The sequence below is a fragment of the Nomascus leucogenys genome, chromosome 22a (genome assembly GCF_006542625.1).
Source record: "Nomascus leucogenys isolate Asia chromosome 22a, Asia_NLE_v1, whole genome shotgun sequence".
In the NCBI taxonomy this organism is placed as follows: Eukaryota; Metazoa; Chordata; class Mammalia; order Primates; family Hylobatidae; genus Nomascus; species Nomascus leucogenys.
In genome coordinates this window covers 28,073,728-28,322,719 of record NC_044402.1, presented here as the reverse complement: position 1 = coordinate 28,322,719, position 248,992 = coordinate 28,073,728, and the positions used below count along the sequence as shown (strand labels likewise).

The window sequence follows — 248,992 nt, the reverse complement described above, 5'->3', positions numbered from 1 at the left end:
TCTCGGTGCACTGCAACCTCCGCCTCCCAGGTTCAAGCAATTCTCCTTTTTCAGCCTCCCAAGTAGCTAGGATTACAGGCACATGCCACCATCATTTTTGTATTTTTTAGTAGAGACAGGGTTTCACCATATTGGCCAGGCTTGTCTCGAACTCCTGACCTCAAGCAATCCGCCCACCTCAGCCTCCCAAAGTGCTAGGATTACAGGCGTGAGCCACCGTGCCTGGCCACCATCTTAACCATTTGTAACTGTCCTGTTCAGTGGTATGAAATACATTCGTAATGTGCAACCATCACCACCAGCCATCCTCCACAACTCTTTGTCTTGAAAAACTGAGACTGTATACCCATAAACAATAATTCCTCATTCCCTCCTCCCCTTGTCCCCTGGCAACCACCCATGTAACCCTTATGTGCTGAAATGGTTACCATCACCAGGGTGGGACAAGTAGAAGCAGAAAGCCCGGGGGGTGGAGCCAAGATGGCCGAATAGGAACAGCTCCGGTCTCCAGCTCCCAGCCCGAGCGACACAGAACACTGGTGATTTCTGCATTTCTGCTTGAGGTACTGGTTTCATCTCACTAGGGAGTGCCAAACAGTGGGTGCAGGATAGTCGGTGAAGCGCACCCTGCGCGAGCCGAAGCAGGGCGAGGCACTGCCTCACTCGGGAAGCGCAAGGGGTCAGGGAGTTCCCTTTCCTAGTCAAAGAAAGGGGTAACAGACGGCACCTGGATAATCGGGTCAGTCCCACCCTCATACTGCGCTTTCCCAACGGGCCTGGAAAACGGCACACTAGGAGATTGTGTCCCGCGCCTGGCTCGGAGGGTCCTATGCCCACGGAGTCTCGCTGATTGCCAGCACAGCAGTCTGAGATCAAGCTGCAAGGCGGCAGCGAGGCTGGGGGAGGGGCGCCCGCCATTGCCCAGGCTTGCTTAGGTAAACAAAGCAGCCAGGAAGCTCGAACTGGGTGGAGCCCACCACAGCTCAAGGAGGCCTGTCTGCCTGTGTAGGCTCCACCTCTGGGGGCAGGGCACAGACAAACAAAAAGTCAGCAGGAAATTCCAGAGACTTAAATGTCCCTGTCGGACTGACAGCTTTGAAGAGAGTAGTGGTTCTCCCAGCACCCAGCTGGAGATCTGAGAACGGACAGACTGCCTCCTAAAGTGGGTCCCTCACCCCTGAGCAGCCTAACTGGGAGGCACCCCCCCAGTAGGGACAGACTGACACCTCACCTGTCCGGGTACTCCTCTGAGACAAAACTTCCAGAGGAACTATCAGACAGCTGAATTTGTGGTCTCACGAAAATCCGCTGTTCTGCAGCCACCGCTGCTGACACCCAGCCAAACAGGGTCTGGAGTGGACCTCTAGTAAACTCCAACAGACCTGCAGCTGAGGGTCCTGTCTGGTAGAAGGAAAACTAACAAACAGAAAGGACATCCACACCAAAAACCCATCTGTACATCACCATCATCAAAGACCAAAAGTAGATAAAACCACAAAGATGGGGAAAAAACAGAGCAGAAAAACTGGAAACTCTAAAAAGCAGAGCACCTCTCCTCCTCCAAAGGAACACAGTTCCTCACCAGCAATGGAACAAAGCTGGATGGAGGATGACTTTGACGAGTTGAGAGAAGAAGACGTCAGACGATCAAACTACTCTGAGCTACGGGAGGAAATTCAAAACAATAGCAAAGAAGTAAAAAACTTTGAAAAAAAATTAGAAGAATGGATAACTAGAATAACCAATGGAGAGAAGGGCTTAAAGGAGATGATGGAGCTGAAAGCCAAGTTTCGAGAACTACGTGAAGATTGCAGAAGCCTCAGTAGCAGATGTGATCAACTGGAAGAAAGGGTGTCGCTGATGGAAGATGAAATGAATGAAATGAAGAGAGAAGGGAAGTCTAGAGAAAAAAGAATAAAAAGAAATGAACAAAGCCTCCAAGAAATTTGGGACTATGTGAAAAGATCAAACCTACATCTGATTGGTGTACCTGAAAATGACGGGGAGAATAGAACCAAGTTGGAAAACACTCTGCAAGATATTATCCAGGAGAACTTCCCCAATCTAGCAAGGCAGACCAACATTCAGATTCAGGAAATACAGAGAACGCCACAAAGATACTCCTTGAGAAGAGCAACTCCAAGACACATAATTGTCAGATTCACCAAAGTTGAAATGAAGGAAAAAATGTTAAGGGCAGCCAGAGAGAAAGGTCGGGTTACCCACAAAGGGAAGCCCATCAGACTAACAGCTGATCTCTCAGCAGAAACTCTACAAGCCAGAAGAGAGTGGGGGCCGATATTCAACATTCTTAAAGAAAAGAATTTTCAACCCAGAATTTCCTATCCAGCCAAACTAAGCTTCATAAGTGAAGGAGAAATAAAATACTTTACAGGCAAGCAAACGCTGAGTGATTTTGTCACCACCAGGCCTGCCCTAAAAGAGCTCCTGAAGGAAGCCCTAAACATGGAAAGGAACAACCGGTACCAGCCACTGCAAAAACATGCCAAATTGTAAAGACCATCGAGGCTAGGAGGAAACTGCATCAACTAATGAGCAAAATAACCAACTAACATCATAATGACAGGATCAGATTCACACATAACAATATTAACGTTAAATGTAAATGGGCTAAATTCTCCAATTAAAAGACACAGACTGGCAAACTGGATAAGGAGTCAGGACCCATCAGTGTGCTGTATTCAGGAAACCCATCTCACCTGCAGAGACACACACAGACTCAAAATAAAGGGATGGAGGAAGATCTATCAAGCAACTGGAAAACAAAAAAAAGGCAGGGGTTGCAATCCTAGTCTCTGATAAAATAGACTTTAAACCAACAAAGATCAAAAGAGACAAAGAAGGCCATTACATAATGGTAAAGGATCAATTCAACAAGAAGAGCTAACTATCCTAAATATATATGCACCCAACACAGGAGCACCCAGATTCATAAAGCAAGTCCTGAGTGACCTACAAAGGGACTTAAACTCCCACACAATAATAATGGGAGATTTTAACACCCCACTGTCAACATTAGACAGATCATCGAGACAGAAAGTTAACAAGGATATCCAGGACTTGAACTCAGCTCTAAACAAAGTGGACCTAATAGACATCTACAGAACTCTCCACCCCAAATCAACAGAATATACATTTTTTTCAGCACCACACCACACCTATTCCAAAATTGACCACATAGTTGGAAGTAAAGCTCTCTTCAGCAAATGTAAAAGAACAGAAATTATAACAAACTGTCTCTCAGACCACAGTGCAATCAAACTAGAACTCAGGATTAAAAAACTCACTCAAAACCGCGCAACTACATGGAAACTGAACAACCTGCTCCTGAATGACTGTTGGGTACATAATGAAATGAAGGCAGAAATAAAGATGTTCTTTGAAACCAACGAGAACAAAGACACAACATACCAGAATCTCTGGGACACATTCAAAGCAGTGTGTAGAGGGAAATTTATAGCACTAAATGCCCACAAGAGAAAGCAGGAAAGATCCAAAATTGACACCCTAACATCACAATTAAAAGAACTAGAAAAGCAAGAGCAAACACATTCAAAAGCTAGCAGAAGGCTAGAAATAACTAAAATCAGAGCAGAACTGAAGGAAATAGAGACACAAAAAACCCTTCAAAAAATTAATGAATCCAGGAGCTGGTTTTTTGAGAAGATCAACAAAATTGATAGACCGCTAGCGAGACTAATAAAGAAGAAAAGAGAGAAGAATCAAATAGATGCAATAAAAAATGAAAAAGGGCACATCACCACCGATCCCACAGAAATACAATCTACCATCAGAGAATACTACAAACACCTCTATGCAAATAAACTAGAAAATCTAGAAGAGATGGATGAATTCCTCGACAAATACACCCTCCCAAGACTAAATCAGGAAGAAGTTGAATCTCTGAATAGACCAATAACAGGTTCTGAAATTGTGGCAATAATCAATAGCTTACCAACCCAAAAGAGTCCAGGACCTGATGGATTCACAGCTGAATTCTACCAGAGGTACAAGGAGGAACTGGTACCGTTCCTTCTGAAACTATTCCAATTGATAGAAAAAGAGGGAATCCTCCCTAACACATTTTATGAAGCCAGCATCGTCCTGATACCAAAGCCAGGCAGAGACACAACCAAAAAAGAGAATTTTAGACCAATATCCTTGATGAACATTGATGCAAAAATTCTCAATAAAATACTGGCAAACCGAATCCAGCAGCACATCAAAAAGCTTATACACCATGATCAAGTGGGCTTCATCCCTGGGATGCAAGGCTGGTTCAACATACGCAAATCAATAAATGTAATCCAGCATATAAACAGAACCAAAGACAAAAACCACATGATTATCTCAATAGATGCAGAAAAGGCCTTTGATAAAATTCAACAACCCTTCATGCTAAAAACTCTCAATAAGTTAGGTATTGATGGGACGTATCTCAAAATAATAAGAGCTATATACGACAAACCCACAGCCAATATCATAATGAATGGGCAAAAACTGGAAGCATTCCCTCTGAAAACTGGCACAAGACAGGGATGCCCTCTCTCACCACTCCTATTCAACATAGTGCTGGAAGTTCTGGCCAGGGCAATCAGTCAGGAGAAGGAAATAAAGGGTATTCAATTAGGAAAAGAGGAAGTCAAACTGTCCCTGTTTGCAGATAACATGATTGTATATCTAGAAAATCCCATTGTCTCAGCCCAAAATCTCCTTAAGCTGATTAGCAACTTCAGCAAAGTCTCAGGATACAAAATCAATGTACAAAAATCACAAGCATTCTTGTACACCAATCACAGACAAACAGAGAGCCAAATCATGAGTGAACTCCCATTCACAATTGCTTCAAAGAGAATAAAATACCTAGGAATCCAACTTACAAGGGATGTGAAGGACCTCTTCAAGGAGAACTACAAACCACTGCTCAATGAAATAAAAGAGGATACAAGCAAATGGAAGAACATTCCATGCTCATGGGTTGGAAGAATCAATATCGTGAAAACGGCCATACTGCCCAAAGTAATTTATAGATTCAATGCCATCCCCATCAAGCTACCAATGACTTTCTTCACAGAATTGGAAAAAACTACTTTAAAGTTCATATGGAACCAAAAAAGAGCCCGCATCGCCAAGTCAATCCTAAGCCAAAAGAACAAAGCTGGAGGCATCACACTACCTGACTTTAAACTATACTACAAGGCTACAGTAACCAAAACAGCATGGTACTGGTACCACAACAGAGACATAGATCAATGGAACAGAACAGAGCCCTCAGAAATGATGCCACATATCTACAACTATCTGATCTTTGACAAACCTGACAAAAACAAGAAATGGGGAAAGGATTCCCTATTTAATAAATGGTGTTGGGAAAACTGGCTAGCCATATGTAGAAAGCTGAAACTGGATCCCTTCCTTACACCTTATACAAAAATTAATTCAAGATGGATTGAAGACTTATATGTTAGACCTAAAACCATTAAAATCCTACAAGAAAACCTAGGCAATACCATTCAGGACATAGGCGTGGGCAAGGACTTCATGTCTAAAACACCAAAAGCAATGGCAACAAAAGGCAAAATTGACAAATGGGATCTCATTAAACTAAAGAGCTTCTGCACAGCAAAAGAAACTACCATCAGAGTGAACAGGCAACCTACAGAATGGGAGAAAATTTTTGCAACCTACTCATCTGACAAAGGGCTAATATCCAGAATCTACAATGAACTCAAACAAATTTACAAGAAAAAAACAAACAACCCCATCAAAAAGTGGGCGAAGGACATGAACAGACACTTCTCAAAAGAAGACATTTATGCAGCCAAAAAACACATGAAGAAATGCTCATCATCACTGGCCATCAGAGAAATGCAAATCAAAACCACGTGAGATACCATCTCACACCAGTTAGAATGGCCATCATTAAAAAATCAGGAAACAACAGGTGCTGGAGAGGATGTGGAGAAATAGGAACACTTTTACACTGTTGGTGGGACTATAAACTAGTTCAACCATTGTGGAAGTCAGTGTGGCGATTCCTCAGGGATCTAGAACTAGAAATACCATTTGACCCAGCCATCCCATTACTGGGTATATACCCAAAGGACTATAAATCATGCTGCTATAAAGACACATGCACACGTATGTTTATTGCGGCACTATTCACAATAGCAAAGAGTTGGAACCAACCCAAATGTCCAACAACGATAGACTGGATTAAGAAAATGTGGCACATATACACCATGGAATACTATGCAGCCATAAAAAATGATGAGTTCGTGTCCTTTGTAGGGACATGGATGAAACTGGAAAACATCATTCTCAGTAAACTATCACAAGGACAAAAAACCAAACACCGCATGTTCTCACTCATAGGTGGGAATTGAACAATGAGAACTCATGGACACAGGAAGGGGAACATCACATTCCAGGGACTGTTGTGGGGTGGGGGGAGGGGGGAGGGACAGCATTAGGAGATATACCTAATGCTAAATGACGAGTTAATGGGTGCAGAAAATCAACATGGCACATGGATACATATGTAACAAACCTGCACATTGTGCACATGTACCCTAAAACCTAGAGTATAATAAAAAAAAAAAAAAAAAAAAGAAGCAGAAAGCCCAGTTGGGGCCAGGTGTGGTGGTGCACACCTGTAATCCCGGCATTTTGGGAGGCTGAGGTGAGAGGATTACTTGGGGCCAGGAGCTTGAGACCAGCCTGGGCAACAAAGCAAGACCCTATCTCCACAAAAATTTTAGAATTAGCTGGACATGGGGGCATGCACCTGGAGTCCCAGCTACTCGGGAGACTGAGGCAGGAGGATTCCTTGAACCCAGGAGTTCAAGGCTGCAGTGAGCAATGATCACCACACTTCAGCCTGGGCAACAGAGTGAGATCCTGTCTCAAAAAAAAAAAAAAAAGCCCAGCTGGGACTGAGTCAGAGGCAATCAAGAGAGAGAATATGGTAGGTTGCACCAGGACAGGGAGTGAATAAAGAAGCAGTTAAATTTGGAACAGAGATTGAGGATTCAGGGATGATTAGATGTGGGGTCTGAGGGAAAGCAGGATGACTTCCAGTTCTTCAGCGTGAACAACTCAGCAAACTCTGGTTTAAGGTGGAGAAAGCTAGGAAGAAAAAGGCCAAGGGAAACTCCAAGAGTTCCATCTTGAGCATGTTCTGGTTGAGATGCCATGTGGGGATGTCGAGGAGGTGGGTGGATATAGGAGTCGGGCTGGAGATGTCATCAGCACCTGAGTGATTAAAGCATGGGACTGGCTGAGACTCTGATGGGAGCAGGTGCAGGTGAGGAGGTCTGAGGGCTGAGCCAGCACAAAGAGATGGGAGGAGAACCGGCAAGGAAAACCAGGAGGGACTCAAATAGGAAGGAGGGTGTCCCCAGCTCTAACCACGCTTGGCAGTAAATGCGGCGCATAGAGGAGTAAGTCAAAAGATGCCACGAAGCAGCTTCGGCCAAGTGGAGAATGCTGGACTGGCCATTAGACAAATGACCCACTTCTCCCACACAGCAATGGTGAGGGGAAATGGCAAGAGGGGCCAGGCCAAAGTGAAAGAGTGAAGAGACACAATCAAATGCAAAGTGTGCATCCTGAGTTGAACAAACCAACTGCAGAGAGACGTCTGGGAAATCTACATGTGGATGAATGTGGGCCATCAGGGAATTTGAATTAGGTGGTGATAAGGAGATACTGTTCATCTTATCAGATATATTGATGGCGTGGATTCATATGTGAAATAAGGTGCCAGCTAGAAATTCATATGGAAGAATTTACAGGTAAAAGAACATGAAGTCTTGGATTTGCTTGAAAACTCTCCAGCAAAAACAAAGAAACAAAAACAAAAACAAAAACAAAAATGGGGGGTGGGCGTGGTTGGGGGAAGAGGTGCATGGAGATTCCCTCATCTCTTGATTCTTGTGTATGTTAACATTTTTCCATAATAAAAAGTGTAAAAGGCACGACCAACTTTTTCAAGTGCTGCTGAGCAGGAGAGGAAGATAAGGACTAAGATGTGACCCTACATCTGCCAAGATGAGGGTGGTTGGTGACCTTGACTGTAGTATATTGGAAGTGGGGACAAAGCCTGGTTGAAGCAGGTTCCCATCCTCCCATAAGAAGTGAGGAGATGAAAACAGCAAGGAAAGACTACTCTTTAGAAGGGTTTTGCTATCAAAGGAAGAAAAGAACCAAAGGGGTAGCTGGAGAGCAAAGGAAGTGAGGGGCTGTTCTTTGTATAGGAGGGAGATGTGGGCTGATAGAGGAGGGATGCAGGAGAGAGAGAGGGCTGAGCCCTTGAGCAGAGGAGGAAGTAAGGGATACTCTCCCCTGATACAGACATGTGCGTGCATACACACACACGTGCACACACACGTACATACACACACGTGCACACACACGCGTGCACACACACCAGTGCATGCCCATGCACACATGCACTCACACCTCAGTAGAAGAGTGGCTTTCAAAAAAGGTGAAAGCAACCATACTTAGGATGACTCAGACACAGGTCAGAGGAGGACATTAGACCTTTCCAAAGCCAGGCCACCTAGAGAGCTGTGGGCCAGACATGGACACCCTGACCCATTAATAGGTCACGAAGCAGATGAGGCCCTCACTCACTGCAGCCTGTGGGGCTCCAGAAAATGCTTTGGGCACCACAGAGGGCAAGGCGTTCCTAACATGCTGCAGACCCACTGCCGGCAGTCACATAGCCTGGCAGGCCTGGCATCTGAGCTTAAAGAAAATGAGGCCCCATCTGGGAGCTGGCAAGGCCCCGTGGGCATCTGCTACATTCAGTCTCAGCTGAGAAATTGGAAGCCCAGGGCGAGGACAGCCAGCCCAGGCACAGGCCTTGCAGCCATGCGTGGGCTTTGGGCCCGCCGCTGAGGCTGGAACACGTGGAGGTAACCCCAAACCTGCCCCAATCATGCCCACTCAGTGCAGCTCCTCCTCCCCACGTCCCTGGCTGGCTTTCTAGGCCACAGCCTGTGGGGTCCCAAGCCCCCAACCAATGACCTGCTTCAGACCATGGATCAGTGTGGGTATGGGTTTAACCCCAAAATGTGTAATCGCATAAACACAAGAGAAGTTTGTCTCTTTCATATAAAATTCAAAATGGGTGATTCTGATTAATGGGCACCTTCCTCCAAGCAGCAATTCAGGGTCGGGACTCCTTTCACCTGTGGCTCTGCCATGTTCAACACGTGGCCCTCATGGTCTCTGTGAGGTCTGTATCACACCAGCAGAAGGGTGACAGAGCATGGAGGAGCACGCAGGAGTTTTGGGGAACCAGGCCTGGGAGTGGCACACACATCTGCACGGTCCAGCGGCCAGAGCCCAGTCACACGCCCCACCTAATTGCAAGGGTGGCTGCATGACATCCAGCTGTGTGCCCAGGAGGAAGAAGAGCTGGGTTTGTGGTCTGCCAGCCAGTTTGGGCCACAGACCCCACAGATGTCTGCCACTGGCTTCCCAGAGCTTCCTCCCAGGCCCCTCCCTCCTGTTCCACCCACTCCAGCCTTGGCCTCCCTGACTCCATCCTCCCATCCTGCCCTGAGATCCACTGCCCTGCAGCTTCATCTGGCACAGGCCAAGATCCAAGAAAAGATCAGGCCCGAGGGTCAGAGAGGCACACAGACCAGTTTATTTCTCATGAGTTTATAGGACCACAGACAGCACAGAGCAAACGGTAGAAGTGCAGATGGCTGGGGTGAGGGCGGGGGCCTCTGCGGCTGCCTTCTCTTCTCTCCAGCTGCCTGAGTACTGGCACACAGCGGGCAGTGAATCTGAGGAGCTGTGGCCTCATAGTCGCTGCAGGCTGAGCCAGAAAGGAGGGCCGGGGGAGGTAAGACTCACTCCTGCAGGAGCGGGTTGGCGATGAAGGGCTGGGGGAACTCAGGTCTCTCTGGGATTAAGTCACCCCTCCTTCCTGGCCAGTCCCCAGCCCCTCCCCACCTGGCCAGCTAGCTGGGTTCCCGCAGCAGCGGAATAGTCAGGGAGTTCCCAGCAGAAGTGCTGAAGGAGGGAAAGGGAATGCCGCCAAAGGAAACCGACTCTGTCAGGGCATCTGCACAGGCCGCGAGACTCAGGTGAGACCCATTGAGACCAGGTTCCCCCTTCCCTTCCCAGGCAGTTCTGATTCTGCTCCCACTGCCTGGGATTCCACCAAGAAGGCTAAAGCTGCTCTTTCTCTTTATTTGTGAAAAGCAAGCCATCTCCGGGCAGGAAAGCAGTAAAGGGACTGGGCAGGCAGGATAGAAGGCGCTGGAAGCTCAGCCATCTCACCCCCCCCTTGGCCTGCACTCACCTGAAGAAGCAGGACAGATAGAAGAGCCCCATCCCCTCCCACCTCCATACCTTTCCAGCTCATCCCACCTCTGCGACCAAAACACTCCTCACGGGGTCAGAGGGAGTGCCAAAAAGGTAAAAAGAAAGGCAAGAAAGAGGCTACTGGGGATGAGGGGACACCCAGAAGCCCCTTCCTGGAGGAAAAGCCACTCGTTCTGCAGTTGGACTCTAGGAGACTGAGACCCAGCCCTGCCCCATTACCTCTCCAGTGTGGCCAAGGGGACAAGGACCAAGATGTAGGGAAGCTTGAGGAGCCTGGGCTACAACAGATACAGGCCAACAGACAGACACAGATGGATGGGGGCTGCCGGGCAGGGTCGCCTCTTACTCGCCGTCCCAGCCTCGACTCATGGCCTGCACTACGGCCCCGTAGAGTTGGCTCCAGGCAGCCCGTGTGGCTGGTGTGAAGGCAGGGCCCAGACACTTCTCCAGCATGTAGAGCAGAGACTCACCCACTGTCTGCAGAGGCAAGCGGCACCTTGTCACTTCCAAAGGCAGGAAGGCACTGCTTCATTCCACAGGTGAGAAAACTGAGGCCTAGGGCTGATGAGGGCTCCTGGGCCTTTTTCCTCTACTGCATGGAGTCCATACTTCCTGAGCAGGGTCCTACCCAAATTTTCACCCCCGTCTTGGTCTTGCAACCACCCCGTGAGTGGGGCCAAGACATTGCCTGGGACCTCCCAGCTTAGACCAAACCAAGTCATTGCCCCCAGACTTGAGTTTTCTCATCCACAAGGCAGCAATGATGGGGTTTAGAGCCTGGGCTGTGGAGCCAGATAGACCTGAGTGCAGATTCTGACTCCACCCTTCATCAGCTGGGTGACCTTAAGTAAATTATGTAAACTCTCTGAGCCTCAGCTGCTTCATCAGTGATAAAAGGAAAGTAGAATCTCCAACTCCTGGGCCTGTTGGGATGATTAAATGGGATAATCCAGAAAAAGCTCTCAGCACAGCATCTATATACAGGAAGCCTACAACGGTAATAGGCCAGGTGCAGTGGCTCACGCCTATAATCCCAGCACTTTAGGAGGCCGAGGTGGGCAGACCACTTGAGCCCAGGGGTTTAAGACCAGCCTGGGAAACATGGCAAAACTCCATCTCTACCAAAAACACAAAAATTAGCTGGGCATGGTGGTGCATGCCTGTAGTCCCAGCTATGAGGGAGGCTGAGGTGGGAGGATCACTTGAGCCTGGGAGGTTGAGGCTGCAGTGAGCTGTGATCACATCACTGCACTCCAGCCTGGGCAACAGAGCAAGATTCTGTCCCCAAAATAAATAAGTAAGTAAATAAATAAATAAAGATAATGGCTCTCATTTGCCATTATTACCCACAATAAAATAAGGTTTATTTATCTTACAAATATTAACTGAATATCCACTGTAGCCCTGGTAGATCAGGCACTGTGCTGGTGCTGGGGATGGAGAGGAGGACAAGACCAACACAGCTCCTTCCTCAAGGTGCTCACCATCTGGCAAGGTGACTGGACTGTGTGGTGGACTGTCATATCAGTTGCCCTCAATGGGCTACACCCCAAGGATTCATGCCTTTGAGTAGGGTCCTCCCACATTGACACTGGGCTTATCCATGTGAGTGGCTTTGGCCAATGGGACATTAGCAAGAGTGATGCAAGCAGAGGCTTTAGAGGCACTTGCACAGTGGGGCTTGTCCTCTAAAAACTCCCCCTTGGAACTCAGCTGCTATTCTATAAAGAAGCTCAGCTAGACTAGTGAATGACAACAAATCACAGGGACAGAGCTCAAAGGCTGACAGGCCTTGGACATTCTAGCCTCATTTGAGCTCCCAGCTAAACACAACACACAAGTAACTCCAGCTACACCATGCAGAGCAGAAGAGCTGCCCAGCTGAGCCCAGCCATGAGAAATCGGAAAGCATTGTCATAGTTCTAGGGTTGTTTGATATATAGCAATAGAAAATTGAGCAGACCAGCTAATCCCAAAGGCTTCTTAATTTTTATGGTTTTAAAAGAAGCCATATCAGAAAAGAGAACTTGGAAGCTCAGAGAGGTCAAGCCCATGTCAGGGCCACACAGCAGGTAACAGATGCAGGCCCGCGGCCCTGGTTATCTAAGGATATGGGAATGGGAGAGAGAACAGGTGGCAAGGGGAGGTCTGGGAGAGAGAAGTGGCCCCAGGTCTGGAGCTCTGGAGAGAGTCAGAACTCCTTTACCCACCGAGAAGGAGCTGAGCTTCACACCCACTGCCCGGTGCTTCCTGCCCAGGCTGGCAAGGTACTCCTCCAGTGAGGACAGGTCTTCCACATTGGTCACTGCAGCATCAATCACGAGCATCACCTGCCAAGGCCAAGGCAGCAGTGAAACAAAGAGGCCAGAGCAGCCCCATCTGCTCACAATCACAGCCCAAGGCATGAGGGTCCCAAAGCAAGAGAGGCCAGTAGGACCCTCAGTTCTCCAAGATCGGGGGTCAAAGGCAGCCTGTGTCTACTACATATAGGGAGCACGTGATACGTGGTGGCCAAACTACTAATGTTATACCCATGAAGGAAGCCTCTCTCCTCTGAGGAATTCACATCTCTAAACACACCTACTGGAGAGTATTGTCTGCTGGGACAAGGAGAAACTGAGGCCCTTTGAGAATCATGAGATTCTAAGAAAATCTCAACCTGATTTTCATAGGCAGATGGTTCCCAATGACCAGGATCTGTGCTAACACAACCTATGGGTGCCAGAGGACAAAGGCAATGACAGAGGCTGGGACCAGCTCTCTGAACACATGGTAGGGGAAGAGGCTGATTCTGATGTCCCAGACCAATCCAGCCCAGAGGGAAAGGAGCTGTACCCTGCTTGGGGGAACTGGAGGGGAGTAAGCCTAGGCCTGGGGCAGAAAGTCATTTTCCCCATTCTCCACCAGGGAGGTGCTCTGCTGGATCCCAGAGGTCACAGCAGCTCTTCCTCCCTCTCACCTTCCTGATGTGGTCCAGGAACTCAGGCGAGGAGAGACAGTCCTCTGGGCTGGAGAACTGGCGGCAGTTGTACTGGAAGAGGGGCAGCAGGTCAGGCTCCAGGGCAAACAGCCTGTGGGGGTGAGGCCCTGGTGTTAGCCCTGGGGTGTGAGCCCCTGCAAGCCCCAGCAAGCCTGGCTGTCCTGCAGTCAGCGGGCAGGGGTGCCAAGCCAGGTCTCAGCTGCAAACCACAGCTGACTCTCCCACCTGGCACTGCTCCCCCGCCAGCTTCGGTAGTGCCCTCCTCCTCAAGCCTTCTACTGGCTCCGGGCAGCGTCCTAGAAAGGGCAAATGTGTCCCAGGGCCTCTGGTAAGCAGGGGTCCCTCGGTGAATAGCTGAGGGGTGTGATATGGGACAGGAAGAGGTCCCCAAACAGGAAACCTGGAGTTACATTGTGTGGAGAGGAAATCTCCTCCTCCGCCCACTCCTGCGCTGAGTACTTTCCGTGTGGTTAACTTTTAACTGTATTCCTCACCGTCCTAAGCAGTGGGTACAACTGTTATCCCAGTTTTATAGAGGAGAAAACAGAAGCCCGGGGAGGCTAGAACTCGCCTAAGGTCACACAGCTTGGATGTAGTGGAGCCACAGCGGGTGCCTGAGAAAAAAGTGAGCTGGGGGGAGTCCGGAGGCAGAAGCAGAGGCTCTCCTCGGCATTTGGGAGGTCTCACCGGGTAACCGAATGTTTTCGCCTTTTGTCTTGGGGGTGGTTTTGCGGAAGCCTGGGCAGAAGTTCTGGACTCTCCAAGGGTGCCAAGGATTGGGAACACCACGGCGAGGGAAGCAGTGCCCAGTTGGTGATGGCGGAGGGGTTACCGAGACTGCGAGCTGAGGTTGGAGACTGGCCTTCCCTTCCCCCGGGGCCTGCGCACCCCCCACCTCTGTCCTCTGCGGCGAGGCTCCCGCATCTGTCACCCCTTCCCTGGCTGCTCTCTGGCTCTTTCCTCGGAAAGGTTTGTCTTGTTGGTTGTCAGGAATCCACACACCTGGAGCCAGACCTCTCACACGCGGGCGCAGGAGCTCGCCCCGCACATCTCCCTTCCCCGGCACTCGGGGCACCCCAGTACCCTGATACCGGCAGCGGGGTACACCCCTGCAGTCGCTACCTAAGGAACACGCAGGAGGCACAAGACGAGGTGGAGGCGCCGCGCGGGGACGGAGGTCCACCCGCCCAGATGTGGGGAGATCCGCGGGAGGGGATCCTGCCCGGCCCGGTGAGCCCCGCTGGGAGTGGGGTGTGCGGCGCTGGTTGGCAACAGGCGCCCACGGTCGAGAGAGAGGCAGAGGGGCTGTGCCACCCGTCGCCGCGCCCCGCTCCTCTGGCGCACATCTGGCAGGCGCCCCAGCACCCCGGCAGCGGCCAGTTTTCCCTCCTTCGGGGCCAGTCCTGCCGCTTGACCCCTTTCCCGCCGAGGCAGCCTCCACCCGCACCCCCGAGCGCTCGGGCCGCCCTCACCTGGCGAACAGGACGGTGCCGTGTTCCAGCGGGCTGCGGCTCACTGCCCGCCAGCTCTGCCGGATCAGCTCGGGCTCCGGGCGCTCCATGCTGTCCCGGGGACGCAGAGCGCGGGGCTGGGACCCTCAGGGCTCGGGTGCCGTCACCGCACGTGCCGCGCCATCTCCTCCGCGACGCGGTCCCCTCCACCCCCCGTACGCCCCCCGGGCCTCCGCCCGGTGGGGGCCGCAGCCGCTCCTTCCCTGGCGCGGGAGAGAAAAGGCGTGCGGCCAGCCGTAGGTGGAGGCACCCCAGCTGTGCTTCCGGGGACCCCGCTCGGCCGCTGCGCCCTGCGCCCCGCAGCCGCGAGAGCCGCCCCACCCCGCGACGCCTGGGCTGGGCGCTTTAAAGCCGCCACGGCCCCCGCCCCCTCCAAGCCAGCAAGGCGCGCGCTCCCTTCGCCACCCGCTATGGCCAGCGACGACATGGTGGCCTGGGAAAGGCCCGGCCTGCAGAACCTAACAGACATCTCCGAGGCTTTCCGGGCCTCAGTTTCTCCTCCCGAGCCCCGAGGGCACTGTGTTGAATTTGGTCGCCTCGGGTAGGCGCTGCATGCGCCCCCTCTCCACAGGCCCCTCAACTCAAGTATTGCCAGAGGCATTTGAGTTTGCCACCCACCTGGCCTGCAGGTCAGGCCTGGGGAAGCGGCCTAGGGGCCTAGTTCTCGGTCTGACTAGGGCACCGGCACACGTTGGGGGCCACCAGGGCTTTCAGCCGTAGGGACAGGGCCAAGACCACAGCCATTCCCAGCCAGGCCTGGGTTTTTTTTGAGACTCCATCTTTAGAAAGCCATGAGATCCAGTTCTAATCCCAGCTCTGCTTGGCCGGGGTGGAATCTTGAGGGAGTTCAGCTCTAACATTCTACCATTCTATGATTTAATTTTAATTTTAATTTTTCACCTCTTCCCTCCCTGGGCCCTCCCCACTTCCATGATTTCTCATCTTTTTGTTTGTTTGTTTTTTGTTTGAGACAGAGTCTCGCTCTGTCGCCCAGGCTGGAGTGCAGTGGCGCGATCTCGGCTCACTGGAAGCTCCGCCTCCCGGGTTCACGCCATTCTCCTGCCTCAGCCTCCCGAGTAGCTGGGACTACAGGTGCCCGCCACCACGCCCGGCTAATTTTTTGTATTTTGAGTAGAGACGGGGTTTCACCGTGTTAGCCAGGATGGTCTTGATCTCCTGACCTCATGATCCGCTTGCCTCGGCCTCCCAAAGTGCTGGGGATTACAGGCATGAGCCACTGCGCCCGGCCTTTTTTTTTTTTTTTTAATGGAAGTACTGTTTAATTTTTTCAACAGAAGTTCAGATAATAGAGTCCATGCTCCCCACTCAGGGTGTGCAATTGGCCACCTGTCAATTAGAACTAAACTTTTCTCTTTCAAGCAGAAAGTTCCTCAAGCCCCAGTCCAGTGCTGGTGGCCCAGGTTTGGGAGAGCAAGCCCATTTTCACCTTCATTTCTCTCTCATTATTCCCTCAGGGGTCTCCGAGCCTATCTCCTCTGTCTGTCCACGCCTCTCTGGGCCTGTTTCCTCAGTTGTGCTGCAAAGGGGTTGGGTGGTGAGGTCTCTGGGGCCCTTTAGTCCACCGCCTTTGGTTCCATGGATAGAAGGTGGGTGTTCTTGAGCCCCTGGTTATGAACAGCTGGGGCTCCATGCCCAGCCCTGTGCTAGACATGGAGTGGTGAGTCCCGGTCTTTAAAATTTCTCCTTCTGGCCTTGAATCAGAACTGAGTGCCTCAGCAGAACTCTTCTTTCCTACTCCCAGCCATGCCCCAGGAAACCATCTAGCTGTTCTCCCTCTTCCAAGGACTCAGGAGTTTGTGGTAACCCCTATTCTATTTCCCATTTCCTCACAAATCTCTGGGCTGGAGCAGGAGAGCAAGGCTATAAGGCAGCCTGGAAAAGCTGGTGTCCTAGGGTCCAAGAGGTCTCCAGCAAGAACACAAAGGGATGGGGGCTGAAGGAACAAGAGGTGACTAAACTTCTAGCTTGGGGTCCCGTGGACCTGCAGCCAGGGGCAGCAGGTCACAGGGCAAGGCCACATGTCACTGGTGACTTTCACTCTTCAGTGCCCAGATGCTCAGTGCTCTGTGCAGGCCACCTGGCTGGTCTCAGGTACCCCACTCTACGCAGCTCACGCTTGTTGCCAGCAGTCTACACTTAGGACCCATCTTGCTTCCTCTCTCCTCTGGACAGGGTCTGGAGTCTGATGAGGTAGTGGGAGTTAATGGTCCTAGCTAGTAAGTGGAGTCAGCACTCAAACTATGGCTTCACTCTTTGTCTTCCTAGAGCCAGGAGATACGTGCTAAGATAAGCCAAGGTAAGTGCACTCTATCCCTGCTCCCTTCAAGAAAGGCCTGAGAATCTGGATGGGCCTAAGCGACGAGAGTGATGTGTTCCCACCAGTAGACCAAGGGTCCGAGCCCACATTTGAGGGGCTCAGTAAAAGTCACAGGAGTCTCCTCCCTGTGGGTCATCCGCCCAGGAGGTAAGAACCTAGAGGAGAATTCAAGTACTGTCCCAGAGCCAGTGCTGGTCATTGAGGTCCATGTATCATTAATAATAATACTAGCATTAATAATAGCATTAATAATAATAGCATTAATAATAATACAGAGCTAGCATTAATGTCTAGACACTGTTCCAGGCACCTTACTTCATTTCCTCTTTTCATCCTCACAATAACTCTACGAAGTAGGTGCTATTTATCATACCCTCGTTTTACAGCTGAGGAAATGGAGGCAAAGAGGTTAAGTAACAAGCCCAAGTCACATAGGTAATAAGTGGTGGGGCCAGGATTTGACCTCAGGTCTCTCTGGCCCATCCTGTAGGCCTCCATGCCTCCCTTGCTTTACGGGGCTGTGGCCAAGAGCCGCAGCCGTAATTCAGACCAAGCCATGGTCACTGGGTCTGGGTCAGTGGTGTGCTGGAGCTAGCTTTTATATGGCTTTCAAGAACCAACTGTACGCATCTCTTTCCAACTTCTCATTCAGTGACATCAAGTTGGTAGCTTAAAAAGGAACATGTTGGGAATATTTACACCATGGAAATTGGCAAATGCTATACACACCAGTTTTTCCTCCCAGAACACCTGTTGTTAAACATCTACCAGCACACACTGATCTGGGTGCACCTGGGAGAGCCTGGAAAACCTGGGCCCTAGAGCGGCTGCTGATGCATTAAGCAGAAGGCCCACGGGAAGGTGCTGCGTCAGGGACCTCGAGCTGAGTGCTCAGGCCTTCTCCCTAGGGTATCTAGGGCTGCCAGGCTGTTCTGGGAAGGTGCTTCTAGTCCCAGGCAAGACTAGAGAGGCAGAAAAACCCCAACTTGGCACTGAGTCCTGGCTCTACTATTTACTCATCGTGGGACCTTAAGGCAAGTCATTTAATCTCTCCTGGGTAGAATGGGAACAAAAACATCATTGACTTCACTGGGCCTTTATGAGGATTAAATGTCAGAGATGTGTTGAGACTTTGTACACTAAGCTGTGCCACTCAAGGCAGAGAGACTTGGCCCCTTCCTAAACTGCCTGTCATAGGCATGTTCCACCTCCTGAAGATGCACATGTCCCTCTCTCCCCACCAGCCCCCACCAGAGGGTGGCTAGGCAGCCCAGAAGCCCCCAGTTCCACAGCACAGTGCTACTCCCCTCCCCCACCCTCTATCCAACACTCAGGTCAGCTCCTGCTGCCTTCAGCCCCTTAGCATCACTCTTGATAACAGGAGACCCCTGTCAAGATGGGGGCCTCTGTTAGGCAGAATGGCAAGTTGCTACAGTGCTGGGATACTCGGCTGTCTGGGAAGGGGACAACTTCTTCTTGCACTCCTTTCTATGCCATGTGAACAGGTTAAAAGAGGACAAATCAGAGGTCCAGCTTCCTACTTATTTTGGAATCCGTTTAAATACCAAAATGATGACCAACATTACTCAAGTAACTGTATACATGGGGAGGTCCAAATGCCCCCTGGAGTAATCAGGCTCACCTGCCCAGCCCAGGTCCTCTGCTGGAATTAGATCAGCCTCAGACATGACACACGGGGTGGTTCCTGCACTCAAAACATTCTCCTCAGGGAGGCCTTTCTGGGAGCCAGAGGGCAAGTCAGATTCAATTAAGTACAAGGACAACAAGGCATTCAAAACAAGTGCTATTTATTATAAAATCAGTGGCTTCTGATTAGAAGACTTTTTTTTTTTTTTTAAACCAAATAGGCTCAAGAAGCTGGCTGGAGGTTGAACTGGCTGACGAACATCTTCTTCCTCCACCAGCAGTTTGTGGGATACATCACGTTTCTGCCAAGTGCTACGGCTGAAGCCCATATTCACAGAAGCACGCTGACAGCCTTTCTCCTGCATCTTCCAGAAAACAGAACCTGAGCACTCAAAGCCCATATTCAGAGAAGCACCCTGACAGCCTTTCTCCAGCAACTTCCAGAAAACAGAACCTGAGCACTCAAAGCTGCATCAGCCCATGTGGCTTGCCCCCAGAGAAACATCTGCCGGTTTGGGCATGGAGGAACAGAAAGTGGGCAGGGAATTCTCCTTGGCTCCTTAGAAGGCAGTGGGAGCCCAGGGAAGCGTTCGGCCCCAGTGCAGCCTAACTGGGAGGGAGGGATGGGTAGAGGCTGGCTGGGCTTCTCCTTCCTCACCCTCATGCAAGGTGGCTGCCCCTCTGGCTCCTTCAGATCTCCTCCCTTCCAAGTTCCTACCGAGAAATAAGAAGGCACAAAGGAAAATCAGCCACCTCCTGGAGGTCACTGTGGGCCGCCTGCTTTGCTAAGAGCCAAGCACAGACTCCTGCATTCTCCCTGCAGGAGAGCCCACCCGGCTCCGAAGAAAGCAGTTCTGCCTGTGGGGAGGAGAGGAAGGGAGGGGAGGGGAGGACACATGGTGAGGTGGAAGCAGGGAGCAGAGCTTCTCCATCCCTCCTCTCCTTCCCTGCCAGAAATGCAATTAAGCAAGCAGCCCAGACTCAGCCACAGACAGCGCTTCCTGCTGGGGGAAGTCGAAAGGGCTGTAGCCGTGGGAAAGGGAGGTCATCAGGCCCCAGATCTAATTAACCAACCTGCCTTGCTTTTGACGTTGCTGCATTTCCTCTATTAACATTAATGGTAGTTGGTCTGAATGTCCAAGCATGGCCAGAAGCTTCCCTCCCCACCACCCAGTAGGTAGCACAGTCTGTCCCTGGGACCAATATCCAGTCTCCGTGGCAACCGCCTCCCGAAGATGCTCTAAAGAGATCTGACCCTGTCAGAGTTGTTGGGAGCTACAGAGGAGGGAAAATGGAGTGTGGCAGATTCATCATTAAATCTTGAAGCATCAAAGTCCTCTGAGACAAAAGAAATCTTTTGTCATGCACCAGGAAGGCGGAGGCAGGCTGAAGGGCTGGCCTTGTGTGGTTTGGTTCTACCACAGGGTTTTCTTCATCCCTTTTGGGGAGGAAGTGGAAGGGGCAGCTCTGAGCTTCTTGTTCGAGCTGCAGAGTGGTAGACACAGGAAACTGGCATGTATTTCTAGGTGCCACGGGTCTTCACTGCTGAAGCAGTGACAGAGAGAAAGGGAATTGCCCACGGAGTGAGGGAGGGGTGAGCAGAGGAGGACTGCAGAAGTGACACTGGGAAAGCTCAGCAGGTGACAGGAACATTAGTCTAGAGAGGCCAGAGTCCCCACACCCCAGCACCAGCAGATTCCCTGCCCTGTCTCTCATCTACCTTGGGCACTAAACAAGGTTCCCACAGGCTCTCCCAGCAGCCAGGAGAATGCATCTGCCTTGCCCTCCAGGCCACGCCAGATGCACTTGGAAAGACTTGGCCTCTGGCACACGGGGCCTGGAAACACTGAGCAGCCCAGGATAGGACATCGTTCCTCCCGAGTCTCACAGTGTGACAATCCCAAAAAACGAGGAACCAAGGGCTAAGGTAGGCCGACGCTCCAGAGTCCGCTGCTCTCTGTGTGTCACAGGCAGGAAGTCCAGCTACCTGCAGCCACTGGAGTGCATGGTGGGAGCCAGGCCCTCCAGCTCGGGGCGGCGCGCCTTCCTCCACGCTGGATTCATTTGTTTGTGGAAGGGAGGGCAGCATAACTTTGACAGTCCCATCTGCTCTGCCTTTGGTGACATCCCAAGGTGAGGTCAGTATTCTCTGCCCTCAAGGCCCTCTTAGAGCTCTGAGAATTTTTGATGTATCTTACAAACCAAAACCAAAGAAATCCAACATGAAAAAAACCCAGAAAATATTACTATAGCCTGGACTATTTCAGAGTTTATGACACTCAGCTGTCCAGTTACACGGTCTGTATTCCACAGGGATATGGACAATGTGCCCTCACATACACACACGCGCACCCACTCCCACCCTCTGGCACCCATCCTCCCCTGTGCTGTGCACAAGGGAGCAGCCCAAGAGGCGCTGTCCTCTCTGTGGTGCTGTGGACAGAGCTGCGGCTCTCTCCCGGCTCTCTCCAGTGCTGGGTTCCATTCCAGCTGCACTCCCAGAGCTGGGTCCTGGTGGGCAGCAGAATTCTTGGGGCTCCTTAGGCAGCTTCCTCACAGCTGGAAGGGTCCAGTACTGCTCCCCAGCTGGCTCTCCTGGGAAGGTCTTGGATCCAGGCTGGAATCTTTGCAGTGGCCTCAAAAGTCCCATGAGTCCAGCCACCTTAGTCCTGCCATAGGACTTTGGGGGTCCTGGGCCAGGGGACCAACCATCCCGTAAGCCAGAGGGTGGAAGAGGTAGAAGCTGTGAGAGAGAACCAGCAGGAAGCAGTTGGCACCCCCAGTGCCTCGGCTGAGGGGCTTTGAATTCCACTCCTCCTGTTGGAGCTCCAGAGAAAGTCCCCAACACCAAGCCCGGTTCTCTTTCATGGCCTTGTCTGTCTGAGTCCCACTGGGGCACACTGTAGCCAGAGAGCTTAGTAGATGCTGACTCAATGACAATCGTGGAAAGGGCTCTTCCCAGGAGGCCCAAGAGGGCAACCCTTCTAGGGGTCTTGTCATGGGCTATTTGGCCCGGGGTGTTTGTCAACATGTGAATGTAACCCTCTTAGGCAGGCATGTGCTCACAGGCCACAGGCCTAGCACCAAGGCCAGGGAGTTGGGGAGGGGGGAGCCTTCCAAACAACTCTCCCTTCTAGCCACCCAGCCACACATTCCCCATTCCCACCCTTCCCACCTCCCTCACCCCGAGAGCTGTTCCGACAGAGGACCATGGGGACTAAAGAGGGGTGCCCTGTCCCCCATTCCCACCCTCCTACTCTGAAAGCTGTTCTGGCAGAGAGTCAATGTGACTAGAGGGGTACGCTTCCAGGTGTGCTAGGATGGCACAAAAGCTGAACCAACAGCAAAAGGGGAAAAGGCAGAGTTAACCCCTGCTTCTCCTACCTGGCTGCACATTCGGATCACCTGGGGGACTCTGGAAACCACGGCCCCACCTGGGCCCGGGTGAAGCAGAACCTCCGGGCATGGGCACTGGTGGTGTTAAAAGCACTACAGGGGATTCTTGAATGCATCAGGGCTGAGACACTGCTGAGCCCACACTGGGAGGGCATGTGAGGTGCAAGGATGCTCACCTGTAGGCGGTTCCCAGGAGCAGGCTCAGGATTCCTGCCATGTGTATGCCCCTGGCCAGGGGCCATGAGGCCAAGCTCCAGGCACAGAGCCGCAGGAGGGTGTCCCACAGAATGCCTAGAGGCGAGGAGAGAAACTTGGAGTCAGCCAGGCAGGGGGTGACTTCTGGGCTACAGAAGAAGGCGCCACTCCAAGTCAAGGAGCAGAGAGTCACTCCCAGCACTGTTGCCCCACAGTGGCCTCCCGTCAAGGAGCAGAGTCACTCCCAGCACTGCTGCCCAACAGTGGCCCGCCCTCCACCTGCTCTGTCTCCCAAGTTCAGGTGGGTGGCACTGACCTGTCAACATGCTTGAGAAGAGCATGGCTGGGAAGTAGTGGTGGAAGTAGAGGACCCGGCCCATCAGGAAAAACGGGAAGTAATGGAGTGTCCAGCCAAGCAGGACCTGGCCGCCTCCTCGCAGCAGGACCTGGGACAACCCTGGGCCCAAGCAGCACAGCCCAGTCAGAAGACAAGGAGTGGGCAGAGATTCCAGGCTCTGGTCCAGCTCTGCCCCTTCCTTGCTGTATGACCTTGAATATGTCATATCACCTCATTGGACCAACCCAAACCATGCTACAGAAACTGGAGAGGAACAGCTGGGGCTTCAGAGCTCTGGTCAGGGCCCAGCCTAGTGAGGCCTGGGCACCAACAGCAGGTGCACCAAGCACCAGCAGGAGGCAGTCCAGCCTCTAAAGAAACCCCTCTGCGCCTGCAAACAGCTTCACTCCCTACTTCCACCTCCCACATCTTTGCTGCCACACAGATCTTTGCAGCGGCAGACAGGCACTAAGGTGAGGTCACAGGTGAGGATGGAGTGAGGTGTCTGGGACTATGACTGTTCAGACAGAGAGCTGCCGAGGCAAAAGGGCCTGTGTGACTGTCTCAGGTGCTGTGGCCCATGGTCTGGCAGCCAAAGTTACCAAGAACAGCACTGGGATGGGAACCCAATAACCCTGGAGGCTCCTCTCTAGCCCACAAAAGGACAGGGCCATGGAACAAGGAGGTGACAGAAGAGAAAAGACGGGCAGCTCTGTACACAGCATGGGGCTAAAAGTGAGGGCTGTGAAGTCAGACTGCACGGGTTTGAGCCTCAGCTCTATCACTTACTAGCTGTATGTCCTGGGGCAAGTTTCTTAATCTCATGGTTCCTTGGTTTCCTAATCCATAAAATGGGGGTCATAATAGCCAGCACTCTAGTGTTATTGGGAGGAAGTAAAGTGTTTAACACAGCACTGGGTACTTGGGGGTTGTTGGCTTTCAAAAGTAAAGGATAAGGGAAGGTGTGGGGTGGTAAACGCAAAGGATGGCCCATCAGCAGGCAGCCGGCCCTGCCGCCGGCAGCCGGCCCTGCCGCCGCCAGGTCAGGGGAGGGAGAGCCCGGAGGACCTGACCTGCAACCACCGCTGGCAGCCGTGCCCCTCTCTGCATGGCTACAGCAATGATACTCCCTGAGAGGAGGTAGAGGGCGATGCTCAGCAGATTCAGCCACCAAACCACCTGTGCAGAAATGGGAATGGGCAGATGAGAACACAGCCGCTCTCCACAGGCAAGTGCTCCAGGGCCTGAGCCGGGAATGTTTAGGTACTCACCGGGTTGCCAAGCAGATAGACTCGGAAATCTGTGTCATTGACCCCTGAGAAGCGTAGGCCCTGTGGAATAGAGATCACCCTGCTGACCCGGGCCCAGCCCATCCTCGGCCACACCCATTAGGGGGAGGAAGATGGTCACCTTCCACAGACAGGGAGCCTGGACATGAAGCTCAGGCTGTGCAAATTCTACATGAGCTCTCTGGGAAGCAGGGTCAGAATTAGGGCAGAAAACAGAGCCCCGCCTCTGGCCAACCCATCCCAGGAAGCCCCTCGCCCTGCCGCCCTAGCACACCCACCGCCACCTCCACCAGTCTCCCTGGTCTCATTCTTGGCTCCGTTTCCTGGGAGGAGCCCCAGCCTCGGATCCTACCTGATAGTTGATAGGCCAGTGCCAGGGTTTGGACGTGAACTCATTGTCCTTGGGTTTGAGGCCACTGTTCCCCTGCATGAAGGTAGCAAAGAAAAGCTAGTCAAGACAGAGATCTAGAGGGCTGACAGAAATGTGAGGCCCAGGTTTTTCTGATACAGGGCCAAGCGCCGAGCAGAACCTTCTCTCCTTCCCTTCCCTTGCAGGGAAGAATCAGGCAGCCACTGTCTGCCTGCCTACAACAATTGCTTTACTTCTCCCAGACAAGCCTCCATTTCCCATAAAGGGTCCATTCCAACCTTCTACGCTAGGGAAAAAGAAGGGAAAGAGGAATGAGGAAATTGTTCCAAGGGGCACAAAATATATACCCATCTGCCAAGCCAAGGACAAGTGTGAAAACGGTGGGAGAGAGGGGATATAAAATGAGGCTTACGGCCGGGCACAGTGGCTCATGCCTGTAATCCCAGCACTTTGGGAGGCCAAGGCGGGTGGATCACCTGAGGTCAGGAGTTCAAGACCAGCCTGGCCAACATGGTAAAACCCTGTCTTTACTAAAAAATACAAAAAATTAGCTGAGCGTAGCGGTGGGTGCCTGTAATCCCAGCCACTCGGGAGGCTGAGGCAGGAGAATCACTTGAACCCGAGAGGCGGAGGTTGCAGTGAGCTGAGATCATGCCATTGCACTCCAACCTAGGCAAAAAGACCAAGACTCAGTCTCAAAATACATACATACATACATACATACATACATACATACATAAATAAATAAATAAATAAATAAAATAATAAGGCTTACTTATTTGTTCCCTTCAGGGGCCAATTTCAAACAGAAAAGTGGAAACTCTCATGCGTGCCTAGACTTGGAAAAGGTTACTTTAGCTTAGTGTTTCTCCACCTTTTTTTTCCACTACTGCCCCTCTACCAGGAACCTTTGTAGACAAGTTTCTCCCTAAACACCCTCCACGACATTTTAATACTTTATACTGTACATCTTACTTGTGCTTTATACATAAAAAATTAGGTATTTTGCCCTCCAAGAACATATTTCATCTATTGGGAGAGAAATCAACCCCAATGTATGCTTTGGTGTGAAGGACCCAGACTCAGCCTCCCTAATCCAGCAGCCAAGAACATCTGCTAACCTGTCTCTACAGGGCAAACCAGGTCTTTGCTAAAACAGGAAGGAGTAGGGTCAGGATCTAGGTTATTAACCACTAGGACTGGGGTCAGCCTTATCACTGGGACAGACTAAAAAGGCATTTCCCCAGAAGGAGAGTCAGCTGCCATGACGTAGGCTGTAGCTTCTCCACCTCAGCACTCCCGACATTTCAGGCTGGATGAGTCTTTGCTGTGAGGACTGTCCTGTGCATTGCAGGGTGTTTAGCATTCCTGGCCTCCACTCACTGAATGCCCGTAGCACTCCTACCCTCAAACCCCTCAGTTTCCCAGCCAAAAATTTCTCCAGACATGGCCAAAAGTCCCGAGAGGCAAAATTGCCCTCAACTAAGAACTGGTATAGCCTAAGAAAGATCCAGAAAGTTCAGTGGACTGCCACCCAGTGCCTTATGAATCCAGTTCATCAAGGGGTTGGGAATAGTTTACAGGCCTCTGCATGGTGGAGAGGTTGTGCCTCCAAGGTCAGCAGTGCATTCGGGGCATCAGACACAAAGGGGACAGCTGCACAGCCCCTGAGTCACTGTGGCCCTTTGAAGGACCTGGGAATGAGGAATGAATCATTCTGGACCCCTGGAGCAGTTGCTGAGGGAAACCAATTCCTTCAAATTGTACAGTTTGGTCCCAAACCCAAGGACTCCAGCCAGAACTGTACCAAGCCAAGGGAATCTTATTCACTACATTAAACTCTGAGAAATCCTGCTCTGTTGCTAAACTAAAAGAGGAAAGAAAAATCTGCAACCATCACAGGCGTATGTACTTGTAAGTTGTTTTCTATGGCTGAAATCTGGATGGGCTCATTCCTGTAACTGCACCAGGCAAGGCACCCTTCTCCTCCAGGTCCCCGGCCACTACTCAGCCAGCAGAAGAGCCCTGCCCCCGCAGTTTCTATAGTCTGGACTCAGTGTTTTCATCTCTCTCTCCTCCCTAACTCTTTGTTGGCTGAATAAGAAAGCTCTCATACTTCCCTTTTCTTCTCTGACTCTACTTCTTAGATAATGAAAGACAAAATGAAACTCTTAGATTTAGTCTTAAAATTTGACCCAGGCCCAGAATGATATTCTGACTGACAGGCACATGTTCAAAAGAGCTATGTCATCAGGCCACAGTGACAGCTACAAGCAGAGAGTCAGAGAGTCAGAGAGGAAGTGACCCAGAGATGCTTAATGTCAACTCATCACCTCCCAATGTGCAAAAATGACAATATTTGAATTTTTAAAATTTAATCTGGTGAAATAAGTCAACTATATTTACTGAGTACTGCTTACATAATCACTTCCAGGGAAGTCCACTTGACAATGGCTTACCAGGGGAAAAATAACAAGTGCTACACCTCCCTGCAATACTGTGGGTAGAGTGATAATCACATAGCTGGCTTGAGATAGTGATTCTTAAACATTATTCCTGCAGAACACAGGTTTTCCATAAGCCAGAATAAGGGGGTCTTCCACTAAACAGCAGGACTACAGCAGGGGAAAATTTAAGCTAGTGAGTAGAATTTCCTCAATTTAAAGATTTCTTCTCTGAATTTTTCTTAAACCTTTGATGCTACAACTGCTGTCAGCTACTAATGATAGACAGTGCAAACAATGTCTTAGAAAACCTTAAAAAAGAATCAACCATGCCCCGCCTAAGCAGTTTCTGTCCAGGAATATGAGTGGGCTCGTGGCTGGGATTTCATGCTGCATATAAACAACACACTCAAATTAGCTATCCATCCTAACTGATCCTGATTTCATATGATGGAATCAACTATCAGTATCTCATGATCTTCAACCAAGAGCACTATGATTTTCAGGGGCTCTGCCACTTGGGCAGATTTACAAATCACTTAGAGGTGAAGGAGTGTAGTAGTAACTAGCAGTAACTCTAAAAGCCTACCAGTCTGGCTCTGAGGGCTGGATCTACCTCTTACACTTAGCTATGTGACCCTGGGCAAGTTCCCTGACCTCTCTGTACCTCAGTTCCCTCTCCTGTAACTGGGAATGATGGCAATCTCCACATGATTGTAATAAGTATCAGATGAGTATAGTGCTTAGTGTAGTGCCTGGCACATGAGCTGTACAAGCATTCACTGGTATCACCATCGTCACCACCATCCTCATTCTGTGGTGAGGGAAATGCCTTTGAGGATCACGGAAAACCGTAGTAAAGACGCTTTCAAATTCCTCCACAAGGGGGAATGGATCTGTAGCATGGCATTGACTTGTGATCCAAATTCATGGCTGCCCAAAAGCTCTTAGAGACGCTATGAAATGAGAAGGGGACACATACCCGGATCATGACCATGTGGGATTCCAGCAAGATCTCAGGAAAACTGGGCTGCAGCACATCCAGGCTGATGTTTGGCACTAGGGGAAAAAAAGGCAGGAGAAAGCCTTTGTCATACATTCTTTCCTCAGTCTGTCCATGGTGTCCACATTCCCACCAGAATCCAAGTGCAGCCTTGCTGACAAGTTGACAACTGTTGAGGAGACAGAAGAAAGCTTGGCCCAATTCTTGATCATTTACTTAGCTGTATAAAGAACTCATCAGGCATTCTGAGAAATGCAAAGGAAACAGACAACGAGGTTTCACCTGCTTGGTGTTCCAACAGCTCCCAGCACCATTGCTTTTCACTGTGGTACTGGCTCAAATGCTGCTCTCCTATTAGGCATAAGGGACAGCTGCACAGCCCCCAAGTCACTGTGGCCCTTTGAAGGGCCTGGAAATGAGGAATGAATCATTCTGGACGCCTGGAGCAGCTGCTGTCGGGACGGGGACCAAGTCTGTCTCCTCACCAATATGCCCACAGGGCCCCACGTGGTTCCTGGCATACTTGATAAAGAGTTGCTGAATTAGTTGATTGGTGGGTTTGGCTAGATTAGGTGGGAAGAAGAACAAAATGAAGGCACATATAAGCTTGAGGTGGGTAATTCAGGAAAACAGATGATGAATCCAAATACTTATCGAGTTGAAGCTGACAATGCAGTGGAAATATCAAATTGGAGCTTGGGTGTAGAGATGTGGGGCACAGATCAGGGCTGTGGGAGTCACTTTCTATAAAAGCGTTGGCTGTATATGTGGGGGGGTGGGGGAGCGACTCTACACTGAGGCATAAAGGGAAAGTAGCAGCTTGCTCCAAGCCTGGAGGCTGGGGAGGTGCCCATGGTGCAGGGGAGAGAGGAGCCCAGAAGAAGACGAGACAGATGGATCTGCAGATGGCCACTGGCCACTTTAGGGAGAGGAGTTTACGGAGGGAGTGGATGAGAAGGAAAAGGAGTATGCTATGTAGGTACAGACAACTCATAGAAAGAGAGTGTTAACAAGGAACAAACAGCAACAAGTTGAAGGGATGGCAGAGTCTACAAACACTTTTCTAAGATAAGGGTTTCTTATAAATGTTTCCCTCCAGAGCCAGCCCAGAAAGTGACCTAACTCACACTTGGGATTGATATGGTCCTCCACATTCCAGATGGAGTTGAGGGTTTCTTTCAGGTATGGGGTGCAAGTAACTTCCAACTGCTCCCAGCCCCTGTGAAAAGCAGAAGTCGCAGATGTCTCTCAGAAGACCTGAAATCCACCAGAGAGTGAAACTGTCTTCTGCTCTTAAATCCACAGGCTCCTTCTCTTTTCCACCTGGTGGCCATTATTTCTTCATGTTCCGTGTTGAACAACTATCCTAGGACAGTCTAGCATACAGTATTCCCATTTTAGAAATAGACATAGACCCAGAGAGTTATTAGCACCAGCCAGATGTGAAAATGTTGAACTATCAGAACACATAAAACACCGAAGCTCCCCTGGAGTTCTGTGCTCCATAATACACCCGATGCCTACTCTCCCTCCATCTGCCACTAAGAACAAGCAGACAGGAGGCGAACACAGGAAAACGAAAGCTTCTGGCATACTCCTTGTAGAGTGAAAGGAAAATCAGGACCCTCGATTGGGACAGCAAAACCCTAGAGACTTACCACTTGGGCAGAACCTTTCCCGAGGAGCCCAGGACACAACCTGTGACCAAATGGATGAAGCGAATTCGACTTCTCAGCACTTTGATCCGGTTTCCAAATTTTCTGTTTACAACCTCAATCCGCCAGAAATCATTTGAGTCCCCTGTTCCATTCTGCCATAAAAGCGAAGAAAAAAATACAAAGAAAGTGAGGGGACTTTCGGGAAAACGTGTCAGAAAGGGAAATGGCCACCTTCAGATGCCACCATGTTATGAAGGTCAAAGACCAAATTGGGCTCAATGATAGAGATGGGCAAGGTTACAAGAAGGCCAAAGAAATACCCCAGGTGATTGGCATTGTCCCAAAACTCACTATTACAACCAAAAAACAGTAGTATGACTCCTGGAACCAGAAGTCCAACTCCTCACTTCATAGAACTAGAGTTCGGGTTCTAAATAGATGTCTTTGCCCTTCAACCAAACTCAAGACATCACTCTGAGCCAACAGAAACAGATCTGGGCCATTTGCATCCATTACCTTGGCCATCTAGGTATTCACTCATCTAAGCCAGAAAGGTCTGGCCTGGGTATTGCACTTTGTAAATTAAGACGTGTATGTCTAATTCTTCTCAGAAGATGCCCGCAAAGAAGATGAGAATGTTCACAGTCTTGACCTAGCACAATGTGGGATGAGCAAACAGAAAGAGGGCTGGGAAATCCACCTGAAGGCCAGAATCTGTATACAGTTTTCCATTAGTAGTTTTGGTCTTCAGTTACTCCCACAGCTATAAGTACTCATAGAGCTTTTGCTCTATTAGCTGCATCTCCTTGAGGTAGTAAAATACAAAAGCTATGGATAATATCCCTCTGCAGAACAGGGAAATGATACTTAAAAACAAAGCTAATGAGAATTTGGGATCTGGCAAAAGATAAACATACATGTTCGTCTGGGGCCATATTGTGAGTCCTTGGCTTCTATGTCCAATGTGATTTTAAAAGAGATCCAAATAGTATTCATATTTGACATTTATTAAGTATCAGAACATGTAAATGGCATGGTTATTATGTGAGGAGAGAGATGGAGACAAACAGACTTCATAGGCTGCTTTTCCCACAGCAGGCCTAGCCAAAAAGCGCCCAAATGTTAAGAGAGTCCCTGTGCAGCCTCTTATCCTCAGGAACATTCCAGAATTCTGGGGAAGAGATATCCCACCACACAGCCCTGGGCCAAGGCCCATAACTTTTTACATCCTGCTCACACCCCCGCTGCTTACTTACTATGCCATAGCCGGTGACCTGATAGTGCTTCCGGGTCAGCGGGGCCTCATGATAGTGACTGTGCAAGTTCCGAGAAGTTCTAGAAGTTAGAAAAGAGAAGTGTCATTATCCTATAGAAAGATGATGTGCAACATTTCTTATTTTACCAAGGATGTTTAGAGTCAACTGTCAGGATAAGAAAAATTAGAATCTGAACTATTAAATCCAACATATCAGGAACTTGTTTCGTATTTACTCAGAAGAAATATCCTGAGAACTGGAGAAAAGATGAGCCCAAACCAGGAGAGACAGATGGTAGGAGCACTGGACAGCATGCCAAGAAAGGGGCTAACTTTAGGTGCTGGCAGGGAGGTGGGGGGCGACTTTCACACATTTAGTAGCTTTGAAGCACTTAGCTTGCCTGACTTAGGAGGCAGGTTTGAGGAGAGGAAAAACTAAAACTTGTAATCTGCATGGCCTGAGCTAGATAACCTCCTCACTGCCACTTACTCTTTCTGCTCCCATCGCCAGATTTTTTAAGTGGACATCTGTGGAGGATGAGAGGGGTTTAATTTAGCTTTTATTTATTTAGTTTTATATAACAACTCTCCCTTTTATCTGGAATGAGTAATAAATGTTCATTATAAAATTTCTGAAAATTTGCAAAAGTAAAATTTAATTACAATAAATTTTTATTAATGACAAAATGAAATTTATTTAATAATAAAATAAAAATTTTAAGTATTCAAAATCCAGCTGACTCAAAAAAAAAAAACATGGCTGATTGCTTCTCTCTCTATGTGTGTGTGTGTTGTGTGTATATATATATATACACACAACACACACACACACACACGCACGCACGCACCCCCACACCCCTGATTTTTAAAAATTTGTATCCGATAATTCCAGTCTATGAAATGTTTACGGGGCTGCTCCTGCTGTCTGCCGTTTCAGCTTGTTCACGCACACAGTGCCCTATTTCCTTGTGTGCTTTGTTACTTTTGGGTGTGTACTATTGTCACTAAAAAACTATGGGAACGAATGACAACGTCTTTCCCCAAAGAGGGCTTACATTTGCTTTTAGCCATGCACCTAGGAGACATGACCGATCTAGGATCATGTTCATTTAAATTCATGGCTTGGAGATTCTGAGATCACCCAGGTGACATGAATTTGAGCTCCAAGTTTATGTGAGGATCAAATGGTAGTTCCAACTTCTCAGGAACTAAGGACAGTTCACCACCCAACCCCAACACTTAGCTGGGTCCTAAAGTAACTTTTCCTGGGCATAGGTGGATAAGGCAGATTTACCCTTACCCCAAGCCTTTGGGGGTTCCAAATATGGGGAAGGATAACTTAATAAATTTACCACTTTGGGTGAGCCTAGGTTTGACTTTAAAACCTCTTCTCTCAAGAGGCAGCCAAAAGTCAAGATTGTGGGATCAAAGCAAAAGTGGCTTCAGTGTCTCACTTATTTCTCTGGATTCCTCATTTCACTTAGGCTTTGGCCTGCTAACTCTTTAATATCTTGTCAGCCTTTTTACGCTCTTAATTATTCCAGCATTTTTAGTCATTTTCAGTGAGAACACTGGTTAAATAAGCTAGCTTGCCATATTCTCAGAAACAGACTCCTACATCTTTCTAAAGGCAGCCACTTAAGAAGAAGCTTTGGGAGCCGGGTGTGATGGCTCATGCCTGTAATAGCAACCATTTGGGAGGCTGAAGCGGGAGGATCGCTTGAGCCCAGGACTCTGAGGCCAGCCTGGGTAACATAGTGAGACTTTGTCTAAAAAAAAAGCAGCAGCAGCTTTGGGCAACTCAAATTTTCCTCTAGGAAATGGGAAACTGAAAGGTCCCAGGAAGGCAGGCAAACGCTGGCCTGCAATTTCATCACCTTCATAACATGCTTCTCCTATTCTCGCACTGCAGCCTTGCTCCATTGACCAGAGCCTCATCGAAATCTAACTTCTGTTTACTTCTTAAAATAACTCCCTCCCCTTGGTGCTCATACCATTTATTTATCCAAACTGCAAATTGACTTACTCTTTGTGTTCTAGTCGAATAATGTCTCCATGTCTTACAAACTCCACTGGGAAGGAAGGGTCTAGGGGATCTGCCAAAAAGAAACAAGCATTGATATCCAAAATCACTCACCAGGCTAGTATTAACCCAGGGCCTACTGGTAAATGGTTACAGTACCATGTGGTATCTGCTAGAGGTGCTAACCGGGTACTCTGAGACCAAAGAGGAAGGACCCCAGCCGGGTGCAGTGGCTCACGCCTGTAATCCCAGTACTTTGGGAGGCCGAGGCGGGCGGATCACGAGGTCAGGAGATTGCGACCATCCTGGCTAACACGGTGAAACCCCACCTCTACTAAAAATACAAAAAATTAGCCGGGCGTGGTGGCGGGTGCCTGTAGTCCCAACACTTGGGAGGCTGAGGCAGGAGAATGGCCTGAACCCGGGAGGCGGAGCTTGCAGTGAGCCGAGACTGCGCCACTGCACTCCAGCCTGGGCAACAGAGCAAGACTCCGTCTCAAAAAAAAAAAAAAAAAAAAAGAGGAAGGACCCCTAAATTGCCTCAGGGGATTAGAGAAGGGTGTCCCAGAGATAATGCTTGAAAAGACTCTTAAAGGAAAGGGAGAATTTTGTCAGGTGAACAAGCGAGGGAAAGGCACTAGAAGTGTGAAAGACGAAAATTTCTGGCCGCGCACAGTGGCTCATGCCTGTAATCCTAGCCCTTTGGGAGACCGAGGTGGGCAGAACACCTGAGGCCAGGAATTCGAGACAAGCCTGGCCAACATGGTGAAACCCCATCTCTTCTAAAAATACAAAAAACAGCTGGGCATGGTGGTGCACGCCTGTAGTCCCAGCTACTTGAGAGGCTAAGGCAGGAGAATCGCTTGAACCCAGGAGGCGGAGGTTGCAGTGAGCCGAGATTGCACCACTGCATTCCAGCCTGGGCGACAGAGCAAGACTCTGTCTTCAAAAAGAAGAAGAAGAAGAAGAAAAACTCCTTCAATGAATAGCAAATGGGTTTCATACTGTAAGGGTGGGTGGGGTGGGGGAGAGTGGGAACAGATGAGGCTATGAATGAGTGTGGCCAGACTGCATATTCCAGGCTGGAATGTGGCCTTTACCCAATAAGGCACTGAAGCCCCCACTGGAGCTTAAGCTGGGAAACTAAATAATGAGACTTTAGTAGTAATAATAGCCTTCTAAACAATAATTCCATACAAATGACCACTTGCCCAACTGTCGTCAAAATCAAATAAACCCTGACAATTTTGCCAGTGAGTATCTTGTCTGTGGCAATAAACTTGCTAAATGTAAGGTGAAGAGTGATGAAATGATTAAAGGACTACTTCTGTATCATCTTAAAGTCAAGACCAATCAGAATCTAGACAGGTGATGACATGGAAAAGGAGCTGGCAGTAATCATAGCAACACAGAATGGATCCTTGCAAATTTCTGTCCGAAACAGTGAGATACCAACACACTATAAATAGATCAAGGTCAGGAAAGATAAATTTGCCAGTGCAAATCACTGGCTCTCCAAAGAATCAGAGAACTCAACTGCAGAGATGCCCATTTCCATGCTGCCTGTTAGGGTCTCTTAAAAGCATTAATTAGCAAGATGACAAATCAAATAAGTCAATAGGGAGGGAGGTTTTATTTCATATGCATTTGGTGGGGAGGGGCATTTATAGCCTTCAAGAACAACAAAGACCCTAGTCTATAAAGCTCCCACAAAATCCTTAATCACTTCGATGAAATGCAACCATCTTAACTCGGAAGTCACAATGGAATAACAGACTAGGAATGTTCAAAGACTTGGTTCATGACCACGCGACGGAAGTAAAACTGGTCTTCCCTCGTAACTCCCCACTGTGATAGAACGCTCACGTTTGGCCTGCTGAATCAATCAATATCCATTATAAAGGTATAGAAACAGACTCTGCCCAGTGGTGTCATAATTTATCCTACTAAGGAGCAGAATGCAGAAAGCAGTTGTATACGCCACATTTCTAGCCTACACGGCAATAAGAGGAGGTGGATTTAGGTGAGCAGCTGCCCATTTCTCCACAAAGGCCCAGGAGCAGCTGAGCTAGAACAGGCTAAGCCAGGTGGGATTTGCTGAGGAGTCACAGAGATACCTGTGGCACAGGACCGTCAGCAGAGATGACAGGCTCGGAAGGTGAGTGGAAGATGCCCTCTGTTCTCTTAGGTGCAGCAGAGGCACAGCCTGCAGGTAGCTAGCTGTCTGACCAAAGAAAGGAAGATCTGGCTCTAGCTCTTGCTCTTGTCATAAAGCCCTGAGAGCCTGATAGGTGTGCTTCAGAGCGACTTCACCCAGGCCAGTTAGGAGCGGATCAGCAGGCATCGAGTCACATCTCAGGAATTAGCCTAGACAAATTCCAGTCACAGGACTAGTAGCCCCTCAGATCAACTGACTGACTCAGGCAGGGCTGAGCAGTGGGCGGGATTCTATCTTATCAAGACAACTTGAGCCGCACCACATGCTAGAGTGTGCAATGTTTGGTGTGCTCTGTGTCAGAAATAACAGCAGCAGCCAGGTGCCCTCAGCTGGGGCCACTCACCAGCCCCCAGTGGCATGCTCAAGTAACCTCTACTTGGATTAAATCTGGGCTCTGCTATCTGTCTTCAAAATGACAGCCCTAAGAGCAAGTTCTTACCTGTTTTGCTCAATGCTTATCCCCTATGCCAGCAACAGTGCTTGGAACACAGTAGATGCTTAATAAATAATAACTGAAAGGATATCTGAGATAAGTAAAGGTGTCAAAGATGCTTAGCAAAGCCCATCTCAGGATCATTCTTTTGCAGGCATGAGAAATCTTAAGGAGGACTCACAGGGAGTAATAGCACAAGAAGCATCAGTCTCTGACCACATTACCTGAGTTTGTGTTATGTTTCTTGATAATCCACAGGTTGTTGTAGTCCTTATGCAAATAGGTGGTGACCTGGGTTGGGGGTGGAGGTGGATAGAAGAGGAGGCAGGAGGGAGAATACCATCACTATCAGCACAGCTGGTCAACATCAAACCAACATCGCTTAAGACAATTTCAGAATCCCCAGCCACCAACCTGAGGGGCCATGTTTCCCAATGGGGCTCATATGTAGCACTGGTGAGTGAGATTCTCTCCTTCCTTCTGCATTTAGAGGCTTTGTCCCACAAAAGCCTTTTTGTCTCTTTGTATCTTTCTGCATCTTGTCCTAAAAGTTCTATCCAGCCTTCTAGAGGGAGGAACCATGAGGCCTTATATAACCGACTCCAGCACAAAAATATAATGAGGATTTAAGTGCATTTTCAAAGTAATTAAGGCCGGGCGTGGTGGCTCATGCCTGTAATCCCAGCACTTTGGGAAGCCAGGGTGGGCAGATCACCTGAGGTCAGCAGTTTGAGATCAGCCTGGCCAACATGGTGAAACCCCGTCTTTACTAAAAATAGAAAAATTAGCCAGGCATGGTACGTGCCTGTAATCCCAACTACCCAGGAGGCTAAGGCAGGAGAATCGCTTGAACCCAGGAGGCGGAGGTTGCAGTGAGCCGAGATCACGCCACTGCACTATACCTGGGCAACAGAGCAAGACTCCATCTTGGAAAAAAAAAAGTAATTAAGATCATGCCTCAAACTTTCTAAATGAAAAATTCATGCTATTATATTTTCTATAATGTGGCCAAATGAAACTAAAAAGCTCCATAGATATCCTGTCCTAGAATTTAACTCACATTTTGTACAAAAAATCTGGAAACAGTATGACTGTCTAGTAATAGAAAAATAGTTAACATGATAGTATGTCCTGGGATAGAATATTATACAGCCATAAAAAATGTTTCAGAGCATTTTTTTAGCAACATCGGAAAAGGCTCATGAAATGCTGATGCTGAAAATGGCTACCATTTATTACCAGGCACTGTTCTAAGCATTGGGCAAGTCTTATCTCATTTAACCATTATTACAGCTCTATGCCGTAGGTACTATGGTTATCCCCACATTACTTACAAGGAAATTGAAGTTAAGTAATTTGCTCAAAGTAACACAGCTTATGAGTTGGGGAGATGGAATTCAAACCAAGGCCGCTAAATAAATGCTCCCAGGGTAGAGACTATATAAATCCAATTATGCCAATTATGTAGACAAGTAGAGAACTCTTACAAATGAGTCTGTATAACCCCAATTGGATAAAATATGACCAATTTATAGTCATATGCCACATAAAGACATTTTGGTCAACAACAAACTGCATATATGATGGTTGTCCCATAAGATTATAATACCATATTTTTACTATACTATTCCCATGTTTAGATATGTTTAAGTTAATACAAATACTTACCATTGTGTTCCACTGTGTTCCAACTGCCTGCAGTGTTCAGTACAGTAACATGCTATACAGATTTGTAGTCTAGGAGCAATCAGCTATACCATGTAGCTTAGGTGTGTGGTAGGCTGGACCACCTAGGTTTGTGTAAGTACATACTTTGATGTTCACCCAACGATCAAATCACCTAATGACCAATTTCTCAGAAGGTATCCCCCTGATGCATCACTGTACTTACAAAGAGATTTAGAATTAGCATTTAGAGGAAAAATTATTTTGCTTGCATTATGGCTGCTTCTTTTGAGTGGTATTTGCTTTGTTCCTCAGAAAAAAAAAATTAGGGATAATGGTATTAAGAATATTCAAGAAGCTAAAAAGTTTTGGTGCTCATAAAGAAATTAAAATGAAGTCTACATTCCTGAGAAAAAGCTCGATATCGTCCATCCAGCCTGGATTTGCTCAAGGAAGTTAAGGTTCTATGATGCTCATGTGTGTACTCTGTGTAGATGTGTGGTAGGAGAGCGGTCTTTGTGTGTCTGTTTTACAAGAGCAATTATGATTAAAATTCCTACAAGAAAAATTATTTATTTATCATGAGTACAGTCCATGGCCCCTTTTCCCATTGAAATGTTTGTTTTGACAATGGAGATTTTTATACCATGAGATTTCCTAAGAACACAGGTATCCAATTATAGCAGAATGTTTTATGTTAAAACATTCAGATAAACACTTAATCTTCTGGGATTACATGTAGCTTTTGTTTTCTTTTTTATACTTTTCTATATTTTCCAATTTTATAAATGCTATGCTTTAAAAACATTCTAAAACAGAGACCTAGACATGTTAACAAGACATTAAACTGCACGGCAGGAAGGGCCACTGGAGATTATTTAGTCCAATCCCCTCAATTTACAGATGAGGAAACAAGATGAAAGGCTAAGTGATCTGGCCAATGACAAAGCCAGACACCTTCATCCCTTGGCCCAATGTACTTTCCCTATACCACCATCACGTTTCACACCTCCACACATGGGCTCTAAGTACATAATACTAGCTTAACAGAGGCTTTAAGAGATTGGCCCTTCTCTCCCTTTGCACAGTGTAGATGTTCTGGTCACCATGTCTGTAACTGTAGTGTCTTCTACATGACACCTGCAGCAATTTATCACCACATGAGAACAGAGAACAGCTAGTTGTCTCTGCCCTGGGTGTACATGACTTAGAATAATCTGGACAGCTTAAAACCAGACCAAAAATGCATAATGCATGGGCCTCATCCTACATCAATTAAATCATAATCTCTGCAGTGGAGTGCAGAATTTTTAAAAATCTCTCCGTTGATTCTAAGTGCAGCCAGGGCTGAAAACCACTGGGCCAGACATGAATGGAGAACTAAGGATAGGAAACTGACACTAAAATCCAATACCCTGTAATATGGTTTGGCTCTATGTCCCCACCCAATTCTCATCTTGTGGCCCCCTAATTCCCACGTGTTGTGGGAGGGACCCGGTGGGAGATGATTGAGTCACGAGGCGAGGTCTTTCCCATGCTGTTCTTGTGATAGTGAATGGTTCTCACAAGATCTGATGGGTTTTTTTTATTTCTTTTGAGATGGAGTCTCACTCTTTTGCCTGGGCTGGAGTGCAGTGGCGCAATCTCAGCTCACTGCAACCTCTGCCTCCCTGGTTCAAGTGATTCTCCTGCCTCAGTCTCCTGAGTAGCTGGGATTACTGGTGCGTGCCGTCAAGCCCGAGTAATTTTTTTGTATTTTTAGTAGAGATGGGGTTTCACCATGTTGGCCAGGCTGGTCTCAAACTCCTGACCTAAAGTGATCCGCCCACCTCAGCGTAAGCCACCGCACCTGGCCAGAGATCTGATGGTTTTTAAAATCGTTTTTAAAATGGGATTTTCTCTGCACAAGCTCTCTCTTTGCCTGCCGCCATCCACATAAGATGTGACTTGCTCCTCCTTGCCTTCCGCCAGGGTTGTGAGGCCTCCCCAGCCATGTGGAACTGTAAGTCCAATTAAACCTCTTTCTTTTGTAAATTGCCCAGTCTCGGGTATGTCTTTATCAGCAGCATGAAATTGCACTAATACACACTGAGTCACTTTCTAGCAACTAAAAGGGAAATAAAAATAAAGCATTTGGAGAGACACAACTTTTTGCAAAGAACAAATCTTTGCAAAGTAAAGATTCCATGCTTTTTGCCTCTGTTCACTGTCCTTGGTCATAATTATTGCCTCCAAACTGGTTCCTTGTGAGCTATCACATTTCCACTAAAGTTACCTTTCTAAACTAGAGATCTAGTCATAATCATAATAATTTTGATTGCCTCCCTAATGTCTGTGGAGCAAAGTCAAATCTACTATAACACAGGCCTCTCCCCAATATGGCCCCACCAACCTCTTCAGCAGCCTGCTTCTCCCTCTCAGGCACCATCCACTGCAGCCACACAAACACTCCTTAACATGGACACAGCATCATTCACTCATTCAGATGATACTCACATGGCTAATCTTTCATAAGCACTTCACATTGTTATCTCATTTAATCCTCACAACTGCCCTTTGATGGAGAGAGGTACTACTCATTTTCCCCAACTTAAAGAAGAGGATACAGGCTGGGCGCGGTGGCTCATGCCTGTAATCCCAGCACTTTGGGAGGCCGAGGCAGGTGGATCACGAGGTCAGAAGATCGAGACCATCCTGGCTAACAGGGTGAAACCCCATCTCTACTAAAAATACAAAAAATTAGCCGGGCATGGTGGCGGGTGCCTGTAGTCACAGCTACTCGGGAGGCTGAGGCAGGAGAATGGCATGAACCCAGGAGGTGGAGTTTGCAGTGAGCCGCGATCACGCCACTGCACTCCAGCCTGGGTGACAGAGTGAGACTCCATCTCAAAAAAAAAAAGAAGAAGAGAATACTGAAGCACAAGAAGATGAACTTGTCCAAAGTGACACTCTATATGAAAGCAGGCTTCACACCCAGATCATCTAGTCTGGTTCCCAGGTCTGTGTTCATAAATACCACACTTTACTCATCACCCATCCCATAGCAGGCACCATGCTAGGCAATTGAGCCTTCCAGGAGCTAGCAAGCAAGTACCAAAGAGATGGCAGGAAGTAAGCACACATAGTTCCATATGAGAAGGTTTACCACGTAGGCATGTGGAAGGTGCCACCAAGCCTCTCATCAGAGGGGCACCCCACCCAGTACCATGGAGAGATGGGACATGGTTGTCACTGAAGAACACCTATGCTGATGCCTAGAGAAGCTGGAGTTAGCCAGAGAAAAGAGAAGGGTGCAAGGCTAGGAAGAATGTTTCAAGCGGGGGGAACAGGATGAGCAAAGGACAGAAGGCAAGAGAGTGAACTGTCATGGCGAACAGCGTTGCTGCCGTACAAGTGCGGAAAAGGCTCACTGACCTGCTGCTGACGGGCACCAATGCCCTCGGGGTAGAGGTGCCTGTGGGAGTGCAGATAGCCGATGGCCATCCGGAGGTTCTTCACAGTGATCACAGAGCCGTAGGCCAGGTCTGGGAGGAAGGGAGACAGCAGAGGGGTGAGCTGGCACAGTGCTAGAGGCTGCCCCTGCCTAAGAGGAGCCTCGGAAGCCACAGGGCTCACTAACCCTCTGCGAGACTCCCCTGGGCCCCAGACTGAAGCCCAGCTGCCTTCTCACTCCCACGGAGCCGACTCAAGACAGAGTTCATCACAGGGCCCACTTACTCCCCTCCCTCCTGAGGGCTTCAGAAGAAGCTGGTGTTAACACTGTCATTATCAAAGCACTATGTGTAACAGCAAAAGATGAAAAACAACTTGTCCTTCTCAAGGTCTCCACATGGATTCAATGGAATAAAGAAGGAAGAAGCATTTTCTGTCTGCGCCTGGAATGTTCTCCAAGATACAGCATTTTGACAAACCGCTTTTTTCACTCTACATTCTTTCGTGCCTTTTGAATCTAGTACCATATGAAATAACTGTTCAATTGTGTTTTGTTTTACTCTGAATTAAAAAACAAAAACACAGAAAACCACTTCCCAAGAGCATCCCCTCCTCCTATAGCCCTGAGTTCTTGAGAAGCCTCTTTTCCTTAATACTGTCCCTCTTCCCTCTTCCAATCTGCTGGAATGACCTGCTTCTGTTTTTCCTTCTTCATTCAGTGGACCAGAAGAATTACACACTGTATCCAAAGGTGGAGGAGGCCTGCCTGTGGCCCAGGAAGAGCCCTGTCTACAAGGAAGATGGCTTCACACACTGACAAGTATAGGACAGTGGGCAAGTGCCCCACAAAGGCGTGACAATGTGTGACACAGTGGGAGTGGTGGGAACTCGGAACAGGACAAATTCTCTCCCAGGGAGTAAAGAGAGGACGACTTGATCAAAGAGATGACAGCTGAGCTAGGCCTTTAAATAATGAGCAGGAATTTGCTAAACTCCACAGCTGTGTTCTTCTGAGTTCTCAGGCAGGCCAACCTCGGCAGCCCTGCACATGGCTGACCACCTTTATTTCTTGAAATGCTCTCTGTTCCCGCTTCTCGACCGCACACTCTCTCAAGGGCTGCTCCTCCACAGTCTCCTCTCCTAATTCCTCCTCCTCTTTCATTCCCCAGTGATCTGACCTCAGCCCTATTCTTTTCCTCTTTCTACAGTTTCCTTACAAATCACAGCTACTGCCACAGCATCAATTACCATTTTACTTGTCTGATTCCTCCTTTGAAAGCATCAGCCCCAAATCCCACTGGCCCCATGGCAACAATTACCCCAAGCAGCTCACTATCAACCCCTCTACTGTGGACTTCAGTATCTGCCCTTCCAACCCAACTTCTTCTCCTGCTTCCCTATTTCTCATTCTTCCCAGTCTGGGAGAGTCCGCTGCATTTTAGGCACTGTGCAAAGTCCTGGAAAGACTAAAATGAGTAAGATGCAGTCTCCGCCTCCAGGAAGCAATCACCTGCACTCAAGTCCTTAGTGACATCTTTCTTCCTTTCTTGCTGTGTCCAGATCTCCCTTGTATATGCCCATCTGCCTTATCCTGTGGCTGCCCCACCATACCCAGCTCAGGTTCCTGCAATAGCTTCCCAGAGGGCTTCTCTTGCCTACAGTTCTGTCCCTTCCCCACTCAGCCTCGACTCTCCCACCCATGTCATCTCCCTACAGCACAGCCTTCCTGGCCTCCTGGCTGCTCAAAGAGCTCCACTAGGTCTGTTTGAGGAAGTCAAATACCTCATCCAGACACCTCAAACCCTCATAGTCTGGGCCCAGCCTAACTTGCACATTTATCTTCCAGTAGTCTTCTGCATATAACCTGTGCCTCGAGTTTTACTCTGTCCTCAGCTTTGATCATGTCATCCCTCCTGCCTGAGATGCCCTCTCCTCTATCTGTTGAAAGCCACACATCCTTCCAGGGCCTGACTCCAAGGCAACCCACATCACGTACCTCTGATGCCCTTAACCGCCCAGCAGCCATGCTCCTTCACGCCTGTCAATCCCCAGAGCTGTGCTCCCTCTTAATGTACTTAACGCCTCCGGCCACACCGTGTGGAGCTCCTCTACACCAGGCTGCCTCTCTGGAGGGTGAGCACGTGCTCCACTACCATCTGTCATAGATGAATGGATGCAACACTCAGAAAGTGGTGCGGGAAACTGACAACTGGCTCTGAAGGGCCTGGTGCTGTCACCATATTCTCTCTGAGTGACCTTCCCACAGAGCTGGCTTGGAGAGCCACCAAAGAGAAGTCATTCTTTAGGGTCAGAGAGCTTGCTGCTCAGGATGTCTTCCTCTTCTCTGTCCTGATTCACTCTCGAGTATTTTTACCAGATCTATCTGGGTCTTTCTCCCCCCATGCCATCACAGGCTAAAATAACACAAGCCATCATATTTGTCTTTTCCAGTTCGACTCCCAGGAAGCCCCTCTGCCTTCTACCTTTGTAAAGGCCCAGAGACACTCACGTTCAGGGATGGAAGCATTGTGCAGGTTGTTCCCTGAAAGCCGGGCCTGGAAGGCAGAACTGAAGAAACCGTCACCAGGGCCACTGTGGGGAGAGGAAGAGCAGAAGAGACCAAGTTAAAGGAGTGGAAATGTGATTTCCCAGGAGCGCTGGGAAGAGCTCTGCTCAGTTAGTTTAAGGGAAGTAGAATCAGATCATGGGACAGAGGTGGGTGACGGAGTTGGAGAAATTGGGGTCCAAATCCCAACTCAGCCACTTACTAGCTGTGTGACCTTGGGCAAGATAACCTTGTTTAGCCTTAGTTCCTCATTTATAAACTAGAGATTTAAAGAAACCAAGAGAAGTCGCAAGTGATTGTGATTAAATGAGATACTGTATACAAAATGCAGAACACAGTTCCTGATTCTCAGTAGCTACTCATTAAGTGGGAGCTGTTGCTGCCGGAGTTATTGTTATTGTTACCCTCACTCCTACTGCACATCTTACTGTGGCCTATCCCTGCTAAGTACAGGGGACTCTGTTTAGAGATAAGGGACAATTTGGCTATAAGGAAAATAGCTTCTTCCTTCAGGTTAGGGTGCTGGCCTTTCTGAGCCCTTAGCATATACCCAAAGGATAGAACATAGCGGGAAAGAAACAGGAAAAAGCCCCTGGGGTCCCTCTCCCATCATTTTAACCACAGACCCAGAAAATCACCCGGCCCCTCCACAGGCTTAGGAGCAAAAGGAAAACCAGACGCAAGATGCTGCAAAGGCTCTGTCCGTACCTTTTACTCAGCACCATGAAGTGAACAGCAAAGATGGCTGTGTAGAGAGCCAGGGGCAGCACTATGAGGCACAGGACACGAGCAGTCAGGTGTTTTCCCATAGTCACCTGCAAACAGAGGCCAGCGTGGGGTGCTAGGCATGTGAGACCTCTTTATTCCCTAGGCACTGTGCATGCATTATATATAGCTTCTAATATGTAGTCGTAACCATAAAAAATGGCCAAGAGGAGAGAAGAATATGTGGAAACCCTAAGCCTTTCTGTAACACCCACCACCCAAGCACTACACAAGATAAACATGGGCCAGCCCTCTGCTACCTCTCCAGGCTCTACACCCAAGACTCCAGGATGTCACTGTGCCAAGGACAAGGCACTGCCTGCATCTGCAACATAGATGCTCATCAGTCCCCTCCATGTTCCAGGGACACTAACTTTGAACTTTGAACTTTCCCAGTGCTTCCTCTACTGTCCCAGCCCAACCCATCACATGGCTAATGGTTCCTTATCTTAACTTCACGGCTTCCTCTCAGCGGCCTTCCTGGATTGCCTGGGACTGGCCGAGTGCCCTTTTCTGTGCTCTCCCGGCACTCCTGGCTGACTGTAACTGCCTGCTTCCTTATTTCTCTCTCTCCATTGACCACAGAGGGTGGGGACCATCTTGTATTCATCTGTATATTCCATCACCTCACACACAGTGGATGGTCTTTACATCTTTTCTGAATGAATGAATGAATGAATAAACTTGTTAGGAGCTGGTTCAGAGGTGATGGAGCAGCACCACAGCAGAGTGATGGCCTGGGGCCAACCGAACCCGGGCGTGACTCCTAGATACACCTCTCACTCCCTGATGGCTTGGGGAAGTCACTACCTCTGTAGGTTTTGATTTCCTCGTTTGAAAACCAGGGTAATAACTCCCCACCTCATAGGACTATTATGAGGGGTAAATGAGATAATGGAGGTAAAGCATTTTGCATAGTGCCTGGCACAGAATCAGCCCTTAATAAATAATAAACTGTAAAGGCCCTTACTGGCCTCCAAATATGGAGACTGTGGGCCAGGAAATGAAAATGGTGAGTTCAGGCCAGGCTCGGTGGCTCGTGCCTGTAATCCCCACACTTTGGGAGGCCAAGGTGGACGCATCACTTGAAGTCAGGAGTTTGAGAATAACCTGGCCAACAGGGTAGAACCCTATCTCTACTAAAACTACAAAAATTAGCTGGGCATGGTGGTATGTGCCTGTAATCCCAGCTACTTGGGAGGCTGAGACAAGAGAATTACTTGTACCCAGGAGGCGGAGGTTGCAGTGAGCCAAGATCGGCCCACTGCACTCCAGCCTGGGTAACAGCGAAACTCCATCTCAAAAAAAAAAAAAAAAAAAGGACAGACAGACATTATAAAACAAATGCAAAAAGACACTTCCAAGAATGTTAATCCATCCTCTCCCTTGAACCCTATCCAGTCCTCAGCCGGGCCCACTCCCTGATGTCCTGCTGTCTGCGGAGGGTGGGGGGGTCCAACCCACCTGGGACCCAGAACACAGCCACTCTGCCACCTGCAGCAGAGACAGAGAAGGCCACCGGCTCCTACTCAGCAACATCAGGGAGCAAAAACATTTCCACAGCAAATGCTTGGGTGCTCACCAATGAAAGACTGAGGTCTCCGAACAGGTACCAAAGGTCTGCAATGGTGTTCAGCCCCACTTGAAGGATGATAAAGAGGCCAACAAACTTGACCCCTAAAGCACCAGCAAGACTAACGCCAGTCAGGCTGAGCCAGAACCACCAGGGGGCAGAGAAGGGCCTGAAAATCAACAAGACGGAGTTCAATTTGGCAGCTGGAACCAAAGCCAAATGCAAGCGCAGCAGGGGACAGAGCAGTTCTCAGACTTGGAGTGGCTGTGCTGTGCCCTGTCTTGGGGGCTCTTAGCCTTCTTAGCCTCAAGGGACCATGGCGTGGCTCCATGGAGGAGGCGGCTATGAAACCCCTGGAACGGCAGGCAAAGCACAGTCTGAGTGCGCAGGGTATTTTTCTGGGGAGAGTGTCCTTAGTGCTCCTGGCTAAGCACAGGGCTCAGGGTAAGCGGGGGCTCCTTCTTCATGAATGACCAGTCAGGCAGGAGTTAAAGGAGAATCCTTAGGTGCCCCTGGACTCAGGCAGCCCTCTCCTTTGTGTCATCTCTGCCCCTGTCGAAGGCAGCATTTACCGAGTGCTTACTATGTATGTGTCAGGCACCATTCCAAGTACGATGCATATATTAACTCTTCTAGCCATCACTACAGCACACAGAGGATCCTGTCACTAGGTCCTCTTTTTGCACAGGAGGAAATCGAGATACAGAGAGGTGGAGTAATACAGCTAGCAGGCAGTGGGGCAGTTTTAACCCAGGCAATCGGGTCAAGGTTAGTGCTCTTAACCATTTTGCTATTCGTATAGCACCTAGTACTCTACACTGTGATTCTCTGGCTCTCTGGCTGCCTCCTCTGCCAGAGTGAATATTCCTTAACAGCCAAGCCCAACAGAGCTCAGTACCTCCAGCTACCAGCATAGTACCTGGTACACAGTATGTACTCAAGAAATGGTAGATGGAAGTGGATGTGGCATAAGTACAACAACCAAAGCCAGAGTGGGCTGAATCACAGATCAGGTTTGATTAGCACAATGGAGCTTAATGGGCCTGGCTATACAAAGTTAACTTCCAGAAGAGCCTACGAGGGCCAACTCTTCTGGTTTGAATAGAATGAATGACTTATTCTACTTTTTCAGAAGTAGAAGGATGATCTGGAAAAGACTATTCTGGAAGTAGACCGGACCCTCCAAGTCAGCTTTAGAACTGACCAGGACCTGGAAGGATCCTCTTGGCTGGTATGGGCCATTCAAGCCAAACTTTACATACGCTATTCCCATCATTAGGTCAGGACTGGATGCAACCACTGACGGCAGGGAGACAGTTTCCAGGCAGTGTCTACCCTGGTGCCCTCCCTTCTAGGACAGAGTATGTGAAGGACAGCCCTGTCCCGGGATTTCCTAACCAGCACTGGTTACAAGAGGTGGGTGGGGAAAGCATTAGGACCCCTCCAAGATATCCCAAAACTCCTACCCAATTATACTCCATTGTAAACATGATAATAATAATATGCTTGAAAAAGACAACTGATATTTTCTCAGTCTCGAATATGGCAAAAATAAAATCATCTGTAGAAAACTTTTTAAAATCTATTTTATGATCTAAAATGGACAATCTAAGTTAAAAAAACAAACAAACAAACAAAAAGTATGCTTGCCTTAAACTCAGCTTCAAGACAAGTCTCTGGGCACCCGCTCTGGCCCTGGCCATTACAGAAATTTTGGAGCTGCCACAGCTTCTGACCCTCCCTTCCCGGGGATAGAGTTTCTGACCTGTCAGCGCAGGAGTTGTACTTGACCATGCTCAGCATGGCAGCCATGATGAAGAACATCAGGATGGGGTCAAGGAGGATGTACTGGGACAGAGTGAGGCATCCCGTGTCTGAAAAACACGAGCTCACTGGTGAAAAGGCGAGGTAAGAGAAGGGCCCCCTGAAAAACAAACACCCCAGCAGTAGGAAACAGTTCCTCTTGCCACTTAATTGAGTGTAAGCACTTGTGCAGTCAGGACTAGAGTCAACACTGAGTCATCAGGGAGGTGGAAGGCCACAGCTCTGGGAGACATCAAAGCCCAATGACAAGAAGCAGTAACTCACACTGCCTCTAGGCCCTCAACCCAAGAGAGGATCATGTCATTCACTCCCTCAGACCATCCCTGAGATGAGGGGTCTTCCTCATTTCCACCATCAAAAAGGGAGTCCTGCCACTCTGCTCATGTAACCGCAAACTATCTACACCTATGATAGAATCTTATCATTTTACATGAAGTCTCTCTTGGGGGGTCGATTCTCCAGACAGATGGCAGAGTGATCTTCTTTTTTAACGTAAATCCTTAAATCTCATTATATCATGCCCCTGCTTAAACCCTCGAATGTCTTCCAACCTCACTCAAAGTAAAAAGTTCTCATGACAACTGCCAGAGTCTGTGCGGTCTCCCTACCCATCCAACCTCATCTCCCAACACCCTCTGCCTCACTCACTCTGCCCTCGCCATGCCAGCCTTTTTACTGGATTTGAACCCACAGAGCTCCACACCGGAACTACAGTATGTGCACCTCCCCCTGCCTGAATGCTCTTCCCTCAGATCTCTGCAGGGCCTGATCCTTTGTCTCACTCAGGTCTCCGCTCAAAGCTTCCCTCTCAGAAGTTCTTTCCTGACTACCCTGTCTAAAATAGTACTGATCTTCATTATTCCATCCCTTACCCTGCTTTATTTTCTACATTGCACTTGTGGCTTAGGCCATCACATGACAGACTTATTCATTTACTTGTTTATTTACTGTCTGCCCCACGATGGGGTAAGCTCAATGAGACCAGAGTGACTCATCAGTGTATCCTCTGAGACTAAGAAAAGTGGCCGGGAGCAGGGTGGGTGCTTGAGAAATAACTATTGAATGAAAAGTGCATAAATGACTAAATGAATGAATAACTGAAGATGGAAATTCAAGATACAAGGAAAAAGCCACCAGTCCTCTATAGGGAAAGCCAATAATCTTGCAATCTCTCTGTCAAAACAAAGCAACATATCTGTCAAACCCCTAAAGTACCCCATTTAAATTGGTCTAGACTTCTTTAAATGTTAAGCTCCACAAGGCCATGAATTCACTTTCATAGGAACAAAGCTAGCAACAGGATCAACTTCTACGATGAACTCTCATTTATCCATGTGAAGATTATTATCCAAGTTCCCATTTTGCTATCTCTTGCCACCCAGCTACTTCTGCATTTACCTTTATATTCAGTTGAAATTAGTTTAGGAATGCAAACTAATCTTAAGAGAAGCAAAATTAGAATTAGAAGCTTCCTTCAAAAACACACATACTCACATACAAATCTATCTTATTACCCATTCCAAACTCAACTGTGAATAACTTGGAGGTAAATCTATTCCTTGGAATTACTCACGCCGATTCTCCCCTCCAATAATATAAAGGCTTGTTATATATAACTATTGATATACATTAAGTATTACTAGTGAATGAGATTTATAGTACATTTTACCCAATCCTAAAATTAATTGAACTGGACCCACAGATAGGGCCCTTGAACATACTGATTTTCAGCTACATTCACAGGGTGGCCCCCCATTTCCCAAAAGCCATGGTATGGCTAAGACAACTTACCAAAGGTGAGGAGGGCAGCGGTGAGCAGTGCTGCCGAGAGGGACTTGGACAGATCCAGTACAGTGAGGTAGGCAAAGGGGACCAGCCAGGAGCCGAGAAATGCACAGAACTGTAGGAGGAATAGAGAAGCTGTCAAATAACAAGCTGAGCTGGGTCAGGGACCTACTGGACTCAGTACAACCTAACATTTAAGACAGGGGACCTGATGAAGGCATGACTTTGGTAACCTAAAGTCACCTAGGATATCTATAACTAAGAAAAGAGTATTGTAATAGTGAAGAGCCAAATCAAGCAATATACATGTTCCCATTGTGCACTGACATGAAATCAGCAAAGTTCAGCCAGGAAGGTGTGGGTAGGAGAGAGGGAGAAAAGCAACCAAGTAGCTACACACCAGGAAAAGAGAGAAGGGAAGAAAATGAGTGTTATTAACACACAGATAGTAATTGATAGCCATTAGCTTCTATTACACAACTGTAGGTACAAGTTGAGAAAGACCCCTCTGAAGGTATTTCAGAGAATTTTAAGGAACCCCTAGTTCTTTTCTTCATTTACACCAGAAACCAGTCTTTAATCTACACAATGTACATATTTTGATTTTGAGAACAGGGATTGCTTGATACTTCAGTACCTGGATGCCTGTTTTATTTTTTGTTTTTTTAAGCTGCCGACCCTCTTCCATCCCCTACCTGTCCATCAAAATAAACAGACAAGCCAGAAGAATGGGAAATTCTCACGTTTGGTTGTCACATCCAATTATGTATGGTATGTGGTGTTCAAAAGTTATTAGGAAGACACAGAATCACTTAAAAACATGAACTGGAGGGTAGGATATACTCCTTGTTTAATACACCATGATATGGCCATGCAAATCATCTAATGATGAGGCCAAATAAGCACACAGCCATTTATTTAAAATGCTGTGAAATCCTCAAGGAAAGGGGCTTGTAAATGCAAACTTGTCTGAGAGGTCCACACTGGAGGTCAGCTTCTGCTGGCTTCATTCAGCCACATGTTCGGGGTTCCCAAAGAGTTGGGTGTTAAGGCCCTGCCATGTTCCATCAAGGCTGGTGCTGTGAATCAGGACACAGAGGGACTGCAGCAGACATTCGGCCTCCCTTCAAATAAGGCTAGAAAACTCTTTCTGTGTGCCTGAAACCTTCATGGGGAAAGACACAGGAACATGGTGACAGGGTGTGGGGATGCCAAAATCTTCAGAAAAGGCTCTGAGATGTAGGCAACACTCCAGCAGCTGTGGCTGTGAGGGGAGGAGCAGGCAACGTGCCAGTGCCTGGAGGCACCGCTGGGGCTGCAGGAGACTCCTGACTGCCCGGGTTCCAGGCTGTTCTCCAACCTGAGGTCTGACAGTACACTGGGGCAGGGCAGCAGGTGACAGTGTGTGCTTGCTCCTATCTATGTCATCTCTGTATTATTTGCGGCCTCCTCTTCCCTTCTTCCTCACCTAAGTTCTGAGTATCTACACCACAGGGGAGGGTCTGATCATCCTCCCCTCTCCTCACCACCCAAAGTCCCTTTATTTACACCTGCCACCACGCCAGGGCTGCTAACTATAACATTTCTGATTTAGTGTGGCCCCAGGGTTCGGTAAGTCCATATCAAGTCAGGAAGCCTTACTCCTCTCATTCCCATGTAGCTGTGATGCTCATATTTATCCCCAGGCTTCTGGAACAAAAAGGTACCATCATATCCACTCAGGTAGCCAGCAAGACCTATCAGCATCTGAGGAGAGAAGAACAAACAAAAAGATGAAAAGCCTTTGGGAGAAGATTCCTCTGTCCTCTGAACTTCCCTCCAGCTGCACCCACAGACTTTGGGTTCCCTTGACAACTGTCCATAGAAAATGTTGCCAATGCGACATTTTCTCCTGCAGCTGCCACAGAGCAAAGAATCTTTTGTCTACAGAGCTCACTGCTTGAAACAAATCCTCTCTTGTATTATGGCCGAGGTCTGGGAACAGCACAACCTAAACACTTAGGAAGGAAAAAGAGCCCCACAATTTGAAGGGTAGAGTCAGTAAGGGGCTCTCTGATTCCGCTTTCCTTCAGATGGTATAAAATAAAACACGGCAGCTCTTGGGTCATGGGCAGAGGCTGATTCCTGGGGAATTGGCCTTTTGAAAGGAAAGTGAGATTCCAAGTCACAGTGAGAGAGAAAAGGGACTAAGGAGCTACATAGCAGGAATAGAGACAAGGGAAGAAAATCAGAAAGAGGAATGCAAAGACAGATGCTTTGCCCAGATGGGAAGAGAAAAACTGCCAAAGGCCAGAGGCTGGTTTCTCCCATTCCTAATATTCCAAAGGAGGGCAACCTTGGTACCTCCCAAGACAGAACAAATCAACTAGAAACTGAGACTGTGAGTCATGAATCCTTCAAAACCTTTGACAAGATCGGCCATGTCTTTTGTATATTTCCTTGGCCATCGACATTATAAAATTCTATTTTTCACACAAGCAATCAGAAGCAGCTGAAGTATAAAAATTGCTGGCAAATGCCAACCATCTGGGACAGCCCCAGGCTGCTCCAGCCTGACCCCCGGGCTCTGGCGGGCTGTGTTGGGGGAGGGAATACACTGGCTGTGTGGGGAAAGTCCCTCCTAGCCACACTTGTGGGACTTGGATTTAGACTACTAACCAACCCGCTTTTTTCTCTAACTAGTTCTAAACAGAGCCACTCTCTACAGCTCCAGGTCAAGGTATAGAAGCCAAAGTCTGGCAGTAAAAGGCAACAAAGACTTGTTTTTAAAAAGGAAGGCAGGGACCCCAGGGTCCAGACAGGGTCATCCAAATAGCTAGATGAACTAAAGTTGCCAAGTGGCAATCAAATGGATCCCTCTTCCCACCTGGGATCTCGCAGGACAAGCTCACCCGGTGCTGGTCATACATTTCCAGACTGCTTGGCTAGTCTGGAGCGAAGAAATGTACAGATGCTTTGGATCTCAGTGCCGTGTATTCTAGCTCTCAGATCACGGACAATATTTAATATCTCTGAGCTATAGGTAATAAAAACTTCCTCACAGGGGGCGTGAGGATTAGAGGTGCTATTAAGTAAACACCTAACACTATACCAAGCACTTAGCAGACACTCAAAATTCAGTTCTCTCTCAGTTCCCTTAAGGTTAAAAGTAGCCCCAAGTTAATTTCTTTTTCTATTTTTTATTTTTGAGATGGAGTCTCACTCTGTCACCCAGGCTGGAGTGCAGTGGCACAATCTCAGCACACTGCAACATCTGCCTCCCGGGTTCAAGCAATTCTCTTCCTTAGCCTCCCACATAGCTGGGATTACAAGCACCTGCCACCATGCCCGGCTAATTTTTGTATTTTTAGTAGAGGCGGGGGTTTCACCATCTTGGCCAGGCTGGTCTTGAACTCCTGACCTCATGATCCACCCACCTCGGCCTCCCAAAGTGCTGGGATTATAGGCATGAGCCACCACGCCTGGCCCCAAGTTAATTTCTTAACTAAACAACTCTTTCAAATCAATAGAAAAAAAATGAATTACTAGAAAAAAATGGCAAATTCATAGAAAACAAAATACAAATGCCTAACATATGAAAAAATGTTCAACCTAACTCATACAGTCATGCAAATGGAAACAGTGATATGTCATTTTTCACTCTCCAATTGATAAAGTTTTTTTTGTTTTGTTTTTTTTGTTTTTTTTTTTTTGAGACAAAGTCTCACTCGTCACCCAGGCTGGAGTGCAATGATGCGATCCCAGCTCACTGCAACCTCCGCCTCCCGAGTTCATGTGATTCTCCTGCCTCAGCCTCCCAAGTAGCTGGGATTACAGGCGCCTGCCACCACGCCCAGCTAATTTGTGTATTTTTAGTAGAGACAGGGTTTCACCATGTTGGCCAGGCTGGTCTCGAACTCCTGACCTCAGGTGATCCGCCCGCCTTGGCCTCCCAAAGTGCTGGGATTACAGGCGTAAGCCACTGCGCCCGGCCAACAAAGTTTTTAAAGTATGATCATGCCAGTGCTGGCAATGATGTGGGGAAGAAGGCACTGTCATATACTGTTGGTGGGAGTATATATGATTACAACATCTTTGCAGGAAAACTTAGCAATATCTAACTCAATTTTAAATGTGCATATTCTTCGATTTTTTAGCTTGGCTGTTAGGAATTTTTCATATATACCTGCACAACTATACAACGATATATGTACAAGGATGTTCACTGCAATACCTTTTGTAATGGCTAAAAACTGGAAATAACATACATGCCACCCACCAACTGAAGAGGGATAAATATTTACAGCACATCTACATAATAGAATGACACATGGCCATTAAACAGAACGAAGTGCATCTTCATGTGCTAACGTGGAAAGAAGATACATCATGTTTCAAACACAAGTTGCTGAACAACTGTAGTCTTATCCCGTTTGAGTTTTTAAAAAGAATTGTGTGTATATATAATGTGTTGTTCATATGTACATATATAAAAACATACACGCTTGTATTTGTATAAAAGAATTCCTAGAGGAATATAAGAAACTATTGACAAAGATGACCGTGGTTACCTCTGCGGACTAGAAATGTGGTGGATGAGGCTTCTGACCTTGTACTTCCTTCTGTGCTGACCGCATTTTCTACTATATGCAGGCTTTTTTATGTTTTAAGTTCCTGTTTGACTGGAGCTGCCAGGCAGGTCTCGGCCTCAGTAGCAAAGGAGAAAACTTCCTGCTTGCCACTTGGAGGGGTTTTGATTCCTTGACTGGCTTGGCCTCAGAACCTGCAGAAGCTACTGCGCCCTCTCACAGGGTTTCCAGTTTGCTCATCACTCTCTTTCAACCAGACAGAACACAGAACCATCAGGAGATAAATTAGGGGTGCAGATGGGCCACACTCCCTGAGGACAGCCTTAGAAGCCTCACACTTCTCCCTTCACACGGGCAACCAGATGTGAGGAAGGCAAGGCCTTGGTATATTATTATTTTATTTATTTATTTATTTATTTTTGAGATGGAGTCTTGCTCAGTCACCCAGGCTGGAGTGCAGCGGCACGATCTCAGCTCACTGCAACCTCCACCTCCCGGGTTCAAGCTATTCTCCTGCCTCAACCTCCCAAATAGCTGGGACTACAGATACGTGCCACCATGCCCAGCTAATTTTTGTATTTTTAGTAGAGATGGAGTTTCACCATGTTGGCCAGGCTGGTCTCGAACTCCTGACCTCAGGTGATTTGCCCACCTCAGCCTCCCAAAGTGCTGGGATTACAGGCATGAGCCACCGCGCCCGGCCTAAGGCTTAGGTAAATTAAACAAATCAGCCAGTCCTGTGCACATGTCCACAGTGCGCTGAGAACCAGGAAAACTCCAAAAAAGAATGGGCAGTCCCCACAGAAAGACTGGGCTGGGTTTCCTATGAAAAATGTTCACCAGAAATCTGGTTCCCAGGCAAGCTCCATGCAAATACTCAACATGTTCTGTTGTTTAATTCCATGGTAGTAACAGATGTAGTCTGAGGAGTGAGCCAAGGCAAGCTTGCAAGGCACTGTGGTGTCATGATTAAGAGAGCAGGCTCTACGCCAGCCTGAACCTTGATTCTGCCACTTACTAGCTTGGTTCCCTATGGCGAACTACTTGTCTTCCTTCAGTTCCCCATCTGTGTAATGGGGATGCAACAATACCTACTTTATAAGGTTGTTCTGAGGCTTACATGAGATAATGCCTCTAAGGTGACTAGAACAGAAGAAATGTTTTTAATTGTTCTTGTTATTGTTGTTATAGCATAAAAGAGATAGGAAGAGGCATAATACGTTCTACACTTTTCTTGGGCTCAGAGCCAATTTTGAAATAGGCTACCTGTTTTATCTCCCTCCCCATCCCTCCACGCTGTAGGGCCCCCTGCTTTCATGCTTCCTTAGGCCCAACCATAGGTGATCTTTGTGATCTTTGATAAAAGATTACACTCCCTGCCTCCTCCTGCCTTCCCTGCTCCCGCCTTTATCCCCCAAGTACTACATGCTCCAAGATCCCTCCCCACTTAATCACAGGAAAATTCCTGTCCCCTTGGTGCCCCAGATCTCAGTCTCCAGTTAGGAAGAAAGCCTTGAGTGAAATCCAGGGCTAATCCGAGAGTCTTCTCAGAGGTTTTTGTTTTTAAAAGACTAAAATGGGCCAGGTACAGTGGCTTGCCTGTAATCCCAACACTTTGGGAGGCCAAGGCGGGTGGACCACCTGAGGTTGGGAGTTCAAGACCAGCCTGGCCAACATGGTGAAACCCCATCTCTACTGAAAATACAAAAATTAGCTGGCGTGGTGGTGGGTGCCTGTAATCCCAGCTACTTGGGAGGCTGAAGCAAGAGAATCACTTAAACTTGGGAAGCAGAAGTTGCAGTGAGCCAAGATTGTGCCATTGCACTCCAGCCTGGGTAGCAAGAGTGAAACTCTGTCTCAAAAACAAACAAACAAAAAAAGAGTAAAGTGAATTCTAATTGGTGGAATTTCTAACGGTAAAACGTGAGAGAAACAGATCAAACCATGTGCATGCTGGGCATGGGAAGGGAGAAAGAAGTCAGCCCCATGTGAATATCAGCCTCGTAAGCTATTTCTGCTTCATGCAATGTATTCCTATTTCTTTTTTCTTTTTTAAAATTGAGACAAATTCACATAACATAACATCCACCATTTTAAAGTCTGCAATGGGTGGTTTTCAGTATATTCACAAGATTGTGCAATGATCACCACTACCTAATTCCATAACATGTCATCACGCCGTAAAGAATCCCCACACCCATTTGCAGTCACTGCCTAATCCTCCCTCCCCTGAGATCCTGGCAACCACTAATCTACTTTGTGTCTCTGCGGATTTGTCAGTTCTAGATATTTCATGTAAGTGGAATCACAGGGTATGTAACCTTTTGTGTCTGGCTTCTTCTATTTAGCATGTTTTCCAGGTTCATCCATGTTGTAGCATGTATCAGAATCTCATCCCTTTTTATGGCCAAATATTATTCCACCGTATGGCTGTGCCACACTTTGTTCATCCCTCCCTCAGCTGATGGGCCCTCTTTCCATTTCTGGGCCCAGAGGACCCTTAAAAAACACCAGAGATTTTCTATGAAAGTAGCTGGTCTGAAATGTCAGAAAATTCTTTCTACAAGTCCCAAATTCTTTCTACAAGCCCCAAATCCAAAATCAAGATGTGGCTCCAGCCCTTAGGAACAATCCTCCGGGACCAGAGAGCTGCTGTTCACCACACTGCTCACCTTTCCCAGGGGCGGGTGCACATCAAAGAAAAATGTACGGTTGATATAGTAACTTCCCATTTTTCCAAAGTGAGTCTCATCCCAACTAAAGGAAACACAGAAAGAGAAAGAAGAATTTTAAAATTATCATAAAATCCAAATGGCCTTCATAAAGCATGGTTAAAATTAAAGGCTATGCATTTCAAACAATTAATGCAAAAGTTTGGATTTAAAAAAAAAAATCTTTTGACACAAGTGATTTTAGGAAGAAAGACATCAAGCTGCCCACTGGTCTTCATTTAGATAGATGAGAAAGGCGAGCAAATATTCACCAGCCAGTTACCAATTGAGTTAAATATACATATACTTACTCTGTATCTTGAGTTTCTATTTATTTTAAAAGGACAAGATGTTTTCTCATAATATGGAAAGGTTTGTAGTAAGAGTTTTCTCCTGGCTGGGCGCAGTGGCTCACACCTCTAATCCCAGCACTTTGGGAGGCCGAGGCAGGCAGATCATAAGGTCAGGAGATGGAGACCATCCTGGCTAACACGGTGAAACCCTGTCTCTACTAAAAATACAAGAAATTAGCTGGGCGTGGTGGCAAGTGCCTGTAATTCCAGCTACTAGGGAGGCTGAGGCATGAACCCGGGAGGCAGAGCTTGCAGTGAGCAGAGATTGCGCCACTGCACTCCAGTCTAGGCGACAGAGCGAGACTCCATCTCAAAAAAAAAGAGTTTTCTTCTTATCTCCAAGTAGCTAGTGTAAACAAAAATTTAAATTAAAAAAAGGTTCTTCCAAGTCTGCTAACCTCTGAGACAACATTTGCTATTAGAAGGTCCGTTACGACATTGTTGGGCTGCTGGTCAGAGTTGAGATTATAAACCATGATTGTCACAGGAGTCTCATTTTGCTCAGTCACCCTGTGACAAGTAAGCTGCTAACTGTGATCTGGCTGATCTTATGCTAACTAGTATATAAAAGTTGAAGGTTTTCTTACTAAATTAAGACCACATCTAAAACCTATCCTCATTGCTTAAGTTATTTTGCAAGTAAATAAGCGATTTGAATAAACAGGCTTTCAAACACAATGCAAAGTCCTCTTTTATACAACCACATACACCTTTCTATACCATACATGAGGGCTTTGGGAAGGCAGCCAAGTCATCCAGCAGAGGCTGGCCTTTTCTATTTGTTATTTTCTCCCTGTAGCTCAAAAGAAGGGTTACTTTCTAGTAGTCATGAATCCCCAGGTCATGAGCAGTCATTATTGACCTACTACGTAAGGGGAAAACATGCTTTACCTAAGAATCTAGGGTTCTTTTTATATCTTACTCGGTGGGTCCAAGATAGGCAAAAGAATAGGTCTGTTTCATCATCTGCTAAACACCTTGCTTGACAGGCGGTGAGGACATTGGCATGATGAGGTTGAAGAAAGAAATAACTTCAAAGCAGGGTAACGAAATTGATTTGCAGAAAGAGAGATCCAGTCCCAGCTCCACCACTAATTAATGGCACAACCTGGCAAAATCACTTATTCTCTCTACTCCTCTTATCTCATCTACAAAATGAAGACAATATAATATTATCTGCCCTGCCCACCTCCCAGGGAGGCCGTAAGGCTCAACTCAGATTAACACATGTGAAACAATTCTGTAGGCTATAAAGTACCAGCCCTGCTGGGCCCTATTTAAACTGTCCTGACATTTGTGGTTAGTTTTTAAATCTGTTTGGGAACATACTAACAAAAGGATTCCAGTTTTGTTTTGTTTTGTTTTGTTTTGTTTTGTTTTGTTTTGTTTTGTGTTTGTTTTTTGAGACAGAGTTTCACTCTTGTTGCCCAAGATGGAGTACAGTGATGCAATCTTGGCTCACTGCACCTTTCACCTCCCGGGTTCAAGCGATTCTCCTGCCTCAGCCTTCCAAGTAGCTAGGACTACAGGCGGCCACCATCACGCCTGGCTAATTTTTGTATTTTTAGTAGAGATGGGGTTTCACCATGTTGGCCAGGCTGGTCTCGAACTCCAAACCTCAGGTGATCCACCTGCCTCAGCCCCCCAAAGTGCTGGGGTTACAGGTGTGAACCACCGCACCCAGCCTGGGCTCCAGATTTTTACTTCAAAAGTTTCCCAAGTAAAACCAGTTGTAACATTCATATTCCCTCCCGGCTTTTATTGCTTGTGTTAGGAGAGACAGTCCTCCGTGGCTCTCTTGTGCTCCTCCAGGCCTTGCAGGGTATGCCAAGAATGCTGTTTGCAGTAAACAACCTTGAGGGAAGAGTTAGTGTCTCACTCTGAGACAGAGGGCTGTCTTGTTTATTGCTTGCCATAAAACAGCAGATTCCCGCCGGGCGCGGTGGCTCACGCTTGTAATCCCAGCACTTTGGGAGGCCAAGGCGGGCGGATCACGAGGTCAGGAGATCGAGACCATCTTGGCTAACACGGTGAAACCCCGTCTCTACTAAAAATACAAAAAATTAGCCGGGCGTGGTGGCGGGCGCCTGTAGTCCCAGCTACTCGGAGAGGCTGAGGCAGGAGAATGGCGTGAACCCGGGAGGCGGAGCTTGCAGTGAGCTGAGATTGTGCCACTGCACTCCAGCCTGGGCGACAGAGCGAGACTCCGTCTCAAAAAAAAAAAAACAACCAGCAGATTCCCTAAGCTTAATATCACCTAGCTGTGATGCAACCTACTGCATGTGCAAGCATTCATCCAGTCCCTCAGCACCACGTGGGACTTAGGGGCAAAGGAAACTGATGCCAACATGCTGAAGCGCATCTCACTTGCTGTGCCATGAGAAATAAAGTCCTCTGTCTCTGACCCAAGACTTTGTCTTCTGTCAGCATGCAAAAAACAGTGACAGGCTAACTTATTAGCTTATAAGTAGGCTAAGATAAAATCCCAGCCCCTGACAGTATGGAGACAAGCATAGGATGAGGAGAGACATAGTCTTCGGTAAGAGAAAGAATGAGGGCCTCCATGGGCAGGCAACGGGGTAGTGAGAGTCCCCCACTGTCCCACTATTAGAGAGGCCGATGGAAAGAGGTAGGATTGAAACAAGCCATTGAATGTTACCCTGGTTACTGCCCTGTCCTCTGGGCAAAAGGAGGAAGAGGAGTGATCATGACAATAGCAGCGAGCCCAGCAGCCCCTGCCAAAAGGGAATACGGACGTGGCTGCTCAATCAACAAGTCTCCAACGCTTCAACAAATGGTGCGGCAATAGGACCCTGCTACATAAGACAGAACTTTGAGTAAAATGAAAACAGTGAAAGATCCTTGGGGGAGCTGTGTACTCAAGCCAAAAGTAAATATAAATATGCCTTGCTTTCTGGCTCAGAGCCACTCTCTCCCTTTATGTCCCATGATCCCTCCCACTCTACCACAACCTCAGCTGCTTTAAAGACTGAGATGATTAAACTGGTAACGTTTGAGCCACTCTCCCTTGTAGGGAAGGGAAGTTAAAGTGACATTCCAGGCAGAGCTCTTTGGGCCTCTTCAATGTACTATTCCTGTGGCTTCCAGTGCTGAATGTATAGCTGATACTGATCCCATAAGTGTCGAAGAGGATTATCCTGTGCAAGGGCTGCTGTGTGTAGACAGGTGATCCTGTCCTCTCCTGGTGGTCCAGAAGAAAAAAATCTACATCCCTGGAAGGGAAAGGAAATAAATCACAGGCTTAAAAACTTCATGGCGGCTGGGTGCCATGCCTGTAATCCCAACCCTTTGGGAGGCCGAGGCGGGTGGATCACCTGAGGTCAGGAGTTTGAGACCAGGCTGGCCAACATGGTGAAACCCTGTCTCTACTAAAAATACAAAAAGTTAGCCAGGCGTGACAGGGGCGCCTGTAATCCCAGCTACTCGGGAGGCTAAGGCAGAGAATTGCTTGAACCCAGGAGGCAGAGGTTGCAGTGAGCTGAAATCGCGCCACTGCACTCCAGTCTGGGCTACAGAGCGAGAGTCTCAAAAAAAAAAACAACTTTGTGGCTGCTAGAGTACTGACAGCCATGCACCAGAATCACAGTGCCACCTGCTGGACATAGGTACCAAGCACACCCTTTTTAAAAGGGCAGCTATTAACCTCTTACTTAACTACTCAACACTTTGAAATTGATTGCCAGACCCATAAAGGCCTCAGGACTCCCTGGCCTAGTATTCCCACTTTGGGGTGGGTCAGTGAGAATCTACTGATAACAAGGGAAGGGTTTAACAAGCCTCACTGATCTTATGGAAATAGTACATTCAAGAGTACAGATGGTAATCCCAGCTATTCAGGAGGCTGAGGCAGGAGGATGGCTTGAGGTCAGGAATTCAAGACCAGCCTTGGCAGCATAGTGAGAACTCATCTCTTTTAAATGATGAACTCATCTGTTTTAAATAGCTGGACGTGGTGGCACGTGCCTGTAGTGCCAGCTACTCAGGAGGCTGAGGCAGGAGGAGCCCAGGAGTTTGAGGCTGCAGTGAGGTATGATTGTCACTCCACTCTAGCCTGGGTGACAGAGTCAGACCTCATCTCTTAAAAAAAAAAAAATAGTATAGCCAGCCTGGCCCTAGAGGCATCTTGGTTTTACGTGAAGAAGTGGCAGTTCCCACTCTGGGAGAAACAACCTTCTTGGCTACCTGAAGCCGAGCTGCTGTTCAGTAGGGCCCTTGATTCACAGGGGTTCCTGTAAATGCTTAGGCCTGGCTCACCAATGATTAGGCTGAGTTAAAAGCTGATGTTGCCCACCAGGCAGCAGCAGGCACTTAGCCCCAGTGACAACTCTGGATGGCTGATGGCAGTAAGGATTGAAGCATTTGGTATACCACTTGGAAGACTAAATACTGAGAGATGAAAGCTGAGAAGTGTGGAAACACATCATGGCTGCCTGCCAATAGGACAGACTGGATCACTCACGTAGGTGCCCACACCAAGGGCAGGTACTCTCATAAGACTGACTGGAATCAAACTCCTGATCCAGCCTGCACCACCAAGACTGCTGTCATAGCCACCTGGATTCATGCAACAGGTGTGGAAACATCTACCATCGTGGACTAGGCACAATGTAAGGGACTACGTGTTTCTGAGGCAGAAGCCACCACTGCGTGCCAGACTTGTGACTCCCGCCAAAAGTTGGCCTGCTTGTCTTGCAGTAAAGGAAGCCACGTTGCAAGGGGCACTGACCCCACCTGCTCCTGGGAGATTGACATTAGGACTTTGTTCCCTTCTCCAGGCTCTCATCAGTACCTTGCTACTGCTGATACTTTTTCAGTTTACAGTGCTGATGTTGCTTTTCCAGTCCAATCATCTGACTCTGTGTATACCACTGTGGCCCTTGAAACTAAACTCTGCCAGGTTTTCTGCTTTCCAAACCATCTACAGTCTGACACTGGCATTTCTTTTTATCACAATGGCCACCCAACAGTGTCAACAGTCAATAGCCAAGGTATTCGATGGACCTCCCACACGCCCTACCATCCACAGGCATGATATTGTCAAGCACTGAACAGTTCCCTCAAAGATCAACTCAAAAAGACTTTTGATTCTATGTTTTTAACCTCCTCCTGGTCTGCAAACCTTACTGAAGCAGTTTGGTCACCTAAGGCAGCCATTCTCAGAAATGGGTCATCTCCTTTTGCCTACCAACTGGGTAATGATCAGGAAAAAGGGGTGGAGGGTTATATAAACCTATTTTGAAAATTTAAGATTCTCCCCTGACCATTTCTGGCCATGATTCATCTTTCTTTCCCCTTACAGAAAGCCCAGATCAGCTGGGAGGAGGAGGCTATCTATGTATTTCAGACTTAATTCTAGTTCAGTCACTAGATTGTCTTGTTGGAATGGCCTGGTGCCAGAACATAAAGTTAATGATCATTTGGTTGGGTATAGTGCTTTTAAAGTCCCCCTACAGTGGCCCACATGTGTCAAGGTAGAAGACATAATGGGCCTCTGTCAATTTTCTAACAATTGGATATTAAAAGGCCTGCGTATTGGTAGGGGATAAATGGAGAAAAGGTGAAGTTATAGGTACTAGGGTAGGACACACTCATTATGTAGCAATGGAAGGAAAGAAACAATCCTGGCACCTGGGGAGGGAACACCATAGGCCCCTGGAGATGTAAACAGAAGAGAAACAATGTTCTCTTTGTCCCCTATCCAGCACCAAAGACTGGCAAACATTCATATGGTCCACCTACGTCAAGTGGCAACTGTGGCTGGCAATCTGACCTGTGGCTGAGTTTGTCATCTCACTATGAAAACAGAAAAACTTTATCTAGTAGGTCAGTATAAAAAATAAAATAAAATAAAAACTCACATGGACATGGCTAGTCTTGAACTACTCCCTCATGCCTGATGACATCAACACCAACTCCCAAACACAGACCTCCCTCATAGGTGTGAAAACACACAGATCAGTACCACCTTCTATCAATGCGGCTGATACAAATCACATGCTTCTCCTGAGATCCTAGGGGCCTTACTTAGGTTATGCCTTGTCTAGTGATTGAGGCTGCAACTATTCAGTGACACTGCCCATGTGGTTTAAACCACTTTAATGGTAATCAAATTTGATGGTGATCCAAATAAAAATCTAACAAAAATCCTGGAGTGGCCTGCACTCCTCCAAGTAATGTTAGTGTAAGGAAGAATGGGTCACAAAAGATCTTTCCATTAATCATGGTTTTTACTTTTTTTTTTTTTGAGATGGAATCTCGCTTTGTCACCCAGGCTGGAATGCCATGGTGCGATCTTAGCTCACTGCAACCTCTGCCTCCCAGGTTCAAGTGATTCTCCCACCTCAGCCTCCCAAGTAGCTGGGATTACAGGCACCCACCATCATGCCCGGCTAAGTTTTGTATTGTCAGTTGAGACAGAGTTTCACCATGTTGGCCAGCTTGGTCTTGAACTCCTGACCTCAGGTGATCCGCCCGCCTCGGCCTCCCAAACTGCCGGGATTACAGGTGTGAGCCACTGCGCCCAGCGTGGTAGTTACTTTCTTAAAAATTTTTTTACAAGGGTAGTGGGCTATTGTAATTACTGGTAATGACACCAAAGATCAGAGATCAATCTGAACCCCTGTGCACAGGTCACAGTGGTTAATAGACTGGTCTTAGACTGCAGCACAGATGTCTGAAATAAGATTCCTCGGTGCCCCCAGGACTTATTCACAGGTGGCTGAATCCAGGACCCTGGAGGGCATGGTTGAGGTAAATACTGTAAGCTGGCCTTATTCTGCTGCTTAGAGTCCCATTGACAACGACCTTAATTAAATGCTGTAAGGGACAAACTGAAAAGATCTGAGTAGCCAGGGGAATTGCATATTCATGTGAAAATCTGCTAGAAGCCAAGACCATAGAATCGAGGAGTGAGAGAGGCTGTCAGATTGCTCGTGCCTCTACACATCATTCTGGGTATACCAAGAATGCAAGGCCCTGACTGCATCTCACCTGGGCCATTTCTCATGGTTGTGTTTGCAGCACGCAACCTTGAGAGAAGAGGCAGTGTCTCCCTCCAGGACAAAGAGGAGGTCTGCATACTGCCTTCTATAAAACAGCAGATTTTCCAAGCTTGTTGTTCCTTCACTTGGATGCAACCCACTGCCTGTGCAGTCATCCATTTAAACCCATAGCGTCATCCTGTGGGACTTGGATGGCAAGGGAAACTGCTTCCAACATGCATCCTATTTCCTGTAACAAAGTCCTTTGTCTCTAACCCAGGAGTCTCATCTTCTGCCAGCAGTCACGACACAATAACAAGCTAATTTATTAATTTCTAAATAAAGCAACCCTGACAGTCTGTTTTCTTGCCTGCTTTTTGCTTAAAGAATTCCATTTCAGACACCCAGTATCTGGATAGTACAAGCTAAAACATTTAAGAAAATAAATCTCTTCTCACAAGAAGAGTTCTGTCTCATAAAATCCTTTTGGCACCATACCTGAACACCCAAACTGTCCTTGCCCTATAGGATAAAGGTACACAGTTAGGTATTTTCCCCTCTGTTGATGCCTGAAAATCCTGCAGATACAGGAACTCAGGCCTTAGAAAATTCTGTACCCTAAGAATTTGCAATTCTCTTTGGAAAGTTGAAAGCACCTTTAAAAGCCACAATTTGCAAGCCAGGTGATGCACTGTAGCATAACCTGGAAGACATGAGGGCTGCTTCCTCAGATCCTAAGAATCCCATTGCCCCACCACCAGAGCAAAACGATCCCACTCCCAGAGAATGCACCTCGCCAGAGGCCAACCCACCCGATACCTCAAGTTCCCCTCCACCGCGGCCCCGCCCCTCCTTCTGTAGATCCCGCCCCCTCCGTACCCTCGGGCCAATCAGAGGGCGGCGTCCCCTCGCGGTTGCCATGGTGCCTGCCGAGTCCCTCCCATCCCTCACCAGATGTGCGGCGGCTCGTCCAGGCGGTGGAAGCGGGTGGCGAAGGACAGCAGCGTCACCAAGGCCAGCAGGGCCCACCGGCCGGCCGCCTCGAAGCGCCGCGAGCCCCGGGCAGGCCGTTTGGGGCTTCGCGCCACAGCCTCGGAGGCCACGTCCCGGCCTGCGGCCCTAGCAGCCTGGGGCCCACAGCGGCCCCTCCGGGGACGCAGCTCGGACTCTGCCAGGCCTCCGCCCGTGGCCGGCGGCATCTTCCCCCTCCTCCAGGTCGCCCTCCGGCCCGGAGGCACACTCTGTCTGACCAGCCGCCCCGCCAAGGAGTCACAGGAGGGCAGCTCGGGGTACCTCGGGAAATGCAACTCCCTCCACTGCAGCGGAGCGCGGAGCCCCGGGCTCGGGGCGGGGCGGGGCGGGCAGCGTGGTCGCGGCCCAGGCCACTAGGAGGCGGCAGGAGGCGCAGAGCATGTCGGGACTAGGAGGGCCGGCCGGCCCGGGGCGGGGGGTGGTCGGGCTCAGGGAACTGCAACTCCCAGCAGCCCCCAGGTACGGGGCGTGGCAGGAGAGCTGGGCGAGCCAAAGGCGACCGGAAGGATCATTCTAGTCCAGCCCTTCGCTTTGCCCGGAGGAAAGCCACGGGCCAATTTCGTCGAGTCTCACTGAGCCTTAATCGTCGGCGAGTCCTAGGCGCGAAGTTTCTCGGCCTGGAGGAGGGGGTCACGCGAAGTGCCAGATGCAGGCGGGGAAGGTCTGTGCCGCGCACCCGGGTGGAGGGAAGCTGGTTAGACACTTGAAGACCCTGGGGGGCGGGGTCAGAGGTGAGCTGCACCGCCCGCCCAGGCCGACAGCGACTCCCGGCGTGCAGTGCGTTGCGCCGGGCACGCTCTGCGCCTGCGTGCTGCGCTCTGCCCGCTGCCCGCTGGGGCTCGAAGTCCCGGGAGGGTTGGGCCAGAGGAGGCGGTCCTAGTGGGGAGTGCGTAGCTGGGTGGAGTCGCTGTCCGGTCGCCCTTCACTTCTGCCCCTCCCTCCCTGCTCCCCATTACAGACCCCTCCACTAGGGCTTCCAAACGTCGCCCCAAGCCTCCCAGCTTCTCGCAGCTCTTCATGCTCTTCTCTTGGCCCTAGCAGGAGATGACCTTCCAGTAATGTTTGTATTTTAAGAGTCCCCGGGCCGGGCGCGGTGGCTCACGCCTTTAATCCCAGCACTTTGAGAGGCCGAGACGGGCGGATCACAAGGTCAGGAGATAGAGACCATCCTGGCTAACACGGTGAAACCCCGTCTCTATTAAAATACAAAAAAATTAGCCGGGCGTGGTAGCGGGCGCCTGTAGTCCCAGCTACTCAGGAGGCTGAGGCCGGAGAATGGTGTGAACCCGGGAGGCAGAGCTTGCAGTGAGCCGAGATCGCGCCACTGCACTCCAGCCTGGGCGACACAGCGGGACAACGTCTCAAAAAAAAAAAAGTCCCCGAGCGAGGAGAGGCAGTCATGACAATCACCTGGGGAGCTTCACGGCTTTCACATGTTCTTCCCGGGGCCCGCTCCAGAGCCACTCTGTTCATCTCTGGTGGAACGGGCTCGAGAATCCGCATGTTTTTATAAGCGGTCCAGATGGGTCTTAACGCGCCGTGTAGTTTGAGAACCACTTTTGTGGCACTAAGGAAGGTGGCACGTTAGATGGGACTTTGCGTCACGTTAATAATGTATAGTCCTCCTTCTTCCAAATGGAATTTTAGGAGTCTTTTTCTCAAATCATGTGTAAGAAATGGTTTAAAAATAAAATCTGCTAAAGTAATCAGAATGCATATTTGAATTGGAAACAGAAGTCTTCTAGGAGTGCTGATGAGATGGATACTTGGGCTTAAAATTTACTTCTACAAGTGCAGAAAGGAAGGGGGCATGGTTTACATAGTTACCACTGGTAAGAGAAGTCAGAAATTGCCTGAGAGATTTCAGGTTTCCTGCTTGTGGGTCGTGATGGAGGGCAGCAGCATTTACCATGCTTCTGGTCCCTCATAGTACAGATCCAAAGGTGTAATCCAAAGGCATTTAGCCATTAGGTAAGGCATTTCTTCAGGGATTCTGAGCTAATTAATGTCTGCCAATCTCTAGTGGTCACCAGCAGTCCCTGTCCCTTGGCCCCAGGAGTCCCTGTAGCCTGGCTAGGTAAGGAAAGGGAGTTGCATCTCCAAATAAGAAAGATCCAGTTGGGGCCACCCAATTCCTCCTCTTTGAAAGACACTTTCTGCCCATCACCTGCTTTCTGTGCCAGGACCATCTTTACTTTCTCCACAAAGGTACCTTCAGGACAGGCTGGGACTGCTGGGCTTGGGAACCACCTTGGAAGGGCCTAGGTTCCCACTTATACCCTTGCCATCTAGCAGACTGAGTTGATAGTACAGTGATGGCAAAAGCAGGTTCAGAGAGCAGCTTAATATGCTAGGGGTGGCAGAGGGGAGAGGGAGCTTTGGTGAAATGTCTATAGTCAGAGGAGTGGTAAACAGGGTATCTGAGAAGTTCTTTCAAGTCCTCGCCCATCCATAGGGATACACATGTGTTGGTGGGAAGATTCATGAGTGCTAATCACTGGTGAGTCTTTCCTGGGTTCCACTTTGAAATGCTAGCTCCCCAAGAAGTACCAGAGAAATTAACTTTGAGCCCCTTAAACCTTGGAGTAGAGATCACACACCCAGCTGCCCCCAAGGGCCCAAAAGTAACAAAAGTGAGAAAAGTGGGCCAGATATGGGCCATGGCAGACCTGAGAGCGCATACTCTGGTTGATGGGGGCCATCAGCCTGTTCCCATCGATTGCTGCTATTTAGGAACCCAAATCTGTCTCCAGATTTTTTTAAAGAAGAAAACAAACAGGTGTTGTATGTAAAATGTCATGATTTTTATTTTTATTTTATTTATTTATTTATTTATTTTGAGATGGAGTCTTACTCTGTCCCCCAGGCTGGAGGGCAGTGGCACGATCTTAGCTCACTGTATCCTCTGCCTCCTGGGTTCAAGCAATTTTCATACCTCAGCCTCCCGAGTAGGTGTGATTACAGATGCACACCACCACACCTGGCTAATTTTTATTTAGCCATGTTGTTTCGCCAGGTTGGCCAGGCTGGTCTCGAACTCCTGACCTCAGGTGATCTGCTGGCCTCAGCCTCCCAAAGTGCTGGGATTACAGGCATGACCCACCATACTAGAATGAAATGTCCTGATTTTTAAACATTGGCAACTACTTGAAACATTTTAAACTACTGTGTTGAGCAAACAGAAATTCTGAGGGCCCGATAGAGCCCCAGTGGGCTGCCAGCTTTTGACCTCACCTTTGGGGTGAGTGAGCATATCTGCCAGCTGTTTTTATGGGGACAGCTGAAGCCTGGAGGACTGCTGGGAGGTGAGGTTGAAGGAGATAGGTACCAAAGCATCAAAAAATTAGAATTCCTCATCTTTCTGCATTGCTAGAAGGAATCCCTGCCATCATTTTAGGGCAACCCTTTGTTTTACAAATGAGGGAGCCGAAGATTTAAAAAGGCAGAGGTTTGTCCAAGGTCATGCAGAGCTGGTTCCTGCACCAGGTCCAGACTCCAGATGACAGCTTCCAGCCCGCTCCACCACTCAAAATACTGCATCAAAACCAGGCCACGCTCTGTGGGGGGGACACCAAACCTGGCCCCAGCAGGAGCGTAAGAAACTTCCTGCAAGTTGGAAAAAAATGCCTTTTTTTTTTTAAGACAGTCTTGCTCTGGAGTGCAGTGGTGCAATCTCGGCCCACTACGACCTCCACCTCCCAGGTTCAAACTATTCTCTTACCTCAACCTCCTGAGTAGCTGAGATTACAGGCGCCCACTACCACACCTGGCTGATTTTTTTTGTATTTTCAGTAGAAACAGGGTTTCACCATGTTTGCCAGGCTGGTCTCAAACTCCTAACCTCAAATGATCCACCCACCTTGGCTCCCAAAGTGCTAGAATTACAGGCATGAGCCACTGTGCCTGGCCAGAAATGCCCTTTCTGACCAGAGTCAAAGTTCCCCCAATGCCTGGGTAGCCCAGCTTCCCCATTGGCTCCTGAAATCCACCCCTTTAGGTTTCCTTTCCCTGCTCAGAAGCTGTGCCAGAGGGGACATTCCCTGGGAGGCTGAGGGTCACCACGATACCATGACAGAGTCTGGCAAGGTAAGGAAGGCACTCGCAGGCTAGCTGCCCCTTTGGGGGCCTCTTGGACCTCAGGAGCTCAAAACAGCACAATTTTGGAGCCAAGGGACCTCATGAGCCTCTCAGAGAGCTCAGAGTCTGGCCTGAGTTGCCCAGATGCAGGCCTGAGAGAGGAGGCCTGGGAGGATAGGAAGAAACGGTTGACTCGTCCTGAGCTGGAGCCCACCAGCGTGGGTTAACACGTGCCTTCGTCCTCTCTCTCCTCAGCCCATCCTCTATTCCTATTTCCGAAGCTCCTGCTCATGGAGAGTTCGAATTGGTAAGAGCTCTGCCTCCTCCAGGATGAGTGCTGGAGTAGGGTGGACTGGGGTGGAGAAGCTCAGGTGCAAAGCTGGCCTGGGATGGAAGGGGTGCTCTGTCAGAGAGGACCTCACCCCCAGCAGCCAGCAGCCCCCGGCTCCTAGAACCCCCATCCCTGCATGATGTCTCCACACCAGAAACACAGGGTGAGGGTGGGAGGAAGGGGGTTGTTTTTTCCTTGATACTGACACTTCTCCCGACACTGCTCCCCAAAGCCCCTTGGCAACCATGTTTAAAGCAGGGTCACAAAATCCACATGCCCCTGGTAACTGGCAGGGGAGCAGCTGGCCTCCCTCAGTTCTTATCTTATTTGAACTGGCAAAGCAAACAGAACGGGCCAGCATCAGCCTCAGAGGCTTCAGAAAAGCAGAAACATGGGCCCTGTGGCTAGTCCTTGTTTGACCCTTCCCTCCCTCAGCTTAACACAGCCTTTGGCAAAGGTCATAATCAAAGCAGCCTGTACTGAGGAAAAGCTCTGTGCTGAGTGCTTTTGTGTGCCTGATTCCATTTAAACCTCAACAACCCTAGGAGGGAGGTACTATTACTGTCCCCGTTGTATAGAGGAGGAAGCTGAGGCACAAAAACCTGAGGCAACATTAAGTAAGTTGCCCAAGATCTTTCAGCTACTAAGAGGCAGAACTGGAATTTGAACCAGACTGGCTCCAGAGGCCCATTAAGTTACTTGCCCAAGGCCACACAGTTAGCAAATGACTGTGATGAAATTTGAACCCAAGAAGCTCGCCTCCAGAGTGTGGAGGCAAAGCCATCCTCCTTGACCCCTCCTCCATCCTGCAGTCACTTGGTATTTGCTGGGATCAGTAAGCAAGAGCACTGGGTGCCAGGAGAAACTTTCCTCCAAGAATATGAACCCATCCCTGGGTGCCAGTGCCTCAGCCCTGGCTGAGCCAGAAGCCAGAGCAATATAGGTGCTGTCTGTAGGGCCTGTGTGCTTTGGCCTTCCCTCCTCCAGGTGTCTTCTCCAGCCCCAAACACTGTCACTCCCCAGACTGGAGCTGACCAGCACTAGGAGGAGCCTGGTATTGCCCAGGCTTTCTCTACACCATGACATGTCTGGTCCTCCTCCCCTCATTCCTTTGCCCTTCCCTGAGATTGGCCATCACCATACTTGAATGCCCAAGTGTGTATAATACACACACGCATGCACACGCATGCAGTCTTCTCCACTAGTGTTGACCCACCCAAGTTTTTTTACCCTCAGCTTGCCAGGGGAAATTATCGAAAGGGATGGAGAGGAAATCTGGTGACTGGAGTCATGGCAAATGCTCCGAGGCCACCAAAGAGCCTGATGCCTGTCTGGAGTCTCTAGTAAACAGCCCTGAGAACAGAGAGAATAGATTGGAAGAGATTCTTCTCCAGCAGAACAAGAGTGCCATCTGTCTGTGTGTGCTGTGTGTGGCCACCTGAGCTCCTTCCCTTGGCCCTTAGTTGCCTTCTCGAGGGAATAATTGCATGTCTTCAACCAAGACACTGGTCATCACTGTTTAAGGCCCTGGGGGGGCAGAGGTAAACACGACACACCCTTGCTGTCCTCCAGGAGCCCACAGAGTGGTGGGGCATACACCTTTATCACCACCCAGGGGGCATGAGGGCCCCACTGGGGGGTCCAGGTCGTGAGGTCTCTAAGAGTTCAGGGGTGAGTGAGGCAGAGCATCGTGCATCTGGGGTAGGGAGCAGGTGGTGACAAAGAAAGCTGAGAGAAGGGGATAGTGCCATGGTGAGCCTTGACCACCCAGAATTGTAGAGAAGCCTCCCCCTCTTTGGCCTTAATGTCACCCTAGAAGGGCTCTTTCCTTAAGATAATGGCGAGAGTCTGTTCTTTGACTGCTATCTGCGGTCTCTCCTAGCTCTGGCCTTGAAAGGCATTGACTACGAGACGGTGCCCATCAATCTCATAAAGGATGGGGGCCAACAGGTAAGAAGGCTGTGCCCAGACCATGATGTGGGAATTGGAGCCCTTGAACAGGCACCAGGCAGGGGAAGAAGGGGAGGCTCTGCCCCAGAGAAGTGAACCTGTGTCTTGTGGACTATCACTGCAGGAGGCTGCTGGCTCTCCCTTGTGGGACAAGGTGGCAAGCTGTGCAGTAGCAGGAAGCCTGGGAAGGGCCCAGGTCCAGGCTGTGTACCCCAGCCTGGGCTCTCTAGTGCCTGACCTTGGGAGGGTGGGTGGCGGGTGGGTCCCCACCCCATACTGGGCCCTCTGGATGACTGACTAGGGTAGGAGCCGCCTTGGTGGCCACGGTGTGAGATGCAGGGAAAAGCCCATAGCCAGGCTGTTAGGATGAAGCCTGTGGCTCAGCAGCTGCTGGGGTTTGGGAGACTGCATGGATCCTCCAGGGATTACCCTGGGCCTAGGATTTAGGGCCTTCCCAGGGAAGGGAGATGGGGGTGGGTGGCAAGCCTGGGGTTCTCCTGCTTGCCTGGTTCTCCTCTGGCCAACTCAGGCCAGGCCACCCAGCCCACCAGGGCCTTGTCTCCACAGTTCTCTAAGGACTTCCAGGCACTGAATCCCATGAAGCAGGTGCCAGCCTTGAAGATTGATGGAATCACCATTTACCAGTCAGTGAGTGCAGGGCCTGGGGGAGGGCCCTCGTGAGAGCAGTGCCCTGAATGAGAGCACCTGACATCTCTTTCTTGCCTGTGTACAGTCAAGGCGCCTAGCACATAGGAGAGACTCAGTACAAGACTTGTGGGGAGGGTGCGAGGTTATTTAGGAAAATAAGGGAAGATTCAAGCACATGGAGAACCAAGTTCTACAGGATAAGGTCCAAAAAGCCTTTATAGGGCTCGAGCTGAGGAGGAGCAGGGGGGAAGAGGTGTAGTGATGGTGCTGGAAGAGGAGGAGGAGGAGTTTGCTGGCCCCGTCCCCTCTGGTCTAGGGGTCCTGGGCCCTCTCCCTGCCTCACTGCTCCCCTCTGGACAGCTGGCCATCATTGAGTATCTTGAGGAGACGCGTCCCACTCCGCAACTTCTGCCTCAGGACCCAAAGAAGAGGGCCAGCGTGCGTATGATTTCTGACCTCATCGCTGGTGGCATCCAGCCCCTGCAGGTGTGGCACTTGTACACTTGCACCCTTGCACACCTGACACACTCTTATACTCACACATTGGCTGTGAGCTGCCCAGTGTGGGGATGGGGGTGTCAAGGGAGGGAGGGGGATTCTCAGGGGCTCTGACCTGGACCATGTGAAAGAAGGGGGCAAAGATCTCAATCTCAGAATTCAGCCACCCCAGCGGGTCCCCCGCTGCGTTCCGAGAAGCTCTAGTTTCCAAGGACGTATGTACAGGTGCTTGAGGTGGGGAAAGAGCCAGAATGGCAGGGGAGAGACTGAGCAGGCCCCAGTCCAGGCCTCCCGCCTTTAACCAGAGCAGCTTCCCTTTCATCTATGCTATCTCAGTCATACACTGGGATACTTGTAGGATTTTATTTTTTTAAGTGTCACCGTTAAAACAGACAACTAAGTATTAAAAACAGTTCATCTGTGCCAGCTTCTACTCTGAATGAGGAAATAGCCCCAGAAAGGTGGAGTGACTTTGCTGAGTCCCACAGGTAGGTCATAACAAAGTGGGGATTAAGTCAGAATCCCTGCATGCCTGTGCCCTCTACCCCCATGTCATTTTTTTTTTTTTTTGAGGCAGAGTCTCACTCTGTCGCCCAGGCTGGAGTGCAGTGGTGCGATCTAGGCTCACTGCAAGCTCCGCCTCCCAGATTCATGCCATTCTCCTGCCTCAGCTTCCTGAGTAGCTGGGACTATAGGCGCCCGCCACCACGCCCAGCTAATTTTTTGTTTTTTAGTGCAGACGGGGTTTCACAGTGTTAGCCAGGATGGTCTCGATCTCCTGACCTCATGATCCACCCACCTTGGCCTCCCAAAGTGCTGGGATTACAGGCGTGAGCCACCGCGCCCGGCACCCCTATGTCATTTTAACAAAGGATGTTGGAGCAGACAGACGTCTCCATTTTATAATGAGGAAACAGAGGCAAAATGGCTCCGGGGTGCCAAGATGGAGCCAGGCTGGAAATCTCTGAAAGCCAGTCCTGTGGACCTCCCTCATCCCAGTGCAACCCTCTTTCACACTCCCTCTCCTCACAAGGGACCATACAAGGGAGAAGTGAGGGAGACAGGCCTCGAGTTGTGGGCACACCTGTCACAGCCATAGCCACGTCCTGTGTCGCATGAATAGGGATTCTTGCACATCTCTGACGGAATCACATGGCTTTTTGAGGCCACTGGGGCAGCCTGCGAAGGTGGCTGCTGGGATGGCTACCTCCCTCCAACCTCAGAGCCCTGGTTGAAGGAAGGGGCTTCTGGAGCCTGGGGGAGAAGGGATAGACGTCCAGCCAGGGGCAGATGGGAAGTGAACTTTCCTGAGAGGGTTTGGCAAAGGGGCAGCCCCCATCCAGCTCTCAGAGCAATCACAGATTTTCTTTGGGCTGCACAGAACCTGTCTGTCCTGAAGCAAGTAGGAGAGGAGATCCAGCTGACCTGGGCCCAGAATGCCATCACTTCTGGCTTTAACGGTGAGTCCTCACCCCTGTGAGCTGCCTCGCAGTGGCCTCTGAGAGGTATGGCCCTTGCACACAGGGGCCTGGGTATCTGAACCAGCCTCCCAGGCTGCTTTGGGCCTGACAGTTGCATGGATGAGGGCAGGACTGGGGAGGCGAAGGGCTGGGTGGGCATCCAGACCTTAGCTCCAGTGCTTCTGGGAACCTTGGTCCCTGAGCCCACAGCCCACAGCCCGTCATAGCTGGATGGCCCAACTTCAGCTTCACTGCCTACTCCAGCTGGGAAACCAAGGCCAGAACAGTGCCAGCCATCAGAGTGAGAGCTGCCACCGTGGCCAGTGGCAGGTCTTGTCCACTCTAGTGGGGGAAATGGTGACTGTCTCTGTGGAGCCTCAGGAAACAGAAGCTCGTCCCTAGCAGCTCTCTCCAGACCTGGCTGCCACGTTCTCACCAGCAGCCATGCCCAGTCTGTCACTCAGTTGGGTGCCCATTTCATAACTATGGAGGCCAAGGCCCAGAAAGCTTTGTGTCCCTTCCCTGTGCCCAGAATAAGATGTTTACGTGGCCTCCCCACAGCCCTGGAGCAGATCCTACAGAGCACAGCAGGCATCTACTGTGTAGGAGATGAGGTAAGCTGTCCCCAGGCCTCCCCAGGTGCAGCCACAGCAGCTGCCTCCCTCATGCTGACCCCAGGCGATGACTCTCTTCCCCTTAGACTCAGCCATCTCCCACACCCTGAGGCAGGTGGGGCTCAGAGCTTCCTGAGGAGGCGTCTGCAGGGGGATCTCTGTACCGTGGGGCACTCCTCAGCTCACTCCCACTAAACCATCTCAAGAGGGAGTTACTCAGGGTAGAAGACTGGCTGTGAGAGGATGAGGCGGGCTAGGCATCAGTTGAGGGACTGTGCTAGATGATGTCTGTGCAGTCAAGGCAATCCATCTTCTCTGGCCTTCTCAACCCACAGAGTTGGTTGTCAGGGCAACTGGAGCATGGCTGGGAGAGCACTTCAGCTCTGGGGGACAGACTCATGCAGGCCTAGGGCAGATAAGAATTGGGGGTGGGATGGGTGAAAGAGCCGAAGCAGATTGTTGGTACCCCCAGTAGAGATGCAGTGGACACACCCAGTCCAGCTAGTGAGTCTGGGGTATGCACCCTGATGGGAACCCACCCGACCCTCTTTCAGGTGACCATGGCTGATCTGTGCTTGGTGCCTCAGGTGGCAAATGCTGAAAGGTAAGAGACAGCCCCATGACCCTCCCTTCTTCTGGCTCTGCCCACAGTCAGGCCCCACTCAGCTGGTGAGAGCATCTCATGCAGACTCTTCGCCAACCAGCCAAAGAGCCCACCATGCCAGGCCACACAGCCACTTCTGCCTGGAAGAGGGCAGAAGAAATTGGGGCAGTGCTCCTACCACGCCCACCACAGCCCAGATGATCCTGTAGATAGCCCGTGCTCCTAAGAGGAGGTGGCTCACCTGGTGGACCCCCAAGAGCACCTGCCTGATGTCCTCAAATGTGGTGTGTCTGTGCCCAGCAGTGAGCTCTGCCTCTGCATCCCTCCGTCAACCCTTCAATAGGGCACGAATGAGCACCTCTCTGGAAGGCATCATACTGGGCATTAGGGATATGGAAACGTATGGCACATTCCCTGCCCCCAAGAAGCTTACAACATGGGGGAAGAGAGTCTATATATATAAATGCCTAGCACTGGGCCTTACACATAGTAGGTTCTCAAAGAAATAGGAACAGTAGGTAACAGATGCCAAATGACACTGCACAAGACCTACCCATCCCCTATGAATAAGGGCTGCCCCATCGTCCTTCCCTGGACAGCTCCCTGGACCTCATCCAGCCCTGCCTCTCTGCTCCCCCTGCTGCATCAGGGCAGTCTCCCTGTGTCTCTGAAAACCTTGGCTTAGCAGGTGTTTCTCTACTACAGATTCAAGGTGGATCTCACCCCCTACCCTACCATCAGCTCCATCAACAAGAGGCTGCTGGTCTTGGAGGCCTTCCAGGTGTCTCACCCCTGCCGGCAGCCAGATACACCCACCGAGCTGAGGGCCTAGCTCCCAAATCCTGCCCCGTTGGCACAGGGCCATAGGAGCAGAAGCTGGGTGGGCTGAAGAGGCCTGGAAGCAAGTGAGTCTTAATTGAGGAGACGGGAGACTCGAACTCTAGCCCTGGATATGCCTTCCTGCTGAACCTTGTTTGACCTCAGTCCCCTCATGTGTCAAATGCATGTGGGGTGGAGTAGGGAGATGCTGGGAGCAGGGTGGGCAGGAATACTGTTATCTATGTGACGGGGCAGTCGTGAAGCTGAGATGAGAATGTGGATTAAAATGCCTGGCGTGCTCACCATAACACCACAGGGAAGCCTGTGTGCCTTTTCTCATCCGCTTTTGTTGTGTCTGACTCCAAAGAATGCCCGCGATGAAATTTGGCATGAATTAAACTGAAGCCCAGGCCTCTACCTTGTTTGTCTCAGACTGAGCTGGGTTCCAGAAGATGAACACTGTCCCTAGCTGGAATCCCCTGTGCCTGGACCAGTAGAGGAAGTCAGTCAGCCACTTGCCTACCCTGTGGCAGGCCTGGCCCATGGGACCTAAGGGCAATGAAGAGAAATATGCCCGAAAGCCTGCCTGAATCAGACAAGATCCAGGGAGATAACAGATAGAAGCAGGAAAGCATCTAGTGACCGGCTGAGTTCTCAGGGCTAGGAATGGTACCGTTGTTAAATGGTCCACTCCAGGCTGGCCGCAGTGGCTCATGCCTATAATCCCTGCACTTTGGGAGGCCGAGGCAGATGGATCACTTGAGGTCAGGAGTTCGAGACAGCCTGGCCAATATGGTGAAACCCCGACTCTACTAAAAATACAAAAATTAGCTGGGTGTGGTGTCAGGTGCCTGTAGCTACTCAAGAGGCTGAGGTGGGAGAATGGCTTGAACCTGGGAGGTGGAGGTTGCAGTGAGCCAAGATTGCACCAGTGCACTCCAGCTTGGGAGATAGAGCGAGTCTCCATCTAAAAAAAATTCCAATCCAGCACTGAGAGGCCATTTGGCCCTCTCAACCAGTCCCTCGTCTTCAGGGCCAGCATTCTGCAGACCAGTCCCAGGATTAGGCACTCAGGGTAAATCCAGTCACAAATGGTGCTGGGAATGGGAGGGAGGCTCCCCCATGGGCAGTGTGAGTGGCTACTGACCAAGCCAGCTTAGGAGACCAAGCAGGTAGCAGTGTACCACAGGCTGCCCTGGAGGGAGCAAGTTCCCATGCTTGGCAGTGTTCAGGCAGAACCAGGACTACCTCTGGGCAGAGACGCTGTAGGGAGATTGGGGTGGCTTCTGGGGATGAAATGAGATGACTTTTTAGGACCTTTACCTCCTGAAGGCCCCACCTCTGAATACTGTTGTATTGGAGATTAAGTTTCAACATGAATTTTGGAGGGGACATAAACATTTAAATCGTAGCAAAGACCATCACCTTTTTACAGGACATTTTCCAGTAGGGGCTTCTCTCAAACGGATGAGTGGTAAGTCAAGTCCTTCCTTTCCATATCACACCCAGCAGACGCCTGATCCTGATATGCTAGAGGCACAGGGAGACTAGATACGTGGTCTTCCCAGAGTGGGAGTGGCCACAGTGAAGGAAGAGCAATGATGGAGGGGCCTGATACTGGTAATTCCAACTCTGTGGAAGTAACAAGTCCCCAGAAATACTTCAGAAGGAAGAAAGCAGTAGGGAGGTGCTGTCAGGAAATACCTGAGAACAAAGCAAAAATTATAGGCTGTGTTCCTCAGAAATTTTACATATCCATTAAGGAAAATGGAAAACTTACTGGATAAACAGGTGATACACATATTCATACTTTTTTTTTTTTTTTTTTTTTTTTGTGATGCAGTCTTGCTCTGTCATGCCCAGCTGGAGTGCGGTGGTGAGAGCTCAGGTTCACTGCAACTTCTGCCTCCTGGGTTCAAGTGATTCTCCTGCCTCAGCCTCCCGAGTACTAGGATTACAAGCACGTTGGTTAAGCTGGTCTCGAACTCCTAACCTCAGGTGATCTGCCCACCTCGGCCTCCCAAAGTACTGGGATTACAGGCATGAGCCACCATGCCTGGCCAAGATACGGCTCCTCCTAACTTTTAGAGTTTTTTTTTTTTTTTTTTGGAGACACAGTCTCACTCTGTCACCAGGCTGGAACGCAGTGGAGCGATCTCGGTTCACTGCAACCTCCGCCTCCCAGGTTCAAGGGATTCTGCCTCAGCCTCCCAAGTAGCTGGGACTACAGGCCTGCGCCACCACACCCAGCTAAGTTTTGTATTTTTAGTAGAGACAGGGTTTCACCATGTTGGCCAGAATGGTCTTGATCTCTTGACCTTGTGATCCACCTGCCTCGGTCTCCCAAAGTGCTGGGATTACAGGTGTGAGCCACTACGCCTGGCCTAGATTTTTTATTTAAAAAAAATTTTTTTAGAGATGGAGTCTTACCATGTTGCCCAGGCTGATCTTGATCCTCCCACCTCAGCCTCCCAAGTAACTGGGCCGGCTCTTACTTCTAAACATAACTTATTTAGCTCTTGCTTCCAAGGTCACAGCAATTCTACTTTCAGAGAATACTTTGAACTAAGGATAGCTGCTGAGTTTAAGCCAGAACTGCACAGGTTAAAGAACATCAAGGCTGAATGTCAAGAGCTGTAATGTGTGAGCTGCCTTTTGTAATCCTTAGCTATGTCAAGGTCAATGATATGACACATATGAATGCTTTTAAAAGTTAAAAAATAATCTTAAGGCCAGGTACGGTGGCTCACACCTGTAATCCTAGCACTTTGGGAGGCTGAGGCGGGTGGATTGCCTGAGCTCAGGAGTTCAAGACCAGCCTGGGCAACACAGTGAAACCCTGTCTCTACTAAAATACAAAAAATTAGCTGGGCATGGTGGCATGTGCCTGTAATCCCAGCTACTCAGGAGGCTGAGACAGAATTGCTTGAACCTGGGAGGCAGAGGTTGCAGTAAGCCGAGATCGCGCCACTGCACTCCAGCCTGGCGACAGAGTGAGACTCCATCTCAAAAAATAATAATAATCTTAAGTATATTATGTGTTCACAGTGACATATTACATCCAGCATACCCAAACATGAATCATTAATGATCTCCAGCTACATGGAATCTGCCTGGGCTTTTTGTTAGTTGTAGGGGGTAGTTTGGTGATTACATTCATTTAACTCAATTGTTTCAGATCCCTTCCTCTTTTATGCTTCAACCTCTAAAATATGTTGCAACAGAAAGCAGAGAATGATCTAACAGGTGCATTTTAGCATCACAGATATCACTGAAGGAAATATTTAAATGCCACCCTTCCCTGCTCAGATGTGAGTCCTTATTCTGCAACAGACACTAGGGATGTGGAGAGGCAGTGTTTTAAAAAATAGCAAAGATATATTATGGTGTTACTTTTTGTAAATGAAAATAGACTGAATTCATATCACCCAGATTACGTTAATGATTGGCCTGGTATCCAAAGTCGAGGTTCCAAATTTGAACAGAATATGTTCATGAGGAAACGGGCCTCACTGGGACCAAATGCTGACATAAAACTCAGAACTTATTATCACTGTAAACCCAGTTTTTCCAATCCCAGTTCCCCGTTCATGATACTCTGCCATGAATTTAAATGCAGATGAAAGATCTATTATTAATCTTACTCTCAATTTTTTTTCTTTAGTTTTTCTTTTACAATCTTAATAGATTATGAAATAATTCATATGGGCTTATAGAATACCTTTCTTAAGGAAGATACATGAAAGACAAAGAATCTAAAATGTAAATCAGGTTCATGAAAATATAACTCAGATGTTACCAGGTGCATAGTGAAAAAGTTTATTTATGACAGATTTGAAAACTCGGAAGAGATGACAAAGAATGCACAAAAGCATCACGAAACTGTTACATAATATAAAACACAAGAACTGAGCTATTTAAAGAAGCACAGCTCAGAATCATCAGTGTAATCGCAGTAACACACCCAGTGCCACAGGGTGATAAAAATGATATTTTAAAAGAAAAACCACTCAGCAGGACACAAGAATTAAAGTAACAATTTGGTAAGAGCTCTTAGAAATCACAGATGTTGGTAGCATTTCTTATGATAGGGGACATGTAAAACAAGCTGACCATAATAAATGATTAGTTGGGATACTTTTGTATTTTAAAGAAAAAAGATAAAACAGTGACACGGTTTCCCTTCCAGACCCTTTTTGTAATGTCAGCAACAGTACATGACATAGAACAGTAAAGAAATAATGTCTTTGTGGTTGCCAATTGCTTAAATCTTTACGAAGAAAACATGATCATCTTTCAGTCAACTGACTGATCTGAGTACATGGCACCAAAGAAAGCCCTTCAGAAAATAGAAGCTAAATGGCATAAAGTAGTTTAGAAAATCTTCAAGCACCTCCCTTTATTCCAATTATCCTTTTCCAAAGTCTGGCTTTCTTATAATCCATCACTTTGATTACAAAACAGCTCTCTTCTGGGAATTTCAAAACACTTCCCGTTATGTTAAGGGAAAATGGGTACGCAAGAGTCATGGGTTACAGGATTGCTTTCTCCAGACTTGGCTTCTCTTTAACATGGCTAAATGGAAATAATTTAGCTTGGTTAAATGAAAGCTACTTCACTTACAGGATAATCTCAGGAGATATGAGTGGAGTTTTTCATATGGAATTTCTTAGTAAAATGTACTGTTTAGGATATGAGATAAGGAATTAAGATAATGTTTTCCAGATGATTCTTGGCCTGATCCTAAGAATCAACAGTAACAATCAATAGCAAGGAACATTACACATTCAACCCTGAGTGATGAAGAGAGTTCAGGAAGAGAGCCCCTTAAACTCTGAATTAAGGGCTCTTTGGTAATATCATATAGTATAATATTTCAAAGCAAAACTTCAGAATGGTTCATGATCCCATTTCAGAACTTTAGAAAATATACTTTGTCCTCTGGAAGTAATTTCACATATATTATTTTACCCACAGATAAGCCACAACTACCTGCTTCAAAATTTTTTTTAAACTATGGAATTAAATAAACATGCATCTCTAGATTTCTAGGGCAACTTTTCATCATATCTTAGAATGAAGAGTCATGACATTAACTCTGGTCCACATACCTGGGGCCTAAAAGAAATCAGGTACATATAATAGGAATCAGATCGTGAGCCTAATTTCAAAGCCATGTCTTGCCTTTGGACTCAGTGTGTGAGGCATGCCTATTTGTAAATGAGCTCCACTATCACTGGCTTTAGGCAATAGTGTATTCTTAGCTTAGAAATTTCTTACCTTAAGAATTCAAACAGGAGGGGCTTTGTTTGGCCTTCTTGGTTTAGGCAGGGACAATGCAACACTTGAGAGGGAGCAGTGATTTCTGAGCAAAATTCTAAGATATATTCAATAGCTTTGCTCTCCCCTCCCCCCATACTCCTACCCTTTGCCCCCTCATTTTATTTTGTTTTCCCTCCTTGTGATCAGTTTTAAAAGATAGTTCTCAAGCAGCACAAAACGGTGTAACTTATGCCCCTCCCTTATGCTCCACTAAAACAAGTCTCTTATGTAAATATTAGGGTCACTCAACTCCACACCTTAGAACCACTGAGGTTAAAAGGCAACCTTTTGCAGATAAGTGGTCTTAACAAACAAATGTAAAAGCAGACTTTAGAGTCTGGGTTTCAACTAATTCTCTCAAAGAGGGGCTGAGCAGGACTCATAAACTCATATTTCCTATTAAGACGCTTTATGATAATACCTAATCCCACTGCTTAATATAGGACAGCGTTCAGATTTCACTCTTCCGTATACATATTATAATGGGACAATATACACTTTAAGTTTTTTAACTTTTTTGAGTTTTTCTTTCCAAAAGAACAAAAATATTTTTTAAAGTGCATGTATCAATTCATTAAGAAAGAAATAACTAAGAATGGTCTAATTCCAAATTGCTACTACTTCCATGATAAAGCTGTTATCTGAGGATTGAGTTTTAATATCAGAGTCCTGAGGACATGTCATCAAGCAACAGAGGTTAGTATAAAGCCCTTCTGGAGCAGCTTCACAATCACTCTTGTACTGACATGCCAGTTAGTAAGGAAAACAGCAGAGATCATGGCCTGAGGGAAGGGAGAAATACAGCACAGGTTTTGAAAGATGGAGACCAAGAAACAATTTTTTTTTTTTTGAGACGGAGTCTTGCTCTGTTGCCCAGTCTGGAGTGCAGTGGCATGATCTCAGCTCACTGCAACCTCCACCTCCTGGACTCAAAAAATTCTCCCTGCCTCTGCCTCCAGAGTAGCTGGGATTACAGGTGCCCGCCGCCACACCCAGCTAATTTTTTGTATTTTTGGTAGAGACAGGGTTTCACTACGTTGGCCAGGCTGGCCTTGAACTCCTGGCCTCAGGTGATCTGCCCACCTTGGCCTCCCAAAGTGCTGGGATTACAGGCGTGGGCCACCGCACCTGGCCTCCAAGAAACATTTTTATGAAGACCACCTCCTGGGTAACCATGTTGAATGAAACAGGTCTGCTAAAAATCAGGGGCTCTCCAACAGAGCTGATGTTGTCTGTGCAGGGGACATTCTCAGCATTCTCTAATTGGACACTTGTCAAAAGGAACAGAATGTTAGAATCATCTTTGCCTAAGAATTGGTAGTTTAAAATTTTTACATTTATGTGGGGAGTGTGTGCATACATATATATATAGCAAACCAAAAATAAAATTCTAAGCCTCCCAGCCGGCTGAATGGACCCCCCTCTTGGCCCAGGGGATCTCAAAGGAACCTGAAAAACTAGTCCATGATGGGAAGACGGGTCAGACATGCCTCATATTACCCTCTTCCCTTTGGAATTTAAATACAACTGACCAGCATTAACATTGAGAGATCTTAAGACTAACCAAACAGACTCTTTGTGGCAATAAAATACCAAATCCCAACCTGACTGGTATAGCATCACATGACAGCAGGCCCCAAAGGAAATTTACCCCCCAATATATTTATTTGGCATATTTTGAAATGGCCCTACAAAGCTGTATCTTGTGGGGGAAATTGCATTCTGTAGAGAATCTCTTTCTCTTATTAGGTCTTTTCTGGAGAGTCTGACACCTTTTAAGGCCTAAAAAGAAATATTCATCATCTGTTCTCTCTGAAGCCTGCTACCTGGAGGCTTCATCTACATGGCTTAAGCCAAGCCCCCCTTACTTTAACTTAAGCTGACTTCATCTTTTCAGGTAGAGCTTAACTCTTTCAACCAATTGCCAGTCAGGAACTCTTTGATCTACCTCTGACCTGGAAACCCTCATCTTCAAGATGTCCTGCCTTTCCAGGCCAAACCAGTGTATACCTCATACGTATTGACTTATGGCTTTGCCTGGACCTTCTGTCTCCCTCAAATGTATAAAACTGTAACCCGACCACCTCGGGCACATGTTCTCAGAACCTCCTGAGGCCCCGTCATGGGCTCTGAACCTTGGCAAAATAAACCTCTAAATGTATTGAGACGTGTCTCAGATACTTTTTGGTTTACAATATATTTATATTTCTTTTAAGCTGTTTGCTGAAATTTTTTCACAATAAAACACTGGGGGAAAAAAGTCAATACTTTAAATATGTCTTCCTTTCTAAAAGCCCCATCTCTCAACAAAGTGGCAAAACTAAAACTAAAGAAATTTAAGAACTCAGTCACTCTCTATAGAGAATTCCAATCTCTCTCCTACTATGAAGCACTTTCTTTTAATTGTTTGTTAATATTTGTTTGTGCTCTAGAGAACAGGGTGAGGATCAAAGCCAACGGTTTTCATTTCATTGTTTGGATCTATAAATTTGGACTGGGAGGGGTTGAGGAAATGACTATCTCTTAGAATTTGCTGGGCTGTGGGTTCTCAGTAATTACCTGTGCTTCAGTAAATAATATCTTGCCCCTAAAGTTCAATTATTTCAGAAATGTAACATGAGAATAGTGAATTAGACAGTGAAAATATCTTCCTTTAGCTATTTTGTGCTAATGGAACACAGAAACCCTGACAGTTGGTGAAAAACCAGTATGAATGAAATGTAACCAGGCCCAGGACTTCAAAAGTGACCAGGCACACAGAGGTGAGGGGAACAAGTCCCTTAGGCTTCTCTGATGCAACAGAACTAGGATTCCAAAGAAAATAAGCAGAGAATCTCATGGTGGAAAATAAATAATAACAAGTGTTATCCTTGGGAGCTTGCTGTGTATGGCCTGACAGTTTCAATTTGAGAGAAAGACAGAAGTTAATAATAAACAGGAAAAATAAGCAAGGCTTTAGCTGACTAGAAAACAGCTCAGTAGAAAATTATTTTACAAAGATTATATTCAGTTAGCTAAGGCATGATTCAACTTCAATGATGCAAGAGCGGTCACTCAGCTATCCAATGGGATGACACACAGCAAATCTGCTCTTCACTGCCTCAACAGACAGTCACTAAAATAATTTCTTTAAAGGTATATAAATTTTGACCAGTGTAATCCTCTACAAAACACATTTGCAAATATAAAATAATGGAGGTATGATGCTGCTCAGAGAATGGGAATGCTCTGGCAGTCCCCAACATCCTATCCCGCTTGGGGCTTTGCTCCGAGGGGAAGAGCAGGTGCAGGATATATTGCCCTTTGATGTGATGTAGATGCTACTAGGGACCCACTGGGAAGAGTCCTGTTCCTTGAGTTATGCTACTGTAGGGATAGACCCTTGGTGTGAGGAATCCAACAATGAAGGAGTGAGTCAAAGGAAACATCACAAAGAAGGTGACTCCTCAGAGGAGACAAAGGACTCTGAAATCCTGGAATCACAGGATATCTCTGATTGGCTAGGCAATTCCTCTGCACTCAATCTCCAGCAAATGGGCAGATTCCCTCACAACTCAGAATTCTTCACGGGGAGTGCTGGACTGTACCCCAAACATGGAGTAAGGTGGCATCATCCATCTCTGAAGGGCCATACTCCTTGCAAAGCCATCACAGGACTGACCTACAGAAATAAAACATCATCGCTTCCCAAATTCTCCTAAAAATATCATCGTTAACTCCATGAAAGAGGGGGCTTCAGTGGCTCAGAACAGATGGGAAGCCTTCTGAGAAACAGATGGAAACTGTTTCAAAGGCAAAATGAAATGTGCTAAAAAAATAAATACAGTAATAAATAAATCTAATTATTCTTCAGAATTCGTAGGCAGTAACAGACATAACACGAGGAGTAAGAGACAGGGAGGTACAAACACAGAGACTGCTGAGGTCCCATCTCACCTCCGTTTCCTTCTCCACCTGGGGGCCTGGCAGCTGGTGCTCTGGTGACCACTGGCTGCAGCACCACCTGCACTCTGTGGCACTCCTGAGCCTCAAGGGTGACACAGTAGGAAATGCTGTCACCAGGGAAATGCAAGCTTTGGTCAGGTAAAGAACAAATACAATCAGCAGCAATAGTGAAGCTTCATTATCACCTAAACTAAAGGACTCTGAACACCAAAAGCTTTAAGCCCTCAATGCAAGAAACCTAAATACAGAAACTTTGGAAACCTGATTGGGTTTCACTGCATTTGATTCCGAAGCAACATTTCTAAATAGCACTCCTACTCTAAAGACAAAAAAAAGTGGTGGGGACTCTGGAGTGGTTTTTGTTTTTCATCTTCTCTGTCAGACGATACCATTCCTTCTTTGATTATACAAAAAAAAAAAAAAAATAGTAACACTTGACTTTCAAATATGTGGGTTCTGACATCAATTCAGTACCTAATTTCCACTCTCTCCACTTTGACTGCCAGTGCCCATAGTAAGGGAAACCAGCTCTTGGAACAGGAAATAATGGAGGCAGTTTTTCTTCCCACAAGATCTTAGGTTACATTGATCATCACTTGAGATTGCATGAAAGTTCTTGCTGTAATGGCAAAAACATAGACTTAGGAAAGAGAAAAGAGGAGGCGTCTACCATCAGAAATAGTAATAGCCCTCCAAAGGCAGTGTGGTCTCCCAGCTATGCAGAGACCAAGAATAACCAGCAGGCAGGAATATGGCAGTGGTGACAGGCTGGATAGAGCTTTCTCCAACCAAAAGATTGGGCTCCTTCATGGGCAATGTGCTTTTCCCTCTTCTGGCACCTCAACAACTAAAGAGAGTGGGTGCCACTAAATGCATTGGCAATAAGGGCTGTGGGAGAGAAGAGGGCAGCAATCTGAATGATAAACCTGTGCCAAGATGAATCTATTTTTAAAAAACAACGCTCTGCTTCCTTTTAGGCTTGTGCCTGATAGGTGCCTTCAAGAGGGAATTTGCCCGAGTCTGAAGCAAGAAGAGTATGAGTCAGGGACCATAGAACAGGGGCACTACACCACCACCTGCAGAAGCCAAGAAGGGGAAAAAGCTACATGGGCCAATAGTCAGGCACGCCAGACAGGGTGTGAGGCTCAGGAGCCCCACATGAACCGTTGGCTCTTGCCTATCCCAAACAAGAGGCACCAGCTGGCAGCCTGCTTCAGCCAGCAAATACAGCCTGCCCCCGTCCCAGCAGTCCTTCAGCTGGTATAGTAGATGTGGAAGTAGAGAGTCTTGTTGCGCAGCAGGGAGTAGGAGTTGTCGAACTTGAGCAGGTAGATGCCCTCACCAGGGTAGTCATGGCTGCCAGCCTGCACATCTCGGTGGCTGTCCCGCCGGTACACAGGCATGACCTCCCCATAGCGACCCCGCAAGGAGCTCCTGGAGCCTCTCTCCACATCTCCAGCTGGAACGGGTTCTGCATTAGCAAAATGGCAGAGTGTTTGGATATGCGTTCAGAGACTGCGTAAGTCCTGCCTGAAGGTGAGCGGAATGACCAGGTGACCCAGTGGCTTTCACAGAGTGGGGAGGTTACTGCCCTCCTACAGACATTTGGAAATGTCTGGTGATCTTTTGGTCATCACAGTGACTATTAGGTGATATCTGCATTTAGTACCCAAGGGTCCAGGAGTGCTAAAATCAGGATAGTACCTACACAACAAAGAAGTGTCCCATCCCAAATGCCAATAATGTCTCCACCGAGAAACAATGATTTAGCCTGAGAGGAGCCTTCCTAGCTTCAGAAGTGTCTGGACATTTCTGAGAGGGAGAAAGAGATATTTAGAAGGAAAGATCCCGACATTCTTTCATTTAATAGGTGAAAGGACTAGCTAATGGAGATAGGAATTGCAGATAAACATGCTATAAAGTGACCCTAGCACCTTTACCTGGCTTCCTGAAAAGCAGCAAATAAGATACAGGGTTCCCCACTTTCCCAAATACCTGTAGATTTCCCTGCGTGCTTTTCTATGAAGAAGCACGTTAAGGGATTGACTTTAAGATTATATAAGAAAATCAAGGAATAAGAGGAATAAGACTAATGCTTAGGATCTACTCTTACATTACCTGAAAAAATGCCTCTGGGCCATGCTTAGTAGACACTACAAATAACAACTGGAATGGAGCCCGGAGACCCTTTTAAAACTTCTCTAGGCATGAAGTAAAGAGGTAACCAATGGTTAGCCAGCTATGAGAGTCTGGGATAGGGAGAGAATGGGTACCTTTAGCAAACCGTAATCAATCACTTTGGTTCCAGGCCAAGAATAAATATCTCTAAACTAAGACAGAGATGTAAAATAATCTCTGGCTTACATGCGACCTGAAAGACTATCCCTCTAAACTGCTGCATGACTCACCCTCTCTCTGCTCCCGCCCCATCCCTGCCCTCAGGAAGGTGTTGGGAAAACAATGAGGTACTGATTAAAGGAAAAGAGGCTTTCTTTTTTTTTTTTTTTGAGACAGTCTCGCTTTGTCACCCAGGCCGGAGTGCAGTGGCGGGATCTCAGCTCACTGCAAGCTCCACCTCCCGGGTTCACGCCATTCTCCTGCCTCAGCCTCCCGAGTAGCTGGGACTACAGGCGCCCGCCACCATGCCCAGCTAAGTTTTTTGTATTTTTAGTAGAGATGGGGTTTTACCATGTTAGCCAGGATGGTCTCGATCTGCTGACCTTGTGATCCGCCCGCCGTGGCCTCCCAAAGTGCTGGGATTACAGGCGTGAGCGACCGTGCCCGGCCGCTTTCTTTCAACTAAGGCAGCAGTATCAACCCCACCAGAACGTTCTCTTTGGCCTGTACCACTCAGCTTAGCTTGTAATGCTGAGTTCCTCAACTGCATTCAAAGGAAGAGGAGGACTGGTACAACCCACGAAATAGTCACCAGAAATCAGGTTAAGCCAGAAAACTGTAAATTATGTTAAAATTAAATTTACCTTCAATCTCTTCCTCCTCTTCCTCTTCTTCATCCTCATCGTCACTGGAATCACTGACCTGCACAGTTATGTCAGTGCTGGTTACAGGGGTCCAGTCAAAATAAACTCCAAAGCCAATGTCATAGTCATCGGTCGCAAACTCCCAGCAGACACGCTTCCCCTCTGGATGAGTAGGTACCCGGATGGTCACCACCTCACCACGCTTCACCACCAGACGGCTGTTCTTCTCTTTGCCCAGCTTGCTTTTGAATTCCTTCACCTTGGCAAAGGTCCAGATGCATGGAGGAGCCATCAGAGGTGGGGAGACTGAAAGGACAGGCAGCTTAACACTGAGAAACCATGAGGAAACATGAGTACCCCAGGCATTTTGCTAAGAGAGGTTGGCACAGTCAGACATTCTTTCTACTGGCTTCTTTGACTTCCTTTCACATGTCATTTTCTTTCCTTCCATTTGTCTGTCTGCCTGCCTTTCTTTATCTACTGGAAACAAACCACCTCCTATACTCCCAAAGGTCTCACCTTTCCTGTGGTCCCCCAGAAGATCTGCAGATTCCAAATCAGCTGCAAGAATATCTATAGCTCCTGTGTGTTCAGATTGGATCATAACGATGTCCCCAGACCTCTGTGGAACTTGATACTTGGCCATCTGCACAACAGAACTCTGGTTAAAGGAGTATTAGAGTGGCAGATTCTAATTAATCTCTTTTTGCATGAAGGCTGCCCCACCCCTGCTCTATTATCTCCGCTATCCCCACTCAAAGCTTAATGTACTAGTCAATGTTCCCTTCTCTTTCTTCCAAATAGGAGTTGCTAATAAATTCTACTAATTTTTTAAAGCCATCAAAATATTCCATTGTTTAAAGACTGTTTCCTACCTTTTGCAACTTTCCTGCCCCAAACCCTTTATAAGGTCCTTGCCCGCCAACACCCTCGCAGGTTGTTGACAGCATTTGCATCAACTTGATTCTGGGCCATGCCTTGGTCTTACCTCACCTGCACAGTACCTCCCTGTGGCTCCTCTCATTAATAGCTCTTGCTCCTAGGGTTTAGTTTGACTCCCACTCTGCCACACATCCTCCCGCTACAATTCCCACTCAAGGGTTACTTCTACATTACTGTCAATCAGCTCTCCAAAGCACTGCAGAGACAGAATCTGGATTATAGTCTTTCTCTCTCATCCACAGCCCACCTCGGGCTACAGGTTGTCTCAGTCTTGAAGTCATTAACAGTGTTCTATCAATAGTTACAATTTCACCTTAGACCAGCCCCAGGACTTGCATTTAAACAGTACATTTGCTGCCAGACGTCTGACTTACATGGAAGAATGCAAATGGCATTTGATACTCAAAGCCCTCACTAACCCATGCAGGAGCTTACAGTGTCTCCCTGGTGAGTTTCCTTCAAATCACTCAGATTAGTGTTCCTGGTTTCATGCTATTATACCTTAATTTCCTGCCCCTTCTCCAAACAGTTGGCAGGCAACTCAACAAGAAATCTATACCTATTGCTCACAGGGGAGAGCACATCAGTGAGTCAGCAATCCAGTTAAGAGGCTGGAATTGTATTTGTGAGAAATAAATAAATCAAGTTTGTAATTCTCCCAGGCGGTATTCTCATAATATCTGTTTCTGGAGAATAAGCCCTCCAGTTCTCATCTCCTTTGCTAACTGAAGTGAATCAGACTTTGGCTAGTGTGCTTAAATAAATCCTTCCTTTTCTAAAATGCTAAATAAAGGATTAGGTTGCAACATATTAGCTACATAGCCTTAGTAAAGTCTCTAACAGCCCTCAGCCTCAGTTTCCTCATTTCTTTCTTTCTTTCTTTTTAAGACAGAGTTTTGGTCTTGTTGCCCAGGCTGGAGTGCAATGGCACGATCTCAGCTCACTGCAACTTCCGCCTCCTGGGTTCAAGTGATTCTCCCACCTCAGTCCCCCGAGTAGCTGGGATTACAGGCACACACCACCATGCCTGGCTAATTTTTGTATTTTTAGTAGAGGCGGGGCTTCACCATATTGGTCAGGCTAGTCTCGAACTCCTGACCTCAGGTGATCTACCAGCCTTGGCCTCCCAAAGTGCTGGGATTACAGGCGTGAGCCACCCACGCAGCCAGTTTCCTCATTTCTTAAATGGAGACACAATGGCACCTATCTCACAAGGTTGTTCTCAAGAGTAAATGAAGTGTTACAGATACAAATGCTTGTAAACTGTAAAGTATTATACAAATCTAATTATAATGCCTGGTGGTGTCTTCATTGACACTAATACCAACCATTATTCTAATACATATGCTAATAAATGATAGAAACAACCCCACCACCCCCCATCCCTCTATGGCAGGGGCACCACTACACTATCACTTCCATACAGCTACTTGGAAGGCTGAGGCAGGAGGATCACTTGAGCCCAGGAATTTGAGGCTGCAGTGAGCCATGACTGCACCACCGCACTGAAGCCAGGTGACAGAGTGAGACCTTTGTCTCAAAAAAAAAAAAAAAAAAAAAATCAAGGCCAGGCACAGTGGCTCACATCTGTAATCACAGCACTTTGGGAGGCCGAGGTGGGTGGATCACCTGAGGTCAGGAGTTCGAGACTAGCCTGACCAATATGGTGAAGCCTCGCCTCTACTAAAAATACAAAAATCAGCCGGGCATGGTGGCATACGCCTGTAATCCCAGCTACTCAGGAGGCTGAGGTGGGAGAATCACTTGAACCTAGGAGGCGGAGGTTGCAGTGAGCCGAGATCGTGCCACTGCACTCCAGCCTGGGCGACAAAGGGAGACCCTGTCTCAAAAAAAAAAAAAAAAAAGCTTCTGTGGAATCTTTATCATAAATACTAAATAGATCTACCACAAGAAAAGCAAGAGCAAAATAGTCCAATGACTTCAGGCTCCTCAACGAAGAGGATTTTAGAGAACACATGAACATTCATTCTAACACTTCATTTTCTGAATAGGTGCCTACTGGGTGCCAGTACAATGATGGGCCCTGTGGAAGATACAAATAATCATTCTCCAAATAATAATGAAGACCAAGATGCCCTAAATTAGAGGGCAAAGAGAATTCTGGGAGCCACCCTTGCAGTGCTTTCTAATTCCAACCCATCCACTATGTGTCCACATTCTGGTGCCTCCTTTCATAAGAAAGAGCCAGAATCTTCCCCCTACCTCATTGAGGACCTGGGCCTGGTCTGCAGGCATCAAATCCTGTTTCATCAAGGCCTGAGCCTCCAAGGGACCAGTTGCTTTCCGCAGATCTTCCGTGGCATCCTTACTCACTGGAGATACCATCTGTGGCCTCTCAGAGGAAGAGAGCATGTCAATTCAAGGACTCTTTGAAAGCACTCAATCATCCTGGAGAAACTTTGAAATAAAACATTCGAAACACCCCCAGCCCCACCTGCCCCTGGCATTTAGCTCTACTGTCACCTTAGCCGACCACTGCCCAAGGCTGAATTGGTCCACAGTAAAGTGTTGACAGTGTGAAAACAAAGACTAACAAGGCCAGGTCAAAGGCTAGGAGAACCATGGAAAACACACAGCTCCATCATCTGAGAGGGACTGCTGTTTGTTTTTTTTTTTTTTTTGGTCGTTGTTTATTTATTTATTTTAGTTGACAAAGTGTATTTATGGTGTACAATGTGTTGTTTTGATATATGTACACATTGTAAAATGATTAAATTGAGCTAATTAACATATCCATCCCCTCACATACTCCTTTTTGTGGTGAGAACATTTAAAATCTACTGTCTTAGCAATTTTCAAGTATACATTGTTGTTAACTATTGTCACCATGTTGTACAAAGATCTCCAGAACTTGTTCCTCCTTCTAACACCTTATACCACTTGACCAACATCTCCCCATCCCACCCCCTGGCCCCAACACCTATTAACCACCATTCTGCCCTCGGCTTCTAAGAGTTCCAATGTTTTTCCTCACTCTGCGGCCCACAGGATTTTAACCCAGGAATTGTTAGAATCTCAGTTCAGTTCTATACACAAAGCCACTGGCTAGAAGCAAAAGGAGGAGGCCTGCCTAAGGGAGATTGGGCACCAAAACAAAGTACAAAGTGATGATCAAGACAACTCTCTCTGCAGTTATCCCTGAGGCAGTCTTTCAGTAGATCCATTTCATACCCTGTCCCCGTTCAGTGCTAGGGGTCATCACTTTCTCTCCTTTTTAAAGCACATTAATCAACAATCCCAATGGCTTCAAACACAGCTGTTTGACAGAGTGGACCAGTGATGTGGCTCACCACAACCTCTGCCTCCCGGGTTCAAGCGATTCTCCTGCCTCAGCCTCCTGAGTAGCTGGGATTACAGGCATGGGCCACCACGCCCAGCTAATTTTGTATTTTTAGTAGAGACAGTGTTTCTCCATATTGTTGGTCAGGCTGGTCTTGAACTCCCGACCTCAGGTGATCCGCCTGCCTCGGCCTCCCAAAGTGCTGGGATTACAGGCATGAGCCACCGCGCTCGGCCATGAATAGTTGATTTTAAAGATGCAAGGGAATGATTTATGCTGTCTTCCATTTCCCCTGGCCTCACAAAAACCAGAAAATTAGTGCCAGGGCTACAGCAAAATAACCCAGGCCTTTTGGAAATCTGTTGTCGATAAAAGGTGACATGGGTTTTTTTGAATGGCAGTTATCCAAGTACGGTCTGGGGACCCTTCAGGGGAGTCTGTGAAGTTCAAACTGTTTCGTAATAACACTAAATTGTTATTTCCCTTTTTTCATTCTCATTTTCTCAAGAGCGTGCAGTGGAATTTTTCAGAGACTATATGACATGTGATATCGCAATGGAATGAACTCAGAAGCAGAGCTGAGAATCCAACTGCCTTTTATTAAGCCAAACATTAAAGAGATTTACAATGTCTCTATTTGTACTACATTCTTTGCTTTGAAAATTAGTTGTTTTTAAGTAAAAACATGTTTTATATATAGCATGTAATGCGTTCATTATTATTTTTCAATGAACAAATAACCATATTCTAATTTTTCAGTTTTAATTTCTTTTTTTTTTTTTTTTTTTTTTTGAGACGGTGTCTCGCTCTGTCACCCAGGCTGGAGTGCAGTAGTGCGATCTCAGCTCATTGCAAACTCCGCCTCCCAGGTTCACGCCATTCTCCTGCCTCAGCCTCCCGAGTAGCTGGGACTACAGGCGCCCGCCACCACGCCCGGCTAATTTTTTTGTATTTTTAGTAGAGATGGGGTTTTACCATGTTAGCCAGGATGGTCTCATCTCCCGACCTCAGGTGATCCGCCCGCCTCGGCCTCCCAAAGTGCTGGGATCACAGGCGTGAGCCACCGCGCCTGGCTGTTTTAATTTCTAATATAGTAAATATTGATAGATATAACCCACACAAACAAAAATTCTTTGGGTCCTCAATAATTTTTAAGAGTATAAAGGTCTGAGAATCCCTGCTTGAGGGCATCATTTCCTCAAAGAGGCTGAGTAAATGACTGGAAAATGGTAGTATACACCTCATGGGGGAAACAGAAGGAGGCTTCATTTTTGAGTTTATTAGTTTGTTTCTTTCCTTTTTTAACATAAACAAGAAAAATCACTCCTTCAGATAAAACAGAGCCATCTTTTGGAATATCAAAAATTACTCCGACCTACCTCAGGACAGACAAGAGGAGGTCACTCCAAGAATCAGAGCTGTGGGATTCTGTTGATCTTTATAGGTTCACTTGGGTAATTCAGTGTAAGCTGTAAACTGGCCTAGGCTGTGGGTCTATTTTAATGCTCTTCAACCCCGAAATTATAGTCCATTTCTGTTTCTTGACACTGTGTATCATCTGCCTCCTCTACTAGAAAGTAAGCTTGGTGGCAGGCACGGAGTCTCACTGCCTCTATAGGCACAGCATGGGGAACCAAGCCTGCCACCTGGAACTCTAAGGCCCTTTTTTTTTTTTTTTTTTTTTGAGACACAGTCTTGCTCTGTTGCCCAGGCTGGGGTGTAGTGGCATGATCTCGGATTGGCTCACTGCAACTCTGCCTCCCTGGTTCAAGCAATTCTCTTGCCTCTGCCTCCCTGGTTCAAGCAATTCTCTTGCCTCAGCCTCCCGAGTAGCTGGGACTACAGGTGTGCACCACCACGCCTGGCTAATTTTTTGTATTTTTAATAGAGACGGGGTTTCACCATGTTGGCCAGGCTGTTCTCAAACTTCTGACCTCAGTTGATCCACCTGCCTCGGCCTCCCAAAGTGCTGGGATTACAGGTATGAGCCACCTCGCCTGGCCCTAAGGCCCTTTGCGCTCTGACTTCACCTCTCAGAATCCTCACTCTGCCCTGGTCCCTCCAGCCACAACAGCCTCTTCAGTCCTTGATAGTCCTCAAACACCCCAAGTACTCTCCCACTTGAGAACTTTTGCATTTGCTGTAACCTCTGCCTAGAATACTCTTCTAGGACATTAACTCTTCTTTAGTTAACTGAAGACTTCCTTCCTGCAGGTTTTCTGCTGAGAGGTTTCTCAGAGGTCTGTATATAAAATGGCTACCCTTTCCTGGCCTTGTCACTGTTTCTGCCCTTACCCGGCTTCATTTTTCTTCACTGCACCTATTACTGCCTGACATGACATGGCGCATATTTTGTTGATTGCAAGATGCACACTGGCTTTTAGATTTTAACACAACTGAAAGGATGTCTTAAAAATTGATGATATCTTAAAAGTGCTGTGGGCCTGGAATGACATCAAGTCTTTCCACAAGAGATTTGCATTTGCTTCTGCCAGTTCTTAGGAATGCTACCAATCTGAGACTCCTTGAAATTAAGTTCTCTGTTTAGGGTTTTGTTTAGATCATCCTGGCAGAGTGAATTTAGACAAGACACTGGCTAATACCAACTGGTGGTTCCTATTCTCAGGGGAGATATTATTTTTCTCCTACGACACAGTGTCAAGTTTGAGACAATCAAGTTTCCTTGCTGTCCTTTTCTGTGTAGGGGATTTTTTTCTTTATATTTTCACTGAAGGTGCAGGCTTTTGGTATCCCAGCTGCATATGGGGGGTCTATTAGACGATCTACCTTAAGCATTTCTTCCTCTCTTGGTGGTACATGAAAGTACATCTTACAGTTGATGGCAACTTAAGAGTCTATGAAGTATGATGTGTAATTGTTTTCTGTCCACTTCCCCCACTAGAACGTAAGCTCCCTGAGAGCAGTGACGGACTATTTTGTTCATTTGTGGTCTCTTTAGTACCTAAATGGTAGGCTCCCAACAAACATCTGTTGAATAAATAAGTATTAGCCCCAAAATATTTGTTGAATAAAAAATGAATAAGTTAATTTTTGCTTGGGAATAAAAGAGAAATTCTGGATCAGACTATCACTTATAATATTGGAAAGGTGAGACTACAACAGGCTATCTGAATCATTAGCCTGACTTACTGTGTGTGACATCTAAAATTTAGTCTCTTTGTCTTTGTGCATACTACTGTGAAAAAACTTGGTTCTGCTTATTTCAAAAACATATTTTAAGACTCGGTGTGGTGGCTCATGCCTGTGGTCCTAACTACTCACAAGGCTGAGGTGGGAGGGTTGCATGGGTCTAGGAGCTTGAGGCTGCAGTGAGTTATGACTGCCTACTGCGCTCCAGCCTGGGCAACAAAGCAAGACTCTGTCTCAAGAAATAATTAAATAATAAAATTATGTTAAACAGGATATGTGCCACCCACATAAATTTAATATTCACATTAGCATTTTATGCTCTGGAGAATTAGAAAAGGGCATTTGGGGAAAGATTAATTTCAAATTACTTGATGCTGGTGATAAGCCATGTAAAGGAAAAGCCTCCGCTTTAAGCTTCTGGTTGTACTGACCTGGAGCAGGGAGGTCTCCTCAAAGGAAGGGGAGATCACCTCAAAGGAAGGGGAGAGCCTGGCCGGCCAGCCAGCCTCACTAGAAAAGATAGAAAGTTGTGCCGTTTCCATTTCCAATAGACACAGAAGCATAAGAAGTAAGCCTCAGGCATCACATTCACTGGATTTTTATCTTCGCTCAGCAAATGTTAGAAACAAAAGTTAAAAATTAAATCCCTGGCCTGGTGCGGTGGCTCACGCCTGTAATCCCAGCAGTTTGGGAGGCCGAGGCGGGCAGATCACAAGGTCAGGAGTTTGAGACCAGCCTGTCCAATATGATGAAACTCCGTCTCTACTAAAAAATACAAAAATTAGCCAGGCGTGGTGGCGTGCACCTGTAGTCCCAGCTACTCAGGAGGCTGAGGCGGGAGAATTGCTTGAACCCGGGAGGTGGAGGATGCAGTGAGCTGAGATTGCGTCACTGCACCCCAGCCTAAGCAACAGAGTGAGAATCCGTCTCAAAAAAAAATTAAATCCCTCTGTGCCCAAAGATGTTCTGTGTTTCTTATTTTAAAAAATGTATTGACCCTCCAAAGGACAAAACAGTTCTGTGTACTTTGGTGATGGACACCGTAAATACCCTGACTTGATCACTGTGCATTATATACACATAAAAAATGTATCATGGACCTCATAAATTTGCACAAATTAAAAAAAAAAAACACCTCTGTGCCAAACTCATTACCCAAAGATCCTTCAAATCAGCAGGTACAGAAAAGGGATGATGGCAAGAAGATGGAAAGGAGTTCTCCTCAGGAGATTTGATGAAAATGTGAATGGTCTCAAATAATCAAAGTCTTGAGGAGGCTATGTCTTCTACAGGATTATTAAGTATATTAACTGAGTAGGTTCAGGCATAGAACCTAAGACTCTCTGGCTGGTTATGAGAATAAGCTATAGAGCTGAACAAAACTAAAGCTATGTGAAGTTGGGCAAATTATTGAACTCACTGTTTCATTTGCTTCATCTTAAAAAAAAAGCAGGTATATTTATTTCATGAGTGCTGTTATGAAAATCAAATGAGATAATAAATACCCCTAGTATAGTATTTGGCAAATAGAAATGTCTAACAAAAGTAACTATTTCATTACCATTATTACAGAGGAACATTTAAAAAAAACCATGGCTATTATAACCAACTATATTATAATTATACTAATCATACAAATTATTTCACATGCAAAAGTAAGAGGAAATAACTTCTAAATGGAACTCATGAAATAACAGATTTTTGAAATACCTTGACATCTGCCACTACTCCCAGCCATTAGTTTTGTGTGGAGACCACAGTTTACTGGACAACACTGTCCCATGAACTGATCAGTTGGACTACAAAACTCACTAGCTCAGGGTTCTCCAATATACAGGTTTTCATTAGTTATTCTATTAGTGCTTCATGGTTTCTACTCTTTCCAGGGCTCAGTACACCTCTTCTCTTTCTGTTATACATTCTGATATCAGTGATGGTGGTTGGATGAGATGGGCAGAGAAGGAAATTAAGAAAGACAACTTAAAGGCCATCATAATGGTTTAATCTGAAAATTACAGAATAAAAAAATTCCAACTGTTTTTGTGAGGGCACATGTAGGTATGTGCATTTTACGGGTGAAAATCAAACATGCATTCTCTTGCAAGTCTACTTGGAATCTCCTTCAAATATTTTAACATTTGAACATGATCTTCAGGAGAAGATAAATGAGGACACTACACTAGACTATTTGTTATAGTTTTATTCTCTGAGAGTAAAGGAAAAATGTATAACCTGAAATAGACCTGACATTGCCCCTAAACACACTTGATGGTTGATTCATAACAAAACTACCCATATTTTTTTGGTTTTTTGTTTGTTTTTGAGACAGAGTCTCGCTCTGTCACCCAGGCTGGAGTGCAATGGCGTGATCTCAGCTCACCGCAACCTCTGCCTCCCGGGTTCAAGCGATTCCTCTCCCTCAGCCTTCCGAGCAGCTGGGATTACAGGCATTTGCCACCATGCCCGGCTAATTTTTATATTTTTAGTAGAGACGGGGTTTCACCATGTTGTCCAGCCTGGTCTCAAACTCCTGACCTTATGATCTGCCTGCCTTGGCCTCCCAAAGTACTGGAATTACAGGCGTGAGCCACGGCACCTGGCCAACTATCCAGCCTTTTTTTTTTTTTGAGACGAAGTCTTGCTCTGTCACCCAGGCTGGAGTGCAGTGGCGCGACTTCGGCTCACTGCGAACTCCGCCTCCCGGGTTCACATCATTCTCCTGCCTCAGTCTCCCAAGTAGCTGGGACTACAGGTGCCTGCCACCACGCCCGGCTAATTTTTTTTTTTTTTTTTTTTTTGTATTTTTAGTAGAGTCGCGGTTTCACTGTGTTAGCTGGGTTGGTCTCGATCTCCTGACCTCGTGATCCACCCGCCTCGGCCTCCCAAAGTGCTGGGATTACAAGCGTGAGCCACCGCGCCCAGCCCAAATTCTTTACTTTAACTTGCCTCTCCGCTTAAAGTCACTACCTATTTCTTTTACCAATTCCTCATCTCAGAAGATAAAACCTCTGAAAGCATTCTATCCAAAGTGGTTACCTGTGGGGTGAGGAACAGGGTTCTGGATCAGTGGCAGAAGCCAATAGAGAGGTATCCTTGTTGTTTTCTAGATCTTCATTCTCTAGAAAACCATAGAAAGAAAGAATTCAATATCTGAGAGGGAATACAATCATAATTATCTTGTATCTTTAAAAAAAAAACTAGCAATTTCAACCAAATTCTTCCCAAAAATATTCTGGTATGAACTTTATGCTCTCAGAGACCCAACACATCAATTATTCAAGTCATCACATCCAAGTATTCTCAGACAGTCATAACTCATTCATAAAAAAATAACTCATTTCTAAAACAAGTCTCCAAAAAGTTAATCCTAATTTAAGAATCATATTTCTGCCAGGTGAAGTGGCTCACACCTATAATCCCAACACTTTGGGAGGCCAAGGCAGGAGGATCGCTTGAGACTAGGAGTTCCAAAGCAGCCCGGGCAACAGAGCAAGACCCCGTCTCTAAAAAAAATTAAGGCCAGGTGCAGTGGCTCACGCCTGTAATCCCAGCACTTTGGGAGGCTGAGGTGAGTCAGGAGTTCAAGACCAGCCTGACCAACACAGTGAAACCCCATCTCTACTAAAAATGCAAAATTAGCCAGGCATGATGGTACACATGTGTAATCCCAGCTACTTGGTAAGCTGAGGCAGAAGAATCACTTGAACCTGGGAGGTGGAGGTTGCAGTGAGCTGAGATCACACCATTGCACTCTAGCCTGGGCAACAACAGTGAAACTCTGTCTCAAAAAAATAATAAATAATAATAAATTTTAAAAATTAAAAAAAAAATAGGGCCAGGCGTGGTGGCTCACACTTGTAATCCCAGCACTTTGGGAGGCTGAGGTGGGTGGATCACTTGAGGTCAGGAGTTCAAGACCAGCCTGGCCAACATGGTGAAACCATGTCTCTACTAAAAATACAAAAATTAGACAGGCATGGTGGCACACAGCTGTAGTCCCAGCTACTCAGGAGGCTGAGGCAGGAGAATCACTTGAACTCAGGAGGTGTAGGTTGCAATGAGCTGAGATCACGCCACTGCACTCCAGCCTGGGCGACAGAGCAAGACTCCATCTCAATTAAAAAAAATTAATAAAAAGAAAGAAAGAAATCATATTTCTCAGAAAGCAGATGGTTAAATTAAGCAGAACATACAGGGTAGAGTGGGATGTAAGATAAACTGAATTTAGAATCAAAGTATAAAGTGTCACTTCTACATTCAATAAGCTCAGATCAACGTACCCAAGGTCAGGTAAAGGACTTTTGTATTTTCATTTATTTATTCAATCACTCATTTACCAATGATTTATTGAATAACTAGGTGCCCTCAAGGAGTATATAGGTGAAATGCATAATGAAGGCCATGTTTTCAAGCTCAAAACAAGCCTATGTATGGCTGGTCTTATCACAGCCATTTTTGCAGTAAGGAACTTAAGGCATAGAGACAGGATTCAAACCCAGGCAGTTGTGCTCTTAACCATCAGATGCTACTTAGTTTTGTGGGTTATTCATTTAGCCTTTCCTTGAACACTCAGAGAGCGTATGGTTTAGTGCATTTAGACAGCCCCTCATTTAACTCCCTCTGTGTAAGACAACAAGACACTGAAGACTGAAGTTTACATCTCAATACAAAATGCAACTTAAGTAAACTTCAAACATTGAAAGTTTCAGAGTTTGGTAGCAAAGTCAAAGTGAAAATGACGGGCAAAATTTTTAATCCAAGCTTAATTTAGTCTCTTGTTTTATATGTGAACAAGATCTATTTTTCTTTTCTTTTTTTTTTTTTTTTTTTTTGGGACAGGGTCTCCCTCTATCACCCAGGCTGGAGTGTAGTGACACAATTATGACTCTCGGCCTCTCGGCAACCTCAACCTTCTGGGTTCAAGCGATCCTCTCACCTCAGCCTCCTGAGTAGCTGGGACCATAGGCACACCCCACCATGCCAGACTAATTTTTTTTTTTTTTTGTAGAGACGGGGGTCTCACTATGTTGCCCAGGCAGGCTTGTCTTGAATTCCTGGGCTCAAGTGATCCTCCCACCTCAGCCTCCCAAAGTGCTGAGATTACAGGTGTGAGCCACTGTGCCCATCCAAGATCTATTTTTCTTTGGGTCAATTCAGTCTCATAGGCAGAAAGACCTTAGAGCTCCTGCCATCCAATTTTTCTCCCAACAAAGAAACTAAGTCTAAGACACTGTTCCCCAGTCTCTGCCACTCTGTAAAGAGGCCCATTCACTGAGGGAAAATGCAAAGAGAAAGTTCTCCCATCTGTTGACCTAAGTGAAATGTGCTTTCTAATAAATTCTACTCTTTGACCACTACTCCCCACAATATCCTTTCCCATATTGACAGCTGGCTGTCACATTTCCAGAAGTTCCTTCACCTCAGGCTGGTCATCTTCACACCACACAGCCTGTGACCATGCTGGCCCCCTTTAGCTGCTCCACTTAGTTTGTTCCATTTAAACAAAGGAGCCAAAATGAACAACTTTTCCAGGTGTGTTCCAATCCGTGCAGACTATACTGACAATAACCTCTTAAAAAGGACACAATATTTCTTGACATAATATCCTAACCAGGCACTAGATTTCTTAACTGCAAACCTACTGTTGGCCTAAATAAGTCAATCGAGATCTCCAGGGCTTACAAAAATAAACTTTTTCCAAGCCCACTCTCTCCTATGCTCTATTTTTAAAATAGACTTTTGGAAAGTAATTGATTTTTTAACTTAAAATCAGGACTTTATATACCCTATTACGCATCTCAAATTAACTTTTTGAAATTATACTAATAATGCTTTGTTCATTGTAGAAAAAAGTAAGTACAGATAAGAAAACATTTTGCATCTACCCTTCCAGACTTTATTTCCTTTAAAATAATTTTTAATATACAGATAATCCATTGTTCACTGTAAAAAAAAAATCAGGAAATACAGATAAGCAAAACAACAACAAACTAACCATAACCCCACTAACCAAAGATTACCACTGTTAACTTTTTTTAAAAAAGACACAAGGTTGGCTGGGCGCAGTGGCTCATGCCTGTAATCCCAGCACTTTGGGAGGCTGAAGAGGGTGGATCACCTGAGGTCAGGAGTTCAAGACCAGCCTGGCCAACATGGCAAAACCCTGTCCTACTAGAAAATACCAAAATTAGGTGGGCGTGGTGGCGAGCACCTGCAATCCCAGCCACTCAGGAGGCTAAGGCAGGAGAATCGCTTGAACCCTGGAGGAAGAGGTTGCAGTGAGCCGAGATTGCTCCATTGCACTCCAGCCTGGGTGACAAAGGAAGACCCTGTCTCAAAAAAAAAAAAAAAAAAGAGGCCGGGCGCGGTGGCTCAAGCCTGTAATCCCAGCACTTTGGGAGGCCGAGGCGGGTGGATCACGAGGTCAGGAGATCGAGACCATCCTGGCTAACACGGTGAAACCCCGTCTCTACTAAAAAATACAAAAAAATTAGCCGGGCGTGTTGGTGGGCGCCTGTGGTCCCAGCTACTCGGGAGGCTGAGGCAGGAGAATGGCGTGAACCCAGGAGGTGGAGGTTGCGGTGAGCCGAGATCGCGCCACCGCACTCCAGCCTGGGGGACAGAGAAAGACTCCGTCTCAAAAAAAAAAAAAAAAAAAAAGAAAGAAAGAAAAAGACATGAGGTTTCTTTATGTTGCCCAAGCTAGTCTTGACGTCTTGGGCTCAAGCGGTCCTCCCACCTCCCCCTCCCAAAGTGCTGGGGTTACAGCATGGCACCTGGCCAACTGTTAACATTTTGATGTATATCCCTTGAGAAATACATATATACATACAAATACATATGTATATGTATTGTGTGTGTGTATGTGTGTTTCTGAAAGGACATGCACTAAACACTTTTTTTTTTTGAGACATAGTCTTGCTCTGTTGCCCAGGCTGGAGTGCAATGGCGTGATCTCGGCTCACTGCAACCTCTGCCTCCGTGTTCAAGTGATTCTCCTGCCTCAGCCTCCTGAGTAGCTGGAATTACAGGCACACGCCACTACACCTGGCTAATTTTTTGTATTTTTAGTAGAGATGGGTTTTCACCATGTTGGCCAGGCTGGTCTCAAACTCCTGACCTCAGGTGATCCACCCGCCTCAGCCTCCCAAAATGCTGGGATTACAGGCGTGACCCACCGCAGCCAATAGACACTTTTAATGAATATTTTTCAGAGTCAATAAAGGTAGGGCTATATCATAATTTTAAACGGCTACATATTATCCCATACATTGTCCCATTATTTCTTTAACCAATTCTTAATCTTCTACTGGTAGAGCTAGTGCTTATTCCAAATCTTTCATTGTTATACGCAATGATGTTGTCTATAACAATTAGAGATTGTCATAGACTGTTAGAGATAATGATGTTCTATTAGCAGTATCTACAACCCTTTCTTAAGAACCTCCCCCGTCAACAGCCTTGGAAGTGGCAGTTCCTATGATCAAGGTACATTATGTTGGCCATAGATAATTGGTTTCCGGTGAGCACCTGGCCAAAAGTCAGTCCGATTCTCTTCCATAAAATTTGGAGTTGGTATCCAAGACAGAAATAGACTGTGGAGAACTTTGTCAGTTTAGGAGCTGAGCCTGCCTTTTGGGAGAAGCCTTCACAGGCCAGGTAAAAGCAGATGACTAAGCAGAGGAGATAATTTTCAGAGAGTACAATGATGCATTCAAGTAAAGGGAAAGAAAAACAAGGGGACCTCTGGGTCTAGGAGAGAAACAGACCAGAGAGGCTACTTTGTAACCCCATAAGGTTCAAGTGTGCTCCTCCAATTGGAGTCCGTAAGAGGCCTTACATAGTAACAATGAGCTCTTTTCTTCTTTTTATTGTGAAATAAACCACACATATGAAAGACTGCATGAAAAGAAGATACAGAGCTAAAATATTAATAATACAAATACCTGCATACCTACTAACTAGGTGAATTATTAGTACTTTAGAATTCCCCTACCCAATGCCCTTTCCTATCCTATATTCCCTGTTCCAAATTCTGAGTAAATTATTCCTTGTTATTCTTCATATATTTTAATTAATTACTGCTGTTTAAAAACCTTTCTTGTAGAAAACGTTAAACATATACAAAAATCACAAAATTAGATCACAGTAGAATGAAGACTCATGCACCCTACCTATCTTCTCACCAAGATTTTACTTGGCCTGGTTTCCTCCATGCCCTACCTTCTTGCCCCACCCACCAACAGATTATTTCAAACAAAGCCCAGACATCATTGTATCTACCATTACAGTCATTTAGAACAAATCTCTAAAGAAAAAGACTTTCAACACAGGTACAACAACATTATCACTCCTACAAAATTGCCAGTTCTTTAATATCATCTCATACCCAGCCCATGCTCCAATTTCTCCAAGTTGTCTCCCAGAATTTCTTTTTAGGAGGTGGTTTGTTTGAATAAGAATCCAAATAAGATTCACACACTAAATTTACCTTATAAATCTCTTAATCTACAACAATCCTCACCACCATGGGTCTGTATACAATATATTTGTTGAAATTTTTAAAAACTGATCTGCAGACTTTTCAAACATTCTGAATTTGGCTGACTGCCTTTTCATGGTATCGCTTAACAGATTATTTTATGCACTATATTTCCTATAAACCGGTCATAGATGTAGAGCTTCACTGTCCAGTATAGTAATTACTAGTACACGTGGCTAAATGTAAATTTAAAAGAATTTAAAATTCGGTCCACCTATCTCAACTAGCCACATTTCAAGTACTCAATAGCCATGAGTTGCTAGTGGCTACTGTTGCCAGGGAGCACATTTTCACCGTCAAAGCAATTCTATTGGACTGTGTTGATCTAGAGGCTTGACTCAATTCAGGTTCAGTTTTGTTCTTGCAAGAATATTCCAGAAATAACATATGTAATTTCTATTGTATTACACTAAGAGGCACATAATCTATGGTTATCACAAGTTTAATGATACAAAGATTAGGTTCATATTTTCAGCCTAATCCACCATCAAGCTCCTCATTAACCCTGGAACTAGTGGCTTTAGCAGGCATTCACGATCATTGTCTAAAATAGATACAGGATTTCATTAAAAACTAGAAAATGACTTTTCCAATTCTAGCACTTTCTACAGTTGTTCTTAGTTGGAATTCTACTAAAAACAAAACAAAACAAAACTTCCCCTCATCAACTATTTGGCTACTCTGACACAGTCATAAGAGAAAAGCAGGATAAAGACTTGATCCTTCGCCAGCTGAGTTAGAATCGTAACCTCCAAAGATAACCAATGATTTGTTCTTTGAAGTATTGTTAGAAACACATGAATTTTAACATATTTTATGTGCTTCAAGTTTTCCTAATTTTGGCCTGTGGGAGCTCCTTAAAGTTGGCTCTTGTGTCCTTTTAAGATGACACCAGTGGTCTTGCTTATAGCATAAGTTCTGAGCTTTAAAATCTTATAAATGCCTGTCCCACACTTGGAATCAACTATTTCTCTAAGGAGTCCTGGTTCTTTTTCATTAGAAATTATATTTAAAGGCTGGGCACAATAGCTCACACCTGTAATCCCAGCACTTTGGGAGGCTGAGGCGGGTGGATCACCTGAGGTCAGGAGTTGGAGACCAGCCTGACCAACATGGTGAAACCCCATCTCTACTGAAAATACAAAAATTAGCTGGGCATGGTGGCACACGTCTGTAATCCTAGGTTCTTGGGAGGCTGAGGCACGAGAATTGCTGGAACCTAAGAAGCGGAAGTTGCAGTGAGCTGAGATTGTGCTAAGGCACTCCAGCCTGGGTGATGGAGTGAGACTCTGTCTCAAAAAAAAAAAAAAAAAAAAAAAAAAGAAATTGTATTTAAAGACCACAATCAACAATCAATGTAAAATATTACACATACATCACACACACACACACACATATATATATCCTAAATGTCATATATTAATATCACACATAAAAATATACATGTGAAATGAATTCATGCAAATACTTCTAATTCAGATTACAGGATTTTTCTTTTTTTTTTTTTGAGACGGAGTCTTGCTCTGTCGCTCAGGCTAGAGAGCAGTGGCGCAATCTCTGCTCACTGCAACCTCCGCCTCCCGGGTTCAAGTAATTCTGCCTCAGCCTCCTGAGTAGCTGGGATTACAGGCACATGCCACCACGCCCAGCTAATTTTTGTATTTTTAGTAGAGACAGGGTTTCACCATGTTGGTCAGGCTGGTCTCAAACTCCTGACCTCGTGATCTGCCCGCCTCAGCCTCCCAAAGTCCTGGGATTACAGGCGTGAGCCACCATGCCCGGCCCAGATTACAAGATTTTAATCTAACTTTAATTCTATATTTGTATTTTTCAGTCTTGTTGTGGAAAATCCTGGATCTTAATAATATTCACATATATACATATTTGCTTTATTCTACAATGTAAATATAATAGTTTTAAAAGAATAACAATATAACTAAGGATATGGATATTATAACACTCTTCTCCTTACCTTTAAACTTCCATTATTTGTTTTTGAAAACATAAATACATATACATATAGTTTTATGTTGCCCCCATCTTAGAAAAAAATACACATTCTTCTTCTGCAAATTTTTTTTTCTTTGAGACAGGGTCTTGCTGTGTCACCCAGGCTGGAGTAGAGTGGTGCGATCACAGCTCAATGCAGTCTCAACCTCCCTGGCTTAAGCGATTCTCCTACCTCAGCCTCCCGAGTAGCTGGAACCACAGTCCCATGCCACCACACCTGGCTAATTTTTTAAATTTTCTGTAGAGATGGGGTTTCGCCATGTAGCCCAGGGTGATCGCAAACTCCTGAGCTCAAGCAATATGCCCACCTCGGACTCCCAAAGCGCTAGGATTACAGGCATGTGCCACTGCGCCCAGCTACAACTTGTTTTTATCACTTAACAACACAGCCTAGAAGAGCTTTCAAGTTGGTGAATTTATCCACATTCAGTGGTGCAACCCAACTCCATGCAGACAGAAGCTCCTGCACTCAGGACCCTTCCAGGTCTCGCCCTATGTACCTCTTCATCTGGCTGTTTATCCTTTATAATAAACCAGTAAACACAGGCAGATATTCTCCAGATGTCTCCCGGTAATGTCCAAGTTTTTATCCCAGTGTCACAAAGAAATATCAATGATGAAACAACATGACTTACCCAGGACAACCTACAATGACCTGAAGACATTTACTGGGGAGCTGTGTTGTTTTCATAATATCTGCTATCAAGTAAAAGTGAAGAGTGGCTTTCTACTTGATCAAAAAACAGTTTAAAAAGAAATATTAATGAATATCAAAGGAGTAATGAAACCTGGCCTCAACTCCATTCTGGTACACACAGGTGGAGGCAAACCTTGGTTGTTAGATGTCTGAGCTGCAAAGAAAAGATCCACATGATTATCTGGAGATGTTTTGATAAATGGAGTACCTCAATCTGCCAATTTCAAATGTAATTCAGGTTCTGTGGTACAGGATGATATCATCATGGGCAATCTGACAGTGAGAAAAAATGTACAGTTCTCAGCAGCTCTTTGGCTTTCAACAACTATGACAAATAATAGAAAAAAAATGAATGAATTAACATGGTCATTCAAGAGTTAGGTCCAGAAAAAGTGGCATTCCAAGATTGGAACTCCATTCATGGTGTGTCTGGAAAAGATTACACAGATCTTCCTCATTACTTTAAATTTTTTAATTGTATATGTTTAAGGTGTACAACATAATGTTTTGATATACATATAGATGGTGAAATGGTTACCATATCAAGCAAATCAATAAATCCATCATCCCACAGCTATCCTCTCTTTTTGTGATGTTGAACATCTTTTTAAATACCTGTTGGCCATTGTGTGTGGCAAGAGCACCTAAAATTTACTTTTAGCAAAATTCCCAAGCACAATATTATTAACCATAGTTCTCATATTGTACATTAGATCCCTGGACTTGTTCATCCTATGTATCTCTACTTTGTATCTTTTGACCTACACCTCCCCCTTTCCTCTACCATCACCACCACCACCACCACCACCTCTAGTAACCACTATTTTATCCTGTTTCTGTGTACTTTTCTTTTTTTTTTTAGACTACATACATAAGAGAGATCGAGCAGTTTTTTTCTTTTTGTGTCTGGCTTATTTTACTTAATATAATGTCATCCAGGCTCATCCATGTGTGGCAAATGGCAAGATCTCTTTCTTTTATAAGGCTACATAATATTCCTCTGTGTGTATGTATGTACACCACAGCTTCTTTATTCATTTGTCTGTCAACGGACACATAGATTGTTTTCATATCTTGGCTACTGTGAATAATGCGACAATGAACAGATATCTGAGGCAGTGATTTCACTTCCTTTGGGTATATACTCAGAATAGGGGTTATTGGGTCATGTGGTAGTTCTACTTTTATTTAGGAATTTCCATACTATTTTTCACAATGGCTGCATCATCTACATTTGTACCAACAGTTGTTATCTCTTACCAAAGATAAGTCATCCTAACAGACATGAGGTGATATATCTCATTGTGGTTTTAATTTGCATTTCCCTTGTGACTACTGATGTTGAACATCTTTTCATGTACCTATTGGCCATTTTTATGTCTTCTTTGGAAAAACACCCATTCATATCCTTTGCCTTTTTTTTTTTTTTCAGACGGAGTCTCATTCTGTCGCCCAGGCTGGAGTGCAGTGACACAATCTCGGCTCACTGCAACAACCTCTGTCTCCCAGGTTCAAGTGATTCTCCTGCCTCAGGCTCTCAGGTAGCTGGGATTACAGGTGCATGCCACCATACCCAGCTAATTTTTTTGTATTTTCAGTAGAGACGGGGTTTCACAATGTTGACCAGGCTGGTCTCAAACTTCTGACTTCAAGTGATCTGCCCACCTGGGCCTCCCAAAGTGCTAGGATTACAGGCATGAGCCACCACGCCCGGCCCATTTCCATTCTTTCGCATGTGGAAATCCAGTTTTCCCCGAACCATTTATTGAAGAGACTATCTTTTCCCCACTGTGTCCTCTTAGTGCCTTTGTCAAAAATTAGTTGGTCATATATGCTTGGGTTTGTTTCTAGGCTCTCAATTCTGATCTGCTGTTTTTATACTAGCACCATACTGTTTTAATTACTATAGCTTGTAATAGAATTTGAAATCGGAAAGTGTGATGCCTCAATGTTTTCTTTCTTAGGATTGTCGTATATTCGGGGTATTTGTGGTTACATACAAATTTTAGAATTGTTTTTTCTATTTCTGTGAAGAATGTCATTAGAATTTGGATTGGGATTGTGTTAAATCTACATATTGCTTTGGGTAGTATGAACATTTGAACAATATTAATTTTTCCAAATCACGAACACAGGATGTCTTCCCATTCGTTTGTGTCTTCTTAATTTCTTTCATCAGTGTTTTATAGTCTTAAGTGTCCAGATCTTTCTGGTTAAGTTTATTTGTAAGTATTTTTTTTCTTGAGACAGGGTCTCCGTAACCCATGCTGGAGCGCAGTGGCACAATCACAGCTCACTGCAGCCTCGACCTCCAGGGCTCAAGCAATCCTCCCACCTCAGCCTCCCAAGTAGCTGGGACAACAGGCATGGGCTACCACGCTAGGCTAATTTATTAAGTATTTTTTATGCTACTGTAATTTGGGATTATTTTCTTGATTTTTTGGATAGGTTGTTACTGTGTACAGAAATGCAACTGACTTTTGTACACTGATTTTTTATCCTGCAACTTTATTGATGTCATGTATTAATTCTAAGGTTTTTTTTGTAGAGTTTTTGGGGTTATTTACATATAAGATCATGTCATCTGCAAATGGACATAACTTCTACCATTCAGCTAATTGTATGCCTTTTTTTTTCTTGTCTGCTTGCTCTTGCTAGCACTTCCATTACTATGTTGAATAGAAGTGGTGAGAGTGGTCATCTTTGCCTTGTGCCAGATCATAGAGAAAAAATTTTCATTTTTCCACATTGATTATGACACTGGCTTTGGGTTTTTCATAAGTAGTCTTTATTATGTTGAGTAAATTTCCTTCTACATCTAAAGTTGTTGCCAGTTTAAAATAAGCTATTCTAACTATAATTTATTCTATATAAGCCTCATGGTAACCACAAAGCAAAAAACCACCCCAGATAAACAAATAATAAAGAGAAAGGAATCAAAGCTCAGCATTATAGAAAATTACCAAATCACAAAGGAAAACAAGAGCAAGAAAGGAACAAGGGCTCTACAAAACAACCAGAAAACAATTAACAAAATAGAAGTAAATCCTTCCCTATCAATAATAAGCTTGAATGTAAATGGATTAAGTTCTCCAATTAGAAGACACCAAGTGGGTGAATGGATTAAAAAAAACTGAGACCCAACCTATATGCTGCCCACAAGAGACTCATTTTAGCTTTAAGAACACATACAGGCCGAAAGTGGAAGAATTGAAAAAGATATTCCATGTAAACAGTAACCAAGAAAGAGCAGAGGTGGCTGTACTTAGACAAAATAAAGTCTAAAATCTGTCACACGAAACAAAGAAGGCCATTATTTGATGATAAAGGGGTCAAGCCATCAAGAGGACATAACAATTATAAATACATATGCACTCAACATCAGAGCACCTAAAGGTATAAACCAAATTTTAATAGACATGAAGGGGGAAAATAGATAGCAATATAAGAATAGTAGGGGACCTCAATATCCCATTTTCAACAACGGATAGATCAACTAGACAGAAAAGTAATAAGGAAATACTAGACTTGAACTACACTTAGGACCAAATGGGCCCAACAGACATACACAGAACTTTCCATACAACAGTAGCAGAATACACATTCTTCTCCATTGCATATGTAACATTCTCCAGAATAGATTAGATGTTAGGCCACAAAACAAGTCTTAACAAATTTATAACTGAAATCATAACAAGTATTATTTCCAACCACAATGGTAAAAAACTAGAAATCAGTAACAGAGGGAATTCAGGGAAAAATCACAAAGATGTGGAAATTAAACAACCTGCTCCTGAACAACCAATAGATTAGAGAAGAAATCAAAAGAGAAAACGTATCTTGAGACAAAAGAGAATGGAAATGTAACATACTAAAACCTATGGGATGCAACGAAAGCAAAAGCAGTTCTAAGAAGAATGTTGATAGCAATAAATTCTTACATTAAAAAAGAAGAGGCCAGGCATGGTGGCTCAGGCCTGTAATCTCAGTACTTTGGGAAGCTGAGACAGGAGGATCACTTGAGTTCCAGGCTGCAGTGAGCCATAATCATGCCACTGCACTCCAGCCTGGGTGACAGAGTCAGACCCAGTCTCTAAAATAATAATCATAATAATAGTATCACAAATAAATAGCCTAACATTATTCCTCTTTTTTTTTGATGTTGCCTAGGCTGTACTCAAACTCTTGGGCTCAAGCATTCCTCCTGCCTCAGTCTCCTGAGTTGCTAGGATTCAGGTGCATGCCACCACAGCTGGCTCATTACTTTTTAAACTGGCATACTTGACTGTGTGGATGTACACCATACTCATGTACCTACTGATAGACATTAGGGTTATTTCCAGTCTATTAATATTACGAACTGTGCTAGAATGCCTTGTGAATATTTCATATTTTTGCTAGTGTATCTTTGGGATAGATTCCTGAGAGTGGAATTTCTGAACCAAATTCTCCGCAAGGATCATCTATTTTACATTCACTGCATCAATATATGAGTGCCCGTTTCCCCACACCTGGCACATCAGAGTATGTTGTCAAACTGTTGGAAAATTGGCAGAACTTGGTATGTGAAGAATGGTATATTAATTTTAATTTGCACTTCTCTTATCTTTTAATGCATTAGAGCACTTTCTTTTTTTTTTTCTTCTTTTTTTTGAGACAGGATCTTGCTCTATCACCCAGGCTGGAGTGTAGTGTTGTGATCACAGCTCACTGCAGCCTTGACCTCTAGGGCTCAAGTGTACTTTTGCGATCACAGCTCACTGCAGCCTTAACCTCTTGAGTAGCTCCTAGCTACTCAGGAGGCTGAGGCTAGGACCACAGGCATGCATCACCACATCTGGCTAATTTTTAAATTTTTCTGTAGAGACAGGGTTTCCCTGTGATGCCCAGGCTGGTTTCAAACTCCTAGGCTCAAGCAATCCTCCCACACGGGCCATCCATAGTGTTAGGGTTACAGGCATGAGCCATGATTTTTTCTTTAAGATGGGGTCTCACTGTGTTGCCCAGGCTGGAGTCTGGTGGCATAATCAGAGCTCACTGCAGCCTCAAACTCCTGGGCTCAGGTGATCCTCCTGCCTCAGCCTCCCAAGTAGCTGAGAATACAGGCACCCTCGCCACCCCCACCTTGCATTTTGTTATTTAAGCCTTATTTTACTTCATTTCTATAGGACAAGTCCCCAGAACTGAAAAACCGTGTCAAGGTCTACACATTAACACTTTTATACACATTGCCCAATTTCTCTCCAAAATTCACTTCTACTAGGAGTGGATATCCGAGTGTAACCATTTCCCCACATTTTCACTAACACTAGATATAATCATTCCTTATTAACTGCAGCCATTCTATAGATAGAACATGATGAAACACTACTGTTTTAATCTGTCATCCTTTAATAGCTCATATGGCTGAAACAAGCTCTTTTATGCATAAAAATCAGTTGCCTTTTTTGTTGTTTAATAAGTTAATTCTGACCACACATACTACTTAACCTACCTTTTCCACTCAACAATGATATTTATCCATTTAAAACAGCCCACTGAATCTCCTTCAGATATCACCCTGCCAAATATTTTGCCAAAATCAAAATATACTATATATACAGCAACCACATGAAAAAGGGAAATTTGAGTTAATGGCTTTGCCTAAATTCAACAGAACTTCACTGGGCCCCTGCTATATGTCAGGCAGTATATTCCATGTAGGGAATATACAGTTAAATTAGACATGATTTGTGCCCTCAAGGAACTCAACATAGTGAGGAAGATAAACTCATAAACAGACAGTTGTAATATAAGCGTGGTATCCTTTAGGATAGAATTATGCACTAGATGTCACAGATACACATATAGTTAACTAATTTAGGGAATAAAAGTGTCAAAGGAGGTTTCCTGAAAGAGATGACAATTGCACTGAATTCAAGAATGACCAGGACTTGGCCAAGTCAAGTGGAAAAGGGCACTACAGGCAAAGGAGGCTGAATGAACAAAACCAAGAACATAAAAAAACACCACCATGGCAGTTCAGTGTGGCTGGAGGCCACTGCACAAATGCAGAGAGATGAGCTGAGAGCCACAGGTCCCAGTGATTTAACTTGATACTTACCAAATTCCTAGTAAGTGCCTGGCCACATCCTAGGTACTGGAGAGAATATCCAAAGCAGACATAGTTCTGGCTCTCATGATGCTTTCAATCTAGCAGGAAAAAGTGTGTGAAGGTCCTTTATCCCAAAGGTGATGAATAATTTTAAGCTAGGAAATGACATAGTCAAATCTGTATTTTTTTGGTACAATTCTATCGCAGCCATAGGTAGGATGGATTTTACGAGATCAGATAGGAGGCCTCTGCAGAAGTCCATCAGAGAGAAAGGACCTAACTAGTAATGAAATACTAGAAAGTCTACAGTTAGAAAATAATTAGGTAGTCAAATGTGTTTTTAGTTCACCCATGCTGGCTCCTAGCAACACTTATTTTCTTTACATTCAAATAACATATTCTACTGAAAATCTAGATCAAGTTTAATGGTCTCCAGATTCTAGATTATACTCTTTCCCTTCAGGATAACTAGATATGTCCATTTCTAGTCCCCAACATCCCTCAAAGATGGTGCACAAGTATATTTGCAAGTTACTTCAGGACCCCAGACGTAGCAGTCATCTGTCAATCTTCTGGCTTTCAAAAATACTCAACCTTTTCCTCCTTGGGGAGAACTGTCACTGACAATAGCACTCAGTGGAAGTCAGAATGGAAGATCCTTCTCTTCGTAGTACCAGGAATTCAGGGAACAAGCACATAACCTAAAATATTCCCACCTGGAACAGGTGAAACAGGAGTGGGACAAACGAGAGAAAGAATTCATCTAGTGGCAGCCAAACGGCCGAGTTGTTCTTGCTGCTTAGGCTCTGGAGTCCTCCAGCCTTCTAACAATTTGGTGAGCCTCCTTTCTCCTTCTAATAAATCCTCTTTCTGCTTAAGACAGCCAGAATTAACTTATATGGCTTGTAAAAAGAACTCTGACCAAAATTCCTGGATAGAATTTCACTGGGTCCAGAAATCTGAACTTAAAGTACCTAGCTATTCTGTCTTTATTCTGATCATCTTTGTTATTATAACCAAGACTCAGTGGTCACTTATTATATGTCAATTATTTTCTAAGTTTTTTGTAGGCATCATCATATTGAATAGTCACTGAATTGCACTGAATTATAGAGCCACTGAAGTTGATACTATTATTACTCCCTTTCTATAGTTTAAGAAATTGAAGCTTGGAGAAATCAAGATGCCCAAGATGACCAGCAAATACAAATAGAAGTGATATGCACTCAGGCAATCCAAGACCAAAGTCAGCATTCTTACAAACTACATTATACAGCGACTCTTTTAAAAACCTTTTCTAGGCTGGGCGCAGTGGCTCACGCCTGTAACTCCAGCACTTTGGGAGCCCGAGGCAGGCAGATGGCTTGAGGTCAGGAGTTGCAGAGCAGCCTGGCCAACATGGTGAAACCCTGGCTCTACTAAAAATACAAAATTAGCCAGGCATGGTGGTGTATGTCTGTAATCCCAGCTACTTGGGGGGCTGGGGCAGGAGAATCACTTGAACCTGGGAGGCAGAGGTTGCAGTGAGCTGAGATCACACCACTGCACTCCAGCCTGGGTGACAGTGCAAGACTCTGTCTAAAAAACAAACAACAAAAAAATTTAAATCTTTTCTATTGTGAAATGTAACACAAATGTAGAAGAGTATACAAAAGTGTATACCTCAATAAATTATCACAAACACCACCCAGGCCAAGAAATAGAACATTTCTAATACTCCAGAAGCCCCACTCATGACCTTCCCAATCATTACCTGATCCTTTCCTCCTTAAGGTAAGAAAACCACTATCCCAACTATGGACATTATTTCCTTGCTTTCTTTATAGCTGGGCCACCTAAGTAAACATTCCTAAACAGTGTTGCTTCACTGGGCCTGTTTTCTGAATTCTATATAAAGGGAAATGAAAAAGAATGTTTTCTTTTGGGTCTTGCTTATTTCAATCATTATTTTGATGCAGCCACCAAAATATGCATCAAAAGATGCACCCATGTAATTGTAGGTAGGTTTGTTAACTTTCTTTTTTTTTTTTTTTTTTTTCTGAGACAGAATCTCACTCTTGTTCCCCAGGCTGGAGTGCAATGTTGCAATCTTGGCTCACTGCAACCTCGGCTCACTGCAACCTCCACCTCCTGGCTTCAAGCGATTCTCCTGCCTCAGCCTCCTGAGCAGCTGGGACTACAGGCGCCCACCACCACGCCCAGCTAATTTTGTATTTTTAGTAGAGATGGGGTTTCACCATGTTGGCCAGGTTGGTCTCAAACTCCTGACCTCATGTGATCTGCCCACTTCAGCCTCCCAAAGTACTGGGATTACAGGCATGAGCCACTGCACCCAGCCAGTTTGTTCACTTTCATTGCTGTACATTATTCCATGAATCCACCATGAGCTATCTATCTATTGTTGATGATACTTAGGTTAACTCCAGTTTGGGGCTATTATGAATAATGCTGCTATGAATATTCTTGTGTTTTGGCTACAGTGCATGCATTTATGTTGGATATAAATGTCATAATGGAAATGGTTAAGTCATAGAAATTTGAATGTTAAATTTCAGTAGATAATGCCAAACTATTTTCTGAAGGGGTTGTACCAAATATAATGCTACCGGCATTGTAGCACCATTTTCATTACTCTGGACCTTCTCTGACACTTGGTCATGTTAAAATTTTTTGGGGGGCCATTCTGGTAGATGTATGCTAATTTAGTTTGTATTTCACTGATGACTCTTATTTCTTGGCCATTTAAAAATCTTCTTTTGTGAAGTGCCTCTCCAAGTCTCTTGCCAATTTTATTACTGGATTGTCCTTTTTATTATTTATTTATTTATTTATTTATTTTTGAGGCGGAGTCTTGCTCTGTCACCCAAGTTGGAGTGCAGTGGCATGGTCTCGGCTCACTGTAACCTCCACCTCCTGGGTTCAAGAGATTCTTCAGCCTCCGCCTCCCTAGTAGCTGGGACTACAGGCATGTGCCACCACACTCGGCTAATTTTTGTATTTTAGTAGAGACTGGGTTTCACCATATTGGCCAGGCTGTTCTCAAACTCCTGACCTCGTGATCCGCCCACCTCGGCCTCTCAAAGTGCTGGGATTACAGGCATGAGCCACCATGCCCAGTCCTTTTATTATTTATAGGAGTTTTAGATACAAAACTTTGGTCAGGTATATGTATTATAATTAACCTGCTTCCACTCTGTGACATGATTTTTCCCATTTAATGGTGGCCTTTGATGAAACAAAGTACTTTTGTGTACTCAAAATTTATCAAATTTGCCTTCCTTAGTCTTTGTGTGTCCTGTCTAAGATGTCTTTCACTATATTGAGATCTGAAAATATTCTCCTGTATCCTATAGGTGCTCATGTACTACCTTTCACATACTGTTCTATAATCTACCGAGTTGATTTTTTGTGTATGATGTGTGAGGTAAAGATTAAGTTTCTTTACTTTCCTTTCTCTTAGAATATTCAATTGTCCCAGAAACATTTACCTTCCCTTACCCACTGCTCTATGTTAACAATCTTTGTTGCAAAGCAAGTGTCCATATAAACATGTTTCTAAGCTTTTGATTCTATTCCTAAAGCCTGACTACTCTTTAAAAACTTTAAAATAAGTCTTGATGTTGGATGGAACAAATCTTTCCCTGTTGTTGTTCTTATTCAAGAGTGTCTTTGCTATTTGTGGCCTTCTATATGTATTTTAGAACCAGCTTGTCAAAGCCACCCAAAAATCCCAATTCGTGAACTTAGCTGTTTCTGAAGCTGAGTTGCACTCCCTGCAACGACCTACTTTTAAGGCATGGCCTTTCATGGCCCTAACCCAAAGGAAATGGAGTTCACCAGGCTCCCGCTTACTTGATAGGTCCTGAACACTAATCCATTTCCTGTTACTTGAGTTCAAAGAGGCACTTTTCATGACCTTGTCACTCAGCTTCCCCACTCAGGAATCCAGCATGTACCCTCAGGGGACAAAAGAGCCCCAGAATAGACTCTTGTCCTTGGATCTCTATAGCTCTCGTATGGATCACAGCTAGGTAATTCTTCATAACTTTCTATCTCTCCAGTATCTTCCAGCAGATGTTTATATTTCACCCATATTTTCTAATTGTCCCCAATGAGACATAATTACCTAGTCTGCTATTGCTGAAAACAGAAATCCATACTGCCTATTTACCCTTATCAATCTGAATATACCTTAGTGAACAAAATAGAAACAAAAATAGTTCTGCCCTCTGCTGGGCACGGTGGCTCATGCCTGCCTGTAAGGGAGGCTGAGGCGGGAGGGCCGAGGCGGGCAGATCACAAGGTCAGGAAGTCGAGACCAACCTGGCCAGCATGGTGAAACCCCATCTCTACTAAAAATACAAAAATTAGCCGGGCATGGTGGCACATGCCTGTAATCCCAGCTACTCGGGAGGCTGAAGCAGGAGAATCGCTTGAACCCAGAAGGCGGAGGTTGCAGTGAGCCAAGATCACACCACTGCACTCCAGTCTAGGCGACAGAGCGAGACTCCGTCTCAAAAAAAAAAAAATTCTGCCCTCTCTCTGTCATTAATAATATCAGTTTATCTACTATGTCTATCCCCCTTTGGCTTATCCTGTCCTTTGGATCGTAATGAAGACTTCAAAAAGGTTAAATTTTTAGACAGAAATGAAACTAGCACAAAAATAATGAAAGACACTAGTGGATTTAAAGAATAACACAAAATTAATCTCTAAGGAGACTTATAACCTTCATTTTATAAAAAATTCACTGAGAGAAAAAGGTCTAGAAAATGTCAGTTCCTGATGAGCAGAAACAGAATGCAGACCTATAGAAAGGCTCTTATTTAGGATATAAACATAGTGAAGTCTCATGCCAAGCTTGTGTGTGTGTGTATCTATGTATACATATATTTATATATTTTAAAGACTATTTTTATTAACTATTTCTGAATAATTTATCCACATTATTCAAAATTGAAAATGCATATAAGTATACAGTGAAAATTTCCTCCCATGTCAGTCCCTACCTCCAAGAGCAATCAATGTTATTTGGTTTTGTGTAGTCTTCCAAAGATGTTTTATGCATATAAAAAAAGTATGTGTGTCTGTGTGTGTGTGTACATATATACACTTTTTCACTGTTTTACACAAAAAATGGGCATGCTTGGGTGTGGTGGTACGTGCCTGTAACCCCAGCTACTTGGGAGGCTGACGCAGGAGAATTGCTTGAACCCGGGAGGCGGAGGTTGCAGTGAGCCAAGATCACGCCATTGCACTCCAGCCTGGGCAACAGAGTGAGACTCCGTCTCAAATAAAAAAAAAGGCGGGGGGGGCATGCTGGACATACTACTGTGTACTTTGTTCTTTCCACTTATATCTCGAAGACCTTTCCATAACTGCACATGAAAAGCTTCCTCATTCTTTTCTACAGCTGATTAATATTTCATTGGGTGAATATTCCATAATGTATTTACCCAGTTTCCTATTGATAGACATTCATGTTCTTTCTAATCTGTTACCATTACAAACAATGCCATAATAACCTTGTATCTATGTCATTAAACAGGAGAATAAATTAATCTATAGGATAAATTCCTGGAAAGAATGAGTCAAAGGGGCCTATACTGTAATTTTGATGGATATTGACAAGTTGCCCTCCATAGAATCTGTACCAATTTACAATCTTATCAGCAATGCATGAGTGTCTGCTTCTGCACACTGACCAACAAAGTGAGTTAGCAAACTACCAAGTGTAGTTAGGATTTCCAATTCCCTTATTGTGAGTTAGGTTGAGCATTTTTCACATGGTAAGCACCACTTCTCACAGCATTTTAACAACTTAATGTATACTGGGAAAAAAATATGCTTTTGATTTTTTTTTCTTTCCATCCCGTAAGGAGTTGAACTTTCGATTTTTAATTTTAAAGGAATGCCCTAAGTTATTTTTAATTTTAAAGAATGCCCTAAATTACATAAGAACTACTGGTAAAACAACTTATAATTGGATTCAGAGAGGCAGGAAGTAAGAAAAGGAGAAAGAAAAACATAACTTTATTTCTAGAAGTATAAAGTGTGGGAGATGCAGCCCTGTTTCAGTGAGAGAGAATTATGAGCACAGCCTTTTAGGTTTCCTGAAGTTATTCCGTGAAATTTAAGCCACTATGAAGAAGAAAAAGCCAATTTTCCTATAGTATAGCTTTTATTATATTAGCCAAATATACGCCAATTCCGAAAGTATTCCTAGAAGAGATCAGAGAAATCAGGCCAGACTTTGCAAATTTAGATGGTATGTGGGGAAATGTTTTTTATTTTTAAAAATATGTATTCTAGTAAATATTAAGAAAAATGGATACATCAAACTAGTAATATCATAGGTATTATTTAGAATGAAACTTTTAAGTGTCAATTAAATGTCAATGTCAAGAAAAAATAGTAAATAACTAATAGTGTAATGGTATTCTCTAGTGTGGCAAAGTCATTACCATGGTTCCTCAGTGGCCAAAATCTCAGAAACAATGAACGGAGGAGGAAAAATGGAAGCTTAACAATAACTTAATTGATCATTGATGGCCACTAAAGCAAAAGAGAGAGAAAAAAGGAACTCCTTAAAATACCTTATTTTATATTTGACAACTTTTTAAATGTGCATTTTCTTTCTACGTTACCAAAGGGTCTGGTTTCAGACATTCTGATCATCCTAGGGATTCAAACTTACTGTGTACTTCGTACTTTCCCTACAAGGAGAACCAAAAAGCAGGTTTTTTTTCAAAAGCATTTGAATATCAGGTCAGGGTTCTTTAGAACAGGCCTCAGAGGATTTCCCCCTCAGTAAACAGGCTGCAAAGAGATAATTAGCCTGTCATTTTAGATTCCAGTGCAGAGGAACTAAAAGCAGGCTATGTGGTTACAGACTCGAGAGGCTTAAACGAAAACAAATTAGGTGAGTTTATGTTCCAGCCAAATATAGTGACCATGTGATCCAATTTCTCTTCAGCCCTTGAGTGGGATGTGCTCCTGAGAGGTCACTCAGATTGTGCACCTTTGGTTATACTGTTTAGACTGAATCACGACATGAATAATCAACTATCTGACTAATCGACTATCTGGACACTAAAAACACAACCACTGTAAGAAAAAGAAAGCCACAGGCAGACAAAATGTTAACGTTTTGACATAAAACCACAATAGAAAACTAAAAAACATCAAGGCTGTTTGTCATAGACTCCCTATTATTCTTACCATTCAACATAGTAGCCACCAAATTTTGAATTTTAACTCATGTACATTGAAATAGCCACAGATATTTTATATATATATATATATATATTTTTTTTTTTTTTTTTTTTTTTTTTTTTTTTTTGAGACAGAGTCTCCCTCTGTCGCCCAGGCTGGAGTGCAGTGGTGCAATCTTGGCTCACTGCAACCTCTGCCACCCGGGTTCAAGCGATTCTCCTGCCTCAGCCTCCTGAGTAGCTGGGACAGATATGAAATATTTTCATCACTGCAAAAAGACTTATTGTAATATTCTAACACCTACCTTTGAACCATGAACAAGTTTACCTGACCTGTTTCTATCTTCAACATCTAAATGTATCGATAGCTCTGGGGGACATACACACCTAACTAAGTTCTACTGCTGTCTTCAGGATCACAATAGAGTTTTATTTTCCTTTAAATTTAAAAAAAACAAAAACAAAAAAAAAAACCTGCCTTTAAGTGATGAAACAAGTATGCCTCACAGAGTTTCATAATTAAAGAATGATTTAGCTCTCCTCTGGGGAACTGAAGAACCCAGGTGCCTCAAATAAAAGACTATTAAAAACAATTACAATGCATAAAACAGTAAGAACACCATGACCCTGGAGAGCTTAGTTCATAATAACATAAATCCTTTTCTTCCTTTTCACCAAAACCTCAGCTAACAAACATGAAGACACTCAATAGGTATTCTCTGCAGAGAACACTTTCAAAAAACAAGTTATGATTATTCTCTCTCTCTCTCCCTCCCTCCAACTCTCGCCATGTGACATACCTGCTCCCCCTTTCACCATGATTGTAAGCTTCTTCAGGCTCTGACCAGAAGCAGATACCAAGACCACACTTCCTGTACACCCTGCAATACCATGAGCCAATTAAAACTCTTTTCTTATAATTATTCGGTCTCAGGTATTCCAAATGGACTAACAGACACCTGAATATCCAATTCTATTTCTTACTGCTGTTTTCTCTCTGAAAAGGTGAGAGAAATCTCATTAAATTTCATTCTTTCTTAGAGCTCTATTGCTTACTCATTGTATCATTTTATAGACGAAGATGGCAGAAGGATCCAATCAAACAAATTCCAAGTTTAAAGCAGTTTTTTGGGGTTTACGCCCAAGCCTCTGGTCCAGGCCAAATATAATATTTCCACACTGCTTTGGAAGCCCAGCTTAACTCTAACACAGGGTTCCCAAAAGCAGCACCACTGACATCTGGAGCCAGATACCTCCTCGTTATGGGGATTGCCCTGTGCCTTGCAGGATGTTTGGCAAACATCCCTAGCCTATCCTCACTAGATGTCAGCAATAGCTGCCACCACCTGTGACGAGCAAAAATGTTTCCAAACATTACCATGCCCTGGGGATACAAAATCGTACCTGGTTGAGAACCATTGCTCTAACCCAAGGAACATTCTTGGTTATCTCAACCCTAATTCTTCACATTCATTAGATGCTCATCCAAATCTCTGCATTCAGACTTTCACCATCAAACTCAACAAATATTTGCGAAACCTCTAAAACACAACATCAAGGGCTCTAGATAAATAAGCAAGAGAGATTCCGTTCCTACCTTCAGGCAGGTTTCTTAGTAGATAAAGAATTGTAATAAAAGACGCCCAATTAGATAATGTTTTGAATTGTTAATTGTTTCTCTCTGAAATGGATCTCTCTTCTCATCAAACTGAAAACACCTTGAGGACAAAGACCATAAACTGTCTGCGAGTACCAATACTTGATTCATGGCCAATAAAAACAAATAATTATAGACTTCATCATAACAAGATGACAATTTCATACAGACAGTAAAAACTTGGCGCTAACTTGAACAGGTAAGTTAACCTTTCTCAGCTGTAGTTTGTTCCTATGTAAAATGGGAAGAAAATGATTGTTGACGTGACTGAATCAGAAAATATAAGCAAATTTTTTTCCACCTCTGGCACAGAATAAGCACTCAATACCTGTAGGTTATCATTACTATTATTTTATTAGCAACAAATCCTACCTTAAGAGGAAGAGCTTGCTCTGGGCTACTATAACAAACCCCTACATGACATTAAAAACAAACAAACAAAAAAAAAAAACTATCACCCTGCATTCTGAGGGTAAGAGGAAGGAAAGTAAGCATCTCTACCAATGTCCTGGGAGGAAATGAATGCAGGAATGAATTAGATGTCGGGGGAAAAAAAACACACTCATCTATCTAAAACGTGTGGGTATGTTTGCCATAAACACATGAGAACCTAAAGGGGAAGTAAAAACATGCTTAATTTGTAAATACTGGCGCATGCAAGGGACAAGTGTTATAAGACTTACCTTTCTGTGTTTACTTGCTTAGTCTTTTAGACATTACGCTTAGAATTTCTACTGCTATGTTAAATACATGCCAATGATTTTTAATTTAATACAAAGCAGAATTCGTAAGAAAAAAGGCAAAATTTGTTAGGTGTTTTAAAGTAAAAGAATATAAAGTCATGGGAAAGAGCTGCGTGAGTTGTGTGTGTGTTTGAGTAAGGCAGCATTATGAGAGGGAAGATACTTGGGATCGGAGTAGAAAGAAAAAGGCACCATATTGGAAGCCATACATCCAGGAACACCTCTCGCAGCACAGGAAGTTCAACTGAACAAAAAGAGACCTTACTGTCACAATGGATGAGACGAGTATAGTGTGTACCATGGGCTACACACCAAATGCCTTAGACAAAGCAGCTCAAGTAATCCTCACAATAATCCTATGAGGCAGATATTTTTAGTAATCACATTTTACAGATGAGGAAACTGAGGTTTCAGACTCCAATCCAGGCACCCTGGCTCCACAGTAGTGCCTCAACCATTATACTTTATGGTGTCTATTTTAATTTCAGACCTAGAAAATTAATTTATATTTGCTACTTAATAAGACCAGTTCTCTCCCCTCTACCCTTTCGTATTTCAAAAGAGCTTCCTTTCTGTTGCGTCGTGTGTGGTGTTCAGGAGGCTGAAAGAAGAAAGTGTGATGGATGGACTCTTTTATCTTTGGACACTGAAATAATACACACGGAGGAACTCGCGTTGGTAGAAATGGAGACGTCGTCCTGGACAAGAAGAGGATGAGGGTCTTGAGAATGAGGGAGGTCGCCCAAATTTTTAATTCCTGCTCTTGCTTTGGCTACTGTGTTCAAGTAAAAGACCCCAGAGACTACCTATTTCAATTCTGCTTTTCATTTTTCCCACTCTGAGCGATGGAGAGGATGGCAGCAAGGCCAGGGGGCCTATGTGCAGGGAGGCTAGGGCGAAGTGGGCTTCTGGCAGAGGAAGGCAAGGCTGCCAACCCGGATGGGGGCCGAGAGGCGCGTGGGAAGGCTGGGGCAGGGGACTGAGGTGGGGATAGGGTGGGGAGCCAGAAGCAGGGGGAGGCGAGGCCAGTAGGGTTCGGGTGGGCAGTCTAGATGTGACCAGCAGACGGAGGTGGGACCCGAACCTCGGCTGAAGCTGAAGCTGAAACTGAAGCTGAAGAGGCGCCAGGGGCAGAGCCACCTTGTCACTACCATTTGGGCAGATCTCAGAAAGGAAGCGGGGCAGGAATCAAGGCATTTCGAAACAGGGGTAGAAAATAACCTCGAGCCCAGGGCCCGGGTGGTGGCCGCGGAGGGGAAGGGGCCCCGCGCGCGAAGGAGCTGCCGAGGTGGGTCAGCTCCGCGGGGGAGCCCAGGACAGAGCGCGGCGGAGTCTCGCGCCGTGGTGCGGCGCCCTGAGGCCGGGCGGCACCCACCCGCCAGCGCCCCGGCCTTGCGTACCTGAGGCGGCCGCCTGGCTCCCCTCCACTCCCTGGCAGTCCCCGACGCCGCCAGCCGACCCTGGGCGGGCTGTGGGGCTCCAGGAGCCCGGCCCCTCAGCCGCCTGCAGGTCAGACATCTGCAGCCCGCGCACGGAGCTCTCCGCTGCCAACCGCCAGTGGCTCCGGAAACAGCCGAAGGCCGAGCGAGCGCCGAGCACAGCCGAGCGCAGCCCGCAGGCCGGAAGAAGCGGCGCGGCGGCCGCTTGAAAAGCTCTCCGACCCAGGGGCGGCCACAGGAGGCTGAGGCTGGCGATGCGGCCGCGGGGAGGGTTACTGCGTGCTTCTGACAGACGATTTTTAAAGTCAGGGCTTGAAAAAACAAACAAAACCTGGGGAAAAGTCAGGAAGACGCTGCCGGAAATCGTGGTATCCATAGAGACGTTATCGGAAGTTGGGGTTGCTAGGAAGCCACGGCGCGTCTGCTAAGCTGCAAATGGCTGAAGTCCCGGAGGATTATGATTCCGGCCCAGATGAAGATGGAGAGCCGGAGCCTGAGAGGCCTGAACTGCCTGGACTTCATAAATTGTATGAAAATGCCGAACCAGACACCATGGCAAAGGCAGACTCGAAGCTACCAGCAGAGATTTACCAAGAGCCACAGCCAGAGACCCAGGAAGAGGACTTCAAAGAGGGGGAGCCAGACATTGCTAAGAACGCGCAGCTGAAACCTGGCGGGACGTCCCAGGAAGGAATTGCCAAGGAGTCCAAGAGAGACGTACCAAGCGAAACTGAACCAGGGATACCCCAAGACATAAAGTCGGAAACATCCAGAGAGATGGGAGAGTTTTTCAAAGATTTGGAGGCCCCTATGGATGAAGTGCATGAAGAGTCAGACCTAGAGCCACCAGAGGAGGCTAAAGCAAATGTTACAGAGGATGTGTTCCTAGAGTCAGCTATGGAAACAGATCCAGGTCCAGTGCCACCAACGGAAACTATGTCTGAGGTTTCGGGGGCCACAGTCAGAGAGATAAATTTAGAATTAATAGAGGAGGAGACTGAACCGGGGGTTCCAGAGGGATCACTTAGAGTGCAACATGAAGAGACAGGTCTAGAGGCTCCAGAGCAGACCAAACCAGATTTTCCAAGTGAGAAACCAAGAGAATCACTTGAAGAGACAGATCTTCAGCCACCAAAGATGACCAAACCAGAGATTCCAGAGGAGACACAAAGAGAGTCAACTGAGAAGAAAAGGACAGAGCCACCCGAGCAGGCTAGACCGGAATTTCCAGAGAACGAACCAAGAAAGTCTAGTGAGGAGGCAGGTCTAGAGCCTCCAGAAGAGACTCAACCAGAGGTTCCAGAGGAGATGCAAAGAAAGGCAACTGAGGAGAAAGGGACAGAACTACCTGAGCGGACTAAACCAGACTTTCCACACCACAAGCCAAGAAAGTCTACTGATGAGAACATTCCTGAGCCACTAGAAGAGATCAAATTAGAGTTTCCTGAGGAAGAATCAAGAAAACCAAATGAGGAAACAATTCTAGAACAATCAGAAATGACAAAACCAGAAAGTCCAGAAGAGATAAGAAAGTCAAATGAGGAAAAAAACCCACAGCCACCAGAGGAGACTGGTTTAGTGCTACCACAGGAGATCAACCCACAAGCTGAAAAGAAAACACAAACAAAGCCAACTGAGGAGAAAATTCTAGAGTTACCAGATGAAACCAAACCAAGAGAGACACATGTAGAATTTTCCAAGGAAGACAGGCCAGAACCAATAAAGTCTAAGTATTCTGTAGGAAACGATGAGCTAGAGTACTGTGAGCCTAAAAGAGGAAAGTTGTCACTAAGTGACAAATTTAGAGAAGAATATTACGCATTAGGATCTATCAGAGAAAGTGAAGAATCAATTGGTACACATTATGAGTTTTTGCAACCACTCCAAAAATTGCTTAATGTCAGTGAAGAATGCTCATACTCAGATCCCTCAGAGTCTCAGACAGAATTAAGTGAGTTCATTCATGAAAAGGAAGTTGTAGATTTGTCCCAAGAGTTGAAGGAACTGGTCTCTGAAGATGACAAAACCCAGCCAGAAAAAGGGACTGAGTTACAATTTGAGCATCTGAATTGGGATCCAGAGGAAGTTGCAGAGTGGATTAGCCAGCTAGGCTTCCCTCAATACAAGGTATACAAAAATAAGATGTTTTGAAATCACATGCTGTCATCTGTCTACCTCTTATTCCTTCTAACCTGGCCTGAGCTTTTACCTCTTTACCGGAAGGAGTATCAAAAAGTCCTGGACTGTGGTAGAGGTAACTTGGATTTTAATTTTGGTCTTGCCACTGATGTATATTTGTATTTTGGGAGAGGGAGGGTCACATCGGTTTGTTTTTCCTCTTCCAGTGATTACACTTCTCTGCAATCCTTGAATAAAAGACCAAGAAGAGTATATAGACCTCCTTTCTTTTTTTTTTTTTTTTTTTTTTGAGACACAGTCTCACTCTTGCCAAGGTTGGAGTGCAGTGGCACGATCTCGGCTCACTGCAAGCTGCACCTTCCCCGGGTTCACACCGTTCTCCTGCCTCAACCTTCTGAGTAGCTGGGACTACAGGCGCCTGCCACCACGCCCGGCTAATTTTTTGTATTTTTAGTAGAGACGGGGTTTCACTGTGTTAGCCAGGATGGTCTCCATCTCCTGACCTCATGATCCGCCAGCCTCAGCCTCCCAAAGTGCTGGGATTACAGGCATGAGCCACTGTGCCCGGCCTTAGACCTTCTTCCATAGAAAACTGTATTTTTAAGTAGATTTTGTTCAAGGCAGGCTTTCTGGTATTTTGTCAAGTTATTTTATGGCAGCTCCCTTGCTTTGAACTTGTGCTATTACTCTTTAAAGTGTCTGCCCCAAATATGTCACATGTATCATGAGCACTTAAGTCTATTAATTCAAGTTAGCCAGTTAACCAAAAATAGTTTTAGTAAAAACACAGTGTAAACCTCTTATTTCACTGATGCCAACTAGGTTTAAGGCTACCACAAAACAATACAAGATCTGAAACCTTTTGTACCTACTACTATACTTACAAATGTAATTGAGACATGAAGAAGCACTGGTTGTACCATGCCAAAAAAAAAAAAAAAGAGCAGTGTAAAATTTAATAAAGAGCATACATGGAAAAATTGTGCCATTATTGGGATAGAAAATAAATTTAAGCTACTCAGGAGGCTGGGGTGGGAGGATTGCTTGAGCCCAGGAGTTTGAGGCTGCAGTGAGCTATGACTGCGGCACTGCACTCTAGCCTGGATGACAGAGCGAGACCCTGTATCTAAAAAAGAAAAAAAAAAAGAAAATAATATTTTTTTCTCAGTGTAGAACAAACATGATTTCTTCCCTTCCTCCCCCTTCCTTCCCTTTCTTCCTTCTATTTGCAGTACATTTTTAAAGTGATGTCCTTGTTGTATTGACAGGAGTGTTTTATCACAAACTTCATCAGTGGCCGAAAACTCATTCACGTCAACTGCTCAAACCTCCCTCAGATGGGGATAACAAACTTTGAGGACATGAAGGTGAGTTGTGTCCAAAGTTTCCCTACAGAGCACTGTTAACAGTGCCACCATGTGTCTCAAACCAACCTTTTTTTCCTCCAACCTGGCCTCCCACTTCTGTCAATGGTGTCATCATAATTCCAGTCCCTCAGGCTCACAGTGGTTGCCTCCTCTTTCTTCTTTGATCCCCATAAATATTCCAAGAACTGTCCATTGCTCCTGTGGCACTTACACCGTCTGGCTTTCTTCATTCCCACTTTTCAGACCTTATGGCCTCATGCCTAGAACACCACAGTGGCCTCCCGCTTTTATTTTTAGCCTCTCTCCGTGAACTCTTTGGATTCAAGGGCCCTGCTTTTATGCTCTCACTTTCCACCTACTTATGTACTATTCAGAAACCTTCTTTGGATCCCTTCTGCTTACCAAGATAGTCTCAGCTCCCTAGTTTAGAATTTAAGGCCCTCCACAAGTTCTCTCCCCTACCACTCCTCCACATGAATTTTGTGTTCCAGCCTACCACCAGGTCTAACTCACACCTTTGCAAACCTGCCTAGTGCATTCTTCTCTCTATGTCTTTGCTCAGTTCCCCCATCCTCTGTGTTACTAATATGAATCTTAATCATCCTTCAAGACCAGTTCCTCATTTGCATCTCCCCAAGAAGTCTTTTGTAACATTCCCAGCCCACAGTAGCCCCCATCCCAAGTTCTCATGACATTTTGTGTCTCTGACACCCATTTGGCACTTATATAACACCATATGTATTTTGCCTGTTTTGCTGCCTAACTTTGAAACAAGCTACATTAACCACTCTGAGCATCAATTTTCTAAAATCTCCAGCACCAACAGTTCATGATTATTCTCCTTTGCTTAACAGTACCCTCTATTTGTAGTGCTTTGCAATTTACAAAGCATCACAAACAATCTCACGTGTAACCTCTCCTTTAACACCCCACCCCAATAACCCTCCAAGAATGGACACTTCTTGGCATAACCATGGTTTTGCTCAGCACACCTATGCCCAGAAATGCGCCACCTCAATGGTTTCCAAACTTGGGTCGTCTTCAGAATCAAATGAGATTTTTTGAAAAAGATACATTCCTAGGCTTCATCCTCCAGAGATTTTGATTCATTAGGGCTGGGTAGGCCCTGGAATCTCTTCCCTAGATGACTCTTCAACAGGCCTTATAACCCTATAATTCCATAAGTCATATGGTTTAGAAATAAGAAAACTACACTTGTGAATACCTGAGTCCTTTTACTAGCAAAAAGATATAACAAAACTTTTTAAATTATTAAACATACAGTCCTAACTGAGCGTTTACTTTCTTGAATTCTGCTAATAGCTATGCTTTGCTGACAGCTTACTGTGTTTGGGGCCTCTTATATATATTATTTCACTAGTTCTCATTTTATAGAAGAGAAAACTGGGGCCCAGAAAGGTGAAACAACTTAACAAGCTATTCAGATAATACGTTTTTTCTGTTTTTTTGTCTTTGTTTTTGTTTTTTTTGAGACAGGGTCTCGCTCTGTCACCCAGGCTGGAGTGCAGTGGTGTAACCTTGGCTCACTTCAACCTCCATCTCCTGGGTTTAAGCGATTCTCCTGCCTCAGCCTCCCAAGTAGCTGGGACTACAGGTGTGCGCCACCATGCCCAGCTAATTTTTTCTTCTTGTTGTTTTTCTGGGGGTATTTTTTTGAGACAGAGTCTCACTCCGTTGCCCAGGCTGGTGTGCAGTGGCGCGATCTCAGCTCATTGCAACCTCCACCTCCCGGGTTCAAGCGATTTTCCTGCCTCAGCCTCCCGAGTAGCTGAGACTGTAGGTGCGTGCCACCATGCCCGGCTAATTTTTGTATTTTTAGTAGAGATGGGGGTTTCATGGTGTTAGCCAGGATGGTCTTGATCTCTTGACCTCGTGCTCTGCCTGCCTCAGCCTCTCAAAGTGCTGGGACTACAGGCGTGAGCCACCGCGCCTGGCCTAATTTTTGTATTTTTAATAGAGACAGGGTTTCATGATATTGGCCAGGCTGGTCTCAAACTCCTGACCTTAAGTGATCTGCCGGCCTTGGCCTCCCAGAAGTACTGGGATTACAGGCATGAGCCACCACGCCCAACTTATATTCAGATGACAAGTTTAAGAGCCAGGATTTAAGTCCATCTTGTGTGACTTCCCAATCCATGTTCTATTTAACTGTATTTCCTCTCTAAGTGAACATTTTTGTTACCATAAACTTCCATGTACTATAAATATTATGATGTGGAAATGATCATTTATTTAATTTATTTTTTTGAGACAGAGTCTTGCTCTGTCACCCAGGCTGGAGTGCAGTGGCTCTATTTCAGCTTACGGCAACCTCCGCCTCCCAGGTTCAAATAATCCTCCTGCCTCAGCCTCCCAAGTAGCTGGGATTATAGGCACGTGCCACCATGTCTGGCTAATTTTTGTATTTTTAGTGGAGGCGGGGTTTCACCATGTTGGCCATGCTGGTCTCGACCTCCTGACCTCAGGTGATCCACCCGCCTCAGCCTCCCAAAGTGCTGGGATTATAGGCATGAACCATGCCCGGCCTGGATCATTTATTATATACTTGTATTTCCAACTATGCCCTCACTTAACTACCAAGAACTGCCAGATAAATATCTTGTTCTTTTTATGTTCAAAGATGATACAGCTGTTTTTATGAACTCTAATTTCTACTTAACGTATAATGAACTTTCCAGATAAAAATAAGGAACAGGCTGCTCTGCCTATGGAGCAGCCATAGTCCTTGACTTTCTTAATAAACTTGCTTTTGCTTTAAAAAATAATAATAATAAGGAACAGAATTAGCAAAATAGTAACCTGTCAAATTCCTGGAACATTTAAGTACCAAGAATTTCAGCTTTTTATTATGAGAAGGCATTTTTAAGAGTCAGACAATTCATTCAGCTCCCTTGGCATTCTAATTCCAAAAGTACAATATCAACACGCAGTAATAAAAATTCTAATTATAGTTTTTCTTATCTTGCGAGACACAAGAGGTTTTAAAAATCTTCTGAAATCCTTAAGAGTAAATGACGAACCCAGTGGTCTGTCCTTTTATCTAAGAAATTTGAATAAGCAAACTTTGAGATACTCATTATCATAGTCACCTCAGACAAATGTGGCCTTCCCTTGAGGTCACTAGAGTAACATAAAGACCAAGACATTCAAAGGTATGTTAGATAAGCTTTGCTTGACACTTAGACCCACATGAAAAAGCTGATTATGGCCAGGCCTGGTGGCTCACGCCTGTAATCCCAGCACTTTAGGAGGCCAAGGCAGGTGGATCACCTGAGGTTGGGAGTTCGCCTGGCCAACATGGCGAAACTTCTTCTCTACTAAAAATACAAAATACAAAAATTAGCTAGGCATGTTGCATGCCTGTAGTCCTAGCTACTTGGGAGGCTGAAGCAGGCGAATAGCTTGAACCCGGGAGGTGGAGGTTATAGTGAGCCAAGATCGTGCTCTCCACGAACTGCACTCCAGCCTGGGTGACAGAGCAAGACTCAGTCTCAAAAAAAAAAAAAAAAAAAAAAAAACCTGATTATGCTCTAAGACACAGGGTAACTTCTAGGAGGTCATACATGCTGTAGCTGTCTTCCTTACTGATATACACAGCTTTTAAAATATCTCCATTGTACTTATAGCACCTAGTACACTCACAATTTATCCCATAACAACAGCTAAATAGCATAGCTATCTTTTTCATGCTGAGTCTCCCGTATCATCATTTATGGACTTTTGGGAGAACAGAAGGAAGGAAGAAAGAGCAGATTGCTTGAGAGTACGGAACTCTGGACATGCTGCTAAGAATCTGAACATTGCCCCTGTGCACCTCCTATACAAGCCTTGCAGTTAATTTATGGCCATTTTCTGTTATCTTCTCAGCCCTTCTATGTTTGTTTATTTATTTATTTCTTTATTTTTGAGACGGAGTCTTGCTCTGTCGCCCAGGCTGGAGTGCAGTGGCGCAATCTCGGCTCACTGCAAGCTCCGCCTCCCGGGTTCACGCCATTCTCCTGCCTCAGCCTCTCCGAGTAGCTGGGACTACAGGCGCCCGCCACCACGCCCGGCTAATTTTTTTGTATTTTTAGTAGAGACGGGGTTTCACCGTGGTCTTGATCTCCTGACCTCGTGATCCACCCACCTCGGCCTCCCAAAGTGCTGAGATTACAAGTGTGAGCCACCGCGCCCAGCCCCTTCTATGTTTAATTGGAACTCTTCTGTAAGGAATTCTTCTACATTTAATTGTCCCCTCTCTCCCATGTTTTAATCCATTCAGTCATTGATATTAGTATGGATTTATGGATATTTATTTTTGGGGTTATAACCCAGTACTATTGCTATTTATTTTGTTGCTCAAATTGTGCCATCTTTCACCATTGGGAGCTCTTTTAAATTGGCTTCTGTGGCCTTTTGACCTGTCCTCCCTTTTTTTAAAAGCATCTCCTTACCTTCTGGCAATATAAGTTGCTTCAGGCTCATCTTATATTTTTCCTGCTGCAGCCCCAGAATCAGCCATGTTTCTAAGGAGCCCTGGTTGATTTTATCAGAGGATGGTATTTAGAAACCAAGACGTGGACACTAGTTGTGCTTGTTGCTACTGAGTGTCACTGCTTCTATGCACTCTTAACAGAAAGATCTAGGAAATAAATGTATATATACTAACCCATGTGTACACAAATATCTATCTTATTTCTGTATCTATCTTTGTATATACATATGTATTAAAATAAGCATGGGGGCTGGGCGTGGTGGCTCATGCCTGTAACGCCAGCACTTTGGGAGGCTCAGGCGGGTGGATCACCTGAGGTCAGGAGTTCAAGACCAGCCTGGCCAACATGGTGAAACTCTGTCTCTACTAAAAATACAAAAACTTAGCCGGGCCTGGTTGTGCATACCTGTAATCCCAGCTACTAGGGAGGCTGAGGCAGGAGAATCACTTGAACCCGGAAGGCAGAGGTTGCAGTGAGCTGAGATCATACCACTGCACTCTAGCCTGAATGATGGAGTAAAACTCCATCTCAAAAAAAAAGATTGATCTCTCTGATATCTCTAGTCTAACATCACAGAGTTCATTCTAGCCTTCCTTCCCATCCTTCCTATCCCCAACCCCACTTGCCTTTTTTTTTCTTTTTTGAGATGGAGTCTCACTCTGTCACCCAGACTGGAGTGCAATGGCACGATCTCAGCTCATTGCAACCTCTGCCTCCCGGGTTCAAGCAATTCTTCTGCCTCAGCCTCCCGAGTAGCTGGGATTACAGGCACCCACCACCGCACCTGGCCAATTTTTTTGTATTTTTAGTAGAGATGGGGTTTCGCCATGTTGGCCAGGCTGGTTTCAAACTCCTGACCTCAGGTGATCCGCCCGCCTTGGCCTCCCAAAGTGCTGGGATTATACCCCCTTGCCTGTTTATAACTACTTTTTCTGACATTGAGAAACTTGGCTCTCCTTATATGTAAATATGTTTCCCTATGAAAAACAGATTTACCAAATAGAGTTCAGTGTTTGTGTACAGCTGTTTCTGTCTTTAGCCTTACACTATCTAGACAAACCACTGTTTTCTTGAAGTTACAGGTCAGCACCTTTCTTCCCCACGCCCTTCAGTGAGATTATGTCTTACTCTGTAATACAGTTAGATTCATTTGTCCACAGCCTTTATTCCATCCCGACATCCTGGATTTTTTTTTTTTTTTTTGAGGCAAGGTCTTGCTCTGTCACCCAGGATGGCATGCAGTGGTGCAGTCTCAGCTCAGTGCAACCTCCACCTCCCGGGCTCAAATAATCCTCCCACTTCAGCCTCCTAGGTAGCTGGGACTACAGCCACATGCCACCACACCCATCTAATTTTTTGTACTTTTTTGAGGGGGTAGAGATGGGGTTTCGCCATATTGCCCAGACTGGTCTTAAACTCCTGAGCTCACGCAATCCACCCGCCTTGGCCTCTCAAAGTGCTGGGATTACAGGCATGAACCACTGCGCCTGGCCTCTCTTCCGAGCTTTTTAAAAGTTTGCATGCAGCAAAACCATTCTTTGTTGTGTGTAGTTCTGTGGGTTTTGACAAACGCATGCTGTCATGTATCCACCACCAAAGAACCATACAGAACAATTCTGTCACTCTAGAATTTCCCTCTGCAGTCAGTCCATCCCTTTACCGTAATCCCTAATCTGTTTTTGATGTCACATAAGTGGAATCAAATAATGCACATTCTTTGGGTCCGGCTTCCTTTCCTTAGCAAAATGCATTTAAGATTAATCCATGTTGTTAGATGAATCAACAAGCAGATGTTAAGGAGACTATACATCTGCTTTAATAATGCTGGTATAGGCTGGCTGCAGTGGCTCGGACCTGTAATCTCAGCTACTCCAGTGGCTGAGGTGGGAGGAATGCCTGAGCCCAGGAGTTTGAGGCTGCAGTGAGCTATGCTCATGCCACTACACTCCAGCCTGGGCAGCAGAGGGAGACCTCCGTCTCCCAGGTTCAAGCGATTCTCCTGCCTCAGTCTCCTGGGTAGCTGGGATCACAGGCGCCTGCCACCACTCCTGGCAAATTTTTGTATTTTTAGTAGAGACAGGGTTTCACCATGTTGGCCAGGCTGGTCTCGAACTCCTGACTTCAGGTGATCCTCCCACCTCTGCCTCCCAAAGTGCTGGGATTATAGGCATGAGCCACCACACTCGGCCCTGAGTTATAATTTTTTTTCTTAGTTGCACATTAACTGAGCCTCTTATAGACAAGTTATTTAATAGCCTTCCCAGAGATAGTCATGGCTCCTAATCTGAACATATTATCTGCTCTTGTGCTTGGTCAGATTGCTCAGCAAAAACAAAGAAATGAACCCATCCATGGCCATCTGATGCAAGGGCCTAGAAATGTCTTAAATGGTACTTAGAAAAGGATAATAAATCATGACATTTAAGAAATTGGTTTTGGTAAGGTTAGGCTAGTAAGCCTGTGAATTTATTTCATTATTTTATTTCCCCATAGAAATAAGGAATTGGCAGGGCACGGTGGCTCATGCCTGTAATCCCAGCACTTTGGGAGGCCAAGGTGGGAGGATCACCTGAAGTCAAAAGTTCGAGACCAGCCTGGCCAACATGGTGAAACCCCATCTCTACTAAAAATACAAAAATTAGCCAGGCGTGGTAGTGCACACCTGTAATCCCAGCTACTCAGGAGGCTGAGGCAGGAGAATTGCTTGAATCCAGGAGGCAGAGGTTGCAGTGAGCCGAGATCACGCCACTGCACTCCAGCCTGGGCGACAGAGCGAGACTCTGTCTCAAAAAACAAAAAACAAAAGAAAGAAAGAAAAAAGAGAAAGAAATAAGGAGTTAACATTTAGTCTTAGAAAACTAAATAAACCTTCTTTGATCTGGTTGTGTTTTCAGGTTAGTCTAATTAAAAAATTATCCTTGCATTTCAGGCAATTTCTCGGCATACACGGGAGCTCCTGGAAATTGAAAAGCCATTATTCAAACGCTCCATCAGCCTTCCCTATAGGGATATTATCGGCTTGTATTTAGAGCAAAAAGGTCATACTGGGATAAAATCTGATTCCTTGACTTTATCTGAATTTGTCAAAGCAGCAGGATTACAGGATTATGCTCCAGAAATAACTGCCCCTGAAGAGAATGAGAAATTACCTTGCACTGAACCATAGGGGAAAGCCGCTTCACAGAGCTTGAAAGATCAAACTAAATTACTTGAGGGAAGAGGTATGGTCTTTTTTGGTTTTTTTTTTCTCTCTTTTTTTTTTTTTTTGGAGACAGAGTCTCGCTCTGTCGCCCAGGCTGGAGTGCAATGGTGCAGTCTCAGCTCACTGCAACCTCCGGGTTCAAGCAATTCTCCTGCCTCAGCCTCCCAAGTAGCTGGGATTACAGGCACCCGCCACCATGCCCAGCTAATTTTTGTATTTTTAGTAGAAATGATGTTTCACCATGTTGGCCAGGATGGTCTCAAACTCCTGACAGTTGATCTGCCCGCCGTGGCCTCCCAAAGTGCTGGGATTACAAGTGTGACCTACCGTACCTGGCCCTTTTTCTCCTTTTCATTAAGGATCAGAGTTAGAACTGCTGGCTTCATTCCTAGTTGTGTCTCTGACTTATGGTACCTTCCCTTTGTTTTTGCAATTTAACGCCTTGTTAAAACAAAGATAGTCATGCTTATCTTTCTGGGTAATTATAAGAATTCCTGAGCCAGGCAAGGTGGCTCATGCCTGTAATCCTAGCACTTTGGGTAGCTGAGGCGGGCAGATCACCTGAGGTCAGGAGTTCAAGACCAGCCTGGCCAACAAGGCAAAACCCCGTCTCTACTAAAAATACAAAAATTAGCTGGGCATGGTGGCACATGCCTGTAGTCCCAGCTACTCAGGAAGCTGAGGCAGGAGAATCATTTGAACCCAGGAAGCAGAGGTTGTAGTGAGCTGAGATCATGCCACTGCACTCCAGCCTGGGTGACAGAGCGAGACTCTGTCTAAAGCAAACAAACAAACAAAACAAAGCAAAACAAAATTCCTGAAAAATTCTAGTAATGCACCTTGTAGTAGGAACATGTTGGGGAAATATAATTAAAAATAAAATCTCCTGCCAACTCCGGAGAGATAATTCTCTCTACAAATGCAGAAGAGAAACATTTTTATTCTTGAATAAGCATTAAACTGTGATGCACATCACAGGCAAGCTGCTAAAGAGATTGCAAAGACAAATCTCACCCTTGTAGATGGCAGAGCAGATATAATACATCACATACATGTTAATTATCTGTGTCCAAAGGAAAAACAAAACTGCTATCTTGACAACAGACAGAAGTTACTACTTGGAGCCAGGTACCTAGGCTAAACTCCCACAGAGACAGGGAGACAAGGTACCAACCTCCTTAGTGCTCACATTTTAAAGAGATGTCTCCGCGGCCTCCAAAAGAGACTGTCCTGAGGTATAAAATGGCTAGAAACTTATTCAGCTTTTTAAAAGATTTACATACATCTCAAAGACATAGTAAAAGGATTTACAGTGACAAGTTCTTTAAAGGAAATGGTAGTTTTTTGTTTATTTGAGATGGAGTCTCACTCTGTTGCTCAGGCTGGAGTGCAATGGTGTGATCTCAGCTCACTGCAACCTCCACCTCCCGGGTTCGAGTGATTCTCCTGCCTCAGCCTCCTGAGTAGCTGGGATTACAGGCATGAGCCACCACGCCCAGCTAATTTTTTTGTATTTTTAGTAGAGATGGGATTTCACCATGTTGGCCAGGCTGGTCTCAAACGCCTGGCCTCAAGAGATCTGCCTGCCTTGGCCTCCCAAAGTGTGGAGATTATAGGCGTGAGCCACCGTGCCTGGCCTAAAGGAAATGTTTCACAAAAAAAAAAGTGGAGAAGTTCTCTCTTCCTTTTGGCATCAGGGAAAATTTAAAAGAAAAAAAATTTTTTTAGATATGTGTGTATCTAAATATGTAAATATCTAAACATGGCTTACCACTATGAAGTAAGTTCTGTGGTTTGCTTACAGGCTTTTTTAAGTGGTACTTTCCAGGTCTTTATAATACAAATATTTAGGTTAGAGTCTACCCATGACTGCACTTCTCAAAAGAAATTATAGGCCAGGTGCAGTGGATCACGCCTGTAATCCCAGCACTTTGGGAGGCCGAGGCAGGCGGATCACTTGAGGTCAGGAGTTTGAAACCAGCCTGGCCAATGTAGTGAAACTCCGTCTCTACTAAAAATAAAAAAATTAGCCAGGTGTGATGGTGTGCGCCTGTAATCTCAGCTATTCGGAAGGCTGAGGCAGGAGAATCACTTGAACCCGGGAGGTGGAGGTTGCAGCGAGCCAAGATTGCGCCATTGCACTCCAGCCTGGGCAACAGAGCGAGACTCCATCTCAAAATAAATAAATAAATAAAAATAAAAAAAGAAATTATAAAATATTTCTCGTTACCTGAATGGCTCTAGTTCCCCTCTAGTTTTACAGATTTAACTGCTCATTCTTTTCCTGAACTCACATTTTAATCCTGAAAACAACCATGGGCTAACACAGTCCTGAAGGACAGTGATGAACCTCCAGTTCCCTACACCTGAATGAATAGTAAAAGATAGGTTTTTCTGTTTTTCCACTGAGAGAAGCAAGAGTGCCTCAAATGAACATTCATGCCAAGTGTTAATATTTGATGATGAACCTAATATTTTCCCGAATTGGACTAACAAAATTTTATCAGAAACCATTCTAACACCATACCATTGCATTTGCCTGGCTCACGATTATGTAAAAAAACAAAATGTAAATGATTAACCTAAGACCATAGTGATTTACATATATAGTGAATGGTTTTGTTCAAAAGCCCTTTAGCATTTAGCAAACAGTGGTTATGTTCTATGACAGAGCATAGTGACATGCCTGTTGTTTTCAACTCTTATAATTGACAAAAAGTATTTGCAAAACATAAAGGAAATCAACAAATTTGCATGTAGATCTATATTTTGCAAAATTACTTTTAGCCATTAAATACCAGTTTTTTAAATGGTTTAAATGGGAACAGCTGTAAATAAGATAGTACCAGAACAGTCATATATAGTCAAAATAAGCATGATACAAGCCATAATTCAATTAAGATGGTTTACCATACCTTCACTTCTCTATCCAAAATTGTGAGAAAATCAAACTATCTTTTTCCAGCTACCTACTGCTGGCAAATGGATTGAAACTTGATTTATTGGAAAAGAAGCTGCAGTATGTAATTGTCTAAAACTTATAACATTATAACTTCTTGAATTTTAGAAGAGAAATAATTTGTATTAACAAGGCTTTTCTGTGGGAGCAGCTTACTTAAGTTAGGTTGTGTAGTTTCACTAGTTGCTTCTGAAAGCCAGATACATATTGATGGATAGGACCACTTGTTTTATTCTACATTTTAAAGAGTCATCATTACAGTTTTCTAATTCCTGATGTCTATCATGTGGTGAACACAATACAGTCACAAGACTCCCACAGTCAATTGTGATAATCAGGGCACAACTATTATAGGGAAAATCTGTGAGTGGGAAAAAATCCTGATTCCTGAGTTCTCTTATTGGGATGGAGAGCCTGTGGAAATGACTGGCTGTTCTTTGGTTAGGGAGATGCCAAATGAAGCACAGTATAGATGGGTAAGGTGGTCTTGGAGAACAGGACTGCTTGAGAGATGCTGGCTAAACGGAGTTTCCTTGAGTTGCACAGCAATCAGATCAAACCAGGGGAAAGGCCTGAGGTGAAAAAAATATTGTTACTTTTTTATGTCTGTTCAGTATATCTGATTTGGCTGTTAAACACATCTTTTAAAGAAAGTTTTCCTCATTACCTTTTCATAAACTAGAAATATTAATACCTTTTCATAAACTAGATGTAGATTTAAGTGTACTTAATGGTGATTTCTCACACTTATGTACATTTCTCTAAGTGCATTTGGAGAGGAATTCATTGTTAAAGAATTATTATAATATTGACATTGACACCCTTTGCAGAATATTTTTCTTTTTTTTTTTTTTTTTTTTTTTTTGAGACGGAGTCTTGCTCTGTCGCCCAGGCGGGAGTGCAGTGGCGCGATCTCGGCTCACTGCAAGCTCTACCTCCCAGGTTCACGCCATTCTCCTGCCTCAGCCTCCCGAGTAGCTGGGACTACAGGCACCCGCCACTAGGCCAGCGAATTTTTTTGTATTTTTGGTAGATACGGGGTTTCACCGTGTTAGCCAGGATGGTCTCGATCTCCTGACCTTGTGATCCGCCCGTCTCAGCCTCCCAAAGTGCTGGGATTACAGGCGTGAGCCACCGCGCCCGGCTGCAGAATATTTTTCTCGAATTTAGAAAGAACATACGTAAGATCGTGGACATTAAGCAAGGAAGAAGTCTAATTGCTTTTAAGATATCCTCTTTAGCTGTATAGATTAAAAAATAGGCTGGGCGCAGTGGCTCATGCCTGTAATCCTAGCACTTTGGGAGGCCAAGGCAGCAGGATCACTTGAAGTCAGGAGTTTGAGACCAGCCTGGACAACATAGTGAGACCCCATCTGTACAAATTAAAAAAAAAATTAGCTGGATGTGGAGGGACACACCTGTAGTCCCAGCTACTCAGGAGGCTGAGGTGGGAAATTCCTTGAGCCCTGCAGGTCAAGGCTGCAGTGAGCTATGATCACACCACTGCACTCTAGCCTGGGCTACAGAGTGAGACTCCCATCTCTAAAAAAACAGAGAGAGAGGAAAGTTAATATGCAAATGAATACCTAACGGGGCAACGTTAAGTATTAGTCTATAGTGTAATTCAAGTTAAAAAGCCTTAAGACATAGGGTTTCGATATTTTTCAAAAGATCAGGAGAGACAGGCATGATGGTGCACACCTGTAGTCCCAGCTACTCAGGAGGCTGAGAGAAGAGGAGTGCTTGAGCCCAGGAGTTCAAGGCCAGCCTGGGCAACATAGTGAGACCCTGTCTCTTAAAAAAAATCAAGAGTAAGGCTAAGGCAAAGATACCTGCTCTCACCAGTCTTATACAGAATAGTACTAGAATTTCTAGGCAATGCAATAAGGCAAGAAAAGGAAATTAGAAGGCATGGACATTGGAAAGGAAGAAATGAAACTGTCTGTATTTATACATGACATTATTATCTATGTAGAAAACTCCAAGGAATCTTTTTTTTTTTTTGAAATGGAGTTTTGCTCTTGTTGCCCAGGCTGCAGTGCAATGATGCGATCTCAGCTCACCGCAACCTCTGCCTCCTGGGTTCAAGTGATTCTCCTGCTTCAGCCTCCCAAGTAGCTGGGATTACAGGCATGCACCACCACACCTGGCTAATTTTGTATTTTTAATAGAGATGGGGTTTCTCCATGTTCGTCAGGCTAGTCTGGAACTCCCGACCTCAGGTGATCCACCTGCCTCGGCCTCCCAAAGTGCTGGGATTATAGGCGTGAGCCACCGCATCCAGCCCAAGGAATCTATTTTTAAAACCTCCTAGAACTAATGGATTCAGCAAGGTTGCAGGATACAAAATAAACATACAAATATCAATTGTATTTATATATAATAGTGATAAACATGTGGACACCAAAATTGAAAATGCTTTTTCATTTATTGTCACTCCAAAAAATGATATACTTAGATGTAAATCCAATAAAACATGTACAAGACTTGCATAATAAAAACTATAAAATGCTGATGAAAGCAAAGAATATCTAGAGAGACATACTATATTAATAAGTGAGAAAACTCAACAAAATTAAGATGTCAGTTTTCCAAAAATTGATCTATAGATGTAATCATAAAATAAAAATTATTGACAACACCAGTTGCTGGTGAGGATGCAGAGAAACTCGATTATACATTGCTAGTGATAATATAAACTGGTACTACTGTGAAAAACAATTTGGCAATGTCTTAAAAAAATATGCAACTACCAAATGACAATAATTAAACTCCTGGTCATTCATTCCAGGTAAGTGGACACTTATGTTCACACAAAAGCCTGTACATGAATGTTCATAACACCCTTATTCATAATAGCCAAAAACTGGAATCAACCCAGATGTCCTTCAACAGGTGAATGGGTAAACAAATTGTGATACAGCCATGCCATGGAATATTATTCAGCAATAAAAGCCAACTATTAATACATATAACAACTTGGATGAATCTCCAGAGACTTGCTGAATGAAAAAAGCCAGTTTCAAAAGGTGGCATACATATGATTCCATTTATATAACATTCTTGAAATGACAAAATTATAGGAATGAAGAACACATTAGTGGTTACCAAGTTTGCAGCTGTGAGGAGGCAATATGAAGAATTCGTTAGTGAAATGTTCTATATCTTAACTGTATCAATGTCAATATCCTGGCTGTGATACTGTGCTACAGTTTTGCAATATCTATTTCCATTGATGGAAAATGGGTAAATGGGTACATGGGATTTCACTATCATTTCTTAACAATTTCATGTGACTCAGTATTTATCTCAAAATAAAAAAAAAAATATCTTGGCTGGGTGCGGTGGCTCACACCTGTAATCCCAGCACTTTGGGAAGCCGAGGCAGGGGGATCATTTGAGGTCAGGAGTTCAAGACCAGCCTGGCCAACATGGTGAAACCCTGTCTCTACTAAAAATACAAAAAAATCAGCCAGGCTTACTGGCTGTAATCCCAGCTACTCAGAAGGCGGAGGCAGGAGAATTGTTTGAACCTGGGAAGCGGAGGTTGCAGTTAGCCGAGATTGCACCACTCACTCCAGCCTGGGTGACAGAGCTAAACTCCATCTCAAAAAAACAAACAAACAAACAAACAAAACTTGAATTCCAGTTTCTGGTCTGACATGTAAGAAGCTAGAAGTTGCCACTCTATCCTAACAATAATTAAAAAGCTGAACTAAAAAATCAATAACTCTTTTAGATGTGTAAGAGAGGTAAGGTCAAGGGCAAACTACTCTCCCTAAGACTGCAGGGACCAGAACGCAAATGCTCAGAAGTAGCTTGCTGGAGGAGAAACCCATGAGCTGAAACCTCTATGGGAACCCAGTGCCAAGATAGGGAACCCGGAACTGTAACTGAAAAATTGCTGGAGGTTCAGGGTGGACAAGTCGGAGAATAAAAATGTCAGGGGGACCCAATCACTGGGGACCCTCACACTTACGATTTTTACCTCTAGGAGCTCAACCAGGTTCTCAGTGATATCTGAGAAAAATCCCCTTGTGCTTCCATCAGAGGGAGAGGAAAAGGAACCATTTTGAAATATGCCAGAGCATTCTGTTCTTAGCAAGGTCTGCCCTTGGGAGAAACTACTTAACCAGAGCCAAACCTTCTGGGGTTTTATCTGAGTCTAACTGACCTGCGGGAAGAGAAATAGCCAGTTCCAGTCAGGTCTACCCTTCCACGTGGAAGGAGGAGTGGGCTCCTCAACTCCAGCCCACTTTAGCCATCCTGTTCCACTGAAGAAGGAAAAAAATCCTGAGAAACACTTGTGAAGTTCACAGTCCAGAGCACAGGCTCACTCAAAGACTGAGAGCTACTCATAGGACTATAGAACACTTCCCCTCCTCAACTGCTTACTACATTATTAAAGGCCTATTTACAGGCCGGATGCGATGGCTCATGCTTGTAATCCCAGCATTTTGAGAGGCCGAGGCGGGCAGATCATGGTGTCAGGAGTTCGAGGCCAGCCTGGCCAACATGGTGAAACCCCATCTCTACTAAAAATACAAAAATTAGCTGGGTGTGATGGCGGGCACCTGTAATCCCAGCTACTCAGGAGGCTGAGGCCGGAGAATCGTTTGAACTCAGGAGGCGGAGGTTGCAGTGAGCCGAGATTGCGCTACTGCACTCCAGCCTGGGCGACAGGGCAAGACTCTGTCTCAAAAGCAAATAAACAAAAGCCTATTTACAGCAGTTCTTTTTACCTGGTACATGATGTCTGACTATCCAGAAAAAGTTAACAGGCATACTAAAAGCCAAGAAACAAAAAACCACCAAAACCCATAATTTGAAAAGGTAGAACAAGCATCAGAACCACATATGAGAGGAATACTGGAATAATGAGACTGGGAATTTAAAATAACTATGACTGAGGCCAGGCGAGGTGACTCACTCCTGTAATCCCAGCAATCTGGGAGGCTGAGGTGGGAGGACTGCTTGAGCCCAGGAATTCAAGTTGGGCAACAAAGTGAGACCCCAGTCTCTACAAATAATAAAACTAGCCAGGCATGGTAGCATGTGCCTGTGGTCCAGCTACTTGGGAGAGGTGGGATGATCACTTGAGCTTGGGAGATTGTAGCTGCAGTGAGCAGTGATCATGCCACTGCATTCCGGCCTAGGTAACAGAGCAAGACCCTGTCTCAAAAAATAAAATAACTATGACTAATATGCTAAAGGATCTAATGGATAAAGTAGATGGCAAGAACAGCCAGACTATGGAAGCAGAAAGATGGAAGTTCCAGGAACCAAAAATAAATACTACTCATTAAAAACACTGTGACAGATATGAAGAATGTCTTTGAGGCCCCTATTAATAGACTGTACATGGCCGAGGAAATAATCTCTGAATCTGAGGATATCTCAACAGAAACCTCCAAAACTGAAAAGCAAAGAAAACAAAGACTGAAAAATACAGAACAAAATATCCAAGGACTGTGGGACAACTACAAAAGATGTAACATGCACATAATGAGACTAGAAGGAGGAGAGAAAGGAACACAAGTAATATTTGAAACAATAATGACTGGGAATTTCCCCCAAATTAATGTCAGACACCAAACCACAAATCTAGGAAGCTCAAGAAGACACCAAGCAGGATAAATAACAAAAACAAACAAAAAACTATACCTAAACATATCATTTTGAGACTATAGAAAAACAAAAATAAACCTTAAGACAAGCCAGAGGGAAAAAAACACTGTACCCATAGAAAAACAAAGATAAGAAAGCTGATTTTTAGAATCATGTAAGCAAGGAGAGAATGCAGTGAAATATTTAAAGTGCAGGAAGAAAAAAAATCACTAACCTAGAACTCTGTGCAAAGTTATCCTTCAAAAGCGAAGGAGAAATAAAGACTTTACTGAACAAAAATTGAGGGAATTTGTTGCAAGTAGACCTTTCTTGCAAGAAATGTTCAAAGAAGTTCCTTAGGAGGAAAATGATATAGGTCAGAAACACGGATCTACATAAAGAAAAGAAGAGCACTGAAGAAGGAACAAGTGAAGATAACTTTAGTTTTTCTTACTCCTAATTGATCTAACAGATAACACTGTAAACCAGAAAGTATCTGAGACAAGCATCAGTCAATTTAAAAAGTTTATTTTGCCGAGGTTGTGGCTACGTGCCCATGACACAGCCCCAGGAGGTTCTGATGACATGTGCCCAAGGTAGTTGTGGCACAGCATGGTTTTATACATTTTAGGAATACAGGAGACATCAGTCACTATATGTAAGATGTACATTGGTTTGGTCTGGAAAGGTGGGACAACTTCAAGTGGGGCGGGGATTTCCAGGTCATAGGTAGATAAGAGACAAACGGTTTTATTCTTTTGAGTTTTTGATGAGCCTTTCACTGAATACACAATTTACAGGAATAGTCTCTTATGACTTAGAATGGCTTGGTGAAGCAATAGGGCAAATGTTTAAATGTATGTTGCAAAGTTGTAGGATACAAGATTAATATGCAAAAGTCAGTCTCTTTTCTATATACCAGCAATGAACAAGTGGAATTTGAAATTAAAAACACATATCCAATTTATATTAGCACCCCCAAAATGAAATACTTAGTTATAAATCAAACAAAATATGTACAAGATCTATATAAGGAAAACTATGAAACTGATGAGAGAAGTCAAAAAACAACAAAATAAATATAGAGATTTCATGTTCATGGAGGAGAAGACTCAATACTATAAAGATGTCAGTTCTTCCCAACTGAACTACACATTCAACGCAATGGCAATCAAAATCCCAGGAAATTATTTTGTGGATATTGGAAAATTGACTCTATAGTTTAAATGAGGCCAGGTGCAGCAGCTCACGCCTGTAATCTCAGCACTTTGGGAGGCCGAGGTGGGTGGATCACGAGGTCAGGAGTTTGAGACCAGCCTGGCCAACATGGTGAAACCCCATCTCTACTAAAATACAAAAATTAGCTGGGCATGGTGGCGGATACCTGTAATCCCAGCTACTGGGGAAGCTGAGGCAGGAGAATTGCTTGACCCAGGAAGCAGAGGTTGCAGTGAGCCAACATGGTGCCACTGCACTCCAGCATGGGCAACAGAACAAGACTCTGTCTCAAAAAAAAAAGTTTAAATGGAAGAGCAAAAGACTCAGAACAGGCTGGGTGTGATGGCTCATGCCTGTAATTCCAGCACTTTGGGAGGCTGAGGCAGGAGGATCACTTGAGGCTGGGAGCTTGAGACCAGCCTGGGCAACATAGCAAGATCCCATCTCTACAAAAAAATATAAAAAATCAGCTGGGCATAATGGTGTGCACCTGTAGTTCTGTAGTTCTAGCTACTCAGGAAGCTGAAGTGGGAGGATTGCTTGAGCCCAGAAGGTTGAGGCTGCAGTGAGCCATGATCGTGCCACTGCACCCCAGCCTGGGCAACAGAGCAAGACCTTGTCTCAACAACAAAAAAGACTCAGAATAGCCAACTCAGTATTGAAATGGAAGAACAAAGTCAGAGGAGTAACACTACCCAACTTCGAGACATCCTTTCAAGCTACAATAATGAAGATAGTGTGGTATTGGTGAAAGACAAATAGAGTGGAATAGAATAGAAAGCCCAGAAATAGACCCACATAAATATAGTTAACTGCTCTTTGACAAAGGAGCAAAAGCACTATAATGGAGAAAAGACAATCTCTTCACAAATGGTACTGAAGCACTTGGACATCCAAATGCAAAAAAGAAAAAATGAATCTAGACACAAACCTTACACCCTTCACAGAAGTTAAGTCAAAATGTGTCACATGCAGAACTATAAAACTCCTGGAAGACAATATAGGAGAAAATCTAGATGATCTTGGGTTTGGCAGTGACTATATAGTTGTTAATACCAAAGGCATGATACATGAAAAAAACAATTGACAAGCTGGGCATAATTAAAGAATTTAAATTAAATAACTAAAACTAAAAGCCTCTAATTTGTGAAAGACACTGTCAAGAGAATGAAAACACAAGCCACAGACTAGAGAAAATATTTGCAGAAGACAGATAAAGGACTGTTTTCCAAAACATACAAAGAACTCTTAAAATTCAACAATGGGAGCCGGGAGCGGTGGCTCACGCCTGTAATCCCAGCACTTTGGGAGGCTGAGGTGGGCGGATCACCTGAGGTCGGGATTTCAAGACCAGCCTGACTAACATGGAGAAACCTCATCTCTACTAAAAAAAAAAAATACAAAAATTAGCCGGGCATGGTGGTGCATGCCTGTAATCCCAGCTACTTGGGGGGCTGAGGCAGGAGAATCGCTTGAACCAGGGAGGCAGAGGTTGCAGTGAGCGGAGATCGTGCCATTGCACTCCAGCCTGGGCAACAAGAGTGAAACTCTGTCTCAAAAAAAAAAAAATTCCACAATAGGAACACAACCCAATTTAAGAATGGGCCAGAGACCTTAACAGACATCTCACCAAAGACAATATACAAATGGTCAATAAGCATATGAAAAGATACTACACATCAAGCCAGGCATGGTGGCTCATGCCTGTAATCCCAGTATTTTGGGAGGCCAAGGCGGGCATCACCTGAGGTCAGGAGTTCGAGACCAGCCTGCTAACATGGCGAAACCCCATTTCTACTAAAAATACAAAAAATTAGCCGGGTGTGGTGGCACATGCCTGTAATCCCAGCTACTTGGGAGGCTGAGGCAGGAGAATCGCTTGAATCTGGGAGGCAGAGGTTGCAGTGAGCCGAGATCACACCATTGCACTCCAGCTTGGGCAACAAAAGTGAAACTCTGTCTCAAAAAAAAAAGAATACAAGGAAAATTTGACAGGAAAACTATATAGTTTACAACATTAATTAAATATTACAATCTTAGAGGAGAGGAGAAACAAAAATCTCATTAAATGCTTAAAAGGGAAACTGATAAAATTTGAAGTAGATTTTCTTAAAACTTGAGAAGAGTAAAATTAGGATGAGTAAATTAGGGTTGACAAACTACTAGAAGGAAACTTTTTGTTTTTAATTATGGAAATTTTAAAACAAAATAGAATGAAACATAGAATAGTATTAAGTAAAAAAGAATATAACAAAAAATAGTATAATGAAACTCCGTGTGCCTATCACTCAGATTTAACAATTGTCAGTTTATAGCCAATCTTTTCTCATCCAAAACCCCACCCCTACTCCTTTACCCCCATCTATTGGATTATTTTGAAGGCAATCCCAGACACTATATTGCTTGATAGACTTATCACTAAAAATACAAAAATTAGCCAGGCGTGGTGGTGTGTGCCTGTAGTCCCAGCTACTCGGGAGGCTGAGGTGGGAAGATCACATGAGCCCAGGAGGTGGAGGTTGCAGTGAGCCAACATTATACACCACTGCATTCCAGCCTGGGCAGCAGAGTAAGACCCTCTATCAAAAAAATTAAAATAAAAACAAAAAAGTTAATGGAAATAAAAGGCCCACCAAGTGCTCAACATTTAATTAAAATAGACCTACATCATGGCACATCATAAAATTTCAAGATACTGAGGTCAAAAGATCTCATAAGCTTCCAGAAAGGAAAGAAACAGGTTTAGACAAAAGATTAAGAATTAGAATGGCACTGTAACTCTCAGTAGCAACTCTAGAAGCTGAAAGACAATGAAGCAATGCCTCAAAATTCTCCCATCCAAGTACTAACCAGGCCCGACCCTGCTTAGCTTCCGAGATCAGATGATATCAGGCACGTTCAGGGTGGTATGGCTGTAGATGCAATGCCTCAAAATTCTAAGGGAGAATTATTTTCAACCTGCAATTCTATACCTGGTTATGTTCTCAATAAAATAGAAGGCTAGAACAAAAACCTCTCAAAGAGTCTCTGAAAATTATTTCAATGCACCCTTTCTCAGGAAGGTACTGCAGGACATGTTCCCCCCAAATTAAGAAGTAATTCATGAGAGAGAAACAAGAGATGCTTCCATGACAGGAAACAAGAGATCCAATACAACAGAAAAGTGAGGGGAATCCCTGGGATAATGAAGAAGAAAAATCTCCAAACCAAAAGTGAACCACGGGCATAGAGAATAAACTGTCCATTGATGATTGATTGGAATACAAAAGATAAGAGAGGAAGAAGAATCTAGGATTACTTCTAGGGTTCTGACTTGAACAACTTGGTGAAGCAGCATGTAATTAGGTAAGAAACATCAGAAGAGCAGGTATAAGAGCAGGTATGTTTTTGGACGTGGTGAGCCTGAGTGGAGATGGTGAATACACAGTTACCTAGGCACAGCATTGACATTTAGGCTACAGATACAGAGTTACATGCTGTCAGTGTAAAGATGGGAACCTAAGTCCCCAAAGTGGAAAAGATCACCAGGAACAAAGTATAGAATGAAAAGAAGTATAGCATGAAAAGAAAAGGGCCTAGGATAGAGCCCTGAAAACACCCAGATTTAAGGGTGAGGCAGAGGAGGAGCTAGCAAAGGAGGGGCCGGGGAGTCAGGAAGAAAATGAGGAGAACGGGAGGGATCATGACAGCCTAGAGAAGAGACTGCTTCAGAAGGATGGCATGTTCAATAATTAAGGAAGAAAAAGAGTTTAAAGCATCCAGTGGATCTAGTGACAGGGAAGTCACTAGTAATAAGAGCAATAATCTTTGCATATTAGATTATCAAAGATGAAAAATATTTATTTGATAGTTACCAGATATTAAAGAAGTGGCACCCTCATATGTTGTTGGTAGAAATGTAAACAAGTACCACATTTTTTATAAGCAATTTGGGAACACCTATCAAATATAAAATATGCATAAACTTTGACCCAGAGATTCTTTCACATATGCCACCGAAATACTGGTACAAGTGCGCAAAGTACAAGAATGTTCAAAGCAGGTCGGGTGCACTGGCTCACACCTGTAATCCCAGCACTTTGGTAGGCCAAGGCGGGTGGATCACTTGAGGTCAGGAGTTGGGAGACCAGCCTGGCCAACATGGCGAAACCGTGTATCTACTAAAAATACAAAAATTAGCCAGGCATGGTGGCACACGCCTGTAATCCCAGCTACTCGCGAGGCTGAGGCACTTGAATCACTTAAACCCGGGAGGCAGAGGTTGCAGTGAGCCGAGATCGTGCCACTGCACTCCAGCCTGGGTAACAGAGCAAGACTGTCTCAAAAAATAAAATTAAAAAAAAAAAAAGAATGTCAAAGCAGCCTGTAATGCAAAATTGGGGATGGGAGGAGGAACTACATCTCTATCAAGTGGAGACAGGGTGAATAAATTTAACGAAATAAATGTGTCTGGTGGACACCTAGGTAGCTGCTCATAAATGAAGTAGCTATGATTGTACTAACATAGAATGCTAGCTGTGATACAGTAAGTAAAAAAGCAGAATATATAGTTCCCATGTGTCCAACACTATATATAGGAATAGATATGCATATACATTATAACAATATAAATGTTTGTAAATGTATAGATAAAAATATAAAAACTGTTAGAGGTGAAATCTATGAAACGGGATTTGGAAGGCAAAGGATGGCATTTACTTTTCTACTAGTTGAAATTCTTTACAAAAAGGTATGATTTTTATCAATATTTAAAGAGAACATGAAAGGATAAAAGAAAAAAAGCATTAACTAAGAGAAGAGTCTGGGAGAAATGAGAATGGCCAGCTGTCCAATGCCCTTACCTTTCCCCACACAAGTTCTTGCCATAGGCTTTGCTGACAAAATCTGTTAATTGAAACTTTGGGCAAGATGCTGTGTCTTTCCCACAGTCTTCAAAGTGCACGGAGAGAAAGAGTTCACTCAGAAGCTGCAGCACTTGGGAGTGGGCCATGTTTCTTGCTGTGCATATGTTTAGGGCCGCATAGAACACTCCCTCCAACCACTTGATACTGAGGATTATTCCCCCTACACATCAATGAGAAGGTAAATACCAGTTAGCACCACCAAAAATGAGTTGCAGAGAACCTAGAATAAACCCCTGACAGTGAATAGCCACCTTTTTTCCAAGACAGATTGGTAATATGAACCACGAGATAAGCAAACATTCCTTCTTGAGCCACAAGCACTACTTGTGCCCTTTATAACACATCATGTGTTGACCATCCCAAAGGTGGACAGATACGACTAATGTGGACATTGCTAATGGCAAAAAGTGTCTCTGGAATATCGTTGCTAATATGGAGAAGGAACTGGGGAAAACTGCAAGATTAGAACAGGGAAAAGCCATTTTAGTCCAATATTACATCCTCCTATTGAAATAAGCTATCTCCTCTTTTGGTTTTAATTTGTCCTTAAGAAATCCAAATAATCAAGCTTCTTAGCTCTTCCTAAGTAGCTCTCCTGCAGTACCTTGTGCCTTACACACACACACACACACACAGATTGATTTAATAAGATAGCAATGGGCCAACAGGAAATTAATTTTCCAAAGAATGCCAGAAATATGTTGAGCCATGACCAGCAGGACTGTAGGGACAGGTAGCTTGAAGAATCGTAGGATCTTGGAGAGCAGCTACGACTTCCTTATTGGCCCCCCAGACGCTGACAGAATCTTCACCATACTGATACTGAGGCCGCAAGATATTGGTGTGGTTCAACAGTAGTTTCAGCCTGGAAGTAAAGCCAAGACAGGGAGTGCAATGCCAGGACTGGAATAAATGACCACATAACCCACTGTGTTTACATCCAACCCCATCAACAGACTCCCCCGCACAGCTCAGAGAAAAATTGCGGGTCTGGGTCTGTGCTGAGAGCACTAATTAACTGGACTGTTCATCCACCTAACAAATCCTTTTTTTTTTTTTTGAGACAGAGTCTCACTCTGTCGCCCAGGCTGGAGTGCAGTGGTGCAATCTCGGCTCACTGCGAGCTCCGCCTCCCGGGTTCACGCCATTCTCCTGCCTCAGCCTCTCCGAGTAGCTGGGACTACAGGCGCCCGCCACCACGCCCGGCTAATTTTTTTGTATTTTTAGTAGAGACGGGGTTTCACCGTGGTCTCGATCTCCTGACCTCGTGATCCGCTCGCCTCGGCCTCCCAAAGTGCTGGGATTACAAGCGTGAGCCACCGTGCCTGGCCTACAAATCCTTACTTATTGAATGTTATGTGCTAGGCACTGGGCTAGAAACTAAGTGTGCATAAGTAATATTTGTCACATACTTTCAGTAACTTCATGTTATTGACCGATGGTTTCTCTTCTCATTGATGCACAAGGAGAATACTTAAGTGTTCGAGTAATGGGAATAAATGTTCTATTGCAATTTTAAACCTTTGTACAGCAATAAAAATGGTTTGTGGGTACTATTTGTGGGTAAGTAGGGAAGTTACGAAAAAGATTGGCTAACTATGTTCTTCTACAGATAAAGCTGCTTCCTCCTTATTACTGGAAACGACCAACTCTAAGAGATAGGGGCTACAGTGGAGGTGGGAGGCAGAAGTCAGAGATAAGGAGACAGAGCAGTTGTGCCAGTTCCGTTCTCACCCTAACAAGATACCTGGGTAATGGGATGGCAGCTACAAAGCTGTACACAATGCTGGTCTTCTCAAGGCTGGTGTGAATTTCTACGCAGATATTAGGCAGCTGAGATGGCAAGCAGCAGAGGAATATCACGTCGGCCCAACTCACCAGATCAGCATTATGGTAAAAGCATTTGATTCCCAGCTTCTGGAGCTCACCTTGGAGGGATAAAGGAAGACAGGAAGGGCACAGTACTAAGGAGTTTGACCTGAACATCAACTATGGGGAGAGGGTGATCATTATTTTACCTCAGTAAATCAACCCATCTTATTGCTCCATAAATCAGAAGATATTCCTTCCTACAGACCTTCTAAAAGCCATGCAGCAATGCCCTAACTCTATTACTAAAGCAGCAGTAGTACTTGAAATTATAATTCATCTTTGTTTTTTTTTTTTTTTTTTTGAGACGGAGTCTCGCTGTGATGCCCAGGCTGCAGTACACTAGCATAATCTCAGCTCACTGCAACTTCCGCCTCCCGGGTTCAAGCAATTCTCCTGCCTCAGCCGCTCGAGTAGCTGAGATTACAGGCACGCGCCACACACCCAGTTAGTTTTTGTATTTTTAGTAGAAACGGGGTTTCACTATGTTGGCCAGGCTGGTCTCAAACTCCCAACCTCAGATGATCCACCCATCTCGTCCGCCCAAAGTGCTGGGATTACAGGCGTGAGCCACCACGCCTGGCCTATAATTCATCTTTATCTTACTTTTAGATCAAGTGCTAGAATTTTTCCGATTTTTTTTTTAAGACAGGGTCTTGCTCTGTCACCTGTGGCGTGATCACAGCTTACTATAGCCTCAACTTACTGAGCTCAAGGGATCCTCCCGCCTCAGCCTCCCAAGTAGCTGGGACCACTGGTGAGTGTGACCATGCCCAGCTAATTTTTTTATTTTGTGTAGAGACAAGGTCTTACTATGTTGCCTAGGCTGGCCTCAAACCCCAGGACTCAAGTGATCCTCTCACCTCCACCTCCCAAAGTCCTGGGATTACAGGCATGAGCCATTGTGTGCTGCCCAGACTTTCTTTTAGGAAGAAAAAAATCTCAGAGAAGCCTTTTACTCCAATGTACTGCAGGATAACCATGTGTCAGATAATGTACAAAGTACCTTACAGTTTCTAAGGTGTAACTCCCACAAGGACCTTATGAAGCAGAAACGAGTAGCAGTCCCATTTTACAGATGAGGAGACTGAGGATTCAAGAAGTTATATGACTTGTCCAAAGTTACAGAGCTGCTGGCTTGAGGTGGTGGAAAAGACTGGGAGAGTGGAAGGTATAAATCAGAGGCTGAGAGGAGTTTACAAAGATTTAACAGTTTCGGTAAAGTATATACAAATTGATTTTATTGGGATATTTATAAATGAGGAAAGACTGATAACTCATGTAGTTGCATAAAAACACTCACTGGTAGTTAATTTTTTTTTTTTTTTTTTTGGCTAGAGATGGGATCTCACTATGTTATCCAGGCTGGTTTCCAACTCCTGGCTTCAAGTGATCCTCCTGCCATAGCCTCCCAAAGTGCTGGGATTATGGGCATGAGGCAATATGGATTTTCAAAAGTATAAACCTAAAGTGTACACTCACATCTGGTGGTATGTCATAAATGTCATTGGAAAGCAGAATATAACAGACATTGGAGAGTGACTTCTTATGTTAACCACTGAGAGTACATGGCAAATGTAATGCTGAGGTTATCTAGATACTGATAAACCTGGAAGAAAGACAGATGATTTGGCTTGGCTCTGTGCCCCCACCCAAATCTCATCTCAAATTGTAATCCCCACGTGTCAAGGGAGGGACCTGGTGTGAGGTGATTGGATCATGGGGGCAGTTTCCCCCATGCTGTTCTCATGATAGTGAGGGAGTTCTCATGAGAGCTGATGGTTTAAACATGGCACTTTCCCCTGTGTGCTCTCTCCTCCCGCCTTGTGAAGAAGGTACTTGCTTCTCCTTCACCTTCCACCATGATTGTAAGTTTCCTGAGGCCTCCACAGCCATGCAGAACTGTTAGTCAATTAAAACTCTTTTGTTTATAAATTACCCAGTCTCAGACAGTATCTTTATAGCAGTTCTAATACAACAGGACAAAGCTTAGAAAACAGGCATATCTATCATTCTCTCTTGTGGTGTTCTCATTCTTTTCATGTGCATAGAAGCTGATGTTGAGCATTTTGAATTCTTGTTTCCTTACACAACACATAGTGATATTTTACAACTATAATTTTATTCTAATAAATATATTGCTTCGCAAAGAATATATGTACTTTGTTGAAATATCACATGTATTAGTCCTATTGATGGGATAAAGAAATATACTTTGAGTGGTAAGATTTTTTTTTTTTGTTTGAGACAGAGTCTTGCTCTGTCATCCAGGCTGGAGTGCGTGGTGCAATTTTGGCTCGCTGCAACTTCTGCCTCCTGGGTTCAAGCAATTCTCATTCCTCCCCTGTAGCTGGGATTCAAAGGTATGTACCTTAGCAGAGATGGGGTTTCGTCATGTTGGCCAGGCTGGTCTCAAACTCCTGGACTCAAGTGATCCACATGACTCAGCCTCTCAAAGTGCTGGGATTACCGGCATGAGCCACCACGCCCAGTTGGTAAGATTTTTTTTTAGTTTCCTCAGGAATATAGGAAAAAAGAAAATGGCCAGGTGTGGTGATTCACTCCTGTAATACCAGCACTTTCAGAAGGTGAGGTGGGAGGACTGGTTGAGCCTAGCAGTTTAAGACTAGCCTCGGCATTAGAGTGACACCGTCTCTATTTATAAACCAAAAAAAAAGAAAAAAATAAACCTGGGCACTGTGGCTCACACCTATATTCCAGCACTTTGGGAGGCTAAGGCAAGTGGATCACTTGAGGCTAGGAGTTCGAGACCAGCTTGGCCAACATGGCAAAACCCCGTCTCTACTAAAATATTATACAAAAATTAGTTGGGCATGGTGGTGTGTGCCTGTAATCCCAGGTATGTGAGGGGCTGAGGCATGAGAATCACTTGAGCTTGGGAGGCAGGGAGGTTGTAATGAGCCGAGATCATGCCACTACACTCCAGCCTGGGTGACAAAGTGAGACTCTGTCTCAAAATACATACATACATACATACATAAATACATAAATAAAGTAAGTAAGAAAAATACGGGCACTCCAACAGAAAAAATGGTCAGAAACACCTCAAAAAAATATGACACAGTAATAAACCTAAGAAAATAAAACTCTTCTAGTGATTAATGAAAGACATATTAATACAAGAAAATAATTTAAAGCATATTAAAATGGTGATGTTAAAAATGATCCCAGCACTGACCAGGATGTAGTGAAATGGGTGTTCTTATGCAGTGTTGGTAAAAAAAAGTATACCTGAAAGCCTTTTGGGAGGTCAATTTGAAAAAATACATTAGAAGTTTCTTTAAATATTAAAGATATACCTACCACATGACCTAGCCATTTCACTGCCAGGTATTTACCCAAGAAAAATGAAAGTAGTTGCCCACATGAACACTTATATACATGTATTCATGGCAGCTTTATTTGTAATAGCCAGAAACTGGAAACAGCCTAAGTCAAGCAAATACATAAACTGTGGAATAATCATGCAGGGAAATACTACTCAGAAATAAAAAAGGATATTGATACATTAAAAACTTGGATATATTTCAGCTGGGCATGGTGGCTCACGCCTGTAATCCCAGCACTTTGGGAGGCTGAGGTGGGAGGATCACTTGAGGTCAGGAGTTGGAGACCAGCCTGGCCAACATGATGAAACCCCATCTCTATTAAAAATACAAAAAATTAGCCAGGCATGGTGGTGAGCACATGTAATCCCAACTACTTGGGATGCTGGGGCAGGAGAATCGCTTGAACCCGGGAGACGGAGGTTGCAGTGAGCCGAGATCACACCACTGCACTCCAGCATGGGCAACAGAGTGAGACTCTGTTTCAAAAAAAAAAAAAAACAACTTGGATATATTTCAAACAAATTATGCAGTTCGAAAGAAGTTAGACTAAAAAAACACTACGAACTGTATGATTCCATTTATATAAAATTCTAGAAAATGCACACTAATCTTTGGTGACAGAAATCAGATTGTTGGTTTCATGGGTGGAGAGCTTCAGGGAAGTGGACAGAAAGGGATTACCAAAGACAAGTGGCAACTTTTGGGGGTGATGGGATACATTCATTACCTTGTGATGGTTTCACAGGTGTATACATGTCAAAACATCAAATTGTACTCTTTTAACTGTGTGCCATTTATTGTATAGAAATAATATTTTAGGGCCGGGCGCAGTGGCTCACGCCTGTAATCCCGGCACTTTGAGAGGCCAAGGCAGACAAATCACCTGAGGTCAGGAGTTCGAGACCAGCCTGGCTAACATGGTGAAACCCCATCTCTACTAAAAATACAAAAAAAATTAGCTGGTTGTGGTAGTGTATGCCTGTAATTCCAGCTACTCAGGAGGCTGAGGCGGGAGAATGGCTTGAACCCAGGAGGCAGAGGTTGCAGTGAGCTGAGATCATGCTCTCCACGATCTGCACTCCAGCCTAGGTGACAGAGCAAGACTCAGTCTAAAAAAAAAAAAAATTTTAATAAAGCTGTACCAATTCTTTGACCTAATAACTTTATTTGGAAAATTATGTACAAGGAAGTTCAACTAAATAAGGCATAGTTACATAAATTATAGTACATCCATACTTTGGGATACTATACAACCTTAAAATCTTTTTTTTTAACATTAATCTCTTACTAATATAATTAAAATTTTAAATCCTGAGATGAAAACAGAAAAGAAGAATGGCGTAGGGTGTCTAGTGGTCTTAGCCACTGCTGGGCACAACTACAAAGTCTGTGCATCCAAACACCAGGTACAGCAAGCATACCCTGCTAGGGAGATGCAAGGGAGTGTACTCAAAGCCTGCTGGGGTAACCTTCTACTGTGGGAAAGTGGAGGGGCTTAAAATCATTATTTCTTATTGATTGATTGATTGAGACAGAGTCTCACTCTGTTGCTGAGGCTGGAGTGCAATGATGCGATCTCACCTCACTGCAAGCTCCGCCTCCTGGGTTCAAGTGATTTGCCTGCCTCAGTCGCCTGAGTAGCTGGGACTACAGGCGCCCACCACTACACCTGGCTAATTTTTGTATTTTTAGTAGAGACTGGGTTTCACCATGTTGGCCAGGCTGGTCTCAAACTCCTGACCTCAGGTGATCTGCCCACCTCGGCCTCCCAAAGTGCTAGGATTACAGGTGTGGACAAATCATTATTTCAAAAAATGTTAAACGATATGAGAATATGCTCATGATAACATTATGTAAAAAAAAAACAGAATACAAACAACTATATACAGTGTCAATTACTGATATAATTAGAGAAAAAAAAACACGGGAAGGAAATGATAACCCGAGTAGATTATAGGCAGTTGTATCCTTCCTTATAGACAAATTTTCTACAATATGCATATTATTTTACATTTTTTATTATTGAAGTGTAATTTACATATAATGCAAAACACAGATATGAAGTGTACAGTTTGATCAGTTTTGACAAAAGCATACACCCATTTAACCCATACCTCTCTCAAGATATAGAACATTTTCATCTCCCCAGAAAAAGTTGCTTTGGGACTTTCTCAGTCTATCTCCCAGAAGAAATCATTGTTCTGATTTCTATCACCATAAATGGAATCATTACAAAACTTTTTTTTTTTTTTTGAGACAGAGTCTTATTCTGTTGCCAGGCTGGAGTGCAGTGGTGTGATCTCAGCTCACTGCAACCTCTGCCTCCTGGGTTCAAGCAATTCTCCTGCCTCAGCCTCCTGAGTAGCTGGGACTACAGGCACGCACCACCATGCCCAGCTAATTTTTGTATTTTTAGCAGAGACAGGGTTTCACTATGTTGGCCAGAATGGTCTCAATCTCTTGACCTCGTCATCTGCCCACCTTGGCGTCCCAAAGTGCTGGGATTACAGGTGTGAGCCACCGCGCCCGACCACAAAACATTTTTTTAAAGTCAGTAAATGTCATTTTTAAAAATATAAGGCCAACTGCAAATGCCTGGAACTGTGTAACACCCAACCAGACCCTAACTGATTCAGTTAGAAGATCTGAACTCTGTATGGAAAGCTTCCCTGTATCAAAGATCCGGAAAGATACTTCACCACCAAGGGCACAGGGAGGAGACACGGATATAAAAGATATACATGGAGAAAAAAGTTGCTTTAAAGAACAAGAGAGAAAGCCATGCTTCTAACCTTTCTTAGGGCCAGCAAGCTGAGAACTCCACACGCGGTATGCAAGGATTCCTCTTTGAAGGACCCTTTCAAAATGGCTTTGTTGACACCTACACAGCACAACCAAGCCCCCTTTCTACCACACACTGCTCCTCACCCAGAGTCTCTGGCCTCCGAGTGGAGATCCGCAGGCTTTCAGCAGGGATGGGGACAAGCTGCAGCAGTGTGCCAGCCAGCTGCTTCCCAAGGTGGCCACCTCCAATGATGCCCACCTTAAATTCTTCAGGAGTGGCTGAATTAAGGGAGCCAATTGAGAGATGTCTGGAACTTTGATTCTCATTTAATGATGCTCTGGAGAATGAACACACAGACACGTACATAAATACATGCACACACTGTAGTTCTTTTTTTTTTTTTTTGAGACAGAGTCTCACTTTGTCGCCCAGGTTAGAGTGCAATGGGGTGATCTTGGCTCACTGCAAGCTCCGCCTCCCAGGTTCACGCCATTCTCCTGCCTGTCTCCCAAGTAGCTGGGACTACAGTTGCCTGCCACCACTCCCAGCTAATTTTTTGTATTTTTAGTAGAAATGGGGTTTCACCGTATTAGCCAGGATGGTCTCCATCTCCTGACCTCGTGATCCACCCGTGTCGGCCTCCCAAAGTGCTGGGATTACAGGCGAGAGCCACCGCACCCGGCCTAGTTCTTCTTTTTTTTTTTTTTTTTTTTTTTTTTTTTTTTTTTTTTGAGACGGAGTCTCGCTCTGTTGTCCAGGCTGGAGTGCAGTGGCGCAATCTCGGCTCACTGCAAGCTCTGCCTCCCGGGTTCACGCCATTCTCCTGCCTCAGCCTCTCCGAGTAGCTGGGACTACAGGCGCCCGCCACCACGCCCAGCTAATTTTTTTTGTATTTTTAGTAGAGACGGGGTTTCACCGTGGTCTCGATCTCCTGACCTCGTGATCCGCCTGCCTCGGCCTCCCAAAGTGCTGGGATTACAAGCGTGAGCCACCGCGCCCGGCCAAGGGCCTAGTTCTTCTTAACTGTCAATCTCTGACGTTTTCTGCTTTGTCATTTAAGGTGCTTGGTGGCACCTTAAGTACTTCGGAGATAAGACATTTCAACTGTGTGTCATTTATCCAGCCTCACTAGGGAATGAAATGTTCCTCCTGAGTTAATTTTCCAGAAACAAAAGTATAACCCTTTTCAAGGGACCAAAATTTAAAATGTTTTAAATGAACATACTTTGTTACATGTATTATACTTGCCTGGTTAAACAGTCTGAATATTTAATCATTTCACTGGCTCAGGACACCATTGTGAACAGCCACTATTATACAGCATACTGTAATGTCTGTAACATTGTGGGCCAGTCCCCTCATGTTTTGTGCAGACAGCTTTCAATTTTTTTTTTTTAATCGTGGTTAAAAAACACGGGCTGGGTACGGTGGCTCACATCTGTAATCCCAGCACTTTGAGAGGCCAAGGCAGGCAGATCACTTGAGCTCAGGAGTTTGAGACCAGCCTGGGCAACATGTTAAGACCTCGTCTCTACAAAAAATACAAGAATTAGCCAGGTATGGTGGTGCACACCTGTAGTCCCAGCTACCCAGGAGGCTGAGGTGGGAGGATTGCTTGAGCCCAGGAGTTTGAGGCTGCAGTGAGCTGTGCTCGTGCCACTGTACTTCAGCCTGAGTGACAGAGCAAGACCCTGTCTCAGGAAAAACAGACACACACACACACACACACACACACACACAGCATGAACTTTACCATCATAACCATTTTTAAAGTGCACAGTACAGTTGTGTTAATTATATGCACATTGTGGCTACGCATGGTGGCTGATGCCTGTAATCCCAGCACTTTGGGAGGCCAAGGCGTGTGGATCACTTGAGGTCAGAAGTTTAAGACCAGCCTGGCCAACACGGTGAAACCCCGTCTCTATTAAAAATATAAAAATTAGCCCAGCGTGATGGTGTAAACCTGTAGTCTCAGCTACTCAGGAGGCTGAGGCAGGAGAATCTCTTGAACCCAGGAGGTGGAGGTTGTAGTGAGCCGAGATCCACTACTGCACTCCAGCCTGGGCAACAGAGCAAGACTCGATCTCAAAAAAAAAAAATACATATATATATAGGTATAGATATAGATATAGATAGATAGATACATATAGATATAGTTGTGCAACAGCTCTTTAGAACCTTTCCATCTTGCAAAACTGGAACTCTATATGCTTTTCTTTTTTTTTGAGACAGCCTCCCTCCACTGCCTGAGCTGGAGGGCAGCGGCACAATCTCAGCTCACTGCAACCTCCACCTCTCACGTTCAAGCAATTCTCTGCCTCAGCCTACTGACTAGCTGGGATCACAGGTGCGTGCCACCACACCCCACGCCCAGCTAATGTTTGTATTTTTAGTAGAGATGAGGTTCTCCATGTTGGCCAGGCTGGTCTCGAACTCCCCACCTCAAGTGATCCGCCCACCTCTGCCTCCCAAAGTGCTGGGATTATAGGCGTGAGCCACTGCACCCAACCTGAAACTCTATACAATTTTTCTCTCTCCCCAGCCGCTGGAAACTACCATTCTACTTTCTGTTCCACTACTTTAGATACCTCATGTAAGTAGAATTATGCAGTATTGTCTTTTTGTACGTGGCTAATTTCACTTAGCGTAATGTCCTCAAGCTTCATCCATATCAATTTTTGGATTTTTTTTCTATCTTCATGAAAAATGTCATTGGAATTTTGATAAGGATTGCCGTGCATCTGTAGACGGCTTCAGGTAGTATGGACATTTTAAAACGAAGTCTTCCAATCCATAAACATGGGATGTCTTTCCGTTTATTTGTGTCTTCCTTAATTTCTTTTAGCAATGTTTTGTAGTTTTCAGTGTAGAAATCTTTCATGCCCTTGTTAAGTTTATTACTAAGTATGTTATTGTACTGGAGGCTATTATAAATGTGATTTTCATAATTTCTTTTTCAGGTTGTTCATTAGTGTACAGAAATGCAACTAATTTTAGTATGTTGATTTTGTATCCTGCAACTTTGCTGAATTTGTTTACTATTTCTAACAGTTTTTTTCTTAATGGAATCTTAAGGGTTTTCTACACGTAAGATCATGTCAGCCTGGGCACAGTGGCTCATGCCTGCAATCCCAGCACTTTGGGAAGCCATAGTGGGAGGATTGCTTGAAGGCAGGAGTTTAAGATTAGTCTGGGCAACATAGCAGGACACTGTCTCTACAAAAAAATTAAAAGTTAGCTGGGTGTGGTGGTGTGCACCTGTAGTCCTCGCTATTCAGGAGGTTGAGGCAGGAGAGTCACTTGAGCCCAGGAGTTCAAGGTTATAGTGAGCTATGCTCATGCCATTGCACTCCAGCCTGGGTGACAGAGCAAGACTTTGTCTCAAAACAAACAAACAAACAAAACATGTCATCTGTGAACAGAGACCATTTCTTGCTTTCCAATTTTGATGTCTTTTGTTTTTCTTGCCTAATTGCTCTGACTAGGACTTCCAGTACTTAAATAGAAGTGGAAAGAGTAGGCATCTTTGCCTTGTTTCTGATCTTAGAGGAAAAGCTTTTAGTTTTTTTTGTTTGCTTTTTTTTTGAGATGGAGTCTCGCTTTGTCGCCCAGGCTGGAGTGCAGTGGTGTGATCTCGGCTCACTACAACCTCCGCCTCCCGGGTTCACACCATTCTCCTGCCTCAGCCTCCAGAGTAGCTGGGACTACAGGTGCCTGCCACCACACCCAGCTAACTTTTTATATTTTTAGTAGAGACGAGACCAGGATGGTCTTGATCTCCTGACCTCATGATCCACCTGCCTTGGCCTCCCAAAGTGCTGGGATTACAGGCATGAGCCACCACGCCCAGCAAGCTTTTAGTTTTGTACCATTGAATATGATGTTACCTGTGGGCCTTTCATATATAGCCTTTATTATATTGGGGTAATTTCCTTCTATTCCTAGTTTGCTGAGTGTTCTTATCATGAAAAGGTGTTGAATTTTGTCAAACACCTTTTCTGCATCAATTAAAATGATCATGTGATTTCTGTTCTTCATTTTGTTGATGTGATGTATTATGTTGATTGATTTTGCATGTTGAATCATTGTTGCATTCCAGAAATAAATCCCACTTGGTCATGGTGTATAATCCTTTCTCTTTTTTTCTGGGACAGAGTCTTGCTTGGTCACCCAGGCTGGAGTGTGGTGGCACAATCACAGCTCACTGCAGCCTTGACCTCCCAAGCTCAGGCAATCCACCCACCTCAACTTCCCAAGTAGCTGGGATTACAGGTGTACACTACCATGCCTAGCTAATGTTTACATTTTTTTGTAGAGACAAAATCTCACCATGTTGTTGCCCAGGCTGGTCTCAAACTCCTGGGCTCAAGTGATTCTCCCACCTCGCCCTCCCAAAGTGTTGGAATTCAATAGGCATGAACCATTGCACTTGCCATATAAATCTTTTAATAGGCTATCGGACTCAGTTTGGCAATATTTTATTGAGGAATTTTGCATCTGTATTCATCATGGGTATTGGTCTGTAGTTCTATTATTTTTGTCTGGTTTTGGTATCAGGGTAATGCTGGCCTCATAAAATGAGTTCAGAAGTGTTCCTTCATCTTCAATTTTTTTGGAAGAGTTTGAGAAGGATTAGTATTCATTCTTCTTTAAATGTTTGGTAAGGCCAGGTGTGGTGGCTCATGCCTATAATCCCAGCACTTTGGGAAGCCAAGGCAGGCGGATCATCTGAGGTCATGAGTTCAAAATCACCCTGGCCAATATGGTGAAACCTGGTCTCTATGAAAAATACAAAAATTAGCCAGGCATGGTGGCAGGCGCATGTAATCCCAGCTACTCAGGAGACCGAGGCAGGAGACGGTGGAGGCTGGAGTGAGCCGAGATCGCGCCACTGCACTCCAGCCTAGGTGAGAGAGTGAGACTCCATCTAAAAATACATAAAAAATAAAAATAAATGTTTGGTAGATTTTTCCAGTCAAGTCATCAGGCCTGGGGCTTTTCTTGGGAGTTTATTATTATTATTATTGAGTCAATCTTACTAGTTATAGTTCTGTTCAGATTTTTTAAATTTCTTCATGATTCAGTCTTTCTAGGTTGTATGTTTCTAGGAGTTTTTCTGTTTCTTTGAAGTTATCCAATTTGTTGGCATATAATTGTTCACAGTAGACTCTTACTCTTAAGATCCTTTTTACTTTGATGGCATCAGTTTGTTTGTTTTTGTAGAGACAAGGCATTGCTTTGTTTTCCAGGCTGGGATTACAGGCGTGAGCCACCACACCTGGCCTGTGGCATCAGTTTTAATGTTTCCTCTTTCATTTCTGATTTTGTTATTTGATTCTTCTTTCTTCTCTACCAGTTAGTTTAGGAAAGGGCTGTTAGCTCTTATTTTTGTTGACTTTTTTCCCCATTGTTTTTATAGTCTTATTTTGTTTATTTCTATTCTAATCTAATTATGTGCTTCCTTTTGCTTACTTTGGGTTTAGTTTGTTCTTTTTGTAGTTCTTTGAAGTATAAAAGGTTAGGTCGTTGATTTGAGATCTTTCTTATTTTTAATGTAGGCATTTACCCCTATAAAGTTTGCTCATAGTACTGCTTTTGTTGCAACCCGTAAGTTTTGGTATGTTGTTTTCATTTTCACTTATTTTCAAATTTTCCTTGTGATTTCCTGTTTGATCCATTGGTTGTTCAAGAGTTGTGTTGACTTCCACATATTTGTGAATTTTCTAGTTTTTCTTCTGCCATTTCTAGTATCATTCTATTATAGTCCAAAAAAAAAAAAGACGGTTGGTATGATTTGAATCTTCTTAAATTTGTTAGGACTTGTTTTGTGACCTAACGTGATCTATCCTGGAAAATGTTCCATGTGCACTTGAAAAGAACGTGTATTCTGCTGCTGAGTGCAGTGTTATGTACTTGTCTTTTAGGTTCTAATTGGTGTATCGTGTTGTTCAAGTCTTCTGTTTCCTTACTAACCTTTTGTCTGGTTGTTCTATCCATTATTGAAAGTTGGGTATTAAAATCTCCTACTATAATTGTATATCTTCAGTTCTGTCAATATTTGCCTCATATATGTGGATGTTCTGATGTTAAGTACATATATAATTGTTGTATCTTCCTGGTGAATTGCTCTTTTCAACATCATGTCATTCTTTGTCTCTCACGACAGTTTTTGACTTAAAGTCTATTTTGTCTGATACGAGTATGACTACTCCTGTTCTTTTTTGGTTACCATTTACGTGGAATTATCTTTCTCTATGCTCTGACTTTCAGCCTATGTGTGTCCTAACAACTAAAGTGAGTCTCTTGAAGACAAGATATACGTTGGATCTTGTTTTTGTTTTTTATCCATTCAGCCACTTGATATCTTTTGATTGATGAGTTTAATCCCTTTACATTTAAAATAATTACTGGTAGGGAAGGACTTATCACTGCCATTTTGTTTTTTTCTCTATGTGTTGCAGTTTTGTTCTCTTCCTCTCTTGCTGCCTTTTGTATTTCACTGATTTTTTTTGTAATGACATTATTTTCTTTTTGTTGTTGGTATTTTCTTTGTAGTTACCACAGGAAATTGCATAAAAATCATAACAATAGTTGTAACAACCTATTTTAAGATGATAATGTCAATCATATACAAAAACTCTACTTCATCTTCCCCTACCCCTGCTTTTTGTTATTTATCTCAGAATTATATCTTTTGGATATTTTGTATCCATTAGCATGGTTTTATAGTAATAGTTTTTTTTTAGTATTTTTATTTTTGAGACAGGGTCTCACCCTGTGGCCCAGGCTAGAGTGCAGTGGCGTGAACACAGCTCACTTCAGCCTTGATCTCCTGGGCTCAGGTGATCCTCCCACCTCAGCCTCCCAGGTAGCTGGGACTACAGGCACATACCACCATACTTGGCTAATTTTTGTTATTTCTAGTAGAGACAGGGTTTTACCACATTGCCTAGGTTGGTCTCGAACTTCTGGAATCAAGCAATCCGCCTGCCTCAGCCTCCCAAAGTGCTGGATTACAGGAGTAAGCCACTGTGCCAGGCCTGTTTTTAATTTTTATTATTTATTAATATTTATACTTATTGATATTTATAATTTTATTTTATACATTTTATTATTTCTATATTTACATTTTATATACATTTTATTTATCTATTTATGAGACAGGGTCTCGCTCTGTCACCCAGGTTAGAGTGCAGTAACATGATCATGGCTCACTGCAGCCTCAACTTTCCAGGCTCAAGTGATCCTCTCACATCAGACTACCAAGTACCTGAGACCACAGGTGTGTGCCACTATGCCCAGCTAATTTTTTTTTTTTTTTTTTGAGAGATGTTGTCTCCCTATGTTGCCCAGGCTAGTCTCAAACACCTAAGCCCAAGCAATTCTCCTGCCTTGGCCTCCCAAAGTGCTGAGATTACAGGTGTGAGCCATCACACTTGGCCAGCTTTTATCTTTAAATCCTATACCACAAAATCCTATACCACAATTAAAAATGATTTATGTACCACCCATCACAGTATTATGTATATGGCTATATATTCACCTTTGCCAGACAGCTTTTTATTTTTATATACTTTTGTGTTGTTGACTAGCATGTTTTCATTTCAACTTAAGGATTCCCTTCAGCATTAGTTGTAAGGCAGGTCCAGGAGTGATGAGGTTTTTTGTTGTTATCTGGGAAGCTCTTTCTTTCTCCTTTTTTTTTTTTTTTCTTGAGATGGAGTTTTGCTATTGTCACCCAGGCTGAAGTGTAGTGGTGCAATCTCAGCTCACTGCAACCTCTGCCTCCCTGGGTTCAAGCAGTTCTCCTGCCTCAGCCTCCCAAGTATCTGGGATTACAGGTGCCTGCCACCACACCCAGCTAATTTTTGTATTTTTAGCAGAGACAGGGTTTCACCATGTTGGCCAGGCTGGTCTTGAACTCCTGACCTCAGGTGATCTGCCCGCCTCGGCCTCCCAAAGTGCTGGGGTTACAGATATGAGCCACCATGCCCAGCTTCTCCTTAATTTTTGAAGCACAGGTTTGCAAGAGATAGTATTCTTGGTTGATAGGGTTTTTTTTTCTTTCCCCTTTCAGCACTTTGAATATATCAAGCACTCCTTTCTGGCCTGTAATGTTTCTGCTGAGAGGCCACTGATAGTCTTCTGGGAACTCCTTTGTGTGATAAGTTGCTTTTTCTTTGCAGCTTTCAGTATTCTTTGTCTTTGACTTTCGATGGTTTGATTATAACTTGTCTCTGTGTGGTCCTCTTTGGGTTCATCCAAACTGGAGTCCTCTGAGCTTCTTGAATTTGGATGTCCATTTCCTTCCTCAGATCTGGGATGTTTTTGGCCATTATTTCTTCAAATAAGCTCTTTGCACCTTGCTCTGCCTCTCTTCTCCTTCTGACATTCCCATAAGGCATATATTGACCCACTTGATAGTATCCCGTAAGTCATCTAGATTTTCTTCAATTTTCTTAATTTTCTTTTTGCTCTTCTGATTTCATAATTTCAAATAACTGGTCTTCAAGTTTGCTGATTCTTTCTTCTGTGTGATCAAGTCTAATGTTGAACCACTCTAGTGAGTTGTTTCAATTCAATTATTGTGCTCTTCAGCTCCAAATTTTGGTTCTTAGTTTCTCTTTATGATATTATTTTATGCATGTATTGTTTTCCTGATTTCATCACTTTTTTTTTTCATAGAGACAGGGTCTCACTATGTTGCCCAGGCTGGTCTCAAACTCCTGGGCTCAAATAATCCTCCCACCTCAGCATCCCAAATTGCTGGCCTGTAATCTGTAATCTGTAAACTGTGCCCAGCCTAGTTGTTTTTCTGTGTCTTGTAGCTCATTGAGCCTCTTTAAGATTATTACTTTGAATTCTTTGTTAGGTAACTCACAGATGTTTCTTTAGGGCTGGTTTCTGCAGTAGTTTGTTCCTATGGTTGAGCAATATTGCCTTTTTATTTTTCGGTGGAATTTGGGCATTTGAAAAAACAGTCAGGCCTCTCCCAATCTTTACAGACTGGCACCATACAGGGGAAGATCCTTCCCAATCACCCCAGCTAGAGATTCTGGGGCCTGTCATATCTTTCCAGGAATGTGTCTTCTCTGGGCTTGAGTTTGGAATTTCCGAATTAAAGAGTTTTGCCTGTTTCTATTGCAGGGGCTGATAATCTTTTCCTCACTTTAGTATCTATCTGCAGTACTGCAGGTTCTCTGTACTGCAACAAGCCACTGAGTGATCCTTTGTTTTCATCCAAAATATGTTGGTTCCTCATCAGTGCTCCAAGTCATGTGAGACAGAAATCAATCCCTCAGGCAGCCCCCAAAAAGGCAGAACAGTGGACAAACATTCCATTTTTCTTTTTGCCTCCAAAGGAGAAGCCACAAATTAGGCATTTTCTCCTGATCACCTGAGGCTGGCTTGAGGAAAGGGATATCTTAGGTGAACTGCAATAGCTTTTCTTACCCCTGTAAATGCAGCTGTTCTTTGATTTGTACCTCTCCAGGGCACTACAATTTCTTAAGTGCTTGCTGGAGTTTTCATAAAGGCTTTTTGGACCATATATTGTTGTTAAGTTAGTGTCTCGAGGTTACAAAGTCTGGAGCTTCCTATTTCTTCATCTTACTGATACCACTCTGAGACAGATGTCAATTTTTATTGCTATTAGATGTGAGTGCATTCCTTTCCTACAATACGCCCACTCTTTCTAGTTTGCTATTTCAAATCTGCAGACTTGAGAAACCAGATAACTTGGCTTCTTAAGAAGGTTATGACTTATAAACATAAATGGTTTATAAAAACAAAACAGTGTTCATTCAGGGTACAAATTTAAACAACAAAAACAAAACAAAACAAAAAAGAACAGAACTGAGGAACTAAGGATGAAGATTTCAGACCACTATTTCCAGAGGTTCACTTACCGTTGGTGCTGGATGTGTTTCCTTGGCCCAAGATTAACAAAGTCAGACTTCTGAATACATAAGGTATACTTTCATTGCTATACGACAGCCTTATATTTGTTCTGTATTTCTGTAAAAACCAGTGTCTTAAAGCTCTGGATTTTGCTTCTAAGCAACATAAGTCACACTCTATTTAAGCCTTCTCTCCTGGTTGAAAGAACACTTTCTCTTAGTGCCTGATCCTTCCAAATATAAAATGCCACCTGCAAGTTTCATATATTGTTTTCTCACCAGTCATATTGAGTACTACCAATAGGTTTATGCATCCTTATCAGTAAGCTAATCAGTAAATTCACTGAGCAGCCTGCCTCCTTGGACATATGCTGTATCTATAAACATGTTCAATTCAAATCTGGTCCCACCATCCAGGAATTAATCTAACTTAGTTAAAACTAAGAAGTAGAGTGAGGAGGTGACATATGCTCCCAGAGTGACCTGGAGTTGCAGAATTCAGGAGCCTAATTATAGGTACCTGCTTCACACACATTTCCTATTTAAGTGTCTGAAGCCATATTGTAGAAAGATATCAGAATCAAGACTGGACTGAGAGCTTTTCTGCAAATCAATATTCCTGGTTTCAAGGAAGTCACTGGCATAGGGCCTGTGAAGTCCCAGGTAGCCTTCCTGTAAGGGAGCATTCCACTATTACCTCAGCCCCAAAAGAAAGAACTGATTCCATTTGCATTCCTTGCCAATAGATAAGGAATAGCTAGACATTAGCAACTGTGGAGGGCAAGCTGGTGGTTATGATGAGTGAGTGAATGGATGAATAAATGATCATTTAATCAATCCATCCACTAAAAGGTAATCACTACTAATCCATGCTTTATTATGTAACCACAGCCAGGGGACCCTGTTATAGATTTTCCTGTCCTTTTAGACCAGGAGTCATTGACTCTGGGTTGGAAAAGATAGGATGACAATCCACCAGCCAAACTTACCCTCCAATATAAAAAAAAATTTAAGACATTTGAATTCTCAGCAGTGAGATTCTTGTCCATCTTCCTGAATTTGGATACTTGGCTTACCTCAAATTATATAATAGTTTGCAGAAGAAGGTTGCATGGGCACAAGCCTCGATCATCAGTCCCCGAGAACGGCCCTGCAAATACAGCCAGATACGATCTTCCTCTGGAACCCCATACTCAAACTGCAGGGACTCAAGGTCCTGGAGCATGTCCATTTCCAAGCCACTATTTCCTGCAGTGATAGACACTAATCAGTTTGGCTCCTTGTCCTGGTAGAAGAGGGGTCTGTGTAGGAGGTGTGTGTATAATGGTGTGTGTGCCCAGGTCACAAGCACTCACGATGGTGGGCTTCAGCACCTCTCTACTCCCAGATTCTGAACTTGGAATTCACCTCTCTTGAATTCACACTCTAGAGTGTGAGTGTTTGAGGATTCCTAATCACTGGCTGCCCATGAATCCTGGACTCATGAAAAATCTGTACAGAAACCCACAGTATTGTTTCTCCACACAGGTTACAGGCACCGTTTTCGGCAGATGAATTTACAACAGCAATTGAATTTTACAGGTATTCTTGGGCCAGGACGTTTTCCCTTCCATTCCCTCCTGCATTTTGGAAATAGGACTGAACACACAGAACCACATTTCAAAGAAATGCTTCCCTTTCACTAAACTCCATTCTCCACAGGGTACAAAATGACCCAAACTAAATATCATTGTCCCCTGTCTAGGGCAGGGACATCTAGATTTACAAACTAAACTCAAAGTCATATAAACCCATCTACATATATCTATCACCAAACAGAGAAGATTGGCTCTGCTCCTCAGTAATTCTGATCCTGGAAGGTAAGAACTACATTTCTAAGGAGAATTACCCAAGAAACTTGTGATTATGACTCCTTAACTACCAGATTACAGTCTCTGAGTCTTAAAGGGGCCAGCCCCACTTAGAGGTTTTCCTGAGCTGAATATCAGGACATGAGTTCCTTCCACTGTTTCTAGGAGTACTACCCTAGAGCAGTATGAGACCCTCCTTTTCCCAACAGAAGATTCTGCATTTCTAGGGGTTTTTTTGCAGACTAGAATATCTTACAGATCTTAGCACTACTTGAGTTAGTTTACAACTCCTTCTTTTTGTGTTCAAGAAACCAATAAATTTTTTTCAGGTGAAATCAACATAACATAAAATTAGCCATTTTAAAGTGAACAATTCATCAGTACATTCAGAATGTTGTGCCACCACCGCTATCTTGTTGCAAAATACTTTCATATTCCCAAAAGGAACACCTACACCCATTAAGCAGTTACTCCCTATCCCTCCCCACCCTCAGCCTCTGGAACCACCAATCTGCTTTCTGTCTGAATGGATTTACCTATTCCAGATATTTTATATAAATGGAATCACACAATATGTGACCTTTTGTGTCTGGCTTCTCTAATCCCTTTTATAGGAAGGCTGTTATATGACAACACCATCTCAAGGAAAGTCTCACCCGGGCATGGTGGCTCACGCCTGTAATCGCAGCACTTTGGGAGGCCGAGGCAGGCAGATCACTTGAGGTCAGGAGTTTGAGACAAGCCTGACTAACATGGTGAAACCCTGTCTCTACTAAAAATACAAAAATTAGCTGGGCATGGTGGCACATGTCTATAATCTCAGCTACTCAGGAGGCTAAGGCAGGAGAATTGCTTGAACCTGGGAGATGGACGTTGGTTGCAGTGAGCCGAGATTGTGCCATTGTACTCCAGCCTGGGTGACAGAGGGAGACTCCATCTCAAAAAAATAAAAAAAATAAAATAAAATAAAAGCAAAGTCTCTACACTTGAAATGAGGGGCATGGACATTCTCATCAAACCTAAGAAACATTTCCTTACACCAAAACAGTCAGTAGGTCATCCTAATGTTGCCAAGTAATGCTTCCTGCTCCAAAAGAAAAAGAAGCTCAAAACCTAGATTAGCATGACCAATGCAGCATACAAGTTGTACAGACATGAATTCTAGGCCTATCCTTTGCTTATGCATTCTCAAAGGTGGGGATCAGTTGTTACTGTTTTGTATTATGTCACCTTGGCTAGGCTGAACTGCAATTTCCAGAATTCCCTTCCCTGTATGTTTCCGGTTAAGGTGGACCACCAGAGATATTTCTATGCAAGATCAGGAGGGTGGAAATGAACAGCAACCAGCCTGTGTTTCAGTGTGCATAATCAGGGGAAGTACTTTTGTAGTTCACACATGTTGCTGTTTATCTGCTGAGTACCTTGTTGGTGAGGGGCAACAGTTGGGCCTGTAACTGCTACATCTTCCCTGGTTCCTCCTTCAGTTGCTCACTTCTGGGCCAGGTGTTTTTCAGTTCCATGACAAAGGCCACTAGCTTTTCCAGCAGCAGGACACCCACCTCATCAAGGTTTGAGGCTGTGAGAACTGACATGGGTCCCAGTCCCTTCTCATGGTTTCGAGCTTGTCCCTGCTCACTCACTTTATAATAATCTTCCCTTCTCCACGGCCTTCCCTATGGATTTCAAGCTCTACCACTGGACATGAAGACAACTACCTTAAACAGACCCTCCAGCTGCCATACTTGAGTGGAAGTACTCAAACAGAAAAGACAGGCTGTACTCCTCAGTACTTCTCATCCAGTTTCTCTAACAGGTCAGAGAAAGGTCAAATTTCTCTAACAAACTGCAGATATAGATTAGATTAGATTAGATAATGTATATATATACCTAGTGGTTCTGCTTCTCTAAATGAACCCTAACCAATATACTAGTTAATAAAGTAACCACTGTTTGAAGATGAACCAATAATTTTAGTATAGTCTAGCAAATTAAACTCTTGTTTCTTCAATAGCAAGAAGGATGATCAAGAAAGGAACTAAATATGAGGTTACCTGGAATTGCAAAGTGGAGGAGCAAAAGATGGAGTCTGATCCCCTTAAAGCAGAGTTTCTCAACACTGGTGTTACTAACATGTGGGCAGGATAATCCTTTGTTATGGGCTGTTCTGTGGATTGTAGGGCATTTAGTAGCATCCCTGACCTCTACCCACTGGATGCCAGTAGCACGCCTAGTGTGGCAACAGAAAGCAACTTCGAACATTGCCAAATGTCTCTTGAGGGGCAAAACTGCCTCCAGTTGAGAACCATATTGCCTTAAGGCATCGTATGTGCCTCTGTAGGAGCATCTTCTCTTTTCCTTCTATGACTTCACCCACTCCACAGTCACAGGAACACAGAACTCTACAAAATGTTAGCTGGGTGTGGTGGCACACACCTGTAGTCCCAGCTACTCAGGAGGCTGAAGCGGGAAGATTGCTTGAGTCTGGGATGTCAAGGCTGCAGTGAGCCATGAGGGTGCTGCTGCACTCCAGCCTGGGTGACAGACCATGTCTATTTAAAAAAACAGGCCGGGTACGGTGGCTCACGCCTGTAATCCCAGCACTTTGGGAGGCCAAGGCAGGCGGATCACCTGAGGTCAGGAGTTTGAGACCAGCCTGGCCAACATGGTGAAACCCTGTCTCTACTAAAAATACAAAAATTAGCTGGGCGTGGTGGCAGGCACCTGTAATCCCAGCTACTCGGGAGGCTGAGGCAGGAGAATCGTCTGAACCTGGGAGGTGGAGGTTGCAGTGAGCTGAGAGCGCCACTGCACTCCAGCCTGGGCGACAGAGCGAGACACCATCTCACAAACAAACGAACTCTACAAAATTTTAGATTATCTAATGAATCCAGAGAAAGAAAGGGACTCACCCAGCATCACATAACTAGTTAGTGGTAGAGTTGGAAAAAGTCAGGTCTTGTGTCTCCCAGCACCGTGCTGTTTCTGCTTTGCCATAGCACTGTTACTCTATAACCTGACATGTGCTGACAGGCTGCTGAATGCAGTCACTGAGGAAAACTTGTAATGATCCTAAGATCCTGAGCAATTATTTCATCATTCTGCACAAAACCACCAGGAGCGGGAGAGAAGGCACCAAGGAAGAAATACCTTTATTAGGAGTCTAGGCATGTCAGAAAAACCCAGTTCAGTCACAGAAAAGGAGGCAAATATTGGTACAGAGCAAGAATCCAAGTGCGAAAATAAAACCTCCATCTAAATATCCTAAAAGAAATGCTGCTGAGTTTAGCCCAGGTGAAACTTCTGAAAGCTCCTGGTGAAATGAGATTTTTGCATAAAGAGAGAGCTCTCCAGCACTGCTGCATCTGAACTTCTTATAAAGTGACGGGTCTGGGCTAGCAGTAGAGGAAGAGATAAAGGGGATGTCTCATCACCCAAGCAAAGTCATCTGTGTTCAAGTGAGAGAAGAACCTTAGGCTTTTGGACAGAGTAAACTGGGGCAGCAGAGGGAAAATGGCTGAGGAAACACAACGTCTAGGCCATGTGTGGCATAATGTGGAGGGGTCTGTGCAGTCTGGTGTGAGTGCATCTCCAGCAGGTCTTGGGAAACACTGGCATTCCTTCCTGAGGCCATTTTGGTTCTGTTCTGATTTCATTCAGAGCAGAACTGCCAATGTCCAGCGCCAAGTCCTGGATCATAATTAGCTGAGTAGAATGGAGTGGCCACCCTATGACTACTGTACCTCTTCCTTTCTGGAGCAGTCACTTTTCTCAGACCAAGTGAGATCTTACCCAGTAGGGGCCCAATCTAGAAATCACTCCCACCTTCATATGAGCACCAGGTGGAGAGAATCATTCTCATGAGTCAGAGCTTTAGATCTCGATCCTCAGATGATGTTCCTTGGACAGAAGATCAGTCTGAAGTTATCTACGTCAAGAGTAGCTGGCACTGCCTGTGGATAATGGGACCAAGTGATGTGATGCTGCAACTCTCCCAAAGAATAGCTCTCTCTACTTTCACAGGCAGGAGAGGAGGAAATGAGGCAGGTTTCAGGGTAGTCAATGCCACTTAATTCTTCCATCGAATTTGCTGTGGAAAGGAAACAATGAAAGTGTGTGACCGGTTTTCACTTATCCCTACAGCAAGGCAGAGAAAATGCAACAAAACAAGCCTCATAGCTAGATAATGTAAGGAAAAGAAAAAGTAGAATCAGATCAGGAGGTGGGGGATGTTGAGAAATTTTTAAAAATACATGGGGGAGTTCATTTATTCAAAGATGCACTAAACACCTATTTTGTATTTTACAAGCCTAATTTTGGTCATTTGACCCTAAGGTAGGTCCCAAAATACCTGACAGGGAACTAACTTTCATATTAACAAAAAGCTTAGTAATTCCTGCTGTGAGAGATGAACCAGCTGTGCTCCCCAGATAGCTAACATCTATTTCACCCACTTCTTATTTTCAACAGGTAGGCCCCATCCATCCCCATGAGACCATACAGTTTGGATATTCTGAATCTGTAACATGTTTTCATACTTTCAATATTTAGTTTCTCCTATCTGCTAGGTTTAACTATTATCACAGCATTACAGTTAAGTCTTAGCTTGAGGTCCCCAGATTACCCCCCTATCATACTGCATCTCAGGAGTAATTTCTGCTATTCAAAGCAGTGCTTTTGATATTGTGGCCAGAGAAGAGCCTTACATCCATGTGGCTTAGCCAACTGCAATCCTTCCAGACCTTGGAAACATACACTTGGTACTATTTTGTGAACTGTCTGTCTCCTGAGCCTGCTGGAGGGGTAAACTGTAGCTGCTCACCGAGCTGCTGAGAAGAGCATCAATCTTCTCCTCCTCTGCTGATCCTTTATCTACCTTACTCCTGTATGCTAGCAACTGTTGACGATCCTTCAGGTCCCGGCAGGTCTGTGCGTCAAAACAAACAATACAAACCTCCAATCAGCCTTCTATACAGGTTTCTTTTTGCCCAGGATGGTCTCAAACTCCTGGGCTCAAGCAATCCTCTCTCCTCAGGCTCCTGAGTAGCTGGAACAACTGGTGTGTGCTACTGTGCACGCATGAGGGCTTATTTCTTTTTGTCATTATCACTTTGACCCAAGGCTCAAGGACAGGCTAAGAGGCTATAGTGGGATAACAGTGGGGTCCAATGCCCACAGAACTCCATGTTGGAGAGAAGACTACACAGCTTGTACAGCTTGATTTAGTTCTATGAATTCTCCAAGTACGACAAGTTATAAAAACACAGAGAAAGCAGTCAGAGGGCTGGGAAAATAATACAGGAGTGCTGATCTCCAAATGAACTCCTGCCAGATTATTCTGTCCATTCAATCAAAACTGGTGGGAGCACCTCAGGATCTTGGACAGAGAATATTATAATCCCCACCCCGCCTCGCCACTGAGGATCTAACGGAGGACTCCCATTTCTTGGGGACTCACATCAATGACGACATCATGGCACTTGAACTTAGTGGCTAAGTTCAACTTTGTGTCCACATCTTCCACCAGATTGACGTACTCCTGTAATATCTGTGGGAAGAGGTACTTCCGATTAATGATTCAAAGACCCATAAGGCACAGAGCTCTACAAGGTAGAAAAGAAAGTCCTGAAGAAAGCAAAAGAGTTCAATAGCTAATGTTTCCAATTCCCATCATCAACCACAGGACTAGTTCTGCAATGGGAATGAGGTAATGCTACACAGTACTTCCATGCTGCCTCAGTAAGCAGGAAAGAGCACACTTCTGATCCTAGAGCCAGATACACATGCCAGCAATGACAGTACTCTAGCTGTGATCCAGTGCTCTGCTCATTTCTCCCTGATGTCTTTTCTCCACGAGTTCTCCTTTTCTATCATTTGAACAGTACATCAGTATTCCACTTGGGCTAACACAGTAGATGCTACTCAGAGAGGACAGTTTGGAATTTTTTCTAAAGGGGAGAAAGGGAGAGAATTTCACTCCCTGGCCTTTTTTATCTTGAGGCCTATTGCAGCCATTGTGCTGCCTTTAAGGGAAAACAAGAGCAGATCGGGTCTCCCATCACTGACCAGTAAGAGGCTTAAAGTTAGGTCTCCGAGAATATCCTGTACCCAACTCTCTTTAGGAACCATTACCTGCACAGGGGCATTGTTCTTGTGCAAAATTTCGACAACCCGATGGAAGCCAATGGGTGCTCTCTTCTTGGTATAGCCCAGCCAGTTCTGAAAGAGGAAGATGGGGTAGCGGTAGGTAGGCCAGGCACACTCAACACATTCTAGGTTAGTCTATGTTTTACGATCAGACCAGAATAACATGGTGGGTAGGTGGGGGTGCTGAGGGATACAGAAATAATGAGAAATGAATTTTTCAGAAAAATCAAGGGACTTGAGAGAGTGGAAATGAATCAGGTTTGAAATAACTAGAAATAACTATAGATCTATAGAAACGAATGCAGGGAAAAGTCGTGAAATACTACTAAATGGGTAAGTAACTTACTTAATATTTGTAGTATGAATTTATCAATGTAGAAAATAATTCCATCTTCCATATCTTTATAAGTACAGAGGTTTATTTGCAAATTCATGAGGGAAGGTCTGGAAAGCTACCCATTAAACTTTTAACAGTGTTTGCCTTGAGAAAGGGGGTGAGATAGGAGTAGGTAGAAAATGAAAAAGGAACTTCACTCTTTCTATACTTGAATACAGTGTTTGATTTGGACAACAGACACGTATTGCTTTGTTAGTTAATATAACTAATTGAATAATTAACAAATAGGAAAAACAGAAAATTTTCAAGCCCATAATGGAAAAACAGATATTTAAAACGTAAACTAATTCATATGGAACCACCAAAGATCGCGCATAGCCAAAGCAATCAATGTTAAAGAAAAACAAAATGGAGGCCAGGTGCGGTGGCTCATGTCTGTAATCCCAGCACTTTTGGAGGCCAAGGTGGGCGGATCACTTGAGGCCAGGAGTTCGAGACCGGCCTGGCCAACATGGTGAAACCCCATCTTTACTAAAAATACAAAAATTAGCCGGGCATGGTGGTGCATGGCTTTAATCCCAGCTACTCGGGAGGCTGAGGCAGGAGATTCGCTGGAACCCTGGAGGCAGAGGTTGCAGTGAGCTGAGATTGTACCACTGCACTCCAGCCTAGGTGACAGAGCAAGACTCTGTCTCAAAAAAAAAAAAAATTAAAAAAAGGGGTAGGGGTAGGAGGCAACATGGCTTCATGATTTCAAATTATATTACAAAGTTATATATAGTAATCAAAACAGTACGGGGCTGGCATAAAAACAAACACATAGACCAATGGAATAGAATAGAGAGCCTAGAAATAAACCCAAGCATATATGGTCAGCTAATTTTCAACAAAAGCACCAAGAGGACCCAATGGGGAAAGGATAGTCTCTTCAATGAGTGGTGCTGGGAAACTGGATTTCCACATGCAAAGAATGAAATTAGACCTTTATCTTACACCATACACAAAAATCAACTCAAAATGGATAACATACCTAAGCATAAGACCTGAAGCCATAAAACTCCTAGAAGAAAACATGGGAAAAAGCTCCTTGACAAGACATTGCCTGGGCAATGATTTTTTGGATATCACACCAAAGGCTCAGGCTACAAAAGCAAAAAATAAATGGGATTACATCAAACTAAAAAGCTGTGCATGGCAAAGGAAACAATCAAAATGAAAGGCAGCCTATGGATTAGAAGAAAATATTTGTAAACCACATATCTGATAAGGGATTAGTATCTAAAACATATAAAGAACTCACACAATAGCAGAAATAAAAATGACCAGATTTAAAAATGGGCAAAAGACCTGAATGGACATTTCTCCAAAGAAGACATGAAAATGGCCAAGAAGTATATGAAAAGGTGATCAATATCACTAAACATCAGGGAAATGCAAATCAAAACTACAATACGATATCACCTCACACCTGTTAAGATGGCTGTTATCAAAAAGACAAATGATGTGTTAGCAAGGGTGTGGGGAAAGGGAACTCCTGTACCCCTGTTGGTGGGAATGTAGATTGGTGTAGCCAATGTGGAAAACTGGCTGCAGTGAGCTACAGTCATGCCACTGCACTTTGGCGTGGGTGACAGAGTGAGACCCTCTCTCAAAAAAATTAAAAATAGAACTACCATATGACCCAGTAATCAATCCTTCTTTTGTGTATATGCCCAAAATAAATGAAATCATCACCTCATGAAGATACTTGCATTTCCACATTCATTGTAACACTATTCATGAGATGTTAACTATTCATGAAATGTAACTATTATAAATTATTGCTGAGAATTTAAATATCTATAACTTACAAAAATAATAAACAATAATTCCCTCCCCCTAAAAAATAGCCAAGATAAGGAAACAACTTAAGTGTCCATTGACAGACAGATGGATATAGAAACTATGGAACTACGGTATATATATACATTCATGCTGGAGTATTAGCTTTAGAGATCTAATTACAAGATGAGGACTGTAGTTAATAATATTGTACTGTAATCAGGACAGTGAGTAGATTTTAGCTGTTTTTGACAGAAAAAAATAATTTGAGATGATAGATACGTTAATTTGCTTCACTGTAGTAACCATTTTACTATCTACATGTATCTCATAACATCTTATTGTATAACATAAATATATACAATATATAATAACATTTATCTTAAAAAAAGAAGAAAGATAACAAGTGTTGGCAAGGGCATAGAGAAAAGGGACCCCAGTACACTGTTGTCGGTGGGAATATAAATTAGTGCAGCCATCATGAAAAACAGTGTAGGCATTCCTCAAAAATGTTTAAATAGAACTACCATATGATCCAGCAATCCCACTATTGCATATAAATCCAAAGGAAATGCAATCAGCATCTCACAAAAACATCTACACTCCCATGTTTATTGTGGCATTATTCACAAGAGCCAAGATATGGAAATAACCTACGTGTCCACTGATGGATGAATGGATAAAGAAATTGTGGTACATATATACAATGGAATATATTCAGAACTTAAAAAATAAGGAGATCCTGACATGTGACAGCATGCATGAACCTGGAGGACATTATCCTAAGTGAAATAAGCCAGACACAGAAAGGAAAATAACCTCACGATCTCACCATGTAGGATCTAAAAAAGTCAAATACATAGAAAGTAGTTTCCAGAGGGGGGAAAACGTAGGTCAAAGGATGCAAAGTTGTAGTTATGCAGGATGAATAAATCTACAAATCCAATGTACAGCATGAGGACTACAGTTAATAATAGTGTAGTGTATACTGGAAATTTGCTAAGAGAGTGAATTTTAGAGTCTCTTACCACACTCACAAAAAATGGCTAACTGTGAGATGATGGGTTAATTGGCATGACTGTATAATAATTTCACTATGTATATGTAGATCAAAACATTATGTTGTACCTTAAATATATACAATAAAAATTAATTTTAAAAAGGCAAATCAGTAAAGACATGACAACCAAATTCAATCCAAGGTCTTTGATTGGATCCTGATAGAAAAAAATACAGAAGCAAACCAAAACAAGCTATAAAGAACTAATTTAAATATGGACCATGATTAAATATATATTATTATATTAATGTTAAATTTTTTTAGTGATAATTATATTATGCTTTTTTTTTTTTTTTTTTTGAGACAGGGTTTTGCTCTTGTTGCCCAGGCTGGACTGCAATGGCGCAATCTTGGCTCACTGCAACCTCTGCCTCCTGGGTTCAAGCAATTCTCTTGCCTCAGCCTCCTGAGTAGCTGGAATTACAGGTGCACACCACCACACCCAGCTAATTTTTGTATTTTTAGTAGAGACGGGGTTTCACCATGTTGATCAGGCTGGTCTCAAACTTCTGACCTCAGGTGATCCACCTGCCTCCGGCCTCCCAAAGTGCTGGGATTATAGACGTGAGCCACCGCACCCGGCCCAATATTGTGCTTGTGCAGTATTAAAGGAGAGGTGTTAAGATGTCTACAACTTACTTTCAAATGATTCAGAAAAGACAAACACATAGGTATAGAAAAAGAGAAAGCATACATGGCAAAATTGTTAATAAATTAGTGATGTGGATAAAGACTATTATACTATTATAGTATATATTTGATTATTATATGAACTATAAAATTCATTCTTTCAATTTTTCTTTAGGTTTGAAATTTTGGAAAATAAAAAGTTGGAGGAAAAATGTAAACTGGTAACTAGAACTTCTAACATGATAGAACCCTTCTGTCTCCCCAGGCCTCAGCAGCACTAAACAGTTCCAGGGCACACACCTTTGTGGTGAATAGGGCATCTACATCATTCCAGGCTCGAAGCTTGGCACGAGCAGCCAGGGCTGTCAGCACATACTGTTTGTCTGGGATCTGGAAAGCAGAGACCAAGAAAAATTAAGGGGGAAGTAGAAATACATCAATGGGGGTGCTTGAGAATTTTAGAAAAGACAGACATTAAATATTTCCTGATATTGACTCTGCCCCTTAAAATCAAAAAATTTCTCAGTTCAAGAACTTCTTAATTCCCAAGCCCCAGCACTGCTATAGGCCATTCAGTCTTCTCTCACTTTCCCAAACTCATTCCTTTCCACCTTTAACCTTGAATATCAAAGGACACACTGTACAGGGTTACAAAGCAACATCCACTCCATGTAGTTACCCTGATCACTACTTTCATAACACTGACCAATTTGTATCTACCTTAAATGTCTTCTTCAGGTTGATGGGACTGCTGAATGTCCCCTAGGATGAAAGTGAAAAAGGAACTTTAGTGATATTGACTTTCCCATGTACCACCCAAGCTCTCATTTTCTTTCCCACTACAGAGACTTTCTACATCTTACTCTGTTGCCATTTAAACATAGAAATTAATTTCAGGGAAAAGCTCCATTGGGAATAGTCAGATACCACTATAAGCTGGCTTATCAAGAACTGGATTAATAAGTATGGTGCTTTTTCCCATTTTCTGCTAATCCAAATAAGGGGAAAATGTCTGCCTATTATCGTGGAATCCAAACTTCTTCGAAAAATTTAGAAAGAAAAAAGAGTGGCCAGGCGCGGTGGCTCTCACTTATAATCCCAGCACTTTGGGAGGCTGAGACGGGTGGATCACGAGGTCAGGAGTTCAAGACCAGCCTGGCCAACATGGTGAAATGTCTCTACTAAAAATACAAAAAAAAAAATTAGCGGGGAGTGGTGGCGCACACCTGTAATCCCAGCTACTCAGGAGGCTGAGGCAGGAGAATTGCTTGAACCTGGGAGGCAGAGGTTACAGTGAGCCAAGATCGCACCACTGCACTCCAGCCTGGGCGACAGAGCAAGCCTCCATCTCAGAAAAAAAAAAGTATCCACAGCCACTTGCCACCCTGCTGCTCTTCTCCACACCATGCTAATCCATTTGAAATCGTGGACCTTTGAACAGAGACTTCTACAGGTAACAGCACCAGGGACAGAACTTGCTACGCTAGCATGCCAGCTCACTTGAAGCCACAAACCTTACAAACCTCTTTTCCCTCCTGGCCAGATGAGGCCCTCTTACCCCTGTTGAGGGCCAGGAAAGCTTCCAGGTGGATTTCTGAGAACTATACATACCCATTATTAATAGAGTACATAAAAGTACTGGATTTGAACTATGTTCTTTTTGTGCAATGAGAGTTTGTGGAATCTTCCATATTTTGCCTGTACCTCAGCCTCTGTGTAGTGATAGAAGCAGGAGTAGAAAAGCGTTGTCACTAGTGGCATGTTGAGGATGGAAGCTTTGCGGGGGTGCTTTCGGAAGATCTCAGTCTGTCCTGCTGATTCTAGATGGCGATCATTTGCCTGTGGTGGAGTGAGCCCAGTAAAAAAAGAAAAAAAAAACAATGTCCATGGAGTAGAGGCAGGAGAAAAATCTTTTAATACTACAGCAGTTGTGTTTCCCACCCTAGGAGTGAAACAAAGAACAGAAAAAGAAAGAAATTGCCTAGGATATCCCCAGAGTAGTTTAAAATCCATAAAATGATCATGGATCCACGTTGGATGGAAACAAATAGAAGTGGTGATGACATGGGAGATTTGGGATGAAGAAGAAATACTTCCAGGTTAACAGCTGCTAAGAGGAAAAAGGATCCTAAAAACAATGGAGGAAGGGGGCTATTGTGTACAGGCAGAAAATGAAAGGCTTTTAGAAACCAACAAGAAATGACCCACGTGCAGAGCACAGAAATCTCCTAGATGCTGAATGGCACTGAGCCTTGGCACTGAAGCAGAAGATGTAGAGGAGAGGAGTCTAACCTCAATAATGATCTGACGTTCCAGGAGCGTGTAATGGTCCTGTATGTGTGCAGAATCTTCTGCTGAAAATGGCAAACTGGTAGAGTGCCAGAAGGTTAGTATCTTTCTCTATTCAAACAAGGAAACAAACCCAACTAAACCAAATCGCCAGCCTAAGTATAAGAGGCTCATGGTGCCTCACCATGAGGCTGATCTCGGTTCACCTTTAGAGCGTCCCTTAAAGGAAGAAAGACACAGCATGAATGGCGTGAATTTCATATTAAAGGTTTTGCCGATTCAAGAGGGATCCTGAGAGTCCACAAAACACTTATAATCACTCATAATTTTGCTGATAAATGAATTAGAATCCTCTCATTTTGGGAGTTGGAGTATTTGGTGAATGAGTCACAAAGCTAATGAGTGAGCTTAGGCAACTGCCCATCATCCACATCCCAGTGAAATTCTGTGGCTTGTGCTTAACTTACTGAGGGGACACCTAGATTTGTTAGCCATTTTTTTATGGCAGAGTACAAAAGGTAGAGTAAATTACATGCCATGGTGGTATGTTCATAGATTGGCAAATATCACAAATGTCAAGGGTCCCATCTTCAACACTGCATTATTTTTTTGTTTGTCTGCTTGTTTTGAGATGGAGTCTCTCTGTGTCACCCAGGCTGGAGTGCAGTGGTGCGATCTTGGCTCACGACAACCTCCACCTCCTGGGTTCAAGCAATTCTCCTGCCTCAGCCTCCAGAGCAGCTGGGACTACAGGCTAATGCTGCCATGCCCAGCTTATCTTTGTATTTTTAGTAGAGAGGGGATTTCACCATGTTGGCCAGGATGGTCTTGATCTCCTAACCTCGTGATCCACCTGCCTCAACCTCCCAAAGTGCTGGGATTACAGGCGTGAGCCGCCGCGCCCGGCCGCATTATTGTTATACATGAAGATGCTGAGGGACAGTGTCTTGCCAAAAAGTCATGTGGTCAATGGGGAAGGCCAAGAATAGAAGCCAGATTTTAAATGCCCAGTTCACAGATCTATCTTTTAGAAAGTGCTGCATTATTCCCCATACTCTGCTCACTCCAGGAAGAATTCTGAGTTTTAATTACACTATTCCAGGTAAGTTTTAGCCACAGTGAATTTTTAGAAGAGATAAAGAGAGATGCTATAAATTCTAGTTACTTCACTATTTTAACTTTTCTCCTTATTTTCCAGAGGCCATATAACATATCTCAGTATTTCGTAACATTAAATGGATTTCACTGATATAAAAAAATTTCTAAACATGAAGCCGGGAAATCATGTCACATGAGGAATGGTTGAAACAACCATGAGCACTGAACCTGAAGAAGCAAGGACTACTGGGTAGACGCTACACCTGTCTTGAAAGATACAGGGAAGCAAGTTTCAGCTTAACATAAGGAAGCACTTTCCAATAATGAAAGTTGTTCAAAAACAAACTGAGCCGTTTCAAGAGCAACAGGCACCCTGTCACAGGAATATGTGGAGCTGGGTTTTGTAATAATTTAAATTCTGGATGAAAGCTTGCCCTGGATCAGTGGTTCTTGGGACTTTGGGGTTTCAAGGACCAGTAACACTGAAAAAAATGCATGAGGTCCCTAAAGTATTGCTATCTTTTTATTACTTAAGGTCATAAAAAAAGTACAGCTCATTTTAGTACCAAATAAGAAGAGAAAAGTGAGGACAAAGTCCTACAATAAAAGATAACCTTTCAAATTAAATAAATTTAGCTTTAGGAAAAAAAATCTCTCTACATTTGTCTTTTATTTTTCTCAGTTTACCACCAAGCAGTGGAAACTCTGCTGGGGACTAGTGTGTGAATATCACTGCATGAGGCGACCCTGAATGATGCTGGTATGATTCATTGTTAGCCCTTCCCTTCCTGCCTATCCATTCCACCCTTTTTAATTTTCTTCATTCCTTCTGGGTAAAGGTATTTATACTTAAAATCATTTCTCCCCCATACTTACCCAACACAGGTCTTAAGAAATTCTTTTCGTTTGTCAGGGTCCTGAATGTTCAAATGCTCTCGATAATGAGATAGCTACAAAAAGCAGAAAAAGGCTTTGAGGTATTTTGTCTCCTTAGATGAGGGAGATAGCTGAATAACTGAACTTCCCATGCTTTAAAAAAACAAATTCTTCATTTCTGGGTATAGATGGTTATTGGAGGCGGGGGGGGATAGGCAAAGAGTGATTAAATATCATTAGTAGGTTTATCTATAACTGCACTGTACGATACAATAGCCACTAGCTACAACTATTTCTTTAAATTAATTAATGTAAAAATTCACCTTCTTAGTTAACACTAGCCACTTTTAAATAACTCAATAACTACATGTGACTAGGAGCTACTATAGTGGACAACACAAATACGGAAATTTTTTTTTTTTTTTTTTTTTTTTTGAGATGAAGTCTCTCTCTTGTTGCCCAGGCTGGAGTGCAATGGCACAATCTCAGCTCGTTGCAACCTCTGCCTCCCCGGTTCAAGCGATTCTCCTGCCTCAGCCTCCCAAGCAGCTGGGATTACAGGCGCCCACCACCATGCCTGGCTAATTTTTGTATTTTTAGTAGAGGCAGGGTGTCACCATGATGGCCAGGCTGGTCTTGAACTCCTGACCTCAGGTGACCCGCCCACCTTGGTCTCCCAGTGTGCTAGGATTACAGGCGTGAGCCACCGCGCTGGGCCCAAATATGGAATATTTCCATCATTGTAGAAAGTTCTATTGGCTGGTGCTGATCTATAATGAAGCACTGAGTAGATAGAGTACCGAGCTTTACCTGTAAGTTTCACTTTAGCCTCAGTATTTAACCAAAAATGAATATTTTGCTTCAGCTTTAGAATTTGAAAAGTCAAAGAGCTAAACACCTATTTCAGTGTTATTTTTGGCATCCTTGACCATGTACATGATCAATGGTAGTATGATCATGTAAATATCTAACAATTAACATCAGTAATATAAATAGGGCATGTCATTCTGACTCACTGTTCATAAATATTCACAGATGGAGCTAACAGATGTATATAAAAATGTAAATGTATATAAAAATGTAAATGTAAAAATGTAAATAACATAAGACAGAATAATAGAAATTACATATCATAATCCAATCTTTGTAAAATATTTCATATAAAATAGTTGGTATACAATCATTCCTAATATTAAAGAAAGTAACCTTTAAGAGCTATAGTTAATTTTTTGTTATTCAATTCCATTTCATCCTTAGGTCTTTCAAGAAAAGTTCCACATGGGAAACCTTCATATTCTGTGGGCATACACTAAAAGTGTACTATCAGCTTTGCCACTTAAGTTTACAAGGTTGAAAAACTCAAAATCTATATACAACAACATGCATGACAAATCATCTTCAATTCAAACATAATGAGTATAAAGAAAATAAAGTTTTAGATAAAAATGAGTTACCCAAAACACATTTATTCTCACTAATGAAATTCAAAACAAAAAACTTTATAAGAATGCTGTAAGAAGAAAAATCCTTATAGTTTTGAACTTACAGAGATTTAAAAATATAAACAAACAGCTTTTCAAATGATTACTACAGGCTGCCAATCATTTTCAGTTGATTAAGAAAATGGATTTTTCAGATTCTCTCATGCTTTGAATATTAAGTACAAGTTCCTTTCAGAAAACATGTTACTGAGCCAGGTGAGGTGGTTCACATCTGTAATCCCAGAACTTTGGGAGGCCAAGGTGGGAGGATAGCTTGAGGCTAGGAGTTCGAGACCAGCCTGGCAAACAAAGTGAGACCCCCGTCTCTACAAAAAGATTTTAAAAAATTAGTCAGGTGTGGTCGTGTGCACCTGTAGTCCCAGCTCCTTGGGAGCCTGAGGCTTGAGCCAGGAATTGGGAGTCTGCAGTAAACTATATGGTCACGCACCACTGTACTCCAGCCTGTCTCGAAAAAAAAAAAAACATGTTTCTGAAAAGCATTTTCAGTATTATATATATAATCATGCTATTCAAAGGTTAACAATATTTAATGTGCCAACTGAATGTATGTATGGATATCACAAATGTGTTGTACAGTAACTCAAAAAGCAATCCTGTCATCAACAGTGCTGAGAAATTCTTTTTTTGAGACAAGGTCTCATTCTTTCACCCAGACATGACCTCCCAGACTTAAGTGATCCTCCCACCTCAGCTTCCCAGGTAGCTGAGACTACAGGCATGCACCACCATGCTTTGCTAATTTTTAAAATTTTTTTAGAGATGGGATCTCACTATATTGCCCAGGCTGGTCTCCAACTCCTGAACTCTAGTGTTCTTCCCACCTCAGCCTCCCAAGTGCTGGCATTACAGGCATAAGCCACTGTGCTTGGCTAGAAATTCTTATTCCTGCATTATAATGACAAGTTTTTTTTGTTTTTTTTTTTTTTAACATGAATTGCTGAAGTTTTAATAATACAATTGAGTTTTTGGTAAAATTTCAGATTTATTCTTGTATTCCAGGAGTTCATTCTATGACTGTGAAAATCTGCCAAAATTCAATCTTAACACTTGGCCATTGAATTCTCAGCCAAAACGTGTATTGGGTGTATCATCAACTTGACCTATCTTCCTTCTTGACCTATATCTGGTTTCTTATCCTTTTAGCCTTCAACATTTTCTTTGTGAGAAGCCAAAACCCCAAAACTCCTACCAACCAGGACCTGAAAACAACCTAAAAACAAATTACAAATTGACCTGGCCAATTTTCACATATTTATTTTTTAAAATTTATTCATAAGCCCAACCAAAAGAGCATTTAAAAAGAAAGAATACATCATTTGGATTAAGTTTTCAGGTTTTCCAGGTGCCTCTCTTTTCTGTATATAATCAATATCAAAGGAAATAGTTCAATCAGTCTGGGATCTTGGAGGCTGGGGTTTGGCTTAGATTTCTGGGGTTTTTTTGTTGTTTTTTTTTTGAGACAAGAGTCTCGCTCTGTTGCCCAGGCTGGAGTGCAATGGCGTGATCTCAGCTCACTGCAACCTCCCCCTCCAAGGCTCAAGCAATTCTCCTGCCTCAGCCTCCCAAGTAGCTGGGATTACAGGCGCATGCCACCACACCCAGCTAATTTTTGTATTTTTAGTAGAGACAGGGTTTCACCATGTTGGCCAGGCTGGTCTTGAACTCTTGACATCAGGTGATCCACCCACCTCGGCCTCCCAAAGTGCTGGGATTACAGGCGTGAGCCACCACTCCCAGTCTAGATTTCTGTTCAACAGGTCCCCAACTGAAACAAAGGCCAACTTACCGCAAGCTCTTCTGTTCTATCTAGGAACCTGGGAAGAAGCAGAAGGGAGCAGGATATTTGTATCTATTGATGTGTGGCAGTATAACCTCACAAAATCGAGTGACTCCTCTAGGAGAAACACAATTCAAACTCATTTCCCTCTATACACAAGATAAATGGTTGATCAGATATCACTGTTCCCCTGGTCTCTCTGGCCGAACAAAAACCAAGGACAAGAAGGTACTGCAAGGAACTAATAACTTTGTTAACAGGTCTGACAGGGAGGCTCAGAGCCACCTACTCTAGCCCACAGAAAACCTGGTGGTTGTTTTTTTTTTCCTAAGATTAAAGCACTATTCTCTGTCAATACAATCTTGAAAACAGATTTTCTATATTGTTCTTTACTGTTTTCACGGACAGAGTACAATGTGTTTTGTCTCCCCCAAAGGCTTAGGTAAGACCTTGGAGCACCAGGACTTTTGTCTTCTGATTCTTCTTTACTCTGAATAGACCACCATAGTTAACATTACCATTCTGGCATGGAGGTGATGCCTGATAAAGCCTTGTTGGTTGGGAAAGAGGAAGGAAGGGAAGGAGGGAGGGAGGAAGCAGCCAGCCTCTGTGACCATGTCTTCTTTTGCAAATTCCTAGCTAACACCTGTGATCTTGACCCTAACCAGGTAACCTGCTTTTCCCCACCTCAGTCTTTTGGGGAGCTCATTGCTGTGCTGGAGTCACTGGGTAATCAGGGTTACCTTGGGCCACATATCAGTCTAAACAGAGGTTCTGACCCTTTCCCTGACACTGAAGAAAGGACATCATGTGCACATATTTTAATCCAAAGGTGGGATATGGTCCCCACTGACTGGAATTAGAGGGAAGAAAAACATGATAGAAGACCTCAGCCCTCTTTACCCCCAGCAGACATGCCTACCTCTCACCTATCAGAATCCTACCTAGTTTCACAGGCCCATGCAAATCCTAATCACCTCCATGAGGCTTTCCTTGGGTATCCTGACTGAAAATATTTTCTTCTTCTCTTCTGCTGTACTTCCCACTAGTATCACTTAGAATCAAGTAATAAAAGATACCTTTATTCTAGGTCTTTTATAAGAAAACACTTAATAAATATTAATACTACAAACTAGGTATTATGCTAAGTGCTGGCTCATATCCTAGCCCTTCATCTTCATAATAACCCTGTGGGTAGGTGTTATCATCCCCATTTGATAGATGTGGAAACCTCATGAAGAGGGTTGGTAACTTGGCCAAGGTCACTCTATGAATGATGCGGGAGACCTATAATAGCATTCAACCCAAGTGCGTGTGACTCCAAAGCCTGGTTCTTAACCAACTTGCACCTTATCATAAGCTATGCTGTACTGCTAGTTATCCCCTCACACTTCAATAGCTTGTCTTCCAAGTACTTCCAGGAAAAGGGCAGTTGGTGTCTTCTTTTCCTTTGTAACCCTCAGAGTGCTTTGAAACAAGTACTTACTAAACTTTATAGACCAGATGATCAGTTCTTACCTGAAGAGGTCTAAAAGCAACTTTTGATCCCCTATTTCCTTAAGGAAGTGAATAAGATGTCTCAGGGCAACCTGTCGCACCTCCAGCTCTCGGAAGAGGATCTCTGTCAGACAGTCAGGAGTTAGGTTGAGAAAGATTAAAGACTATTAGTCAAGTGTGAAATTGGTCTCCCTACTCACACATTCCAAGCATTATCTCATCAAAGCCTAACAAAAGCTAAGAATGGTTTACCCCTATGTCTTAATTCACCATCAATACACTCCGTGGTCTTGGGCAGCTCATAGCCATTGAATCAGCTTTTCATTTCACACCAACCCAAACAGCAGGCACTTAGCATGGACTCTGACTTCTTCAAACCAACACAGCCATCTGAGGAGGCTCTGTGGTTAATGTAGTCATCACCCTAAAGAACGCCCTCAGAGATGTGATGTGTGCTCTGAAGTCTCAGGCCACCCCAGTTGTCTCTGAAATAGACTTGACTAATGAATTCTGGTATGAAAGGCACATGGCATTCTCCCCTCGAATGTGGCAGACACCTTGCTGACTGAAGATTTCCTGCAAGCCATTCTCACCTTTGCTCAGTGTCCTCTTCAGGAAAATCAGAACCTACAGGAAAAAACAACGAAGACTGTGCAAACTTTCCAACACAGAGTCATGCCCTGAGCACTACAGACATGGGGCCAGCAACTCATTAGCAATCTCTGCAGGTACAGCCAACAGCTCTGTATGTGATGCAAGGAAAGCCAATGGCTATCTGGAACTGAGCTGTGTCTTGAGAGTCCACACACCCATGCCCATGCTGCTGAGAGACACCTCCCTGTGAAAGAGGATATGCTCACATCTCTCCTCCCTCAGATTGTTTTATATAGCACATAGTAGCCAACCTTCTGTGTCTTGGTTACAATCAAGGGTTTCACATAGGCTGGGCATGGTGACTCATGCCCATAATTCCAACACTTTGGGAGGCTGAGGCAGGGAGATTACTTGAGCCCAGGAGTGTGAGATCAGCTTGGGCAACATAGCAAGACCCTGTCTCTACAAAAAAATTTAAAAATTAGCCAGGCAAGGCCAAGCATGGTGACTCACGCCTGTAATCCCAGATCTTTGGGAGGCCAAGGCTGGTGGATCACCTGAGGTCAGGAGTTTGAGACCAGCCCAGCCAATGTGGTGAAACCCCATATCTACTAAAAATACAAAAATTAGCTGGGCATGGTGGCCCACGTCTATAATCCCAGCTACTTGGGAGGCTGAGGCAGGAGTATCGCACAGTGAGCCGAGATTGTGCCACTGCACACTAGCCTGGGCGACAGAGTGAGACTCTGTCTCAAAAAAAACAAAAAAAACTAGCCAGGCATGGTGGTATGCACCTGTGGTCCCAGCTACTCAGGGAGCTGAGGTGAGAGGATCATTTGAGCTCAGGAGGTCAAGGCTACAGCGAGCCATGATCATACCACTGCACTTCAACCTGGGTGACAGAGTAAGACCCTGTCTCCAAAAAAAAAAAAAAAACACAGGGTTCCACGCTTAGTGCATGTGGCACCAGCTAAGCCCTTAAAGCACAGATTACTTAGAATCCTTCACCTCCAAGGGGAATCCAGGATCTTTACTTAATATTTAACACAAAATGTTATTCTATTTGATTGGATTTTCAGAAACTAGTGAAAACAATAATTAAACAACAACAAATCCGACAACTCACTGCAGTAATGACGTTTCCATCATGCATGCTTACTGCCTCTTCTAGGAGTTGTAGTTTGTCCTGTAAGGAGCGGAATCTCTCTAGTGAGCAAACCTGGCAGAATAACACTAGAATTAGTACATAAGAAGACAGTTTTCTTTATTCCTTTGTTGCTGGATACTAAAGAATGAGCAATAATGAAACAAAATGTCCCCAAGGAGAGTCTTTATTTTTACACTATGGTCCCCAGCACTTATAAAACAGTAGGTTCCCACCACCCTCTCTAGTTCAGCCTGCTGCCCTATAAGATGCTAATGTCCTGAAGTCTTGATAAAGTCGACAGAAATCACTTGTTCTTTTAGAGACAGAGTCTTGCTCTGTTGCCCAGGCTGGAGTGCAGTGGCGCAATCTCGGTTCACTGCAAGCTCCGCCTCCCGTGTTCACGCCATTCTCCTGCCTCAGCCTCCTGAGTAGCTGGGACTAGAGGTACCCGCCACCACACCTGGCTAATTTTTTTTTAGTAATTTAATTTTTAGTAGAGACGGGGTTTCACTGTGTTAGCCAGGATGGTCTCGATCTCCTGATCTCGTGATCCGCCCGCCTTGGCCTCCCAAAGTGCTGGGATTACAGGCATAAGCCACCGCGCCCGGCCAAATCACTTGTTCTTTTTTAAGAACCTTTATTCATAATTTGCATACAGTAAAACATACCCTATTTAAGTATATAGTTCAGTGATTTTTTTTTTTTGAGACGGAGTCTCACTCTGTCACACAGGTTGGAGTGCAGTGGCGCGATCTTGGCTCACTGCGAGCCCCACTTCCCGGGTTCATGCCATTCTCCTGCCTCAGCCTCCCAAGTAGCTGGGACTACAGGCACCTGCCACCACACCCGGCTAATTTTTTTGTATTTTCAGTAGAGACGAGATTTCACCATGTTAGCCAGTATGGTCTCGATCTCCTGACCTTGTGATCCACCTGCCTCGGCCTCCCAAAGTGCTGGGATTACAGGAGTGAGCCACCGCACCCAGCCAGTATCTCATAGTTTTAACTCACATTTTCTTGATAACTATAATTTTAAGTATCTTTTAAAGTGATTATTGGTCATTCATGTATCTTCTTTGGTGATGTGACTGGTCAACTCTTGTAACTCTTGTGCCAATTTTTTATCAGACTGTCTACTTATCACTGAGCTAAGAGTTTTGTTTTTGTTTATCTTTTTTTTTTTTTTGAAACAGGGTCTCACTATATTGCCCAGGCTGGAGTGCAGTGGCATGATCATGGCTCAGTGCAGCCTCAACTTCCTGGGCTCAAGCAATCTTCCCACCTCAAGCCTCCTGAGTAGCTGAGACCATAGGTGAGTGCCATCACACCTGGCTAATTTTTATTTTGTAGAGATGGGGTCTTGCTATATTGCCAGGTTTAATAAGAGTTTTATATATATTCTGGCCAAGTACAGTGGCTCATGCATATAATCCCAGCACTTTGGGAGGCCAAGGCAGGCAGATCACCTGAGGTCAGGAGTTTGAGACCAGTCTGGCCAACATGGTGAAACCTCGTCTCTACTAAAAATACAAAAATTAACCAGGCATGGTGGCACGCACCTGTAATTCCAGCTACTCAGGAGGCTGAAGCAGGAGAATCACTTGAACCTGGGAGGCGAAGGTTGCAGTGAGCTGAGATCGTGCCACTGCACTCCAGCCTGGGTGACAGAGGGAGACGCCGTCTCAAAAAAAAAAAAAAAGTTTTATATATATTCTGGATGAAAGTCCTTTATAATACACGTGTTTTGAAACTACTTTCTCTGAGCTATGGTGGTCTTTTCATGGTTTTAACGGTGGTTTCTAAAAAAAAATAAAAGTTTTAAATTTTGATGAAGTCCATTTTATCCATTTTTTCATTTATGGTTCATGCTTTTTGTGTCCTAGGTAATAAATCTTTGGCTAAGTCAAGATCATAAAGATTTTAATCTATATTTTCTCCTAGAAGTTTTATAGTTTTAACACTTAATTTACATTTAGGTCTATGATCCATTTTATTTATTTATTTTTTCATTCCCAATCCTTAGAACCTGTGAAGTATAATCCATTTTATCTGCTTTTTTTTGAGAGACAGGGTCTCGCTCTCTTGCCCAGGTTGGAGCGCAGTGATGCGATCACAGCTCACTGCAGGCTCACCCTCCAGGGCTCAATTGATCTTCCTGCCTCAGCCTCCTGAGTAGCTGGGATTACAGGCACAAGCCATCACACCTGGCATTATGATCCATTTTGATCCATTAATTATTATGATCATTGCCAATTCTACCAAAATTGATCTGTACACGCAAGGCAATCCCAATAAAAATCTCAGCAACTCTTTTGTAGACACTGCCAAGCTGCTACTAAAATCGATATGGAAGTATAAAGGATCTAGAATAGCCAAAACAATTTTGGAAGAGAAGAACAATGTTGAAGGTTGAAAGTTTCAACAAAGTTGAAGTATCTTGATTTCAAGATTTATATAATAATCAAGACTGTAGTATTAGCTTAAGGATAAATAATCCAATGAACTAGAATAAAGAGTCCAGAAATAGGTCTACACATATATGATCATTAATTTTCTTCTTATTTTTTTCTTCTTGAGACAGGGTCTTGCTCTGTTGCCAAAGTGGAATGGAGTGGCACAATCTCGGCTCACTGCAGCCTCGACCTTCAGGGCTCAAGCAATCCTTCCATCTCAGCCTCTCAAGCAACTGTGACTAAAAACATATCCTGCAGCCAGGTGCAGTGGCTCACGCCTGTAATCCCAGCACCTTGGGAGGCCGAGGCGGGCAGATCACGAGGTCAGGAGATCGAGACCATCTTGGCTAACACGGTGAAACTCCATCTCTACTAAATATACAAAAACATTAGCCGGGCGTGGTGGCGGGCACCTGTAGTCCCAGCTACTCGGGAGGCTGAGGCAGGAGAATGGCGTGAACCCGGAAGGCGGAGCTTGCAGTGAGCTGAGACTGCGCCACTGAACTCCAGCCTGGGAGACAGCAAGACTCCGTCTCAAAAAAAAAAAAAAAAAACAAACAAACATATCCTGCTATAAGATTATAAGTTACATTTATATATTTATAAATTATAATATACATTTATATTATAAATTAGCCACACTTGGCTTTTTTTAAGATGGAGTTTCGCTCTTGTTGCCCAGGCTGGAGTGCAATTGCACAATCTCGGCTCACCAGGTTCAAGCAATTCTCTTGCCTCAGCCTCCTGAGAAGCTGGGATTACAGGCATGTGCCACCACGCCCAGCTAATTTTGTATTTTTAGTAGAGACGGGGTTTCTCTGTGTTGGTCAGGCTGGTCTCAAACTCCCGACCTCAGGTGATCTGCCTGCCTTGGCCTTCCAAAGTGCTGGGATTACAGGCATGAGCCACCGTGCCCGGCCGCACGCCTGGCTAATTTTTTTTTTATCATTTGTAGAGACACGGTCTCAGCCTATGTTTCCCAACCTAGTCTTGAACTCCTGGGCTCGACAGATCCTCCCACCTTGGCCTCCCCAAGTTCTGGGATTACAGGCATGAGCCACTGTGACTGGCCTGATTTTCAACAAAGGCATCAGCGGGATAATTCAATGGAGAAAGGATAGTTTTTTCAACAAATAGTGCTGGAACAAATGGAGATCTACATGGGGAAAACAATGAAACTCAAACCCTTACATCACACCATATGCAAAAATGAACTCAATGAATCACAGATCTAACATAAAAGATTGTTCTCACTCTTTTTTTTGGGCAGGGGGGCGGACTTTCACTCTTGTTGCCCAGGCTGGAGTGCAGTGGCACGATCTCAGCTCACTACAATCTCCACCTCCCAGATTCAAGTGATTCTCCTGCCTCAGCCTCCCGAGTAGCTGGGATTACAGGTGCACACCATCACACCTGCCTAATTTTTTGCATTTTTAGTAGAGATGGGGTTTCACCATGTTGGCCAGGCTGGTCTAGAACTCCTGACCTCAGGTGATCTGCCTGCCTTGGCCTCCCAAAGTGCTGGGATTACAGGTGTGAGCCACCACGCCCGGCTTCTCTTTTTTTTTTTTTTTTTTTTTGAGACGGAGTCTTACTCGCCAGGCTGAAATGCAGTGGCGCAATCTCAGCTCACTGCAACCTCCATCTCCTGGGTTCAAGTGATTCTCCTGCCTCAGCCTCCCAAGTAGCTGGGACTACAGATGCCTGCCACCATGCCTAGCTAATTTTTTATATTTTTAGTACAGATGGGGTTTCACCATGTTGGCCAGGACGGTCTTGATCTCTTGACCTCGTGATCCACCCGCCTCGGCCTCCCAAAGTGCTGGGATTACAGGCGTGAGCCACCGCCCCTGGCCCCGGCCTCTCACTCTTAAACGTACTTTTCCCCTCTCATCCATCACTCTTTTCCCACTACCCCATCAAAACAACAGTAATGGAGAACCAGAAATTTTGCCACTGACTTTCAACCTTAATGGATTTATTTTCCCCCTGAAATTCATTGAACAAATGAGAACTGAAGAGAGGTCAAGAAATCTTCCCTGTGTGAACAAGCTGGCCAGCTTCCCGAAGAACCTCACAAAAATTCTCTCTCCTTACCTTGCCCTTTCGGAGGCGTCGCACTGTATCACTGGGGCTCCAGTCATTGCTGTAATCCTGGAATATTAGCAATACATGAATCCCAGGAAGTTAAGGAATCAAATTTATCAGTGTACCCACTCCTCAACTCAAACTCAGTCTTAGTGTCTAAGGGGGAAATACTTTGTGGGAGGGAATGGATGTGAAAAAAATGAAGAAATGGGACGGTTTTGTTTTGAGTTTCTGAAGGAACTAGAGCAGGGACAATATAGATAGGAGGAGATGGATCAAAGAGGGAAGAGCCAATTGACAAAGCCAGTAGCCCCATGCCTACTGGTTCAGGACTGCAACCTCTAAATGAATTAGAATCACGTTTTAGGATTCTAACAATTAATGCCTTTGGCCAACAGAAGGAAAGAGAGAGACATTGGAGACATGTTCCTTTTCTGACCTTAGGATATGGTTTCTTCCTTATGGATCAATTTGCTTTTTTATTTGCTTCATGGGAATATGAGCTCTACCAAGCTTCCAGACTGCAGTGATGATCACTGGGTTTCAAAGTACAGCCTTCAAGTGGGCACATAATGAGTTAGCAAAGTATGGCAGAACTGAGTCAGAATATAGAGATTATAAGTCTAAGCTGCACCCTTTCCTAGTTCTGAGACCCCAGGTAAGCCCTAATGTTTAGAAACCCAGTTTTCTTATCTATAAAACAGGGTTAAAAAAATATCTACTCAAATACTTGGGAATATCAAGCCAGGTAACATATGTCAAGGTACTTTATACTGTGGAAAGTGTTACACCAGTGTATGCTGTAACTCACCCTATACTCCCCTTTGGGTCTCCCCAGCTCTGGAGCATAGCTTTTGGCAGGTGTGTCTGACAAAGCTGAAAAAGAACAAGCAGCTGGTTCAGAAGGGCACCATGAATCCTGCTTGTCACTCCTTCCCTCTACTGCTTCCTTCTCACATTGGGAGCCCACAAGTCAAAAATGTGAGACTTTATGGCCAAAAGCAGATCTCCGTTCTTCCCCAAAGACAGCATCCCTAGAAGTCACCTTTGCCCCTGTAGCTAGAATGATTTCTACCTCCTTAGTCAGTATCAGAAAATTCCTCTAATAATGACAGTAGATGCAGAAGAAAGTTCATCTTGTCATCTAATTACTACCTGTCCCCGTAACTCCCCAGACTGTACCAGATCAGTAACATTTCCCACAGCAATTAAGAGGGTTCGATGCCTACCATCAGAAAGGGACTGGAAACTTCCAGGTCTAGTTCTACCTAAAGGTAAAGAACACAAGAGGGAAAAGGTCAACAGTTTAAATCAGAGCCATCCAGACTTGGTTAAAGACACAATGTGTACAGAACTCTACAATGCAATATAGGAACTTAAGGCTTAAAAAAGGTTTTATTCATCTGTAGAAATCTGAAGTGCCATTAAAAAATGGAGCAGGGAGAAAATTTTTTTTAATTATGGTAAAATATACATAACAAAATTTACCATTTTAAACATTTTTAAGTGTATCAGTCAGTAGCATTAAGTACATTCACGCTGTTGTACAACCATCACCACTATCCATCTCCAGAACTTTTTCATCATTCCAAACTGAGACTCTCTACCCTTTAACCAACTCTATACCCTTTAAACAATAACTCTCCATTCCCTCCACCCCAACTCTTGGTAACCACCATTCTACTTTCTGTCTCTATGAATCTGACTATTCTAGGTCATACATAAATGGAGTCATACAATATTTGTCCCTTTGTGCCTTATTTTATTTAGCATCACATCCTCAAGGATCATCCATGTTGCAGCATGTATGGGAATGTCGTTCTTCTTTAATGCTAACATTCCACTGCATATATATGGCACATTTTGTTATCCATTCATCCATCAATGGCCATTTGGGTTGTTTCCATCTTTTGGCTATTGTGAATAATGCTACTATCAACATGGAGGTACAAATATCTATTCAAATCCCTGCTTTCCATTCTTTTTGATATATACCTAGAAGTAAAATTGCTAGATCATATGTTATTTATTTATTGAGATAGAGTTTTGCTGTGTCACCCAGGCTAGACTGCAGCAGTGCAATCTCAGTTCACTACAACCTTTGCCTCCCAGGTTCTAGCAATCTGCCTCCCTCAGCCTCCTGAGCAGCTGGGATTACAGGCGCCCCCCACCATGCCCAGCTAATTTTTGTATTTTTAGTAGAGACGGGGTTTCACCATATTGGTAGGCTGGTCTAGAACTCCTGACCTCAGGTGATCCACCTGCCTCAGCCTCCCAAAAGTGCTGGGATTACAGGTGTGAGCCACCACGCCTGGCCAGTTATATGTTTACTGTTTAATTTTTTTTTAAAAAACCACCATACTGTCTTCCACGGTGGCTGCACCACTTGGCATTCCCACCAACAAGGTTTTCCAACAGCAATGCGCAAGGAGTAGGGAGGAATTTTGATCTAGGCAAATTTCTTCAGTACCAGTCACAGAGTTAATGTCGATTTCGTTCATCGTGCTCTAGAAAACCAGTCCAACTCCTCCGAATTTCTCGCATTTATCTCGCTCCTAATACCCAGCTGCCAGCTCCAATGAGAATGCTTTATCCTTCAATAATCTTTTTCTTACAAAGTAAATGAAAATTATGGCCTAAGATTTTCCTGAAAAAAGAGAAGGAGGACTTTCCTATCCATTTAAGCATCTCTCTTTACCTCTAAAAAAGCTGCTCAGGGAGTAGGTAGAAGTAGGCTTGGGTAGTTGTGCATAGGAGGAGAAGCTGTTTCGGCTCTTTAGCTGTTCACGCCCCTCGTGGGTTGAGCCGCTATTACCAGCAGTCTCTTTGATGGACCACGAGATACCTGTGAGATAGTAAGAACTACATCAGCAATTCTGATTCACAATAAAGCCTTGACATCCAACATTCAACAAGCTCTAAAAGCTTTTCACCAGAAGCCCTGGTCCCTTGGCCAACTTGGGGCAGGGAGAAAAGACAGAATCAAATACACTAATCGGCAGAAAATGGAGCAAGGACATGAATAAGTGGATCACAGAAAATTCAAATGGCTCTTAAACATATGAGAAGATGCTCAACCTTACTCTTTTTTTTCTTTTTTCTTTTTTTTTAGAGACAGGGTCTCACTACATTGCCGGAGCTCCGGAGTACAGTGGCTATTCACAATCATATCTCACAATCATGTCTCACGTCGGCCTCAACTCCTGGCCTCACGCCATCCATCGCCACTACCCTCCAGAGGCACACACCACCTGCCCCCAGCCTTGCTAAGAGTACTACAAATTAAAAATATAATGAGAAACCATTAGTCCCCTATAAGATGGGAAAAGATCCAAAAGCTTGATAATACCCTGTGTTGGCCAGGCTATCGGGAAACTGGAACCCTCCTCCATTGCTGGTGGTAGTACGAATTGGTACAACCCCTGTGGAGGTCAATTTGGCAATATCTACCCAATACAGATGCAAACATCCTACGTGAGTAATTCCACTCTAAGAATTGCTCTTTCATTTATGCATCTATGGTCAGAATATAAAGTCACTGATAGAAATATAAAGAGCAAAGATTGAAAAATCTAAAATTCAACAGTGGGCTGGCTAAATAAATGATAAATCCATACAATTTAATACTATGCTGCTATTTAAAAAAAGAAAGAGAAAATGAGAACACTATATAATGACATGGAAAGATCTCCAAGCTATATTAACACATAAAAAGAGCAAGGTATGAAGTATGCTACTGCTTGTGTAAAAAAGGGATGAGAATACATGTTTCTATATACATTTCCAAATGCAGAAAGAGTCTTTGGATGCATACACAGGAACCAAGCAACAACGATTGTTTTTTGGGAGGACAAGAACTGAAAACTGAGAAGATACATAACAATATGGAATGGGAACTTTTCACTGTAGACCTTTAATTTTTTTTAAATCTTTAGTCACATTATAGTATGGCCTGTTTTTTAAAAACTTTCAATTAAAAATATTTCTTAAAAATCAGATGGGGGCCAGGGACAGTGGCTCATACCTATAATCCCAACACTTTAGGAGGCCAAGGCAGGCAGATCATTTGAGGTCAGGAGTTCGAGACCAGCCTGGCCAACATGGTAAAACTCCATCTCTACTAAAAATACAAAAATTAGCCAGGCATGGTGGTTGGCGCCTTTAATCCCAGCTACTAGGGAGGCTGAAGCATGAGAATCACTTGAACCTGGGAGGCAGAGGTTGCAGTGAGTCAAGATCGCGCCACTGCACTCCAGACTAGGCAACAGAGTAAGACTCTATCTCAAAAAAAAAAAAAAAAAAAAAAAAATCAAATGGACTCTGAAAAAGTATTAAGTGGTATCATATACAGCTAAGCAGTAAGACTTGGTGGGTAAGGAAGTCCGTTCTGTCAATCAGTTATGAGTATACTGAGTTAAGTCAGTAGTTCCCAAATATGGCTACATATTAGAATCACTTGCAGTGTTTATTAAAACTTGAGGCCGGGCGCGGTGGCTCATGCCTGTAATCCTAGCACTTTGGGAGGCCAAGGCGGGTGGATCAGGAGATCAGGTCAGGAGATTGAGACCATCCCGGCTAACATGGTGAAACCCCGTCAGTACTAAAAATGCAAAAAATTAGCCGGGTGTGGTGGCAGGTGCCTGTAGTCCCAGCTACTCGGGAGGCTGAGGCAGGAGAATGGCATGAACCCGGGAGAAGGAGCTTGCAGTGAGCCGAGATCGTGCCATTGCACTCCAGCCTGGGTGACAGAGCAAGACTCCGTCTCAAAAAAAAAAACAAAAAAAAACTTGAGACCCCCTCTACTCCGCAGAAGACCTAATGAACAGAATCTCTGGGATAAAGCCTAGGAGTATGTCATTTTAACAAGCACCCCAAATGAGAATGAAATAGCCAGCCAAGCATCAACCCCTGAAGAGCAGACCTATACAGCCATGTGGGAACTCCTGCTGCATTTCCCAAGTATCTTCTCCTGGAGTTAAGTTTCCAGATGTATGCTTATCTGAAAATAGTTTTATCCTAGTCCCTCTCCTAACTAGCATTGAAGAGACAAACAAGTACAGCCTTCATCAGTGATAAGAATCCTGAACATCTATCCCTGCCTAGGGACTCTTCTACTTACTTCCCACAGGTTCCCCACTCCAGCTGACTCGCTCCAGGTCATCATCGTCATCATCATCCACGAAGTCTCGGAGGCTGTTCACTGCCCGCTTGGACTCCTTTAACTGCAGAGGGACAGAAGGCTAGGGTGCTCAGGCAATCATTTCCCACCTCTCTTCTGACAATCAAGAAGGCTGAGGAATTGGGGCCTGAAGGTGGCCAACACTCGCCCTGTGCAATTGAAAGCCTATCATACTAGATATTTGCCAAGAAAACAAACTGATTTTTAGCCAACACTACAGTCCAGTGGTAATAGAGTTAGGAGGAATAAAAGTCACTTTTGAATTCTCATCATATTCCTGGCAATGACTTCCTATGTAAACCTGAGTGAATTTATTCACCTCTCTAAAAATAAATGATTCCTCAATTGCAAAATAGACACAACAAAGATAAATCTTCCAATCCAGTTCATCTTTCAAAAATAAAAAAAAATATATCACATGAATAAAAGACTTGGGGTTCTTCAAAAAGAAAAAAAACTGTAGGAATAAATAATCTTAAAAAGGTAAATTAAGAAAAGCAGTGAGCTGGATTTTACAATCCTTCTGGCTCCTTCCTGAGCCTAATGAAGACATGGTCAAAAGCCTAGTTACCCAGAATGCAAGAGGAAGGAATTTTAGAGTGGCACTGTGGAGAACAGTACAAACTTCAGCAGTTGACCTACCTGTGAAAGCTCATCATCTTCATCGTCAAAGGTAAAAGCCTTGAACTTGGAGCTGTTCCAATACTCCTCTTCATCACCCTTTGTCCGATTCATCTACAGTGACAGGAAGACATACATTGTCCCTTTCTGGGTCTCTCCCCAAAGAGTTCCAAAAGCTTTAGTTTCCTGTACCACTAACTGCTCCCAAAAATCAAGGATGCAGAAAAGAATCTGGTAAAACAAATATTGAACCTGCCATATAAAACCAGATTCTTGGGTCTCCAACTGATCAAATCATACTTCTCATCTTCTAATTACCCAGAAGTAGTCATCCATTCTTAGAGCATCCACTTTATCCAGGGCACTCTCTCAGGTGTTGTAAGGTATATAAAAAAGTGCCAGAGGCACCAGAGTGCAGCGGCTCAGGCCTTTAATCCCAGCACTTTGGGAGGCCGAGGCGGGCAGAACATCTGAGGTCAGGAGTTCGAGACCATCCTGACCAACATGGAGAAACCCCATCTCTACTAAAAATACAAAATTAGCTGGGCACGGTGGCGCATGCCTGTAATCCCAGCTACTCAGGAGGCTGAGGCAGGAGAATCGCTTGAATCCGGGAGGCAGAGGTTGCAGTTAGCCAAGATCGCACCACTGCACTCCAGCCTGGGCAACAAGAGCGAAACTCCGTCTCAAAAAAAAAAAAAAAAGTGTCAGACATGGGGACCCTACAACAGAGCTAGGGCATTCAGCATAGGTATGTATTAAAAGCGACAGTGCAAGGCAGGCAAATGCTATAAGAATCTATCACAAAACTTTGCTGAATACACAAGGAAGAGCAATCAGAACATGCACAAAACAGACAAAAATTGCATTCACATTTTCAACAAATACTTATTGAGCACCATCTCTGAGGCACTGTTCTAGGCTCTGGGAATACTACAGTGAATGAAACTGACAAATATTCCACCCTCATGTATGCTTTTTAAATGCCTGAAAGAATGGAAAGCAAAGCAATTAAAAGAAGCAGAACTATCTCACCTAAATCTTCAAATTATGACTTTTATTAACAACTGTTGGCCAAAATTTCAGAAATGAGGGGATGGCCAAGAAAAGCAAGTATATAAAGAAGTAGTCAAAAGACCAGAAGTCCCTGTTATAACTACTATAAAATTCAATTTTGCCCTGCAAAAACAAGTTTTGCCCTAGAATTACAAACTAGGCAGGGCACAGTGGCTCATATCTGTAATCTCAGCACTTTGGGAGACTGAGGTGGGAGGATCGCCTGAGCCCAAGTTCAAGACTAGCCTGGGCAACATAGTAAAACTGTCTCTAAAAAAAATTTTAAAAACAAAACAAAAAACTAGCTGGACATGGTGACATAGTCCCAGCTACTTGGAAGGCTAAGGTGGGAGGATCACCTGAGCTTGGGAGGTCGAGGCTGCCATGAGCTGAGATTACACCACTGCACTCCAGCCTGGGTGACACAGTGAGACCCTCCCTATCTCCAAATAAGGAAAGAGAATTACAAACTAAACTATCAATGCCAACTGGATTACAATGAAAACTATGATTTAAGCCAAGGACTGGGTATAAAACTCCCACAGCACCAAAAATAACTGTAAAGGCTAAACAGCATCAAGTTCTAAAAGAACCATTTGCTTTTCCTTTTAATAGCACCTTCATCAATAAAAGCTTGAGAAAAGCCTTGTCATGGTAGTCCTATTGAGGCTTTTGATGGCCCTTAAAGATACTCTACTGTTACTTCCTGACTCTGTTTTCAACTCAGGGGATATAGGGATAGCAAGGGTATTGTGGGAATTTTCTACTATCTGGTCCCTTCCCATAGCAGACATCACTAATTGATTTCTACTGGAACAGTGTTGTTTAAAAATCCTTTTCTGTATTTAATTTTAGGGAGATAAACCAAAAATGCTGGCAGACACCATGAAATCATCCCATACAGACATTGTAGTCAGGCAACCTTTAGTTCAAATCCTGGTTTCTCTTAATTCTGAGCAAACTGGATAAATGACTTTACTTCTAAGCCTTGGAGAAAATCATATCCTATCTCACAGAGTTGCAGGGAACATCTATAAAAGTGTCTAGCAGAAAGTAAATACTAAATGTTATTTCCTTTTAATATGGAATATCATACTGAGATTTTTCTGTCTTGGTTTCCCCATCTGTAAAATGGGCATAACAGATGACCTACCTTAGAAATGGTTATGAGGAGTAAACCAGTTAATACATATAAAGTGCTTAGTGCCTGACCCAAAATTAACACTTAATAGTAACTTTTATTATTAATACATCATCCTGGTACCTTGGGAGAAGCTAAAAAAGAAAATATTTTTCAGCAATCCTAAAGATTAAAAAAAATACAAAAATTCGGAGTGGCCACCAATGCTGAAGATGTGTATAGAACATATAAATGTCTCTGGCACACATGTCAGTTCATAAACCACTCTCATTCATTTGATCCTCGGAACAATCTTGCAAGGTAGGCCTGGGAGATTCCATTTCCATGTTACTCATGGGGAAAGTGAGGCACACAAGAGTTCAGTATCAAAGCCACCTTGTTAAGTGCTCCTATTTCAAATTACAATCCAGGCTTTCTGGCTCCTAGACCATTTCTAGTGTCTTGCATGGTCCTTCTACCTATTTTTCACTTTCCGGAAAACTAGCGATCATTCCTTCACTATACTAGTTGTCTACAGATAGACATAGAATGTGTCTAACAAACACAATAATCTGCCAGAGGATTTCTGGAATCTTTTTAACCATGCAATGGCAGTAGACAACTGCCATCAATTTGTATTTATAACGCCAAATGAGAAGCTAGGTTTACTTGGCAAGTACAGATAATGATCTAATGGCTCTAGAGTTATAAAGTAATCAGGTACAATCTTAAGAGTGACAGGTGCTTCAACATGATTTAAAATACTTCAGAGGTTTGTCTTTATCGTCTCCTGTTTACCGACAGCCCACAAGGCAGGGTGAGAGGTCTCGGGGGAGAACAGGAACTTTACAAAGGAAAACAGAAGAATCAGCAAGAAAACCACAACATGCTCCCTGCCTCAGAAAACTCCAAAAACCAGCTACTGAGAAGTCACACTTGGTTTCAATTATCTTCGGAGCCAGGAAGATACAGGTGAGGATTCTGAACTGAGACCAGGGAACATGAGTTAAGCTAGGATGACTCTACGGGTGAATGTCCAGGAAGCCATGGATCTACCGCAGTCGTCAGAGCCCAGCGGATCCCTGGCAGAGTTAAATGCTCGTTCTGAACCAAATGTCCGCTTCCGAACCAATCGCTGGTGCTCACTCGCAGCCCCAATCCCAAGCGTACTCCAGCGCCCAAGGGTCGCCCTGACTGAAAGAAGAGAATCAGGCCTGTGGTCGTAGGGTGTAGGGATGCCTCCTAGAAGAGGGGAAAAGATCAAGATGCGAAGAGGCTGGACTCAGCCAGATACGCGACCCAAGGGGGTTGGGACACCCTCACCTCTTCCGCACACAGCCCTCCCTCTCAGGACAGCGCCAGCCTCCGCCGCCGCTGGACCAGCCTTTCTATTCAGGCGGTGCAGCTTAGAGAAGGGGGCGGAAGGGAATAATCGCGGGGCGGGGAGAAAACACGAATAACGAGACCGCAGGGCATGCTGGAAGTTGTAGTTTTCTCTGCCTCTGCTGTCAGGCGCTGTCCCGACGAACCACAAGGCTTCTTGACTACAGCCCCCAGAAACCCCAAGCACCGTGCTAGGTCATTTCCTCTCCTTTCCGCGCGACCTTCCGCGGTTATCCAGCGGGTCACGTAACAAGACTACAATTCCCATGAGGCTCAGCAAGGCGGATTTAGGGTCCAGGGAAGCAATGAGACGTGTTCTTTGTTTTTCCATGGGTGAGGAATGGTTGTATGAGCAGTTGGGTTTCGGGACGCTTTTTGGGGAGAACCCGAGGGAGTCTGAAGGATCTCTAAATCAGACGGAACCCACGGTGCGGCGAGTTGGGACGGAAGTAACCGGTGGGAGTGGGGAGGAGCCGGAAGTTAAGGAGGGGAGGGGGTGGAGGGAAAAGCAAGCCAGGAGGTGCTTGCGGCCGCTTCTAGTAGTTTCCAGGCGCTGCCGGGCGGCTGGCATTAAACGGTCCTGAGGCTGTGGCCGCGGCTACTCCGGAGCTGGTGGCGCCGCGATAGGAGAGCCGATGGCCAAGTGGGGTGAGGGAGACCCACGCTGGATCGTGGAGGAGCGGGCGGACGCCACCAACGTCAACAACTGGCACTGGTGAGGGCTAGCAAAGCAGGCCGGCCTTGGGAGACCTGCGGCCGGGCCAGGGTTTCAGTGTTCCTGGAACCTCGGCCCGGACAGAGCTGGGGCTGAGGTAGCCCTGTCCGGAGATGGGGGTGGATCCTTCCTGTGGCAGGGGTCCGTAGCCCCAGGCCTCTCTACTCCCCGGTCACCTTCTCAGTGCTTGAGGGGAGGGAGATGGACGTGGAGGGCTGCGCCCCAGAGGAGGGTTGTCAGAGAGACTAGGAGATAACGCCCTGGCTGCTGCATCCAGCCCGAGCAGGGAGGTGCTTACTACACGTGGCCAGAGGAGTCACTGAGACTGGAACCTCTTTTGATTGTGTTGGGAGATAGCTGTGAAAGGCCTAAGGCCAGGGGTCTGTAATTCCTATTTTGCGGCCTGCAGTAAAATTAAAAGTCATTCATAGGGGACCGCTGCAGCGGTCCCGCGGGAGATTGAGAACGTGTTGTGCAGGTGCTCAGAGCTCAGATAGCTGCGGCCTCTCACCCGGAACTATCAGGTCGGGTGTGTTGGAACTCCAGGTTGCCGAGCAGCCGTGGTTTTATAACCTGACCGTTCTTAAAATAACTGCCCTGCTTCATGAAATCTTCCCAAAGTAATGTTTCCTTATTTTTGAATTCCACTGAACTTTGTTCGTAATGTTTGTATTGTACCGTTACTTTGTTGCAGCTTTTTTTGCTGTTTTCTCTAATAGTTGATAAGTAGGAAGGCAGATAGTGATGTTTCTTTTCCATATCTCACTTTGTATTCTCTCTTAACATGCAGAGTAGTTGACCTAATTTTTGTTGTTTGTTTTGAAGCCCTGGACTTAACGTTTTTGTGGCCATCCAGGGGGCAGTGAATGTGTAGGAAGTTTATAATACAAGTGCGAATCTGACAGGTCAGAACACTGTGCCAGTGAGGTCAAGGTTATTGGTTTAATCCTTTCTGGGCCTTTTAGCCAAGTACTGTTCTTTCATGGTCCAGTCTGTGTTCCTGATCTCAGCAATATGTGCAGTTTTCCACTTGGTCAAATGGGGGCGCCATGTTAAAGTATCGAGTATTCCCCCCGCACCATCATGCCGAGAAAGGAAAGCATAATTTTCCATTGAGTTTATACCATTCCCTACAGCAGCTGTCTTTGTTGACAGTGCAATCCCTTGTCTTCCTAAAAAAGAGTGACATGTTTGTGGACATACTGGAGTGGGACTGGGAGTTTTTGTGTTCTTTTCAAACTATTTGTCAGGCCTCCTTTAACCTCGTATTCTCTTGCATAGAGCAGCGTATCCTCCATTTGACTGCTGGTTCATAGCTTTGTTTCTGCTTTGCAGGACGGAGAGAGATGCTTCAAATTGGTCCACGGATAAGCTGAAAACACTGTTCCTGGCAGTGCGGGTTCAAAATGAAGAAGGCAAGTGTGAGGTGACGGAAGTGAGTAAGCTTGATGGAGAGGCATCCATTAACAATCGCAAAGGGAAACTTATCTTCTTTTATGAATGGAGCGTCAAACTAAATTGGACAGGTAAGTCTAAGCTGGGCTGTCAGAGATTAACTGTGTTTTGTTTAACCTGTTAAGTAGCTGGAGAGAACAGTTTTGAGGAGTTACAAACCTTGAAGGGAGAAGGCAGATATTGCTGCTTTGGAGTCCTATGTAAAGCAGTATTGAGTCCTGGAATTTCTTTGCCATTGTGGGATGCTAAATGGATTTCCTGTCTCTGGGTCTCGTAAGTCCCTCCATGAAGTGGCCAGGCCACTGCATCTTTGGGCCTTGGTCTTTATTGGGACACCTATGGTGATACTTCTTCAGAACTAGCTACTGTATCTTGTGAGCGATTTAAAAGGAGGAAGGAGGGGGTTTTTTTGGTCTTCATCTTTTTTTCACTCTCTTCAATGTGAATCTTAACAGATTAAACTACTGCGCTAATGAAGCTTGTGTGTGACAGTAATTTGGGGCTGTTTTATCTATCTTCTAGTTTTATGTCCCTTCTGTATGACATTAGGAAAAAATTGAGGTCATGCATATGACCGTTTTGGACAGTCCTGACTGTTGGGAGCCTGAATGTAAAAAGGCACTAAAGCTAAAGGAGTATGAGATAGCTGCTGTCTGTGTATGGGGCAAAGCATGAAATTTGTGCTTTGATAAACATTTCCGAAGTGAATAGTCATATCATAAAGAAGGGTGAAAGCAGATCTATCTGTCCATGATTTTTGTTAATTTGTTTTTAAAGTAAACTTGAAGCATAGTAGTATCGAAGGAATCTTTGGTGTCATCTTGCTCAGACCTCCTTTTTTTTTTTAGATGGAGTTTCGCTCTTGTCACCCAGGCTGGAGTGCAGTGGCCACCACCATGCCCGGCTAATTTTGTATTTTTATTAGAGACGGGTTTTACCATGTTGGCCAGGCTGGTCTCGAACTGTGTCTGGCTGACACTTTTTTTTTTAATATAGGGACTAAAAATTGGTAGCATAGTTTTGTGCACATTAAATGGTAAGAAATAGATAAATATAGGCCAGGCGTAGTGGCTCACGCCTGTAATCCCAGCACTTTGGGAGGCCAAAGTGGGCGGATCATGAGGTCAGGAGATCAAGACCATCCTGGCTGACACACTGAAACCCCGTCTCTACTAAAAATACAAAAATTAGCCGGGCGTGGTGGCATGTGCCTGTTGTCCCAGCTACTCGGGAGGCTGAGGCAGGAGAATTGCTTGAAACCAGGAGGCAGAGGTTGCAGTGAGCTGGGATCGCACCATTGCACTCCAGCCTGGGCAACAGAGTGAGACTCCATCTCAAAAAATAAATAAATAAATAAGTAAATACTACAATAAATATGGTGCTTTACCATGAAAAAGACCTGAAGTTTATTTGTGAAAGTGGGTATCAAAGCCAGGCGCAGTGGCTCACGCCTGTAATCTCAGCACTTTGGGAGACTGAGGCAGGTGGATCACGAGGTCAGGAATTGGAGACACACCTGGCCAACATGGTGAAACCCCGTCTCTACTAAAAAATAGCAAAACTTAGCCGGGCGTGGTGGCACGCACCTGTAATCCTAGCTACTTGGGAGGCTGAGGCAGAAGAATTGCTTGAACCTGGGAGGTGGAGGTTGCAATGAGCCAAGATCGTGCCACTGCACTCCAGCCTGAGCGACAGAGCAAGACTCTGTCTTGGGGGGAAAAAAGTGGGCATCGGAAGGGTTGCAGCTTGAGGACTACTATGGAATGGTAGAATGAGAGTCATCCACAATCAGAAGGAACGTTACACTAGTTGAGGATGGGTATGGCTCACAACACACGCTGTAAACTGAGGTCACTGGCAGATAGGTGTTTGAGATGTGTGTGTTTTATGTATCCTATGTAGCTGGGTGAGGCTTTCTGTATTCACCTAGTGTTTCTCATGTATGGAGTCACATATAAGCAAACGTGAACTTCTCATTGTAATCAAATTGTTCCCTAATATTTCAGTTGCACTGAAATAAATTGATATTTTCAAAACAAGTATTCTAGCAGAACTACTGGCTTTTGACCCAAGTTCTCATGGTATAACTCATGCTAGTACCAAATCTGTAGCTCTTTGTCCCACATTGTAATAACATAGTTGGTTTCCGGTAACCTGGTGAGGAAAGACATTTCTTTTGGGGGTGCGGGTGTTGATTGCATCTGGCATGTGGCATTCTCAGAATAAAGAGGATCAGTTCAGCCATCCAAAAGCAGCAGAAGTGAGGTAGCAGTTAGGACCCTCGATCAGAGACCTTTCCTGCCTAGGAGTGGACTAATGACATTGCATTGGTTTTGACAGGTACTTCTAAGTCAGGAGTACAGTACAAAGGACATGTGGAGATCCCCAATTTGTCTGATGAAAACAGCGTGGATGAAGTGGAGGTTTGTGCTTCATAACTCCTAATCCGAGTCCTCTATATCCTGTTATTCTCAGATGAGAAAAGTGACCTGTCATTCAGGATTCATAGCCCAGGCTTGGTCCAAGCATTCAGAACCCTAGTCTGCAGATTATTTTCTAGGCATATGGTGCCATTGGAAACTTCTAGAGCAATTTGCACTTCTTTAATTTCTTCACTTTAGCTAGTGACATGGGTTCTAACTAACATTAGCCACTTGACAGAGAGGACTCAAGAAGGAACACTAATGGGGATTGTACGAATACCGCAGTACTCATGCATTTCCTTTGGAAATGTCAGCAGTTACCTGATTGCTCAGCCCCCACATGCCATAATGAGGGTGCCCCTCAAGTTATTTACCACCTACTTCTCATCTTTCACCCAGATTAGTGTGAGCCTTGCCAAAGATGAGCCTGACACAAATCTCGTGGCCTTAATGAAGGAAGAAGGGGTGAAACTTCTAAGAGAAGCAATGGGAATTTACATCAGCACCCTCAAAACAGGTATCCCTTGAGTAGTTCTGTATGCCTTAAGGAGGTAGTTTCCACCTGTTAGACTCTGGTTAAGGGCCTGGACAGTCCTTCTTTGGCAAATGGGTAAAGATTTGGGGGGAGGGGGCTTATTTCATCTTAAAGGCAGTCCATAAGCTCGGAGTAAGGGAAAGATCTGGAGCTGTGTTGTCGAGTATTGATGGTTGAGCATTTGAGATGTGGCTAGACCAAACTGAGATGTGCTGTGAGGGCCCAGCACGGTGGCTCACACTTGTAACCCCAGCACTGTCAGAGGTTGAGGTGGGCTGATTGCCTGAGCTCAGGAATTCGAGACCAGCCTGGGCAACATGGCGAAACCCTGTCTCTACAAAAAATACAAAAATTAGCTGGATGCGGTGGCCCGTGCCTGTAATCCCAGCTACTCGGGAGGCTGAGGTGGGAGAGTGGCTTGAGCCCAGGAGGCAGGGAGGTTGCATTGAGCTGAGATCATGCCACTGCACTCCAGCATGGATGACCAAAAAACACAAGAGATGTGCTGTGAATATAAATTACACTATGGGCTGGGTGCAGTGGCTCACACCTATAATCCCAGCACTTTGGGAAGCTGAGGTGGGCGGATCACCTGAGGTCGGGAGTTCAAGACCAGCCTGACCAATGGAGAAACCCCATCTCTACTAAAAATACAAAATTAGCCAGGCATGGTGGTGCATGCCTGTAATCCCAGCTACTCAAGAGGCTGAGGCAGGAGAATCGCTTGAACCCGGGAGGTGGAGGTTGCGGTGAGCCAAGAACGTGCCATTGCACTCCAGCCTGGGTGACAGATGGAGACTTCATCTCAAAAAAAAAAAAAAAAAAAACTATATTTGAGGCTCGCATTATATTTCTAATGGACAGCACTAATCTAAAGACTTAGCATCTCTGGACTCATTACTTGAATATAGTCTGGACTATCTTTGATATGCATTCTCCAGGGATATTTAGATGGTTGTAATAGAAGTCAGCTCAGCTTTCCTCTGGGATTCCATTTCTGCCAGTGTGTTCTGATCTTGGTGTTGGAATATGTATAATAACCATCAAAGAAGGTGATGGAAGGTGATAGACACCTTTTTGGGGAGGACCAGTACTCCAGTGCCATAACTAGTTGTGGCTTTTCTACAGAGGTAAGGCAGAATGGAGGAAAGGCACTAACTATGCATCCATAGGTGCTGGGTAGATTACCCACTCTTGAAGTCATCAAAGTGCCATGGCGTTCACGCCATCCTTCCATAGTAGACCTCACATGCACTTAATATGTTATAATGTTTCCAGCTAAGTCAGGAGGATAAGCTTTTAAAAATAATCCCAGTGGCCGGGCGCAGTGGCTCACACCTGTAATCCCAGCACTTCGGGAGGCCGAGGCCAATGGATCACAAGGTCAGGAGATGGAGGCCATCCTGGCCAACATGGTGAAACCCCGTCTCTACTAAAAATACAAAAATTAGCTGGGTATGGTGGTGTGTGCCTATAATCCCAGCTACTCAGGAGGCTGAGGCAGGAGAATAGCTTGAACCAGGAAGTCGGAGGTTGCATGAGTTGGAGTGCAGGCTGCACTCCGGCCTGGCGACAGAGTAAGACTCCGTCTCAAAAAAAAAAAAATGATAATCCCAGTGAACATACTATATTCTATAGTATATACCCAGATACCAGTCTGGCATAGACCAAAAGTAAAGATGTAAAAATAGCCTCTTCCTTTTCTGGTCATAACCTCATTCTGTGGTAGGATGGCTGTGTTTGTCAAGCTGTAATAAAACTCCAGATCTCAGCTACTAAGAAGTAACTTCCATGAGCTGGAATTTTATCTTTTCAGAGTTCACCCAGGGCATGATCTTACCTACAATGAATGGAGAGTCAGTAGACCCAGTGGGGCAGCCAGCACTGAAAACTGAGGAGCGCAAGGTAAGTGGTTTTCCCCTGGGGTGGGAGACTGTCTGCAAAGGAACTTGAGAGACCGCCTTCTTAATTCCACATATCAGCTCTCTGTGTCCCTAACCTCTAAGCCAGACCAGCTTGTGATCTGCTCATGGTGCTTTTTTAGAGCGCCTGCAATGTGCATTCATTCACCCATCTTTAACCTGGTTTTAATTCATTTATTGCAAACCCCTAGAGCAAGTAGAAGCTATCAGATAGTTAAAAGTCTGACTCTTGCTTGCATTTAGCATCAGTTAGGAGGTTATGAACAAAGGATGGTCTTCACCTATGTAAGTCTTCAGTCTAATTGGTGTGTTGATATTTCATACTTTGATATTAGAGGTCCCATCAAGAAATGGAGTTATATCCCTGTCTTCACCCAATCTCCCCAATTTACAGGGTGAGCAAGTACTTTATCTAGAGATGGAACTTTGTGGTTCTAGCTCAGCACTTGGTTTAGAGCCCTGTTGCTCTTTTGTCAGCATAGTGAAGTGGATACTCTGGAAGTGGGGAGAAAACTGCTTCCAGCTATTTAAGCATAGAAATTGTTTGAGAATTACACTGAGCTCTTCAAAAATATCTCAATGATTTGATTTGTTATTTGACTATCAGGGTCTTCCTTGTAGAGTGGTTATTTTTACTGGGAATTGAGGAGGTTTCCAGAAACATTACCCTCATGACTAAAACACCTACACACTCAAATTCCCTTCAAATCCCTTGGAATAATTACCCCTGGAGGTGAAAATTTTTATGAGAATGAATGGTACAACTGTCTCTGAAGCCACGTTGAGGTTGTATCATTACTCTCTATTGATCGTTTTCACTGCCACTTTCACAGGCTAAGCCTGCTCCTTCAAAAACCCAGGCCAGACCTGTTGGAGTCAAAATCCCCACTTGTAAGATCACTCTTAAGGAAACCTTCCTGACGTCACCAGAGGAGCTCTATAGAGTGTTTACCACCCAAGAGGTAAGTCAGTCTTGTCCTTCAGGCCTCATGCCATCTGCCCTTCTAGGTGACTTGAGTTGGGGGCATATCCCCTCAGCAGTGTACAGAAGAGGTACTCACAACTGGAGCCATGAGGCCTTCATCAAAGTGAATTTTTCCCTCCCTCTATTCTTTTTTTTTTTTTTTTTTTTTTTTTTTGAGACAGAGTCTCGCTCTGTCACCCGCCCAGGCTGGAGTGCAGTGGCACGATCTCGGCTTACTGCAACCTCTGCCTCCCAGGTTCAAGCGATTCTTCTGCCTCAGCGTCCTGAACAGCTGGTACTACAGGCACATGCCATCACGCCTAGCTAATTTTTATATTTTTTAGTAGAGATGGTGTTTCACCATATTTTTTAGTAGAGATGGGCTGGTCTGAAACTCCTGACCTCAAGTGATCTGCCCGCCTCAGCCTCCCAAAGTGCTGGGATTACAGGTGCAAACCACTGTGCTCAGCCATATTTATTTATTTTAAAAACAAAAGACCTGGTCTTGCTATGTTGCCCAGACTAGCCTTCAACTTCTGGGCTCAAGCGATCCTCCTTCCTCAGCGTCCTGAGTAGCTGGGACTACAGGTGCACACTACCATGCCTGTTCTAGTTTTGGGTCATATAAGTAGAAACCACTGAGTGAATCTTACTAGAAAAGTGAATGGCCATTCTTGGTTACTCTGTAGCACAGAAGAATTCCTGGTTTCTTTGTGTTGCACAGCTGACTTGTGCCATTCTGCTGCTATAGTGTGGAGTTGAGAAACATGACTGTATTCAGCTTTATTATCTGATAGTAAAGGCGGTTAGGATACGTGGAAGTTCCCACATACTCGGGGACAAAATTTCAAGATCTTATTTTTTAAACAAAAATGTAAATACAGCCATAAATTAAGAGGTACCATGTAGTATATGGGTGTTAGTATGTCTGTGTGCCTGCACCCAAAATACTCTCGTGATAGTTCTGTCCCCCTTAGAAAACCAAGAACTGGAGAAGCAATTAAATGGACTGGGTTTTCTAGAAATTTGAAAAGACGTATATAAACAAAATTATACTGTACTTCAGAAAGTTATCTTAGTTGACTCCAGAGATGTGCTATGACCTGGCTATGCTGAAGACTGCATTCGATGGCTAACTTGGTTCTATTCTTTGTGCCTGCTGCCTTGAAGGACTTAGCAGCATAGTGGTAGTCTTCATTTGAATTGAATTTAGCACTTCAACACAGACTTCAGTTGAATCTCTGCTTCCAAACTAGCTAAAGTTTTCAGAGTTTTAAAATACTTTTGTGTGGGAGGATTCTTGACATTTTTAACTTTCTGTTTATTTTTAATTTTGTACTGTGTATTTGTATTACCTACTTTAAAAAATAGTAAAGTCTTTTTAAAAGTAAAAGCGGCACTGTTGGGTAATCGAACACAGCAAAATGATACTGATTTGATATATATGAAGTAGGCCAGGCACAGTGGCTCACATCTCTAATCCCAGCACTTTGGGGGGCTGAGGCGGGTGAATTACTTGAGCCCAGGAGTTTGAGACCAGCCTGGCCAACATGGTGAAGCCCTGTCTCTACAAAAAATACAAAAATTAGCCAGGTATGGTGGTATGTGCCTGTAGTCCCAGCTCCTCAGGAGGCTGAGGTGGGAGGATCACCTAAGCTTAGGAGGTCGGGGCTGCAGTGAGCCATAATCATGCCACTGCACTTCGGCCTGGGCAACAGAGTGAGACCCATCTCAAAAAAAATAAAAGGGCTGGGCGCAGTGGCTCACGCCTGTTATCCCAGCATTTTGGGAGGCCAAGGCGGGTGGATCACGAGGTCAGGAGTTCAAGACCAGCCTGGCCAAGATGGTGAAACCCCATCTCTACTAAAAATACAAAAAGTTAGCCAGGCATGGTGGCATGCGCCTGTAATCCCAGCTACTCCAGAGGCTGAAGCAGAGAATTGCTTAAAACCTGGACGGGCGGAGGTTGCAGTGAGCTGAGATCACACCACTGCACTCCAGCCTGGGCAACAAAGTGAGACTCCGTCTCAATAAATAAATAAATTAATTAAATAAAAGATGGAATAGATCTATTTTGGGACACGTTCTCAGAAATGATAATAGAAGTCTCAAACATTTACTTGAGAATTTTCTTTCATAAGCTCATTCTTAATATCTTTCTGAACCATATACAATTTCAAATAAATAAAAGTAAGTGGGTCCAAAGTAATGGCATCATCAGATCAGAAAGAATTCCCAAAGTCAAGTCCTGGCTGGTATTAGAACAGAATAGAGGGACACCTTGGACCCACCTGTGGGGCAGACTGGTGGAAATGAGAGTTGAGGCATGCAGCCTTCAGCTGGCATTTGTCCCTGAGTCCCACTGAAAGCCATGTATCTTCTGCCTCTTTTTTTTTTTTTCCCCCTGCAGCTGGTGCAGGCCTTTACCCATGCTCCTGCAACATTAGAAGCAGACAGAGGTGGAAAGTTCCACATGGTAGATGGCAACGTCTCTGGGGAATTTACTGATCTGGTGAGTACCTGCCGGCCTTAGACTCAGGTTGTTGCCTCTGGTCAGATGAGTGACATTTCTCTTTTTCTCAACTCTATAGGTAAAATTTAAGGCTTTAATCTCTTTGTTAATAAAACATTTTGTTTTTCAAAAAAAGGCTGTGATTTGAACTCTCTTGCAAGTAATATAATTGCACAGATGGTAGACTCCGTATGAAGGGCAGAAGACTGATCCTAGCTAGGATTGGATACATTGTAGTATATAATACAGACTGAGCTGTTTGATTCTTTTAGGTCCCTGAGAAACATATTGTGATGAAGTGGAGGTTTAAATCTTGGCCAGAGGGTAAGTAAACATATTTATTGCCATTACCCCCAGAACTTTTTCTCTTTGCTGTATTATTTTTTTTTTTTTTTGGAAACAGGGTCTCACTGTCACCCAGGCTAGAGTGCAGTGGCATAATCACAGCGAACTGCAGCCTTAACCTCCCAGACCCAAACGATCCTCCTGCTTCAGCTTCCCAAGTAGCTGAGACTATGTGTGCCACCATGCCAGCTTTTTTTTTAACTTTCATACTTTTTTTGTAGAGATGGGGTCCCACTACATTGTCCAGGCTAGTCCCGAACTCCTGGGCTCAAGTGATCCTCCTATCTCAGCCTCCCAAAGTGCTGGGATTACAGGTGCATGCCACCACGCCCAGGTAATTTTAGTAGAGATGGAGTTTCACCATGTTAGCCAGGCTGGTCTGGAACTCCTGACCTCTGGTGATCCGCCCACCTCAGCCTCCAGAAAGTGCTGGGATTACAGGCGTGAGCCACCACGCCTGGCCAGGTTGCCCCAGTCTTAAACTCAGATGGAAACCCTAGATATGAAACCTCCGTCCCCTCTGCCTTTCCCAGGGCACTTTGCCACCATCACCTTGACCTTCATCGACAAGAATGGAGAGACTGAGCTGTGCATGGAAGGTCGAGGCATCCCTGCTCCTGAGGAAGAGCGGACGCGACAGGGCTGGCAGCGGTACTACTTTGAGGGCATTAAACAGACCTTTGGCTATGGCGCACGCTTATTTTAGGGCCAGCGGCAGGGGACTCCAGCCTGCTGGACACTTCAGTCCAGCTGTCTTCTGACTGGAGCTTGTGACTCACAGGATTGCATCGTCCCCAGCTGCTAACTTGGGGCCAGGGCCCCTCCCCTCCACATATACCTTGGGTTTGTGCATGTTTTCTGCTGGGTGGGTTCAGAGGGCAATTTCTCTTTTATGTGTACATATGCTAAATAAACATAATTTAAAAAACATGCGTGTCTGGAACCTATGTTGATTGAGTGGCTGGTATTGAGAACTCCCTTGAAGGTTTTGAATTCAAAAAAGAAGGACGAGGTGGACAGCCTTGTCTCTATTCTGGGTAAGTGTGGGTAATTAAGAGGCACAGAGACTGCTTCTCACTACCAGGCATTCCTGAGCTAGTCTTTCTTACTGGTAAATAGTTTCTGCCTTTTTACCCATAAAAGTAGGGGAGGGTTGTTACTTGGGTAGAGAGTGCTAACAAACACTATGCCTCTACTGCCAGTGCAGTTGACTTCTCACTTTGCACTGCCCATGGCGTCTTACCCTCTTGCAAAGATAAGTGATCACCAGATGCTGGTTTGGGATATGGGAAGGTGGGAGATTTCTAATTTGTGGCAGCTTCTGTTACACTGCATAGTTACTGAGTACCTGGCACTACACTGTTTACTTGCATTAACTCATTTGATCTCCATAATATGAAGTAGGTACTATTGTCATTTGTTTTACAAGAACTTAAGCCTTGGCTTTTAAATACATGTATTTTACATATAGCCAGGTGCAATGTCTCAGGCCTATAATCCCAGCACTTTGGGAGGCTGAGGCAGGTAGATCACTTGAGGCCAGGAGTTTGAGACCAGCCTGGCCAACATGGCAAAACCCCATCTCTACTAAAAATACAAAAATTAACTGATGTGGTGGCACATGCCTGTAATCCCAGCCACTCAGGAGGCTGAGGCACGAGAATTGCTTGAGCCCAGAAGGTGTGAGCCAAGATTGCACCACTGCACTCAAGCCTGGGTGACAGAGTAAGACTGTCTCGAAAAATTTAAAAAATAAGTATTTTACATACATATTTGCTACAGGTGAGCCTTGGATTTCTTAACACCCAGATCCAACAAGCAGAGTTGAGATTTGCAACAAGGACTGTAACTGCAGAGCCCATACTCATCAGGAAATTGTTGTCTTTATTTAACAATATGGTACCATTAAGTTGGCTGGGCACTGACCATGAGCCAGGTGTTGGGGATATAGTGGGTTCAGACTGCCACATTGCAGGAAGAGGTAACAGTACCTGAAGAGGGAGAGTCACTCCTGGACAAGCCTCGCCCTGACTTCCTGCACCCCAGTGTGAGTCAGTGCCCTCTAAGCCAGACGCTACCTCCTGCAGCTACAGCTATTTCCTTCGTCTATTTATGGCCTGTTTTATTGGGTGGCAGCAAGACCTTGCAGGCTAAAACCGGTTAAAGCAGAGTTCAAGATCGGGTTCATTTACACTTCCCAAAGCCATCTTTGGCTTGAATTACTCACAAGAGTGCTGGGCTGAACTAATCCACATCTAGTTTGACATTACATCTGCCTCCTAGGGGCCCAAAATGATGCCTTTTGATGAAGAACCTGGACTCTAGCTTGAATCAAATCAACAGGCCCTTCCTAACAGACTCCTAACACACAGACGATTAAAAAATAAGACTTTGGGCTGGGCGCGGTGGCTCACGCTTGTAATCCCAGCACTTTGGGAGGCCAAGGTGGGTGGATCACGGGGGCAGGAGATTGAGACCATCCTGGCTAACACGGTGAAAACCTGTCTCTACTAAAAATACAAAAAATCAGCCAGGTGTGGTAGTGGGCACCTGTAGTCCCAGCTACTCGGGAGGCTGAGGCAGGAGAATGGCGTGAACCCGGGAGGCGGAGCTTGCAGTGAGCCGAGATCACGCCACTGCACTCCAGCCTGGGCGACAGAGCGAGACTCTGGCTCAAAAACAATTAAAAAAATAAAAATGAAACTTTGGCCGGGAGCAGTGGCTCACGCTTGTAATCCCAGCACTTTGGGAGGCTGAGGCAGGCGGATTACAAGGTCAGGAGTTTGAGACCAACCTGGCCAACATGGCAAAACCCCATCTCTACTAAAAATACAAAAATTAGCCGGGTGTAGTGGCAGCTACACCCTTGTGTAGCCTGTACACTTGTAATCCTAGCTACTCGGGAGGCTGAGGCAGGAGAATCGCTTGAACCTGGGAGGCAGAGGTTGCAGTGAACCAAGACCAATCCACTGCACTCCAGCCTGGGCGACAGATGGAGACTCTGTCTCAAAACAAACGAACAAACAAAAAAATAAGCCCTTTCAGCCAGGCGTGGTGGCTCACGCCTGTAATCCCAGCACTTTGGGAGGCCAAGGCGAGCAGATACCTGAGGTCAGGGATTCGAGACCAGCCTGGCCAACATGGTGAAAACCCATCTCTACTAAAAATACAAAAATTAGCTGGGCATAATGACAGGTGCCTGTAATCCCAGCTACTCAGGAGGCTGAGTGGGAGAACTGCTTGAACCTGGGACACGGAGGTTACAGTGAGCCAAGATCACGCCATTGATTGCATTCCAGCCTGGGTGACTGAGCGAGACTCTGTCTCAAAAAACAAAAAAAAAAAAGAAAAAGAAAAAGAAAAAATGAGCCTTTTCACACACACCTGGCTGGAAAGTTACCAGTTCCAGAATACTTAGAATCAATCAAGTAGAGATGACCAATATGTTCGTTAAACCCAAGGCACCAGGCTAAGTGCCTGCCATGTGACATGCACAGTTGCCATTACATGCCAGTATTCATGGCTATTCAATTCTTACCATTGCCATTTTACTGATAACATTTTGGTTAGCCATCTGAACCTAAAAAGCAAATGGCATAGCTAGAAATAAAACTGTGGACTTCGACTTGTGTTTGAATAGTAAAAGTTCCACTTCCTAACAAATGGGGTGAATATCCTTATCTGTAGAATGCGCATAATAGGTGTCTTGTGAGAGCGTTCGAGATGATACATGTAGAAACACTGGCACCTGGTGTCATTTAGCAAATAGTCCCTGCTGAATCCATTCAAAAGCCCAAGTGTTTTCCCTTAAGCCAGAATGCTATTTTGAAAAGCTGGCTAATATTAATCCAAATTGCATATCTTGGGCTAAGAGCTCTCCATACCTGACAGGAAGAACAATGCACAAAAGTGGACTCCACTCCTAGAGAGTCTTACTCAGTGGGTGTGGGGTGTGGCCCATAAACAGAGTTTAATAAATACCCCAGGTGATTCTAATATCAGGGATGCACTTTGAGAAGCACCTCAACATGTTAACAAAACCTCATTGTAAAGGAGCCACGGCAGCACATTTGGGTCCCTTTTGTGACTAATGGGGCAAAGGATCTAATCATTCTGTCTTTCAAGAGACAGAGGTCAGCAGCCTCTATACTGTTGATTACCTAAAATTCTAGGAAGAATTCAATCTGACCAGTCTTGCCTAGCCTAGGGCCATCTGTGAGGCAAACCAGAGGGCGTAAAATTGGGCAAAACCATCTTGGTTGCTGGGGTAGCTGTTAAGGTAGAAACAGTCAGTGGTATTCATGCTGGATTCATGGCCATGGATGAACTCCTGGTATTGCGGACAGGAAGAACAGCTAGTCAAGCCAGCGATGTGACTGACACTGGAACAGAACGGAGTGGAGGGACCCTCTCTGGTTTCATGGGCTTCCTCTGGGCTCTGATACCAGCTGCTCTGGAAACCCTCCCTTCATCAGGCTCACTGCTCCCGCCATTGGCGCTGCTCCTCACACACAGGTGCTCCTAAAGCCTGCAGCCACCTGTGCAGTGTCTTTCTCCTTTGCGTTGCTTGAATAAACATAATTTCATAGCTGACCCACTCCCCAGCCCCTTTTGTTTAGCTTCTCTCATCTGTGGCCTGACATGGTAGCAATTTAGTGTGCCACTTTAAATGTAAAGATTTAAAATGGGGTTGGCTAAATTCAGTATGGGTAATAGAAAACCATTAGATATAGATTAAGACAGTATGTTTAAGTGCCAAAGTGAGTTATATTAGAAAGGAGGGGAATTAGCAGTTTCCTTAGAAAGTAGACTCTGGGATTACTCTGTCTTGTTACTTTTAAAAGTTTCTGCTGAAAAATAATTAGCTTCGAGCTGGGCGCAGTGGCTCATGCCTGTAATCCCAGCACTTTAGGAGGCCAAGGTGGGTGGGCTGCTTGAGCTCAGGTGTTTGAGACCAGCCTGGGCAACAGGGCGAAACCCCGTCTCCACCAAAAATACAAAAAAAATTAGCTGGGTGTGGTGGCGTGGGCCTGTGGTCCCAGCTACTCGGAGGCTGAGGTGGGAGGATCACTTGAGACCGGGAGGCAGAGGTTACAGTGAGCCGGTATCGCGCCACTGCACTCCAGCCTGGGCGACAGAGGGAGACCCTGTCTCAAAAAAATAATAATAATTAGCCTGTGCTAATCTTACTGAATTCCTCGGACAAGAGAAAGGGAGTGAGCATGGCTCCTGTCTGGCAGCCTGAGACACTGCCCTCTCTAACCCTCTCGTATTTCTAGTTGCAGGTAGAGTATTTTTAGACTATGGTTCAGGACAGACTAATAAACTTACCTCTGGGAGTGGTGGTCATTGGAAATGTCTGACTCTCCGAGTGTCTCCAGTGGCAACTCGACACATCTTCCTTTACTGTGCTTCCTGATATATCCCTATCCTTCCCCACATGTCAGGAGTGACAGTGGAGTGTCCAGTTGGGGTGCCAACTGACGCAGAGCACAGATACACCTCTCGTCTTAGAGCTGTAGTTCTTTGGGCAACTCTTTGTTGGATCCCCTGACAGCAAATTACTTCCTGGTGGAGTAAACGTGATTTACCTCTCTGACAAAGCTCAGAGTGAATGTGCCCGAGGTCCAGCCAGCTCCTCGTCCATCTTCTAGGCAGTGTGAATAAGGATAACTGATATTTAGAGTCTAACCCCTGCATGCCACGAGCTCTGCCTGCCCAGCTGGTCCAGGAAATGAAAAGGAGCCTGCTGTGGGTTAGGTAAATTACATGCACACCCATGGGAGTTTGACTTGGATCATAAGCAAGGGTTCCTTACACTCCTCCGCTCTGCCGGGGCCCGAAAGTCTTCATCAGGCAGAATTTGAAAATAAAGTGCTTTATTGCTGAGGAGCCCAGAGAGCTTCAGGGCGGCCATCTGGGGGCTAGGACTGAAGTCCTCTACCTTTTGGTGGCTCTTGTGAACAGAGACAGTTGAGACTTCAATATTTCAACCCCATAGAAGGCAAGGAAGTGTAGTCGGGGGGATGGGGAGGCAGGGAAGAGGCATGAGGTGTGCCGGGAGAGCGATTACGTGCATCTCTTCCCAACTCTGATTTCAGTGCATTCAGTGATGCTGGGAGCATGACATGGGCCACTGCTGGGAGAATTTACAACACAGAAGCTGCCCAAATGCAACAAATCAGGGCTTTTTTCCCCTCCCAGAGAACTGGTTTACTATAGACGTGTGACACACTGTCCTGAGCTAGTGCTGAACCCACCCAAGCCTGGCTACTGTGACAGGCTGTCACCTCCCCACTCGGGGGGAGTGCCAACTCCCAGCCCTGCACATCCCTACAATCAGCAGAACAGAGAGGGCTGAGCAAAGGAGAGGGGCCAGAATTGGGCAAGCCATTCCCTACCTGGAGTCCACTTCGCCTCAGCTGGGCTGGCTTGCAGCCCAAGACTAAAGAGGTGTCCAACAGAAAGGCAGCTTGGGGCTACAGATAGCCTCCTGTGCAGTGGCTCGTGGCACGGAGTGGGGAAAGAAGGGCATGTGCACCACCCAGAGATTAAGGAGGGGTGGCCACCCAGGCTGGATGCCCCCCTGGCAAAGGATGGCTGTGCCCATGAGAAGAGTGGCCCTTTCTCTGCTGGCCATCAGGGTAGGGTGTGAGTGACTCATGGCAGATTCCGGGAATCGGGATGTTTCTGGAGCTGCTGGCTAACACCTATGTGCAAAGCCAGGGCAGAAGAGCCCAGCTCCCAAGGAGGAGAAAAATGAGCGGTCAGGGTCCCAGCAGGCAGCAGAGGAAGGCCCCAGCAGACATATGCACATACGCACATTTCCAGGGCCCCCAGGGACCCCCACCCTGGGCCCTACATACCCTTCAACCTTCTCACTAACCCCACTGAGATATCTGCCTTGGGGTCGCTGGCAGAGGGCACGCAGCCTCGGACCAACCTCACTGGGGGAGCCCTTTCCTCACCCTGTCTGGGCAGGGGCAGGTGAGGGCCCTACCAGGAAAGTTCTCCCGTGCAACAGCAGCAGCTGCCTGCCCTCTCCCTGCAGTGTCTGTTCAGCAGCCCCGTCACTAGTACTCCTTGGCCTCCTGCAACTGTGCCAGGTACTCCTCCTCCAGGGGGTTGTCGGTGCAGGCCCGGCCGTTGTTGGGGGGGAGCACAGCGTGGAGGCGGCTCCAGTCTCCCTTGCACAGGATCCAGGGCGTCGTGTCGAACTTGAAGTGCAGCTTAGGTGAGAAGTCGGTGCTGATGAGGTTGGGCATGCCGGCACCCTTGCCACGGGTCAGCAGCCGGCTGTCCTCGTCATAGCAGCAGTGCTGGGCGGCCAGTGTGCTGCTCTCCCCAGACAGCATGGAACGCAGGCAGAAGCGCGCTGTGGGCTGGTAGATGTCCAGGCGCTCGCGAGGGCCGCTGGCGTCCCTCCACCGGAAGCTGCGGCCCTGGTGCTCGTCCTGCAGGCTCACGGGGCTGTCCATGGCCTCCAGCGGGTAGGCACACGGGCAGCTGGGCAGGTCCCGCAGCATCTGGCTCAGGTACTTGATTAGGAAGTCGCTCTTGCAGTTCAGCCACTTCTCACAGCTGTCCACATCTGCAAAGGGCCGCGAAGTGCAGGAGGGAAGCCAGTGAGAGAGCCAGGCCCATGTGGGGCGGGGACTGATTAAGGGCCAATGCATAGGGAGAGAAGGCCCAGGCCCCAGCTGGTGCAAAGGCGTGGCTTGGCAGGGCACTGGGGATGGAGAGAGGCTACCCCACACCATCCAGACAACCTGAGGCAAGAAGCTCTTGCTCAGAATAGACAGGGGCCAAGGGGCTGGAGCAATGACCCAGATGTCCTCTGAGGTGCCATATGTCACGTGCTGAATGGTGGGAAAGGTTTAGTTGTCATGTGCTGAATGGTGGGAAAGATCCTGAGATCTTGGAAAAGGATCTGGGGTGAGTGGAGACAGGGACAGCAGCTTTTCACCAACTGGTAAGAAGGTTTCATTATTTTAGCCACTGGCCCATTCTTGTTCTGAACGCTGCCTTTCTCAGGCAGTCTGGCCTGGGCTGAGTCACTTGGCCACTTTGGGCCTCCTGTGGCCCCCTCTGTCTATGCTGCTGTCATCCCCATCTCCACCTTGGGAAACGTGGCCTTTTTTTTTTTAACTATATTTTTATTTAATTTTAAAATAAATTATATCCCTCAAAACAAAAACCTGAGACTAAAGTACATCTGTCTGAGGTTCTCTTAAATAGAAGAGCTGGGGGGCCAGGTGCGATGGCTCATGCCTGTAATCTCAGCACTTTTGGAGGCCAAGGCAGGAGGCAGAAGTTCAAGACCAGCCTGGCCAACATGGCAAAGTCCCGTCTCTACAAAAAATACAAAAATTAGCCGGGCGTGGTGGTGCATGCCTGTAATCCCAGCTATTCGGGAGGCTGAGACACGAGAATCACTTGAACCCAGGAACTGGAGGTTGCAGTGAGCTAAGATCACACCACTGCCCTCCAGCCTGGGTGACAGAGCAAGACTCTGTCTCACCATTTCACCCGGTCCCCATGGCACAGCGCAGCAGAGGCCAGGAGCCTTCATAAACCAGAAAGAGGTGCCCCCCAGACTCACCAGAGCCCTGCAGTGAGCAGGGAAGGGGAAAACACTGCAGTCACCAGGGAACAGCAGAAAGGAGAAAAATGGCCTTGGGCGGCTGGCCACGTGAGAATGCGCAGAACCTTGCTCCCCACTCCCCAGAGTCCACCTGAGTGGATGCTGTTAACCGGGTCTTGTTTCTCGTTTTCCCTTCTGTGCCCTCATCCTAATGGGATGAGCTGTCCAGCACCGGACACTGAGGGACTGACTTTGATAGTTTGAGGCCCTGCACATCTCCAAGGCACTGGAACCTTCCCCAGGATCCAGATGCTGGGATTTGGGTTTTGACTGGGAGTGAAGGAGGAGCCTGGGAAACGGTAACACAGGAGAGGGGAAGAGACACACATTTCCCAGGCCCACCCCTCCACCGGAAAACAAATTGCTCCTTCCTCTCTGCTCCCAAATCTTTAGGGCCTTCTTTGCAGTGCAGTGCTCATATGGGTTATATGTGTCTTTCCCCCATGGGACCTGAGCTCCTTGAGGACAGGGACCAGGCCTCAGGCTGCTGACATCCCCTGCCCCAGCACCGTGGCCAGGCACATGATGCAGGCTTAGTAGGCTCTTGCTGTGCTGAGTGCAACCCTTATCTGCAAGGTGGGTCTCCCTGCCTTCCTTGCAGGGTGCAAGTAAGACCAACAGACACAGACTCAGAGTGTGCAGGTGGAAGCCTGGCCCACGCCCAGCTGCCTGGAGGAGCAATGCTGGAGTTCTGCACACTGACCCATTTCTGACTGTACTGCATCCCCCTCTCCAGACAGAGCCTGCCCAGGAGCCTCCCAAGAGTAACCAAGGAATGGAAGTCAGAACGTCCCCACCCCATCCTGCTGCCAGGAAGGATAGGATATGCCCCACCAGACGATCTCTAAGCTCTGCCGCTCCCATTAAGACCTTCCCAGTAGGAATACCAGGCTGAGAAAGGCCAATGGGCTGGCTCAGAAATGCCAGGGCCCCCTGTTGGGGAAGCAAACCTTCCAGATGGAAGCTGTGCTCTCTGCCTCGTGGAGAGAAGCCAGGTTCCTGCTGTGGAATAATACCCCACCCTCCCCTGAGAGCTCGTTCCCCAAACCACCAGGGGCAAGCCTAGCCCCTCACTCACCTTGGTCATGCATGTCTGTAGCGTTGCGGGCCAGGAGCTGCCACTCCTCACTGGGGAGGACCAAGGTGTCCTTGTTCTCAGTGCCTTTGGGAAGAAAAGAGGCAAGGCTGGTGGCTCCACAGGCCACCTCAGTGCCCCTGATGGGGCCCCCACCTTAATAGGCTCTCAGTGCCCACATCAGCCAAAATAGGCCTGGGACAAGGCAGGACCACCATGTTTGTGAGCTTCCTGCATCCCATCTCCCAAGCCCACCCACATTCCCAGGGGACCAAGCCTCCAGCCTAAGCCACACCAGCCACTCCTATGCAGGGGTAGGGGCTCATCTCACCAGGACAGGAGGGCAGGTCACAGGTACGGGTCTCAGTGGCAGCACAGCCATAGCCACAGGGCCGAGTCCTCTGCTGGTTGCCAATGCTGCAGTTCCCACTGCAGGGAGACCAGGGACTCCACTCCTCCTGAGGCTCATAGTCTGGGTTAAGGCAGGGAGTTGGGGGTGAGTGCACATAGCCCACAGGGCAAATCAGTACAAATCAGCACAGGGCACCCTTTCCTCAGGTGGATGCAGCCCACGCCAGGGCTTCCAGCCTCATGAATGAAGCTGGGCTGGATTTCAGCTTCCACCTGCTCCCTCAACTGGATTCCCTTCTGCAGTGAATAACCTGTGCAAATATATCAGGTGGCCCTGAAGAGATAGTATAACCCCTAGCCACTTGCTCTGTGCCAACACAGCAATAAAGAGGAAATGATACCTGGGGCTGGGAGCTATCTGACCACTATTGGTGTGACCTTGGGCAAGTCCCCCTACATCTCTGAGCTATAGGTTTTCTTATTTGTTTTCTGTGTCAGGGTCTTACCCTGTTGCCCAGGCTGGAGTGCAATGGTGTGATCATAGCTCACTGCAGCCTTGACTTCCTGGGCTCAAGCAATCCTCCCACCTCAGCCTCCCTAGTAACTGGGACTACAGGCACGTGCCACTAAGACTGGCTAATTTTTTCTGTTTTTGAGACAGAGTCTCATTCTGTCACCTAGGCTGGAGTGCAGCGGCACGATTTCAGCTCACTGTACCTCCACCTCCCGGGTTCAAGCGATTCTCCTGCCTCAGCCTCCTGTGTAGCTGGAATTACAGGCATGCGCCACCATGCCTGGCTAATTTTTTTTTTTTTTTGAAACGGAGTCTCGCTCTGTCACCCAGGCTGGAGTGCAGTGGCGTGATCTCGGCTCACTGCAACTTCTGCCTCCTGGGTTCAAGCAATTCTCCTGCCTCAGCCTTCTGAGTAGCTGGGATTACAGGCGCCCGCCACCATGCCCAGCTAATTTTTGTATTTTTAGTAGAGACGGGGTTTCACCATGTTGGTCAGGCTGGTCTCAAACCCCTGACCTCGTGATCCACCTGCCTTGGCCTCCCAAGGTGCTGGGATTACAGGCGTGAGCCACCACACGGCTAATTTTTGTATTTTTAGTAGAGGCGGAGTTTTGCCATGTTGGCCAGGCTGGTCTCGAACTCCTGACCTCAAGTGATAAGTACTGTAAAGTACTGGGATTACAGGCATGAGCCACTGCTCCCGGCTAAGGCTGGCTGATTTTTAAATTTTTTGTAGAGACGGGGTTTCACCATGTTGCCCAGGCTGGTCTCGAACTCCTGGGCTCAAGCGATCCTCCAGCCTCAGCCTCCCAAAATGCTGGGATTACAGGTGTGAGCCACCCACCTGGCCTGAGCTATAGTTTCTATGTCAATCAAAACCAAGGGTGACAATATTTCCCTTGCACTGGATCCTATATTTAATAATTTCCCAGGCTGGGCATGGTGGCTCAGGCCTATAATCCCAGCACTTCGGGAGGCTGAGGCAGACAGATAGCTTAAACTCAGGAGTTCGAGACCAGCCTCGGAAATATGGCAAAACCCCATCTCTATAAAAAATGTTTAAAAAGCTACTGAGGAGGCTGATGCAGGAGGATCATCTGAGCCAGGGTGGTTGAGGCAGCAGTGAGCTGTGATCATGCCACTGCACTCCAGCCACAGCCACTGTGTCTCACTCCAGACGCGGTGAGACCCTCTCTCAAAAAAAAAAAAAAAAAAAAAAGAAAGAAAGAAAGAATTTCCCTGCTACCCATATTAGGGACCCACTTCTGATCTGAGGCAGCTGAAATACACTGTGGCTGAGCCCAAATCCTCAGGCTGTGCAGGGACTGAGACCCAGTGCTTTCTGTGAAACCCCCAAAATACTGAGAGCTGGTTCCACACTTCACAGACAGGCCAGCACTGGTGCCAAGAGTTTAAGGAAAATTAATGGGAGAAAAGCTGAAAAACATGGAAATTTTTCCTTTTTTTTTGAGACGGAGTCTCGCTCTGTCGCCCAGGCTGGAGTGCAGTTGTGTGATCTCCACTCACCGCAAGCTCCGCCTCCCAGGTTCATGTCATTCTCCTGCCTCAGCCTCCCAAGTAGCTGGGACTACAGGTGCCCGCCACCACACCCAGCTAACTTTTTGTATTTTTAGTAGAGACGGGGTTTCACCGTGTTAGCCAGGATGGTCTCGATCTCCTGACCTTGTGTTCTGCCCGCCTCAGCCTCCCAAAGTGCTGAGATTACAGGCTTGAGCCACCACACCCCCACCCCTTTTTTTTTTTTTTAGAGACAGGGTCTCGCTCTGTCACCCAGGCTGGAGTGCAGTGGTGTAATCATGGCTCACTGCAGCCTTGACCTCCCAGGCTCAAGTGATCCTTCCACTTCAGCCTCCCGAGTAGCTGGGACTACAGGCAGGCGGTGCTATGCCCAACTAATTTTTGTGTTTTTTGTAGAGACAGGGTTTCAACATGTTGCCCAGGCTGGTCACAAACTCCTGAGCTCAAGCAGTCCACCTGCCTTGGCCTCCCAAAATGCTGGGATTACAAGGCATGAGCCACCGTGCCCGGCCATCATGAAAATTTTCTGTGAGTTTACATTATTTTAGTGAATTGGGAAGAGCCTGTCACAACTTAGTCTTAACCATAGGCTCCTCTGTCCATTGACAAGACACCAGGGCTCCAATGGAAATGGCTGCAACTATGCATAAAACATGTCTGCACCCAGAGGAAACCTGAACCACAATATGCAAAAATAAAAATCATTATCTTGGCCGGGCACGGTGGCTCATGCCTGTAATTCCAGCACTTTGGGAGGCCAAGGCAGGCAGATCACTTGATGTCAGGAGTTCAAGACCAGCCTGGCCAAGTTGGTGAAACCCCATCTCTACTAAAACTACAAAAATTAGCCAGGCGTGGTGGTCCACACCTGTAATCTCAGCTACTTGGGAGGCTGAGGGACGAGAATGGTCTGAACTTGGGAGGTGGAGGTTGCAGTGAGCTGAGATTGTGCCACTGCACTCCAGCCTGGGCAACAGAGTGAGACTCCACCTCAAAAAAATTAAAAAAAAAAATCTGTCATCATGAGAGGCTGGTAGGTTTAAGGTAATATTTTCTGAACAGTTTGTGCTGTTGTTATGTCTTTTTCTAACAAAAATAATAAAAATATCCAATACTTTCTTTACTCCATGCTGGCACTGTATATGTCTTAACTCAATACTCTCTATAGCCAACTCCATGTAGTAAAGATTATACCATTCCCCATTCTATAGAGGAAGGAACTGAGGCACAGAGAGTTGAAGAATCTTGCCCAAGGTCATTCAGCTGGTAAGCAACACAGCCAGGGGTCAAAGTCACATACACAATCTGAAAATAAGGTCAGTCATGAGTGATGGAATTTGTAATTTCTCAATCCTTGGAAACTCACAGATGTAAATAAATATAATAGTAACAAATGTCTTTTGCTTAGAGAATATCAGGGATTTTTGTGAGGGTCAAATGTTGTTTAGAAAAAAAGGAAAAAAAAAAAGGCTGGGCACAGTGGCTCATGCCTGTAATCCCAGCACTTTGGGAGGCCGAGGTGGGAGGACTGCTTGAGCCCAGGAGTTTGAGACCAGCCTGTGCAACATAGGAGACCTCATCTCTACTAAAAATAAAAAAATTAGCCTGCCCTGGTGGTACACACCTGCGGTTCCAGCTATTCGGGGGCTAAGGTGGGAGGGCTAAGGTGGGAGGATCGCTTGAGCCCAGGAGTTTGAGGCTGCAGTGAACCATGATCATGCCACTGCACTCCAGCCTGGTAACAGAGCAAGACCCAATCTCAAATAAAAAAATTAAAAAAAAAAAAAGGAAAAACTCTGCAAGCTATTGGCAATGTTACTTTTGAGTTGATGATGGTGTTTGAACAAAGCCTAAGCTCCTGGCTTCCTCAGATGGTCTTGCCTGGGAAGCCTCCACCCTCTCCCCCACCCCCATTTCCACTCAGTACCTATAGGGGAGCAGCCTGGGGATGCCAAGATGGGGGTGCTCACCGTCGTTGACAGAATCCTTGAGGACCCAATCCGTGGGGGCCAGCCAGCCCTGGTCCCAGTTGTCTGTAGTTCCATTGAACCAGAGCGCCTCCTCTTCCTCATCTTCCTCTTTGTCCTCTTGGTCCTCACCCTCGATTTCCTCTGAAGGATAATCCTTGTCTTCCTCCTTTTCCTCCCCCTTCTCCCCTGGAGACCTGTCTTTTTCCTCTCCTTTGTAGTCTCCCCAGAGGAAGGACCAGAGGGCGGGCAGCCAGCTAAGGGTATCCTGGGGCGGGGGATTGCTGGGCTCAGCCAACAGGTCTATCTCCACCTCGGCCTGGGGGTCTTCCACCACCTCGATGGTCACCTGTAGGAGACAGGCCAGGCCGGCCAGTGAAGGAGGTCTTAGAGCTGCATTCCAAAGAGACGGGGGATGATGGGGTCAGGGCCAGAGGCAAGAGGCCCAACCTTTCCTTCAAACCAGCTGTCTTCTCTTGGCTGACATTTTTGGCTAACCTTCCTGGCCTCTTAGGGCACAAGAATCACAGCTTACGGCCTGGAGATGCGTTAGAATCACCTGGGGACTCCTAATTCCCAGATGCCAGGTATGGACTGAACTGGTCTGGGCTGGGGCCAGGCATGGTGGTTCTAACACATGCCAGGGTTGACATTCACTAGCTTAAGAGAAGCTGGCTTTGAATCCTGGCTCTGCCAGCATGCATCTGCTGGGCCTGGGCAGCTCTGAGCCTTCAATTCCTCATGGTAGGGCTGGAAGCTGGGCGCTCCCGACACAGCAGCCCTCGGAGGAACTCTCTTACACCACATTATGGATGGAAAATAAGTAAAATAAAATCATTTATGTGAAACTGAACTTCGGAAACATTATTTTTGGCTATTCAATAAAGTAACATGAGGTTCACTGAACAAAATTTGGAAAAAAACAGCAAACTATGAAGAAGAAAATGAAAATCACCTATATTCTGGCTGGGCTCAGTGGCTCACGCCTGTAATCCCAGCATTTTGGGAGGCCGAGGTGGGCGGATCACGAGGTCAGGAGTTCAAGACCAGCCTGGCCAACATGGTGAAACTCCGTCTCTACTAAAAATACAAAAATTAGCTGGGCATGGTGGTGCACCCAGCTACTTGAGAGCCTGAGGCAGGAAAATTTATTGAACCCAGGCGGCAGAGGTTGCAGTGAGCTGAGATCATGCCATTGCATTCCACCCCATGCAACACAGCGAGACTCCATCTCAAAAAAAAAAAAAAAAAAAGAAAGAAAAAAGAATATCACCTATATTCTATCACTGACAGAAAACCTTCCAGTTTTTTGCATGTGTGCATGTGTGTGTGTGTGTGTGTGTAGGTAAGTAGAGAAAAGAAGAGAGACACTTTTAAATAATTTTAGAATTGTGTTTTATACTTTTATGGTCTTTTTTTCCCCTTCTGGGGAAAGTGTTTTGTAAACTGTAGCTGCTACACAAACATGCAGAATTATTATCATGAAGGACTCATGCCAGGCAGTGGAGCCTGAAACTGGAATTCTGCCAGCTGCTCTAATTTCCTCTCCTATAAAGCCCTTCAGGTGGCTGTCCCCCATGCCACCAGCCCACTCCATTCCATACTGAACCCCTTCTTTGGGGGATAAGACCTGCAGATCTTTTCCAGGAGGCCTCCTTAGATTCCTGGAATCCCTTGTAGCCTACAAAGCATTTCCCACTCACTGGTGCTCACATAGCCCTGCTGGGTTGGTGCTGTTTGTCTCTTGCCATGGTCTAGAGAACAAAGGCTCAAAGAGTCAAAAGACTTGCCCAAGGCCCACAGCTAGAAAGTAGAGGGGTAGGTCCTCTGCCCCCTACACCACAGGGAGAGCATAAGGAGCCTGCCCTCTGACCCCACACAGCAGCCCCACCCTCCACGGAGTCCAGGAGGCAAGGTATCCTGAGCCCACCTTGTCAGCCCTGCTCCTCTCCAGGTGTCTGCAGGGCTGCTGGCCCTTCTGTAGCTCTCACCTGGATATCAGGGTTAGAGGTACTCAAGGTTGTGTTGGCCAATCCCGGCAGCTTCTGCAGCTCCAGCAGCAAGGGAGTAACCTCTGGGGTCCTGGGAGGGGTGGCATTGCCTGGGGTCAGGGCTGCTGGCTCAGTGACAGCCCAGCGTCCATGTTGGTGTGGCTCTACCTGCAGATGGGTTCTGGGGAGCAGTGGTGCCTCCTCCTCTTCCTTCAGAGGCCTAAGATCTGGGGAGGCTGAGACCTGAGGGAGAGAGAGGGAAGGTAAGGTAACAGGTCAGGTCTTACCCCACGGGGACCCGGAAAAGGCTGGCCAGGCAGATCCAGGAGCCCTGGGGTCTGACCGGGTCATAAACTCACCCTGTGATTTACACCTCTCTGGAGTGTGTATCTGTAGTGTAAAATCTGCACACCACCTGCTTTAAGGGCCTCAATGGGTAAGTGAGGGTGTAGCTGGTCAGACAGTGGACTGTGTCCACAAAGCGCTTTCACAGAGGATGCCAGTGTGAGGCATGAAAAGGAGTGTCATTTCTCACAGATGAAGAAACTGAGGCTCAAGAAGGGGAGACAGTTGTTTCAGAGAGTGGTGTCCTTTGCAGACAATGTGCCTCCCACTCCCCAGGGCCCTCACAGGCCAGAGCAGAAAGGCCTCAGGGATGCACCTGGTCCTATCGGGGAGTGGGCAGCAGGCCTTGGCCTTTCCCCTCAGCCTGCTCCTGTCCACTAGGCCCCGCCCAGGCCATCCATGTGAGGGCTGTGTTCCTCCGCCTGCCTGCCTGGGGCCTGGCTCCTTTTTCTACTCCAGGCTGCTGGCACGGCTGACTCAGCCAGTTCATCCCTTCCAACAGCCACTGACCATGGTGTCCTCACCAGGACAGTCCTTGCCTCAGATCAGGTGGTAAGTGAAAAGCGGATCCATGTCATCTCTGACTCCTGTTCCAGGGTTCATCTGCCCAGACAGTGGGGCACTAGGGGCTCAGTGGCTGCCACCTGCCTCCAGGCTATAGCCACTGCCCAGGTCTCTATGCCAGGGCAAAAGGAGCACCTCCCAGAGCTGCCTTATGAGTCTCTGGGACCTGCCACCTGTGGACCCTGCTTCACTCAGGCCACACCCTTGCCATCCCTCCCATCTCATACCTGGGCAGTATGGTATGGCTGACAAACACTGGTTCTGAGAGCCAGATAAGCTGGGGTTCAAATCCCATCTCTGCCTCTTACTAACTTCTTCAACTTGACAATATCCTCGTCTGCAGATTGAGGATAATCATTCTTCCCTGCAAGGACTGTGAGAATTTTATTTATCAAACATTTCCACAGCATTTACTGTGCACCAGGCACTATTCTAAACACTTCGCCACTCATTTCATCCTCCCTGTCTTACATCGTCATTGTCATGCCTGTCTTACAATGGAAACTAAGGCACAGAGAGGGCAAGTAACCTGCCTGAGGTTGCACAGACATTTAGCGATAAAGCCAGGATTTAAACCAGGCAGTCTGGGCCTAGAGCCCATTCTCTTAACCCACATGCTATAAAGTGATAGTATTGCATTCCCTTCAAAAATCAGGGGCTTAATCAGCCTAGTTTCTCACTCTCACTGACTTTTTTTTCTTGAAAGTTTGGAAACAGATTCAGAATCTTCTGTCTCTCCCTCTTTGACCTCCCCTTCTGTGGTGTCCAAACACCTAGCTCCAGGGCTCCTGCACTAAACGCCCGGTCCCAGGGCAGCCGTGAGCCTATCTCGGCCCCAGTCTGGAGTCTCTTGCTGAGTCAAAGCCCTCTAGTCTAGACAGCAGGGTGGATGAGTGGAAGGTGGAAGGGTGAGTAATGCAACAACTCAGCCCCTTCACTGACCAATGAGGGAGGCCTGGAGCATCCCCAAGTGCTGGCTTCCTGGCAGCTCCCACCCACAATTCCACCAAAGCCCTAACTGTGCCTGTGACTTTGCTGGGCATCTCCACTGTCTGCAGTCTCTGGGGCATAGAGACAGGCAGTCTCGGAGCAGCAGGTGTTCAGGGTTGTGCAGCCTTTTGGCTGATTGGGACACCCTAGCCTGGTGGTGGCTGGACCTGCCTGGGCAGGTGGTACAGTGGTTATGCAGTGGTTCTTATCTGGGGACATGTGGCACTGCCTGGAGAAATTTGTGGTTGTCACAGCTAGAGGGGGTTTCTACTAGCATCTAGTAGGCACAGGCCAGGAATGCTGCCACATAGCCTGCAGTGCACAAGGCCACCCCACAAGAATCATCCAACCCAAATGTGAATAGTGCTGTAGTTAAGAAAGCATGCTCTAGGCCAGGCACGGTGGCTCACGCCTGTAATCCTAGCACTTTGGGAGGCTGAGGCGGGTGGATCACTTGAGGTCGGGAGTTTGAGATCAGCCTGCAACATGGTGAAATCCTGTCCCTACTAAAAATACAAAAAAAAAATAGCTACTCGGGAGGCTGAGGCAGGAGAATCGCTTGAACTGAGGCAGCGGAAGTTGCAGTGAGTGGAGATCACACCATTGCACTCCAGCCTGGGCAACAGAGTGAGAATCTGTCTCAAAAATAAATAAATAAAGGCCGGGCGCGGTGGCTCAAGCCTGTAATCCCAGCACTTTGGGAGGCCGAGGCAGGTGGATCATGAGGTCAGGAGATCGAGACCATCTTGGCTAACATGGTGAAACCCCGTCTCTACTAAAAATACAAAAAATTAGCCGGGCGTGTTGGCGGGCGCCTGTAGTCCCAGCTACTCGGGAGGCTGAGGCAGGAGAATGGCGTGAACCCAGGAGGCGGAGCTTGCAGTGAGCCGAGAGCACGCCACTGCACTCCAGCCTGGGCGACAGAGCGAGACTCCGTCTCAAAAAATAAATAAATAAATAAATAAATAAATAAATAGAAAAGAAAAGCAAGCATGCTGTAGATTGGGCTGCCTGGTCTGGGTTCTGCTGGCAGCCTGGCTTCTAACCTGTGGGGCCCTAGCAGGAAAGAAGCCTCTGTGAGCTTCTTCATCTGCAAAATGGGAATGATGACAGGACTAAGCATAGCCCAGGCCCTGCTACCCACTAGGTGCTCAAAATGTTCACTTCCAGCCCTCTCTACCCACTCCTCTCCCTGGTGCCCAGTCAGACCATAGGGTGGGCAAAGGCCAGAGAGGTCCTGGCCAAGTGTCACAGCCACACTTGCCGCCTTTCCTCTCTGAAGCTGCTCTTGGGAGTCTCCCTCTCTGTGCGTCAGCCCTTGCGGAACTCCTGGGAGTGGAAAGAGATGTGGGGAACGTCTCATCTTAGTTGGGGTTCTCTCGAAGCCCACCCCGAGACAAGGGTTCCAGTGCAGGTGGTTCCACTGGAAGGTGGCCCCAGGAGATGCCAGAAGAGGGTAGGGGAGTGAGACAGGGAAGGGGAGGCGGCAGTCAAGGATGCAGAGTCAAGCAGCGCCGTGATGGGCACCTGTAGCCAATCCCCCTGGGCTCCTCTGATACCCCTCGAGCAGGGACAGAGCTGGAGATTTATCTGCCAACTCCACCAGTCCTGGGTTAAAGGCTCTGGGGCTAGAAGGGAGGATTTGCTCTCCAGGCACTTCAAGTGAGCCACCTACAGCTCCCAGCAGGGCTGAGGGGATCAGGGCCGGGCACCCAGAGGCCCAGCCCATAGCCAACCTCTGGGCACATCTGACACACCAGGCCTTCCTAGGCAATTTCCATACCATCTGTCACTTTTCCCAACTCAAAGGTAAGTTCTGTGCAGACAGGAATTTTGTCTGCTTTGTTCACTATGGGATACTGTGCTGAGCACAGTGCCTGATACATTATAGGAGCTCAATAAATCACTGCCATGTAAACAAACAAACACCAGCAACCCTGAGGGGTGAGTGTGATCACCTTTATGTTAAAGATGAGGCTATGGAGGCTCAGGGAGGGTAGAGGACTTACGTAAGGTCTTAAAGGTTACAATAAGAGAATTAGGATTCAGCTCAGCCCGGCCTGATCTCAACACCTGCGCACCGGTGCACACTATGCATGTGTGGACAGACACTGGTGACAGTAACCCCTCGTGGGCCACCACCTTCTGTCTTCACAGAGCAGTTCCACTTTCATCATCTCAGCTAAATGTGGTGGAAATGAGTTCAGGCAGGAGTCCACATGACCGGGGTTCAATCCCAACGCGTACACCTACTAGCTGCATGACCTCCAGCAGGTTATTTAATCTGCCTTAGTTCCTTCCTCTGAAATTTAGGGAAACACCAGCACCTGTCTCATAGGGTTGTTGAATTAGAATAGTACCTTGTAGGTGGTAAGCATGCAATGAACGTTACCCAGAGGTGGCGATAGATGGTACTCAGAAGGCAGACAGAGGAGACATCAGGGGCACCCCCCTCGCCAGGCAATGTGCCAGTTCTTTACACCTCATTCAGGTCCCCCGAACACTGCTGCAAAATCACTCGGCAGGTGTATTCTCATGGCATTCTGAGGGGAATTCTGAGACTCCAGGTTGTTGAAGAACTCCAGTCCTATCTCACAAGACCACCTCTCTCCATCTTCTAAGCTTACATGTGGAGCTGCATGCATGTACAAACACACAAGGCCATTCTTCTGGGGAGTGGTGTCACTGCCCAAATAGAGATACATCCTGAGGTGTATCTTCACCAGTTCTCTCTCTCTCACCCCTATGCTTACCTTCCCAGGCTTGGCCAGGCAGCCCCTGACCCACGTGTTTCCAGTTAACACAACAGAGTCCCAATCCCCACAGACGTTTATTGCATTGCACGAGCCCACCTGCTAACCTGTTTCAGCCCCTTCACGGTTCCCTGTTCTCCCTTCTCCTTTGTGCCTCAGGGGTCAGAAACTTGTTCTGGATAATTAAATTCAGTTACCAAGTTCAGGTCCCGCAGCCCTAGCTGTTGAAGCCCAGGCCCAACCACACAGATCCAGGCTGCACACTAAGTCATGCTGGCGGGAGGCGCTGGAGACCCTGCCTACAACAGCAGTTGCCTCTTTAGCCAGGCCTGAGACCCTGCATACAATAGCAACTGACTCTTTAGTCAGGCCTCTTTAGCCACAGGCAGAGGAATAGGGCTGGATTTCATTCTCCCTCAACCACCTTCCTGATTGGTAAGCACTATTCTTTTTTTTAAGACTGGGTCTTGCTATGTTGCCCAAACTGGCCTCAAATAATCCTCGCACCTCAGCCTCCTGAGTAGCTGGGATTAGGTATGTACTATTCTAAGCCAACCCACCCTGGCACCCAGTGGAGGCTGCAAAGCTCCTCACTGTAATAAGAGTAGTGCTGACCAAGCATACTACTCCCTGCACAGGGCCGGCTTCATGGTGTGCAACCTGTCTTTGCACCAAGCCCCATATTTAGTTTAACGCCCTGCTGTTTGTTGCCCTTTGGAAATAGCTAAGAAGCCCCATATTTTCTTTTTTTATTTTTATTTTTTGAGACGGAGTCTTGCTCTGTCGCCCAGGCTGGAGTGCAGTGGCGCAATCTCGGCTCACTGCAAGCTCCGCCTCCTGGGTTCACACCATTCTCCTGCCTCAGCCTCCCAAGTAGCTGGGACTACAGGCGCCTGCCACCACGCCCGTCTAATTTTTTGTATTTTTAATAGAGACGGGGTTTCATCGTGTTAGCCAGGATGGTCTCGATCTCCTGACTTCGTGATCCGCCCGCCTCGGCCTCCCAAAGTGCTGGGATTACAGGCGTGAGCCACTGCACCCGGCCAAGAAGCCCCACGTTTTCATTCTGCACTGGGACCCACAAAAAATGTGGCCAGTTGGCTTTCCCAGGTAAAGGCAATAAAAAAAAGAAAGAAAAAGAAAAGTAAACCAAAAAAACGTAGCCAGTCTTGCCGATCACCCTATATGTACAGACTCACTGGAATCTCACAACAACACTTTAGGTAGGTATGAGCATCATCTTCACTTCATAGACAATGCAGCCAAGGATCAGAGAGGTAAAGTAACTTGCCTGGAGTCACACAGCTAGGGGCTGGCAGGATGGGATTTTATGTCAGTGGTCTGGCTGGAGTCTGTGCTCTTAAGCCTTGTGCTTTGCTAACTCCAGGCAGTGGCTGAACCTTCTGGTTTGCCGCCTGCTGCTCTGCAGTGCTGAATGTGCTGGATGAACAAAACACTACACAGGATGTTCAACTCTCCGTGTCCATCTTTCCCTTTGATCCTCATAACAACCTGAGACTGAGATCAGAGAGGCTGGAGACTTGCCTGGGGCCTCTGAGCAGCCAAGCTTCCAGGCTCCATTCCTGTCCTTCCCTCTCTCCCTCCCTGGGGACTTTTTCAACCCTTTAGAGAAAGAATGCTCTGGAGGGACAAGGAAGGCCATAGCTGAGGTCCAGGGAGGTGGCCAGCTGCAGGAGAAGGCTAGCAGGTGAGGCCACAGGCTTGGCACCACACAGACCTAGGTTCTAGTTCTCCCCTGGCACGCACTCACTGATTGGGCTAGAAAGATCCCAAAACCAAATAAAATCAGCCTTTAGGAAATGCATCCTTCTCATTGCCACCCACCTGGCAGGTGAGACCTTGCAAATCTCCAGCAATCCAGCCCCTGCTTCCAGGCAACTGACTGGACAATGGACTGGGACTGAAGTGCTGGGGGGGCACCCCCACCATGTGCATGACACTGCCTCAGGTTTCTCAGGGACCCCAGGCTCCTTCCTCTGCCCTATGTTCTGTCTCAGCCCATACCCTCAACAAGCACTTCTTTCATGGCCATTTAACCCCTGCTGTGGCAGCACGAACCACCCCCATCCCACACCAAGTGGGACAGTCTTTGCAGACTGGAAGAGCAGTCCTCTCTCAGGTCTCCTCTGTTTATTTATTTATTTTTAAATAGAGATAGGGTCTCACTCTGCAGCTCAGGCTGGAGTGCAGTGGCATGACCTCGGCTCACTGCAACCTCTGCCTCTCGGGCTCAAGCGATTCTCCTACCTTAGCCTCCCAAGTAGCTGGGATTACAGGTGGCTGCCACCATGCCCGGCTATTTTTTTTGGTATTTTTAGTAGAGACAGGGTTTCACCATGTTGGCTAGACTGGTCTCCAACTCCTAACCTCAGGTGATCCACCCGCCCTGGCTTCCCAAAGTGCTGGGATTACAGGCATGGGCCACCGTGCCTGGTCTTTTTTTTTTTTTTTGAGATGGAGTCTCACTCTGTCACCCAGGCCAGGGTGCAGTGGCACAATCTCGGCTCACTGCAACCTCACCTCCCAGGTTCAAGCGATTCTCATGCCTCGGCCTCCTGAGTAGCTGGGATTACAGGCCCCTGACACTAAGCCCTGCTAATTTTTGTATTTTTGGTAGAGACGGGGTTTCACCATGTTGGCCAGGCTGGTCTCGAACTCCTGACCTCAGGGGATCCGCCTGCCTCAGCCTCCCAAAGTGCTAGGATTACAGCCCTCTCCCCCGCCAACCTTTTTTTTTTTTTTTTTTTTTAATAAAGACAGAGTCTCACTCTGTAGTCCAGGCTGGAGTGCACTGGTGCAATCACAGCTCACAGGAGCTGTGAACTCCTGGCCTCAATCCTCCCACCTTGGCCTTCCAAAGTGCTGGGATTACAGGCGTGAGCCACCACGCCCAGCCTCTCTTGCCTAATTCTAACCCCCTCAACCCCTTTGTGGCATCAAGTCCCCAGCTCTTCTTTCTCCCATGCCAAGGTCTTCCCTTGCCTGCCAGGGAGGTGGTGGGTGACAGGTTTAGGTGCCCAGGGACTCTGGAATTAAGCAAAACTGAGTGGGGATCCTGGCTCACCACATACTAACCTTGGGTTAGTTATTGGGCCTGCTGTCAGTTTTCTCGTCCCTAAAATGATAACATGATAACATGGCAGCTGTTTGAGTGGTGTTCTCATCCTAACTAGAACAGAAAATATCCAAGACAGAGCTGGGTCACTCTTTGCCTGTCCAGCACTCAACAAACTGGCCCCAGCATTTTTTTTTTTTTTAAGACAGGGTCTTGCTCTGTTGCCCAGGATGGAGTACAGTGGTGCGTTCACAGCTCAGTGCAGCTTCAAACTCCTAATGATCCTCCCACCCACTCTCCAAGTAGCTAGCACTGTAGGCATGCACCACCCATGCCTGGCTTGGCCCAGCCTCTTTTATTTAATTAATTTATTCATTTGAAGACAGGGTCGGCCAGACACGGTATCTGGCGCCTGTAATCCCAGAACTTTGGGAGGCTGAAGCGGACAGATCATCTGAGCTCGGGAGTTTGAGACCAGCCTGACCAATATGGCTACTAAAAATACAAAATTAGCCAGGCATGGTGGCATATGCCTGTAATCCCAGCTACTCAGGAAGGCTGAGGCAGGAGAATCGCTTGAACCTGGGAGGCAGAGGTTGCAGTGAGCCAAGATTGCACCATTGCTCTCTAGCCTGGGCAACAAGAGCGAAACTTCATCTCAAAAAAAAAAAAAAAAAAAAAAAAAAAAAGACAAGGTCTCATTCTGTCACCCAGGCTGGAGTGCAGTGGTGCAATCAATCACAGCTCACTGTAGCCTCAAACTCCTGGGCTTAAGCAATCCTCCCACTTCAGCCCCCAGCAGCTGGGATTACAGGTGCATGCCATTATGCTTGGCTAATTTTTGTATTTTTAGTAGAGACAGGGTTTCTCCATGTTGCCCAGGCTGATCTTGAACTCCTGAGCTCAAGTGATCCACCTGCCTTGGCTTCCCAAAGTACTGGGATTACAGGTATGAGCCACCATGCCTGGCCCCCCGCCTCTTTTTATGATGATGTCACCATCCATGTGTCTGGTGCTTTTTCACCCAGCACTGCATCTGACAGAATGGGTTCTTATTTTACTGTGGGAGTAAACTGAGGCTCAGCAACAGGCCTGCCCAGAGAAGTGGGGGCCACATTTTGTTCACAAGGCTAATTATTTATTATTATTTTTTTTTTTTGGAGAGGGAGTCTCACTCTGTCGCCCAGGCTGGAGTGCAGTGGCACGATCTCAGCACACTGCAACCTCTGCCTCCCCAGTTCAAGCAATTCTCCTGCCTCAGCCTTCCAAGTAGCTGGGATTATAGGCGCCCACCACCACGCCTGGCTAATTTTTATATTTTTAGTAGAGATGGGGTTTCTCCAAGTCGGCCAGGCTGGTCTCGAACTCCTGACCTCAAGTGATCCGCCTGCCTCGGCCTCCCAAAGTGCTGAGATTACAGGTGTGAGCCACTGCACCCAGCCTGGTCAGTTATTTGTGACACACCACCCAAGTCCCTAGAATAGCAATCTGCATTCTCTCAACATGACTCCTTAAACTAACACCTTTGCCATAGACAGCTTTAACACAAATCATGCAGACTCATGGAACAATGTCAGAGCTGGACAGGACCATAAAGATGACTTAGGCTCTCTTAGCTCTCTTTTTTCATTTTATTTATTTATTTTTGAGACAGGGTCTCGCTTTGTCACTGAGGCTGGAGTGCAGTGGCGCGATCTCAGCTCACTGCAACTTCCGCCTCCTGAGCTCAGGAGATCCTCCCACCTCAGTCTCCTGAGTAGCTGAGACTATGGGGGTGCACCATCACGCTCAGCTAATTTTTGTATTTTTGGGGGGCTAGAGATGGGTTTTCGCCATGTTGCTCAGGCTGGTCTTGAACTCCTGGGCTCAAGCAATTCTCCCACCTTGGCCTCCCAAAGTGCTGGGATTACAGGTGTGAGCCACCACGCAGGCCCCTCTTTTTAAATGTGAGGAAATCATCCGAGGTGAGTCACACATGCATTAATGACCCACTGGGGCCAGAACTCCAAGCCCTAGACTCCAAGCTCTGCTTTTTCATTGTGGCACTAATTTGTTTTCACATGTTTTTGATGACTCTGCCAGGCTTTGTACTGGAGCTGAGGATATGATTTTGGCTCTGAAATAACTCATCCTCTAGGGTGTTCTTGTTAGGGGAAGATTTGGCAAACACACTAAAAATAATTACAATACAAAGCAGTAAGTATTAAAATAGAAAGTATTCATGCCAAGTGAGCAGAAACAATGCCAATTTAGTTAATTTTATTATCACTGTCATCTCTATGTAGGAGGAGGGACTGGCGAGAGGCCTCATCTGTCTACAACAGTCATTCTCCACTACGGGCAGTGGGGATAGGGTGCCCACAGGAGCACTGGTCCTCATGAGGAGGCGAGTGCTACAGGCACCTAGTGGGTAGAAGCCAGGAATGCTGCTAAACGTTCTGTAAAGCATAAGACAACAGCCCCTGCCACAAAGAATTATATGGCCCAAAATGACAAGGGTGCTGAGGCTGAGAAGAGCCAGTCTAAAGGATGCATTCTCAATAGGGGTAATAACTAGATCTTGTAAGAGACCAAAAAGTCTTAAGATACTACAATGGTTTGTAGCATTCCAAAGGGCCATAATACATAGACAGTGTATCTATGGTATTAAAATGTCATGGGGAGGTTGGGCATGGTGGCTGACACCTGTAAGCCTAGCACTTTGGTTGGCCAAGGCAGATGGATCACTTGAGGTCAGGAGTTTGAGAACAGCCTGGTCAACATGATGAAACCCCATCTCTACTAAAAAAATACAAAAATTAGCTGGGTGTGGTGGCAGGCATCTGTAATCTCAGCTACTTGGGAGGCTGAGGCAGGAGAATCGCTTAAACTTGGGAGGTGGAGGATGCAGTGAGCCGAGATTGAGCAAGACTCCATGTCAAAAAAAAATTCGGCTGGGCATGGTGGCTCACGCCTGTAATCCCAGCACTTTGGGAGGCTGAGGCGGGCAGGTCACCTGAGGTCGGGAGTTCAAGACCAGCCTGACCAACATGCAGAAACTCCATCTATACTAAAAATACAAAATTAGCTGGGCGTGGTGGCTCATGCCTGTAATCCCAGCTACTCGGGAGGCAGAGGCAGGAGAATCACTTGAACCCGGGAGGCAGAGGTTGTGGTGAGCCGAGATCACGCCATTGCACTCCAGTCTGGGCAACAAGAGCAAAACTCCATCTCGGAAAAAAAAAAAAAAAAAAGCCGGGCGTCGTGGCTCACACCTGTAATCCCAGCACTTAGGGAGGCCTAGGCAGGCGGATCATGAGGTCAGGAGTTTGAGACCAGCCAGTTCGAGACCAGCCTGGCCAACATGGTGAAACCCCGTCTTGACTAAAAATACAAAAATTAGCCAGGCGTGGTGGCACAAGCCTGTGATCCCAGCTACTGGGGAGGCTAAGCCAGGAGAATTGCTTGAACCCGAGAGGGGGAGGTTGCAGTGAGCCGAGAAGCGTGCCACTGCATTCCAGCCTGGGTGACAGAGTGAGACTCCATCTCAGAAAAAAAAAAAAAAATTAATGGGGAGTGGGGACAGGAAAAAAGCCTAAAAGACTCCTTAAGGAGGCAGAAAAAAAGGTAGCAAAACTGGTCTACAGACACATCCTCAAGTGCAGCCAGTCTCCCCCTTCCTTCCCACGGCCTTTGGAGGGTTTCAGCAGCCTGGACAAGTTCTGGCTGTCACTCACTCACAATCTCCCACACCCTGCATGCCTATATGGACCCTCAGTGTCGTCATCTCAAAAATGGGAAGAATTGCCGTGTGCGGTGGCTCACACCTGTAATCCCAGCACTTTGGGAGGCCGAGGCAGGTGGATCACAAGGTCAGGAGCTCAAGACCAGCCTGGCCAAGATGGTGAAACCCCGTCTCTACTAAAAATACAAAAATTAGCCAGGCGCAGTGGCAGGCGCCTGTTATCCCAGCTACGCGGGAGGCTGAGACAGGAGAATAGCCTGAACCCGGGCGGCAGAAATTGCAGTGAGCTGAGATCGTGCCACGGCACTCCAGCCTGGGCGACAGAGTGAGGCTCTGTCTCAAAAAAAAAAAAAAAAAAAAGAAGAAGAAGAAGAAGAATGGCTGGGCACCATGGCTCGTGCCTGTAATACCAGCACTATGGGAGGCTGAGGCAGGAGGATTGCTTGAGGTCAGAAGTTCAAGACCAGCCTGGGACACATAGTGAGACCCCCATCTCTACAAAATAAAAAATAAAAAAAATTAGCCAGGTGTGGTGGTGCATGCCTGCGGTCCCAGGTACCCAGGAGGCTGAGGCTGGAGGATCGATTGAGTCCGGGAGGTTGAACAGCGAGCTATTACCACACCACCGCACTCCAGCCTGGGTGACAGAGAGAGACCCTGTCCCAAAAATAAAATAAAATAAAATAAAAGAGAGGGAGAAAGAAAAGGAAGGAAGGAAGGAAGGAAGGAAGGAAGGAAGGAAGGAAGGAAAGGAGGGAAGAAAGGAAGGAAGGAAAAATGGCAAGATGGGAAGAGCTATTCAGGCCTCCTACAGCTTAGTACATGGAAGGACCCAGGACCCAAGACCTAAGACCACCTGCCACATAGGACTGCTCTTGCATACCCTAATACAAGTCTGGCAGTCTTTGTCCCCATGGGAATGAACGTCCGCTGCATTCCAGGGGGCAATAAGCTGGACTGTAGACCAGTGACTGGAAGTGACTGAAGCCTGTGTCTTCAGTGACTGGAAGACACAGGCTTTGACAGACCATGGCTTCTCTCCATGGCCAACACCACTCTTCCGTCTCATACCTGTTTTATATCCCAACGCCCTCCCACAGGCCACGAAGACAGAGCCAGTCTCAGGCTGGCCACCCCTGCCAGCGGCTGGAAAGCCCCACTGTGCCTCCGCTTGTCTCATGGAAGGGGCTCACCTGACCGTTTGAACCTCAGCGGCCCCGACCCGCCACTCCGCAAAGCGCCAGATTCCTCGCACCGGCGGGACTCCTCTCCCCGAGCCAGCGCGCACCTGGAAAGGGGGCTGCAGGCGAGGTTCGCTAAGGGCGAGGAAGCCCGGCCACCGCGGAGTGTCGGCCAACTCACTCGGCACAGAAGTCAAACTTGTCACCCGGCTGGTCCGCGGCAGCCCGGCTCGCAGCCACGCGCAAGGAGTGGGAGCCCCGAAGTCTGGCGCACCTGGGCAACGCCCGGTGTCCGGCAGCTTCCGGCCGGCCCCGGCCCCTCTCTGTCCCTCGGGGGGTCGCTTCCTGTGTGTGTCCGGGTCCCGCTCCCCGCACGGCTAGAGCCGGCGGGCTGGGGAGGAGGGACCGCGCGCTCCGCAGCCGGGTGCCGCCGCCACTCACCTCTGCGAGCCTCGTAAGGCTCCCAGGCCGTGGTCCGCGGAGCCGCGGCTTCTTCACGGGGAGCCCTCGCGCCGCGGCCAGCAGCGCCGCAAGCAAAAGCACGCAGAGGAAGAGCCCGGCTCGGTCGCGGAGCGCACGCATCGTCTCAGTTCCGAGGCTGCTCTGCCTGCGCCTCTGCCCGCGGCCGCGAATCCAGTCGCGCCCCGCCTTGCCTCCTCCGGGGGCGGGACCCCGGGATCCTGAGGGGCGCGCGGGGCGGGGGCGCGCAGCTCCCACAGCCTCTCTGGCCCCGGCTCCTCCCGTGGGCGCCCGCACAGCTCTAGGGTCCGCGCACCTGGACGTCCCCCGCCCTCCTCGGAGGGGCCCCTCGGCGCTCCCCGACCCGTCTTGGCCCTGCAGGCGGCTCTCTTTGATCTGGCCGCCTCCCCGCCCTCAGTCCCCGCCGCTGTCGCCGTCGCAGCCCCTAGCGAATTCCTGTTCGCGGGAAGCTGCGGCCCGGCGCGCTCCGGCCCTGCGCTGAGACTCCTGAGGGGCCCTGAGGGTCTGACGCCACCTCTGCCCTCCCCGACCGCCCTCCAACTGCGACCTGGACCGGCGGTGCCGCGCTGGCGAGGGAGGCGCAGCCCGACGGGAGAGTGGCGCGAGTCTTCGGATGCCGGGCAGATGTTTGGTTATGCCTCGAGGAAGGTTTGCCGGGGAGGAAGCCTAGAAGTAACTCCCCCAGGGCTCTTCCCAGTCTACTGCCGGAGGTGGAGACCAGAGCAGAGGCACAAGCCAGCACCTGCCACTCTGCGCCCAGTGTCCTCGGAATGTTCTCAGAGCACTTTTTAAAACGGGAGAGCCGGCCGGTGGCTCACGCCTGTAATCCCAGCACTTTGGGAGGCCGAGGCAGGAAGATCACTTGAGGTCAGGAGTTGAGACCAGCCTGGCCAACAAGGTGAAACCCCGTCTCTACTAAAAATACAAAAATTAGCCGGGCGTGGCGGCGCGCACCCGTAGTCCCAGCGGGTGGGAGCCCCGAGGTCAGGCGCACCTGGCCCACACACAGGTGAGAGAATCGCTTGAACCTGGGAGGCAGAGGCTGCAGTGAGCCGAGATTGCACCATTGCACTCCAACCTAGGCGACAGAGTGAGACCCTGTCTCAGAAAACAAAACAGGAGAAAGTTGAGACTCAGATGTGAGGATAAAGTCCCAGAAGGACAGCCGGGAGTCTGGGGGCGGCCTAGTTGTATCCTGGGTGAAACAGTGAAACTGCCCACTTCATCCAGTGGGACCCTTGGTGCGGGGATCCTCACGTAGGCCACGAGGGTCACCAAGATGGCCTGCCTCTGAGCAACCGACACAAAACCCTAGCTTGTGGCAAAGATCAGGAACTCTGAGAGACAGTGCCAATCTGGATGGGGCAGCTTGGGAATGTGAACGCAGTGACATCAGGTAGGGGGAGGGGTTGGGACAGGTCTGTGAGGAGCAGTCACAAGGCATTGGGGACATGCCCACCCAGGGGCCATAGCAGGGCACACAAAAGATAACTCAAGTTTCAGGGCAAGGTTGGTGGATCCCCAGGGGTGCTAGAGAGGATGAACAGCAAGCCCAGCTACTGGCGTAAACTGCTGGGTCCGGGTCAAGTTAGAGTAAGACTATGAGGGGACTGTGTGCTTTTCTGCAACTACTCTTATTCCCAGGGGCACAGCTGCAGGGTTTTGAATGGCGCATCACAGGGATGACAACCTGGGTCCGGATTCGGCCATGGGGATTGGAATCTTTCACCATTTACCAAGTAGGTGATATTATTGGACAAATTATTTGACGTCTTCGTGCTCTTGTCATCTGTAAAGATGTGGGGGCCCGGGAGCAGGAGGGGTTACCCATCTCACCTGGGCACCAAGTGTGAGAAGTGTAAGTAAATGAGAAGTAAATGTGAGTAAATGAGAAGCCATGTTTCCATGTTGAGAATTTGTATTAGAATGAACTATATGAAGTTGCCATGTTTTGTTCAAAAGGTCGAATATTGGCAATTTCATATGGTGCAACCTAATAGGGTGCCTGGTACACGGTAAACACTGAAATGTTAGCCTAAAGAAACCCTGTTTATGAGCACCTGCTAGACCATATTGCATTTACTAGACTAAATGCAAGGCCACCTTGTTCTTTTTCAGGATTTTTTTTTTTTGGTATAAATATTTTTACATCCCACCTATTATTTTGTGTTTTTACCACACTCCTGCACCTTCCACCAGATGAAAGGAGACTTGGAAGACAATGAGTTCATTCATTCATGAGCACCTGTCTCCATGAAGAACATCGCCACTGGACTCCAAGCCACGCCCCCAACTATAGATAGCCTAATTGATCCTGCTGCACCCACTCTTGTTTTTACCCTCCCTCACTCCCCATGAAGCTGATTATCTTTTCTTTTTTTCTTCCACCATTCCAATTTCCTTCTGTGCACTGTAGAAAAAAACTGCATCAGTGGAAAACTGCATTGCGTACATAGCGTCATGCTTCCAGGCTATTTGATTCCAGTCTTTCATTGCCTTTGAGCTACTGCTCTATAGATTGTAAGTAACTGGTAGCAAAAACAAAATTCTTGTCCATAGAAACGTGCAATCTGTCCTGTCCTGTAGAAGTTCGATTGACTTCCTTCTCCCAGTGTGGAAGAAACAAGTTTGCTTTTGACATTAATTTCAATATTCCTGATTTATAAATGTTGGTTTTTCAATATCTCCTTTGAATTGGTTTTAATGCCATTACCAGTTTCCTCATTAATAAGTAAAATCTTTAACACGTGTTCATTTTTTTTTTTTTCCTCGAGATGGAATCTTGCTCTGTTGCCCAGGCTGGAGTGCAATGGTGCAATCTCTGCTCACTGCAACCTCTGGCACCTGAGTTCAAGTGATTCTTCTGCCTCAGCCTCCTGAGGAGCTGGGGTTACAGGAGTGAGCCACCGTACCTGGCCTAACACGTGTTCATTTTTATATCCATGAGAGACATGACTTCATGCTTATTTTTTTATTTTTATTTGTTTGAGACTGAGTCTTGCTCTGTCACCCACACTGGAGTGCAGTGGCTCGATCTTGGCTAACTACAACCTCCACCTCCAGGGTTCAAGCCGTTCTCCTGTCTCAGCCTCCCAAGTAGCTGGGACTACAGGCACACGTCACCATGCCTAGCTAATTTTTGTATTTTTAGTAGATTTAGTTTCACCATATTGGTCAGGCTGGTCTTGAACTCCTGAACTCAGGTGATTCACCTGCCTCAGCCTCCCAAAGCACTGAGATTACAGGTGTGAGCCACCGTGCCCCACCGATTCATGCTTTTTGGAAAATTACATTTTAATAGTCCCTTTGTATAGTTAATCCCTACCTCCTCCTACCCTTGGCTCCTGGCAACCACTGATCCTGCTGTTACCATAGAATAGTTTTGCCTTTTGTAGAATTTCGTATCAATGGAATAATATTTATGTATTTTTTTCTTTGGCTTCTTTCTCTCATGTTCCTTTCCCCCATACACCACGTGCACTACCATCACCATGTGGCTGAGATTTGTCCATCTTGTAGGTATCAGTAATTTGTTCCTTTTCATTCCTGAGTAATATTCCATTATATGCACATACTACAATGTGTTTATCCATTCACCATTATGGTTTTAGAATTGTTTCTGGTTATGAATAGTGACTATATTCAAGTGTAAGTCCTCATGCAGACATGCTTTCATTTCTCTTAAGTATCTATAAGTGGGCCGGGTGTGGTGGCTCACGCCTGTAATCCCAGCACTTTGGGAGGCTGAGGTGGGCAGATCGCTTCAGCCCGGCAGTTCGAGAGCAGCATGGCTAACATGGCGAAACTCTGTCTCTACCAAAAATACAAAAATTAGCCAGTCTCATAACTCAGTCTCAAAATAAATAGATGAATATTTTAAAACAAAAAATTTAAATTTATCTATGAGTGGAATTGCTGTCTCAAACCTGCCAAATTATTTTCTCACGTGGATGTACCATTTGTATTCCCACCAGCAACTGATGAGAGCTTCAGTTGCTCCACATCTTTGCCAATACTCGATATTGTAGTTCTTTTTAATTTCAGACATTCTGGCGGGAGTGGTGGTAGAATTTTTTTTTTTTTCTTTTTTTTGAGATGGAGTCTTGCTCTGTCGCCCATGCTGGAGTGCAGTGGCGCAGTCTCGGCTCACTGCAAGCTCTGCCTCCGGAGTTCACGCCATTCTCCTGCCTCAGCCTTCTGAGTAGCTGGGACTACAGGCTCCCGCCACCACACCCAGCTAATTTTTTCTATTTTTTTTTTTTAGTAGAGACAGGGTTTCACTGTGTTAGCCAGGATAGTCTTGATCTCCTGACCTCATGATCCGCCGGCCTCGGCCTCCCAAAGTGCTGGGATTACAGGTGTGAGCCACCGTGCCAGGCCTTTTTTTGTTTTTTTTGTTTTTTTGTTTTTTTGTTTTGAGACAGTGTATTGCTCTGTGTCCCAGGTTGGAGTGCAGTGGTGTGATCATAGCTCACTGTAGCCTTCAACTCTTGGGTTCAAGGGATCCTCCCACCTCAGACTTCTGAGTAGCTAGGACTCCAGGCATGTACCACCATGCTCAGCTAATTTTTTCAATTTTTTAGTAGAGATGGGGTCTTGCTATGTTGCCCAGGTCGGGGTGGTAGAATCTTATTGTAGTTTTTATTTGCACCTCCCTGACGACTAATTATGTTAAGCATTTTTTCATAAGCTTATGGGACATTAGTTTACCTCTTTTGTGAAATGTCTTTTCCATCTTTTACTTATTTTTTATGAATAGATTACTAAATTTTAAGGGTTCTTTAGAGAGTCTGTATAGAAAGCCTTTATCAGAAACATGTATTCTGA

The 248,992-nt window shown here is 45.5% G+C and overlaps 9 protein-coding genes across 19 annotated transcripts; 3 read left to right on the top strand and 6 right to left on the bottom strand.

The window, feature by feature from the left end:
* Positions 1-9,662: 9,662 nt before the first annotated feature.
* Positions 9,663-15,302, bottom strand: NGB (neuroglobin). Its single transcript, XM_003260796.3, has 4 exons — positions 14,824-15,302; positions 13,331-13,442; positions 12,582-12,701; positions 9,663-10,848 (listed from the first exon to the last, which is right to left on the bottom strand). Exons 1-4 carry the CDS (start codon positions 14,910-14,912, stop codon positions 10,714-10,716), a joined length of 456 nt encoding a protein of 151 aa, XP_003260844.1. The 5' UTR covers positions 14,913-15,302; the 3' UTR covers positions 9,663-10,713.
* A 3,689-nt stretch (positions 15,303-18,991) lies between these two features.
* POMT2 (protein O-mannosyltransferase 2) lies at positions 18,992-65,113 on the bottom strand. Of its 3 annotated transcripts, none has more exons than XM_030802268.1 (21): positions 64,663-65,113; positions 56,319-56,403; positions 50,720-50,824; positions 49,085-49,193; positions 47,235-47,343; positions 45,479-45,638; positions 43,840-43,946; positions 43,075-43,157; positions 40,548-40,657; positions 35,693-35,759; positions 32,821-32,890; positions 30,796-30,874; positions 29,540-29,691; positions 29,009-29,100; positions 27,861-27,937; positions 24,417-24,488; positions 24,047-24,106; positions 23,849-23,954; positions 22,755-22,895; positions 22,420-22,534; positions 18,992-21,590 (listed from the first exon to the last, which is right to left on the bottom strand). In XM_030802268.1, exons 1-21 carry the CDS (start codon positions 64,908-64,910, stop codon positions 21,485-21,487), a joined length of 2,253 nt encoding a protein of 750 aa, XP_030658128.1. In that variant the 5' UTR covers positions 64,911-65,113; the 3' UTR covers positions 18,992-21,484. The 3 variants fall into 3 exon arrangements, 2 of the variants coding, with proteins under 2 accessions (XP_030658128.1, XP_030658129.1); XR_004027697.1 differs by having other exon boundaries at positions 21,097-21,590; positions 23,565-23,954; XM_030802269.1 differs by lacking the exon at positions 56,319-56,403 and having other exon boundaries at positions 64,663-65,099.
* Positions 65,114-65,122: 9 nt separating this feature from the next.
* GSTZ1 (glutathione S-transferase zeta 1) lies at positions 65,123-92,894 on the top strand. 3 transcript variants are annotated; one of them, XR_004027699.1, is made up of 10 exons: positions 65,123-65,404; positions 69,076-69,127; positions 71,034-71,101; positions 71,669-71,749; positions 72,110-72,235; positions 73,629-73,707; positions 74,269-74,321; positions 74,876-74,925; positions 75,631-75,830; positions 92,744-92,894. XR_004027699.1 is itself a non-coding variant. In XM_003260798.4 (9 exons), exons 1-9 carry the CDS (start codon positions 65,390-65,392, stop codon positions 75,755-75,757), a joined length of 651 nt encoding a protein of 216 aa, XP_003260846.1. In that variant the 5' UTR covers positions 65,123-65,389; the 3' UTR covers positions 75,758-76,057. The 3 variants fall into 3 exon arrangements, 1 of the variants encoding a protein (XP_003260846.1); XR_004027700.1 differs by lacking the exon at positions 92,744-92,894 and adding an exon at positions 88,059-88,828; XM_003260798.4 differs by lacking the exon at positions 92,744-92,894 and having other exon boundaries at positions 75,631-76,057.
* TMED8 (transmembrane p24 trafficking protein family member 8) lies at positions 78,579-124,057 on the bottom strand. 4 transcript variants are annotated; one of them, XR_004027698.1, is made up of 7 exons: positions 123,743-124,057; positions 98,422-98,503; positions 91,158-91,287; positions 88,512-88,638; positions 87,993-88,298; positions 85,003-86,482; positions 78,579-78,589 (listed from the first exon to the last, which is right to left on the bottom strand). XR_004027698.1 is itself a non-coding variant. In XM_003260801.3 (6 exons), the coding sequence occupies exons 1-6, from the start codon at positions 123,858-123,860 to the stop codon at positions 86,265-86,267; spliced, it is 981 nt and encodes a 326-aa protein (XP_003260849.1). In that variant the 5' UTR covers positions 123,861-124,057; the 3' UTR covers positions 79,540-86,264. The 4 variants fall into 4 exon arrangements, 3 of the variants coding, with proteins under 3 accessions (XP_003260849.1, XP_030658131.1, XP_030658130.1); XM_003260801.3 differs by lacking the exon at positions 78,579-78,589 and having other exon boundaries at positions 79,540-86,482; XM_030802271.1 differs by lacking the exons at positions 78,579-78,589; positions 123,743-124,057 and adding an exon at positions 112,738-112,899 and having other exon boundaries at positions 79,540-86,482.
* Positions 123,946-135,005, top strand: SAMD15 (sterile alpha motif domain containing 15). Its single transcript, XM_003260802.4, has 3 exons — positions 123,946-125,908; positions 127,189-127,287; positions 134,713-135,005. Exons 1-3 carry the CDS (start codon positions 124,217-124,219, stop codon positions 134,947-134,949), a joined length of 2,028 nt encoding a protein of 675 aa, XP_003260850.2. The 5' UTR covers positions 123,946-124,216; the 3' UTR covers positions 134,950-135,005.
* Positions 135,006-137,742: 2,737 nt separating this feature from the next.
* On the bottom strand, positions 137,743-168,977 carry NOXRED1 (NADP dependent oxidoreductase domain containing 1). Of its 2 annotated transcripts, none has more exons than XM_003260803.2 (6): positions 168,656-168,977; positions 157,821-158,014; positions 151,421-151,601; positions 150,387-150,538; positions 149,611-149,833; positions 137,743-138,516 (listed from the first exon to the last, which is right to left on the bottom strand). In XM_003260803.2, the coding sequence occupies exons 1-6, from the start codon at positions 168,808-168,810 to the stop codon at positions 138,342-138,344; spliced, it is 1,080 nt and encodes a 359-aa protein (XP_003260851.1). In that variant the 5' UTR covers positions 168,811-168,977; the 3' UTR covers positions 137,743-138,341. The 2 variants fall into 2 exon arrangements, with proteins under 2 accessions (XP_003260851.1, XP_030658864.1); XM_030803004.1 differs by lacking the exon at positions 137,743-138,516 and adding an exon at positions 139,457-139,486 and having other exon boundaries at positions 168,656-168,821.
* A 3,577-nt stretch (positions 168,978-172,554) lies between these two features.
* Positions 172,555-204,186, bottom strand: VIPAS39 (VPS33B interacting protein, apical-basolateral polarity regulator, spe-39 homolog). The gene is made up of 20 exons (XM_003260804.4): positions 204,041-204,186; positions 200,563-200,655; positions 199,861-199,963; positions 197,440-197,586; positions 195,971-196,009; positions 195,553-195,617; positions 194,751-194,807; positions 190,181-190,273; positions 189,054-189,087; positions 188,482-188,584; positions 186,973-187,000; positions 183,685-183,758; positions 181,714-181,789; positions 181,126-181,260; positions 180,142-180,183; positions 179,722-179,811; positions 175,559-175,645; positions 174,885-174,974; positions 174,249-174,353; positions 172,555-173,516 (listed from the first exon to the last, which is right to left on the bottom strand). Exons 2-20 carry the CDS (start codon positions 200,653-200,655, stop codon positions 173,496-173,498), a joined length of 1,482 nt encoding a protein of 493 aa, XP_003260852.1. The 5' UTR covers positions 204,041-204,186; the 3' UTR covers positions 172,555-173,495.
* Positions 204,187-204,372: 186 nt separating this feature from the next.
* Positions 204,373-215,901, top strand: AHSA1 (activator of HSP90 ATPase activity 1). Of its 3 annotated transcripts, none has more exons than XM_030802365.1 (9): positions 204,373-204,433; positions 206,151-206,341; positions 208,611-208,693; positions 209,093-209,210; positions 211,045-211,133; positions 211,984-212,112; positions 214,525-214,626; positions 214,899-214,950; positions 215,505-215,901. In XM_030802365.1, exons 4-9 carry the CDS (start codon positions 209,144-209,146, stop codon positions 215,675-215,677), a joined length of 612 nt encoding a protein of 203 aa, XP_030658225.1. In that variant the 5' UTR covers positions 204,373-204,433; positions 206,151-206,341; positions 208,611-208,693; positions 209,093-209,143; the 3' UTR covers positions 215,678-215,901. The 3 variants fall into 3 exon arrangements, with proteins under 3 accessions (XP_030658225.1, XP_030658224.1, XP_003260856.1); XM_030802364.1 differs by having other exon boundaries at positions 204,413-204,528; XM_003260808.4 differs by lacking the exon at positions 204,373-204,433 and adding an exon at positions 204,570-204,815.
* Positions 215,902-221,595: 5,694 nt separating this feature from the next.
* On the bottom strand, positions 221,596-244,284 carry ISM2 (isthmin 2). The gene is made up of 6 exons (XM_003260810.3): positions 244,127-244,284; positions 231,053-231,295; positions 229,065-229,410; positions 225,022-225,162; positions 224,694-224,777; positions 221,596-222,562 (listed from the first exon to the last, which is right to left on the bottom strand). Exons 1-6 carry the CDS (start codon positions 244,265-244,267, stop codon positions 222,045-222,047), a joined length of 1,473 nt encoding a protein of 490 aa, XP_003260858.1. The 5' UTR covers positions 244,268-244,284; the 3' UTR covers positions 221,596-222,044.
* Positions 244,285-248,992: the final 4,708 nt, after the last annotated feature.

What these genes read in the sequence shown, in the direction of transcription:
- TMED8 (XM_003260801.3), bottom strand. Translation starts at nt 123,860, where the DNA reads ATGTCTGACCTGCAGGCGGCTGAGGGGCCGGGCTCCTGGAGCCCCACA. An exon ending in TCTGGGGGACCACAGGAAAG is followed by an intron (nt 88,299 to 88,511) that starts GTGAGACCTTTG and finishes CTGTCCTTTCAG; the next exon opens with TCTCCCCACCTCTGATGGCT. An exon ending in AGAGGAGGAAGAGATTGAAG is followed by an intron (nt 86,483 to 87,992) that starts GTAAATTTAATT and finishes TTGCTAATGCAG; the next exon opens with AACCCGTTCCAGCTGGAGAT.
- ISM2 (XM_003260810.3), bottom strand. Translation starts at nt 244,267, where the DNA reads ATGCGTGCGCTCCGCGACCGAGCCGGGCTCTTCCTCTGCGTGCTTTTG. An exon ending in CAAGGATTCTGTCAACGACG is followed by an intron (nt 225,163 to 229,064) that starts GTGAGCACCCCC and finishes GCCTTAACCCAG; the next exon opens with ACTATGAGCCTCAGGAGGAG. An exon ending in TGACCTGCCCTCCTGTCCTG is followed by an intron (nt 224,778 to 225,021) that starts GTGAGATGAGCC and finishes TTCTTCCCAAAG; the next exon opens with GCACTGAGAACAAGGACACC.
- NOXRED1 (XM_003260803.2), bottom strand. Translation starts at nt 168,810, where the DNA reads ATGGACATGCTCCAGGACCTTGAGTCCCTGCAGTTTGAGTATGGGGTT. An exon ending in TCGGAGGCCAGAGACTCTGG is followed by an intron (nt 151,602 to 157,820) that starts GTGAGGAGCAGT and finishes TATCCCTCCAAG; the next exon opens with GTGAGCTCCAGAAGCTGGGA. An exon ending in GCTGCCATCCCATTACCCAG is followed by an intron (nt 150,539 to 151,420) that starts GTATCTTGTTAG and finishes CTTTACTTCCAG; the next exon opens with GCTGAAACTACTGTTGAACC.
- GSTZ1 (XM_003260798.4), top strand. An exon ending in CTCATGGAGAGTTCGAATTG is followed by an intron (nt 69,128 to 71,033) that starts GTAAGAGCTCTG and finishes GGTCTCTCCTAG; the next exon opens with CTCTGGCCTTGAAAGGCATT. An exon ending in TAAAGGATGGGGGCCAACAG is followed by an intron (nt 71,102 to 71,668) that starts GTAAGAAGGCTG and finishes TTGTCTCCACAG; the next exon opens with TTCTCTAAGGACTTCCAGGC.
- VIPAS39 (XM_003260804.4), bottom strand. Translation starts at nt 200,655, where the DNA reads ATGAATCGGACAAAGGGTGATGAAGAGGAGTATTGGAACAGCTCCAAG. An exon ending in TTTCCAGTCCCTTTCTGATG is followed by an intron (nt 195,618 to 195,970) that starts GTAGGCATCGAA and finishes GTTCTTTTTCAG; the next exon opens with CTTTGTCAGACACACCTGCC. An exon ending in AACGTCAGATCATTATTGAG is followed by an intron (nt 181,261 to 181,713) that starts GTTAGACTCCTC and finishes ACTCCACCACAG; the next exon opens with GCAAATGATCGCCATCTAGA.
- SAMD15 (XM_003260802.4), top strand. Translation starts at nt 124,217, where the DNA reads ATGGCTGAAGTCCCGGAGGATTATGATTCCGGCCCAGATGAAGATGGA. An exon ending in TAGGCTTCCCTCAATACAAG is followed by an intron (nt 125,909 to 127,188) that starts GTATACAAAAAT and finishes TTGTATTGACAG; the next exon opens with GAGTGTTTTATCACAAACTT. An exon ending in CAAACTTTGAGGACATGAAG is followed by an intron (nt 127,288 to 134,712) that starts GTGAGTTGTGTC and finishes CTTGCATTTCAG; the next exon opens with GCAATTTCTCGGCATACACG.
- POMT2 (XM_030802268.1), bottom strand. Translation starts at nt 64,910, where the DNA reads ATGCCGCCGGCCACGGGCGGAGGCCTGGCAGAGTCCGAGCTGCGTCCC. An exon ending in GACGAGCCGCCGCACATCTG is followed by an intron (nt 56,404 to 64,662) that starts GTGAGGGATGGG and finishes TGTTTCCTTTAG; the next exon opens with TTGGGATGAGACTCACTTTG. An exon ending in TCTATCTGCTTGGCAACCCG is followed by an intron (nt 23,955 to 24,046) that starts GTGAGTACCTAA and finishes ATTTCTGCACAG; the next exon opens with GTGGTTTGGTGGCTGAATCT.
- NGB (XM_003260796.3), bottom strand. Translation starts at nt 14,912, where the DNA reads ATGGAGCGCCCGGAGCCCGAGCTGATCCGGCAGAGCTGGCGGGCAGTG. An exon ending in GGCACCGTCCTGTTCGCCAG is followed by an intron (nt 13,443 to 14,823) that starts GTGAGGGCGGCC and finishes TCACCCCCACAG; the next exon opens with GCTGTTTGCCCTGGAGCCTG. An exon ending in TCCTGGACCACATCAGGAAG is followed by an intron (nt 12,702 to 13,330) that starts GTGAGAGGGAGG and finishes TGGCCTTGGCAG; the next exon opens with GTGATGCTCGTGATTGATGC.
- AHSA1 (XM_003260808.4), top strand. Translation starts at nt 204,736, where the DNA reads ATGGCCAAGTGGGGTGAGGGAGACCCACGCTGGATCGTGGAGGAGCGG. An exon ending in CATCAGCACCCTCAAAACAG is followed by an intron (nt 209,211 to 211,044) that starts GTATCCCTTGAG and finishes TTATCTTTTCAG; the next exon opens with AGTTCACCCAGGGCATGATC. An exon ending in GTTTAAATCTTGGCCAGAGG is followed by an intron (nt 214,951 to 215,504) that starts GTAAGTAAACAT and finishes TGCCTTTCCCAG; the next exon opens with GGCACTTTGCCACCATCACC.